The 288,358-nt window shown below is 41.8% G+C and overlaps 5 protein-coding genes and 1 pseudogene across 6 annotated transcripts; 3 read left to right on the top strand and 3 right to left on the bottom strand.

The window, feature by feature from the left end:
- The first annotated feature begins 6,426 nt into the window (after positions 1 to 6,426).
- pskh1 (protein serine kinase H1) lies at positions 6,427 to 17,862 on the top strand. 2 transcript variants are annotated; one of them, XM_086109698.1, is made up of 4 exons: positions 6,427 to 6,762; positions 7,277 to 7,933; positions 10,622 to 11,539; positions 16,462 to 17,862. In XM_086109698.1, the coding sequence occupies exons 2-4, from the start codon at positions 7,865 to 7,867 to the stop codon at positions 16,777 to 16,779; spliced, it is 1,305 nt and encodes a 434-aa protein (XP_085965824.1). In that variant the 5' UTR covers positions 6,427 to 6,762; positions 7,277 to 7,864; the 3' UTR covers positions 16,780 to 17,862. The 2 variants fall into 2 exon arrangements, with proteins under 2 accessions (XP_085965824.1, XP_085965825.1); XM_086109699.1 differs by lacking the exon at positions 6,427 to 6,762 and having other exon boundaries at positions 7,111 to 7,933.
- A 1,397-nt stretch (positions 17,863 to 19,259) lies between these two features.
- Positions 19,260 to 49,412, top strand: mbtps1 (membrane-bound transcription factor peptidase, site 1). The gene is made up of 23 exons (XM_086109053.1): positions 19,260 to 19,411; positions 26,707 to 27,260; positions 27,537 to 27,800; positions 28,776 to 28,991; positions 29,091 to 29,201; positions 29,365 to 29,474; positions 30,020 to 30,136; positions 32,563 to 32,630; positions 32,899 to 33,001; positions 34,545 to 34,696; positions 35,355 to 35,516; positions 35,591 to 35,735; positions 35,875 to 36,063; positions 36,198 to 36,370; positions 37,153 to 37,268; positions 40,862 to 41,018; positions 43,326 to 43,450; positions 43,575 to 43,652; positions 43,736 to 43,876; positions 43,966 to 44,097; positions 44,211 to 44,337; positions 45,427 to 45,557; positions 48,621 to 49,412. Exons 2-23 carry the CDS (start codon positions 27,044 to 27,046, stop codon positions 48,815 to 48,817), a joined length of 3,231 nt encoding a protein of 1,076 aa, XP_085965179.1. The 5' UTR covers positions 19,260 to 19,411; positions 26,707 to 27,043; the 3' UTR covers positions 48,818 to 49,412.
- A 4,573-nt stretch (positions 49,413 to 53,985) lies between these two features.
- slc38a8a (solute carrier family 38 member 8a) lies at positions 53,986 to 71,555 on the top strand. Its single transcript, XM_086109317.1, has 10 exons — positions 53,986 to 54,217; positions 54,733 to 54,931; positions 56,890 to 57,046; positions 59,403 to 59,507; positions 62,196 to 62,253; positions 66,048 to 66,162; positions 68,232 to 68,379; positions 68,546 to 68,748; positions 68,826 to 68,877; positions 69,460 to 71,555. The coding sequence occupies exons 1-10, from the start codon at positions 54,011 to 54,013 to the stop codon at positions 69,560 to 69,562; spliced, it is 1,347 nt and encodes a 448-aa protein (XP_085965443.1). The 5' UTR covers positions 53,986 to 54,010; the 3' UTR covers positions 69,563 to 71,555.
- A 585-nt stretch (positions 71,556 to 72,140) lies between these two features.
- On the bottom strand, positions 72,141 to 84,041 carry LOC147205787 (uncharacterized; annotated as a pseudogene).
- A 4,429-nt stretch (positions 84,042 to 88,470) lies between these two features.
- necab2 (N-terminal EF-hand calcium binding protein 2) lies at positions 88,471 to 213,608 on the bottom strand. The gene is made up of 13 exons (XM_086109514.1): positions 213,270 to 213,608; positions 198,257 to 198,281; positions 175,873 to 175,981; positions 172,948 to 172,973; positions 171,780 to 171,877; positions 152,508 to 152,644; positions 151,288 to 151,409; positions 135,991 to 136,070; positions 123,145 to 123,201; positions 104,072 to 104,184; positions 101,747 to 101,824; positions 101,141 to 101,232; positions 88,471 to 93,604 (listed from the first exon to the last, which is right to left on the bottom strand). Exons 1-13 carry the CDS (start codon positions 213,594 to 213,596, stop codon positions 93,576 to 93,578), a joined length of 1,293 nt encoding a protein of 430 aa, XP_085965640.1. The 5' UTR covers positions 213,597 to 213,608; the 3' UTR covers positions 88,471 to 93,575.
- An 814-nt stretch (positions 213,609 to 214,422) lies between these two features.
- Positions 214,423 to 278,503, bottom strand: hydin (HYDIN axonemal central pair apparatus protein). Its single transcript, XM_086109539.1, has 90 exons — positions 278,380 to 278,503; positions 277,042 to 277,161; positions 276,693 to 276,827; positions 276,015 to 276,214; positions 275,221 to 275,345; positions 274,587 to 274,776; positions 274,239 to 274,371; positions 273,779 to 273,878; positions 272,903 to 273,021; positions 272,595 to 272,818; positions 272,322 to 272,389; positions 270,558 to 270,799; positions 269,646 to 269,746; positions 269,058 to 269,193; positions 267,357 to 267,521; positions 267,102 to 267,260; positions 266,756 to 266,994; positions 266,407 to 266,668; positions 264,977 to 265,120; positions 264,732 to 264,875; positions 264,108 to 264,200; positions 263,508 to 263,728; positions 262,876 to 262,963; positions 261,882 to 262,091; positions 261,403 to 261,594; positions 261,142 to 261,316; positions 260,942 to 261,015; positions 259,438 to 259,565; positions 259,127 to 259,257; positions 258,764 to 258,891; positions 256,914 to 257,027; positions 256,619 to 256,696; positions 256,371 to 256,520; positions 256,016 to 256,255; positions 254,819 to 254,942; positions 254,637 to 254,711; positions 254,144 to 254,314; positions 253,337 to 253,507; positions 248,766 to 248,920; positions 246,875 to 246,949; positions 246,581 to 246,764; positions 246,278 to 246,407; positions 246,016 to 246,172; positions 245,281 to 245,362; positions 245,099 to 245,172; positions 244,745 to 244,909; positions 244,391 to 244,585; positions 244,090 to 244,290; positions 239,093 to 239,301; positions 237,832 to 238,014; positions 237,499 to 237,618; positions 237,243 to 237,402; positions 236,712 to 236,884; positions 236,405 to 236,603; positions 236,207 to 236,300; positions 236,006 to 236,099; positions 235,748 to 235,907; positions 234,458 to 234,540; positions 234,090 to 234,245; positions 233,833 to 233,932; positions 232,766 to 232,970; positions 231,988 to 232,220; positions 231,754 to 231,902; positions 231,462 to 231,648; positions 231,215 to 231,323; positions 230,767 to 231,006; positions 230,292 to 230,437; positions 229,838 to 230,044; positions 229,603 to 229,757; positions 229,321 to 229,409; positions 228,524 to 228,728; positions 226,352 to 226,552; positions 226,118 to 226,244; positions 224,783 to 224,948; positions 224,358 to 224,505; positions 224,044 to 224,251; positions 223,732 to 223,953; positions 222,562 to 222,731; positions 222,270 to 222,468; positions 221,987 to 222,142; positions 221,727 to 221,897; positions 221,225 to 221,334; positions 220,845 to 221,067; positions 220,406 to 220,615; positions 218,563 to 218,726; positions 217,792 to 217,942; positions 217,490 to 217,720; positions 217,187 to 217,411; positions 215,821 to 216,102; positions 214,423 to 215,730 (listed from the first exon to the last, which is right to left on the bottom strand). The coding sequence occupies exons 1-90, from the start codon at positions 278,488 to 278,490 to the stop codon at positions 215,524 to 215,526; spliced, it is 14,325 nt and encodes a 4,774-aa protein (XP_085965665.1). The 5' UTR covers positions 278,491 to 278,503; the 3' UTR covers positions 214,423 to 215,523.
- Between the last annotated feature and the right edge of the window lie 9,855 nt (positions 278,504 to 288,358).

Below are 288,358 nucleotides of genomic sequence, written 5' to 3'. Positions count from 1 at the left end.
TAACCTTGTTCGGATCATTATTATGCCTGAAAAAGTGCTCCCCACTGATACCGGGAATCCTAACAAAGTGAACAGACAACCAGTACTAGTACCAATGTGCTGTACAGGTATCTGACTTGAGCAAATGTCGAGGGAATCTTAATTGCTATCATCCAAATTTGTTTTGGTTTCTCTCCATCCCCTGAAAGCAAAGTTGTTAGTCGTGGTTAAAAAAAAAAAAGATTTTAAAGAATGAACTTCTTTGGCCACATTATTGCTGAACCTACAATTGTTGTTTTTGAGATAATCATTCAAAGGTACACTATCTGCAATGCTGCATACATTAGTCAACCCACAAGCACCAAGGCAATTTCATTCTCAGAGATTCAAGCTAGATATATATAATACAATAGTATCCTCTGGGAACTTCCTTTCCTCAGTTGTCTATGTATATACACATCTCCAGTGCTACACTGCTATCACTCACACTACGCAAGAAATAGTTGTTTTTTCCCACTGTGATCTCGCTGTACCTGCTTCCTCATTGACATTTCTGCAGTGTTTTTTTTTTTCAGAGATATCATATCTCTGTTACACAGATGACACCTTGATGTACTCCTGGGAAATGTAAGAATTTATAATAGCCATTTGTACTTTATGATTGTCCCTTGAGGCCATGCCTTGAAATGTCTTACGTACAGACTCAATATCTGCACTCTTTGACCTTGGCTAATTAATTTACACACAAATTGATCTAGTTCTACCTTCAATCCTTCTATAAATGCCACCATCAATGTCCCCAGAAGCCAAAACCTGCCATCGGCCCCCTCAGGCGCCAGGTTAAATCCAGAATCAATGAGAAGATAGCGCAGATTACCTGTCCGACATTACTTGACCATGCTCGATTTCAGACCACTGTGTTCACTGCCCAGGTAATCTCACGCATGACAATGCTACAAAACCATAAACGACAGCATACGATCTGCTGAATTCTCTTCAACACTCGCTTTAAACTTCCCCCTGTTTCGGGTTGTAAATTCAGTGTTGTCTCTTAGATTTGTTTTAATTTCATTTACCTGCTCCGGTGTTTGCTTGCAAAGCACTTTCCCTTCTTCTCAAACCTGTCTAAGGCTCACTATTCTTTATTAGGTTTCACTTTGTGCCTTAATCCTTTTTTCCTGCTCTTACATTTGTTTTAATCGCGCTTGTTTATTCATTCCTATGGTGCTTTACAAGTTTAAATACTGCTGTTCAAATAAGGTTTCTGCACTTCCATGCTGATACCTGATACCAGAAAGTCACATTATTAAGCCACATGAATGGGCCTGGTCACAGTAAGTCTCCAGAAATGCCACATGGTCTTTCAATGGCATGAGTATGATATAGGACAAAAACACATTTTGAAGAATGCACAGCGCTACAAATCTTAGCCCACCATTAGAGATGCTATTTTAGCTATGCCAGGGACCCTAACCTCCAAAATAAAATATACTTGCCTCGCCAAGTACCATCATCGTGACCAATATAAAACTACAGTCGCGTGGCAGGCCTGTCGTCATCAAAAACAAAGCAGAGCTTTTATTCCGAAAATTAAAATTGATTTTTATTGTAAGCCACTGTGACATGATGTCGAGTTTGAACATTAAATCTGTGCTTGACTAGAGGAAAATAAAAATACTGTTCTGAAATAATTAATTGCAATTGAGTTAAATTATTCATTCAATAATCGAAATAAAAATTGTTGAAAGAAAATTTTGACGTGAAACAATTCAAAATGATTAAATGTAAACGTATTCCAACAAAGTTACAAGTCTAAGAAAACTGAAATGTTCCGAACCATGTGACTGAATTTATTGGTTCCCACTCAGCGACGATGTGAATGTGGGCGTGAATGGTCGTTTGTTTCCATATGTGCTCTGCGACTGACTGGTGACCAGTTCTGCCTTCTGCCTGAAGTCAGCCGGGATAGGCTCCAGCAACTCACTGCGACCCTCCTCAGGATAAGCAGTGTTGAAAATGGATTGATGGATTTTACTTTGATACCCCATCCCAATGTGGAATATGAGCCACTGCTGTGTTGAGGTTAATTGAAAGTCAGACAGCAAGAGAGAGTCCCAGACCAATTTTAATATATACGGTAGGGAGATGCTGCATCTGCTGACATAAATAGAAAATCTCTCTAATGAGCAAAACACTCCCATGTATCGTATATGAATAGCTGGCCTGAGCTAATCTATTGTTACCATCAGCATACTGTATTTTATGACATCTTTATCTCTTGCGATGTCTGAGTAGTAGTCAAACAATATCCCCTAAAGGAAAGATCAGCTTGTAGTAATCAATAGTGAGTCTTCTGCTTTGTGTTTGAAAAGACACTGAGAAGTAGTGGAGTAAAGTCTGAGTGGCTTTGTGATGCTCTTCAAGGAGACTTTGTTGTATTTGTAGTTTGTGTGTGTGTGTGTGTGTGTGTGTGTGTGTGTGTGTGTGTGTGTGTGTGTGTGTGTGTGTGTGTGTGTGTGTGTGTGTGTGTGTGTCAATGCTGAGAGAGAGAGAGATAGAGAGAGCTCTTTGCTCCCATGACTTGTGATAACACTTTGAAAGACTAAAGTGTCCATGGGGATTTCAATTTTATAACAAGATGTAACAAGATTATAATTTAAACGGCTGTAATAAAAGAATATGTTTTCCCAGCCCGCTCCTGCTCCCCCTCCCTTTCTTACTATATCTCTGTCTGATGCTCACCATCTGTCATCGTCACCCCTTATCCCATCCCCACCCCGCATTTTCACTGCCTCAATCCAATTCAACGAGGTTTATTGGCATTAAAATGTGATTTTACCTTCTCCCTGGCTCTCCTTCTACTAAAATTGTCCTGTTAATAATTCTCAGCCATCAGTGCTTCACCAAGGAAGTCTGCAGTGTCCTACTGTATGTATAGGGGGCTGCCCAAGCCACGGTCAGCCTCAAGTGAGGCCAGTGCACTCTCTCACATAAATATTCAACTCAGGGCCATGTATTCTTTATTACGTTGTCCATGTTCACGAATAAGAAGGATGAACTGTACGCTAAGTGTTAGCATGTTGTTACAATCATAGTAGAACGCGAAGGACGAGTGCGATAAATATAACTCAATAAAAAGTGTTGCGGCAGGTTGGCAGTCTTGGAATCAGCTTTTTACTGCACAATGACATCGTGTGGACAAAGCCTGGTACTGATTAAGTGCCCAAGATTTATTTTTCCCTTACAGTACTGACTAATAAATATTCTTTCCATGACCAATTTTCACCATCCATTCTACTGTGTGTTTCATACATTGCTGTGGTGAGTAACTGTAAAAAAAAAAATTCTGGTTCTGAGAAAGTAGAATAGAATAGAAGCAACATTGAGAGGATGCATTGTCTTTGGGCTGTTGGTTTTTGCAACGATGACATAAAACTACACAGTTATGTAAATGTCGTGTGAGACAATTTTTTAAAATGTGGTTAGGATTCAAATGACAACAATAATAAGAACAACAACAACAATCATCATCATAATAACAAAAATACAATTTCCCCTTTTTCCATATACAGTCCACTTGCTTTGGAGTCAAGTGGGACGATGACCAACCCGATCTAGCAAAAAACACTGCATTGCCAATCACCCAGTCATGATTAGCAAAACCTTTTGCTGTTCTGTGACAAAAATGACAGAAAAACGACTTTTCAACTTTGTAAGCAACCAAATCATGAACTGTCACATTAAAACATAAATTTCCCTCCAAAAGTATTGTAACAGTGAGGTCAATTCCTTTATTTTGCTGGAGAATGGAGACTGAATATATTTGTATTTGAGATCAAAAGATTAATATGCTATGTGTTTAAAAATACACAATTATATCTATATCTATGTATCTATATCTATCTGTCATATATATACAGTATACAGTGTGTGTGTATATATATATATATATATATATATATGGAGAGAGAGAGAGAGAGAGAGAGAGAATACTTTCCGGATGCACTGTGTATGAGCACCCTAAATTTGAACGCCTTAAATGTACAGTATAGTAGAGCACATCCTCTTTCACGTTTCACACATTGTGAAACCTACAGTCAGGATGACGGGGAGGTCTTCGTGGCCAGATTTGTGGTATTTTAAAAAGTGAAATGTGACTACTGGGAAAACGTAATACTGTACTGTACCTCCTCATGTATGCACTGAATTAAGGCTCTGAGTTGAGCCCAGAAAAAAATCTCTGGAGCACCAGAGGGTGATATGATGGCACTCTACTGGGATCCCCACCACATAAGACAATAAATAATAAAGAATGTTGTTATCAGTTCCATATTGTTTCGATTTGACTCAGATGCTTGCTGAACAGCTCTGGGACAGAACCGTAACATCACCAATCCATTCTGTCAGATGGTGTTGATTGAGACTGGATCTAATCGAACAAGGGTCAGATGAAAGTCATCCTGCACCAACTTGAACTTTGGCGTGACGAGGATGATTTTCCTCTCGGATTTTCTAGTACTTTTCCAAGACAGAAGTCAGCAATTTTGGCAGAGACGTTTCCCTGTATCCAGGAAGTGACGGAGATGACTTCGAGGGGTCGAGACAACCCGAGGGAGGTCGTCAAGTCTCTCCAAAAGAAGTTCGGGAGGAAGAGGAGCCCCGCGTCAGGCTAGCGATGGGCAAATACACTCAGCACGGAAATTGAGAGCCTAGTCTTCAAAATAAAAGCACAAAGCATGGGTCGTGAGTTAGTCATACCGTAAGCACCACGTTTCTGCATGAAAGAAGCTCAGGCATCTGTGTCGCTTTGTGCGAGCGGGTTCGTTTCATAATACAACTTCTGGAAAGAGGAGAGGTTCTTTAATTTGGACTGCCCTCTTTGTCGGCGGCAGTCCAAATGAAGAACCTTACTGAACGAACCCGCTCGCACAAAGCGACACAGCATCTAGAATAAATAGTTGGATGGAAACCTATCTTGGATAGGTTTATGAATGTGTCTTGTCCTGACTTGTACGTACACCTGGTAGATCACGGTTCGCGAGCAAAGTGGACTTATTTGCTTCTTGGTTTAACATGCATGTTCGTCCGGGGCGCCACCAAGGATGGTCCCATGATGAAAATCTCAACTCACTTCATCCATTTTCTGTGGCGCTTGTCCTGATTATGGAGAGCTAGAGCTAAGAATGGTCACAAGCCGATTGCAAGGCACGTACTGTACACTGTAATGTAGATTTACAATTCCCATCACCGCCCCTCCGACGCAACCCCACCGATAATGGTATTTCGATATTAGGTACTTGCATTTGATCACATTAACTCCTTTTTCTGTCCACATATTTTAAAATAAAGACAGAAGATAGATAAAGTGGACATGACACATACAAGGTCAAGGAAGGCAACACTATTGGAGTGTCACTTTTAATATACAAGTAAGGATTTATTGCTTTCCAGCAAGCTGGAGTCAGGTAGAGGTGATGGTCAACTGGACAAGATGAAATGCATGAGGATACAAGTAGAGATTTACAACTGGATGAGACGACAGGAATACATAAAACAAAGTGTTCTAAAAATTCTAATATGAGGGTGATTGTAGCCATTTGTATTTATTGTTTAAAAAATAGGCGCAACAATTACAATACTTTGTTACTGTACTTAACTTATTCTTATGAACCTATCCTTTATTATCTTGTTTTCATCCCTTTTTGCACATTATCTTTTAATTTAGCTCGACTGGTGCTTGGTTTTTAATGAAATTACTTTAGTTGATTTACTAAGATTTTTGTAATGTCTTTTTGGTACCCTGCCTACTGCCCGAAGACAGCTGGGATAGGCTCCGGCACGCCCCGCAACCCTTGCGAGGAGAAGCGGATCAGAAAATGAACGGATGGATAATGTCTTTTTGATTCTCTTTCTGTGATGCTTTATGTTTTATGTAAAGCACTTTGAAGCGTCTTGGACATAATATGTACTCCACAAATAAACCTGCCTTGTCTTGCCTTGCCTAAAGACAATTTTCAAGTATCTGTACTTGAGCAGTTTTACTCCTTAAATTTGAAAACAGAGATCTGTACTCCTCAAGTTCTTTTAATTGTATCAACAGATTATGACACATAATGTAAAAAAAAAAAAGAAAAAAGCAGTCACTGCAGAAATGTTAATTCAGTTGCAGTCCAGAATTTGACTGACGGATTGAGTTTGACAAAATACCTTTTTTTAAACTTTTCACTTTTGTGTTTGAATAGATTTAATATTCTGTACATTTGCCTTTTATTTCGGTAGAAGAGTTGAAGCAGTACTTTTACGTCTGCCACATCGTATGCACACGTCGTAATTGTGCTTGTAGTGAGAGTGTGCCACATCTGCCTTGCCGACGACGTCCTCCGAAAATATTTTATTTTGAAAATATAAAGCGGAAATTTTGATTGAGTGCGTTTGTGCCTATCCTGGCTAAAAGAAGGTGGTCCTGCCCGACAAACACCGACCTGAAAAACATCCGACGAGGAAAGCTCGCAAAGTCTAATGATAACTTTAAACTTGACAACGTATACGAAGGGCACTGTCAAACGCGGATTTCAGCCAGAACGTCGTTCTCACAGTGTTGAGGAGTTTTGACGCTTTCATCTTGAGGATAGAATTTTAAAAAATCCCAAATTGAAAATGGAGAGGCCAGCTGAGTGATAGTGGGGTGAGGAGGCTGGATTTGGCAAATTTGGGAGTCCTGCCCTGCTGCTAGCATGCTAGTTAGCCTGCTCAACTTCGCCATCGCTATTCAGCACGATTAAAGTGAGAATTCAACTTTTGTTTTTCATGTGACGCCAACGTAGTGTGTGGGATGCCTGAACGGGACACGTTACACTCACCAAGTTGACTGAAATGTTGCGTTTTAATGTTTGCTTGGAATTTGAGCATCAGAAGGGCCGGACTGCTCAGTTTAAACTAACTTGTGGACTTCTTCTCACTCAAGTACTCATGACAACGTTTGTAGATAATGTCGTCTCTACTTGGAGGATGTAATTCATGCCTTAATGCCATTATATTAAGTACAATATTTCTCCGAGCAGTGTCACATAGATTTGAACGTTTTTATAAACAAACGCACAGCAAATTATTCCGCAATCATGTTCTGCCCAATGGTTTGACATTAGGAAAATATTGCGGTGTTTTATTGTCTTTACATTACAACTAATTCGAATTTTAGCACTGCATAAACTGATGGATGCTAAATGTCATAGAACTGATACACTCATGTTGTTTGGTGATGTTGATAAGAGTATTGTGTCCATCTTCACCTCTACAGGTTTGCCTTTGAAGATACTGATGTTGACCTTGCAGCCTCTTCCGATGGAGTAAAGTAATGCATACTTTCAGTGGGAACTCTCACCGAAGTTTGCACTTGCCCAAAAGGCAACTCCTCTCAAGTTTAATTTTGGATCCTGCAGGGCTTTGATCCCTCCTATTGTCAGTGGATTTTGTGTCCCAAGCTTCCCTGCTAACCCACGCAATTTGATCTGACGTGCTCAAACTATCGGTTGTCTGATGTAGACGTCAGATATAATCTTTGGGGACAATGACTGGGTGCAGGTATTTCAACAAAAGTGGTCGATTGTGACATGAATTGATAAGATATTACCTGGAGGGAGGAGACCAACATGTTTGTGATATTGCGGTAATGAAATTGTGGACGTTTTGCATTAGTGGATGGATCTGATGCATTCAAGATCAGATCAGACTGCTGATGCCAGCTGATTGGGACTCCAACTCGATTCATGAGCCCTCTGTCTGAGTCGGGAAGCAGCTTGGACGACGCTGAGTCGGCTGATGCTGTGATGAAGCAGGGCTTTTGGTGGCCTGCGTGGCTGGCTGGGCTGAGTCCCCGAGTTATGTGATGGGGTGCAGGAACAGTAAGGTCCTCCCTGAGCCTCCAGGGGACGTTCAGTTGGACCTGGTCAAAAAGGTCAGTAAAACACATTGTTTAAACCACACTCACCAGACATTCAATTAGGTACAGCTCCACAACCAGTAATAAATGGACACGTTTCCTTAAAACTGTCAGAAAATTACAACACACATTGACTATTCATTAGTTTTATTCTGCACTCATGTGGAACTGCATTGCATTGAAATGAGAAGTGCCTCTGAGATGTTAATTTTATTGATGACGCGACTAAAAAATGGCCACAATAAATACTGTTAATAATAATAAAAACGAGTTAGCATTGTTATTCAGAGTGACTTTTGACCACATTTCGTTGGTTGACTCTGGGGAAAATTGTATATGTTATTTTTAACGTTTTGGGAGGATCGAGAACCTATATCTGAATATTCTCAGTTCCTGCTTTCATGCCGGCATGGAGAATACATGTGTGTGTGTGTGTGCGGGGCGGATATACAGGTTGTGATTTTGTGTTGTCCAAGTTTAATTGTTTTCTTGTTGTGTAAGTACATTGCAAATTTACTTTGAGTTTGTAATCTTTGCACACAAACAATATATACAGTGTACTATACTACACTACAGTATTCATAATGATACAAAGTAATTGAGTGAACAGCACGTTTGCTTGATTAGTCCAGTAGTACGCTCCATGTTGCCTCAGTTTCTCTAAAACATAATTACTGTTATTAGGGATTAATTCCCCATAATGTGCTACACAAGATCAGTACCATAATTTGATTATCAATCTTATCCATAATTATTGTTTTTGTAGAGGTAAAATTGTTATTGGCTTTCATTACATGGTGCAGTACTGACAAGTTAATTTGTTTTTGTAACCGTATGGTCACATCTGCAGCACCAATAGTATTATAAAAATGAAGTTCATTATCACCATTGTTAACCATGCTGAAATTCAATTGTGAGCAATGAGGACGGATTAATAAATCATTATTATGGACTGCATTGCAATTGTCGGAGCCCAAAGTGCCTGTGACAGTGTGATGATATTTAAACTGACATAAATGGAAGCTTTCAGACTTTGATGAATTATTAAATGGTTATCCATTATAACTTCAGTCTAACACAGTCATAAAAACACAAACGAAACTAGTGTGGGGGTTTTATTAGTCATATCACATGTAACAAGGGCAGATGAGGGTGATGCACTATATTATGCATGTTACAGTAAACATCTGCATATTCCCGGCTCGGCCTTGAGTTTCACCTATCCTTGCATTTTGAGGGATGGGAGGGGGATCTAGACTCTGGTATTCACTGGAATTCTCACCCATTTGATTTATTGCTCAAGCCAAAAATGAATACAAGTACTATGCTGGTACCATCCTGTGGCATTTTGGTGCCAAGGAAACAAGGTTCCCACGGGTCCTTAAAGTTCATAAAAACCCATACAAAAAGAAGTTGTAAAACTATGTTCTTAATTGTCCTTAATTTTCAGGGAAAGCTTCTAAAATCTTAATTGTCCTTAATTTTCAGGGAAAGCTTCTAAAATCAATAAAAATCCTTAAAAATTAACCAGTGGTGTTCATTTCATTTGTGTGTGTCATTTTCCCCACCCTTCCAATTAATAGTTTTGTCGGAAAATGCGCCTGGCACCCTTCCCCTCAAACCCCGCTGTCGGGCTACATGCCTTCCTGGTTCCCGCTCTGCTTTTCCCGCCGTCTCCGATCAGTTCCGATGATGATCACTTCGGGTCATTTCGGGCCAATTTGACGTACAGTATGTCAAATAAAGGGTTAGCTGATTGCCCCTAAAAATAAAGATGTGCCCTTTCCTTTGGCAGCAATGATATGAACACCAGTTCGGCGATATGTGGCTTTCTGTTCATTATATCCACTGTGAACCCCCTGCTGAATGGAGAAAAGTCCTTAAAAATGACCAAATTAGCCCCCAAAAGTCCTTAAAAGTCCTTGAATAAAGAGCAAGTGGTAGAGTGGGAACCCTGAACTATGTCAGTGTGAGTTTAGGAGGTTCATTTTGACAAAAGTAGTGCTTGGCTGCCAACGTGTAACATCTTGGTGCCAAGGCATTGTTTAAGTTTCCGAATATCATTTAGACAAAGGAAGTGCTTTTTTTGCCATCTTGTGCCATCAATCAGCAAGTGCAGACCTTTTCAGGAGGACATTAATACTATTATTACGACTTGTGGATTTTTGCCGTTTGCAGCAGGGTTCGGCCCCGATGACCCGATGGCTCGAGCCCTCCTGCGAACTTGCTTGGTACCAAGATGCCATAAAATGGCAGCGCATGAAGCTCCTCAATTGACTTTAACATAGTTTTTTGTGTAAATAATATTGATATATGAGATGGCTTTGGCCTGAGCACAAAATGGCAAATGAATGGCTGAGTTTTCAGCAAATAACAGAACACAAGTTCTTCCCCGCAAAAGTCTGTGAATTTGCGACTACATGAGTGTACACTGCAGAATACTCCATTTTGAACAACAGCATGTGTGCCATTATTAGATGAAATTCATTTACAGTAGCTCAGCAAGCGAATGCGCTCTGGAAAACTGCATATATGTTGATTCTGTTCAGTCACAGCATGTTAATGTCATTTACTACAAGATGTCCTTACCTAAATAATGACTTATGACTGAGATGATTTGATGACCCCCCCCCCCCCTCATTTTTACTGTATTGTTGTGCTTGATTAACATGGGACTGTCTTCATCTATATATTTTCTTCCAGGTGGATCCACCCTGTCAAACAGACATCTATAAGCACTTCATTCGAGGAGATGGCACGGCCAGCAAGATTGGCGAGGCTGGTGGTGGGGTAGGCGACAAGGCAGGCTCCACCCTCCCATCTCTTTCTCAGGCACAGGCTTCCACTCCTGTCGCTTCCACCCAAACTCCTAAGAACCCATCTGAGGTGTCAGACCCTCAACGGAAAAAGGTGGCCAAATATCGAGCCAAGTTTGACCCGCGAGTCACAGCCAAGTACGACATCAAAGCTTTAATAGGTCGAGGCAGTTTTAGCCGGGTTGTCCGTGTGGAACACAAGAGCACTCGGCAGCCATACGCCATAAAGATGATTGAGACCAGGTACAGGGAAGGAAGGGAGGTCTGCGAGTCCGAACTGTGCGTTCTTCGAAGGGTTCGCCACACCAATATAATCCAGCTCATGGAGGTCTTTGAGACGGCCGAGCGCGTTTACATGGTGATGGAGCTGGCCACCGGAGGAGAACTGTTCGACCGCATCATTGCTCGCGGCTCCTTTACGGAGCGAGATGCCACCCGCGTACTGCAGATGGTGCTGGACGGTGTTAAATATCTCCACACTTTGGGGATCACGCACCGAGACCTGAAACCCGAAAACCTGCTGTACTACCACCCCGGTGCCGACTCGAAGATCATCATCACCGACTTCGGTTTGGCCAACAGCAGGAAGAAGGGAGACGAGTGTCTGATGAAGACCACCTGTGGCACACCTGAGTACATTGCCCCTGAGATCCTGGTGAGGAAGCCCTACACGAATGCCGTCGACATGTGGGCGTTGGGTGTGATCTCATACATCCTGCTGAGTGGAACCATGCCCTTTGAAGATGACAACCGTATGAGGCTATACCGGCAAATCCTCAAGGGAAAGTACAGCTTCTCTGGAGAGGTGAGGAGTCACTAAACAATGTTTCAATATTTGGAGGTGGGGGAAGAAATCATTACACTGTATGTTTGCCAGAAATCGTAACATGGCTCAACGTAGACACATTTCCTTCTGGTATCTGAGGGTTCTCAGTTCACAAGTTGATTGTTTCAGTCTGTCTGTTTGTCTGTCTGTGTGTATGTGTAAATATTTTTTAAAACACTGGGTTAATGATAAACTATACCCAACCAAACGAAAGATGTGAATTCAGTCTGTGTGATCTTCGGAGCAGATACACACGTTTGCACAATCTCGTTTAACTGCTCATTCCCTTGATGTTTTAATGTGGGTACTTTATGCTTGTTTGTGATACTACAGAGTAACTCAGTTTTTCCTGTCAACATTACAAATTTATTCTAGTAAAAACAAAAAAAACCCCCCTTAAAATAACATTCCCCATATTGCATTATTCTTGTAGTTTTTCCCAAAAGTGTGGCCTTGAGTACACATTTATATTTTGTAAAACTTCCTGATTTACTGTGTGTGTATGCATACTACACATTTTTATTGAGTGTTTGGTTTACCGGTAATCATTCAGTTTTAAAATGTTGATTTTATGTTGTCAGTGAGCTCTGCAAAGGCACACTCCAAGTTGACGCTTGTCCTACATCCAGCCTTTCCTGCACGAATGATAGGCCAGAGGTTTTGCAATAGTTAATGAGAACCACAATGTGAATTTTATGGGGATGAGTGCAGTGCAGATTGGATTAAAGATGAAAGTGCCTGACAGGTCAAATCAGTTCCGTCTCCAGATCAGATATTATAGTCAATATGATGGCTAACCAGTATGGCAGACGTGCTGGCATAGCTCGGAACGAGCCACCTGGCTCAAACTGGTGTCTGCAGCCAAAAGAAAAAAAGTCAACTACAGTAATCCCTCGTTTATCGCGGTTAATGGGGACCAAAACCACCCGCGATAAACGAAAATCCGCGAAGTAGCGTCCAATTAACATAAACAGGTAAAAAAAATATATATATACCTGTATATTTTTTAAAACTCCGCAAACGGTCCGCAAGAATCTGCAAAACAACAGCAAGTCACATAGAGCAACATATACAGTACTGTACTCCATGTATATGTAAAAACAAACAAAATATACAGTATGTATGTATGTATATATATATATTTTTTAATATGTTTGAAAAAATCCGCGATGCACTGAACGATAAACGAACCACGAAGTAGCGAGGGATCACTGTATATTCAATCTTCAGTTTAGATGTTCAAAGGGTTTGTGGTTTAACAACTTTACTTTGGAAAACGATCAACCTGTTTGCCTCAATTTTTGACATGCTACGGACCACACCGTAACTGAATCATAATTTATGTTTGTGCATTTTCTGCACTGTCAAATTTGAAATAATGTTTTGGGAAAAAAGTGATAAATTAAGTCTTTAAAAAAGATCTTATGTGCATCGGTCAATTGACAAAATAACTACTGTGAGGTTAATTAATGATTAAAATAATTTTTTTTTGAAAATTAGTTCAGAACAGATTTCCCTTTTTTTTTTGATTTTTTTTCCTCTAAATTGTAATTCAGCAACTCCCCACTAGGTAGTGCAAAAAGACTAATTCTACTTTTATCCAACTTTATAATGGAAGCATGAGAAACTTGAAATGATAGGCTGTGGCTTACATTGTAGTTGTCTTTGACATGAATTTGTGGTAATATAGTGTAGGTGTATTGTTTTTTTATTTATTCCCAATTTTCCTCCTGCAAATTTGAACACACAGATTAAGAATATGAGCAAAGGTGTCCAAAACTTGGGCAGGCACTATGCACAGTATAATGTGTAATCACACAAAGTGCTCCCAGCTAAAGCTTCAAAGTTCCTTATAATCTTGGAACTTTTTCCAATTCTCTTGCAAAATTTCACAGTGACAGCTGTCATTTATGGTGTGAAATTGACGGATGCCATTTGGATCCTTCAAATTATGTTACCGTGCATTTTATCAGACTTCTGGAAAACAGCAGAAAGGTAAGACATACTGAACATAGATGTACAGTGATACAATGAATACCCAAAACTTAATTTCATCTCTCCACCCACTTTCTACAGTGCTTATCCTTACTTGAATCACGGATGAGCTCGAGCCTATCCTAGCTGACTTTGGGTGAAAATTGGGGTACACCCTGAACTGGTCACCAGCCAGTCACAGGCCACATATTATAAAAGTATAAAGACCCAAGTAAGCCATGGATAACGAAAGGCATAGAAAACGCATGTAAAAAGAAAAACAATTTATATAAATTGTTTTTAAAATTGAGAACTGAAGAAGCAGAAAAAAAATATAAGACCTATAAAAATAAACTAGTAAATATTATAAGAACCAGTAAAAGAGATCATTATCATGCACTATTAGAGCAGAATAAAAGTAACACACAAGAAATATGGAAGATACTTAACCAAGTAATCAGAAATAGTCCTAAAAAAATGTATTATCCAGAGTATTTTATCAAAGGCAAAAATACTATTTTGGAAAAAACTGCAGAAATAGCAACTGAATTTAATGAGTATTTTGTCAACATCGGCAGTAACCTAGCAAAACAAATTCCTGATCCAACAAACTTGTTTGAAATAGATAGATATGTAGAAAAAAACTCCTCCACGATGTTCCTTACTGCTGTAAAACAAGAAGTATCAAATATTATAAAAACTTTTAAAAATAAAAAGTCAACTGATTGCTTTAATATTGACATGACAATAATAAAGCAGATTATAGAATATGTAGTGCGACCTTTCACGCACATATGCAACCTGTCATTCAAAGCTGGTATCTTTCCATCAAAAATGAAAATTGCTAAAGTTATTCCAATCTATAAAAGTGGAGAAAGACATCGGTTTACAAATTATAGACCAATATCACTACTACCACAATTTTCAAAAATATTAGAAAAACTATTTTCTCGCAGACTTGATAGCTTTATACAAAAGCATGCGCTGTTAAGTGAGAATCAATATGGCTTCAGGGAAAAACGGACCACCTCAATGGCAGTTATGGAGTTTGTGGAAGCAATAGCCACTAATATAGACAAAGAATTTACTGTTGGGGTTTTCCTAGATCTAAAAAAAGCTTTTGACACAATAGATCACAGTATATTATTGAAAAAACTAGAAAGATATGGCATTAGAGGTGTAGCTTATAAATGGATAAAAAGTTATTTAGAAAACAGATATCAGTACGTGCAACTCAACAATAAAAAAACGAATCAACTAAAAATCACTCACGGAGTTCCTCAGGGGTCAGTGCTTGGTCCAAATTTATTCATCTTATATATAAATGATATCTGCAAGGTCTCAAAACAATTTAAATGTGTCCTATTTGCTGATGATACAACTTTCTACTGTTCTGGAATAAATCTGAAACAGCTCCTGACAACCGTAGAAAACGAATTAAACAAATTAAAAAACTGGTTCGACAGAAATAAATTGTCACTTAACCTGAAAAAATCGAAGTTAATTGTTTTTGGCACAAGACCAATCAAACACCAAGCTAAAATTATGGTAAACTCAATTGAGATAGAAAGAGCGTATGAAACCAAGTTTCTCGGATTAGTAATAGACTCAAAACTATGTTGGAAGCCACATATCGATAACGTAAAAAGAAAAATAGCCAAAACCGTAGGGATCCTCTACAAAACCAAGGAAGTGCTAAATAAGAGATCTTTGTACACATTATACACTTCATTATTATTACCATATATGACCTACTGTGTGGAAATATGGGGAAATGCCTGCAAAACAAACACACTCCCTATTCTCAACCTACAAAAAAAAGCAATTCGAATTATTAATAGATCAAAATATACGGAACCCACAAATCCACTATTTATCAAATTAAATACGATGAAATTTTATGACCTGGTTGACTTTAAAATCGCCCAATTAATGTACAAAGCACACAATAACCTGCTCTGCCAAAACATTCAGAGGTTTTTCGAAATTCGAGAAAGCAGCTATGATTTAAGAGGTACCAACTTATTCAAAACCTCAAAACAAGAACAAACATCAAGCAAAGAAGTGTATCTATCAAAGGTGTTAATCTGTGGAATAATCTCGAAACGGACCTGAAAATGAGTAAATCGCTTGCTGAGTTCAAAAACAAATTCAAAAAAATAGTACAAACAACCTACATCAATCAGAGTTAAAATGATAAATTCAAAACATTAAATATAATGATAAATCAGAACTAAGTTGATAAATAGAGAAAGGTATATAAATATCCATTATGAATACAAGAGAAAATTGACACAAGAGTGTCAGGGTGTGGAAGTATATAATCCCGATACAAACCAAAAGTTGTAAAAATATCACGGTTAAGGGTAAAGTATGAGCCTTAATGGAGACTTCTTTCTTCTTACTTTTTTCTTTTCTGATTGATATAAAAATGATTTATTAGATACAATCACATAACGGGGTAGGACTAGATACGTTTTTTACTTCTTCCTACTCCCTTGAACATAATAACTGTGTTGTATGAAGATTGATTTCTTTCTTTTTTTATCTACCTTATTTTCTGTCAAATTATTACTGTATATATGTTTTATGTTCAATAAACAAACAAACAAACAAACATATTGACAAACTACTATTTACACCTATGGACAATTTTAGCGTACTCCGCTAACCTAAGAAACATATTTTGGGAATGTTGGAAGAGACTGGAGCAGCTGGAGAAAATCCATGGAAGTACAGCGAGGTTAGAACCTGGATTCAAAGCCCCAACCTCAGAACTAGGAGCGGATGTGCTAGCCACTGAGCTGTTCTGCAGCCACTTTTCTTTCATGCCACACACATAAATGTCCTCAGTGTATATTTGTTGCTGTTAGCTGAGTTATACTTCCATTTCAATTAAGGTCATTGCGCCTGTCTTGTTTCCCCAGCCGTGGCCCAGTGTGTCAAACCTTGCCAAAGACTTTGTCGAGCGGATCCTGACGGTGGATCCGAGCGCGCGACTGAGTGCCGGCCAGGCTCTCAAGCACCCCTGGATCGTCAGCATGGCTGCTGCCTCCTCCATGAAAAACCTCCAACGCTGTATATCTCAGAACCTGCTGAAGCGGGCGTCCTCTCGTTGCCACAGCACCAAGTCGGCCCAGTCCACACGCTCCAGTCGCTCGACCAAATCCAACAAAGCTCGCCGCGTTCGGGAAAAGGAGCTGCGTGAGTTGAACAGACGCTATCAGCAGCAGTACAATGGCTGAGGCCTAACTTACTGGGGAGACTGAAAAAGCCAAATACTGTCGCTATTCCTGCCCCCAGAATGAAACTCTGAGAACAAACTGATGGTTCAAAAACCTTGTCAACCAGTAAACTTTGAGAAAGTACCTGCTGCCAGCAAGACTGTAGAATAAATCAAAAATGAGAATCCCTGAACCCGGAAGGACAAACTTTGCATAGCATTTTTGTTCTCTGATGTTTGACTACATCATTGTCATCTCTCAGACCATCTGTCCATTTTTATCTTGAACAGGATACAGCACTCCTTTTCTTTTGTTCTGTCATTTCGTGTGTCTTGACGTATTTATTTATTAATGTGGATAGTCTTCATTCAGTTGGTCACTGCAATAAATGACCTTCCATGAGGATCTGTTGAACAGAGATCTGGGTAATGAAGTTACTTAGGAGGAGGGTCAACATGCCCTCAAACCCTCATGATTGATGACAATTGCTGGCTGTGAATTTATGTGCTATTAGTCTTGGAGAGTGGCCATTGGAGACTTGCAGAAACATCGGCGCAGCATCCAAAGGCTAAAATGAAGACATGTCTTTCTTCTAAGCTTATCTCATCTTGCCATAATTGCTCTGTTTAGTACTAGTATTTTTAACTCTCCAAAAGATTGTGAATCTGTGATTTTATTTTTTCTCCATTCTAGCTGAAGCCACACAGCACTGGTCAGTGCCTTACATCGAACAGTAGATTCAGTTTAAATTTGCGCTCCTTTCTTTTTTTTTAATAGCTTTCAGTTCTCAAGGTTATGTGGCCATTTAACTTATTTTGTTGTCCTTTTATTAGTCACAGCATTGCTGAGAAAAAAAACATGCAAGTTGCACCTGTCAAATCTAAATTCAGACCAAAACCAACAAACCCGTTTTTTAAAAAATATATTATTAAAACAAAGACACCCACTGCATGGGGTTAGACTGAAGCCTATATTTTTACTAATAGTAAAATTGTAATATTTTACATTTATTGCCAATTAACAAGTAAAGGTATTCCATTGATTTGCTTTTGTCCAACATGTTTCCCAAAGGAGGAATTTTGTGCTGTATTTTTTTTGGGGGGGGGGGGGGGGTAATTCCACAAACACTTCATGGGAAAGGTAGCTGATTTTTCTACAAGCACGGTTGTATTCATTGAAGTGTGCGGGGGGTTTTCAATAATTTGCTACAATTTCTTCAATGAAAATGTTGCTGTGATCTACAAAGAATTCAAAAGGCTGTTGTGAACTTTTTAACAAATACTGGAACTAAGTTGAGCCATTTTAGCTGACCTCAGTGTTTATGTAAATCTTTGGTTCCAAGAGTTTTCTTGCTTTCTCATTCTGTTGTTAATTGCATTTTCCTTATGCACACCAAGTTGTGTTGTGTTATCCTGTGAAATGTGTTTTGAGTCTTCCGTTTATTTTATTTTTTTGGGCGGGGGTCTCTTGTACAATACAGTAATTGAGGCTATTAGTTACCGATATGAATACACTGTCGACACATAGGCAGCTGTTTAGTGCCTCATTTAGCGCATTCTGCACCTCATCATGGAGGACCTCCCTCAGAAAATAAGTCTTTCATGTTTTACAAGATTGATTTCTCAGAGAAGATAACAATTTACAACTAGATATAATTTGAAGAGCTTGAGTTAGCTATCGGCATCGAGTTCCTGAGAACATGTATGCTGCTTTATTGAATAACTAAATAAATTCCTTCATTTGCAAACTGTCGGCACAACAGTAGTTTCATGTTTTCCATGCACATGTAATTCTGATTTGATATAAATGACAATGCCCTAAATGAAGTTGACAGCACTTACCCAAAACCATTCATTTTTGATATTATGTACAACGATAAATTGTTGATTCTTCAACCATCAGCTTTTTTGTTCATTTGTCTCAATGAGTCGTATGTGTCAATTAAAAAAAATCAACTTAAACGTGACTTGTTGCTTCATACACATCATTCTGTTTTCTATCCGTAGTGCACAATGCATTATTGTGACTGGTCGCAGGTGTTAAGTGGATATTAACTGCATTTGTTTCCAAATACGAAGCCGTACCTGTCTTTGAAACCATTTTCTAATGAATGAACAATACCTCCATGCGATCTGTAAAATAAATTAACACAATCTCACAATATGATTTGCAGTACTGTAAACTATCCTAAACCCGCACCTTATACTGTGCAACAGCGCCCACTACTGGACAGCATGCTAAAATGGAGAGGTCCTTGCGTTGCCAGATCCGACTCAACGAAGTACAGTCTTATGGTAAAATCCGACACATACATGAGGCGTTGATTAGAATACCATCAAGATGGGAATATAAGAAAAAGTTATGTTATATTAGTAAATGTTATATTAGTGTGAAGACAAAGTATTAATTTATAACGCCTTTTCAGAACATTTGAACAGGGGTGAGAGAAAATGTCTAAGCGGAAAATCACTCGTGACCTGGCAACCAATCATGACGAGCCGTCAGTGTCTCCGGTTGTCGGTAATGACTGCTGCGAGCTTTTGTACAAGGGAAGCTTAAACATACAACGAAGACTAAAATTGTTCGTCACCACAAGGAAGGTAGCTAATCAAACCTCAAAGACAAACGGGATCTACGATACGGAGTTACCTAGGTGAGTAGCATCGTAATAGTTTCATGGGAAATAGTGTTTCTCGAAAAGACTACTACGCTAGCTAGCATATGCTATACATGTGATTGTCTGCTGGCTCAAAATAACTATTAGCGCTGCATTAATGGTACACTTTAGATGACGTCATGAGGCAATGCATCGTCCAAGTGGTAGTTAAGCGTCCACCGCTTTTGGAGATGGTTGCAATGTTTACACCGAAACTGATACGGAATTTCATTTTTGTTTACAGCTTTGTTTTGTTAGATACCCGAGCAAATAGTCTATTTTTCAACCCTATTCGAAATGATTAAACTGCTCTCGTACAGTACATACTGTTTATTTCAATAACGCACTTTATTTTGCACTACTTACAGGATTTTATTATAGACACTGTGTTCGTGTGTTTTGTTTGCTCAGAAGCAAACGATCTTTAGTCAGTGTATTACTAAAGGCATTGGTTATTTTGCCGTGACTGGCAACTCTCCTGCAAGTGGTATTTTGCCGTGAACGGTTTTGATTGGTCATTCGCCAGAGTGAGGAATTCTGTGCCTGCCGTGTAATGGCGAATTGACCGTGATTATGTTGGCCGTGAATTAGTTCTTTTAAGTGTGATGTGTAGGCTGCCGTCCTGATTCCAGCTGTGGCCCTTACGGCAATGGCAGTGCAGTAATTTTTGTTTGACCAAGCATAACCTCACTTCAACTTTTATTTTGGAAAACTTTAAACCCTTGTACTTTTCTGAATTCCACCCTCATTTTTAAAAAAATGAATTGTGCCTCTTTTTATTATTAACCACCGAATAACCTTACCCAAACCATGACCTTTTATTTTCCTAATAATTTTGCCAATTAATTTTGTGTTTCACCAATAACATTGAAATTGTTCAACTGCATGACTGTTCAATTATTCTATGCACATGTGAAACAAAACAACACGTTTACATCTCCAGACTAGCTGCAGGAGATTTTGAACATGGTAAAAACTTCCATCTATCCATCCATCCATTTTCTAATCAGCTCATCCTCACAAAGTTCGCGGGTGTGCTGCAGCCTATCCCAGCTGTGTTTGGGCAGTAGGCCTACACCCTGAAACGGTTGCCAGCCAATCGCAAGGCACACATAGACAAACGCGCATCCGCGCTCACATCACACCTAGGGACAAATTAGAGTGTTCAATTAACCTGGCATGCTTTTCTATAGTATGTTGAAAATGTAAAATACTTATCCCTGTTGTTGTCCCAGGTGTTAATATGGTACAGCCCAAGTTTGAAGTCAACCAGGTTTACTGTAAATGTGCAAAAGTGGTCAGAAATAGTACATTCAAATATTCGAATACGGCATCATTGGAAGTCACAATGTTGTTCCCAACACGTCCGACCACCAAACTGTACCTTTGGCTTTTTGTATCCTTTTTTGTTCTGATGTGTTTTGTACACTGACTTATTGATGCATTGTAACACACAATGTTTTTGTAATACTGCTGAGCTGTAGCTACTGATCAGGAGGGTGGTGGTCACTCTCCCTACAAAGTAGTAGTTAGCTTGAGGTTAAATGCCGTCTTTGCGAATTGGTTTGTTGAGATAAGTGGTCCCCAGCCCGAGCAGTGTGTCTGAAACGACTGGTCTATTTATACAACCCTTTAATATTGTTACCTAGGCATACATCCTACCCCAAGCAGGAACTACTGATTGAGCTATCCAGTTATTAAAATCACCTACATCCCCGTTTCTCGAAGCAGATGTTGAGCTGCAGATTTTAATTCAAAAGTAATTAAGACTGATCAGGAAGTAGTTTTCCATTGAAAGAAACAAAGGTGGAATCATTTCTTTTCTGTGAGCCGGATGAAGTTAAAAAAAAAAAATTTAAATCCTAAGGGAATTTCATTCAAGGCTTGAACTTTAAATATACAAATTGTTAGTAGCTCTCTATGTGAACGGGGGTTTAAGGTGGCCACCACTTTTCTGGGTTTGGAGGTAGCATTTGTCTCAAAAGGAACGTTTTAAATGGAATTACAGAAGGTATACTACGTTCGATACACCATGGATGTGTACGTGTCTTGATATGCCATTGTTCATGCTTGTAATATGCTTCTCACCAGGCAACTCACACATGAAGTCTTAGCTGCATGTTCACAATCATGCACCGTACCGAGATATTTGAAGAGCAATAAAACATGACGGGAAACTGCAAGGAAAGTTGTCTCTCATGGGCCCGATCCACAGTGCCGAGCTTAGCGGCTTTGGCCAGTGTGCAAGCATGTATGGGGGCTTTGTGTCTAGGTGGGTGTGTCAGAGTGTGCAGCATTGTCTTCTTTGATGTGTACTTGTCAACCCACTGATGTGTCTTTTATGACAGGGCTGGCCCTAGTGCTGCCCAGAGGGAAATGATCCTCTCCCAGAATCTTGCTTTTCTTGTTGCCCAAGTATAGTGTTTCTGTATGTTGTTTTTGCTTTTATGAAAGGGACCGTTGATTGGGCTCGACATTGGCACTTACGTAATAGGTCTTGATGTCAAAATGATGTCAGCACGGGAAAAAAAAACAACAACCTCAGAAGCAATTTGTTTTCTTTTTGTGTGAGAGCTTTCAGCACATTTTGAGGTGCCCAAAAATTGGGTGGAGACTGCTTGATTGACACATCAGCCTAAAGACATCGGTCAAGGGACAATGACCGCTCTTCACTATTGTTTCCTGGCTTGCTGTTGTTTTTGAACATATTATGAACATTTCCAGCAAATATTCCTAACAGATGCATTGCGGCTGGGTGTAGCAATACACGGAAAAAAGATCTTAGCCCGCATAAATTCCACACGATGAGAAAGTGAAGAAACTATGGACCTATTGAGTGAAACTGACTCAAACTTGGACGCACCGAGCAAGACGAGTGTAATTTTACATTTTAGGTAATCTAACCTAGAGGATGAAGTGTTTTGGTCGGCGTTTGGGAGGAAATGGCTTACTTTAAATGACGGTGACCGGGTGGCTTCCCTTTCCTGTTTAAAATGCAGAGCTGCCTTTAACATCCGTGTGGCTCCTCCAGCTCAATCGTCAGACGTCTTATTCCTCCTTCAAACAGATATCATTGTCACGGTACGAGTGCTTCATCTCACTGGAGCCAGCATGGTTCCAGCATAGGACTTATCACCCGACTGCAGGTGTAAAAATGCTTCCTGTCCCCTTGTTTCCGAAAACAGGGACTAAGGGTATGCACCTGCTTTCTCATGTCCACTTCAACCTGGATATTATGGACAGTAACAATGAGCACCTACGAGGAAAACACGTCTCAACTCCACATATATACAGTTCGCTCCAAAATAGTCTGTGGGCCCTTTGGATATATGTTGTCGTTTAATAACCCAAACTTTACTACCGTGACTTTTCCCACACTGGAAATATTTGCATTATTTTACAATTTTGTATTTTGTTTTATCAATAACTACCCACCCAAGCGAATCAGAGATCCCTATAAGACAGCAATAGCTGTTTTGACCAATGAGAAGCGCTGTGCAGTCGGCAATCGCGTATCACAATAAATAAAAAAACTACAATAAACATCCAAGATATGCGATACAGCGTACTCGTCGAAAGACGAAATATTATTGAGCGACAAAGAATCTTGCAAGACACCTTCCCATATGCGTGTTTCCCCTGCAAAGAAATCTGTTGTAGTGACATGAACAATAAGACGGGCTCGTTTCATAGATTTTTTCAATTATTTTTTTTTTATAACTTCAGCTTAAGCATTTAAATAGTTTAATTATGGGTTCATTGTTCAGACATGGACTGCGAGAGTTCCACCCTGTTAGACACATTCCTGTATGTACTTCAAAGTGTTAATTATGGTGGCTCCAATCAAGGGGACCCTCCTCTGCCTGCCTAAGGAATCCACCCCAGCAGGACTGAGGAGGCGCAGTGACATCCTGTTGGCAGAATGCTCAATTTCAACCTATATTTGGAATTCCAGGTTTTCTGACTTGGTGCCATTTGTTGTTGAACATATCTCCATATGCCCAATTCTTTTTTCTCCCCCATCTCACTGTCTTTCTGCCATTTCTCCCTTTCTTTCCTGAGATCCTCTTTTCTTTTCGAATCAGTGACACTGCATTCGCACACTTGGTTTCCATTAGATTAAATTTTCACCCCCAGATGGTGGTCATGGAACTGAAAAACAGAAGTTATATTTACACCACGGCCCACGGTCTAAAAGTATTGGAATGGCATGGTCACTTCCTTTGTTTTTGTTGCATACTGAGGGCATTTGGGGTTCAGATCAAAAGATGAATATGAGACAAAAGTTTAAAATCATGTATGCTTGGCTTTAAGGTGTACATTTTATCCTGTGTTTTAACTCTTGTCAAGTGTCTTTGAGTACAATGAAAATTAAATGTATTCTTATTATTAAAAGTTGAAAAGTCTCGCTTTAATTTCATGGTATTAATGCCTATATGTGTAAAACAACTCAGGACAGACCAGCCTTTGTCTGAAGCCACTCATTTTTCAAGTGAGTAAAAGTATTGTCATGAACATTATTAAATTGAGTTAATAACATTTAATATTCTGTGACATAACCCTTACTTGCAATAACTGCGTCAACCCATTGACTTGACCAGACTGTCGCATTCTTCAATTCAAATTCTTTTCCAGGCCTTTATTGCAGCCTCTTTCAGTTCTTTTTTGTTTCTGGGGATTTTACCCTTCAGTTTCCTCTTGGGGAGGTGAAATGTGTGCCCTTTTGGGTTGAGGTTTGGTTATTGACACGGCTAGACTAGAGTTGGGCAATATGACATATCGCGGAGACGATAACGATTTTACCACATCATTTTTTTTACGGTCGCATATCGTCATTTGTCATCTGCAGCAAACTGCGTGTAATTAATACAAACCCAAGTACAATGACGTTGGAAAGCTGTGTTAAACCTGAATAACGGGAAACAATAATTTGCAAATCATGTCGGTGACATCCATGCGAATGCCTCGACTTTACTGGTGATGCGTCATGCGCAGTTGGTTAAAATGGGTGAATCCAAATAACAAGTACTGCAGCTTTGGAAATTAATGAACAAACAATAGCAAACCCATAACTTAATTTAATAATTTAATGCCCATTTACAACATTTTAAAATGTCCTAAAGGCATGCTGCGTATGCTTTCAAACTATATAAGCATAACACTTTTTATTTTGAGCCTCATCAAAACACAAAGAATAGCAAAACTGCAAATCACATTTTTCTTTGAAGCTTTTCCGTGGATTGAATGGCCGAAGCCATCCGGAAAAGCTTTGCTGGGCTGCAAATGTCACCTGCAGCCAGGTAGTCGGCAAGATTGAGGCAAGATACTGGAGCAACTAGCGATAGTAAGTTTTCCAACAAGCTTCGGCTGGCTGCCATTGCCTTCTAAGCATGTTTGGTTTGGCTTCTTATTTAGTACAACCTCCATCTTGTCTCCTCCACGGCGGTGAATAAGCTACGCTTCTTTCAAACATCATTCTCGCAAAGGCATTGTGCGTAGTAATTAACAGAGGGAAAACTGGAGAAGCCATGCTAATTGCTAAGCGAACGTAATGTCATTGTGAAAGACCGGAATTAGAAATGCTTGGGTGACTGAGTACACTTCAGAAGAGGTCTCACTGGAACCGCGTTAATGCAGAGCGTATTCAACTTGGATAAGACAAGTAGAAAACAATTTAATAAATGTCTGGAGAGATAATTAATAGAAAACAATGCTACACACCCAGCTAAACAGGAATTGTGAATGCGTCACCTATGTCAATCTGGAGGAGTGGCCTAGAACAGGGGTCCCCAACCTTTTTTGCCCCACGGACCGGTTTATGTCAGACAATATTTTCAGGGACCGGCATTTAAGGTGTGGCGGAAATAATACAACAAAATAATATGGTATGAGCTGCTTGAAAACTGTGGCGTTTTCGAAATATAATAACAATAAACACAAGGAGCGTACAATCTGGCCGCAACACTCTGATCGCAATGGTAATGTTTAATGCCTTCAAAATACGATACAATGCAAATTCAAAGTGCATGAAAATGACGACTCACCACAGCCCCGAGCTTGATTTTCTAAAACCAGACGGTCCCATCTCATGGTAATAGGAGACAATGACACCTCAAGTGTGTGTTTTATGTCCAGTCTACTTCGTAATTTTGTTTTAGTCGCCGTTGCTGCAGAAAACCCCCGCCTCACACAGGTAGCATGTCGGAAATAGCAACAGTGCTATTGTGGCGATCTCAGAATATTCAGCCATAACTTTAATCCAGTTGTCTCGAACGTCCTTTTTAGGCCGCTGTCATTTGCGATCTCCAGCAGTTTTTTAAACAAATTTTTTTAGTCTTTTTTTTTTTTTTTTTTTTTTTTTTGCGTAATGGTCACATGTCGCAGAAGCGTGGTTTGACACGTGTCAAGCGTGACACAGACGGATGTAACGGAGAATCCGGTAATTTTTCAAAATAAAACATCTTTCGTATTCCGAAATAAATAAAACTGAATTAAGGCAAGTTCTTTCTGTGCGGCCCGGCACCAAATGCCCTGCGGACCGGTATCGGTCCGCGGACCGGCGGTTGGGGACCCCTGGCCTAGAAGATAAAAACGTTTAAGAATACTCTGAGGAAAAGCTTTTCAGAAAATGGATGCCTGTAGTATATTGAATGATTATATTCTTACCGATGTGATTTCTTTTAACAATACAGTCCTGATTTTTGATTTGGACCTTTGAGATCTGCACAATAAGAGAGAGTTTTCTCACAAGACTATATCAGTAATATTTATTTATGTGCAGCTGACAGCAACGGTGCAAGCTTCACTGCCTGACTGTGTTTGTGTTGCTTAAAAACTTGGGGCCTAGGTTACAGGTAAAATAAGGTTGTTGTGGTACTAGTTGTGTGTGTGCTTCACATAACAAGGTTATTTTGTTGGGCAAACCTACAGTAAATTGTCAATGAATGAATGTCAAAAATGATTGCTGAGTAACACTCCGTCCATCCATTTGAACATACAGTATGTAGCACAGCACCGATTCTTACAATTTCTTTTTTCATTCTCCGTTGTCCTATGTGGTATAGAAATGTAGTCAAAAGTTGCACTTAACCTTCTCATTATTGATGTAAACATTAAAAGTTGAGTTAAAAAACACACTGGGGCTCGATTGAGCTGGGACAGCACCAATGAATTCAGTAATGGCCCATCTGTTTTTGCTGGCCCACTCTTAATAGCTTTCTCAAATTGCCAAAGTATTGTATTTTGGCCATGCTTCACTGCAGCTTGACTATTGTTTTCTCATTTCTTTCCAGGTTTAAGTAAAGAAAGGACAGCGTTCATTGATGCCAACTCTTCCTTCATCACTTCTCTCACCATCCTCCAATTCTTCCAACTTTCCGGACAAATTATCTCCTCCTTTCTCAGCATGGCAGCTGTGTTTCTACTCTGGCGGTGTCACTAAACTTCATCTTTGCCTACCACCATGGAGAGAAAACGCAGAAAGAAATTATTCTAGCCGCTCAGAACATTTTCATTATGGACTCACTTTTGGAGCTCTGGACCTGAGATGCTATTTCATTGCCCTGACACAGGTTTTAGCTGCTCAAAACTGAAAACTGCAGCAGAGTTTCATAGAGATACACAAAAGACATGATTTGTGCAGTTTCACAACGCAAAATGCTCCTACTACCAGTGTGGATATCCATGCTTATGGGACTGCTTGCAGGCGTCCTGCCTGTGGTGGGGGTGGAGCCATCGCCAGAGGGAAAATCTGGCCCTGGTCAAAGCCCTAACTTGGAGTCTCCCAACTCTAACTGTTCCCATCTCACTCTCAAACTAGAATTCTCCTCCAAGGTGGTGGAGCATGGTAAGAAATAATTGTCATTCTCAAAGCTGGGATTTGACGTGTAATTTTCATCAGCAATGATTTTTTTGTGTGCATTTTTTGCAGACAGTATTTAAGGCAAGGTAACCATGGAAATAATTAAATTAATTTGCCGCTGGCGATACTGAAGCAGTTCACTTTGATGTTTATTTTGAAGCAGATGTCGTCTTTGAATTGTGAATTTGGCATGACAATCACCACCATGGATATTTTCATATGTCTGTGTCCTAAAACAATCTCTCCACATTTTGCATCCAGAGTACATTGTGGCATTCACGGGGTATTTCTCAGCCAAAGCACGCAGCCTGTACATTAGCAGCGCCCTACGGAACGCAAAGGACGGAGCATTGGAGTGGCACATTGTTCCCAGGGAGAACCCAGCTTCCGACTTCCCCAGCGACTTTGATCTGGTCCACATCCGACAAGCTTCACCAAGCAGTCTGCTGACCTTAGAAGACCACCCTTACATCAAAAGGGTCACTCCACAACGCAAAGTGTTCCGTTCGCTCAAATACATTCCTTGTAAGTCCTGCCTTACTGTGCTGCTGGCTTGGAAAATATCAGCTGCTAATGGAAAAAGATTGTATAAAAGTGCTGTAGTGCGAATAATTTGTTAGCCAAAAGCTGTTTACCTGCTATATAATCCCTGTTTAAAAAAAAAAAAAAAAAATCTGTTGGTGCATTTTCCAGTTAGTGTTACAATAGTACCAAACACACGCCAAGCCTGGGTGTGTAGATTTTGGATGTTGAATGTGTGTCTAAATATATGTGTGTGTTGGGGGATGAAACAGAGAACGTCTGTTTGCTCACTCACAGAGGAAAAGGTGAGTACGGGTGGTGGGGCTTGCTGGAACAGGGTACGCCCTGTTCTCAGCACTGGACAAAATAAATCAGCGTAGGGCGGCCCACCATTTACAGAAGACTAGCATTGCCATTATTTATTTATTGAACTAGTTATTTATAATGAAATGTAGCTAAGTACATCTGAAGTATTTTGACATTTGAAAGTCAAAGTATTCATCTCAATAGATCATACTTAGTTTTAAGACTAATGTCAGTCTTTGGAAAGTTTTGATTCAATAAAGCGTTATTTCTTTGTTTTTGCTTAATCTTCTCATTAATATTTTTCTTTATTTTTTTTTCATTGGAGAGATGACTACTCGAGACTGGATAAGCCCTTAGCTTAGATGATTAAAGAGACCCACCGTGGCATAAAACATTACCCTGGAGCTCGGCAGTTGTTTGCTAAGTGACCTCGATATGTTATAATTATGATGACATCGACTTTAACATTGCTGGTCTCTTCAGCTCGACATCACTGGGAAATAGATGCAACGAGATAACTTAAAGGCAAAATTCACATGTAATGTCACAGTGAAAATGTCACTCTGAGCATGTGGTTAAAAATAATACCTCTGTAGAATTAAAATAATGATTCACACTTATTCACACCTGAGGACTAAATTGTTGCCCAATTGTTGCATTTTGTTTCCCCAGCACCAGAAACAGCTGCGCCCTGTAACACTAGCGACAGGATGCAAAAATGGCAGTCATGGCAATCGTCCCGGCCTTTTCGAAGGACAAGTCTGTCACTGGCCTCAGGTTTTTGGCATTCAACTGGCCGCCACTCCAGTCGGCGCCTCCTGCGAGCCATCCCCCGCCATGTAGCCCAGATCCTGCAAGCAGATGTACTCTGGCAGATGGGACACACTGGTAAGCCTCAACAGTTTTGAATCAGAAGGATGTATTAAACATGCGAAGCATCCAAATGTAAGGTGCTGAAATAAGCATTGCCTGCGTGTGGGTGTGTAGGTTCTGGTGTGAAAGTGGCAGTGTTTGACACTGGTCTGAGTGAGAAACACCCACATTTTAAGAATGTGAAGGAAAGGACCAACTGGACCAATGAGAAGACACTGGATGATGGTGAGCATTACAAAATATGATACTAATGTTAATGATGAAGAGGTGCAAATGCATTTTATTATGATTGTCAATGTAATTTCCTTATAAGTGCATTAGGAATCAATAATGTTATGACTTGGAAGAAAAAAAAGATCGAATCAGGCTTTTTATTGTATTTTTTCAGGCTTGGGTCATGGCACATTTGTAGCTGGAGTGATAGCAAGTATGAGAGAGTGTCAGGGCTTTGCTCCTGACTCAGAGCTGCACATCTTCAGAGTGTTCACAAACAACCAGGTATGTACGATAATAATGGGCAGCACAGAGGCCGACTGGTTTGCACATCCACCTTAACGGCACAGTTCTGAGGTTGTGGGTTGAAATCCAGGCTCTGGCCTTCTTTTGTGGCGTTTGCTTGTTCTTCCTTTGCCTGCTTTCAATTTCTCCGGATAGTCCGGTCGGTTCCCAAATTCTAAAAACATGATTTATAGGTTAATTGAATACTTGAAATTGTCCATAGAAGTGATTGTGAGTGGGAATGGTTGTCTGTCTATATGTGTCCTGCAATTGGTTGGCAACTAGTTCAGGATACCCCTCTCCTCTCACTCAGAATCAATTGGTTGAGGCCCCAACACACCTTAGTGAAGATGAGTAATACAGAGAATGAATGGATGGATGATACTTTAACACCTCTAATTATTCACATGTCCCCGCGCCTTAACCATCCAGTAGATGCAGTAAGTTTCCAGAGACATAAAATGCAAGGACAAGTGAATGTGATTTAAAAATAAAAAATAAAATAAAACAAAATTATTTCCCCCTCCACACTTTTTACTGTCCAGGTGTCATACACGTCATGGTTCCTGGATGCTTTCAACTATGCCATCCTGAAAAAGATTGATGTTCTCAACCTCAGCATTGGAGGCCCCGATTTCATGGATCACCCTTTTGTTGATAAGGTCAGACACTCACGTCGTACTTGTTTATCACCTGAAGAACATGTCATCTCAGTATAAATATTCAAGTTGGCAGGGCTCCAGCAGGGTCTTCAAAAGTCTTAAAAGCACCCAATTGCCTTTAAAAGTGTTCCAGGCTAATTGGGTTCAATATTGTACTACGTTATATAGTAACCAATTTTATTCACAATAATTATGCCATAAGAAAATGGCATTTTTTAGATGACACTTTCATCAAGCCGTGATACAGAAAAAAAACTGCATCTTTCAAGATAATGCTTTTTATTCCACTCCATGGCTTGCACAATTATGGAAAATGACATGACCCCCTTACCCACCTCACTTAAACCGTATGGATAACTTGTGGGCTCCTTTTGAAACAGACTATTTAGCACGATAGAAAATTGTCCATCTCTCTAACACTAATGTCTGGGAGGTTGTGGTTGCTACTGTACAAAAAGCTGATTATCAATATATATTAACATTGATTGACCTCATGGATGGAATGCTCATGAAGACAAGGCTACATTGGTCAATGATTTTTGAGGGGAAATGTTTTTGTACATTTTCAGTTGGGTTTTTTTTTTCCTTTGCAGATGAAAATGCTCAAGTGAAATGGGAAAATATGTATTTTTTTCCATTTAATGACCTGATAATTATGTATAAACGGCACTAGGTAGCTCCTTCAGCCAGAGACTGTTACACCCGCGCTGCAAGAAGGAGAGATACCGAGGCTCGTTCCTACCAACTGCTGTCAGGCTGCTGAATAAAAAATAATAACAATAATAATAATAATAATTAAATGATGTGAAAAACAATTGTAAATAGCACTGCGATTTATCCATTTGTATTTATATCGCACTTAATTGAACGGTGTTTGCTTGTTTTTTCTTCTTTCTACCCACCTTCTTGCTGCTGTAGGCTGTAGATTTCCCCAGTGTGGGACAAATAAAGGATATCTTAACTTAAATATTTGCCAAATAATTTCATATAAATATTCAGGTTGAGCTTCAGTAACATTTCAGATTGAGTAAGAGTTCTGTAATAATAATAAAAAAAATGATCAAAAACACAACCGGCCTAATAAATGGGGATGTGGTGTATTTACAAAGGAGGTGAAGGAAGCAGGAGTTTGAGCTACATTGCAGGAGTAAAGTGCCTTCTCCTGGAAGATTTTCATGACATTACTGTGGACATGAGAGTTTTGGCCCGGACCCTGTAATTTATGATATAATGATTTACTACTTTTAGTACTGAATCGGAAGAGCTCCTTGACAGTCCACTGAAAAATGTTTGTGGTCGTCTTTTTTTCTTGATGCTTCCACTTCAAACATTTAAACTTCAAATCAGATGGACCTAGTGAACTGATCTAATTTGTCAGGGGTTGTACGAACTGTCATTAAGGCTCTGTGAAGGAGGAGGAGGGAAGGGTAAGCAAGTGGCTCAATTCTCACAAAAACTCAGATAAACCTATGATGCAATATATCAAAACATTTTAGGGAGGGTTGTTATTTATTTCTTTTTGAATGATTGAAGAAAATTGGGCTCCTGCAGAAAGGCATGTTTCTCAACCAGAGCAGAAGGGCATGCACTTGAGCACCACTAGGGGTCCACGTGTGCATGTATTTAGAGCAGCTGTGGTACTGACTTGGGTGTGGTGATCAAATAATGACCTCTTCACACGGTTTGTCTCTTTTTCAGTTGAATTGCTTGAATTTAGTTTTTGCTTGATTGCCAGGTTGGCATTGGAAAATGAGAATCTGTTCTCAGTTACCATACCTGGATGAATAAAGGTAGCATACATGAATCCATTCATTCATTCATTCATTCATTTTCCGAACCGCTTAATCCTCACTAGGGTCGCGGGGGGTGCTGGAGCCTATCCCAGCTGTCTTCAGGCAGTAAGCGGGGGACACCCTGAACCGGTTGCCAGCCAATCGCAGGGCACACAGAGACGAACAACCATGCACACTCACACTCACACCGAGGGACAATTTAGCGTGTTCAATCAGCCTGCCATGCATGTTTTTGGAGCGTGGGAGGAAACCGGAGTACCCGGAGAAAACCCACGCAGGCCCGGGGAGAACATGCAAACTCCACACAGGGAGGCCGGAGCTGGAATTGAACCCGGTACCTCTGCACTGTGAAGTCGACGTGCTAACCACTGGACTACTGGGCCGCCTACATGAATCCAATAAATTATAAAGGCCATGGATAATGATTGTATCCAAGTCAAATTTTAACCTGAGAACACCTGACATTTTATCTGGGGTTTGTTACCTTTCCAAATCACTGTCAAAGTGCTCATTTTGTTTTTTGACTCATATTGTAGCACATGAAAGCAGTGTAATATGGTGTGTGTGTGTGTGTGTGTGTGTGTGTGTGTGTGTGTGTGTGTATAACTTTTCCCCATCTTTTTCGATGTACAGGTATGGGAGCTCACTGCCAATAGAGTGATAATGGTCTCAGCAATTGGCAACGATGGACCACTGTATGGGTATGTTAGTCACTATATTGAAGAAATCATGCTTCACTTCACACACAACTGTTTTACGTGGAGAAAAACAACATTGTTCTTTTGTAATCAGTGGCAAATGGGGTATAGTGTCAGCAAAAGTTTTAATTTTAGATAAAATTCTAAGTAACAGACATACCCCACAATACTCGAAACAGGGATATATAATGGCACCGTGGCACTAATTAGGAATGTTTGCTGGTCAGTCCCGCCACATGACTTACAAATAACATGGGCATCCTTTTGTTAGAACTCTCAATAACCCGGCAGACCAGATGGATGTCATTGGAGTGGGAGGCATAGACTTTGAAGACAACATTGCAAGGTTTTCTTCCAGAGGCATGACTACCTGGGTAAGTCTCTGCAGGAGCGCTGTTACTTCCCTAATACAAATCAAATTCCAATGAAGTTTGGACATTGTGTTAAACATAAATAAAAAGGGAATACAGTGATTTGTAAATAATGTTGAATTGAATACTCTACAAAGATAAGATATTTAATGTTCATGATAAACTTAATTGTTTTTAACAAATTTTATGGGTGCAACACGTTCAAAAAAAGCTGGGAGAGGGTCATACTTAGCACACTGTTACATCACAAAATTCAAAAAAAGTTTGGGAACTGAGGACATTAATTGTTGAAGCTTTATAGGGGGTATTCTTTCCCATTCTTGCTTTGCATAGTGGAGTTTTAAGTGAATGAAGCGCCAAACTCAATATACTGACATTGGTTTTCTCAAATGTTGTTTAACCCATGTGGTGACGTAATTTATGCATTGATGTCTGTTATTGATGCAGTGCCACCTGAGGAATCGAAGGTCATGAGCATTCAATGTTGGTTTTCGGCCTTGCTATATGCAGTAATTTCTCCAGGTTCTCTGAACCTTTTGATGATATTATGCATCACAGATGATGAAATCCCTACAGTCCTTGCAATTGTACGTTGAGGAGCATTGTCCTTAAACTGTTTGACTACTACCTCGTGCAGTTGTTCACTAAGCGGCGAACCTTGCCCCATCTTTGCTTGTGATTGACTGAGCAATTCAGAAAAGCTACTTTTATACTCAATCATGGCACCCACCTGCTCCCAGTTAGCCTGCTCACCTGTGAGATGTTCCCAACGTGTTTGATGAGCATTCCTCATTCTTTTTTGCCACCTGTCCCAGCCATAAAATACCAATGATCATTATTTGCTAAAAGCAATCAAGTTGATCAGTGTGAACATGAAATATCTTGGCTTTGTGGTATACTCAATTAAATCTAGGATGAACATATTTTGCAAATCATTGTGTTTTGTTTTTATTTATGTTTAACACAACGCCCCAAATTCACTGGAAGCGGGTTTGTATATTGTAATTAATATTTTAAAAGTGTCATGAAAGAAGTTTAGTTTAAACATTTTCACTTTGATTCGGAGTTGGTCAACCACTGCGTCAAAACTTTCTGATTCTTCATTCGCATCCCAGGCATTTGCACACAACACAGTATCACCTCTCATACAACTTGAATCAGTCAGCGGCCAAAGCAGACATCTTTCCTGAGATACAATTACGATGTTGCACTCCAGATTCTTACACTCCCTCTGAAGCTGATGTTTGATTAAATGAGGAGGTCAGAGTGAAAAGACTGCACTCAGCCACTCTCCAAATAGACTGCATCAGCTATATTTTCTATTCATGTTCTTTGAAAGTATTTCCCTGCTCCGTCCATTTTCTTTTCTGTCTTGGGATTGTATCTTTTCCTTGATATCCATCCACTGCCAGACACTGTGTCGCAATAACAGACAATAAGTTTATTCTTTAATTCACAATACTGGAAAAAAAAAAAAACAATAACAATAATTCCGAGCAGTGGGTTTTGCTGTCTTGTCTTGAATCTGACTCACATCTCTGTGCAGGAGCTGCCTGGGGGCTACGGCAGAGTGAAGCCCGATATTGTCACCTATGGGTCTGGTGTTCGGGGGTCAGGGATGAAAGAAGGATGCCGATCTCTGTCTGGCACCAGTGTTGCCTCTCCCGTGGTGGCTGGAGCCGTTACACTTTTGGCTAGGTGAAGATCATAAACTGATCCCTGTCATTCAAACATATGTTTGCGCTTCTTTTGATCTATGCTCATTTAGAAAGTGTGCATTGTCAGTGAGATAGCTATTAGCATTCTTAGATTTGTAGCCCATCTTTTACAGGTATGGTTAAAAGGGAGGTTGTTCTAATGAAATGTATTGTTTGAATGCACATTCTTAATGTTTGCAGTCAACTAAAATCCAGTAGATCTGGAGGAAAATGGCATCACTGATACAGCACATATATATGTGAACAAGTATGTATCATCCAATATCTATTGTGAACAATAGTTATGTTTGGGGAGAGGGGGCTGAACAGCTGATAGCTCTCAATGTCATGGTAATCAGACAGGCAGGGGCTAGGAGAAGAATAGAATGAATATATGAAGAAGCCCTCAAAGAATGTGTGGGTCTGATGATGTGGAGGGGGTTGATGAGATACAGAACGGCAAACTTTTTGAGGTAAGGAGCAGGACATTACCAGCAAATAGGATGGGGTGTGTTGTGGGCAGCTCGTGAAGTTGGTCTACGACAGACAGGTGTAATGTGATTTCTGTCAGGGGATCTTGTGGCACTGCCAGCAGCAGATTTTACATGCTAAGAATTTGACACCAAATTAGTCATATTTACCTGTCCTCTATCCTCCAGCACTGTGCTGAATCGAGAGTTAGTGAACCCAGCCTCCATGAAACAGGCTCTGATCGCCTCAGCCCGCAGGCTGCCAGGAGTCAACATGTTCGAACAGGGTCATGGAAAATTGGACCTGATCAGAGCTTACCAGATCCTCAACAGCTACAGACCTCAGGCCAGGTAACGCCTGCCGCATCAGGTGACCAACTGAAAGGCCTGAATAATAAAAAATAATGTGTCCTTCCTGATGTCAGTCTTTCTCCCAGCTACATTGACCTGACTGAGTGTCCATACATGTGGCCTTATTGCTCTCAGCCCATCTACTATGGAGGAATGCCCACCATTGTGAATGTCACAATTCTTAATGGGATGGGTGTCACTGGCAGGATTCTAGACAAGGTGAACACAATTTTCAATCCATCTTCCATATAAATTGTTCATCTTTGCACCGAATTGCACAAAGCTCCTGTAAACGTACCGTACTTGACCTGGTTTTGCTTCATGATGTGGCCTCTAAATTTGTCCGTCTCTCATTCAGCCTATTTGGCAGCCCTACCTTCCTCAGAATGGGGACCATATTGATGTGGCCGTCTCATACTCGCCAGTGTTGTGGCCATGGGCCGGCTACCTGGCTGTCTCCATATCTGTTGCCAAGAAAGCTGCATCCTGGGAAGGGATTGCCCAAGGCCATGTAATGGTGACAGTGGCATCCCCTGCAGAGAATGATGTGAGTAAATGGAGCCACACTTGTTCTTTTTGTCATTACTATGACATGTCTTGTCATTGTGGTCATTTGTAAAAATGGTGAAAGTGTGTCTCTGATATGTAGTTGCACTAATATCTACCCATCACTTGTGTCAGTCCGAGGTGGAAGGGGAACTGACCTCCACAGTGAAACTGCCCATTAAGGTGAAGATCATCCCGACTCCTCCACGCAGTAAAAGGGTGTTGTGGGACCAGTACCACAACCTCCGGTACCCACCTGGCTACTTTCCACGAGATAATCTCCGCATGAAAAATGACCCGCTTGACTGGTATGTGTGTATTTAACCAGAGGTTGACATTCTGTCAGAACTGATCAGGCTAGGTTCACACTGCAGAGCGTGATGCCCAATTCAGATTTTTTGTGAAATCCAATCGTTTTCTGTACTCGTTCACATTACAAAAACAAATGTGAATGGAATGCCTCTGTGGTGTGTCATGTGTGCGCACAAAGCACGACATGGAGTGACAGGCACAAAAGACGACATCACGTGGCATTGTTTACGAAGTTAAATATGGTCCAGAGTGTAAGGGCTTCTCTTTTTCTCATCATATATCGACAGAGGAGTGATGCGGGAGGAGGTCGAAATAATTTGGGGAAATGAGGCAACGCTTTTTGATCTCTTCATTTCACGGACACATCTACTAAAGCCTCATGTCATGGAGATTTTTACTAAAGATGATGTCACATTATTGCTCCACATTATAAATGAGACATTTTCATAGCTGAATTACTATCACCACTAACATCAACTGCTTCATCTTTCAAATGGGACTAAATTAATGTCAAATGTTAAGTCATTGCTGTTACTCAAAATAATGCAGCTTTACAGACAATTATTGTCAGTCGTCTCCCTCCCAAGTATCATGCAGGTCGGATTTGAAAAAAAAAATCGGAATTGTACCGTTCGTATTGCATGAAAAAAATCAGATGAGTGTCTCGTATGGGCAAAATAATCTGAAATAAACTGCAGTGTGAACATAGCCTACGATTACCGGTAATTCTCAATCAACCTCGTAAAATGCTTTGTTTCCACTCAAATCTTGTTCCTAGGAATGGTGACCACATTCACACGAACTTTCGTGACATGTACCAGCACCTGAGAAGCATGGGGTACTTTGTTGAAGTGTTGGGCTCCCCTATCACCTGCTTTGATGCCAGCCAATATGGTAGGAATACAGATTAACATACTTACAGTGGCTATAAACGGTACACTCACTCATGAGTTTTTTTGTGATTTAAAAAAAAAAAGAGTGAGACCAAGGTAGTTCTCAAAACTTCTTCCACCTTTATCCCTTTTAGGGACAATGGTTACGACAGTGGACAGCAAATTAGGTTACAGGTTATCCTTATTTATGCAGGAAAGGGTTAATGTTACCCATGGCCTTACAACTCATTTGAAAAGCACACGGCGGTCTTTCATTGTCTGCAATTATTTTGTAGGTAGGTTGGTGGTCGGGAGGATGATTTTGGGGGATGGCGGCTGCATATGTGATTTAGGATGACATATCTTGTATATTTCGTAGCATCCCCTCGCACTGGTCAGATTTCGCGGGTTGCGATGCATCCTTAGAGCTTGGCATTTTAACAGAGTTGTGTAGACCTTAAAAACAAAGTTTGTTACTTAGTTTGTGTTGTCAAATCTTGCTTACCGAAGGGACCAAATAGCCCCTGACCAGCTCTCCGTTTCAAAGGGTTAAAACTTCCAGTTTCCCTATTCCATAGTAATGTGAACTTGAAAGGGGACGAAAGTGTATTTAAGCCGGTATCGCAAAAGGATTCATCCAAGTTGATTTAATTCAACACTTTACCTTTCATTACTTCATTAGACATGGCGCATCTATTACTTCATGTGTGTTCATTTTCATCCTATATTTCCTCCTTCTTGTGGCATGTCACCACTCCACATGACAGTGTTTAGCCACTTGTAGGTGGTTAGTTACACAAATCACTTGATAATTATCATGAAACCCTGTAAATATGTGACACCCGGGTCAATAAAGAGTAGCAAATATTTTTACATTTCTGCCATTTTCAATTTAAGGTGCCTATTGTCTATGAACAGCATACAGCACGTTGGCACTTTCAAATTAAGATATCTGCCTTGGATCAGATTGGCCCTCCATTTTGTCTCATTCTCTGTGATGTTTAGCACTGTGGTAAATAAATTCTGTCATTAAAAGGTACTCACCTGAACAAAAACATGAATGCATGATAGACGAGGAAGATGAACCAACAATTACTGAAGTGGGGTGCATACCTACCAATCTTTAGCATCTTAAACTGATATTTAAAATGTCTGAATCCATCTCTGAAAAACACTGTGTGCTTACTGCTTTTATAGTGTGTGGTTTACATGAAATGACTCACCCAGTACACCACACAGAATGATGATTGCAAGCCAAGTCCTCTAAAGTTTAGAGTTTGAACCACTCTCTGTCGTAGTACCACAACTGACCTGTGAGAGACAGCATGGTGCCATTAGGCACTAGTCCCTAACCACAAGGCTGCTCCCTTCCCGGAGCGTTATCCAACTCCCACCTCTGATGACCTTCGGAAGGGCAATATAAGTAGGACTGGGCGATTATAAGATTGAGAATCATGATCTTACGTAACCAGCTGCGAGCTGTAAGCATATTTACTGCATCAGAGGTGGCGGAAATGTGCGCGACCGCAGCCAAACGGAGTCCAGCTTTTCTTTTCAACTTTAGTTTAAGTTGAAGACGTTAACCGAATCCGCCACTCAATGAAAGAAGCAGTAGTAAACACAAAGTAATAGTAAGAAAGACCCAATGTGCAGCTAATTGATGGGTCGCCATGACTGATCGTAAATCTTTTAAAGATTAAGCTAGTTTGACAAGAGCACTTCCCTCTCATCGCTTTTGTGGTCGTGGCTCCGGAGCGACGTGAAGTAGGAAGCCGTTGTGCAAGTTTTTCGTCAAAAGCAAATCAATACACCAAACCTGTTGAATCATTTCAACAAGTAGCAGCCAAGCGATGAAGTGAAAAGCATGAAAATGCAAGCAGTCTAGCCACTAATAACTAGCCGGCAGCCATTGGACAAACGCAGCAATAAATCGAGTCACCTATGATCATGTACATTTGCATAACCTCATGGCCAGGTCACTCTTGGAAAAGAGATTTTTAATCTCAATGAGTTTTTACCTGGTTTCATAAAGGAAATGAATGAAGTATCAATGATGTTAAAGCTGCATTTGTGATCAACACTTAAAAAATGTTTACATTTTAAGGCATATTTATTATTCCTGAGGGGTCAAGTTTTGGTAGTTCATTGTGTTATTTTATATTGTTCTACATTTCTTATACTGTTGAATGAAAATGTTTTAAATGAATTTAAATCATTTGAAATGAATTTAATCTTCGTTGTTCGTACCAATGTTTTAAAAGGGATCCTCCACACCTCCGTCACCGAATGGTTGCTGGTCCACGAAAAGCATGTACTTGTCTAATCCATTCTGTGACGCAAAAAAGGTTTGGGGGGCCACTGCCAGGGCGCATTCGGACTGGCGAAAAATGCAAAGCGGGAGAAAAAAATAGACACAAGTCAAACTCGTAGCTTACCCGGTAACTCGGTTGTGGTTGCAAACCTTTGTACCCCATCATTGCTATTGTGATAAATTACTCGTGTGTAGGGATGGATGATTTATCAATTTTGTTGGTTAATTCTAATCGATTTGTCTGAATTTTTTTTTCTTCTTCCCTGCTGACATGTATTGCTTTCCCTAACCTGGCTGTGACCAGAGAGGTGTTAGTTGACAAAAGCTGACTGCGCTTTTGTGATTTGGTCACAAGATTTAACATATTTTTTTGACCCTCTCTTCCAAAAAGGAACTGGTTGACTTTCATTTCCACAAAGAAACTGACAAGTTTTGCGTGTGCCAACAAAGGAGCCGGCCGGGTGTGTGGCAATCATTGAGTCAATCGCGATGAACATTGCTAAACATTGTGCGCATGTTTTATGTTGAGAGGGAAGAAATGTCATCTGTGCTGTGTGTTGAACATACGTACAGCACATTTGACAATAAAGTTGTATTCAATTGAATTCATTTATATGTCGCACAACCAGTTATCAGTATTAGGAAAATTTATACTGAGAGATACGACAAATATGTTGTCGAGCATAAGAGAGCTGTCAGAGTTGATGCCGTCAAGTCTTACGCATGGACCAACCTAGCCGCGTAGTTTGATGTAGTTTAATTTAATGTTAAATTGTTGAACATTGACAATTTTAGTTGATTTGACAAAAAGGACAGAGACGAAGCACTTCTTTTTAAATGATCTGAATGGGGGAAAAAAATATATTCCACTTGGTTGATGCAAGTTAATGTCCCGGGAGCATGAAAGAAAAAGCAAATCCCAGGAATAGAGAACAAAACTAGTTTTAAATTTTTTTATTGAATTTATAATTTGCTTGCATATAGAAAAATGTAAGTGATGAGGAACTTGTTGATTTAAAAAATAAAAATAAAAAAAGAGAGAGGCCCAGCCCAACTTGCAAGACAAGTCATACAAATGCTCAACACCATTTTCGGCAAGTGCGTGAATTTCAGCCCCCTTCCTAATTGATTCCATTACACACACATCACAGTCATGGGGTCTGTGGCTCAGCTGACTTTGGTGTTGACCACACACCTGGAAGGTTTTGACACAAATAGAAAAGTGATGTCGCTTCAAATATCTGCTACAGCTGGAGAAAATGAGGAGAAACAAACAATGCGTGGCTCATTGACTTTTTGCCCAGGCACATTGCTGATGGTGGACAGCGAGGAGGAGTATTTCCCTGAAGAGATCACCAAGCTCAGGAGGGACATTGACAATGGGCTTTCCCTTATCATTTTCAGCGACTGGTACAACACATCCGTCATGAGGAAGGTCAAATTCTATGACGAAAACACCAGGTACTCTCCACTTACTCTTCACTGCTGGCCACAACATGGTTGATATTACAGTGACTACAATACAACAGCGCCTTTCCCCGATGTATTGTGACAGTTTGATTAAACAACATTCGCCTTACAACAAGATTAGCTGTGCTTTGGACACTTTTAAATCGATGCAAAATGGACCACATTGTTAGATTCCAAAGACTTGCTTACGTCTCCTCGTTGCACCATTCATATTCCACCCCAAGCCTTTCTGGCATTGAACCGATTACGTACCGTTAAAAATAGGCCTCACAGCTTTGAAGGGATATGCTGAGGAAGCCGGTTGTATGTGAATGGCATTGACTCATTCAAAGGCTGCTCATTTACCAATGGATTTTCTGGCCATTTTAAACATCCTAGCTGTTTTTATTGTGAATTAGTTACATTGATTTTTTTTTTGGATTATAAGGAAAAAAATGCAGTAGTGTTGTTTTAAGTGGTGCAGTATTTCCTCAAAATGAACTCACAAGGCTCTCGGTGAAAATATCCATTTTCACACTGAGTGAGTTGTTTTCAGACTTTGTCAAAATATGTACAACAGTAAGAGCTGCTACTCGGTACCGATTAATGTGTGAATTTTGATCCACACATCTGAAATAAAAAAATTGCTGAAATTGCTGCTAATTATGTCAACAACACCAGGCAACACATTTTACAAAATGTTTTAATCAGAGATTCGAGTACATTTTTCTAGATGGTCTTTTTATTTTTGCCCTGATACTGAATCTGCCCTTATATTTTCTGTAGCACATCTTTTATTTAAATACTATTATAGTAATATAACATGGAATACAGCAAAGTAATGTATTTAGTAGGAATGTCCCAATCACACTTTTTTGGCACGCCAATCAGTCTTTGGTTGGTTTGGTCTCAAATTAATTTAGAAATGTACAGACAAACATGTATATATGGTGCATACATACTGTAGGTGGATACATTAGTATATATGTTTACATTTAAACTATACTGGCCACTAAGTCAATGCTAATTGCTTTTTTTGAGTTCCCCCCACCCTTTTTCCTTTTTTTTCTCTTTTTTTTTTTTGTAGCATCTAAGTTTGATTATACACATTGAACAGCTCAAAATGTGTTGGTTAACCTCAGGCATATTTTATTTTCCATCATTGTTTTTGTACTGTAGCTCTTCATAGGTTTATGGTTTAAAATTAGCCAGTACATGAGCTATAGCATTGACATTTATACTTAGAATGCTAACATATCAGCGTGCAGGACGCATTATAAAAATGCATTTTTATGTAATTGTAAAATGTGTTTTTGCATTTTACTGCCCGGGGACGCAAATGGTACCGCTTTGTAGAATGGCATATATGTAGAAAGCATAGAATGAGGGATTCCCCTTTTTGAGTGCATTTGATTTCTCTAATGGTGAGCTACATTTACTTGATTATTTATTGGCTTGTGCAGATTAAAATGATAAATACACACAACTGCAGAGTTCCTGGGTGTTGTTTGTGACTTCTCTCATAGACAAACAGTATTGATTCATGGTCTTGTTAAGTGCAACCAGTAGGGAACAAGCTTGCTTATCACCAAAGAAGTTACACTCATGAAACTTCGATTTCAAGTTACTTTTGTCACAATTGCTAACATGTCTGTCGCTCTCTCAACTCTTACACTGTTGAATGAGGCGTCTTTATAGCAGCCAAGACAGACTTTTAAAAGTATATTTTGGCTTACCCTGAGTGTTTTCACCTCATTTGTGTCTCCTTGTTCCTCTCAAAATGGATGTTCTGCTGCAGCATGGAGGGAGAGCACAGTACAGATAGAGCCTCTGTGCGTGCGTGCGTGCGTGTGTGCATGCGTCCGTGTGCGCGCACGCTTGCGCGCATCTGACTGTTGCCGGTTCCCCAAAAACGGAATGTAACATTGTTATATAAAGTATGAAAGCTGTTCCTGCTCTTTATAGCTTTGGATTATTTGCTCATTATGTGACTTATAAAATTTCAGAAAATGAAAAAAAAAAAAGTCCCGATCCCCGATGATCTGAAAACCACCTGATCGGCCCCCGATTTCCAATCACATGAATAGATCGGGACATCCCTAATATGTAGTCATATTTATGAATTAAGGATTAGGTTCAGTAACAGGTGGAATGTTTAGGAAATCAAAATGTACCGTCACCCGTAAAGTATTTTCAGAAAAGCCTTGCGAGCCACACCCTTCAGGGCTAACATGTGCCCTTGTGAAAGCGCTATATAAATAAAGATGTATTGCCCATCAATTTCAAATTCTTGTCTTTTTTTTTTTTTTTAACTTGCAGGCAATGGTGGATGCCAGACACAGGGGGTGCGAATGTGCCGGCGCTGAATAACCTGATTTCAGTGTGGGGGATGGCTTTTAGTGATGGGCTGTATGAGGGCGACTTCACTCTGGCAGATCATGACAGTAATAAAACACACACACACACATTTCTGTGTCTCGCTCTACCCAGCTGTCCTGCTATGTAGTCTTTTTGGGATGAGGGGGCTTAAAAAACTAAAATAATCTTATTGTCTCTCTCTTGCTATAGTGTACTATGCCTCAGGCTGCAGCATAGCTCGTTTCCCAGAAGATGGAATAGTAATTGCCAAGAACCTAAAGGACCAAGGTATATATTTGTGCTGCTGTCACATTTTAACGAGGCTGCCTATCAGTGAAGATCAAATTTGTACGTGTGTTTTGTTTTCCAAGGTCTAGAGGTGTTAAAGCAGGAGACTGCAATGGTGGAAAACGTTCCCATCCTCGGACTGTACCAAACACCATCTGATGGAGGGGGACGTATTGCTCTGTACGGTGATTCAAACTGTATAGATGACAGCCACAGACAAAAAGGTAACTTTTTATTCGACCTTTTTATTTGCATGTATTTTTAACAACGCACTTTGCTAATCTACCATCGATTATTTTTGTGTGCATCTCAGACTGTTTCTGGCTATTAGACGCTTTACTTCAGTACACATCCTACAGTATGACACCTCCCAGCCTAAGCCACTCCCACAGTAGGACGGCACCTCCCACAGGGACTGAGCGCCCGATGCCACAAAGATTAGAGGGTAAGCAGGGGAAATGCAACGAGTTCTGTACAGGAAAGGCAAATGCTTCACCAAAAGATTTAAATAAATATATAACACTGATTAATAAAGTCGTTCTCTTTCCCCTTTGACAGGAAATCATCTTTATCGCTATTCAAAAGTTCTGGAAGCTCATCTTGGAGACCCAAAGCCCCGCCCCCTACCAGCCTGTCCACATCTCTCCTGGGCTAAACCACAGCCCGTCAATGAGACAGCGCCCAGGTGGGATTGACTCGACTCGAGTGACGTTCATCATTCAGCAACAGTAAAGTCGGACAATTGAGTGATCCGCGAGTGCAGGGCTGGCCAACCAGTCAGAGACGAAGAGCCAATTTTCTTACTGAGTTACTGCAAAGAGCCACATCATACCCTTCCTCGCGCATGCGCGCACGCACGCTCACACACACTTTTTTGGCCAAAAATCGACTTTTGAAGCGATCAACTTCTCACGAACGACCCGATCGCGCACGTGCAAGCATACACACGCACGCACACACACACACACACACACACACGCGCGCGCTATGGACTCACGCGGGTGCCCACCAGTGCACTCGCACACATATGCACGCACACCACGATGAGCAACAGTCGGAACGGGCCGAAAATGACTGAAAGCTCAAGATACAAACAAACAAATCTTTTTTTTCCCCATGCATTTCCTCCTCCCACCCCTTGCGGTCGGTCAACTTGGGACCAGTTCGCTGGCTCCCGGTCGATTCTGATCGACGTATTGGGCACCGCTGCCTTAAAATCAGAGGTAATTCGCTGACAAGCTTAGCACTTAGCACCGTTGTTTGCGCATGAGCGGTGATGCAATCATCTGATTGGTTGGTTGCCCTCTATGTCAATCAAGTAACGGGATTGATGATATGCTGACAAGCTTAGCACTTAGCGCCATTGTTTGCGCATGAGCGGTGATGCAGTCATCTGATTGGTTGCTCTCTATGTCAGTCAAGTAACGGGATTGATGATCGGCTGACGGAGTACGTTCTGTGAAGTTGGCGCCTTGTTTGAATGGCATTGCCGCTGCCGAGGCGTTTTCGACGTTTGTCGTGTGAGAGGACAAACGTCGGGAGCCGCATTCAACCAGCCAAAGAGCCGCATGCGCTAGTGTCTTTGTCATTGTACTGTAGATGACATATGACAAGTCCAAGTAGGAACATATAGATATAATGGTCCACGTTCCGCTCGATGCAAGTCACCTACAAGTTCAGCAAATATAAAGAATTCCTGAATGGACTGTTAGCATTTTGCACACTAAGTTTAGAGCAGGTTTGAGCTCAAAATGTGTCTTCTCTTGGCTTTCAGTAACCTATGGAAGCACCAGAAGCTGCTTTCTGTGGATTTGGACAAAGTGGTGCTGCCAAATGTGAGGCCTTACCGTCCCCAGGTTCGACCTCTATCCCCTGGGGAGAGTGGGGCTTGGGACATCCCTGGAGGTGAGCACTGTTTGTTTTTTGGGGGGAGGGGGGGTTTGCATTGCAGTTACCGTGGAAAACAGAATCATTCTGAACCTGTTGAGATTTTTCGTTCCGATGATGAGAGAGCAGACGTTTGAGGACAGAAAATCCCTGAAAAACAGACTCCAGAAATTATGAAAAGTTTACATAGAGTGTAGACATGAAAAACAATCCAGTAACGCCTTGACTAAATGAGTTGAATTTGCATCATGGCCACAATCTTAATTCAAAACACTATTATCTCAAATCATCTTTCTTGACTGAAATGCCATTAATTCCTTTCTAGCCTTTCTTCTGTAATGGCCACTGATGGGGAAGTATGATACAGTCAACATAGAGACAAAAAAAAAAAAAAAAGAATTTCACCACCGACTCAGTAATCTGCACTAATAGTCATATTCCTCACATCATAGAGAATACATGCCATGTGTTATAACACCGCCACATAGATGCTATTCGTGAGCCCATTGACGGCATTTTGCATTGCATGAGATAGCTTTAAGCTAGTGGACATTCAAAGTGATGTCATCGTTGCGAGCAACATATACCGTATTTTCACGACCATTCGACGCACCGTATGGTTGGGCGCAGTCTCATTAATGGGTGCTATTTCTGTATTTTACACATAGACAAAACGCACTGTATTATTGGGCGCAATTTTAAAGTGGTAAAACATACGCCAGCTTAAACATACGGCATGCATGCGCGCACGCTAAAAACACGTTAGCTTGTAGCATACGGTAGCATGCCAAGACATACAGATACAAGCTAAAAACACGTTTTTAAAAAGGCAACGAAGCAAAACGGAGTTCCGTTGTATTTTATTTAGCCATCGTACAATGTACTCACGTTTTTCGATCAATCATCACCCAGAAATCCATCAAAGTCCTCATCCTCTGTATCAGAATTGAACAATTGTGCAAGTACCGGTATTCCATCAAAAACACTGTGTTCCCTCTCGTTGTCAGTCACTCTCATTGCCATGTGGCTCCACAGAAATGATGCCGGCTTTGCCAAAAACTCGAACAACAGTGCAAGCAGACACGTTCGTCCAAGCAGCCACAATCCATTCGCAAATTGTGGCGTAACTCGCCCGGCGCTGCCTCTCACTCTTTGTAAAGTTGTGTTTGCCATCGATCATTCATTGTTCTCATGCCGCTCGCAACTTTACTTTGAACGCCCGGTTAATGCCGATGTCCAGCGGTTGGAGTTCTTTAGTCAAGCCTCCGGGAATAACGGCAAGCTCAGAGTTCATTTGCTTGACTTGGTTTTTCACCGCTGCTGTGAGATGGGCACGCATGCCAAAAGCATAACCGATGTCTTGAAGTTTGAACTGAGCTTCGTAGGCGTGTCTCTTTGTAGAATTTATTTTCGGGGGTTCTTAGAAACCAAAACCGAAGTTGTTTTGCAACAATGCACATAGCCACACTCCATACAGGTGTTGGTACCTGCTTGTAGCGTCCCTTTAGCGTCCACTTACACGCCCACCCTTCACTCATTGGCGGACTGCTTCCCCGCATGCCTGTCACTCACGTCTGCCTTTTCTCTCTCTTTCTCTCCATATATGTATATATACACGCCCACCCTTCACTGATTGGCCGACTTCTTTGCCGCATGCCTGTCCACAGTCACTTCCGCCTTTTCTCTATATAAACAGCGTGTCGGCTGTCAGTCAGGTTTTGGAACTCAGCGCATAGACAAGACGCTCCGCATCATAAGGCGTCCTGTCCATTTTGGAGAAAATTTTAGACTTTTAATGGCGCCTTATAGTCATGAAAATACGGTAATTGCCTTCTTTTTGGGGTTTTTTGACAATACATTTATAGTAAGCGGGGAGCAGCAATAAACAGTTTGAAGCTTGTTTTTGTTTTTCTTTCTCCATAATATTTAACTGTGCCAACTGCTGCTTGGTTTGCACTGAGTTAAGTTGAGTTGGCTACCACCAAATCGCTACAAAGGAAAGTCTGGACACTCTTGAAATGACTGCACTGCCATGCTTATACTACAGTTGACCTCCGCGTACTTGCGGTTCGGCACCCGCGGAGTCACATTTGTGGATTATTTTTTCTTTTACATTTTTGCGGGAGGAACAAACTCTATAAACTCTACACGGCACACATTTGCTCCGGCGCTGCACCGATGTATTTTGTTGCGATATATTTTACACCACAGCAAATTTTGTGGAGCGTTCACACGTACAAAACCGCTGAGCGTGTCAGCACCGGCACAGCGTCGGTGCAGCTCCACTTGCGTTCACACGGCAGTTTCTGCAGCGGAGCAAAACGACAGAAAACAAATGAGCTGTCGTGTTGGTTCTTTTTAAAACTTTTACACAACTCCAGCGACTACTGTACAGGCACGTCCTTCTCCTTCTCGGTCTCCATGCCTTCTGCTCGAGAGTGACCGCCCCCGAAAACGTAAATCAACGATGACTTCAATGACACTCAGAAAAGCAAACATGTAATGCGCCAAACAGAAAATCAAGAGATGAATTCACAAAATAAATTATATGGGGGCCGGGGAGTTGTGAACACACAACAAAGGAACAAACTACACAAACAACTCCGAGACAGTCCAGTCTCCTACAAAAGGAAAGATGACGTTTGGGGACTATTCCCCCCCCCCGTTCTAGTTGACATGGTATCACCCAAGAGGTGCTTGTTACTGTTACCAGCCAAGTCTTGTGTCGTTATTAAACAAACACATGACGGAAGTCCGACAGAGCACGAAAGCAACGCATTCTCGCCGTACGTAATCAACTCTTCACGAGCATTTGCTCTGGAGCAAATTTAACCCAGTTGCGTTCACACGTGCAAATTTACATCGGTGCTGCTTCGCAAACAAGCATTTGCTCCGGAGCAAATTTTTAAACCACCTCCCTGAGGTGGATCAAATTTGCTCCGGTGTAAGCTGTTTTCCGGGGCTACGCCGCACTAAACAAACTTTTTTTCACTGAATTCAAATTGCATGATGAAAAATGGGATGTTGTAGTCGTGGTATCTGAAAATGCTTCCTGTAACATTTGACCGTCTACGTCCACAGGAATAATGCCTGGTCGTTACAATCAAGAAGTGGGCCAGACCATCCCAGTGTTTGCTTTCTTGGGAGCGATGGTCGTCCTGTCCTTTTTTGTGGTCCAGCTCACAAAGGCCAAGAGCAAACCCAAGCGCAGGAAACCCCGCATCAAACGCCCCACATACTTGCAGCAGACAACAAGCGGGAAAAACCCCACGGTTTGACCACATTGGACATGTGGTTGAACAACTGGGTGCGCCTCCGTAATATGCACATTGCTAAAGGAACAATAACCTTGGATGCGTGGAGCATAACAGGAGTCCAGTTGTGTCTTGAGGAAGCCTCGACTATAATTTGCGTATCACAAGTGTCTTGAATGTGACAACCAGTTTTTGTGCCAGTTGTCCTTCCAAGCTGCCTGTGTACATTTGTGTTGTCATGAACTGCCTTGCAACACACATACAACTGGGTTCACTTCTGGACAGCCGTTTTAACCTTTTCCTCTCTGCTCAAGATTATTTGACCAAATTTGTTTGACTTTTTATATTTATTAAGTTTGTTTATATCCGAACGCAGTCGTACACATGTACACAAACTGTCCCCCCAAAAATACACATACACAAACGAAACACTACATGGATACATAATTGCCATATTGCAACCATCCAAAAGTTATGCTTTACTCCTGCTTTTTTTTCCTGGTTTAAAATTTTGTACAATCATCTCTCTTTGGATATTCTATTGATCTCCTCAAAAAACAACAGGAAGAGACTTGTTCAAATATCCTTTATCAATAAATGAAAATGAAGCATCTTGAAACATACTTTGTACTTTACTCCTGGTCAAGTCACATTTTAACAGTGGCAGTGCCTGCTGTTGTCTGTTACTCAAACTCTTGCGATGATTCTATGTCATGGTTCATGTGTGCAAGAATTGTTGCCTTTGTGGGTATGTACCTCGAATGCATGAATTGGTGTTTGTATGAACAAGTTAGTAGACAGTGTAAGAATGATGCCTTGTTTCCTGACGCTCTCTCCATCTTGAATTTCAAGTGTGACCACATTCTCCATTGGGTGAGAAAACTGGATCATGCCTAAACCTCAATCTCCCTCCAATCCCCCAGCAACAAGTAAAAAGGGCTGTTCCACTTTCTCTTTCATGGGCCATTATCTTTCTGTACTTTGCAGGAGCGGCAGTTGATGCAAAATATTTTTATCTTGGTTAGTTTTGGTGTGTGTGTGTGTGTGTGTGTGTGTGTGTGTGTGCGCATCTCTCCAAGGAATCATGTCGTTTTCACAATGTAAAACAAGTTACAGATGTCTATCTTAAACATCTCTGCCATTTTTCTATTAAAATACACAAAAGGTAAAGAATTACAGTTCATTTAGTTTTTCTGTCAGGTAAATTCTGAATAAGCCTTTTTTTTTTAATGTCATGGCAAAAGGCTGCAACAAAGTGAGTGCCGTCACAATATTGCCCGATTAGTGACTTTTTTTGCCCTGTTTTGTGATGTACAACCCCTCTGCCATTTAAAAAAAAAGTCTTCTGTTTGTTTTTGTTTTTAGCAGCAAATCTTGCAACTTTTTCTGTGGTCACTTGGCAAGATTCTGAAATGACATCCAAATGAGATGTTCACCTTTCTATGTCACCCCTGGCTATTTTTTATGTTGTGTGTTATTTATTTATTTATTTTTACCCAATCTAACAGAGTTGTGATAGCACTATTCAACAAAATTCAGAACTGATTGTCCAGCTGCAGTTTGTTTCCCACGCATCAAAGTGCGGAATAGGTCACAGTGGCTTTATCTATAATCACAGTGGGTCAATATGAGTCCCCCCCCTCCCGTCCCTCCAAACCCCCCAAAAAACAACTGCACAATTATATCAGATTTTGGCAGACATTTCATCTGAATCTAAAGACTGAGAAGGGAAGTTGTGTCACATGAGACAATATCTCAGATAATCAGAGTTTTACCAAAATATTTCCACAAATTGTTTCTCCATGGTAGATGATGGAGAAGGAACATTTCAGTTTCTTGCTGCTCGCTGAGCAGAGTCTAGATTGATGAATATAACTTCTCACTCAGGGATTTTGTATTGGTTATTAGATCAAATAAGTGATGCAGGTTGATTTCATCCGAGTTGATGTGCATCTGTGTGCAACAGGTCTGACTGCTCTTTTGAGCCTAACAGGCCAGGTCAGCCTGTGAATTTGTCACCCGTCCACGGCGGAGAACTAATCTCCCCAGGAACCTTGGGAAAGTGGGAAATGACTCTGAGGCCAGCTAGCTCTTCTAACAAGATTTGGGAAAGCTGGTGGTGAGTGGAGGTCACATGCCCTTTTCGCTCCAAGGTTCCCAGATGTCAGAATGTTCCTGTCTGGCCAATCAGGGCAACCGCTGACAAACTGAACAGGCAGTTGTAAAGACACCACGGCGACATGTTGAACATTTCTCCCCGCCAGCCCCTCCCGTTCACTTCCTCCGTTATATGTCGCAGCAGCCAGTACAGCTGACACGAGTTTATGTCCACAAGAGGGCCGACCAAACATGCAGAATGTAGCTGGCCCATGGAAGATTAAAAAAATGTGTCATGTGCTCAAGTAAAGATATTTAAATTGTGACCTTACTTAGATCTCGACTTTAATACCTGCGACCCGTGACCACTTAAGCCATTTAGAGACATCCTGTCCAAACCTTAAGATTGCAATTGCAGCATCTTAACCATTTTTCCTGACCCTTTGACTGAAACTGGAATCGGTCAACCAGTATGACTAGGCTTGCCATTGGAAAAAAACCCATATAAACCATGTCTATTAGTGGGCCTGGTCTGTTCGATCTTGTGGGTTTATTTCTATTTTTATAGCAAATTTTATGAGGCACGGATTCCCTTATGGAGTTGAGAGCAAATGTTTCTGACAAATATTTAGCCAATTTAAATGTATGAGTCATTCCTCTACCCTTCTATTTATACTACTGTATCGGAATCTAGAAATCGTGGGTCCTAATCTTTAAAGTGTAGATTTGGGTCAATTTTTCTTTGTGTGTGTGTGTGTGCGCTTGCACACGACTTTGACTGTTTTGTTTTTACAGGTTCATCCCGTCCCGCTGGGCTCTTCTCAGCCACTGTAGCACTGGTAGAGCAAGTTGCTGTCTGCCCTGTAGACCTACTTTGTATTCATGCAGCAATTAGTCATATATGGACGCCAACGCAGTTGATTGTATTTCGACAGTTATAACTAAATTATTATTTTTTTAATCTAATGATTTTTGTCGCGAAGATGATGAAGTCCACAATGTGACTATTACTGCTGCCAAACAGACAAGCCTTTCCAACTTTAACCAAATTGTTCGGAAACGTGCAAGTCGGTATGTCATGGCATTTTGGGGTGGGGGGAAATGCCCAAGGGAAATTATGCATTGCAGCCATAACAATAAATTTAAATTAATGTTTACTTAATTATTTTGCATTTTGCTATAATGCAGGCCAAATGCTAAAATATGGTTTAAAATAAGTTTTTAGTATTTTGCCTACATTTCAAACGTATTTGCAGATGTATTTAAACACTTCGGCATGGTGGTTGACTGGTTAGCATGTCGGGCTCACAGTGTAGAGGTGCAGGATAAGATTCCGGCTCCGGCTATGTGGAGTTTGCATGTTCTCCCCGTGCCCGTGTGGGGTTTCTCTCGCTTTTGCCAAACAGAAAGGCTATCAGGCTCACCATTGCCGACGCCCAGTCAGCCTTTATTGACTTAAATCCTGTCTGTACAATTTTGCATTCTTTCAGGAAATGTGAATTGAAAACTGCATTTCATTTCTCGTCTTCATATAATTGATGTCGATGTTTTTTTCCCAAACTTGCATATAATTTCATTTCCTCTCAACTTTCACTTTTTGGCTTTCTGTGCGTCTGTTTTAGGGTGGGACAAATATGGTTGAATTCCTCCAGCATGCTGAGAGAAGGCTACCCTACAGTTCTTGGGCTTGGGGCAAAAGCGAAAAGTGCCTCACAATCATTTGTGATAGTTGCAGGTCAAGCGCACTGCTTGGGACACTTTAAGATATTTGATGTTTTTGACATTTTGACTCGACCCCAAGCAGTATGCATATGCATGGGAGTTTCTCCAAATGGTTGTAGATGTCATCGAGGGACCAGAGTCCAAGCAGTTTTTTTAGGACAGCCTTACAAAACACTGTTTTGTACAAATGTATTTCTGCATGTGTTTTTGTTGTTCCGTTTTTGATGACCCCTCCTACCCCCCATTAGTGCCTCAAGACTGTTGTAGTTTAGTTTCAGTTGTGCTGTTTTTGCCTTACCTGTGTATCGCAAATGTTTTGAAAATTTAACTTTTTATTTGGCGCTTTGAATGTGAAAATAAATAATTGGTCAAAAGTTCTACATTTAAATTTTGAAATGATATATGTAGACACACTGTGAAAAGTCTGCATATTCATTTGAGGAAAGCATCTGTCGTTTGAGATGTTGCTTTTAAGAAAAATCGAAAGATTAATTTGTAAAGCGGTATTAAAATTAGGATGATGGTTTGAAATAAAAAAATGTAGTAGGAGGTTCATTCTACCTAAATCTAAGTCCAATATACTTATTAAAAAATACATTATAGTCAATGTAACATAACTTTGGTAGAATAATTTGAAGAATTATTTCACCACTAAACCGTAATCTGTGTGTTTCATAATTCAGACATTAGGACCTGAATGATATAATTTTTTTGAGGTGGATTCCTAATATTTGTCAGAATAAAATGTTAATATCTGATTAATCACTAACTTATTTAAAATAAATTATGACTTAAATTTGTTGGTTCCTTAACACTTATAAATAAAATATTAATTAAAAGCAGAACATTGGATTTTTTTTTTTTTACAAAGGAGTAAATAGGCCTTTATTTTGTAATGTTAATGTGCAAAAATAGCACATAGAATTGGCTGATTTTTGCTCATTTGAAAATGGCTATTTTCATTACGTAATTAACTCAGAGTTGGGTATGAAAAAAAAATGCATTGTTTTGGCCTAATTTCATTTAGTTATTTAACCCTGAAATTTGGGTCAAAATGGAATTACCCCATTTTTTGCATTGTTTTGACCCAATTTGTTCTATTCATTTAACCCCTAAACTGACCTGAAGAACCCAATTTTTTTGTCGGTCCTTTTTTTAAAAACACTAATTGGGTCAAAAGTAACCCAAAATGAGTTCTTTTTGACCCAGCTGTTTTTAGAGTGCAGGGTCCACCCCTCCTTTCATCCTTTCTGTTTGGGTGTCAGCGCACTTCACACACTTTCCTCAGCTTGAGTGCTCACATGCTCCTCTCAATGATCAGGGTCGTGCCCCGGCCACTAGTTCATATGGCTTGAACGCATCGAGCCTTTATCTGTCCCGCTGAGAGTTTCTCCTTGGATGAATATGGAGGAGTTGGCCAGAGAGAGCATCAGCCTGCTGGCTTCAGCATCAGCCAAACCCCGGGTGGACCCGGCTCGGCCACGGCTCGGCTCCCTGGGGGCCATCGTCATCATGCTCAAGTCCGCCCTGGGCGCCGGGCTACTCAATTTCCCGTGGGCTTTTGAGAGAGCCGGGGGCATCCACAACGCAATTGCCGTGGAGCTGGTTGGTATCATTCACCTTTATCTGTACATTGAATTGAAAGCCAGGCAAGAGCTGTCGCCTATTTTCTTGTTTGATGTCTTTATTGATGTGTTGATAGACCGTAATTTCTCAAGGATTAATAGGTTTTACGTTTTTAGACATTTTCAGTTTTTTAATTTTTTATTTTTTTTAAACATGATTATGTATCGTAGATGTATTATTTAAAATTTTAAATGGGGGTGTCAAAGTACTGAGACGTCTGTTGTGCACCCACTTATATGCTGTCCACACAATGTGTAACCAGGAACTTGCATTCGCTCTTTCAGGATTTCCCTGAAGTGAACATAATATTGAATTTTCACCTACTAAATTAAAGCCCATTTTATGGAATTCTTGACCTGGAATTATTTGAATCTCACGGTTACTCTCCTAGTTAGTGTGATTTTAATAACAGCTGCCATTTGGGGGGGGGGCCTTTAGGGTTTTTTTCCCACACTACATTTTGACATCAGCACAATCTTTATTTTTCCAATTAGGTCTCTCTCGTGTTCCTGGTAAGCGGTTTGATCATCCTGGGCTACTCGTCGTCAATCTGTGGCCAATGCACCTACCAGGCGGTGGTAAAGGAGGTGTGTGGCCCAGCCATCGGTCAGCTGTGTGAAATATGCTTCATTTTTAACCTGTTTATGATCTCCGTGGCCTTCCTTGTCATAGTGGATGACCAGTTGGAGAAATGTGAGTTTTGGCTCTTTATTTTCATTTCTGTTATTTAACTCAGGAGCATCTGCTCATTAACACAATGCATTTCGGTCCAGGAGGATTCGGACATTATTTTCTCTTTATACCCCACCACATGGTCATTTTATGCAAATTATAGGGATGCTCATTTTCAGGGTCTTAAAATTCAGAAAGCCAGAGCCCGTGAAAATCATAAAATAATGACTTGCTTTGCCACACCTGGATTGCAGCCAACATCTGTGTGGTTTTGCAACTTGCTTCCTTGATTGTTGCCTTCAGTAAATGAAACACGCCATCTTCATTTGGGTCAAGATCGGGGAACTGACTGACCATTGGACACACTCATGTTGAGTAACTAATTCATATTAGCTCTTAGCATTTGGCTGGATGTGACCATGAAGTACATACACCTCACAATTTATAATGGATCTCGTTACTTGTATGAAATTAAGACCTGTGCACATTAACGATTAACCACCGCACTTGCCCACGCCATAATGTTTCTTCAACTATGTTTAACACGTGATCTGTTATGCTGTGGGGTTTGAACTGTTTGTTCTTTTTCTTCTCCATACGTTTCTCTTCCCGTCATTCTGTTTCAAGTTGACGTAGCTTCCCCCTCCATCATTCATATGGAAGTAACAAGGGAATGGACCATATGTCCACATCTGGCTACTTAACTTCTTGTCAGTTTTTCCAAATATTTTGAGCACTTGAAAAGGGAATTACTGTGCAAAATGACTATAATTCCTAAACGGTTAATTACGTTTTTTTGAAAAAAATAAAATAAAAAATGAACCCCTCGTAGTATTATGGATTTTGAATCTATTGTGGAGCAGTGGCAGCCGGTGGAATTCCTGTCAAAATTGAGTAAATGAAATTTTATTTTCATAAATCTAGAACATTAGTGAGTCCATGTGTGTGTGCTATTTTCTTTTTTTGTTTGTGATAAATTACTGACCAATCAAGAGTTGAAAATGATGTGCTCTCTTTGATAATTCATTCATTCCATCTTTTGATTAGTAGTGGTAGCAGTCTTTTTTGCACAGACTGCAACTAGAGGGAATACAACTGCACCTCCTCTATGCTTTATTTCAATTACTGTGTTGTATATTTTAATTGAACGATAGTAATGTAATTAGTTATTTATAATTGTATTTTTTATCAATTATTGTCTTTTATCATTTATGTACAGCACTTTCTTATAATTGTAGTTGTTGTTGTACAGCACTCTATAAAGTTGAGTTTGAACTTAATTATGACCTGACATTCAATTTAAGAAAGGCATTTCAATTATTTTTTTTGAAGCAAAAAGTCAACGCAAAGTTAGTCCAGCTGTGGCTTGAACTCATGCCAGAAAATCCTTCACTCTTCACTGGCAAAACCGTTGGCACAAATCCCTCCACCTAGAGTCACATTTACGATACTTGATCCAAATAAAGAGCGGTGCCAGCAAGAGCTAGCGCTCATAACTCTCTACAAGTGCAGTCATCACTGTAGCCCACCTGCAATATTGTTGTTTTTCTTTTTATTTCATCGATACGATAACTCATGTCAATCCATTTTCTATTGCCACATCGTTATGTGACCGGGTATACCACCATGTACGTTGATCTATAGGCAAATAGTTCTTCAAGTAAGCTATCTAAAACAGTTGAAAGTGATCCATGCAACCCACATTGTTATTGACTAGGTAATATCAAAATTTGTAAGTAGCTATAGTATCAATAAATCAATACTACAGTAAAGATATCCCCATCCCTTCCCCCACCTTATAATTATGAATATGAACCACTTGTTACCACCTGTGGGTGGTTTGGTATTGCGATGCTTCTTTTTCGAAATGAAATCGGAATCTCATTCAGCATTACATGTCCGACTTTCTTCATTTGTTTGTTGCTCTTGCTCTTTCAGATGGTGCTGAAATGTTCTCGTTTGCTTCTTGTGTCCATTAGTGTGCGGCTCTCTGTATGAGGTGCTCACCGGTTTGCCAGAATCAGAGAGGCCCTATTACTTCTACACTGACCAACGCTTTGCTCTGGTGCTTCTGTGTGTCTTCCTCATTCTACCTATTTCCACTCCCAAAGAGATCAGCATTCAAAAATACATCAGGTCAGTTTTGCTCTCTGCACTAAAACACTCACTCACACACACACACACACACACACACACACACATCCACGCTGCCCAAGCAGCGTAAGATGATTTCACATACAATAATATGTATTGTAATTTCTATCCAGTAGCATTTATCCAGACATGGAGTGTCAAATCCAGTTAAACGCAGGGGCCACTTTTCACATGAAGTGGGCTGAAGCAGTAAAATCATACAATTAACATAAATAACGGCGGCCCGGTAGTCCAGTGGTTAGCACGTCGACTTCACAGTGCAGAGGTATACTCCCTGTGTGGAGTTTCCTCCCCGGGCCTGCGTGGGTTTTCTCTGGGTACTCCGGTTTCCTCTCACATTCCAAAGACATGCATGGCAGGCTGATTGAACACTCAAAAAAATTGTCCCTTGGTGTGAGTGTGTGCGCGGATGGTTATTCGTCACTGTGTGCCCAGAGATTGGCTGGCAACCGGTTCAGTGTGTCCTCCGCCTACTGCCCAAAGACAGCTGGGATAGGCTCCAACACCCCCCGCGACCCTAGTGAGGATAAAAGCAGTTCGTTAAATGAATGAATGAATAACATAAATAACTTTTTTTTCCCACTAGGTTTTAATGCAAAGCAAAATAGTACATTGAGGAAAAAAAAATCTTTCGGATGTATACTTTTGGCTCTGTTTCTTCCTTACATTGCTCCCCCCACCTCATTCGCCTTCTCATGAAATCACAAGTATGCACATAACTGCTGGGTCAATTTTTATTTTTTCTTCACTTGTAAATTCATCCTGTGGACTAGATTAACCCCCCAAGGGGATGGATTTTGGCCTACGGACCATATGGTTGACACTCCTGATCTAGTATTAGTATTACAAACTGTCAAGGTAAGGAGGGGACATTTAAGAAAAAGTGGAATGATGACTAATTAACAATGGTACAAAAAAAATCTTTATTCCAATAAGACTCATATTCCAAACAAGAGTTTAAATGACTTATCGACAACATCTGAGAAAGTACCTTGCAAATGAAAGACAGGAGAGAAAGAAATATTACGATTCACTGATTTGGGCATGTTTTTAAGGCAGACATGTATGAGGTTCTGCAGTCTAGTTGATCTGAGGGGTGTAATGAAAAGATATTCCTAGAGAGTTCACTGTTGCCCTTTCTTTTACAGAGTCCCCCCCCCCCCCCCCAAAAACATACCTAAGTTACATGAATAGAGCTGTTAGACTTGCTCATAAAAGAAGTTTGAAAGGTTTTAATTCCTGCACCCAAGATTGTTTTACATGTGTGCAGTGCAACGTAGCATATTAAGAAAAACAATACAGAAAAATCTTTTTTTCAAATATGGACATTTTGAATTTACCGTAATTGAATACATTAGAACTCACCTGACACAACTGCTTCCGCTATGACTGTTGTATGAATGTCATAATGTAAATTGATAATAATAATACTAGTCATCATCATCATAACAAATAAATGTGTCCCCCTCGGCATTGGCGTTTCTTGACATTTTTACCTGGAGAGGCAAGGAGCTGGAAGAGGGTTCAGTTGGAAGGCCAGAGGTTTTAACATAACCACTCTGTAAACCCACCGATGGTTCATTTAATCTGGTCAGGACAATCTGTCCTGGTAAAATAACGTGATCAATGTGTTTTACCACGTTTGCATAGTTATTAAAAAGCGATTCAGCATGATGACAGTTGAACTAAATGCAAAAAAGGGCGGGGTTTTTTTTGTTTGTTTTTTTTGCATGGTTAAGGTAATAGTCCTTTATTTATTATTATATTAGGTAGCCGAGTGGTGAGCACGTTGACTTCACAGTGCAGAGGTCCTGGGTTCAATTCCAGCTCCGGCCTTCCCGTGTCGAGTTTGCATGTTCTCCTTGTGCTTGCGTGGGTTTTCTCCGGGTCCTCCGGTTTCCTCTCACATTCCAAAAACATGCATGGCAGGCTTATTGATCACTCAAAATTGTCCCTAGGTGTGAGTGTGAGCACGGATGGTTGTTCGTTTCTGTGCGCCCTGCGATTGGCTGGCAACCGATTCAGGGTGTCCCCTGCCTGCTGCCCGAAGACAGCTGGGATGGGCTTCAGCACCCCCCGCGACCCTAGTGGGGATTAAGCATTTTGGAACATGAATGAATGAATGAGTGAATATTATTTGTATGTTCTGGTATCAAATATAGGCTACTTAGTCGTTGCTTTAGTGTAGTCATATATGTCACCACACATGGATAAAATAAGTGATAGGTTGGCATGACCCATTTAAATACCGTAACCCCGTTCTCACACTCCAATCATCCAGATTTCAATTTTTTTGGCACGATGTCTGAATTTGTGTCCCGACTCTGTCCACTTACAGTGTACTGGGAACTCTGGCTGGGACCTATCTGACAATAGCCATCATCATCAAGTACCATATGATGCATTCTGTTCAGGTTCACATAATTCCACTCTACAGCAATGGGTATGTACGTGTATGTCTGGCTATGCGTGCCTTTGTGTGTGCGTGTGTGTGTGTGTGTGTGTGTGTGTGTGTGTGTCGCATTTCTAGCTTGAATGGCACCCTGTTTGAGACCCCAAATTGGCTCTCCTTAGCACACTTATTACTTTGGCATAATGTCAATTCATTTTGACCAAACAGAACATTGCAACTTGCTCTCGTCGATAACCTCTCACTCTGTTTATTCTCCAAATCCTTCAAGACGTCTTACAATGTCTTTTATTAGCCTCTTCCTGAGATGCTTGCTCACTTGCTTTCAGCAATTGCAAACAGCCATATGACCGCTAAAATTCATTTCAAAACAAACATGCTCTGAATTTGCCATTTGGTGTCAGTTCATTTGAATCGGAAAATTGCAGAGAGTCTGTGAAGCAATCCAGCAACCATCTTGGCGAGTGGCTAATAAACAAGCCATGGGCAGAGGTCATAAAGCATCATGCTGCCAAACTTGGTCAAAAGTTCTACATTTAAATTTTGAAATGATATATGTAGACACACTGTGAAAAGTCTGCATATTCATTTGAGGAAAGCATCTGTCGTTTGAGATGTTGCTTTTAAGAAAATTCGAAAGATTAATTTGTAAAGCGGTATTAAAATTAGGATGATGGTTTGAAATAAAAAAATGTAGTGGGAGGTTCATTCTACCTAAATCTAAGTCCAATATGCTTCTTAAAAAATACATTATAGTCAATGTAACATAACTTTGGTTGAATAATTTGAAGAATTATTTCACCACTAAACCTTAATCTGTGTGTTTCATAATTTAGACATTAGGACCTGAATGATATAATTTTTTTGAGGTGGATTCCTAATGCTGTTACACAAAAGAAAACAATTTCAAGTAGCATTTTTTTATTGTTGTATTTTTTTATTTTTGTGGTTAGTGCGCCAACCTCACAGTGCAGAGGTACAGGGTTCAATTGTGTGGAGTTTGTAAGTTCTTGCTGTGCCTATGTGGGTTTTCTTCGGGTACTCCGGTTTCCTCCCACATTGCAAAAACATGCATGGCAGGCTGATTCAACACTCCCAAGGTGTGAATGTGAGCGCAGATGGTTGTTCATCTATGTGTGCCCTATGGTTGGCTAGTTCAGGCTAGACCACGCCTACTGCCTGAAGATAGCTCGGATAGGTTCCAAGCATGCCCGTGACCCTTGTGAGGATAAAGTGGATCAGAAAATGGATGGATGGATGGATAGCGGCCTGTTGCTGTCGCTGCCAGAAGTATGATTGCACTTGCTAGAAACTGACACTGTGTATGTGACTAGTCAGCAAAAAATGACTTGTCTGCAGACAAACTGGACATACATTAGGAGTGTGTGCGTGTGTGTGTGTGTGTGTGTGTGTGTGTGTGTGTGTGTGTGTGTGTGTGTGTGTGTGTGTGTGTGTGTGAAATAATAGTAGCAAAGCATTTCACTGACCTTCCTTGGCAGCCAATGGATAACATGGTCAGTTAATCAACTGTTAGCTCATTCATGCATTTTCTCTACTGCTTAGCCTGACTCGGGTCTTGGGTGAGAGAAAGCCCACCTCAGCTGTTTTCTTAGATTTAAATGTCTTTTTTACTGTGGCCCTTTGGCTCAGTGACAACCATTTTCTTGTCGCACTCTGAAGTCCAAACTCCAATTCCATGAAGATGGACACGTTATGTAAAATGTAAATAAAAACAGAATACAATGGTTTGCCAATCCTTTTCAACCTTTGCTCAGTTGAATACAAGAACAATTGATAAAAAACATTTCAAATATAACCTCATTTTGGTTTTAATGTCTGCAAGTTGTTCCAAAACAAGCTGGGCTGGGACAAGGTCATGTTTACCACTGTGTTGTCTTAGAACATGTAGCAGGTATCACATTCAAAATTTGCAAAAAATGCTCATTTCAATTTGACCATGCGGTATATTCAATTTAATATAGGTTCAAAATGATTTGCAAATAATTGTAATTTGTTTTTTTGTTTTACACAACGACCCAACTTCACTGGAATTGGGGGTTGCACAAACTGCAACAATTGAGAACATTTTGGCATTTTAATGCTTATTTCCTTGGATATCTCCACACAGCCTGTGTCGATTATAACAAACACTTATAACAAAATAAATCCTTTGCGATATTGACAAATTTTGCCTGATGCAATGGACTGTATAGGGACTGAATCAATTGAATTCATTAATCATATTCCTTTGCTATTCTTATAAATATTCCACATATTCTGTATACACATATCACAGAGGAGCATGTACTCTGAATGCATTAATTTTATATCATACTTTAGGCTGTGCTTTCTGTGCTCTCCACCACATTAAAAAAAAAAAGTACCGGTAATATCAAATTTACATTATGTTAATATGTACCACCATTTCCTCTAAAAAGGAAATTTGGGTCTTCTGGGACATTGCTTCGCGACTTGACAGTCACATCGATGCAATTAAGTTGCTTCCCGAAAACATGGCCACCGTGAGTCTTATTCATAAAACCTGCTTTGAATTGAGACCACGAGGATAGACAAAATACATCGCCATGCTACGCTCCCTCATAGAACCACTTTGACTGTCCCGACTCGGCGGTTTTCAGCTACACTTAAAATATGCACTCAATGGTGTCTCTTGATGCCAAAGTATTTGAAATGGTGTCTAATTTCTCTCTTTCTTTATAGAATCAACTCTTGGTCATCCATGTTCAGTGTCATCCCAACCATCTGTTTTGGTTTCCAAGTAAGTATAACCATAGAGATGTTATCTTAGTTTTACTCTTCTTAACTCAAGCCGGAGAGTGAGGTAGACGTAAATTATTTATTATTTATTCATATTTATATTGAGTCGCATATGATTATACAAATGTTAGCGTAATAGGGGTCCAATGCTACTGTTGAGTCAGGTGGTTGTTCATTGCCTTGCTCAAGGGCACTTCGGCATTAGTAAGGAAGCAGTTGAGCATCTATTCAATAACTTGTTCCGTTTCTGTTTTGGTGGTCACGTTTGGTTTTGTTTCCTCATGTGCCCTTTTTGTCGGCACCTGTTCTCGTCATCAACGTCCCTTGTGTTTAACCAATCAGCTCCCTCAACCCTTTGTGTCTTGTCCAGGTGTTTCTCGTTGTCTCTTCACTTTGCTTCTATTTAGTCCCCTGAGTTCTGTCAGTTGGACGGGTCTTTCTGTCACGGAGCGCGGGTGGTGAGGACCCCAAAAAGCAGGCAAAAGGGAGGAGCAGGGTAAACTTGACAAAGTGTATTAAACAAAATACTGAGAAAACTAAATCCAGAACAAAAACCAAGAAGAATCCAAAGTAACAAACAAAAACCCATGGCAGGAACAAAACACTAACATGAACAGAGTCAGCAACAGAAACAATGACAGCAAAAATCACCCGACACCGAGTGGTTGGGCCGCGAGTCGTTTTAACAGAAGACCTACTAATGACATGATGACCAACAGGTGTGCCACTGTAGGAGGAGCCCTACAGAGCCACCCAAACAAATCAAGCGTTACACTTGTTGATATTTGTTTTTGTCAATAGCCGGACTTAGACAAGACCCATACCCAGGCCCTGAGGGACAGGGCTACATTTGTCTCAGCTAATCGCTTCTCGATCCATCCGTCCATTTTCCGATCCGCTTTATCCTCATATGTCGCGGGGGGGGGGGGGGTGCAGGAGCCTATCCCAGCCGTCTTCGGGCTGTCGGCAGGGAGACCCTGAATCGGGCATACAGAGACAAACAACCATCCACGCTCACAATCACACCTAATTTACACTAATGCATTCAATCAACATACCATGCATGGTTTTGGAACGTGGGAGGAAACCGGAGTACATAGAGAAAACCCACGCAGGCCTGGGAAGAACTTGCAAACTCCACAAGGGAGGGCCGGAGCTGGGATCGAACCCACGACCTCTGTGAGGTCGATGTGCTAACCACTGGACCACCGGGCCACCCTTAATCGGTCCTAACAAAAAAAAAAGAAAATCATCACAATCTTTCATTTGTAAGAGAAAAAAAAGCATATTGTAATTTTACTTTCCTGTTTTTTCGTTCAGTGAATGGTTTAAAGTAGGCCCAAATCAAAGTCGTTTATGAAAGACTTTGCAATTTTTCTAAATGTGTTTTGCAGTTATGCCAGAATGTGTGTGTTAATGTATGCAAATGTGTGAAAGATGGTGCCCTCCACTCACCTTTTCAGCATCTGAGCTGCTTTGCACTGATTGAATTCCTTCAGAATTATTGGGGGAAAAACCCCCCAAACATATCAGCATTTATTGCCAAAGGTCAATCGGAAAATAGGAGTAGTAAGTGAAATAATCCAGTTGACATGTTTGTGAAAGGATAAGCTGTGGGAAGTTGAGGAAGGGAATGCAAGGTCTGCGAACTCCAACCCTGAACTTTCTCATCGGTGTGTTCGGCGCGTAAAGGGCACCCCGTTGGCACAGCCTCTGGCAGCTTAACACATCCGAATGAGTTTTTCATATTTACGGTAATAGACAGGTCAAGTTGCAGAAAAAAAGATCATCCTGTCATTTCAAAACAGTGCAGACGTGTGTGCCACGTCCCAAGTTGCCAAGGTAACCCCTGACAGATGCAGGCAGGATCTTCGATAGGAAAGGGAGCTCGCAAAAGAATTAGTGCATGTCCTCTCACACAAACGCACAGACTCACCCCCTCAGGGTGAGTGATTGCCGTGGAAAGGTCTAAATGGAGAGCAGATGAGATCCTGGCAAGGGTCGCTGGCTGTGGCAGGGAAAGGGGAATGAGATTTAAACCAGGTAGATGGCACCGGGGATCAATTGGGGACAAGAGCCTTTATCTTGGCCCGTGTGATGGTTTAACAGGCTCACCGGTTGGGGCCCAAATCCTTCATTTAACATCAAACTGCAGCTTGCCACAGTGGCAGAGAGATAAAAATAATACAAAGTAATACCCTGACTTTGCTCTGGGAGCATTTGAGAGACAAGAAAAGTCATGTTTGGGGCTCAGACCAATTCCCACAAGACCTCACTTAGAATCGCCTCATGGATCTTGGCCGAGAAACAGCAATGGTTAAGAGTGTAAAGTAACCGGTGTGTGTGTGTGTGTGTGTGTGTGTGTGTGTGTGTGTGTGTGTGTGTGTGTGTGTGTGTGTGTGTGTGTGTGTGTGTGTGTGTGTGTGTGTGTGTGTGTGTGTGTGTGTGTGTGTGTGTGTTTTAATGGCCCAAGTTATATTCTGTGGATCTCCCACCCCAAAAAAAAAAAATAGGAATCAAGTACATCAGAAGGAAAATGTTTTCATAAAAAAGAAGCTATGTTGTCCCAGTGCTCATCATGTTCGTATGTTGTGACTTAGCAATGCACTCTACAGTTGAGGCACAGAATGTGTTTGATGCACGCTTTGTTAGCCAATGGTGGTGATGCTCAAATTGCACGACACAAAAACACAATTACCTACTCTTACTCTCTTTACTACACATTTGGCCACGATCTGACTAAATTGTCCGCTAAAATACATTTATCAACACAATATTAACATTACATGGCGGAGACCATGGACATCACATCATCTAAGGTCAAAATAGTTTGTCGTAAGTGAATTGCAGACAGATTACTTCAATGATTATACGTTAAAAAGACTTTTCCCATCAGCCTCACTCATTTACTGTAACAGCTAAACCACTGAGCTAGTTGCATCTCGATATTGTAGACCAGGGATCCCCAACCTTTTTTGCCTCACGGACCAGTTTAATGTCAGACAATATTTTCAGGGACCGGCCTTTAAAGGTCGGAAAAATACAACAAAATAATATGATATGACCGGCATGAAAACTGTGGTATTTTCGAAACATAATAATAAACACGAATCACGACACAAGGAATGTCCTATCTGGCCGCAACACTCTCTGGTTGCTATGGTAATGTTTACACATGCCTTCAAAATAAGAAGAAAAAATACGACTCACCCTCGCCGCATATTATGCAGACTGGGCTTGGTGCGTGGGAATCTCCCGTTGTGATCAATCCGTATTGACACTGCCTGTTAAATGTAGCCTTCTTTTTCTTGAAAGTCGTAGGCTCTTCCTCTGTCTCCTGGCTGGCCTTGCCCCCCAAAGAAACTTTCCAAACACCTTTGTTTTTTACTCATTTTGCTAGCTCCTGGGTTTCATTTTAGCGGTAACCTATCACGTGACTGAGAAGCACGCCTTCACCTGCATCAAGACTGACATATTGTAGACGGTTGTAACAGAGGATCCGGTATTTTTTCAAAATAAAACTTCTTTCAGATTCTGAAATGAATAAAACTGAAGTAATGTATTCTTTCTGTGCGGCCCGGTACCAAATGACCCACGGACCGGTACCGGTCCGCTGCCCGGGGGTTGGGGACCTCTTTTGGAGACTACATAAGGATGCTTTTAAACTCAAGCGCGCTCGGGCTGGGAGTCTCGGGTGTTACTTCACACTGGCTTAATCAATGAGTCAAATACTGTGCAACACTGGCTTGAATTTGAATCTTAATTAAGGATGTTTTTTTTTCTCCTGCATTACAGTGTCACGAGGCATCCATCACCATTTACAGCAGCATGGAGAACCAGCGCCTCACTCACTGGGCCTTTATCTCTGTGGTTACTATGATTATCTGCCTCATCATTTATTCTCTTACAGGTCAGGTATAGGCCTGCTTGCCTCATATGCTAGCTCACTCACAACACCTTTCAAGTCATAAATCAACACCAGACTTGCAGGAGGTTGTATTAAGAAGAAACCAAGTGTGTTTCTTGAAATGTGTCTGTTATCAAATCTGACCTTCCGCAAATTCTCCCATAGGCTTTTTCGCCGATACATTTCAATGGCTTTAGTGCCCTGGGAAGATAATGCACTTAAAGTTTGGATGTACTTACAATAATATTGTCAAAGAGACTTACAGGAAGCTATCAAAAGAATTTGAACTGCCATTGTGAACAAAGTTTTTCTCTTTATTTTCTTTCTTGGTGGCGTCGTGTTTTGATCTCGTCGCTTTGCGGGAAAAACACAGGGGCCCCCAATCCACCCGCAGGCAGGAGGAACCAGTGTTCACCTGAAAACGGATGCTGGGCCAACTGGCGGTGGCCCCCCGACGGCGGGTTATGCGTGCCAATTGGCTAGAACAAAAAATTAATTCTTGATTTGCTCATCTGTCTTATTGAGAAAATTAGGTGCATCCAACCCTGTGCCTTTCCAAAATGCTCCTCTCGGTCAAAAAAGAAAAAAAAGTGAGCCCACGAGCTATTAAAAATAGTAATAAAATAAACGGATTTGGAGAGCTTCTTTGAAAATTGTGTAGGCCAGAATAAAAACCAACATCTTCTAAGGTGTATTGTTTGCCAGAAGTCTTCATGGCGGAATCCGCATAAATACAATGACTTACGACGAGTGCGAGAACTGGGCCCTGAATGAGCTACATTCTTACTTAATTTGGCTCATTTGTGGATGTAATTCAAAAGGCGTTGACTTGTTTTTACAATGCTACCAATAATTAGATTGTGCTGTGAAAAAACGCACAAATCCATTTGTGAGTCATTCTAATAATCACAGACTGATTATTTGAAATGTTGATCATCTCAAGACGCACCCAGATAACTTCCAAACTTAACAATACCATTGGCATTGTTATATTGATGGTATCTACTGTGACGTGAGGAGCAGAATTTGGACCCAGATGCAGACAGGACACAGGAGTGGCAAAGTAAAAAGTCTTAATATACAACGTAACAGCAGAGAGCAGGGCTGGATGCAACAAGCATGTAAAAAAGCTTGACTTTCTGACAACATGTCACTGAGGGCACAAGGGCCCAACCCCAAACACAGTCAGCACCAGTCACAACATCTACAGCCCCATTAAATCTCAATAAATTATTTGGGATTGCATCTGCAGTTAAGCAAAGAGACAGTCAATTGTTAGATTGACGTTGTAACAGCAAGCGCTTCAAAATGTTTGCTGTTTCTGTGGCTGCTCGTGGTGCAATGGTCGAATAAGTCCCAATGAGTCTTCTTGATGAAAAAGAGTGGCTAAAAACTGAAAAACGAAACAAATCACGGTTTTCCCACTCTGCTCAATAAGGACAAAGTCAAAGTTCAAAGACATGGCTCTGGGTAATATTTGAGCTCAAATGTTAAGACTTCATTTGGCACCACGTAACTCTATTTCTTGACATGACCTCTTGTGCTACTATTGCAACTATCATGGATATATATATATATATATATATATATATACACAGTATATATATACACTATGTATATATATTTTTAAATGGTACCGTTATATTGCCAAAATAGAACATTTCCTTCTGCGCTCCAACATGTTTTGGAGTTCAAATATTCAATGTACAATGTTCTCATTTTCATTTCTTAGCAACAAAGACGTGACCGTTCTATTTTCAGGAGAGTATGTATTTTCTGCAGGTTATTTACAGCGTACCTATGACATGTCTGCACGGTGTAAACAACAGGGTCTCTGCATTCAAGTCATATTTTCATTTCACCTTCTCACAGCACGATATTTGATCCAAATGTCAGAAGGAACTGCGGTAAAAATAGACTGCAAAACACAAAATGGTCCCTAAATGTAGCCAGTACACCCTGACAAACAAGCCGAAACCAAACTGCTCATCGACATTAGGTTACAGTACAGAGCTTCAGCTGCATTGTGCTTGTAAGCGACGGTGTAGAAATGCTGTCTTTGTCTGTTGCAGGGGTTTATGGGTACCTGACATTTGGGAAGGACGTGAAGGCCGACATTTTGATGTCATACATGGGCAATGACATTCTGATGCTCATTGCCAGACTCCTCTTTGGAGTCTCTATTATCACCATCTACCCCATCATTCTGTTATTGGGCAGGTTAGGGGCATTTCTCATTCGTGTCACCTTTATTTGGTCGATTTCTCACAATTTGAAAAAACTACAAATGCAATATTATATCTCCTCTCTAATATCAATGTTTTATGTTCACTCTTCAAATTCCATGTTTCGATGGAATTTGTTTTTTTTTTGCACAAACGGTAAGATCAGTGATCCAGGACCCTCTGCTGAGTTGGTGGCGGAGGCGTGGCCGCGTGGTGACGGTCAAGTTTGAAAGTCGCAGTCGGTATACGCTGACGTTCCTGTGGATAACTGCAACACTTCTCATCGCTGCGTTTGTACCAGACATCAGTAAAGTCATCAGTGTCATTGGTGGGATCAGTGCTTTTTTCATCTTTATCTTCCCAGGTAATGCCCTTGTTTTGCGTCCACATTTTCTAACATGTTAAACTATACCCACCAAAATCCTCTGTGTGTTTGACTAGGACTTTGTCTGATGTTTGCCATGCAGACCGAGCCAGTATCTTGTAAAACTAGGTGAGACAATTATTTGTGTATGTTTGGGTGGTTCTGTATCATGTCACATCTGTCCAAGGATTGTCTTGATCGAGATATCTAAAGGCTTTGGGCTCCGTTTTTGTGACTGGCATAAATCCTCTTACTCTGCGGCTTAGATCCACTGCTCGTCACTTTTCAGCTAATTGTAGGCCAGCAGATTTGCGAGAGGGAGGGCTGCACCGCTGTGGGAGTGGTCACATCCGATTTCAGTCATAAAGGTTCGGCTTGAGTTTCTGATATCAAATTGTCACTTGGCCAGGCGCATCTCCAAGACATCTCCTTCTGCTGGCCAGTCTGCCAAATTGGCAAACATACACAAAGTGAGCCTTGCGGCAATATGAAAATCTTTTGCGCCACTGTACAGATGTGCTGCATGAAAGCAGAGCCAATGATCTTCAATAGACTTAATATGTTTGTGAATCAGACCTGACAAATTGCGTGAATATGGCACCATACTCAAAAATGTTTCAGACTAAATTATAAATGAATGAAGTTTTATATTTTATTGACTAAGCATGCAAATAAACATCTTCATCTTTTCTGAATCTTTTTCCTTTTCAGAATTGTCCTCACACTTTGGGGAGTGGTCACACTGCTATGTGGGGCCTTCATCTTTGGCCAGAGTACTACTATCGCTGTCATGCAGCTCCTCGGGAAGATCTGACGTTTAGGATTAGATTTTATCTTGCCAACCCACCAGAGACACGGTCCTTGGTCCTCGGCCTTGGCCTCGGAGTCAAGTCCTTGGTCCTTCGGAGTCAAGTCCTTAGCCTCGGATTACCGGTCCTCGGACACAATGAGGGATTAGAGCCTCGAAACACTTGTATAAGGACCGCAAAAATCACGAACGAATCTAATAAATTCCATCCAAGGAAACCCATATTGATGGTTTAACTCTGGCGCTTTAAGAGGGGCGGGTCTGCCGCTGTCAGGTCACAGTTAGCGCAACGTATAAAGAGCGCATCACAGTTAGACTCAATCACGGTTTGTTGCGTTCGCGATCGGCAGTTTAAAGTAAAGCCTTTCTGTAACAGTGGTGTCTTTTATTTAGTTATTTTTGCACAGTCGTCACGTTTGTGCGGTTGCACTAGAATGTTTGTTTGAACCAAGTAATTTGCGTTACAGCTGGAGTCAAAAATGTCGGCAGTTCACTTCCGGGTTTGGCCGTTGGGATTTGGAGTCCTTTTGCTCGATTCCAGTAATGTTTGCTGAATGCTTTCTCATGTTTGGAATAATGAATATTGATAATACATAGTTTAAAATCATGGTTGATTTAATTAATTTTTATGATTATTGTGAATTTGAAGGTATTAAATTAATTAATGTAGTATTAGTGGGAGTGGTAATAATAGTAGTACTCAGAGAATGTTTAGAGATCAGCCATCTCGTTACCTCTGCGTCCAGACGCATAATTTTCCCACAGGACGCACAGTTCCAAACAATGTGCGTTTTTGGGACGCAAGGAAATTTCTCAGTCAAAACAAATAAACAAACAAAAAAACTACGGCAAGCCTGAGGATTTCACAGTAACAATCGTTACCGGTAGCGTGTCGTTTCCGTGTTTTTCACGGTACCGAAAAATAGTTTAATTATAAAAGTCACCGCACTTGAATTGACTGTGTGATCCACGCGATTTCACTGCGTCTGTATGTGTGTTTGTGATGTGGTGTGGTGTGTGAGTGTGTTTCTTCTAATTTACTTTCGTTTTGTTTTGTTTTCAGTGTTGGGGGGGACACAACAGATGACGTCATGTGCGCATGCGGGTTGTTATTTTAGTCCGCAAACTGAGGATCCGCGCGGATGAAAGTTTGAGATGGCGGCGAAAAAAACTCACCAAGGTCTACTAATTACGATATTTAAGAAATGGGAACGCTTGTCTGATTTTTTGTATGAATCGTCCAAAGGGCGTATCACTAAACTCACCTGTGACGTATGCACAGAACGCGAGAGCGAAATACGACGCGAGGCACGATTACGAGGCAAATTGGTCATTAGATTTGTAGGCTAATCGCTGTGAAAAATATTATGAAACAGTCTTGGTTATTGTATAATTTACTGGTTGTAGCATGGTAACTTTATGAATAAAACATTCGTCACAAGGTGTAGTAATGCTAATGTTAACTGTTGGTAGAACTAATGATGACGTGTGTTAAATTCTTTCGTCCAATTGATCGTAGATTACACATGCATCGTTTTGGGAAGAGGATGTCAAGCCACATCAATACTTACCTGTATTAATGATTACCAGTCAATTAATCTTTGCAGTGTGAGATTGGAAAAAATACTCTGATGATGCCATGAGTACACCCGTTTTTGATCCATTTATTTTTTGGAATAAACCTGGAGTACACAGCTGCTGATGTAATGTTCATTGTTAATGCATAGTTTTCAAACATTGACCCTTGAAACATTATACTTTTGAGTTTCGGAATTCTTGATTATCAATATCAGTCAAAATAGAAAAATGGGTTCCCATGATGAACGTTTACGGAACCCAACATTTGTTATCGTGGTTTCCAATTGGGTAATCTGACGGAACCGAAAAACGGTTACCATGAATTTCCGAAATCCTCAGGCCTGCTCCTGAATTATTTAAATTTTTGCAGCATTTGTTTATCATTGTAAGTATATGTTGTTGTTTGTGTTATTATCATATGCAATTGAATAAGTAGAGTCCCTGGGACTCGCTGCCGGTAAACTGTAAAATGATCACTGCATAGACTACCGCTTTTTCTGCACTCAGTGATTGACTTCTATGCAAAGTCATTTCTCAACTTGTCTTCCGTGCCATGTCATGCCTGTTGAGTGTTGATTTACTTCACATTAAGAAACTACAGAAAAACTTTTGTGTCTTGGAATTCAACCCAAATGGCTGCTTCAAAACAAAATGGCAGACTTCACTTTCAATTTTGGACATGGGTTTTTAAGACTTTTTCATTCGCCCTGTTATGACACACGTCAAATTTATGTCGATCCTACAAATTGGTTTCTAGGACTAATGTTTTTTAAAGGCCGCAGAGGATTTTCACCAGAAGACAAAATTGTTTACAGGCATGCTGAGGACCCCAACAAAAGTGATTCCAGTGCTTGAACCTCATATACCAATAGCACTGACCTGCTGTTCCAGGTCCCCAGACAGCTCTGCTTTTTTTGCACATGGTATCTCTATGTAAGAGCTGTAAAAAGAAAAAAAAAATGAAAAAAAGTCAGCATGCTTGTCACCCATTTACAAAAGGACACCATCATTCCTCAGCAGTATGTGATGTCTTCTGGTGCGCCGACCAGACCTCCTGTATGGCTGCCATGATGACGTGCTGCACGGACTCCTCAAGCGTCATGATGATTTGGATGTATTCTGGCAACAAGGAGATTTACCTTTTGTGTGAGTGTAAGTAGTTCAGATTAGTCGACTAGTCGCGGCTCCTACTGGTGACGAGTTGACTAGTAAAATAGTCATTTGTGGTAGCCCGAGTGCCCACTTGTGTTTTACTGTTCTCCCGGCATTCCGTAAATGAGTACTTAGGCAACCGGTGCTGTCATAGGAGGCCATTAGAGTGAATATAGTGTAAAACCTCCATGCAGCCATGTTGTTAGTCGAAGCAGTGTACATCAGCAGGGATGCGCTTTGAATTAAAGCGGCCGCAGGAAAAAAAAAAAATCTCCCTAACAAATAAACTCAAATGAATGTACCCAGCACAACCCGCCTGAACACGTGGTGAGGACCGCACCTTGCTTGCGCTCGCACTTGACGGCGCATCCCAGGACGAGTTGCAGCAGCCTGCCCAGCTCCGCCGGGTCTGAGTGCTCGGCAACCAGGGCCACGTCGGGCAGAGGGAAGTTGGAGAGCCCCTGACCCAAAACCTAGAAGAGTGAGTGAGTTACACAAAGCACAAAATGGTGAACTTTTTCCCCCCCGACAGCCTGGAGACGGGATTACCAGTGTTGTGTCCAAGGACCGGCAACCCGAGGCCAAGGCCAAGGACTTGGAAAATTTTCCGAGGAAAGGCCAAGGCCAAGGACTTGAGAAATTTTCCGAGGCCAAGGACCAAGGACTTGCCTCCAAGGCCAGGGACCAAGGACTGATTTTGAAGCTAAGGCCTAGCCGAGGACATGTATAAAACAATGCTATCATACCACTTGGCAGGTCTTCATGATTTGCAACACCCCTCCATCATAACCCCTTGCACTCCCTAACGCTTGAATGAAGTGTTTTTATTCAAAGAGTAGAACAGTCAGGGTACGTGTTATTTATACTGAGAAAAACAAAAAAGCATATGATATACATTTATGAATTAATGTTTTAGTGCAGTAGTTTCTTAATGTGAAGTAAATCAACACTCAACAGGCATGACATGGCACGGAAGACAAGTTGAGGAATGACTTTGCACAGAAGTCAATCACTGAGTGCAGAAAAAGCGGTAATCTCTGCAGTGATAATTTTACAGTTTACCGGCAGCGAATCCCATTATGCATTGAGAGAGTCCCAAATTTTGAATTCTGAAATGGTCTACTTATTCAATTGCATATGATAATAACACAAACAACAACATATACATACAATTATAAACAAATGTTGCAAAATTTTAAATAATTCAGGAGCAGGCCTGAGGATTTCGGCTCTTTGAAGTGAACGATGAGTCGTTTTTAGATGAAAAAAACGTTCATGTAGAGTAAGGTGTTTTTAGCCCAAAAAAAAACGACCGTGTATAGGAAGGCGTTTTTCGACGAAAAAAAACGACCATGAATAGTAAGGCGTTTTAACAAAAAAAACCAACCATGGAAAGTAAGGCGTTTTTAGCCGAAAAAAAAGACCATGTATAGTAAGGCGTTTTTAGCCCAAAAAAAACGACCATGTATACTATGGCGTTTTTAGCCGAAAAAAACGACCATGTAAAGTAAGGCATTTTTAGCCCCCAAAAAACGACCATGTATAGTAAGGCATTTTTAGCCCCAAAAAAACGACCATGTATAGCACGGCGTTCTTAGCCGAAAAAAAAAAACGACCATGTATAGTCAGGCATTTTAGCCCCCAAAAAACGACCATGTACAGTAAGGCATTTTTAGCCCCAAAAAAACGACCATGTATAGTAAGGCGTTTTTAGCCGAAAAAAAAGGACCACGTATCGTAAGGTGCTTTTAGCCGAAAAAAATGACCATGGATAGTAAGCTGTTTTTAGCCGAAAAAAACAACCATGTATAGCAAGGCGTTTTAACCTGAAAAAAAAACGACCATGTATAGTAAGGCGTTTTTAGCCGAAAAAAACCGACCATGTTTAGTAAGGCGTTTTTAGCCAAAAAAAACTACCATGTATATAGTCAGCCGTTTTTAGCCAAAAAACATGACCATTTGTAGTAAGGCGTTTTTAGCCGAAAAAAACGACCATGTTTAGTAAGGCGTTTTTAGCCGGAAAAAAAACGACCATGTATCGTAAGGCGTTTTTAGACGAAAAAAATGACCATGAATAGTAAGGTGTTTTTCAACGAAAAAAAAAAACATGTATAGTAAGGCGTTTTTAGCCGAAAAAAAACGACCATGTATAGTAAGGCGTTTTAACCCGAAAAAAACGACCACGTATAGTAAGGTGTTTTTAGCCGAAAAAAACGACCACGTATAGTGAGGCGCTTTTAGCCGAAAAAAATGACCATGTATAGTAAGGTGTTTTGAGCCGAAAAAAAAACGACCCTGTATAGTAAGGAATTTTTAGCGTCAAAAACGACCATGTATCGTAAGGCATTTTTAGCCCCAAAAAAACGCCCATATATAGTAAGGCATTTTTAGCCCCAAAAAAACGACCATGTATAGTAAGGCGTTTTTGGCCGAAAAAAAACCCGACCATGTATAGTAAGGCGTTTTTAGCCGAAAAAAAAAACGACCATGTATAGTAAGGCATTTTTAGCCCCAAAAAAACGACCATCTACAGTAAGGCATTTTTGGCCGAAAAAAAACGACCATGTATAGTAAGGCATTTTTAGCCCCAAAAAAACGACCATGTATAGAAAGGCATTTTAACCCAAAAAAACGACCATGTATTTTTAGCCCCAAAAACGACCATGTATAGTCAGGCGTTTTTAGCCGAAAGAAATGACCATGTATAGTAAGGCGTTTTTAGTCGAAAAAAAATGACCATGTATAGTCAGGCGTTTTTAGCCGAAAAAAATGACCATGTATACTAAGGCATTATAGGCCGAAAAAAAACGACCATGTATAGTGAGGCATTTTTAGCCCCAAAAAAACGACCATGTATTGTAAGGCATTTTTAGCCCCCAAAAAACGACCATGTATAGAAAGGCATTTTTAACCCAAAAAAACGACCATGTATTTTTAGCCCCAAAAAACGACCATGTATAGCACGGCGTTCTTAGCCGAAAAAAAAAAACCACCATGTATAGTCAGGCATTTTTAGCCCCAAAAAAAACGACCATGTATAGAAAGGCATTTTTAACCCAAAAAAACAACCATGTATTTTTAGCCCCAAAAAACGACCATGTATAGTCAGGCGTTTTTAGCCGAAAAAAATGACCATGTATAGTAAGGCGTTTTAAACGCCTTACTAAAAACGCCTTACTACTAAAAACGACTAAAAACGACTAAAAACGCCTTACTATACATGGTCATTTTTTTCGGCTAAAAACGCCTGACTATACATGGTCGTTTTTGGGGCTAAAAATACATGGTCGTTTTTTTGGGTTAAAAATGCCTTTCTATACATGGTCGTTTTTTTTTGGGGCTAAAAATGCCTGACTATACATGGTCGTTTTTTTTTTTCGGCTAAGAACGCCGTGCTATACATGGTCATTTTTTTCGGCTAAAAACGCCTGACTATACATGGTCGTTTTTTGGGGCTAAAAATACATGGTCGTTTTTTTGGGGCTAAAAATGCCTTACTATACACGGTCGGGGGTTTTTTCGGCTACAAACGCCTTACCATACATGGTTGTTTTTTTCGGCTAATAACACCTTACTATACATGGTCGTTTTTTTTGTTGTTGTTAAAACGCCTTACTATTCATGGTCGTTTTTTTCGGCTCAAAACACCTTACTACACATGGTCATTTTTTTCGGCAAAAAACGCCTTACTATACATGGGCGTTTATTTCAGCTAAAAACACCTTTCTATATACATGGTCGTTTTTTTCGGCTAAAAACGCCTTACTATACATGGTTATTTTTTTCGGCTCAAGATGCCTTACTATACATGGTCGTTTTTTTCGGCTAAAAACGCCTTACTATACATGGTCGTTTTTTTTGGGCTAAAAACGCCTTACTATACATGGTCGTTTTTTTGGGGGCTAAAAATGCCTTACTATACACGGCCGTTTTTTTTTTCAATTAAAAACGCCTTACTATACATGGTCGGGGTTTTTTTCGGCTACAAACGCCTTACCATACATGGTTGTTTTTTTCGGCTAAAAACGCCTTACTATTCATGGTCGTTTTTTCGTCTAAAAACGCCTTATTATACATGGTCGTTTTTTTTCGGCTCAAAACACCTTACTACACATGGTCATTTTTTTCGGCAAAAAACGCCTTACTATACATGGTCGTTTATTTCGGCTAAAAACGCCTTTCTATATACATGGTCGTTTTTTTCGGCTAAAAACGCCTTACTATACATGGTTATTTTTTTCGGCTCAAGATGCCTTACTATACATGGTCGTTTTTTTCGGCTAAAAACGCCTTACTATACATGGTCGTTTTTTTCGGCTCAAAACACCTTACTACACATGGTCATTTTTTTCGTCTAAAAACGCCTTACTATACATGGTCGTTTTTTTGGGTTAAAACGCCTTACTATCCAGGGTTGTTTTTTTTCCGGCAAAAAACGCCTTACTAAACATGGTCGTTTTTTTCGGCTAAAAACGCCTTTCTATATACATGGTTATTTTTTTCGGCTCAAGATGCTTTACTATACATGGTCGTTTTTTTCGGCTAAAAACGCCTTACTATACATGGTTTTTTTTTCGTTGAAAAACGCCTTACTATCCATGGTAATTTTTTTTTCGGCCAAAATCGCCTTACTATACATGGTCGTTTTTTTGGGCTAAAAACGCCTTACTATATATACATGGTCGGGTTTTTTTCGGCCAAAAACGCCTTACTATACATGGTCATTTTTTTCGGCTAAAAACGCCTGACTATACATGGTCGTTTTTTGGGGCTAAAAATACATGGTTGTTTTTTTGGGTTAAAAATGCCTTTCTATACATGGTCGTTTTTTTTGGGGCTAAAAATGCCTGACTATACATGGTCGTTTTTTTTTTTCGGCTAAGAACGCCGTGCTATACATGGTCATTTTTTTTCGGCTAAAAACGCCTTACTATACATGGTCATTTTTTTCGGCTAAAAACGCCTGACTATACATGGTCGTTTTTTGGGGCTAAAAATACATGGTCGTTTTTTTGGGTTAAAAATGCCTTTCTATACATGGCCGTTTTTTGGGGCTAAAAATGCCTCACTATACATGGTCGTTTTTTTTCGGCCTATAATGCCTTAGTATACATGGTCATTTTTTTCGGCTAAAAACGCCTGACTATACATGGTCGTTATACATGGTAATTTTTTTGCGGCTAAAAACGCCTTACTATACATGGTCATTTTTTTCGGCTAAAAACGCCTGACTATACATGGTCGTTTTTGGGGCTAAAAATACATGGTCGTTTTTTTGGGTTAAAAATGCCTTTCTATACGTGGTCGTTTTTTTTGGGGCTAAAAATGCCTGACTATACATGGTCATTTTTTTCGGCTAAAAACGCCTGACTATACATGGTCGTTATACATGGTCATTTTTTTTCGGCTAAAAACGCCTTACTATACATGGTCGTTTTTTTCGGCTCAAAACACCTTACTACACATGGTCATTTTTTTCGGCAAAAAACGCCTTACTATACATGGTCGTTTATTTCGGCTAAAAACGCCTTTCTATATACATGGTCGTTTTTTTGGCTAAAAACGCCTTACTATACATGGTTATTTTTTTCGGCTCAAGATGCCTTACTATACATGGTCGTTTTTTTCGGCTAAAAACGCCTTACTATACATGGTCGTTTTTTTCGGCTCAAAACACCTTACTACACATGGTCATTTTTTTCGTCTAAAAACGCCTTACTATACATGGTCGTTTTTTTGGGTTAAAACGCCTTACTATCCAGGGTTGTTTTTTTTCGGCAAAAAACGCCTTACTAAACATGGTCATTTTTTTCGGCTAAAAACGCCTTTCTATATACATGGTTATTTTTTTCGGCTCAAGATGCTTTACTATACATGGTCGTTTTTTTCGGCTAAAAACGCCTTACTATACATGTTTTTTTTTCTCGTTGAAAAACGCCTTACTATACATGGTCGTTTTTTGGGGTTCAAACGCCTTACTATCCATGGTCATTTTTTTTCCGGCTAAAAACGCCTTACTAAACATGGTCGTATTTTTTCGGCTAAAAAAGCCTTACTATACATGGTCGTTTTTTTCGGGTTAAAATACCTTAGTATACATGGTCGTTTTTTTCGGCTAAAAACGCCTTACTAAACATGGTCTTTTTTTTCAGCTAAAAACGCCTTACTACAAATGGTCATGTTTTTTGGCTAAAAACGGCTGACTATATACATAGTAGTTTTTTTCGGCTTAAAACGCCTTACTATACATGGTCGTTTTTTTCGGCTAAAAACAGCTTACGATACATGGTCATTTTTTTCGGCTAAAAGCGCCTTACGATACGTGGTCCTTTTTTTTCTGCCAAAAATGCCTTTCTATACATGGTCGTTTTTTTGGGGCTAAAAATGCCTTACTATACATGGTCGTTTTTTTGGGGGCTAAAAATGCCTTACATGGTCGTTTTTTTCGGCTAAAAACGCCTTACTCTACATGGTCTTTTTTTTCGGCTAAAAACGCCTTACTATACATGGTCGTTTTTGACGCTAAAAATTCCTCACTATACGTGGTCGTTTTTGGGGGCTAAAAATGCCTTACTATACATGGTCGTTTTTTTCGGCTAAAAACGCCTTACTCTACATGGTCCTTTTTTTCGGCTAAAAACGCCTTACTATATATACATGGTCGTTTTTTTTTTTTGTTAAAACGCCTTACTATTCATGGTCATTTTTTTAGGCTCAAAACACCTTACTATTCATGGTCGTTTTTTTCATCGAAAAACACTACTATTCATGGTGGGTTTTTTCGTCTAAAAACGCCTTCCTATACATGGTCGTTTTTGTTTTGTTTTGTTAAAACGTCTTACTATTCATGGTCGTTTTTTTCGTCGAAAAACGCCTTACTGTACATGGTGGGTTTTTTTCGTCTAAAAACGCCTTCCTATACACGGTCGTTTTTTTTTGGGCTAAAAACACCTTACTCGACATGGTCGTTTTTTTCGTCTAAAAACGACTCATCGTTCACTTCAAAGAGCCGAAATCCTCAGGCCTGCTCCTGAATTATTTAAATTTTTGCAACATTTGTTTATAATTGTATGTATATGTTGTTTGTGTTATTATCATATGCAATTGAATAAGCAGACCATTTCAGAATTCGAAATTTGGGACTCTCTCAATGCATAATGAGACTCATACTTTTCTGATCAGCGAGTCCCTGGGACTCGCTGCCGGTAAACTGTAAAATTATCACTGCAGAGATTACCGCTTTTTCTGCACTCAGTGATTGACTTCTATGCAAAGTCATTTCTTAACTTGTCTTCCGTGCCATGTCATGCCTGTTGAGTGTTGATTTACTTCACATTAAGAAACTACTGCACTAAAACATTAATTCATAAATGTATATCATATGCTTTTTTTGTTTTTCTCAGTATAAATAACACATACCCTGACTGTTCTCCTCTTTGAATAAAAACACTTCATTCAAGCGTTAGGGAGTGCAAGGGGTTATGATGGAGGGGTGTTGCAAATCATGAAGACCTGCCAAGTGGTATGATAGCATTGTTTTATACATGTCCTCGGCTAGGCCTCAGCTTCAAAATCAGTCCTTGGTCCCTGGCCTTGGAGGCAAGTCCTTGGTCCTTGGCCTTGGCCTCGGAAAATTTCTCAAGTCCTTGGCCTTGGCCTTGCCACGGAAAATTTTCCAAGTCCTTGGCCTTGGCCTCGGAGTCAAGTCCTTGGCCTTGGTCTTGGCCTCGGGTTGCCGGTCCTTGGACACAACACTTCAACCCACAACACTGAAATTCTGCAATCTGAGAGGACTTAAGTGTGCCTTTGAAAGTCAGTTGCTATTCAGTCTCGATGACAACAATCAGATCCAATGCCTTTCTTGGTTCCTCCATGGGTTCATTTTTCAAAATGACACCCTGTTGAATATCTCTGACTTATTTCCGATTGTGATGAGAAGTTATGATGTAGTCACTGCAATCGAATGTCACTCTTCCGCCACATACCGTATTTTCCGCACGGAAAGAGGCACTGGATTATGAGGCACACCTTCAATGAATGGCTATTTTGTGAAAATTTTTCATACATTAGACGCCTCGGACTAAAAGGTGCAATCTACAATGCCTCCACTAGATGGGGCTACGCTCCTTCCATTCAACTCGAGAGGCGTCTGTTCAACGTGAGAGGCGTTCATGACCGCCTCTGAAAAATGTAAATTAGCTATTACTGTACTTAAATGAAACTACGAAATGTGAAAATAATGCATCAAAACAGAAAATCAAGCAAGGAAATCACAAAATAAATTCTGTAGGGGGGATATACAGTAGAATTTATTTTGTGATTTTCTTCATGGTTTCATTGAAGAATGAATTTACGTTTTTCGGAAGCGGCCATGAACGCCTCTCGAGGGGAACGGAAGAGAAGGCACAGAGACGGACAAAGACGTACAGTACCTGTATTTTTTCAGACTGTGAAAACCATTAATAAAGTCTGCCTCTAAAAAAAAAATAAAACCACAACCACAGCTCTCATTATTTCAACAAATACAGGTGCGTCTTTGTCCGTCTCCGTGCCTCCTTTTCTTCCGGTCAACTCGAGAGGAGTTCATGAGCACCTCCGAAAAATGCATTGGCATTTCCTTGATCGTAGCTCCAACAGTACGATCAGATGTCAGTCCATCCATCCATCCATCCATCCATCCATCTTCTACTGCTTATCCAGGGCCGGGTCGCGGGGGCAGCAGTTTTAGCAGGGAAGCCCAGACTTCCCTCTCCCTAGCTACTTCTTCCAACTCTACCCGGGGGATCCCAAGGCGTTCCCAGGCCAGCTGGGTGACACAGTCTCTCCAGCGTGTCCTGGGTCGTCCTCGGGGTCTCCTACGGTGGGACATGCCCGGAACACCTCACCAGGGAGGCGTTCAGGAGCCATCCGAATCAGATGCCCAAGCCACCTCATCTGGCTTCTCTCGATGTGGAGGAGAAGCGGCTCGACTCTGAGCCCCTCCCGGATGGCTGAGCTTCTCACCTTATCTCTAAGGGAGAGCCCGGACACCCTGCGGAGAAAGCTCATTTCGGCCGTTTGTATCCGGGATCTTGTTCTTTCGGTCATGACCCATAGCTCGTGACCATAGATCGTGACCATAGGTGAGCCGGTCGACCGGTAAATTGAACGCTTCGCCCTTTGGCTCAGCTCCTTCTTTACCACTACAGACCGATACAACGTCCGCATCATAGCAGACGCTGCACCGATCCGCCTGTCGATCTCTTGCTCCCTCCTGCCCTCACTCGTGAACAAGACCCCAAGATACTTAAACTCCTCCACTTGGGGCAAGATCTCCTCCCCGACCCAGAGGGGGCAGTCCACCCTTTTCCGACTGAGGACCATCGTTTTAGATTTGGAGGTGCTGATTTTCATCCCAACCGCTTCACACTCGGCTGCGAAACGCTCCAGTGAGAGTTGGAGAGCCCTGCTTGAAGGAGCCAACAGTACCACAACATCTGCAAAAAGCAGAGATGCAATACTGAGGCCACCAAAACGGACCCCCTCAACACTTCGGCTGCGCCTAGAAATTCTGTCCATAAAGGTTATGAACAGAATCAGCGACAATGGGCAGCCTTGGCGGAGTCCTACCCTCACTGGAAACGATTCCGACTTACTGCCGGCAATGCGAACCAAACTCTGACATTGGTGGTATAGTGACCGAACAGCCCATATTAGGGGGTTCGGTACCCCATACCCACGAAGCACCCCCCACAGAACTCCCCAAGGGACACGGTCAAACACCTTCTCCAAGTCCACAAAACACATGTAGACTGGTTGGGTGAAAACCACACTGCTCCTCCTCAATCGGAGGCTCGACTTCCTGACGGACCCTCCTCTCCAGCAACCCTGAATAGACCTTACCAGGGAGGCTGAGGAGTGTGATCCCTCTGTAGTTGGAACACACCCTCCGGTCCCCCTTTTTAAAAAGAGGGACCACCACCCCGGTCTGCCAATCCAGAGGCACTCTCCCCGCTGACCACGCGATGTTGCAGAGGCGTGTCAACCAGGACAGCCCCACAACATCCAGAGCCTTGAGGAACTCCGGGCGGATCTCATCCACCCCTGGGGCCTTGCCACCAAGGAGCTTTTTAACCACATCGGTGACTTCGACCACAGAGATAGGAGAGCCCACCTCAGAGTCCCCAGACTCTGCTTCCTCCAAGGAAGGCGTACTGGTGGAGTTGAGGAAGTACTCCCTCCACCGGCTCACAACATCCCGAGTCAAGGTCAACAGCGCCCCATCCCCACTGTACACAGTGTTAGTGGTACACTGTTTCCCCCTCCTGAGACGTCGGATGGTGGACCAGAATTTCCTCGAAGCCATCCGGAAGTTGGCTTCGATGGCCTCACCGAACTCTTCCCACGCCCGAGTTTTTGCCTCAGCGACCACCAAAGCTACATTCCGCTTGGCCAGTCGATACCCGTCAGCTGCCTCTGGGGTCCCACAGGCCATAAAGGCTCGATAGGACTCCTTCTTCAGCTTGACGGCATCCGTTACTGCTGGTGTCCACCAGCGAGTACGGGGGTTGCCGCCATGAAAGGCACCAACCACCTTACGGCCACAACTCAGATTGGCCGCCTCAACAATAGAGGCACGGAACATGGTCCATGGGAAAAGCTCTGTCGGAGGTGGGAGTTGAAACTCCTTCTGACAGGGGATTCCTCCAGACGCTCCCAACAAACCCTCACAATACGTTTGGGTCTGCCAGGTCGGAGCGGCATCTTCCCCTACCATCAGAGCCGACTCACCACCAGGTAGTGATCAGTTGACAGCTCCGCCCCTCTCTTCACCCGAGTGTCCAAAACATGCGGCCGCAAATCCGATGATACAACCACAAAGTCAATCATTGAACTGCGGCCAAGGGTGTCATGGTGCCAAGTGCACATATGGACACCCTTATGTTTGAACAAGGTGTTCGTTATGGACAATCCGTGATGAGCACAGAAGTCCAATAACGAAACACCACTCGAGTTCTGATCGCGCTGGGGGGTGGGGGCGTTCCTCCCAATCACACCCCTCCAGGTCTCACTGTCGTTGCCCACGTGAGGAGTGAAGTCCCCCAGTAGAACAAGGGAGTCCCCAGCAGGAGTACACTCCAGCACACCATCCAAGGACTCCAAAAAGGGTGGGTACGCTGAACTGCTGTTGGGTGCGTACGCACAAACAACAGTCAGGACCCGTCCCCCCACCCGAAGGCGGAGGGAGGTAACCCTCTCGTCGACCGGTGTGAACCCCAATGTACAGGCACTGAGCCGGGGGGGAATGAGTATGCCCACACCTGCTCTGTGCCTCTCACCGTGGGCAACTCCAGAGTGGAAGAGAGTCCAACCCCTCACGAGAGAACTGGTACCAGAACCCAGGCTGTGTGTGGAGGTAAGTCCGACTATATCCAGTCTGAACTTTTATACCTCACACACCAGCTCGGGCTCCTTCCCTGCAAGAGAGGTGACATTCCATGTCCCTAGAGATAGCTTCTGCAGCCGAGGATCGGATCGCCAGGGTCGCCGCCTTTGGCTGCCGCCCAGCTCACACTGCACCGACCCCTTTGGCCCCTCCCATGGGTGGTGAGCCCATGAGAAGGGGGACCCACGTTGCCTCTTCGGGCTGAGCCCGGCCGGGCCCCATGGGTGCAGGCCCGGCCACCAGGCGCTCGCCAACGAGCCCCACCCCCAGGCCTGGCTCCAGAGGGGGGCCCCGGTGACCCGCATCCGGGCAAGGGAAACTGGGTTCCATTAATTTTGTTCTTCATAAGGGGTTTTTGAGCCGTGCTTTGTCTGGTCCCACACCTAGGACCTGTTTGCCATGGGTGACCCTGCCAGGGGCATAAAGATAAGAAAAGATAAGAAAACCTTTATTAGTCTCGCAATGGAGAAATTCCCAATTCACAGCAGCAAAGTTATGAAAGGAAGAAGTAGAACAACAAAATATAGGAGCTGCTGGAAAGGCAGCCACTCTCGTGGCGCCATTTTGAAGTCAAAATAACAAAAATAATACAACACAACACATAGGACACAGACAGTCGTGCAATCTTCACCAATTTTCTGCATACATTTTGTTGTCTGAAGCAGTTCTAGATGAAAGAGGAGAGGATCAAAGTGTCCTTTCACCAGTGGATCAGAGACGTCATGCTGAAAATGTGCACACGTCTGCTACAAGCTAAGTTTTGAAAGCAAACACGAAGCTGTACCGTCCATTGACGAAAAGAGATTAGTTCACTTCTCCTGTCCCACGTAATCCGCTTCAAACTCCAATCCGCGACTCCCAGTTCCAAATCCGCATCGGCGCTCCGCACTAACGCTCCTTTCTTCTCATCGTCTGCTCAAGACTTACATCCATCCAGCCGCAGACCGTTCAACAGCACCGATCTCTCCGCTGAACAAAGCGGGGCTGTGAAAAATGCTGCCCATTACAGGCGCAAGACACAAGCGCCCCGGGACTGTCCAGCAACGACAGTCAAATGGCGCCGACATTCCTCCCAGTCAAAAACAGTGCTGGTATACCCATGCTGCCGAGAAGGCGCAACCACCGAGCACAGAGTCTCCTCCGTGATGAATGTCGTGGCCAAAAAATGCTGAAAAAAGTCCACATCAGGTCCACACGACGTAACAAACACAAAGTGACAAAACAAACAAAAAAACAAAAAAAAATAGCAAGGCTCATGAGAGCACTTGCTGACGGCTGCCTACTCGGGCGCCATCTTGACTTCAAAGCCCCAGCCAACTTAGCTCCTAGGATCATTGGGATACACAAACACCTCCACCACGGTAAGGTGACGGCTCACGGAGGGGCAGATGTCAGTCGTAGTTATTTATTCCTTTGTTGTGTATTCACAAATTTCAGGAGGTTCTCCCGAGTGTTGGCGCATCAGTCTTGGATATCATCAACAGCAGCCTCTCTTCTGGTGTAGTTCCCCAACAGTTTAAACATGCTGTGGTCCAACCCTTGATCAAGAAAGCTGGCCTTGATCCAGATGTGCTGTCAAGTTTCAGGCCCATTTCCAAGCTGCCTTTCATTTCCAAAATTCTGGAAAAAGTCGTGCACATCCAGTTGAAAATTTTCTTGGATGAACATAACATCTTGGAGGTCTTCCAGTCAGGTTTCAAGACGATGCATAGCACGGAGTCAGCCCTGTTACGCGTTTCTAATGACATCCTCCTGGCAAATGACTCTGGAGACCACGTGTGTCTAGTTTTATTGGACTTAACTGCAGCATTTGATACAGTGGATCACAGTATTCTGCTGTCTCGTTTGCAGCACTTGGTGGGCATTGGCGGCAGTGCTCTTGAGTGGTTTAGGTCCTATTTAGCTGACAGAACCTTCTGTGTCAGCCTTGGCTGCTCTGAGTCACGCACTGCTCCCCTGTCATGTGGTGTTCCACAGGGCTCAATTCTGGGGCCTCTGCTGTTCTCGCTGTATCTGCTCCCATTGGGTTCCATCTTAAGGAAACATGGTATTCCCTTCCACTGCTATGCAGATGACTGCCAGATCTATGTCCCACTGAGCAAGAAAGACGCCTTCTCATTAAGGCCACTCCTATCCTGTCTGGAAGAAATCAAAACCTGGATGGCACAAAATTTCTTGAGATTCAATGAAAAGAAGACAGAGGTGATATTGTTTGGTCCCAGTGGCCCTTGTACATTCCATCCTGTAGACTTGGGCCCCCTGTCTCCTTATCTTAAGTCAACAGTTTCAAACTTGGGCCTTAAACTGGACAGTGATTTCAAACTCGATCGGCAAATTGGTGCCGTTGTTAAATCCAGCTTCTTTCACCTTAGACAGCTGGCCAAAATAAAACCTCTCCTCTCACATGAACACTTTGAGATGGTAATTCATGCCTTTGTCACATCCCGGCTCGATTACTGCAATGCCCTTTACTTTGGAGTCAGCCAGTCCTCCATTAAGCGCCTTCAGCTGGTCCAGAATGCCGCCGCTCGCCTCTTGACTGGTACTCGTAAGAGGGAGCACATAACTCCTACTCTGGCATCCCTTCACTGGCTCCCCATTCATTTTAGAGTTATTTTCAAGATCCTCTTATTTGTTTTCAAATCTCTGAATAATCTCGCGCCACCTTACCTCTCTGAGCTCATCCGCCCCTACACACCTGCCCGGCGCCTCAGGTCTGTGGACCAGACTTTATTAGAAGTACCAAGAACTAAACTGAGGCTCAGAGGGGATCGAGCCTTTTCTGTTGCTGGTCCCTCTCTCTGGAATGACCTCCCACTAAACATTCGGCAAGCCTCCTCGCTGCCCATCTTCAAAACCCTCCTCAAAACTCACTTGTATTCTTTGGCATTCGACTCAGCATGACTTAGATTTGTTCTTGGTTTTACTGTTTGGTGCTTTCTACCGCCTTTATTACCGATTTGTCTTACTGTTTATTGTGCATGTTAAATTGCTCCATGTACAGCACTTTGTATGCAGCGATGGCTGTTTGAAAGTGCTCTATAAATACTGTTGACTTGACTTGACTTGACAAATGATGAAATCACAATATAAATTCTGTAGGGGGGGGGGGGGCTATAGAATTTATTTTGTGATATCCTCGCTTGCTTTTCAGTTTTGATGTTTATTTTCAATTTTTGTAGTTTCATTGAAGTAATCATTAGTTTACGTTTTTCGGTGGCGGTCTTGAACGCCTCTCGAGTCCAACGGAAGAAAGCACGGAGACAGACAAAGACGTACCTGTATTTGTTGAGACTGTTTTAAAAAATTAACACCACAGCTCTCCTTTTTTTCGGAGCTGCAACACAAACATATTTAATAAAGCAGCGACACAGTTCACTGAACCAACAGCAAGTTATAACATTGGTAGCATGTCTCCAGGAAGGAGCCATCTTGGAGTCGACATATTACCCTAATGACCATACAAAAGACGCACCAGATTTTATGGTGCTCGGTGAGCTTTTAAGATAATGGAAGACTTTTTGGTGTGCCCTATAGTGCGGAAAATACGGTAATCATTTTTGTGCAGCAGAAATACTGTATATGCTGTGGTCCTGTGTGGCCAAGACAAAGAGCTTGGGACCAGGGTGCTATCAATATGGACAGCTTTTCCAAATTCAGGGTCTGTAACTGTATTTCACCGTACAGTAATTCTAACACAGGGGTGGGCAAACTACGGCCCGCGGGCCGGATCCGGCCCGTTGGTCTTTTTAATCCAGCCCGCCGAAGATTGGTGCACAATTAAGGTTTGATTGCATTCATTTCGTTTGGACTTGTAATGACAGGTATTTCAACGCCAGGTGGTGCAGTTACTTCAAGTTGCAGAGCACAGGGAGGGAGGGGAAGACGAAGAAAGAGGGAGAGAGTAATGACCATGGAAGGGAAAGTGATATGTATCTGATTAAACAAAGCGGGTAACAAAGTACGAAACATTCAGGAGACGCCTGGAGTCGGAAAGACTCAAATCTACGAGACTTTGAAAAACAAGGAAGCGATTCTTACTCAGTCCGATTCTGGCAATTTCCATGAGTGAGTGAATTGCTTGTGGCTCGAGTAAATGAACATTTCCTAGAATGGTTTAATTGTTATCATGTTAAAAACTTTCCGCAAACTGGACTGCTAATAAGAGTCGGAGAGCAGTCAAATGTGTAGAGCGTGAACAACAGGGAGCTCAGTACACATCCTTGAGGAGAACCGGTGCTGAGTGTGATGGTGGAGGAGAATGTTACATTATTACTGGCATACAAAGACATTGTGCTATCTTCTTTATTTTCTATTTCTATTTCTAACTTTTGGCCCGGCCCTCCACAATATTTTCTGCTTCTCATTTGGCCCCCCCGGGAAAATAATTGCCCACCCCTGTTCTAACACAAGTCAATATGGTCCCAGTTTGAAACACATTATTGTATAAATAAAAAAAAAAGACCAATTGCAGGGAACTGACAGATGCTCAAATTTAAACATATGAGCAATTCTAAGTCATGCCTGTTGATGGGAAGTGGGAAGAAACACCCCAAGTAAACACGGGGAGAACATGGATACGTTACGCCGAGTTCTTTCAACGGAAATTCGAACCCATAGATCGACCGACTTTGTGAGAGAGATGCTAGACTACAGTGTGGCCATTTAAATATTGTGTGTAGTGTGCTTCATATCCAGTCAACGTCTGACATTGGCATCTCACAAATGCAAAACATTTCATATCAAGGCAGCAAAGGCGTTTCATTTTTATAGCTTTATTGAATTTGCATCACTCTACATTTTCTAGAATATAATACTTGCATCCCTTCAAGGTCTACGAGATCTGTTTTACAGAAACATACATGAAGAATTAATAGTTAAACAATCTCAGAAAACGGAATATTCATCTTTGTATGCCACTTTTCTAGTCGTACATACAGTATGTATAGAATATATTTTAGTCTCTTTCATCTTCATACTTTAGGACTACTAGATAAGAAAAGAACGTAAGAAATGCACCAAACCCATAAAAGGAGTAGCATAGCCTAATACTACGGCAAAGAAGTTACTCGACATTCAAGTTGACATGCACTCAATTGAAAAATAGAAAAGAACACAATCACAGAAGGAAATAAACGTAGCCTTGGGAATGGCAAATTTGGCGAATTCCTGACTTGGAACCTGGGATCATGTACTAAGACTCATTGAGGTAAACCCGGTGACATCAGCTCTCAGCATTTGGAGGGGTGAGGCCAAGTCTCCACGTTCCGGAACTGTGTGTCACGGTCAGTCCTTGAAGTCAGGAAACATTCAGTCAAGGCCTGTTTCACTACATTTCAAAGGCATCGCTATTTCATTTGATGACGAAGCACAAGTCACACTCAGGATATACAAAGGAGAGAATCGGAACAGGTGGCACTGTGAACGACTATCTGGAATGTTCTCAACGGGGAACAATATTGGCATTCATCAACCTAATTGGAGAGGGCACGTTGAACAATAGCCGTTACGTCGTTGGGCTGCAGTGACTTGAACGTTTCTGTGTTGTCAAACTGTACATCGTGGTTTTATGACATGTAAACATTGAACTGTCCAACGAGCCTCTCCTCCAAATACAGCAGCTTTCTCCACACAGATTGGACCCAGATCCGATTGGCACAGAAGCATCGATTATTATTGTAAAATGAACGAATGCCTCTCTGACAGTGGAAATGACCTTTGTAAGGCAGAATATTCCATAGGTTTGTATTTGATTTTGTCATACTGTGAAAGGGGTGGAAATGCTGTCATAAGGCCAGCGAAACCGCCAATTTCTTAATCGAGATGTGATCCTCATGAAATCGTTGTCAAAGCATACTCTCCACTGCTGGCAGACAAGTCAAGCACACTGGCTATCGTTCACAGAGGGAAAATTGATGAAGCAGTGAACTGGCTGGTTGATCTGCGACAAAATCGGCATGATAAATAGTCATCCGCTAGCAACTACAAAGTCACAATATTGATCCATGTTCACCCTTTCAGGGACAGCGGTTACTACAGTGGACAGCTTATCAGGTTACAGGTTATTATTTGTGCGTGAAAGGGTTAAATTGAGCCTTTTGAGACATTATCAGCTCCTACTTGGGCTCATATAGATTTGACCATGGTGGCGATCGTTTGTGTAGATGTGATGGGGCTCACCAAAGTTCTTAAGGTATCAATTTTCCTACTTCTGACCTCAACACAGAGCAGACCAAAGTTGATTAGAGAACCAACCTCTGCAAGGTGTTCAGTTAATTTTTCCTCCACTTAAACCGTAATGTACCATTTTTCATCAAATCCTGGACATTGCTTTGCCAACTGCACTAAGTACCAGCCAGTCATTTCTTTACTTCCTGTTACAATGGCAGTGAAATGTGTCACTAAAGTTGGTGTCAGCGTGTCCTTTTCTCTCAGTTCCTTTCAATAATGCAGTGAGTGCAGTTGGAGGTGAAGTAATTGTTCCCACTTTTCTTTTTTTTTTAACGTTCCTACCTGAAGAAACCCACAAGGTAAGATAGTTTTACAAGCCCTGCAGTGAGTGAGACATGAACTGGACTGGCATCTTGATTCAAGTTTTAGTTCGCAGCACTCTCCTGGTTATTTTGGTTGTCATGTGTTATTGAAATGATTTGTTTACTTTCAAAGCAGTTTTCACGTCTTGCTTTGTCTAAAGACTAGAGCCTGTTTTTATTTTGAATATATATTTATCAAACAGGATCTGTGACTAAATATTTAAGGAAATCATATGAAATCATAAACCGCATGCCAAGTAACAAGTTTTTCAAATATTACATAGTCGGTGTTTGAATCTAATTTAGCTGGCATGAATGTAACATTACTTTGCTTCCGGTGAGACAAAATGTGAACAAACATTTTGAAAAAGATCAAACCTTTCCATTGCAGGTCATGATTATTAAGGCTTTTACAGTCTATGTCAGGAGTTTCTGAAACAAGCGCGTGAGAAGCCACTGCCAGTTTCACTGAGAAAAGATTTGCACCAGAGCACTAAAATATTGAAATAATACACATAATTCATATCAGAACAGTATTATTCACACATACAAGCTCTACCCAACTGACACAGCGAATACAAGCAATTGATCATCGTTGTAGACTAGTATGACACAAACAGCGCAATAAAACAAACCAAAAAACCCCCAAAACAAAACGGGTTTATAGACTCTCTCTCTCTTGTCTCTTCTGTTTAGGTAGCAGCACAGACTCTTAATCCAACAGTGACTACACAGCTCACCTATGTATTTATTTAACCCTGATGTTAAAGCTAACCGATTCAATTTTAAATCCCCCAAAATAATGCACCCCTCCACCAAAAAAAAAAACTGAAGCTCCGAAGGAAACATTCAAAGTCTACTTGATAATATTGACCATCCACAGGACACTGTTGGTTTGTGGTTCATGTTCCAGCTGCAAGTGAAACGATTAAACCTCCACTCTAAATGCCATTTCTTTTCAAAATGTACATAGATGCAAAGCTCGTTGACTACTCTTCAGTGGACGTGCCTCATTGTGTTCTTGTGAAGACATTGCAGCGGGCTACACAGATATAGTTCCTTCCTCTGGGCAAAAAAGGCTGTTGCTCTCATAAGGTATTTCATTTCACTGATATCCTCCACAACAGACATTACAATGATGGTCCTCTGAGAGCCTATATTATTTATCAAAGTAGTATTATTCTCTTGTCGGTCGATGGATGTGAACTGTCAGTCATTTATATAGTGTGTTGGAGGTCATACTTGGAAATTTTCCGATAAGAAAGCGGAGTTCACTCAAGTATGTTACTTTACAAAAAACTCAAGCTCTCAAATTCCAGTGCAACATGGTTGGCCAAAATGGTTATTTATTGCATCTTTCAAAATATGTAATTGAAATTTGAACTTTAACCATAACCTGTGAATACGATGATAATGATTTCTGAAGTCCAATTGCTTTTCTTAATTAGCTGATTGAAGGGTCATATTGCATTATATGGTGAGAGGAAGGGTTCAGCAATTCCAAAGTGATGGTCATGCTGTAAGTTGGAGGTGGATACTGAAGAATGGTCGTATTTTGTACAAAAAAAATGAAGCACATTCATTAGGCTAATTTCATGGCTAACAATTAGTTAATTTAGTCTGGAATTTTTCTTTCTCAGGTGGCCATCGTCGTTACAGTCAGGCCATTTGGAGCTGTCGTTAGTATTTCGGGCCCGCCCAGTCCGCCCGAGTCATCGGCATCAGCCAAACCGCGTCGAAAATGGACTTGCCAATATTATGTCACACTCAAGTGCCGCACACCTGACAGCAGGTGTATATACTTCAAAAAATGTAAACATAAGTGTTGTTTACCTTTCAGTACCACAGACCTCAGTGACATGTGTCCTGTATTGTTCTTATTTCAACAATATCCACACTGCGTGTGTGTGCGCGTGTCCTCATTTTAGTTTTTTTCTTTATTTGGCTGCGTGTCGACTTGTCGTCTGTGTGCGACGTGGAAATGATGTTCTCGACACCGATTGGCTGTCGCCAACGAGAGATGGACTGGGCCCAGGTGGGTCAGCCGGAAACACTGAAACAGAAACAGTGTTGAACTGACGGATCTTCCGTCAATCTAAAGCCCACTTCTTTATAATTGAACCATTTTCGGAATGAGCTAATTTAAGGAAGGATCAAGTTAAAGGTTTGAGGCCGACGACTGCAGCTATCTCGTTACCTCTGCGTCCCGCATCCTAGATACATAATTTTCCCGCCAGACGCACAGTTCCAAATAATGTGTTTTTGGAACACAAGGACATTTCTTAGTCAAAAAAAAAAACAAACAAAAAAATGACGGTAAATCTTTTTTCCCACCAACGAACACAGTTTGACAATAGCCTCCATTGTTGTTTTGATCTCGCATGACGAGATTACCGTTCTCGCGAGACGATCTTGGCGAGATCGGCCTTCACTTCGTGGAAAGCAGACGATTACCAAGTTGTGTAAGGTTAAAACAAGTGTTGCGAAAGTTTATTGCGGAGATATGAACTCAAAGACTGAACCATGAGATGAAATAAGAACCTATTTCTCAGCAAATCTTGTATGCTTGAATTATTAAATTTTTGCAGTATTTGTTTATTAGAAATAAACCTATTATAAATGTATATTGTTGTTGTTTCTGTTATTATCATATGGAATTGAATAAGTAGACCATTTCAGAATTCGAAATTTGGGACTCTCTAAATGCATAATGGGACTCATGCTTTTCCGATCAGGGCTCAAACTGTAAAATTATCACTACTCATCGCTACTATATAAATTGATTTGTTCTATGCAAGATAATGTGAAGATGATGTCAAAGTGTGTGGTCAGCTACGCACAATCACGACAAGAAAAAGAACTTCCATCATTTCCAGAATGCTCCCGTCTACCCCTTGACCAAATGTGAAATGAGGATCTTATATGGACTCATGTCTACATGGATACGCTTTCTAGAATACATTTAGAGCATGTTTCAAAATGGCCACATTGCCAAAAGGACTTTCCAGAGTCATTCGGGTTCCTGCTACATGAAAAGTTTAACCCAAAGCTCCATGCTACATGACAAACTCCCAACCGGCTAGAACATAATTAATGAATTGACCATATCATAAATACTAAGAAGTAAACCACAATGTTTGGATGCAAATGTACTTTTGGAAAATGCGCTTTGTTCAATTGTCACTGCCACCATACATTTTCACTGTGTAAACATATTATCTCAAGAAGTTTGGAGGGATGTGAGGGAAGTGAGGAGAAGGGGAGAAATTCGAGGAAAAGGTCGAAAAGTTGGTGTCCAAGAGTCTTGGTGTCGAGTCGGATCCGTTCATGCTCAGGCCTTGTTCACGCTGCACCAGGCGGCTGCGGAGAAACAGGACGAAGAGGTTTGGACACACAGAAAGCAGAGAGAACTTCACAGTGCAGGAAAGAAGTGATGGATTAAAAAAACAAGTGTTTGAAACATTGCCTCACAGAGGCAATGAATCCATTTCAACAAGGTGGCTTCCTTCCAAGTTTCAAGCACACGAAGTACAAAGCAAAAACTGTCACTCAACAATACACACAAAAAAAATACTGTAGTGGTAGTACTAGACAAATAATAATGCAAATCTATTGTTTTGTTTGTCTGTTTTGTTTGTGTTGGTATTGACATCATTTTTCTTTAATTGTGCATTTATAATCGTGGTAAATTTGTTGGTATTGGACCAATGAGATTGTCAATGTATCACACAAGTCATGCTGACATTTAGTCGTTTAATTTTATTAGTTTGAACAAGCTGATTGAAATGTATCAAGTGTGCCTTAACCAGTTTTACTTTAATGGCATCCTTCATTCTGTACTCTGAGAACTAAATACCATATTTCCTTCAAGAGTAATGATAGGTTGGTCAACGGGGAATTGTTACCTCAGTGTTCTGATGTAAATGGAATCTGTCACTGCCTCACATTAGAGGTTTCTATTTGCATTTTCTTTTATTGATGGTTCATGGCAATAATGGAGTGCAGTTAGATGTGGAATTAGCAAAGCACCCTGCTTAAATAGCCTGGGTGAAAAAGACAATCATGCTCCCTTGACACTCTGGAGGAGGTGGGCAACAGAAGGATGCTAACTAAGCTAAAAGCTATGATGGCCAGTCCCTCCCACACCCTCCAGCCCACCCTGACAGCACTTGGTAGCTCCTTCAGCCAGAGACTGTTACACCCACGCTGCAAGGAGAGATACCGACGCTCGTTCCTACCGACTGCTGTCAGGCTGCTGAATAAAAATAAAAATAACAATAATAATAATAATAATAGTTAAATGATGTGAAAAACAATTGTTAATAGCACTGCGATTGATCAATTTTGTATTTATATTGCACTTAATTGAACGGTGTTTGTTTGTTTTTTTCTTCTTTCTTCTTTCTACCCACATTCTTGCTGCTGGAGGCTGTAAATTTCCCCAGTGTGGGACAAATAAAGGATATCTTATCTTATGAGCAACTGAGTGGTGCACGATTGCAAGAACACGAGAATGAATACAGTATTTGTTACTTTTATATGCACCATATTTTCCGCATTATAAGGAGTTTCAGAGTATATCGTGCAGCTTCAATGAATGGCCTATTTTAAAACTGCTTTCATATTTTGGGTGCATTGCATTATAAGGCGCAAATAATAGAAGTCAAACGAGTGTCTGCGGTTGTCATTCATGCACAAGATGGAGCTACGCTAAAGGGAATACAATACAATTCAACACAGCTTTATTTATATCGAGCTTTCACAACCGCTGCAGCTGTAACAAAGTGCTTTATAGAACATTTCAAATATTATGTCCAAGAAATAAATATAAGGTACACTGTCGGCTTTTGAGAAAATTGAATGCTTTTAGGTGCGCCTTATCGTGCGGAACATACAGTGCATATACAGTATATACTGTATATATATATATATATATATATATATATAGTTATGAACAACGGTACATACGAACATTTTTGCGGGTATGTCGAAAAATGTTCGGACAGAGATGCTGTAAGTTAGATTTTGTATTGCGCGCCTTTTTCCGAGTAGTGCTTCTTTCCGCCGCTACTACGTCGGTACGTGAGGCGCTGTGAGAGGAGGAGGAGGAGGAGGAAACGCCTGTCCCCATGAAGAAATTCGAGACGCAACTCTTGGCCGAGGGGTTTTCGCTCATAGATAAAGCCATCGCACTCTTTGAGCAGCAAGACCCAAATATTGAACGTTGCACAAAGGTTGCAAATCAAATGAATGATGCCATACAGTGCTCCTGCATCATTTATGATGACAAAAAGAAGAAAACTGTGCAATCGTTGTGAGATCGCTTCTTTCGGCCAGTTTCTACTACACCCTCCAAGGAAGATACTCGTCAACCCTCATCTTCTTCTCCTGGACCCTCAACTTCTTCCTTAATTGATGTTACGGAGGAACTCTTGAAGCCCATTCCAACGACGACGAAGACCCTCTCGGCCCCATGATATAAAATCCTCCTCTTCCTTCTCCTCCCCCTCCATCATCTCCTTAAGCCTTCGAGCACATCTTCCAAAAGTAAGTTAAACTTCATTTTATTATACTTATATAAACCTTAAACATACTTATATAAGCCTTAAACATACATTCCATACAAAATATAGCACTGAAGCAACTTACGAACGAATTCACCTTACAAACGATCGTTCGGAACGTATCTCGTTCGTAAGTTGGGCAGCGTCTGTATATAAAAAAAAAAAATCCTCGTCTCACCCCTTGGGTGGTGTCCGTGCCTCATTCAGCTTGAGTCCTCTACCAGAGGCCAGGAAGCTTGAGGGTTCTGCGCAGTATCCTTGCTGTTCCCAGCATTGCACATTTCTGGACTGAGATGTCCGATGTTGTTCCCGGGATCTGTTGCAACCACTCATCTAGTTTGGGGGTCACTGCCCGAGTGCTCCGACCACCACAGGCACGACTGTCACCTTTACCTTCCAGGCTCTCTCCAGCTCCTCTCTGAGCCCTTGGTATTTCTCGAGTTTCTCGTGTTGCTTCTTTCTGATGTTTCCATCACTTGGGACCGCTACATCCACTACAACGGCTTTCCTCTGCCCTTTATCTATGATCACTATATCTGGTTGGTTCGCCATTACCATCTTGTCAGTCTGGATCTGGAAGTCCCACAGGATCTTCGCTCTGTCACTCTCCACCACCTTCGGAGGTGTTTCCCATTTTGACCTTGGGTTTTCCAGTCCATACTCCACACAGATGTTTCGGTAGACTATGCCAGCCACCTGGTTATGGCGTTCCATGTAGACTTTCCCTGCCAGCATCTTACACCCTGCAGTTATGTGTTGGATCATCTCAGGTGCTTCTTGCACAACCTACACCTTGGGTCTTGTCTGGTGTGGTATATGTGGGCCTCAATGGCTCTGGTGCTCAGGGCCTGCTCCTGAGCAGCCAGGATGAGTGCCTCTATGCTGTCCTTCAGGCCAGCCCTCTCTAGCCACTGATAGGACTTCTTGAGATCAGCCACTTCAGTTATGGTCCGGTGGTACATTCCGTGTAGGGGCTTGTCCTCCCATGATGGTCCCTCTTCCAGCGCCTCATCCTCTGTTCCCCATTGTCTGAGACATTCTCTGAGTGCGTCATCCGTTGGAGCCTTCTCCTTGATGTATTCATAGAGCTTGGATGTTTCGTCCTGGACAGTGGCTCTCACACTCACTAGTCTCCGGCCTCCTTCCTTTCGGCTTGCGTACAGTCTGGATTTTGGATGCATGGTTAGGAGCTTTCGGGTCTTAACGTTCGTGGTCTGAATCTCTTCCTTTGGCCACCTTATTATTCCTGCAGGGTATCTGATCACTGGCAGGGCATAGCTGTTTATTGCCCGGGTCTTATTCTTGCCATTGAGCTGGCTTCTTAGGACTTGCCTCACTCGCTGGAGGTATTTGGCCATAGCCGCTTTCCTTGTTGCCAGTTCGAGGTTGCCATTGGCTTGTGGTATTCCGAGGTGCTTGTAGCTGTCCTCAATGTCTGCTATTGTTCCTTCAGCAGCTGGTTCAGTTGTGCTGCTTCAGTGCGGACTACCTTTCCTCTCTTAGTCACCATCCGACTACATTTCTCAAGCCCGAATGACATCCCGATGTCGCTGCTGTAGATCCTGGTTGTGTGGATCAGGGAGTCTATGTCCCTTTCGCTCTTAGCATACAGCTTTATGTCATCCATGTAGAGGAGGTGACTGATCGTAGCTCCATTTCTGAGGCGGTATCCATAGCCTGTCTTGGTGATTACTTGGTTTAAGGGGTTCAGTCCTATGCAGCACAGCAGTGGGGAGAGTGCATCACCTTGGTATATGCCACATTTGATGGACACTTGGGTAAGTGGCTTGCCATTGGCTTCAAGTGTGGTTTTCCACATCCTCATCGAGTTCGCAACGAAGGCTCTTAGGGTCCTGTTCACCTTATACAACTCCAAGCATTCAGGGATCCATGTATTTGGCATCGAGTCATAGGCTTTCTTGTAATCAATCCAGGCTGTGCACAGGTTGGTATGTCGGGACCTGCAGTCTTGTGCGACTGTTCTGTCAACCAGGAGCTGATGTTTGGCTCCTCTGGTATCTCTACCAATGCCCTTCTGTGCTTCGCTCATGTATTGATCCATGTGTCCACTTATCTTAGCCACAATGATGCCTGACATGAGCTTCCATGTTGTGGGGAGACAGGTTATTGGCCGATAGTTGGATGGGACTGCACCCTTTGAGGTGATCATGATCAGGATCGTTCGTCCTTCGGTTAGCCATCCTGGGTGAGTCCCATCCCTCAGCAGCTGGTTCATTTGTGCTGCTAGGCGCTCATGGAGTGCTGTGGGTTTCTTTAGCCAGTAGGTGTGGACCATGTCCGGGCCTGGTGCTGTCCAGTTCTTCATATCTGAGACTCTTTCCTGTATGTCTGCCACTGTTATGGTAACTGGGTTCTGTTCAGGGAGGTTGCTGTGCTCCTCTCTCAGGGTCACCAGCCATTGTGCACTGCTGTTATGTGCAACCTCCTTCTCCCATATGCCTTGGGTCCTAACAACAGTGCTTGGTGGGTCAGCACTGTTGTTAGGACCCTGCCACTGAGCATACCCTTTCGCAGGTTGTGTTGCGAACAGCCTGTTTATTCGTCTGGCCTCATTCTCTTTCGTGTACCGCTTTAGGGACACGAAAGGACAAGGCCTTTGTTTGGCAGTTTCGAGTGCTTCAGGTATGGTCATCTGGATGTACCTCTCGGGTATCGGCCTTTTCATCACACCTCTCTGGGCCTCCGTCAGTTGACTCACATCTTTCTGAGATGCCTTGATCTTAGCCTCCAACCGTCTTTTCCATGGTGGGTAACGTATCTCATGGCTTCCATGGTTGCTCTTATAGCCAAGCATCTCCAGGATCACTGATGCTGAAGCGCCATTATCTTTGCTTTCAAGTCAGTTGCTGCCTCGTTCAGCATTTCATTCATTGGGGCTGGCCTCCCAATCTCATCATCTGCATTCATTGGGGCTTGCCAATCTCTGGTATGACCTCCTCCCCAGGCTGCCATGATCTGGCAGCCTGGGGCCCTTCACCATGGAACCTGCGTTGTACCTCATCAATCTCAAGTTGTGACAGCAGTTGCCGTTTGTGCATGTTGGAACACTGAGCTACTAGTTGTTTCGAGCTACTAGATGTTTCGTGGTCAACTGTGACTGTGGGTTTCGAAGTAACCATTTAGCCCACATTCTCTGCATGTAACCCCTGACTAGGGTTGCTTGAGTAGTAGCATTCCAACAGAGCCATGTTATCGCATCACGCCCATCTGCGCTTTGTTCCAGTAGCCCATTTTTCATCAAGGTGCTCTGGTTCTGACGCAGACCTTGTTTGGCCGGGCGACGTCTGAGCCGGCATGTCATTCGTTTTATTGTCTCTCATCATTGTATGAGGTAGGCATTAGCGTGAAGGATCTTGCCCAAGGACCCACACTGGATGGTGTTATGTGCTCATGTTTGCCCCAAGCGGGATTTGAACCACCGTCTCCCGTACGCCAAACCGATGCCTTACCAACTGAGCTATCCAGCCGCTATATATATAATGAGTGCAGGCCTATGGATGTGTGATAGTGTGCAGCCGACTTAATAATTGCATCTACATGATCTGTTCATTCCCTTTAAATGTGGTGCATCGGTCGTGCACTGGAGTCTCAACATGGCGGAAGCGTCTGCCCCATTGTGTGGGCACTTCGAGAACTTGGCAAAGGCCGGTTGGCCAAAATGGCAAACACACAGCAAGCTTTGCGCTGATATGAAAATCAGGGTTATTATTTGAATCAATGTAGAATGAATGTAAGACTTGAAGTTGGAATGGTTTGACTCAGCTGAGAAAGGAGGAAGGATGAGGAAAATATATTCAGTACTACATATTTTTCATGAGGGAATTTTATTGTCATAAATGTGGAAAGGAATTATTGGAATGTCGAAAATACTGTAGTTCCCAACATTGTTTCAAATGGGATGACAGGTTGAATTTGGAAAAGGAAAGATGGAGAACTTTTTTGACTTGGGTTTGTATAATGCAGTGTTTCTTAAATAGTGGGGCGCCCCCTGCGCTCCCCCCACCCCCACCCGGGGCGGGGGGAACGAGGCTCCGTATATATTTATAGGGGAGGGGGAGTGCGTCTGACCTCGGGGAACATGCTTTTAAATTTTATTATTATTATTATTTTTTTTTTTACTGTCCTAGAATAAAGTGCAGTTGCACCTCCACTACGTTAGGGGGCAGTGGCGCTCTCAGTGGCAGAGTGTGCGCAGGGAGCGTTCGAAGGGAGGAAATATGACGGAGGCGTATGTTGCGCTTGGCTTCACTGTGACTACGGTGGCAGACGAGGAAAGATCGGTGTGCTGACTGTGTCTAAAAATGTTGGTAGCGGACAGAATAAAGTCAAATAAATTAAGGTGTCACTTAAAGACATTACACCCCAATCACGCTGATAAGCCGCTTGAGTTTTTTCAGCGAAAACGTGCTGAATATTGCCAACAATCATTCCGCTTTGTGACTGCTACTTCAGCAAACTAAAATAGAGGTCCCGGCTACACATTGAGCAGGAGCTGAGAGTTGCTGTGTCCTGCTTCAAACCTCGCTTCGAAAAGCTGTGCATTGCAAAACGTGCTCATTGTAGCCATTAATCCAGACATCATCTTTGATTAAAAAAAAACAGCACAAATTATTTTATATATTTTTGTTTTGCAGGTTAACATTTTGTTTTTTTAAATATTGTGCTCCTGAGTTAATGTTGGTGATCAGTTTGAATGCATTATTATTTATTGATTTTTTGTAATTTTATTTTTCAGTGTCGTATGGTTTGACATGGTCAGTCAAAATGTTTACAGTTTAATTCAGGATTTAATTTTATTTTGGAATTTCAGATGAACTTTACATATTTTCTGTTCCAGTTAATAAAGCTATTTATTCTTTGTTGTAAGTTGGTCCATATTTCTTTCTGTTTTTATTCTCTTATACGTTAATAAGAACACAGTGTTATGCAGAGGTGTACTTATAACAATTATATAAAGACAAATGACACTATTTATAGTCGCGGGGGGGCATGAGATGTTTTCTTCTTCCTGGGGGGGGGGCATGACAGAAAATAATTGAGAAGCACTGGTATAATGTGACATTTTTGACAGTGGGAATTTTTGACATGTGGAAAGTATTTCCTCTCATGTCCTGAATTTTTGGAATCTTTGCAAGTTTTAATGTTTTGAATAATTTAATTAATAGGGGTGCGTTTCCCTCTTCACACAATGAGTGTGAGATAACCCGATTATGAGTCATTTTTGTTGAACCCTAAATGAATTGTAACTGCAGAATACCAGAAAGCTGCACGACGTAATTCCAGTCCTCATTTGTCATTTTGAAATACTAACCTGGCACGGCGACAGAGGAAATGGCCTCTGGCTGGCACAGCGTGTCCACTTTCACATGCTGAAAGGCTTTGTTAGGGCCTGACTGAAGGTGCCTGGAAACATAGCATGTGGTTGAGTTTTCACGTACGATACATCCAGACACTCACATACACAGTCCAAGTCCTTCAAAATATGGCCCTTAGCAATTCCTGTCGGAGTTAAAATATTAATGACAGTGAGTATCTGGTGCTGGATGTGAGCATCAAAGCGGAAACTTGAAGCAGCAGGCAGCTTCGACCTCAGCAGCTTTGCTGCGTCTCAACTTCCCGCAGCCATTCATAAGAATGCGGGACGACTAATCCATTATGAATGCAAGAGCATTTTTCATAAGTTAAAACAACATAGCAAGGAAGTATGTAAATGAAACAAAAGGAGCTGCAGTAATGTGGAAGCTGATTGAAATGTCAAACAAGCAAAATGAAAGAAATAATATGAAGGAGCGGGTCCTCTTAATTCTAATTTGCTCAGCGTTATTTCCCCTCTACGCTCTAATGAAGTCAGTCGGCTGCTTTAAAATGGCTTATTTTGCCACAGAAAGTAACAAAATTCATCGAATTACTATTGTACCTTTTCCACTCATCCTCTCCGTCCCAGAACTCATAGATGACAAAGGATAAGCCATCTGGCAGGCGCACTGCAGTCACACTGGAAAAGAGACAGACATCAGTAGCACAGCTCAGAAAAGGCCTTCCTATTGGGTCAGGACAGACTAGCTCTTTATGACAACTTTTTGTCTTGTGCAATTTCCACATTACTCTTTATTCTCATAAGTCTCAGAGACTTTTCTCAAAATAGTACTGTAATTCTCTGTAATTCTTGGAACATACTGGATCACAGAGCTTAAAAAGCGACCTGAGTTTTTAGTGGGCAGAAAAATGCAGAAATGTCTGATCATATTATCAGGTTACAGGGTGCATGAACGGGTTAAAGCAGCAATAATCTGTGAAAGTCATCTTTCAAACTTTCACCAGCATGAAGGAATGAATGCACGCACACACACACACACACACACACACACACACACACACACGCACACACACACACACACACACACACACACACACACACACACACACACACACACACACACACACACACACACACACACACACACACACGCATACGCAAACAAAGATGTTGGTAAATTGGTGCCATGAAACCAAGGTTGAACCTTTTAGGCATAATTTCAAAAGGTATGACCAAAAGGACACCATATGAATAGTAAAACAGCATCGTTCTTTCACTTAAGCTGAAAGCGGGGCCTGAGTCAAGTTGAACGGAATTATGAACCGTTTGGAATAGCAAGTTTTCCTTCAAGCTTCTGCTTGAAAGCAAAGCCTTCAGAAAAGCCCATTAGAACATCTGAACTTTATCTGGGAATATTTTGAGGCACTTAAAAAGGTGGCAGGTGTTCTGACTCCCACTTATGATTTTGAATGTGACTGGTTAATTCTGAACACAACCAAATCCACTTGTGCAAATCACATCTTTTCATTGTTTTATTTTATTTCCGCTCTTCATTTTTTAAAAATTGAGTTCTACAAGTTATAGGCAAGTTCTCCAAGTTTTATATCCCCTACAGGTACAGTAGGTGAGGTCTCACCACGTAATTATGTTAATGATCTCTTCGACGCAGCACATTTACCACCATCGCTTGTCATTGACCTGGGCCTTTTGCATGTCATGGGATACCTGAAGCTATTTTCATGTGAAAACTGCTGCAAATGTGAAATAAGAAATCACACTACACACAAGATTCATGCAGAGCTTGAACATGTTTGAGTTATGTGTCTCGTTGTGCTGACATTCAAGCTTAGGACTAGCAAATGTACTGTATGTTCAAAGGAGGCTTTGACTATTGCTCCCAACAGACATCGGGGCCCTTTACACTATACGGTCTGAGGTCTTTGAATTTAATAAAATGCTCGAACTAACTTAGGTGAGAAAAAATGTTTTTAAATGTCTTGTTTGAGTGGTTGCGGCATTTTTCATTTATATTTTATTTATTTGTTTGTAGATCATTTTAGCTGTTAGTAATTCTTGTACTTGTATGGCATGAAATTGTTTATGAGTGTGCGACTGCTCAGATTACCTGTTATCATAGTTCAATTAAATTTTAAGAAGATTTAAGGATTATAAAGGAACATTTTGAATTGGAAATGCTCAGTAGATAAGGCTAATGCTTATTAAAGGCCACACGGTGTGTAAAGATACAAGGCATGAAAGGTGTGGATGTCGCAGACTGAATGTGCAATTGGTTTGAATTTCACATACATTTACCAATTTTGTGTTTTGAGTCGTGGGGTTTTAGTAGTTGAAGAAATATTAAGTTTTGAAATCAACGAAGAATTGTTTTAATAATCGTGATCTCAATCTCAATCAAAATAATAGTGATTATTATGTTTTTTATAATCATTCAGCCCTTCACCAGTGTAAAAGTTAGGTTTTCCTGGTTGCTGTATGCCGATATAATTGAACAAAAAAGAATAGAATACTAGGAATGTGTAACATATACTGTACAGTACATTATGGAATGAGTTACAGTGCAGTGATTCTTCTGGTTATCTTATGAGGTATAGATTCAGGCAACTGAATCACTTACTTTATAATAATAACATTTGAAAGTGCAGTGAAATGGATCGGAATATGTATCCGAAGGGGATAACCTGAACATCAAATGAAATGAAATGACAATGATATTATTGCATAACCAAAGCAGTACAATGTTTTGCCTGAGTTATGTTCAATTTTCATTGGGGGTGGGGGTGTCTCAGTTATTTATCAGGATAAATAGGGGCCAGTGAATCCATAAGAGTATGTCTCTGAATGAATGGATGCACAATAATCTTCCTGAAAGTTATGAACACAGAAAACAATGTCGAGGGGACTTACTGAAAGCAGTCTCTCTGAGTGGAGACGTTCTTTAGGTATTGCTTCAGAGCCTCGCAATAGTCACCGAGCTTCTTCTGGGAAACCACCATTTCCTGACGGATCAGCAGTAGTGACTGCATCGAGAAAATCATTATTAAAAAGCATTGTCTTTAATGCATACAGATCAGACAGAGCTTATAGAGTGTATTAAACTTTGTTAGAATCGGTGGATTTCAATTTCTTGGAAACCATCAATGGCGCTATTTGGCAGGAGCAAAATGTACAGCCACAGAAAAGGTGTGAGGGTCAGCTACGTCCACCCCTGCAAAAAATGTGAAATGGTTTTCTATTATCTGCACCCCCTTACAAACGCCCTCGATAAAAGAGAAGCAGAATGGGAATTCTTGGCGAATGATGGGAAATGCAAGTTACACTTTTCATCTGCGTGGAGAGGAAAAGCACAAAGCTTTCATTGCACAATTTTCAAATAAAGGAAAAGAGGAGGAAGAGAAGCAAGCAAAAGTGGCACGTAGGCAAGACAGCCTCATCAATAATCACAACAGCATGGTTTTGTTTTTTTTACTGAAATGTAGGCAAAAAGGTAGGTAACCTTTGAAATAATTTAACAATCTAATGTTTCACATAAAAGTAAGCAAGCATACCGGAAAACAAAGCCCACATTTTGGGGTCCTTTACGTTGTTGTTGTTGGGTTTTTTTCTTAATAGAGGTCATTTTTCAACCCGAAAGTAGCAGCAGTGTGCAGGTGTACTCAGTAACGAACAGGAGGGCCAAAGAAAAGTGTTGGCTGCTGAAATGGGATGGAACTCCATCCCTTTCATTCATCTAATGTTTCGCCGCTGTGGTTAAAGTCGCTGGCCGAGAGGTGCGTTCTGTTGACGTTCGGAGCTGAGGACAGTACCGACACACAACTAAGGTAACGGTGTGCAAAGCTCGCACGTATGGACGGTTTTTCAATGTCTAATGAAGGTCGGAGATCTCAAAACCCAAGTGGACATAGAAAAACACAAAAAAGCTGTATGAGGGGAGAATCTGCAAAGTTGAACTGTGTTCCTTAATTGTTAGACGCGGGAACACAGGATGGAGAAGAAGACAATTTTTAGGAAGCAAACTAAAGTCTAAAGTGACAGTGTCTTTGCTGAATTTAATATCCTTGGGGCACAATTTTATCATTTACAATGATACACGGAAAATGTTGATGGTTTTTTTTTTTTACAGAAAAGAATGTCATATTTAAGTAAGGCTTCAAAAGAGCTACTTTGATGGATTTTTTTTTTTTTTTACAATAAAGAGGAGGCCTTATTCAAATTAGGGTTGTACAATATATTGACTAAGTCTTGTCGTTGTCATAATGGCACATTCAGTCCAGAATGCAATACGTGCAATACATCTGGAATTAAATGATTCACTGTAAATTTGACCAATCAGATGCAACCTGAACTGTATATCGGCATCCAATCGGTATCTTGGGCCATCACTAATTGGATAAGAATGCATTTGAATTTTTCCACGTGAAAATAGTATTGTTTCATTCGATAATAAAGATGTCATTTGTTTACGTCCATGTCAAATATTGCAATAATATTGACATGCAACACCCCCATCACATATTGCATGTTTTTTTTCCCAATGCCGTGCAGCCCTATTTTAAATATATAATACATGGAATCTTTGAATATCATTTCAATATCTCAAGGCCGGGCTTTTTTGTAAATCAAAATATGGTCACTCTAAGATATTGTAAACATACGTCTCTACATCCATGAGGCACACACATCCACACATTGTGTAACAGATATAAATTGTTTTTGAATGTCCATCCGATATAGCACACCTGCCCAAACATGGCAAACCTCCAGCCAACTCAATTAGAAACACTGCATTGCCCGTCAGCCTTGTTTATGTAATTAGCTACAGCCAATTGAGCGTCCAACGACTCAGAAAAACAAGGAAGTTAAACACAACTATCGAAAGGGTAATATTCAGTCAAATAAGGTGTAAGAAAAGCCTTTGGTCATTTAACCTCTTACCGATAGACTGGAATATTGATGGACAATCGTCCTGATCCTCTCTTCAAACGGAAATAAATTGGCTTTCAGTGCCTGTGCTTGTAACGGAACATATACCTCAATTTATTTTCCAAAAATTGAATCATGAAATTTAATGTTGGTTGCTTTTGTTCTGGCATTAATTAAATTGAGGCACTGACAGTTGGAGTGCGACCTGGTTTACGATTCGTTCGTGAACACAAACACAACCACACAAAGTGTTCTCTGACCTGCAAGGAATGGCGAGCTTAAGTACTCCCATTAGCTTGTGCAACTGAATTAATGACAATGTATTAGCAAAGGGAGGACTGTGTCAAAATGCTGCTGAATAACTGTTAATGTTCCCGATGGGAGGTTTTAACAGTGAGACCAGGATCTGTAATGATCTAGCATTAGAACCTTTCAGTTCATTTATTTGTTCCTGGGGAGGACACATGTAGATGGAACATTGAAACTCCGCCAAGAATGATGCAGACTCAGATTCAAATGGGAAAGCTCTTGCTGTGAGGCAAAATGCACACGGCGCTGCCTTCCAGAAGTGACAAAATTACACACCATCTTCATTATGGTGCACTGTACGACATTGGCTCCTTTATGTACAGTATAGTATGCATAATATAGAATGCAGATTATACAGGGTGTCCCATAAAGCTCCATACATAGGAGAAGTAATATATTCCATACTTATGTGATTCAAACATTTATTTCTTTTTCTTGCAGATAAGCCAGAGAATGCATTTGAATAAAGAGCAACAAATTGAAATTATCCTGGTGGCTGGTTCGCCAAGCAGTCGTATGGTGTATGTCAAGAAACGCTTAGGATTGTTAATCCCCCATGTTAGATTTCGGTACATTCAAAATTCTTTATTATGTTCAACTTTCTGCATTCTGCACAGTGCGTTTATACCAGACACTCAGAACCAACACACAACAACTGATATGGCCTTGGGCCAAAGGTTCATCCATCCATCCATCCATCCATTATCTGATGTGCTTATCCTCACAAGGGTGGCGGGTGTGCTGGAGCCTATCCCAGCTGTCTTCGGGCATTCGGCGGGGGACACCTTGAACTTGTTGCCAGCCAATCGCAGGGCAGACGTATACAAACAACCATTTGCGCTCACAATCACACCTATGGTGCAATTGAGAGTGTTCCATTAACCTGCCATGCATATTTTGGAATGTAGGAGGAAACCCGAGTACCTGGAGAAAACCCACACAGACACGGGGAGAACATGCAAACTCCTTCCACCTGCCTGGGTGTTGACGGGAAGTACAATATGACAATACTTGATGATTCTGTGTAGCTATGTTCTAAATGTGCTTTTATGTTCAAGGTTGCTAAATTTAGAGCATCATTTCTTCATGAATATTGAAATACACGTTTGCGGTATTTGAAATTATGGGTGAGGACTGGAATATCTGGCATACTGTGCAACTTTGATCTTGACCAAGGGAGTGTTGATGGGAGGAGAGTCAAATCTGAGCTTGGCCTGTCAGGTGATGTTGTTATGAAGCTGGCCTCCACTCTTTCTGAGGGTCAAAACTACAGGATGTACTCAGACAACAATTTCACCAGTGTCCTGTTGATGGACAAGCTCCTTGATCATTGAATCCAGGATGCGGTAACAGCCCGAAAGGTACGCATATCCAACTGTAACCTTCAGGACGACATCAGAGGCCAACTACAATATCTAAGTGGTTGAAAAAAGTGTTTGCTCATTTGTTTCTCTGTCTGGGTCTGGAAAGGTTCAAGCGGTGTCTGTAAACTGGAGTTTGCTTGATGTTGCTGTAAAGATGGTCAAGGTGGGTTTTTGTTCCCCTCGCATGGGACACTGAACATGCTGGTAAAATGTGAGCAGGACGTACTTTAGGTTGCTTTTGTTAAAGTCACCTGCTATCACAAAAACACTCAGTTTGGGCCCTCTGTTCTTTGCTCATGGCAGTTCGGAAGTAGCCCAATGCTGCCATGGTGTTAGCCTTGAGATGTACTCACTACGGGACTTTACTAAAGATACACTGTCATTTCCTAAATTTGAAAGGAAACATCCTAACGTATCTACCTGACTGAATGACTTGTACCACAAAAGTTAAAGAAAGATGTTATAAAGGTGAAGAGGCGCTTAGGAGATCACATTTTTTTTCCAGGGAGCTTATGTCAAGATGTTGATTGGACAACGAGGATATCTGAGTTCTGCGATTGATTGCTCATCCTGAATTTGCGCCTTGAAAATTAGAATTTTGAGACACAAAACGGAGTGTGAATAGTCAAGCGAACTAAATCTGTGTGGAAAAGTTTTGATTTACATTTGTGAATGTGAACATGAAAAAGTATACAGGATTGAATTTTTGGTGAGCAATTCAAATTCAAATTGTACAAGTCAGATTCAGTTTTTAAAAGTAACGATTCAAATGAATCAATGCATATTCAGTTTATGTAAATCCAATTCAGTTTATCAACACATTTACATTTAAATTTAGTGATTCAAATTCAAAACCAGATGATTCAGATTCAGTTTCTGCTGGCACACATTTCAGCCCGTCGAGACTCGCCACTTGTGAATCGTTCACACGCTGGGAGTGTGAATAGTGCGGCGCTAGCTTGTACCATTCAGTTGATCCCGCTGCGCGCCTATTGCGATGGAAAAGCAGCGGAGGCCGTGCACCGTGGTGCCGGCCGGGCATAGTGGAGTGCTGGAGAGGTGTGGTGCGGGGCTATTTGGGGCAACTAGAAAAGCGGCAATAATGTGAGCTATACTGCCCTTTGCACAGTATATTTAGTATTGTTCCCTATGATTTGTTTACCGCATGCAATTGTAGTAAACTATATTTTCCATTGTTTTAATAATCAATGCGGCATGGCAAAGAGCAAGAAGTGAGCAACCCGTGTCGGCTCTCACACAGTCGTCAATGTGCGTGTTAATGTACAATATGCACGATAGCAGTGGTTGTGCAGAAGAGAAGCAGAAGAATGCTACTTGAGCGAGCATGTGTCGTCGGGAGGTAGTAAGTCTAGCGTTACCATGGCAACTGAGGCATACTCACAGCGAATTCTCATCTCTCATTTCATTTTGCTCTCCACATCTCCCACATGCTCCCCCATTTGGTCTTGTCCTCAAGCCTTCTTTCCCCATTTCACTTCGTTGGCCCATTTCTCGCCCCCTTCAAGCTCGACAACGTTCCCACTCTTCTTGGAAATGCCTCCCTCTCCTTCCTGCAGAGACACCCGATTTCTTTTCGCTCAACACCAATCTTCTTTCATGCATTGTTATTTTGACTTTCCCCTAATCGTTCTCATTTCTTTTTGCTGTCTCTCCTGCTTTCGCTTCTTGCTTTGGACTTAAACAGTCCCTCATCTATTCCAATTTAAACACACGCACGCACACACACGCACGCACGCACGCACGCACGCACGCACGCACGCACGCACGCACGCACACACACACACACACACACACACACACACACACACAGACACACACACACACACACACACTCTTTATTAGTTCAGGAACAACTTGCATATTGCTCGTTGGACTGCAGTATTATGAGGAAAGATGGAGTATGGTTGATTGTGTCCAGACCGACTGCGACAGTAGAACTAAATAACGTTACAATAGGAACCGCAGTTCACAAACAGCAGCGTGCTAATTTGGTGTCAGTTTGATTGACAACTAGTCGAATAGAGGAAATGTTGCTGAAGTCAAGGCAGCAATGCAACAGTTCGAAGCATCAACACACAGTATTTGTAATTAAAATTAAGGGCTTCAAAATCTTGTTGACGATAGACTGATTTTATTACATTGTTTTGTTTTTTTTAACTTAAGGATAATTATGTCTTAATAATTGTGTTATTGTTCAGGAAACCTGGATAACCATACTTTAGAGGTCTATAATAGAAATGCAGCATCATGGAGAAATCATGTCTTAGTACTAGCAATGCTGAAAGGCTGTGGACGGCAGTTACTTAGTTGCACTGAAATTTTTGACCACATCTCATTGACAGAGCTCCCAGAAATCTACTTACTGAAAACAATTTATTTTAATTTTCCTAATTTTAAAATTCTGTCAAGAACATGACAGCCGACTGCGCATGAGTGCTTTACTGTGTGCCATGGCCGTTTGTTTACCATGACGACGGTGGTGACAATGCAGTGTTAGAGCGTTTGCTATCCATGATACGTCGATCCATTTTCTGAACTACTTATGCTCACTCGTCTGTGCATTATTGGCTGCTCCCTGGACACTCTGGAGGAGGTGGGCAACAGGAGGATGCTAGCTAAGCGAACAGCTATGATGGAAAGACCCTCCAACCCCCTCCAGGCCACCCTGACAACACTGGGCAGCTCCTTCAGCCAGACACTGATACACCCTCGCTGCAAGAAGGAGAGGTACAGCCGCTCGTTTCTGCCGACTGCTGTCAGGCTATTGAATGGACGGTCCTCAAAACCTGGACCCCACTTACCCATTTTTAATATGCTTATATTTACATTTTATATTTTATATTCAAATTTATTTATCTACTTTTTGTTCTTCTACTTTCTCCCTTTCATAATTTTGCTGCTGTAAATTGGGAATTTCTCCATTGTAAGACAAATAAAGGTTTTCTTATCTTATTATAAAATATCCATGAAACTTCACTTTGTGCTGCGGTTAGCCGTACGTAGAGTTACATCGAGGTGTCAGAAACGTGAACGTGTAGCCAAGTTTCCGTAATTAATAAAATTCAACAGTCCCAAATAAAGCGATTTGCCATTAGTTGTAGTTCCAATTAACCAATTTTGTGTGTTATGGATCTGAGGTCGAGATAGACAGGCTCAGTAGTGGAGGTCAGAGTGTCAAGCTATATTAGCCATTAGGCTCGGCAGTCCCGCCTTTGTTTACATTTCCTCCGCCGGAGGTCGTGTGCCTCACCTGGAATTTTATAAGTGCGGTGAAAAGTCACGAGTACAATTTTGTACTGTAATCTCATGTCGCATAAATCCATACGATTATCGAATCCAGAAGCGAAGGTAGAAAGTAGAGTTAAAAAGAAAAAGGCACAGCTCATCGTCACTCTCCAGTTCACCATTGAGCTCTGCAGTGTAATTAGCTATTGGATATTGAACAATAATTTTCGACTAAATGGATTATAAATGAACAGAAAATGTAAAGGCTTGGGCTGGACTAGGAGTTACTACTGCACTTGTGCGGGCTGTTGCCACAATCCCAAGTAATTTGTGGGAGCCAATTAATGTACAAAGCACACAATAACCTGCTCTGCCAAAGCATTCTGAAGTTTTTCAAAATTCGAGAAAGCTGCTATGATTTAAGAGGTACCAATTTATACAAAAAATTCAAAACAAGAACAAACATCAAGCAAAGAAGTGTATCTGTCAAAGGTGTTAATCTGTGGAATAATTTCGAAACGGACCTGAAAATGAGTAAATCGCTTGCTGAGTTCAAAAACAAATTCAAATAAATAGTACAAACAACCTACATCAATCAGAGTTAAGGTGATAACTTCTAAACATGAATTAAATATAATAATACATCTGAATTAAGTTGATAAATAGAGAAAGGTACTGCAATATCCATTGTGAATACAAGAGAAAATTGACACAAGAGTGCCAGGGTTTGTATGTATAAAATCCCGATACAAACCAAAAGTTGTAAAAATATCACGGTTAAGGGTAAAAGCATGAGCCTTTATGGAGACATCTTCCTTCTTTCTTTCTTTTCTGATTGATATAAAAATGATCTATTTATATATAGACACATAACACGGGGTAGGACTAGATAATTCTTTTGACTTCTTCCTACTCCCTTGAACATAATAATTTTATTGTATGATGACTGATTTCTCTTTCCTTTTTACTATTTTACTTACCTTACTTTCTGTCAATTTATTCCTGTATATATTTTTATGTTCAATCAACAAACAAACGAAAACGAAAGCTAAAACACACTCATTTGTGGGCTGTGTGTACATCCATACATGAATGGAAATGCAAGCACAAAGGGAATCCTCGTGCCATCAACATCCACAGATTCTAATTTACGAATCTACATACACCTAATGTCCAGACTAATATGGCAGGAGGTACAATTACATATTAAGTAGAAAACAAATGTACCCAGAATTGTGATTTCTTTGTCTAAGCACCAAGTCAACGACAAAACACACTTGGACTGAGTGAGAAATTTCAGTTTTGCTCATTGTTTTGAGAGAAATGACCTTTCTGGATGTCCTGCGGCAACATATTTGTTGGTATGATTGGACTATCCAAGTAACGCATAAGATGATAGGAAAAAGTGGATAGAGTTCTTGTGTGGCCTTTACGCGTTGCGGGTGTGGCATGCACACAAAAAGGACACAAGATAGCGATTTATTCTTTTTGTTCCCACCTCTATGTTGCTCTCAGACACACCTTTCTTCCCATTCACACGTCAGTGGTTTCCTGACCAGAACGTATTGTCATGGCTGCACTGTACAGTACTTTCAATGCTCTTGCTAAAACAGGCAATCATTTTGTGACTTTCACTTTGCTCATTGCCTAAGTTAAACTATATATCGTGACTCATCCGTCTTGCTCAATCCAAGTGCCCTCTCTCTTTCTCTTTGCTTCGTTTGTCTGCGGTGCCAGGAATATTGACCTTCTGATTCACGTTCATTGAGCGAATGTCGTCGAAAAATAATGCATGCTGACTCAGAGACATCTAAGGGCTAATTGGAAGAAGTGTGTGTGTGCGTGTGTGTGTGCCCGTGTGTGTTTTTCTGTTTTCCTCCCAGGAAAAATGTTTGCATTTATTACATGTGACTGTACTTCCTTAGATTTGCCTCAAGGTGCCTTTGCATTTGGGAATGTACTGCCAAATACCGATACTGTATACAGAACGGGGCCCCCAACGACCACTTGAGTAGGCCTGTCGTAAATATAGCTTTCCAGTGATGGGACATTGTAATTCCTAAGCAATGTTTTCACAACTGCAAAACTACTGACATGTATGCATTTGAATTTCACACCAGATAATTAATGCTCAGCCTTTCTGTTCAATGAAGTGTCCACACACTGCTGTGTGAATCTGAGAAATATTTGCTGTACACGAGTCTAGTTTACAGATTCAGCTTTGGTATGAACGTAGTGAGTTAATGTAAGACATGACACTATCTGATAAAAGCCTTGCTGTGTGGTGAGTGACCGGCGCTTTTTCTACCCATATTCATCTGTCCAATTTTTAAGACTGCATATCATGTTTGGGTTTGTGGGAAATGGGAGCCCACCCTGTCTGAACTCAGGCATGAGGTGCCCCGAACTTGTTGTCGGTCAATCACAGCGTACATGTCGAAATGAACAACAATTCACTTCAACTCAAGTCAACTGTATTTATAGAGCACTTTAAAACAACATGGTTGTATACAAAATGCTGTACATGGAGCAAACATCAAATATACAACAATAAAACAAATTAATAACGAAGAGAGTAGAAAGCACAAAAACAGTAAAACAAAGATCAAATCTGTGTCACGCTGAGTCAAAAGCCAAAGAATACAAATGAGTTTTGAGACGGGTTTTAAAGATGGGCACCAAGCGGGGTTGCCGAATGTTCCGTGTGAGGTCATTCCAAAGAGAGGGACCAGCAACGGAAAAGGCTCGATGCCCCCTGAGTCTCTGCTTAGTTCTTGGTACCTCTAATCATGTCTGGTTCACGGACCTGAGGCACCGGGCAGGTGTGTAAGGGCAGATGAGCTCAGAGAGGTAAGGTGGCGCGAGGTCATTTAAAGATTTGAAGACAAATAATAGGAATTTGAAAAGAACTCTAAAATGTACTGTATAGGGATCCAGTGAAGGGATGTTATGTGCTCCCTCTTACGAGTACCAGTCAAGAGGCGAGCAGCAGCATTCTGGACCAACTGGAGACGCTTATTGGAGGATTGGTTGAATCCAAAGTAAAGTGCATTACAGTAATCCAGCCGGGATGTGACAAAGGCATGAATTACTTTTTCAAAGTGCTCATGAGAAAGGAGAAGTTTTACTTTAGCCACTTGCCGAAGATGAAAGAAGCTGGATTTAACAAAGGCACCAATTTGCTGGTCCACTTTAAGACCCAAGTTTGAGACTGTTGACTTACGATAAGGAGCCAGGGGGCCCAAGTCAACAGGATGGGATGTACAAGGGCCACTGGGACCAAACACTATCACTTCTGTCTTCTTTTCATTGAAATTCAAGAAATTTAGTGCCATCCATCACATCATCACTGAGTGACAACTAAACACACAGTGCCAAGATTGAAGGCTACTCAGTAAATGATCATCGTGTTTCATAAGAGCATTAGTTTATGGGACTGGTCTGAATGTCATGATCTTCTATTGTCATCTTTTAATTTTTGAAACTCTTTTGGTGCGGTCAATAAAAATGCAGTAACAGGCATCTAACTCAGGCATTTATTACAGAGGAGACACTTTTATCTGGACAAAAGCTTGTGTATGGGTGGAGCAGTTGACAGGTTCCGTCACATTCACAGTTCCAGGTTACCTGTGTGCAAGTGCGAAAGATTAAAAAATAAAAACTGTGTCAGTAATTTTTTCCTGAAGAAAATAGGCATTTATTTGAGGGGAGGTGTTTATTTGTTTAAGAGAATAATTTACTTGGGTATTAATTGAAATATTTGGGGGAATAGGGTTGTACTATTTTTCTTGTTTCTGAAACAGAAGGCTTCTATCAGAAAGTCAATTGGTGACTTCATTTTTTTTTTCCGCAAAAGATTTAAACAAAACAAAGAGCAATTAGAGGCTGCAATTCTGCAAGACGGGAAATGAGTGTTGGAGTAGGTGGGTACTCTGCGCAGAGAAGTCTTGAGTGCAGTTAATTATGTGTTTCATTGTGACAAATATAGGGCTGCAAAAACACTGTGTGGGAAGAGCAGAAAGAAAAAGGTCATCGTTATGATGTTAAAAACACCCGGGAGACTGGAAAAATAATGCCTATTTTTAAGAAAGAGAAACCACTCCTGGCTCTGTGACATAATCACTTTCTCCTTCCATCTATTCTATTACCTCCTTTCTGTTACACCATAATTCACTTCGCTCCCCGCCTGAGCCAAGTTGCTTTGCCGTTTAGAATATTCTGCCGGCTTATCTTCTTGCTTCTTCTCTTCTCTTTGAGGCGCCTCCAGAGGATCAGAAGACCGAGCCCATAAGGCAAATGGGCTTGGTCGACCGCACTTCAAATGACACACATCATTAATAGTCTCATGTTCATCGCTCACGATGGCCCCCGACAGGCAAAACGCATCGACGGTAATCCATATTCTTACTGGTTTCAAAGTGTTTCTCATACACATTATGGTATTACCGGTATTATCATCTCCTTCATGGTGGTACTGGCCGCCTCAGTAACTTCCACCCAGCAATCACAGGGCTGCTTAGATATGTGTCCCGTCTTGTGGCTTCTACTTCATGCTCAGTCTCTCCAGTTAATGGGATTTCTCTTCCATTTTTTTGGTATTTTTGAAGAAGCCGAATTTGTGAAAAGCATTCCAGCAGAATAATTTCTCTTGTAGCCTTCCTTCTTTTCACCCAATATATATTATATTTATAACTCTATATAATTTATGTATATTTCTATACCTATATAAATATATATAAATATCTAATATACTTTATACACATCTCTCTCTCTCTCTCTCTCTCTCTCTCTCTCTCTCTCTCTCTCTCTCTCTCTCTCTCTCTCTATATATATATATATATATATATATATATATATATATATATATACAGTATACAGTATAATATAAAAATTATATTCCTCGTCTCACCCCCCCTCGGGTGGTGTCCGTCCCTCATTCAGCTCGGGTCCTCTACCAGAGGCCAGGAAGCTTGAGGGTTCTGCGCAGTATCCTTGCTGTTCCCAGCACTGCACATTTCTGGACTGAGATGTCCGATGTTGTTCCCGGGATCTGTTGCAACCACTCATCTAGTTTGGGGGTCACTGCCCCGAGTGCTCCGACCACCACAGGCACGACTGTCTACTTTACCTTCCAGGCTCTCTCCAGCTCCTCTCTGAGCCCTTGGTATTTCTCGAGTTTCTCGTGTTCCTTCTTTCTGATGTTTCCATCACTTGGGACCGCTACATCCACTACAACGGCTTTCCTCTGCCCTTTATCTATGATCACGATATCTGGTTGGTTCGCCATTACCATCTTGTCAGTCTGGATCTGGAAGTCCCACAGGATCTTCGCTCTGTCATTCTCCACCACCTTCGGAGGTGTTTCCCATTTTGACCTTGGGGTTTCCAGTCCATACTCCGCACAGATGTTTCGGTAGACTATGCCAGCCACCTGGTTATGGCGTTCCATGTAGGCTTTCCCTGCCAGCATCTTACACCCTGCAGTTATGTGTTGGATCGTCTCAGGTGCCTCATTGCACAACCTACACCTTGGGTCTTGTCTGGTGTGGTATATCTGGGCCTCAACGGCTCTGGTGCTCAGGGCCTGCTCCTGAGCAGCCAGGATGAGTGCCTCTGTGCTGTCCTTCAGGCCAGCCCTCTCTAGCCACTGATAGGACTTCTTGAGATCGGCCACTTCAGTTATGGTCCGGTGGTACATCCCGTGTAGGGGCTTGTCCTCCCATGATGGTCCCTCTTCCAGCGCCTCATCTTCTGTTCCCCATTGTCTGAGGCATTCTCTGAGTACGTCATCCGTTGGAGCCTTCTCCTTGATGTATTCATGGAGCTTGGATGTTTCATCCTGGACAGTGGCTCTCACACTCACTAGTCCCCGGCCTCCTTCCTTTTCGGCTTGCGTAAAGTCTCAGGGTGCTGGATTTGGGATGGAACCCTCCGTGCATGGTTAACGTCCGTGGTCTGAATCTCTTCCTTTGGCCACCTTATTATTCCTGCAGGGTATCTGATCACTGGCAGGGCATAGCTGTTTATTGCCCGGGTCTTATTCTTGCCATTGAGCTGGCTTCTTAGGACTTGCCTCACTCGCTGGAGGTATTTGGCCGTAGCCGCTTTCCTTGTTGCCAGTTCGAGGTTGCCATTGGCTTGTGGTATACCGAGGTACTTGTAGCTGTCCTCAATGTCTGCTATTATTCCTTCAGGGAGTGAGACCCCTTCAGTGCGGACAACCTTTCCTCTCTTAGTCAGCATCCGACTACATTTCTCAAGCCCGAATGACATCCCGATGTCGCTGCTGTAGATCCTGGTTGTGTGGATCAGGGAGTCTATGTCCCTTTCGCTCTTAGCATACAGCTTTATGTCATCCATGGAGGTGAGGAGGTGACTGATTGTAGCTCCCTTTCTGAGGCGCTATCCATAGCCTGTCTTGAGAGTGCATCACCTTGGTATATGCCACATTTGATGGACACTTGGGTAAGTGGCTTGCCATTGGCTTCAAGTGTGGTTTTCCACATCCTCATCGAGTTCGCAACGAAGGCTCTAAGGGTCCTGTTCACCTTATACAACTCCAAGCATTCAGTGATCCATGTATGTGGCATCGAGTCATAGGCTTTCTTGTAATCAATCCAGGCTGTGCACAGGTTGGTACGTCGGGACCTGCAGTCTTGTGTGACTGTTCTGTCAACCAGGAGCTGATGTTTGGCTCCTCTGGTATCTCTACCAATGCCCTTCTGTGCTTCGCTCATGTATTGATCCATGTATTGATTGGTCCACTTATCTTAGCCACAATGATGCCTGACATGAGCTTCCATGTTGTGGGGAGACAGGTTATTGGCCGATAGTTGGATGGGACTGCACCCTTTGAGGGATCCTTCATGATCAGGATCGTTCGCCCTTCGGTTAGCCATCCTGGGTGAGTCCCATCCCTCAGCAGCTGGTTCATTTGTGCTGCTAGGCGCTCATGGAGTGCTGTGGGTTTCTTTAGCCAGTAGGTGTGGACCATGTCCGGGCCTGGTGCTGTCCAGTTCTTCATATCTGAGACTCTTTCCTGTATGTCTGCCACTGTTATGGTAACTGGGTTCTTTTCAGGGAGGTTGCTGTGCTCCTCTCTCAGGGTCACCAGCCATTGTGCACTGCTGTTATGTGCAACCTCCTTCTCCCATATGCCTTTCCAGTACCTTTCAGTTTCCAGTCTTGGTGGGTCAGCTCTGTTGTTAGGACCCTGCCACTGAGCGTACACTTTCGCAGGTTGTGTTGCGAACAGCCTGTTTATTCGTCTGGCCTCATTCTCTTCCGTGTACCGCTTTAGGCGGCTGGACAAGGCTTGGAGCCTTTGTTTGGCAGTTTCGAGTGCTTCAGGTATGGTCATCTGGATGTACCTCTCGGGTATCGGCCTTTTCATCACACCTCTCTGGGCCTCAGTCAATTGACTCACATCTTTTCGAGCCGCCTTGATCTTAGCCTCCAACCGTCTTTTCCCTGGTGGGTAACGTATCTCATGGCTTCCATGGTTGCTCTTATAGCCAAGCATCTCCAGGATCACTGATGCTGAAGCGTATATCAGCTCATTGGTTTCCGTGATCGTTACGGTAGGGATCGCCCTCAGTGCTGCATTCACACTTTCCATGAGACTTTCAGGTGGTACTTCACCTTCGTTGTAATCGGTTTCTAGGTTGCCCAGCTTTCATTCTCGCCATGATCTTAGCTTTCAGGTCAGTTGCTGCCTCGCTCAGCATTTCATTCATTGGGGCTGGCCTCCCAATCTCATCATCTGCATTCATTGGGGCTTGCCTCCCAATCTCTGGTATGACCTCCTCCTCTGATCTGGCAGCCTGGGGCCCTTCACCATGGAACCTGCGTTGTACCTCATCAATCTCAAGTTGTGACAGCAGTTGCCGTTTGTGGATGTTGGAACACTGAGCTACTAGTTGTTTCGTGGTCAACCGTGACTGTGGGTTTCGAAATAACCATTTAGCCCACATTCTCTGCATGTAACCCCTCTGACTAGGGTTGCTTGAGTAGTAGCATTCCAACAGAGCCATGTTATCGCATCTCGCCCATCTCCGCTTTGTTCCAGTCGCCCATTTTTCATCAAGGTGCTCTGGTTCCCCAGCACCTGACGCAGACCTTGTTTGGCCGGGCGACGTCTGAGCCGGCATGTCATTCATTTTACTGTCTCTCATCATTGTATGAGGTAGGCATTAGCGTGAAGGATCTTGCCCAAGGACCCACACTGGATGGTGTTATGTGCTCATTTTTTGCATATATATATATATATAATACATACACACACTTATTTTTTAATTCTACACACAACACCATATAGTGAAAATAAAGTTCCATTGAAATACTAGAAGCTAATCTATGGAAAACAAACAAAAAATAATAAGAAGAAATCACATGGAGATAATTATCCACAGCCTTCCCACAGCCTTCCCAAAGCCTTCCCTCAGCACTTTGTTGATGCACCGAGGATTTGTATGACGGCACATCCTATCTTTGGGTAATTTGACTAGCTCTGTGCAGCATCTCTCAAGCTCCCTCAGGTGGGACGGGAAGCGTCAATGCACAGCCATTTTCAGATCTCTCTACAAACATTCAATTGGACTCAATTATGGGCTTTTGGCTGCGCCACAAAAGAACATTCAGAGAGTTGTCCTAGCTCTATTCAATGCTAGATCGCTAGTTAACAAATCACTGTTGTTTAAAGATGTCATGATGAATGATCTTGACTTATTTATCCTCAGGAAAACATGCCATTCTACACATTAATCATTTTTCTTCGATTTTTAAGTATTAAAAATGGAGAGAATCCAGAATTGAAATCCGGACATAAATTTCGATTAATCGTCCAGCACTTATGCTAACCTAAAACACCTTGGTGATGCACGACCAGCATAATTATTTTGAAATGAAAGTGCAGCAAAGTCGAGTGCAAGTGGAGAACTAAACTCCAAGTTGAATTTGACCTGTACAGACAAAGTCCTTGTAACTTCAACAAGATTTAGTCAAAGTTAGACAACAACATGACTGAAATCATTCGTAAGAACTTCAACAATACGTACTGTACATTCTACTTCCTGCGGTGGACAAACTCACAAATCCCTCAAATCAAATAGCATCAGAACTCCTTTCAACAGATAAACACAACCAAATCAATCATATGCAGCAAATATGTCATCACAGTCTGAGTTCTGTTTAAAAGAAAAAAAACTCAGTAAAGTAGAAAGTACTGGATTATTGTTATTATGTATATTAAATATATAAGAAGACAAGATTAACCCATGAACGACATAAGCAAAAATACCGCCAACTGAAGACGATGAAAGACCAAGAGAACTTTTTTAACTCCTGAGGGAGTCGGCAGCAGGAGCATTGAAACTAGTTGAGGCAAATAAAAATATAATAATAAATAATAATATTAATAAAAATAATAATAATTGTCTTTAACAAAAAAAATAAAAAATACTGAAAACCCCCCGACTCAACTACACTAAATAAGTCTTTGTATTTTGTTAGATCAAAATCATGGCAGGTTAGTTTTTGTGTGAGTGTCTGGATGTGAGTTTTGGTCCTGTATAGTTGCACGCCAGGATGTGGGTAGTCAGAAGCTGGTAGCTCAAATTTTGGAATGTTATACAAAAACAGGCAACGGCTCAACTCAAGTCAGAGAACCGCTTAATGAGTTTCCTTGTATGGTAATATGAAGGGCAACTCTATGAGTAGCATCTTACATTAGGAGGAAACGACTTCCTGAATTGCATTTCATAACCACATGTGCATGTGACTTTTTTTGAAGCAGTCAACTGAAAGAGATAGCACCTTTCTACAGGCATGAACGTACCGGTGTGAAAAGGGGTGAAATTAGGGCCAAATGGTTGGCACCTACAGTATGCTCATAACCTTGCTATTCATAAAAAAATAAATAAAAAAGGCTCACACACTGACCCGTAACTTTTCAAATGAATACTGTAAATAATTTGTTATTTCCTCAGTGGGTGTTCGATATTAAAAAATGTGTGTGACTTGACTTGTTCTTCTACAGAACATCAATAAATGATTCACATGCAAACAACAGCAAAAAAAAAAGCTTTATCCCGGGAAATCATTAAAAAGCTTCGCTCTCTTAAAAAGCCATAAAATAGGAAATATAAATATAAATATATATATATATATATATATATATATATATATATATATATATATGTATTAGAGCTGTCAAATGATTAAATTATTTAATCTAATTAAAAATGCAATTGTCATAATTAACACAAATTGACAAAAAATTAATCGTGATTACTCACATATTTTTTATCGTTTCTGAATTTCCTTTTATATTTTTTTGTCCTATTTTTCCCCATTTTAATGCTCTCATCAACATGGAATCATGAATCAGTTTTCTATGTGCAAAAGGCAAATTTTTCACTTGGAGCAGTTATTCACACAATCTCTCACACAATATTACTGTCCATCAACAACAGTGAAAAAAATATTTTGTCACACAAACAGCTGCTTTAACAGCTCTTTTTATGGAATCAAAACAGAGCAATATAACATAATAAAGTGCACATCTAAGGTAAACTAGTACTCAGGATTTAAGCCATGGTTGCATACTTCGTTTTTCTCAAGTTTGCTTTGAACACAGCAGTCAGGCTATGTTGATTCTGTTGGTCCTTCTTGCGCGGAAGTCTCTCCACGGTTTTGTGTAGACATAATTTCGGATGACTACACTTGGTTCGATGACAACACTGGAGACGTTTTATTTTCAGTATGGTCGCTACGACTGCACCGCTTAACTCTCGACGTGCCTCGGCGCACCGTCAGTCAGACGAACACAGAGAAGCTCCACCCGCTTTATTTATATGGACACGGAACACTGTAGCCTTCCACACAAAATAGTTCCAAACAAGTAACAATCGCGAACTGAACAGAATGCCTGTTCTTTATTCATCAAAGGCTCATCAACCTTGTCTCTTATTTCTCTCCCAAAACAGTGTCTTCTCCCGCTTGGCGTACCTTAGCCTTCTCCGCTACGTACAATTTCTGTACACAGCTTGTAATGGAGGCTCTCGCTGGCAATCCGTGGTGGAGTCGTTCGAAGCAATGCGAATGATTTCAGCTTGAGTCGAGCTGTGGACAATGTTGACAGGCTTGCATGCAGTAGCCATACATTTAGCTCTGGCTTCAGCAAATTTGTTCTTCGCCGTGTCATATATTTTCTTCGCTTTGAAATGATCCATAGCTGTCTGTCTTAGACAAGGGGGCGGAGTACTCACATCAGCTGTGTGCTTGGCCGTTAAGTGGTATTTCAGACTAGACGTGCTATGATGATTGCTTAGTTTACAACTGCAAAACATACAGGTAACTTTGGTCTTGTCAGTGGAACCATCTGGCAACTTTTTAAAAGTAAACTTTCCATTCATAAACTCTTTAAGTATCCGTTTTCGGTGTCTCGCGCTGCCGTGGCTGGCAAAACAAACGTGCGTGGACCTATGCAGCGCGCTTGTTGTTTTCTTTCTGGTTTATTTATATATATATATATATATATATATATATTCATATGGAGAGACAGACAGAGAGAGAGAGAGAGAGAGAGAGAGAGAGAGATCGAATGCGGCTGCAGCTTTCTTACATGGAGATTGCATGTTCTCCCCGTGCCTGCCTGGGTTTTCTCTGTGTAATCCGGTTTCCTCCCACATTCCAAAAAACACGTGTGGTGGCTTAATGGAACACTGTAAATTGTCCCTAGGTGTGAGTATGAGCACGGATGGTTGTCATGTGATTGGCTGGCGACCACTTCAGGGTGTTCCCCCTCGTATTGCCCGAAGACAGCTGGGATAGGCTCCAGCACACCCCGCAACTCTTGAGAGGATAAGCAGATCAGAAAATGGATAGATGTCTCTCTCCCTCTCTCTGAATGTGTGTGTGTGTGTGTATGTGTGTGTGTGTGTGTGTGTGTATATATATATATATATATATATATATATATATATTTATATCAACATTGGTGCTAAATGATATTACCGAGTCATGAAGGCCAATGATTCTGAGATACTAAAGACGCCAGTTGCGCCTCCATACTGGCTGATGCGACTCCTGAGGCTGTGCATTAAATTCAATACTCTTATTTGTTTTGCGCCGACTTACTGCACTGGTGGTGCCATCTGTGTCTGTTAGCCTCTGGTGCAGATCAAACCAGACTGTCTGGAAGGGGAAGCACAAACACAACAGCACTAGGTCAGTTAGTAAAACTGGACAGAAACTAAGAAAGAGCTTGGAACATACTGTACATGGCCACTTAGAGTAGTGAATGGTAAACACAGAAGAGAGGAGGAGGTAGAGGTGTGTTTGTTTTTTTTTTTGTTAATATTCAACTGTGGCTATATATCCTGAAGGAGATGGATGGTGTATGCCAATAAAAATCACACCGTAAAAGACAATAAGCTTTGAAAATTGTCTCCACTTTGCAGTGAACAGCAATTACCACTCCAGGGGGAAACTTCATCCAACATTGAATGTGTCTCTTGGATTTCAGACCCTTTCTCCCACAACAACACTTGAGGTCACTGTAGTTGGCCATGAGCAAAATTCTGAACTCAAACTTAATTCACACGTTGTGTCGTATTGTGTGAATGATTTCTTCCTTCATGAATGGGTGTAAACGTGTTCTATAAGATGTTGTAGCTGTTCACCAAACGCTGCCGTTGCTCCAGTGTATTGTACGAATTCTCATTATTTACCACGTTTCAACTTATTGCCGCTCAGTGTTACAAAGGGAAAGACTCTACTCTACTCTTAGTATGATGAGGCGTGTCGCAGATTACAACCATGATAATAAACTATAACTGTAAAATGCAAACCTTTCTGACAGTATCAAAATGTATTATGGTCATATACCGTAGTTCTGGAATATCCATGTGCATGCACGTTCTACCAAAGGAAGTATCCAGTGGCTTTACAGTGGCGTGCATGAGGATAACGTCGCTCTTATATCTCCACTGGAGTACCATGATTACCATCCACTCAGACAATTTGGAAGTCACGTAAACTTAGTATCGTCAGTCACATGAAGCGATGAAGGCGCCTTCCAATTGAGTGACTGTTAAATGTGATTGGTCCAGTGAATAAATTATGGCAGCACTGCTCACTTAAGTGCCAACAGCAGGGGATGCCGCTGAGGTTCGGCTAAGTGGGTAGGTGTGCGTCTCTCGCACACACATGCAGAGCTGATAATTGACTACGAGAAGGTGATATCACACTCGGATCAAAGTTGGACTCGAATTGAAGACACTACGTGTCAACTTTTGTGTAGTGCATCGCTTCCTTTTCATTTAACTCATCTCATATTACAAACTCCACATCGGTTCCTTGCTTCCTGATGGAGCTGAAGCAACGAAGGTGAAGTTAGAACTTTTTTTTCCGACACACAGAATGTTCAAACCCAGTGGGAGATATCTGCTGTACTGCGGCAACAAGGGGGCTCTTGAGGCCTAATTACCTGTAAATTTACCGCACACGTGCCTGAGGTTAAGACTATTCAAATATGATGTATAGCATGTAAGGGGCACGGTGAATATTTGCAGTCATTTTCCCGAGGATGTTAAATTAAACTGAGCAAGTAAGCTTTGGTAATAACACAGTGAAATGGATACATTTACTGGCATTGGATATCAATGACTAACAACTGCCCGCAATGTGACCCGATACTAACCATTAGAATACAGATTTGATTAGCTATTGAGTTGGCATCACAAGATACAGAGTACATAGCTTGTACACTTAAATGCTTTCTCTTGCAGGTGAAAGGTATTATAGCTCAAAAGAGAAAGGGATTGAGTTCGAACAAAGTCATTTCAGTGAAATAAAGGCAACAGTTGTGTCTGAGGCACCACACATCATGTTCTGCAACCAATGTACATATTTTGTAAACATTTCATCATTTACCTCTTGTCTACCTTGAGATGATATTCCTTTTGCAATCGTAATACGGCAATCCAAGGAGGTAATACCAGGTCAAACCAATATAAAGGAATATTTAAACTCCTAGGAAAAGCTGCATTTTTGTTTGCCATGACAAGAGCAGATATAATGTGAGGCCCTCTGAAAATTGTAATCCAACTCAAAATGTCAATTTAATTTATTTTCTAGTCTACACACATTCATTGAAGCACCCCTCCTTCCTCCTCCGCATTCCCCGTCTTCTTTGGAATGACCAATTTAGAAGCCCTTAGAATTTTGTTTGAGATGCTACAAAGACAATCCATCAACCTTGCAAGACCTCTTAAGTGAAAAACTATCAGAAGATACAATGCCCTCTTTTACAAAGGTTGATTTGAAGTACAGCAATTGTTTTCTTCCAATTAAGAGATGATTTATAAATGGGCTATAAATGTTTGTCCTGCAATGTAATCATCTATACATCCATTTTCTACAGAGTCTGCTCATCCTGTTGAGGGTCACAGGGAGCTCAAGAATATGCCAGCTGATTTAGAGCCAAAGGCAAACTACACTCTGGATCAGTCGTCAAGTAAATCCCACGGCATTTATACAGTGTCCGAAATTATTAGGCATAAACCATTTTTTCTTCCTTTTTTGTAAATACTGTCATCGACACAATTAACACTGCATGATCCTTTTAAAATAATCGACCATTATCCGACAATAGATCACAAAATAAGACATGATTTTTTTTAAAATCAAAACTAGCGATGAAAACTGTAGTCATTTTTTTTTTAATTTTGTAAATTATTATAATGCATGACCTATTCCCTGAAATATCACCTTATCATTATGGAGGCATTTGTGTGTCCCAAAGATCCCATCAGCTCAGCGTTACACCCCTGGTAGTGTAACCAGGGAAAACAGTTTTTTGGTGATGGACCAGAGGAGGCATGGATCGAATGAACAGCCATGTCGAATAAAATTATTAGACATCATATTCCCTATATACCGGTATTCCAACCCCAAAATGATCTTTACTGGTCTAATGACAAATTAACATTGTGGCCCGTCTTTGATATCAGCTCAGCATTTTTTAGCTTGAAACTCATTTGAGGATGGAAGAATTACTGTCCAGAGTTACTCTTGGGAGGTACAGTCTTCTGGAGTGCACTCTTAAAGACCTTTAAAGAATGCCCCACAGGTTTTCAATGAGTTTGATTTAGAGTTTTTCTCCCATCATACCCAGAGCAGATAAAACTTCAAAGTTTCATTGTGTTGTCATGCATGATAATAGCCGAGAAAACCTTTTAAAGAATGCAACGGTTTTGGGGACTCCAGTAACATGAATCCATGTATGCGTAGACACATTTCTTAGCACTTAAGGACACCGTGCAAGATATTACATTTAAGTGTACCTGCAGTGGTCGGAAGGAAAACTAAACGTGTTTGGTTACACTTGTTGTATTAAAGCAAGCTCATAATAGCTTGCGGGACCTTTCCGTCCGAGACGCCATGGCGCGCAGCTACAGTATACTTGCTTCTGTTGAAAGGCGAGCCTGGTCGCTATTAGCTGTAAAAAACGTCTCTAAGAAAAAGATCATGCTTATTTAACCTAAATACAAAAACAAAATAACCAATCAAACACATTCACAATGCCACTGAATGGGAGCTGAACCTCCACTTCCTCCATGGAGGTCAGGTAAGTGAACCACTCTACTGGCAGTGAAATGCATTATAATCAGTAGATATTGTGATTTACAGGAAAGTGTGCATATCCCAGTTGTCTTTTCGAAAGCAGAAAAACAGAAAACACACACTAAAAAAAGAAAAAAAACTACACTTGGGAAAAGCTTTGCAAGTTTCACACGGATCTATTGTGCACTACTACCCCACAAGACCTCAAAAACAATTTTCTCAAGGCCATAATCATGATTATAAACTTTTGTTGAAATGTGACGTTGAGGGCTGCCTGTTTCAGCTGCATATACTGTAAATGATATATAGTAGACCTCCAATGCAAATAGAAACCTGCATATGACTAAGCATTAACGTACAGTATGTTTCATAAAATAACAACCGGTAATAAGTATTGTAATGGGGCAACATGTCAAACTTCAATGGCGTGTCATCACAAATCTTTTTTAGAAGGTAAGTCTGCATTCCGTATTTGCTGCAGGAATGTGTGATGTAAGATGACAAAACTGTGTTACTTACAAATATTGCATGTAGCAAAAAAATAGGCTTAAATAACAAAAACAGATATCCATCAATTCAGATTTGGCTGAAACTGAATTTGAAATGTAAGGTAACAAAGTATTTTTACTCTCATTAGTCTCTTGCATGGACATGCATAGCCCTGGCATAAGCTTCAATTTCCTGCAGCTCTCAGTCACTGCAGTGGGACATTAAATATTCAACATATATTCACCACGAGGCATAATATAATGAATTTAACACTAATATGCTAAGTAAAGGTGTAACGGCTCTTTTGTGGCCAGTGTCTTTACACATGCCGGAAAAAAGATGTGAGCCATTAAGATAAGAAAACCTTTATCAGGTTCATACTGCATCCCGTGACATGAATTATGCTACTTTATCTAGCCACTAGCCAGCAAATGCATGTATACTGTATACTGTCGCGATAACACAATTGACAAACACTGCTGCTTCATCAAATCTTCTTTGTGTGTGTGTCAGAGAAGTGCACCTAACTGCACAGCTTTGGATGACTGTCACAGACACATTTCACGAATTGAACTCACGTTTCACTCAAGACATAGTGTTTTCATTTCTGCTAATAAGACTACAAGCTGAGAAGTCATTGATCTTCTAGTGAGGCGTTGTTTTTAGAGCAGCGCATGCATCAGCAAGTGTTGGATAATACACAATATTTCCAACGACGATTACTCAAAATCCCTTTGGCGGGAATAGAACCGTTGTGCAACCTTATAGTTATGAAACACTTTCAAATTTGAGAAAGAATCAAAGCAATCACAAAGGCCAAATGCACGTTGAGTTTTTGTGTGATTCAATTTCATGACCGACATGTGTAAAAAATATAAACCAGGGGAAAACAACGTTACTGGGATATAACTGAATAAAAGCAGAAGAAAAAGAAGCTATTCTGTCTTGTTAATATGCATTTAGATGTACAAATAAAGTGAGACCCCGGATGAAGCAGACTTAGAATGTCTAAAGTCAGATCCCAGACTGATGAACAGCTTGTATATCAAGCAAGAAGGAGAGCGTATTCCACCTACAAAGTGTCCACAATTAGTGTCCTCAGTTCCCAAACATTGATTAAATGTCGTTAAAAGAAAAGGTAATGTAACCCAGTGTTAAACACGACCCTGTCCCAGCGCACGCCGCAGGTGTCACCGAATTTTCGCACTTTGCAATTTCAGAGAAAGTCAACTTAGAATTCGGGGCTAGAACAGCAGTGTGTGAAAACTGCTTTCATGAATGGCCCCAGGGTGGCAGGGTGCCATCAAATCTGTGTGTGTTGCTCAAGCAGCCTTATGGCTATGACCGCTATATGCCAATTTATTCATTGACCTTTGGGGCAGTTATGATAGAGTCTTGACAATGCAAAAAAACCTCTTCTGACACATTACAGCATATATAGGGTGGCCCGGTGGACGATTGGTTAGCGCATCGGCCTCACAGTGCAGAGGTGCTTGTGATTCCGGCTCCGACCTTCACGTGTGGAGTTTACATATTCTGCCCATGGGTTTTCTCCAGGTACTCCGGTTTCCTCCCACATTCCAAAAACATGCATGGCGGGTTAATGGAACACTCTAAATTGTCCCTAGGTGTGATTGTAAACACGGATGGTTGGTTGGCTATATATGCCCTGCGATTGGCTGGCGACTGGCTCAGGGTGTACCCCGCCTACTGCCCAAAGACAGCTGGGATAGGCTCCAGCATTCCCATGACTCTTGTGAGGATAAGCACATCCGAAAATGGATGAATGAATATATATACAATACATATATATATATATATATATATATATATAGTATAAATGTATATATATATATATATATATATATATAGACATATATAGAACTATCTATCTATCTATCTATCTATCTATCTATATATATATATATATCTACATATATAGCTATAGATAGATATATCTATCTCTCTCTCTGTGTATATATATATATATATGAGAGCTGTCTGTTTAGCGTGTTTTTATTGGCATTAATTTAAATGAATTTTAACGGGATTAATTTATTTCTCGCGAGATTAACGCGGCACACGTCACAAGCGGATGTTACGTTGCTCTATAAATACACCAGAAACAAAACAACAAGCGCGCTGCAGAAGTCCACGCCCATGTCTGTTTTGCCAGCCACGGCAGCGCGAGACACTGAAAACGGATACTTAAAGAGTTTATGAATGGAAAGTTTACTTTTAAAAAGTTGCCAGATTGCTCCACTGACAAGACTAAAGTTACCTGTATCATACAGGCATACGATGTATGCCACTGACCAGAGATGTGTTCCTTGAGCCGGTCCTTGGCCTCGAGAACCGGCTCGAGGACCGAGGGGCGGTCCTTGGTCCTTGGCCTTGGATTGCCGGTCATCGGACACAATGAGGGATTAGAGCCTCGAATCCCTTATATAAGGACCGCAAAAATCACAAAGGAATCTAATAAATTCCATCCAAGGAAACCCATATTGATGGATTAACTCTGGCACTTTAAGAGGGGCGGATCTGCCATTGACAGGTAACAGTTAGCGCAACGTATAAAGAGCGGCATCACAGTTAGTTTCAATCACGGTTTGTTGCATTCGCGATCTGCAGTTTAAATAGCGTGTAAAGCCTTTCTTAACAGTGGTGTCTTTTATTTAGTTATTTTTGCACAGTCGTCACGTTTGTGCGGTCGCACTCGAATGTTTGTTTGAACCAAGTAATTTGCCTTACAGCTGGAGTCAATAATGTCGGTAGTTCACTTCCAGGTTTGGCCGTTGGGATTTGGAGTCCTTTTGCGCGATTCCAGTTATGTTTGCTGAATGCTTTCTCATGTTTGGAATAATGAATATTGATAATACATAGTTTAAAAAATCATGGTTGATATAATTATTTATTATTTATTATTGTGAAGTTGAAGGTATTAATTAATGTAGTATTAGTGCTAGTGGTAATAATAGTAGTACTCAGAGAATGGTTAGAGATTCAGCCATCTCGTTACTTCTGCGTCCCGCGTCCTAGACGCATAATTTTCCCACGGGACGCACATCCATCCATCCATCCATCATCTACCGCTTATCCGGGGCCGGGTCGTGGGGGCAATAGCTTTAGCAGGGAAGCCCAGACTTCCCTCTCCCTAGCTACTTCTTCCAGCTCTCCCCGGGGGATGCCGAGACGTGCTGGGTGACATAGTCTCTCCAGCGTGTCCTGGGTCTTCCTCGGGGTCTCCTCCCGGTGGGACATGCCCGGAACACCTCACCAGGGAGGCGCTCAGGAGGCATCCGAATCAGATGCCCAAGCCACCTCATCTGGCTCCTCTCGATGTGGAGGAGAAGCGGCTCGACTCTGAGCCCCTCCCGGATGACCGAGATTCTCACCTTATCTCTAAGGGAGAGCCCGGACACCCTGCGGAGAAAACTCATTTCGGCCGCTTGTAACAGGGATCTCGTTCTTTCGGTCACGACCCATAGCTCGTGACCATAGATGAGGGTTGGAACGTAGATCGACCGGTAAATTGAGAGCTTCGCACTTTGGCTCAGCTCCTTCTTCACCACGACAGACCGATACAACGTCCGCATCACAGCAGACGCTGCACCGATCCGCCTGTCGATCTCTCGCTCCCTCCTGCCCCCACTCGTGAACAAGACCCCTAGATACTTGAACTCCTCCACTTGGGGTAAGATCTCCTCCCCGACCCGGAGGGGGCACTCCACCCTTTTCCGACTGAGGACCATGGTTTCAGATTTGGAGGTGCTGATCTTCATCCCAGCCGCTTCACACTCGGCTGCGAAACGCTCCAGTGAGAGTTGGAGAGCCCTGTTTGAAGGAGCCAACAGCACCACATCATCTGCAAAAAGCAGGGATGCAATACTAAGGCCCCCAAAACGGACCCCCTCAACGCTTCGGCTGCACCTAGAAATTCTGTCCATAAAGGTTATGAACAGAATCGGCGACAAAGGGCAGCCTTGGCGGAGTCCTACCCCAACTGGAAACGATTCCGATTTACTGCCGGCAATGCGAACCAAACTCTGACATCGGTGGTATAGTGACCGAACAGCCCGTATCAGGGGGTTCGGTACCCCATACCCACGAAGCACCCCCCACAGAACTCCCCGAGGGACACGGTCAAACGCCTTCTCCAAGTCCACAAAACACATGTAGACTGGTTGGGCGAATTCCCACATACCCTCGAGGACCCTGCTAAGGGTGTAGAGCTGGTCCACTGTTACACGGCCGGGACGAAAACCACACTGCTCCTCCTCAATCTGAGGCTCGACTTCCTGACGGACCCTCCTCTCCAGCACCCCTGAATAGACCTTACCAGGGAGGCTGAGGAGTGTGATCCCTCTGTAGTTGGAACACACCCTCCGGTCCCCCTTTTTAAAAAGAGGGACTACCACCCCGGTCTGCCAATCCAGAGGCACTCTCCCTGTTGACCACGCGATGTTGCAGAGGCGTGGCAACCAGGACAGCCCCACAACATCCAGAGCCTTGAGGAACTCCGGGCGGATCTCATCCACCCCTGGGGCCTTGCCACCGAGGAGCTTTTTAACCACATCGGTGACTTCAACCACAGAGATAGGAGAGCCCACCTCAGAGTCCCCAAGCTCTGCTTCCTCCAAGGAAGGCGTGTTGGTGGAGTTGAGGAGGTCTTCGAAGTACTCTGCCCACCGGTTCACAACGTCCCGAGTCGAAGTCAGCAGCGCCCCATCCCCACTGTACACAGTGTTAGTGGTGCACTGCTTCCCCCTCCTGAGACGTCGGATGGTGGACCAGAATTTCCTCGAAGCCGTCCGGAAGTCGGCTTCCATGGCCTCACCGAACTCTTCCCACGCTCTGGTTTTTGCCTCGGCGACCACCGAAGCTACATTCCGCTTGGCCAGTCGATACCCGTCAGCTGCCTCTGGGGTCCCACAGGCCATAAAGGCTCGATAGGACTCCTTCTTCAGCTTGACGGCATCCCTTACTGCTGGTGTCCACCAGCGAGTACGGGGGTTGCCGCCACGACAGGCACCAACCACCTTACGGCCACAACTCAGATTGGCCGCCTCAACAATAGAGGCACGGAACATGGTCCACTCGGGCTCAATGTGGAACATGGGAACATGGGAACATGGGAAAAGCTCTGTCGGAGGTGGGAGTTGAAACTCCTTCTGACAGGGGATTCCGCCAGACGCTCCCAACAAACCCTCACAATACGTTGGAGTCTGCCAGGACGGACCGGCATCTTCCCCCACCATCGGAGCCTACTCACCACCAGGTGGTGATCAGTTGACAGCTCCGCCCCTCTCTTCACCCGAGTGTCCAGAACATGCGGCCGCAAATCCGATGATACAACTACAAAGTCGATCATCGAACTGCGGCCTAGGGTGTCCTGGTGCCAAGTGCACATATGGACACCCATATGTTTGAACAAGGTGTTCGTTATGGACAATCCGTGGCGAGCACAGAAGTCCAATAACAAAACACCACTCGAGTTCTGATCAGGGGGGCCGTTCCTCCCAATCACGCCCCTCCAGGTCTCACTGTCATTGCCCACGTGAGCATTGAAGTCCCCCAGCAGAACAAGGGAGTCCCCAGCAGGAGTACTCTCCGGCACACCCTCCAAGGACTCCAAAAAGGGTGGGTATGCTGAGGTGCTGTTTGGTGCATATGCACAAACAACAGTCAGGACCCGTCCACCCACCCGAAGGCGGAGGGAGGCAACCCTCTCGTCTACCGGTGTGAACCCCAATGTACAGGCACTGAGCCGGGGGGCAATGAGTATGCCCACACCTGCTCTGCGCCTCTCACCGTGAGCAACTCCAGAGTGGAAGAGAGTCCAACCCCTCTCGAGAGAACTGGTACCAGAACCCAGGCTGTGTGTGGAGGCAAGTCCGACTATATCCAGTCGGAAATTCTCTGCCTCACACACCAGCTCGGGCTCCTTCCCTGCCAGAGAGGTGACATTCCATGTCCCAAGAGCTAGCTTCTGCAGCCGAGGATCGGACCGCCAGGGTCCCCGCCTTTGGCTGCCGCCCAGCTCACATTGCACCCGACCCCTTTGGCCCCTCTCATGGGTGGTGAGCCCATGGGACGCACAGTTCCAAACAATGTGCGTTTTTGGAACGCATGGAAATTTCTCAGTCAAAACAAACAAACAAACAAAAAAACTATGGTAAGACTGAGGATTTCACAGTAACAATCGTTACCGGTAGCGTGTCGTTTCCATGGCGTCATTTTCACGGGACCGAAAAATAGTTTAATTATAAAAGTCACCGCACTTGAATTGACTGTGTGATCCACGCGATTTCACTGCGCCTGTATGTGTGTTTGTGATGTGGTGTGGTGTGTAAGTGTGTTTCTTCTAATTTACTTTCGTTTTGTTTTGTTTTCAGTTTTGGGGGGGGACACAACAGATGACGTTATATGCGCATGCGGGTTGTTATTTTAGTCCGCAAACTGAGGAATTGCGCGGATGAAAGTTTGAGATGGCGGCGAAAAAAACTCACCAAGGTCTACTAATTACGATATTTAAGAAATGGGAATGCTTGTCTGATTTTTTGTATGAATCGTCCAAAGGGCGTATCACTAAACTCACCTGTGACGTATGCACAGAACGCGAGAGCGAAATACGAAACGAGGCACAATTACGAGGCAAATTGGTCATTAGATTTGTAGGCTAATCGCTGTGAAAAATATTATGAAACAGTATTGGTTATTCTATCATTTACTGGTTGTAGCATGGTAACTTTATGAATAAAACATTCGTCACAAGGTGTAGTAATGCTAATGTTAACTGTTGGTAGAACTAATGATGACGTGTGTTAAATTCTTTCGTCAAATTGATCGTGGATTACACATGCATCATTTTGGGAAGAGGATGTCAAGCCACATTAATACTTACCTGTATTAATGATTACCAGTCAATTAATCGTTGCAGTGTGAGATTGGAAAAAATACTCTCATGATACCACATGAGTACACCAGTTTTTGATCCATTTATTTTTTGGAATAAACCTGGAGTACACAGCTGCTGATGTAATGTTCATTGTTAATGCATAGTTTTCAAACATTGACCCTTCAAACATTATACTTTTGAGTTTCGGAATTCTTGATTATCAATATCAGTCAAAATAGAAAAATGGGTTCCCATGATGAACGTTTACGGAACCCAACATTTGTTATCGTGGTTTCCCATTGGGTAATCCGACGGAACCGAAAAACGGTTACCATGAATTTCCGAAATCCTCAGGCCTGCTCCTGAATTATTTAAATTTTTACAGCATTTGTTTATCATTGTATGTATATGTTGTTGTTTGTGTTATTATCATATGCAATTGAATAAGTAGACCCTTTCAGAATTCGAAATTTGGGACTCTCTCAATCCATATCCATAATGCCAATAAAAACGCGCTAAACTGACAGCTCTAGTATATATACAGTTTATGCTTTTAAAGTGTGAATCAGACCAAAAGAAACCACGATATAATTTTGCTGTGCACACCTGTAGTCGGCATGCAGAAAGTAGTAGCATAATGTGGTCCAAATTTTTAAAAAAAAAGTTCCAACTGTCATTCAATGGTTTTAATGTCTGAATCGCAGACCAACGATTTTCTCTTCCCAATGCTGTACTTGAAGTACACTTGAAATGAAATGTGTATGGATTTGCTGTTGTCCCGACTGCAGCTTATAATGGCATCATAATAATGGAAATCTCATCTAGATCAGAAAAAGAGTGCACTTTGGACCATAGAATGTTACCAATTAGGTAGGGTATTACAGAGCAGTATAGGCGCTCTGGGGCTTTCTAAGTTGGATGTGATTAGCTGGTCAAGGCCTAAAGCTTACAAAGATACTGCGATCACGGATCAACAAGTGGGGCATCAAACCAATGGAATGGGAACATGGACAGTGCAATCCTGGATATCAGTAGTTCGCAACCATTTTTGTCATACAATGAGCACCCTCTTATTCATCCCATGTTGATGATTCTTCAAAAGTAGAACGGAACACATTGAATTCTCAGACATGGTCTTCTTGTTAACCCAAATCGAACAAAATAAATACGGTGTGTGTCTTTGAAAACAATTTTAACATGCTTTTTAAAAGTACACAAGCAAAATAAATGATGAACCTGCCTTGGTTCATATAAAAAGTTTTCCCCACAAAACTGGAGCTCCTTTGAATTAGTCCCCTTTAAACGGGCATTTCAACTTTAACAATCAGGAACAAAATAATTGTCTTGGAAGGGAAACAAACAACTTGGAGCGCATACCATTATACCCACATACCATCTTATGGATGGTCTCATGAAATATTTACCTACCTTGGAAACAAAATATTAATTGTTTCCCAGGAAAGTGCTCATGTACCCCTCGGGGTTCACGTAACCCCGATTGGGAAACACTGCTTATTACCACACTTTTGAGTGATTTGTCTCCTTTTGTCACCACCTCCAAAAGTGCACATTGCCTTTAGTTATTCATAGCTCCTTCTGGTGTTGTGGTTCACTCGTTCAGAAACACGTGAGTCTGCTGGGGATCCATTAGGCTTAACATGTTCTCTACTGGACCAAACATCCCTCCTCCTTTTGAGATCAAACCTGCTTCTACCCTCCTCAAAGTGATTTTTTTTTTTAACTCTTCTTGCATCCAACAACCAGACATTGATTCAGCTTCAATGAGTCGCAGCAAGATGGAAAAGAATGGCTAAAAAAAGATAACATCAGATTTCATGTTACTGCAAGGGCATATCAGTTTGTGGGCAATTAAGGGTGAGTGAAGCAGAGGAGAATGAAGAGTATCAATTCAAGGGTGACGGCAGACACACAGCCATGCACAGTCTGGGCATGTTTGGATGGTCGCTTACTTTATTTTCCAGTCGTCCGATGAGTTCGGACAGGCGATTGATTTGAGCCTCGAGACCCTCTTTCCTTAGCTCCACAGCGCCTGCAGAACATACACGCACGTATGAATTAAAAAAAATGTATACCTGTATATATACAGTATATATATATATATATATATATATATATATCAAACACTGCATGTATATATAGATCATGCCTACAGCTTTTGAAAATGCAGTCTTGCATTTTACTGCCCTCTCAATTTATTGAAGTATAAACTAGTCATTAATTAAATACTGCAAATCCAACTGACAAGTTAATTACAACCGCTGCTGTCCTTCTGATGTTTTATTTACATCTGCATTACTTAAACAATTTCAGCCGCTAGCTGCTGTAAAAAAGAAAAAGAAATGCTTTGATATTATGTTTAATGCAGATCCAGTTGTGCATGAAACAAAACATTGCAATAAAGAAAAAGATTGTGCGCGTTCGGTCATCAGTTACATTTTCCCCCCAAATTCCAATATTTCACAATTTCTCCTGGTGTATGTGAACTTTTTAAAGTTTTTAGTCACTATGCGCAACAACTATAATTATATGCATACTGAAAGAGTAATACCATCAGCTTTGACGAGATATTGCTTTTTGATTCAATGGCAATATGTCCTTCTATAATGGCCATTCCAAGTTAGACACTGATGTGATGATTTTAACAAAAATTATTCAGATTAAAACCCTAGAAATAATCATAATTGCCCAGAAAATACAATTTTAAGATCATTAAGGAAACACATAAAATGGGAAAACTTTTTTGACAAAAAAAAAAAAAGAAAAGAAAAAATCACCAAAAAAAAGCCCCCATTTGTGTCAGATGGGTTCGTCGATTCCCAACTATTAATTGAAAATACCCCATCAATGTTTATTTCTGCCCAACCCATTTTACATGTAATACAGAGTAGTGATTTATTTTTGGCTTCATAGGTCTGGTTTTTTAATGTGATGACAAATACTGGTCATCACATTAAAAAACTGCTCATATGGACGGGTTTTTTTTCTTCTAATGGATAAACACGCTTTTTCCATTAGAACTTTTTATCTTGTACCCTCCCAATCCTGTGATCAAAGGTGAAGTTGACTCCCATCCCGAGGCAATCCTGCGTAATTCCCGTGACCCATGAGTCCCCAAAAAATGTCAAACTCTCATAAAGAGTAATGTCAAATTCATAGACGGTTTTAAAAGGTGGCAGCTGTCACCCTGACCAAATACCTTGACCCTCAGTTGCTTTTCCTGGCTGTTGGCAATAAATCTATCAATACTACATTTCACATTTTATTAAGAATGTTCATTATGTTGTCTCCATAGTGTGTATAAAAAGTGTATTTAGAATTTACTACCACTCCAAAGAAGTAATGGTTGCATCCCACTGGCGAAATATTTGCTTACAAATTCAGCAAGTTATGATTTTTTTTCTTTCCAAGTGTCATGCCCAAGGTCTCACAGTACAAACACGGTTGTGCACATGAGATCTATATCCCTTGCACTGCAAGTTTACACTGTAAACTTTGGGGACGGTGGGAAAAAGTTGCATGAACAGCACTCTGTAATAAAATAACCTGTGTAGTCTAGGATGTAACATTAATATGTTGATAAAATGGGGTGTCACCTGGATTCCACCCTGATTGGTGTCTATTTCAAATTGAAACCAAATCCTTGTCATGTAATGATGCAACTTGACTGGTAAGAGTCGAGACAATTTCTTCCTTGCATGGAAGATAGAATCACACTTCCTGAACATAGTTAAACTTTCACATCATGATATTTGATTAAAAAAAAAGCCTCAGCTTGTTTACCACTTGAGTTTTTACACACACACACACACACAAACACACACAGTCATTTCCAGTTGTAGAGTTTCAGGCACATATACTGTGCTGTGCTAAGAGTTTTGATATGATTTATCTTGGTCTCTTTTTTTTTGTGTATCACATAAACCTCACATTCGAATCGGGGTGGGAAGACTACTTAATAAATCGACTGTATGTGTCATTGCATGCCTTGCACGTTTTATAAACTGTCTATCAAATTACTGCTCATGCAGTTCTGGTTCGAGGCAATGTATAGTTTATTACCTTGCACTTGTGACAACTGTAAAGACAACAAAGTTGAACCTGATCCAATATAACTGAATGCTAATTTTCACTTTTTCATGAATAGCGGGCGCTCACAAAACATTATTAATAATTGCACCCCTTTTGAGTAAATTTCCCCACTTCTGACTGTAGTGTGCTTCTGTTTCTTTGCACTCATCCGCACGCAACCGCTTCCACCCCCACCACACATTCTCCTGAGCACCCGTCCACTTTCTTTCCCCTGATGGCTCCCGCAGCTAATTGGAGAGCTGACTGCCCACTCTTCATTAAAAGCTTTAACAGTCAGTCAATTAGCAGCTACCTTCCTCCACACCAACGCATACACACACAGAAACTCATCAATTAAACCAGAGCTTGTAACCATGGAGGCACTTGGACATTAACGCCCAGTGGTCATTTTGATGGACTTTGAAAATAAGTTCCCTGCTCAATTATAAAAACGAACCCGGAATTACAAATATCAAGATGAGCAGATGGCTGAGAGATCACTGCACCGATTGACTTTCTCCTCAATTAAAACATACCTTAAGTTATTCCAGATTCACCCCATTTTTGTCGTGCCAATCAGTAGCTTGATCTTTACATCAATTATATGCAGTCACAGTTTGCTGGCTCACCCGTGCAACTGTGCACCCTCGATTTTATATTTTAGGCAGGCCTGGAAATTAGTTTACAAGGGCCGCATGCAAGATGGTAAAGCTTATGAGAACTGTTTGAATCTGCATTCTAATAAATATGATTTGTATGGCATTTAGAAATTTATGTACATTTTGGGAGCCTGCGAGTAGCTCATCTCACACATTTAACAGTCAGGGCTCTATTTTCACAGACAGTCGCACATGCATTCAGTTTGAAAACTGGCACATCGTTATTTTCGTGCCAGGCAAGTCCAGTTTAGATATAGTTTGGGAATTTTGCAAACTGAGGTACGCTATGCTGGGCATCCAGTGGACCGAGGGGGTTTTCAATTACAGCCCCCAAGTGCACCTCACATTTTATTGACAGAAAGTAGACAAGATCTGAGACCAACAAAAAGCAGGTCTAAGTTGTGGTACATGTGATTTTAGCGGATTTGATCGAATAACAGGCAGCCAGGGCTGACGTGTGGTGGATGTAGCCGTATTTAATTTATGGATATAATGTTCAGTACAGTTCAATACACACCAACAGTGTGTATTGAACTCTCTGAATAATTTTAGGAATCAATTAATTGAATATATTATTATGATTATGATTATTATTATTATATTAACAATTGTAATGTAGTTTATGTTTGGGTATGTGTGTGGTTGGGGGCCTTTATCATACAGACGCACGGTAGAAGGCGATCCCCAAGTGCCCAACTTTACATCATCTGCAAGTGCAGATCTTGCAATTACTTTTAAACATACTTTGTGCATGCTAATCTCCTGCACAGACTCCTTCCTCCATGTACAATACATACATTCTGATTTATATAGAGCGCCTCTCTTACGCTGAATTTAAAGGGAATGAGATGAGCCGCTTCATTTTACCTAGAAGTCGGCTGTGTTCACTCCCACAACAGTGCAAATGCCAATTTCTACCTTCCATCCACCTAAAATTCTCACAAAAGAGCCACCCATCCAAGGCCTGATTTTTGCTCATTGCACCACACGTCCATTGACTCAAGAATGGTTTTAAATGCAAGCATTATTTTTATACATAGGCAGGTGAACCCTCGCACATTATTTCCACTAATACGCAATCATTATCAAAGGTCTGTTATCTCCGTGGGGTGGTGAGGAGAACATTGCATACCACTGTCCATGTACAGTGCAGTCTAGGCCCTGGTTACATCAATATATAATTGTTTCTTACTAAATCTCACAAGGGTAACTGCTTGGTGCAGTAGAGCCTGTTCTGCTGAACTTTGAGCACCTGCTGTCATGAGTGATGGTAGTGTATCCAAAAACAGCAGGGAAGCAGGATAAGCATGGTGGACAAAATATATCAAGTGAAGCCAAGTCAACTGTATTTATAGAGCACTTTCAAACAGCCATCGCTGCATACAAAGTGCTGTACATGGAGCAACTTCCAACCCTTTGATGACTTCCAACCCTACTGACCACAAGACATTTGACCCTGAGAACAACTTGGACCCGGACAATAACTTTTTCAAGACCGACCGACCGCGAGGGAGCCAGCGACGACCGACCGTGAGGGAGCCAGTGATGACCGCGAGGAAGCCAGCGACGACTGCAGGGAAGCAAGCGACCGCGAGGAAGCCGGGAGACAACCAGCCAGCGACCACCGCGAGGGAGCCAGCGACGACCGCAAGGGAGCCAGAGACGACCGAGAGGAAACCAGCGACGACTGCAGGGGAGCCAGTGACCGCGAGGGAGCCGGGAGACAGCGAGCCTGAGGGAGCCGGGAGACAACCAGCCAGCGCGCGTGAGAGAGCCGGGAGGCAGCCAGCCAGCGAGCGTGAGGGAGTCGTCGACGACCGCAAGGGAGCCAGCGACCACGAGGGACCCAGGAGACGTCCAGCCAGCAACCGCGAGGGAGCCAGTGATGACGGCGAGAGAGCGAGCGACGACAGCGAGGGAACCAACGACGACCGCGAGGGAGCCAGCGACAACCGCGTGGGAGCGGGAAATTCACATCCCAAAAACATGGACTTCCAACCCTTTGAAGATATTGACTATAAGCCATTCGATCCCGAGAACAATTTGGACACAGACAACAACTTCTTCCAGAACAAACAAAGGGTAACAAACTCTGACTATTACCTGGATGAACAATTCAACACTAATATAAAATTGGAAAATGCACTTTCAGTAATACACTTAAACAGTAGAAGTCTCTATAAAAACTTCACAAAAATCAAAGAATACCTGACGAAATTCAATAAATTTAAAATAATTGCTATATCAGAAACTTGGCTTGATGAAGATAAAACAACTGAAATGGAAATAGAAGGTTATGAAATGTTTGCAACTAATAGGGAAAACAAAAACAGGAGGGGGGGTTGCAATATATGTAGACAAAGCACTTAAATGCAGTAAAATCGAGAGATTGACAAACACAATAGAAAACCTAATGGAATGTCTAACCATTGAAATACATAATAAAAAGGCATCAAATATCATCATAAGTTGCATCTATAGGACACCAGGATCATGTATTGACACATTCAATAAAAAACTAACAGATATGCTCAGTTACAACAACGATAAGAAAACACGAATAATATGTGGTGACTTTAACATTGACTTATTAAACCCAAATGGACACAAAAAAACAACCGACTTCATAAATACTATGTACAGCAACAGCTTTTTCCCAGTAATCCTGAAACCTAGCAGAATAACAGTTGACACGGCCACATTAATAGATAACATATTTATAAATAAGATTGACCATAAAATGGAAAGTGGACTTCTCATTAATGACATAAGTGACCACCTACCTGTTTTTGCAGTTTTTCATAATTATTTTGATAGAAAAGCTAAGTCAACAACTCACATAACAGAAATAAGACTAAGAACCCAACGCTCCACCGACGCCTTTAAGCAAGACCTAGAAAAACAAAACTGGACCGAGGTCTACTCAAACGAAGACCCAAATACAGCGTTTGAAGTATTTCAGTCTACCATAATCTCCTTATATGATAAACATTTTCCATTAACTAAAGTCTCCAAAAAGTATAAAGACCCAAGTAAGCCATGGATAACGAAAGGCATAGAAAACGCATGTAAAAAGAAAAACAATTTATATAAATTGTTTTTAAAATTGAGAACTGAAGAAGCAGAAAAAAATATAAGACCTATAAAAATAAACTAGTAAATATTATAAGAACCAGTAAAAGAGATCATTATCATGCACTATTAGAGCAGAATAAAAGTAACACACAAGAAATATGGAAGATACTTAACCAAGTAATCAGAAATAGTCCTAAAAAAATGGATTATCCAGAGTATTTTATCAAAGGCAAAAATATTATTTTGGAAAAAACTGCAGAAATAGCAACTGAATTTAATGAGTATTTTGTCAACATCGGCAGTAACCTAGCAAAACAAATTCCTGATCCAACAAACTTGTTTGAAATAGATAGATATGTAGAAAAAAACTCCTCCACGATGTTCCTTACTGCTGTAAAACAAGAAGAAGTATCAAATATTATAAAACCTTTTAAAAATAAAAAGTCAACTGATTGCTTTAATATTGACATGACAATAATAAAGCAGATTATAGAATATGTACCTTTCACGCACATATGCAACCTGTCATTCAAAGCTGGTATCTTTCCATCAAAAATGAAAATTGCTAAAGTTATTCCAATCTATAAAAGTGGAGAAAGACATCGGTTTACAAATTATAGACCAATATCACTACTACCACAATTTTCAAAAATATTAGAAAAACTATTTTCTCGCAGACTTGATAGCTTTATACAAAAGCATGCGCTGTTAAGTGAGAATCAATATGGCTTCAGGGAAAAACGGACCACCTCAATGGCAGTTATGGAATTTGTGGAAGCAATACCCACTAATATAGACAACAAAGAATTTACTGTTGGGGTTTTCCTAGATCTAAAAAAAGCTTTTGACACAATAGATCACAGTATATTATTGAAAAAACTAGAAAGATATGGCATTAGAGGTGTATCTTATAAATGGATAAAAAGTTATTTAGAAAACAGATATCAGTACGTGCAACTCAACAATAAAAAAACGAATCAACTGAAAATCACTCACGGAGTTCCTCAGGGGTCAGTGCTTGGTCCAAAACTATTCATCTTATATATAAATGATATCTGCAAGGTCTCAAAACAATTTAAATGTGTCCTATTTGCTGATGATACAACTTTCTACTGTTCTGGAATAAATCTGAAACAGCTCCTGACAACCGTAGAAAACGAATTAAACTAATTAAAAAACTGGTTCGACAGAAATAAATTGTCACTTAACCTGAAAAAATCGAAGTTAATTGTTTTTGGCACAAGACCAATCAAACACCAAGCTAAAATTATGGTCAACTCAATTGAGATAGAAAGAGCGTATGAAACCAAGTTTCTCGGATTAGTAATAGACTCAAAACTATGTTGGAAGCCACATATCGATAACGTAAAAAGAAAAATAGCCAAAACCGTAGGGATCCTCTACAAAACCAAGGAAGTGCTAAATAAGAGATCTTTGTACACATTATACACTTCATTATTATTACCATATATGACCTACTGTGTGGAAATATGGGGAAATGCCTGCAAAACAAACACACTCCCTATTCTCAACCTACAAAAAAAAGCAATTCGAATTATTAATAGATCAAAATATACGGAACCCACAAATCCACTATTTATCAAATTAAATACGATGAAATTTTATGACCTGGTTGACTTTAAAATCGCCCAATTAATGTACAAAGCACACAATAACCTGCTCTGCCAAAACATTCAGATGTTTTTCGAAATTCGAGAAAGCAGCTATGATTTAAGAGGTACCAACTTATTCAAAACCTCAAAACAAGAACAAACATCAAGCAAAGAAGTGTATCTATCAAAGGTGTTAATCTGTGGAATAATCTCGAAACGGACCTGAAAATGAGTAAATCGCTTGCTGAGTTCAAAAACAAATTCAAAAAAATAGTACAAACAACCTACATCAATCAGAGTTAAAATGATAAATTCAAAACATTAAATATAATGATAAATCAGAACTAAGTTGATAAATAGAGAAAGGTATATAAATATCCATTATGAATACAAGAGAAAATTGACACAAGAGTGTCAGGGTGTGGAAGTATATAATCCCGATACAAACCAAAAGTTGTAAAAATATCACGGTTAAGGGTAAAGTATGAGCCTTAATGGAGACTTCTTTCTTCTTACTTTTTTCTTTTCTGATTGATATAAAAATGATTTATTAGATACAATCACATAACGGGGTAGGACTAGATAAGTTTTTTACTTCTTCCTACTCCCTTGAACATAATAACTGTGTTGAATGAAGATTGATTTCTTTCTTTTTACTTTTTTTATCTACCTTATTTTCTGTCAAATTATTACTGTATGTTTTATGTTCAATAAACAAACAAACAAACAAACAAACAAACAAAACTTAACATGCACAATAAACAGTAAGACAAATCGGTAATAAAGGCGGTAGAAAGCACCAAACAGTAAAACCAAGAACAAATCTAAGTCATGCTGAGTTGAATGCCAAAGAATACAAGTGAGTTTTGAGGAGGGTTTTGAAGATGGGCAGAGAGGAGGCTTGCCGAATGTTCAGTGGGAGCTCATTCCAGAGAGAGGGACCAGCAACAGAAAAGGCTCGATCCCCTCTGAGCCTCAGTTTAGTTCTTGGTACTTCTAATAATGTCTGGTTCACAGACCTGAGGCGCCGGGCAGGTGTGTCGGGGCCGATGAGCTCAGAGAGGTAAGGTGGCGCGAGATTATTCAAAGATTTGAAAACAAATAAGAGGATCTTGAAAATAACTCTAAAATGTATGGGGAGCCAGTGAAGGGATGCCAGAGTAGGGGTTATGTGCTCCCTCTTACGGGTACCAGTCAAGAGGCGAGCAGTGGGATTCTGGACCAGCTGAAGGCGCTTAATGGAGGACTGGCTGACTCCAAAGTAAAGGGCATTGCAGTAATCGAGCCGGGATGTGACAAAGGCATAAATAACTGTCTCAAAGTGTTTATGTGAGAGGAGAGGTTTTATTTTGGCCAGCTGTCTAAGGTGAAAGAAGCTGGATTTAACAATGGCACCAATTTGCCGATCAAGTTTGAAATCACTGTCCAGTTTAAGGCCCAAGTTTGGGACTGTTGACTTAAGATAAGGAGACAGGGGGCCCAAGTCGACAGGATGGGATGTACAAGGGCCACTGGGACCATACAATATCACCTCTGTCTTCTTTTCATTGAATTTCAAGAAATTTTGTGCCATCCAGGTTTTGATTTCTTCCAGACAGGATAGGAGTGGCCTTAATGAGAAGGCGTCTTTCTTGCTCAGTGGGAGATAGATCTGGCAGTCATCTGCATAGCAGTGGAACGGAATACCATGTTTCCTTAAGATGGAACCCAATGGGAGCAGATACAGCGAGAACAGCAGAGGCCCCAGAATTGAGCCCTGTGGAACACCACATGACAGGGGAGCAGCGCGTGACTCAGAGCAGCCAACGCTCACACAAAAGGTTCTGTCAGCTAAATAGGACCTAAACCACTCAAGAGCACTGCCGCCAATGCACACTAAGTGCTGCAAACGAGTCAGCAGAATACTGTGATCCACTGTATCAAATGCTGCAGTTAAGTCCAATAAAACTAGACACACGTGGTCTCCAGCGTCATTTGCCAGGAGGATGTCATTAGAAATGCGTAACAGGGCTGACTCCGTGCTATGCATCGTCTTGAAACCTGACTGGAAGACCTCCAAGATGTTATGTTCATCCAAGAAAAATTTCAACTGCATGTGCACAATTTTTTCCAGAATTTTGGAAATGAAAGGCAGTTTGGAAATGGGACTGAAACTTGACAGCGCATCTGAATCAAGACCAGGTTTCTTGATCAAGGGTTGGACCACAGCATGTTTAAACTGTTGGGGAACTATACCAGAAGAGAGGCTGCTGTTGATGATATCCAAGACCGATGCGCCAACACTCGGGAGCACCTCCTGAAAGAAGTGCGGGGGAAGAAAGTCGCAAGGGGAGCCAGATGGCTTCGTCTGGCGAACTACATCCTCCAAAAGCGTCAAGGACACAGTTTCAAAAGAATTTAGCACAGCTGAACATAAACTGAATCATAACACTTGCATTGACTTCTACCACATCCACACTTCATCAGTTTGCGGCAGCTTTTCAAAAAAGGTTCCAAAGAAGGCCAGAGAACTTTCCATTTGTGACTGTCTTTCAACCATCCCCACTTGAAAGGAGATGGAAGTTCTTGCTGACCAACTATGGACGGGTCCCAGATATGGCCCGCTTGGAATGCAGCATGTTTAACGTGTGTCGGTGGGATTGTCTTATATGACCTCTGTCCTAAACATGCTTCATCTGCTGCAGTAGTGGCACTTGATCGCTCATACATCAGAGTGATGAATCTTGCTTGAACTGGTAGACCGGACTTTTCAATTTCAGATGAACATGTTTAGCGAAACCAGCTTCATGGCAATCTTATCCTTTCCTTTTGCCATTGAACTATGATACCACATCACATATGGAAACGGTGTGGAAGAATAAAATCCCACTGTTGAATAAGCCCATTCCTCTGATTTAATATCCTGATAGCTGGAAATTGTGAGGGCATTTCCCCTGGATACCAATTACTAAATTTATTCAGCAATAAGAGCTCATCTTCAATGACATCCCGGCATTAGCAGTCCATTTGTTTTATGAGAGGGACTTTTTTTTTGTTTTTTGGGGAGCACATTTTTGGGAAAAATGTAATATATATATATATATATAGACCTAATAGGAACACTCCAGCCAAATTTCATGTAATCACAATTTGCTCTGTTGATTTTGAGCAAAAGCACACAACAGAGTTAATCTTGAAAAATGGCAGCCATGTTACTATTATTTTTTTAAACGCAACAGCGCTTTTCTAGAAAATGTGACCAATGAAAAACACTGCCAATTTTCTTGTTTATATCACACTTAATATTTTTTTCAAAGAAAACCTCGCAGCAAAGGCATTTTGGTGACCATCTTGAAAAATGGCCACCGTATTGGATTTTATGCGTACAAACGGGTGATTACATGGCCAGTAGTTCTCCACCAACATCACCAGCCTTGCTGCATGCATATTGATTTTTTCCTGGTGACAGTATGAACTGTGTGTACACCAGTGCAGACATCTCCTCTAGTCTGTGGAGCAGCTTCAGTTGATTACAGTTGGTCTGTTGCAACTCTTCTATCTTTACTATGACTGGACTCCTGTGGGTTACTGTCTTGGGCTCCATTGGCTACATTGCATTGTCTACAAAAACTGCCAATAAAAATATCGTGAATAGTATACATCTTCAAGTCAGGTTTGTTGTAAGCCTTAAGTGTGCCCAAGCATGATTAGAACATTGTTCCTTTGTTCATGTTAACATAGCTTATTACCACATTTAGAGTGCATGTGTCTCCACACACACACACGCACACACACACACACACACACACACACACGCACACTCACACACACACACGCACGCATACAACAGGCACAAACAGGACTTGTGTCCCCATGTGCTGGGAAAACCCTAAACAATTAAATGCAGCTGATTTACAAAAAGTACAAGGAAGAGATGCAGTAAGCCACTGCACAGAAATACAATACAGCAAGTGGCTGCTCAGCTTGTAGTTAGTGCAAGATATTTTTAGCTCTTCGATTCTCTTTCCCCCACTTTCGTTCTCATCTTTGATCCTTCACCAATTCATCCCCACTCCACTGCAATTCCACTGCCTTGCATGTTTATCTCTCTCTTGATCAAGTTACACATCTCGTTCTGTACAGTAGCTACGTATATCACAAGCACAAAAGGATGACATTCTGTGCTTTCTATAGGTGCAAGTAACAAGATGAGTAGAGAACACTAAGATGTTGAGGGAATGTTTCTTAAGCTCATACTGAAATTCGGAAAGAGCGTACTGAGGCAAAAAAAAGAAATTGTGAATAATTTATCCATCCTCGGCTTATCCTCATTTCAATGTTAAAATCTTGTCAATGTATGTTATTTTATTAATTTTGAGAAGCTATTTTATTTTTCTCTGCTTTGCTTCTGAATGTCGTCAGCTCTTGTTTGTGAATGCTTTTAGGTGCTGTGTCTTTGCTTGTATGAAGCTCATTGAGTTGCCTCAGAAATGAATTGTGCAATACAAAGAAAGCTGCCGTGCCTTGCCAAGGTGCCTTGATGACTATTCTGATCGATTCCGAAATGTCATTCAATCACTGTGGCACATATGGTACAGGCCAGTGTTAGCCTTGTGCCATATCATACTGTGATCATACTGTGCATGCGATGACAGGAGATTCTCATCTCTAATAACATGCATTGTTATCAGTGTAAAGGAGCATTTTGGTTGAAATAAAAACAAAAATATCAGCAAAACATTCAAACCATTTTGCAGTAGTTTAGCTCAACATTAAGAAAATGTATCATCTGAGAATGATTACTTTGTAATGGCGCCAGACACCCTCGTTTACATAATCAGGCTGCCTTAGAAATGGTGCAGTCAAGCTGTGTTTTCTGCAACTATTATCGGGATAACTGAGGGTGAAAAGCCATTCATGTGGTGAAAGGTGAAATGAAACCTCATTACATCACCTGCACCTGCCAATGGTTATGTACAACTGAAATAGTGTAGCAGACAAGTGTGAAGTCCCTGCAAATGTATCAATAAGTATGAAATGCATCCTCAGCCTCCCTGGTAAGGTCTGTTCAGGGGTGCTGGAGAGGAGGGTCCGTCAGGAAGTGAGCCTCAGATTGAGGAGGAGCATTGTGGTTTTCGTTCCGGCAGTGGAACAGTGAACCAGCTCTACACCCTTAGCAGGGTCCTCGAGGGTATGTGGGAATTCGCCCAACCAGTCCACATGTGTTTTGTGGACTTGGAGAAGGCGTTTGACCGTGTCCCTCGGGGAGTTCTGTGGGGGGTGCTTCGTGGGTATGGGGTACCGAACCCCCTGATACGGGCTGTTCGGTCACTATACCACCGATGTCAGAGTTTGGTTCGCATTGCCGGCAGTAAGTCGGAATCGTTTCCAGTGAGGGTAGAACTCCGCCAAGGCTGCCCTTTGTCGCCGATTCTGTTCATAACCTTTATGGACAGAATTTCTAGGCGCAGCTGAAGCGTTGAGGGGGTCCGTTTTGGTGGCCTCAGTATTGCATCCCTGCTTTTTGCAGATGATGTGGTGCTGTTGGCCCCTTCAAACAGGGCTCTCCAACTCTCACTGGAGCGTTTCGCCAAGCATGGCTTCACACTTGGGATGAAAATTTTTGGGATGAAAATCAGCACCTCCAAATCTGAAACCATGGTCCTCAGTCGAAAAAGGGTGGAGTGCCCCCTCCGGGTCAGGGGGGAGATCTTGCCCCAAGTGGAGGAGTTTAAGTATCTTGGGGTCTTGTTCACGAGTGAGGGCAGGAGGGAGCGAGAGATCGACAGGCGGATTGGTGCAGCGTCTGCTGTGATGCGGACGTTGTATCGGTCTGTCGTGGTGAAGAAGGAGCTGAGCCAAAGGGCGAAGCTCTCAATTTACCGGTCGATCTACGTTCCAACCCTCATCTATGGTCACGAGCTATGGGTCGTGACCGAAAGAACGAGATCCCGGATACAAGCGGCCGAAATGAGTTTTCTCCGCAGGGTCTCCGGGCTCTCCCTTAGAGATAAGGTGAGAAGCTCGGTCATCCGGGAGGGGCTCAGAGTCGAGCCGCTTCTCCTCCACATCGAGAGGAGCCAGATGAGGTGGCTTGGGCATCTGATTCGGATGCCTCCTGAACGCCTCCCTGGTGAGGTGTTCCGGGCATGTCCCACCGGGAGGAGGCCCCGAGGAAGACCTCGGACACGCTGGAGAGACTATGTCACCCAGCTGGCCTGGGAACGCCTCGGGATCCCCCGGGGAGAGCTGGAAGAAGTAGCTAGGGAGAGGGAAGTCTGGGCTTCCCTGCTAAAGCTGTTGCCCCCGCGACCCGGCCCCGGATAAGCGGTAGAAGATGGATGGATGGATGAAATGCATTCAAAAATGTTATTGTCACAGGCAGAGCTGTTAAGAGAAATAGATCCTAGCGGATCTGACTTTCTCAGATATAAAATAAAGTGATTGGTAAGATTTTATAGAAACAATGATAATTGTAATGCATTAGTGAAAGATGAAGAATAATCTGTGCTTGATTGTTGCACCTTCTCGGCAGCACATGTGTTGCAGCCCTGATTTTGATAGGGGGGAATGTCTGCGCTATTTGACTGTTACCGCGCAACAGCCCTCGGATGCTTGTGTTTTTTGCGCCTGTAATGAGCAGCATTTTTCACTGCCCCGTTTTGTTCACCGGAGATGTCGGCACTGTTGGAGAGTCTGCCTTGGTGCGGCTAGATGGATGGCTGCTGGAGCTGAGGATGAGGAAAAAGGAGTGTCGACGCGGAGCGCGGATGCGTATTTGGACCTGAGAGTCGGCACTTGGAATTGAAGCGGATTTACATGGGACAGGAGACGTGAATCAATCTCATATTTTCATCAGTGGACATTACAGCTTCTTGTTTACTTTCAAATTTAGCTGATAACAGACGTGTGCGACATCAGCATGATGTCTCTGATCCACTGTTGAAAGGACACTTCGATTTTCTGCTCTTTCATCTATAACTGCTTCAACCAACAAGGCGTACACAGGAATAGTGGTTACGATTGCATGACTGTCCTTGTCTTATTGTATTTCATTTTATTTTGTTTCATGTATTATTGTATTTGATCGGTTGTACTGTGAGGTTGCTGGGTCGAGAATTACTCCTGTAACTGTAACTTTTAGACCAGAGTGACTGTAATCTGTATTTGTGATACAAAACATATTCAAGTTTGTTGTGACAAATCATGGAAACTTCTTGCAACCTGCTCACATCCTCATCATTATTCACATCATAAACTGATTCACTGAAATTAACTAACCACATTTACCGAAGTAATTGACTCTACCACAATAAATCATGTTCAGTCAAGTAGACAAGCAGATAATCTGGGTTGACTGTTGCCACTGTGAGGGGCACCGAGGTTCACCCTGGCCAGATGGCACTGTGCGAAAGAGACTTGCTTCAAAAGGAAAAAAAAAAACCCAGGAGGTAGATGTGGGTCTTTCTATTTGTTGTATTTACAGTGCGTCGTGGGCATCATAAATGTGTTATCACAGAGCAAAGCATAATGGACACTCAGCCTACACAATATTGTTACACAGTAAACAGTAAATATTGATAGAACAAATAAAATATTGCAGTTACAGTTGTCCGTATATTGATGATGATTTAATGCCATCTGACGTGGCCCATGACGCAAACCCATGTGTGCATCCGAGTTAAGTGAATGATAAACTGCTGAGTGTCAGTTGAGCATCATGATTGTGGGTGTGAAGGTAATCATACAAAACGATGATGGATGGGTCCGGCCATAAAATATAAGGATGTGCTGCAATTGTGTGTGCGTGTGTGTGTGTGCGTGCGTGCGTGTGTGTGTGTGTGTGTGGCACCTGAGGCAGTGTTGATGGTCCTGACAGCCTCCTTTGTACTGATTCTGTTGTTAGGGGGATAATCAGGAACGTTGTCATGGCGCCTGTCTGAGATCCGGGGACTCGTCTTAGCTGGAATATGACTGAAATGGAATGGAATACATTATCGAAAAGTATTCATCTTGTCCAATTCACAAAGCCAATTTCCAGGGCCCAGAAACACCATTTCCATGCAGACCAAAGTCAAAACCACATCGGACATGTTTGTCTTTCAAATGACGTGATTATGAGAAAGATTATTCATTAATTTTCAACGACTATTTCGGCTCACTTTGAGCAAAGGTATACCCATGACTGCCTGCCTGTCAATCACAAGGCACATACATTATGCAAGGACATTCACATAAGGATCAACAACTAACATGCATGTTTCTGCAATGAGTGAGGCGCCAAACACACACACACACGCATGCACGCACACTCAACAAGAAAGACCTGAGCTGAGATTCAAAACCCAGAATGTTTCAAATAGAAGGCAGACATGATAACAAACGCTCAACTCTTATGCCAGAAAGACGATATTCAGCATTCACTGTCAGTGTGTATAAGAATCAGTATTATGTTTAGTGAAGAAAACATGCCGTACATTAGGGGTGGCAGGAAAGTTTCAGGGCCGGAGTCACAAGCCACTTTTCAAATCCACTACAAGTTTTTCCCTTTCAGGTAATCATTTTAGCGTCTTACACACTTTCACAGCCTTCTCTGCCACATTCTAATGCACTGCTGGATAGATTGTTCTAGGAGACTCCACACTTCAGTCACCATGGGCAAAACACGTCCCCTTGATGACCCGCTTGAGTTTGGAAAAAATAAATAAGATTACACAGAGCCATGTGAGGAGAGTAGGGAGGTTTCTCCAGCACAGCGGTTTCTCTCGACCAGGAACTGTTAGATGCTCAGTCATATCTTGTCATGGTGAAGCAGCTAGGAGTTGTCCTGCCACGACTCTTGCTTCTTTTCGTGCACTGAGCAAAGTAGGATCTCTTTGTGAACACGCTACTTGATTGTCTGGCCCACAAGAATAGGAAAAACTTGTCGGCATATTTTTTGTGACAAACAGTCCTGGAAATTTTCTGACACACCTCATAAAAAGTTATGATTATTGTTTAAAACATAACTTCTGAACAACATGCAGTAACATATACTGTACATATATTTGTGAAATCACACCACGGACTCACCCCGACTGGCTGTGTTGTTCATCAATGGCATCCACAGCACTCTCCACAGAATTCAAGAGAGACTGGATTTGATTGGCTGATTCTTTCAGGAGGAAACGGGTCACAAACTGCTCCACATTTGTTCCTCTCTCATAGACCTGTTCAGAGAATAGTAGTTGTTTTGGAAAAGAAACTGTATTTCATTTGTTTGGAAGTTACGTTTTTCACCATCCGTTCTGTTATAATTATTTTTCAAGTTTCTGCCTTTCAGAAGACTTTGAAGCGCGCGTCTACCTGAATTCTTCTCTTACATCCACTTGTCATCTCATAGTAGGCAACAGAAAGCAGGAAGGCAACAATCACAGCTGTACACGGATTTACTATCGAACAGAACAAACTCCTTGTTGGCTCTCTGCATCTAAGATTAATTGCTTAAGTTTTGTTTTCAGAGATTGTGACAATCAAACAAAAAAATAAAAAGAATCGAAAAATGTAGACAGAATCATATCATTTGGTCCGGGGGTGCCTGAAAAGGGTTGGCTTGTTTCAGATTATATTCATAGAAAAAGGGAAAACAACTCAGCTACATCATCACCAAGAGCTTCTTTCCATCATCACTGTCCCATGTCACAATACTGAATAATTACCAAAAATAACAGCTTCCCATTGAGGCAATTCATTCATTCAAGGCAATGGCTTTGTTCCCATATCACTTTGTGGTCTATCGAGAGCATCTTGTATTGTGTTAACCAGGGGCAGAGCTACGTGGTGGCCAATGGTGGATGCGGCCTGTCACCCCAATGTCAAGGGGAATATTTTGATAAAGGTGATTCTGTGGTGCGGATAATTAGTCAGGCCTTAGTTTCCCCAGGGTCACGTTCCGTTACACTGACAAACTGAAATGTTCTGCCACCACACATTTAGACTGATAGTCCAGCCAACTATGTACTGATACTATTGAGCTGCATACAATATGCGAGAAGAGATTGATAAATATCGATGCATTGGGAAATGGAATTACTTTACCAAACACACCTTTTGAAATTAATTGTATCTGCCTTATTCTTGAAGTATCTCATGGAGAAACGAATATGTGAGTGACTTCCGATAAGAGACTACTGGTTAGAATTTTGCCATTTGTTACTGCGGGTTTCATTTCACGGAGCGATTTATTTTAATTTTTGTTTCCCCACCCCCTTTTCAAAACAATCATAAACCCCCATTGCAGCGAAACATAGATTGTATGGTTTAGGAAATTATTTTAACAAGCAGAAGAAGTTGAATCTGTGTCTACAAGAGCCATGTTTTGAGCTGGCTGCCAGACGAGGATGAGAGAATGTTGGTGAGACAAACACTAGTTTCCAGCACCTTTCCAGATTATCTGCAATCATTGAAAGTTTGGGATTTAATGTAAGAACAACAAAAAAAGAGAAATGTTTTACAGTTCAAAACTAATTTCTGACGGCAATCAAAACTCTAATGTGGCCTCGGATTAAAATTTGTTATTTATTGGACTTAGATGGCAAGGCTTTAAATGAACTGGATAAAAAAATAAATAAATAAATAATTCGACACCCATGTTAAAAAGCCTGTTGGAACCACTCATGTAAATGTCATAATTGACTGCATTTGCACTCTGGAGGGCAGAGTCAACCAGTCATGTCAGCTTTACTGTCAGAAGTCACAGTTCATTGATTCAGGGAGACAATTAAAGTTCTAGTGCAGTCAGCCATTCTCTGCTGCTCTCTAATCAAAAGACAAACACTCCCAGGTGACGCGCCTTCACGTAGGCTGCATTGACTTCTCTTATCTCAGTTGATGGCTTTCATAAAAAGGTACACACGGAGGTCCACCCATCATTAAAAATCTACTCAAACAAAGACACCTACAAACACAATCGTGTAAAAGCCCTGTCACTTCATGTAATGACGTTCTCTGCAGTGTTTGCCAACCTTTATTGAGCTAAGGCACGCATCCATCCATCCATCCATTTTCTTCTGCTTATCTGGCGTTGAGTTGCATTGGCAGCAGCTTTAGCCGAGAAATCCAGACATCCTTCTCTTCAGTCACTTTGTCCAACTCTTGCGTGTAGGTTCCCAAATTTTTCACAGGCCAGTGGAGAGACATACTGTAGTCTCTCCAGCGAGTTCTGGGTTATTCCAATGGCCTCCCTTGGTGGGATTGTCCTGGAACCTCACACCAGCGAGGGGTCCAAGAGCCCCACCTCATGTGTCTCCTCTCAATGCAAAGGAGCAGCAGCTCTACTCAGAACCCTTCCTGCATGACGGAGCTTCTCACCCTATCTCTAAGGGACAGCCCATAAACCCTGCAAAGGAAACTCATTTAGGCCACTTGGATCCACAATCTTGTTCTTTCAGTCACGACCCGCAGCTCATGACCACAGCTGAGGGCAGGATCGGAGCTTGAACAGTACATCAAGAGATTCGTTTTTCAGCTCAGCTTTTCAGCTCCATTCTTGCTTCACTTGTGAACAAGACCCCAAGATACTAGAATTGCCTCCATTCGAGGCAGGATCTGGTCCTCGGGTGGAAGGGAGCACTCCACCCTTTTCAGACTGAGGACCATGGTCTCAGTTTTGGAGGTGCTGATTCTTAACGGAACCGCTTCACATTCTGTGAACCGCTCAAATGATACAATGAGACTTCAAGATCACGGCTTGATGGAGCCAAAAGAACTGTAGTGGGCTGTAATACCCTAGAAAACCCACACAAGTACCGTATTTAAAAAAAGGAAGTCAAGATGGCGCCCGAGTAGGCAGCCGTCAGCAAGTGCTCTCATGAGCATTGCTTTTTTGTTGTTTTTGTGTTTGTTTTGTCACTTTGTGTTTGTTGTTACGTCGTGTGGACCTGATGTGGACTTTTTTCAGCATTTTTTGGCCACGACATTCATCAAGGAGGAGACTCTGTGCTCGGTGGTTGCGCCTTCTCGGCAGCATGGGTATACCAGCACTGTTTTTGACTGGGAGGAATGTCGGCGCCATTTGACTGTCGTTGCTGGACAGTCCCGGGGCGCTTGTGTCTTGCGCCTGTAATGGGCAGCATTTTTCACAGCCCTGCTTTGTTCAGCGTAGAGATCGGTGCTGTTGAACGGTCTGCGGCTGGATGGAAGTAAGTCTTGAGGAGCCGACGATGAGAAGAAAGGAGCGTTAGCGCGGAGCGCCGATGCGGATTTGGAACTGGGAGTCGCGGCTTGGAGTTTGAAGCGGATTACGTGGGACAGGAGAAGTGAACTAATCTCTTTTCGTCAATGGACGCTACAGCTCCGTGTTTGCTTTCAAAACTTAGCGTGTAGCAGACGTGTGCACATTTTCAGCATGACGTCTCTGATCCACTGGTGAAAGGACACTTTGATCCTCTCCTCTTTCATCTAGAACTGCTTCAGACAACAAAGTGTATGCAGAAAATTGGTGAAGATTGCACGACTGTATGTGTCCTATGTGTTGTGTTGTGTTATTTTTGTTATTTTGACTTCAAAATGGCGCCGCGAGAGTGGCTGCCTTTCCAGCAGCTCCTATATTTTGTTGTTCTACTTCTTCCTTTCATAACTTTGCTGCTGTGAATTGGGAATTTCTCCATTGCGAGACTAATAATGGTTTCTTAATTAATTAATTATTTTCTGAACTATAAGTCACAGTTTTTGTTAGTTTGGCCGGGCTTGCGATTTATACTCTGGAGTGATTTATGTGTGAAATTATTAACACATGATTATGTCATTTCACATGTTATTTTCACATTAAACCACAAGAGGGCGCTCTCGGCCTGTGTTGATAAATCGACGATGAGTCTGACGTAAGCGACGTAGAAGAGGAAGCAGCGCATCGTCTACCTCCCGAGTTGGAGGAGTTATTTAAAAGTGACAGAGGATGAAGATTTCATTGGATTTAGTGATTTGGAGTTAAACTGATAGTTTGGTAAACTTGTTAGCATGTTCTTTATGCTAGAGTTATACTAATAACTAATATGTTATGTCGTTACTGACATTACCAGGCATGTCACGTTAGTATACCGGACACTTATTCAGCCTGTTTTTCTCTATTTTATTTTTATTTTAAATTTCCTTTCAAGATGACATGTACAGTATGTTTTTGGTGTTGGATTTTATCAAATAAATTTCCCCCCAAAATGCGACTTATACTCCAGTGTGACTTACATATGTTTTTTCCTTCTTAATTATGCATTTTTTGGCTAGTGCGATTTATAATCCAGAGCGACGTATAAAAAATACGGTACTTGAAGAACATACAAACTCCACAGAGGAGGGCCAGAGCTCAGTCAAGACTATAACCTCTTGGCTGTGAGACATGTCCACCACTACCTCAATTCACGTTTATTTATAGAGCACTTCATTAAACAACCACCGATAACACAAAACTGGGAAAATTAAGGAGTGCTAAAAAAAAAATGTTTAGAGCATTTCTCTGGTGAACATCTTAATTGGAAACAAGTGAGTCTCATGACTGGTTATGAAAGGAGCATCCCCGAAAGGCTCAGTTTTTCAGCAGCAAAAATGGGGCAATGTTCACCACTTTGTGAATAAATGTGTGGGTAAACAGTCCCAACACCTAAAGAACAATGTTTCTCAATGCCCAATTGCCAGGAATAAATGGATTTTATCAGCCATGGTCCCCCCCAAAAATCCAGAGAATCTGGAAACATTTCTGCATAAAGCAGCAAGGCCAAAGCACCCCAATTTTTTTTTGTCCTGTGACCTTCAATCCTTCGGGTAGCACTTAAGCACAGCTTCATTGTATAAAGAATATTGGCAGTGTGGGCTCAGGAACACTTCTGCAAATGATTGGCACTTAAAACTGTTCATTGCTATTTGTACAAATGCTAGTGAAAACTCTAGCACGCAAAGAGAAAACCATCTATAAACAATACTGGTGGCTTCTCTGGGTCCAACTTCATCTGAGATGGACTGATGGTAAGTGTAAAAGTCGACTGTGATCTGACGAGTCCACATTTCAAATTGTTTTGGGAAATCATAAACTTTGTTTCCTCTGTGCTAAAAATGAATGGTCATATCCAGATTGTTATGAGTGCAAAGTTCAAAAGGAAGCATCTGAGATGCTATGGGGGTCTGTAAGTGCCCATGGCATGGGCAACTTGCCCATCTGTGAAAGCAACATTCACACTGAAAGGTACCGTCGAGGTTTCAAAGCAACATATGCTGACAAAAATATAATACCTGTACAATAATTCAGAGAGTTTGAGGCATGCTGTTCACATTTAAGACGACATGTCTTTCTGTCACCAAATTTTCACTCCGCCAGGTGCATCTCACTCCTCCAGGGCCAGCCTGCCCATCTGCCAAATAGGCAAATACCCACAGCGACCCTTTTGCACTGATATCAATATCGGCATTCAAGCCAAGGCACAGATGCGCTGTCTCTGACATTATAGCATATTCCCCTATTTGCTGAATTTAAAAGAATATTTTCAATCTACACTCCAAATTAGCATTGGTATAACTGCATTCATGCAACACCTTGATAATGCTTCTTCCCATATTGAATTTAGCACACATCTTTCATGCTCTCCCTCACGGCCAAGTGGGCCCCATAGGCCCAGCTATAAAACCTGAGATAGAAACACTGTGATCTATAATTCACACGGATCACTGACCCAAGAGAATGTATACTTGGCCCCTTAACATAGCCCCGGGTAAATTAGCTACTGTGCACACTATTATTGGCATCTGTGTATATGTGTGTGCGTGTGTGTGTGTGTGTGTGTGTGTGTGTGTGTGTGTGTCTTCCTGCACACTTTGTTGTATGATGTTTAAAGTTTAAAGGTTGAATGACAGTCTACAGTAGTTATGCCTTGTGATTGGTGAAGGACCACGCTACGTCGCATCACATCTCAGAGCCTCAGTAGCTTCATTGAAAATACTCATTTGAAGTCGTGCATATCCAGCCTCAATATGGCCCTCACTGACACAAATGTTCACATTGCTTTTTACAAAATGAACGTAACAAGATGAAATCGGGAAAATTTAATCTGGTAGGAGAATTGACTGAGCCAGCAGGGGCACAGAAGTAGTGTGGGAACATCTTTGTGTGTGTGTGTGCGTGTGCGTGTGCGCGCACGTGTGTGTGTGTGTGTGTGTATTATCCACCCACACATTTACTGACTTAATGGCATACACCACTACCTCTCCCTCAGACGAAACATGCTCACACTCATACACTTTATGCAAGAGATAATCAAAGAGTTTTAAGGTAGAAATCCTTTTGGACTCAGATGTTATCCCATCATGCTCTGCTCGGACAGATGCCAAAAACGGGTCTGATCATTTGATTGGTACATTATGGAACAACCGAATTAAGTAACTAAAATTTCGAAAGGTATTTAAAAATAGGTAAGTAAAATGAAATAAACACAATTCTTACTTGAGTTTCTTTGAAAAATAGATGATGGGGAAAAACCCCCCACATAAGACTCCAATGAATCCATCCATCCATTTTCTAATTCGCTTTATCCTCACAAGGGTCGCGGTGTGCTGGAGCCTATCCCAGCCGTCTTCGGGCAGTAGGTGGGATACACCCTGAACTGGTCGCCACCCAATTACAGGACACACACAGACGAACAACCATCCATGCTCGCACTCACACCTAGGGACAATTTAGAGTGTTCTATTAACCTGCCACGCATGTTTTTGGAATGTGGGAGAAAACCGCAGTACCTGGAGAAAACCCACGCGGGCTCGGAGAGAACATGCAACCCCCACACAGGTGGAATACCGATCGTAATCCAATGTAGCCATTGGAGTATTCAAAACTTCATCACCACACGACGTCCTAGCTCCTACAGATTTTGTCTTATGGCGAGCTGTATTCATTCTCTATTTTCATAAACCTTTACATATGCGGGTGGTTACCTATGGTAGTATTTTTTAAACTGCATGGTGGTGAAGAAAAGCATACTTTACGAAAGATCATTTTCTCATGAAAAAAAAAACACATCCACATTTTGACCAAAGAATGTAGGTAAAATACAATACATTACACACACACACGCACACGCACATGCAGACACACACACACACATTAAAAAATGTCTATTTCTTTTTGATCCTTTACTGTCACTGTACTACACTCTCCATTGCAGGGCATGAGACTGAATATGTTGAGAGACAAGTGAATCCAAATTCTCCTGAGGAAAGCTGTGGCTTAGGCTTTCATACTGCTGTTAAGGCATTTTCTTTATTGTGCTTCCAAATAGCTTCAGGCAGTACAATACCACATCTCAGACTGCTGAGGTGTTCTCCCTAAAGTATACTGGAGCTGTCGATTTTTGAAATGCTTATTTATTCATGTTCGTATGTTCTTGGCCATGACAACCAATAAAGTTAATGTTGCAGAGAGTCTTATCTCATAAAAGTAGTTGTGTTGTTGTTTTTGTATCTGATTGAAATTGTTATTAAAAGTGTGCAACACAACGCAGGGGCAGCCCGCCAAACAAACAAAAAACATCTGATAAAATCAAAACATTCAAAAACAGTTGCAAGCTCATTTATTGGATGAACACATATATTCGTCATATTTCAAAATAGCAAGAAAACATTACTTATCGTTGAAGACAAGTAACTTGATTTACAGGAGAAAAAAACCCCCTTGACTCCAAGTTTCACCTTGATGACCAAGCTTCTCAAGCTTCTCTGAATTTATCCATCCATCCATTTTCTGATCTGCTTCTCCTTACAAGGGTCGCGGGGCGTGCTGGAGCCCATCCCAGCTGTCTTCGGGCAGTAGGCGGGGGACACCCCGATCTGGTTGCCAGCCAATCGCAGGTCACGCATAGACAAACAACAACCATTCACACTCACACTTAGGGACAGTTAACAGTTCAATTAACCTGCAATGTATGTTTTTGGAATGTAGGGAGAAACCGAAATATTAGGACAAAACTCACGCAGGTAGAGGAATAACATGCAAACTCCACACAGGAAGGGCGCAGCCTAGATTCGAACCGTCAACCTCCGTACTGTGAGGAGGACGTGGTGTCCAGTCGGCCACTTTGCCATGCTGTGTTGATTTTACTGAATTTTAATTCATCAAGTGGTTGCACAAAATCTCGAAAAAAATTTTTTTCAAAGTAGTCGTATTCTAACACAAAGGATATGGATCCAGATGATCTCATTTCATGAAACCATTTCATGAAATGAAATTGAGTAAATTCAACACACCACTTCTTTAGTGTGGTTCGCAGGAAATGACGCACTTTGTAACCAGCGCTCCTCCTACACAAGCATGTGAGACAAACAAAACTGCAGTGAGTGGCTGGAATAGTGTGAAAGTCGTCAAACAGCTACCAGCAGGTTTGAGTTATTCCAATCAGACGTCAAGCCCATAAACTGACAACCTGACACTGTACAGATCCAACCTTATTGGCTTTCAGAAAGACATGACACATCAGGGGGGTAATGATAGAAGTGACAGCAGAGATGAAAAACAGTTACCGAAGATGCTCAAAGAAATAGATGTGAAGACAGGAAAGAACAAAGCAGAGGAAAGAGAGTACGAATAGAGTTAGGATAAAGAGAAAGGTGGACTGCCATTGCATTAAATGCTTAAGTGTCTGTCCTCCATCTGTTCTCTTTTCACACAATTACTGAGCTACATCTCTCCCTTCTTCACCCCAAAGTATGCTGCATTATTCATACTTGGGTGTAACCTCATCAGTCAACTTACCCAGCTGACAGAAACTCTGCCAGTCAGCTCCCTTGCCACACTAAAACATTATTCACGCCTGCATTAACAGCAAAAAATAAAAAATAAAAACAGATGTTGCTCACGTTGTCAGATATGTGCTGGCTTTTAACCTCAAATCTGATGTGTTTAAAATCGTCCTTTAAACAATTAAACAGAAGTTAGACCTTAAAAGCTGCAGCACTGGCTGCTCCTCGACCGAATTGCTGCTCCGCAACTCAAGAGAGAAACTTACTGGCGGCAATGTGGGAATGACCGCAAAGTTATTTGATTCCACCTTAAATACGTTTTCTGTAAACACCACACCGGTCAGGTTCAAGAAAAACTGGAAGCTTACTGCGAGCAGAAGCAAGCGAACCAGTGCTCCGGTGTGCTGCAGACAAATCGATGTCATTTTACAGTACCGTTCCTAAAAACTCCAAAATACAATTCTGTCAGAAATTTGGCCCCAGAACATAGTTGCACCAACTTTCCAAACAGTGAGACTTTTTCCATCACTGCATCTGCAGAAAGTAGAAGAACAGATGGCTACAATCATGTTATGAAAACTATTGTTGGTGTATATATACAGTATAATGTCTGTATTTTTTAAGTTTTTGGCACATGATAAGGGAAGCACATTGCTTTGTTGTCAGTGTGTTTTAGCATGAAAGTCCACAGATGGCGGCAATGTCTTTTTCTTGATTTGTTTTGACAGTTGGCAACATTTGAACCATCACCTAGACTAGAGCACATCTGTGGAACACAACGTAAGAACAGTAGCGGGGCCTCAGGCTATTTATATTTCTTTTTGTTCAGATTCCAGTCACTCTAACTTAAAATTTTCGGGGTGCACACAGTACAAGGAGCGCACAGTCTAAACTGCATTGTCATATTAGATATTCTCATTTCTCTTATTTATTCACTGTATTACTGATAGTACACCGCCATTCATCCCCAAAACAGCATTTGCTGTTTTGCAAACTGTTGTGGAGCATTAAAACTGTTGGCAAATGTCTTTGCGAGCTTGAACGAACCCTGATGACAAATCAATATCCGCTAACCTCGCAAAGAACCGCAAAGACCTTTGTGACTCAGTTGCATACGGGCTTTAGTGAATTTGCTCTTCTCGGTTCGCCACCACGCAGTGTTAACAGTGGCAAACCAGCTCCCAGCAACAAAAAAATACTTAATAATACTAATTTAAAAAATGGCAAATTTACTGGTTACACATGCCAAAGCAGCTAATTTTAGGGTTAAAATGCAACCATTTCGGGGCAGCCTGTAACTGTGTAAAGTACAACCAACAATGCTAGAATGTCATACAATGGAAGTAAATTAAAATGTGTTCTTGTCATATCACATCCCACTCCCCAAATTTTGTTCAATTTACACATCCAACATAATGACCACATAATTTCGAGCCTCAGTTTCCAATGAACATTATCCAAAGTTCCAAGAGTGCGCTTGCTGTCCTTCAGTAATACAATTTGTGTAAGCATACTATAAAGACTACCGTATTTTCCGGATTATACGTCGCTCCCGTTTATAAATCGCACCAGCCAAAAAAATGCACCTGAGTATAAGTCGCATTTTTGGGGGAAATTTATTTGATAAAATCCAACACCAAAAACATACATCATTTTTAACATACAACAAACATACAGCAATTTAAAATAAAAATAAAAAATAAAATAAAGAACAACAGGCTGAATAAGTGTACGGTATACTAACGTTACATGAGTGACATGCCTAGTAATGTCAGTAACGACGTAACATGTTAAGAGTTATTCAGATAACTCCAGCATAAAGAACATGCTAACACGTTTACCAAACTATCAGTTTCACTCCAAATCACTAAATCCAATGAAATCTTCACCCTCAGTGTCACTTTTAAACAACTCCCCCAACTCGGGAGGTAGACGATGCACCGCTTCCTCTTCTACGTCATTTACGTCAGACTCATCGTCGATTTATCAACACAGGTCGAGAGCGCCCTCTTGTGGTTTAATGTTAAAATAACATGTGAAATGACATAATCATGTGTTAATAATTTCACCCATAAATCGCTCCAGAGTATAAGTCGCACCCTCGGCCAAACTATGAAAAAAACTGCGACTTATAGTCCAGAAAACTGAAGGCAAAAACAAGCATACTTGACAAATACACTTTTAACACAGATGGGCATTCCGTCCCTGTAATGGAGCATTCTGTCTGTCCGGGACCCATTTTGGGGAAGGAGGGCGAGACGTTTTTCAAAACGGACAGACTAAGCAATGACGGAAGTGGGTTTTCGTCCATACTTGTAATCCTCCCTAACTGGGCCAAGTACTTACGGACATCCAATTCACTCACTACTGACAGAAACACGCCCAGCCAGTCTTGCGTGTGTAATCCACCAATACGCTACTTCAGACCAAATGTGAAATATCACGATGCACCGCATGTCTCGTGCGTGATTACCATGTTTGCATGCGAGAGGGAATGACTTCACTTCGGGAAGGAGTAACTTCACTTTGCTTCATTCAAACAGACAAGAAGTGGAGCACTCATCCTCTGTCCCAAAAAGTTTACACATTGCCAGTCAGTCTGGTGGTTGTGTTGGCAGCTAAATGCTATCTTGGTTGACACTTAAACAGTTGTAAACAAGTCTCAGTCCCGTCCCACACCGTATGTCGGACCCGTTACAAAGGGGATGTTTGTGCGCCTTATTTGAGGAACAGATTTCTAAAAGTAAACTTATGATGATTATGATTATTATAACATTGTTGCTTATCACTAAGACATTAAAAATATGAAGAAACACTGATGACAGTTTTGTTTGATTGATGGCCAGTCTTACCTGCAACAGCCAATCACAGTTCTACTGAAAAGATTTGGTACACAAGCACATATGGGATGAATAGGTCAAAGTTTACATGCGACAGTCCTGCACATTTTCCAAAGTGTGGCGTTTTGTGATTATGGAAACACATGTCATGTGTTTTCTATTTTATGGACGACCTGTTTCCCTTATGAAGTGACACACAAGATTTGTCGTGAGCGCCTCTATGAAGAGGAAAACACACAAAAATTTCTAATACCGTATTGGTCTGAATATAAGACGGTGTTTTTTGCATTGAAATAAGACTGAAAAAATGGGGGTCGTCTTATGTTCGGGTCTAGACATTATACCCATTCACGACGCTAGATAGCGCCAGATATCAATGAAGCGAATGCTGAACTTGACTCCTCAGGCCAAAATGAACCCCTGCCATGAAGGATAAAAATAAAAATAGTGGTAGCACGAAGAAGAAGAATAAAATAGCGGTAAGAAGGAAAAGAGGAGAAAATAAGAGAAGAGATAACAGAAAATGGAGAAACGTAGTGACAATCTGGAGAAAAGTGGGTCGAAGATCGGTTGCTGAAGAGAAGTTATGATGTAATTTCATTTACATTCATTTACGAATGTGATTGCACTTTAGATTTGAATGAGGCAAAATAACATGCTTTTTCTCTCAAATATATTGTTATAATCATTTGTTTCAGATGTACTCTAATTATTTTCTGTATAAAAATTAATTTGGTGTTCAAAAAGTCTTTTCAAACTTGAGTCTTGAAAAAGAGGGGGTCGTCTTATAATCAGGGCCTTCTTATATTCGGGCCAATACGGTACTTGCGCAATCATTGAAATATTTTTTTTAGAGGTTGATGTACGTAGAAGTCAAGATGTCAACAGAAATTTTCTTGACCGTTGAATGCATTTTTCACACATTAGGCACCATTTAGATTCATACTGAAGTTATCACCTATATATGTTATATGTTTAGCTTAAAACTATGTATCATAGACAGGTCGACTTTGACTATAAGCCTCACTTTGTGCCTTGCAATATGACCGCCAGTTGAACCTTATGAGGTGACCTTAATTTGAACTGTCTTGGCAACCGAAAATACTGTTAACACCTTTTGTGAACAGAGACCACACAAGTACGTAAGAGCGTCTGATAGCTAGACTGCGGTTTCGCACTTACAGCTGTTTTCCATCCAGAACATTAAGATAACTTCTGAGAAAGGTAAAAGCATCTATCAACATGTTTTACAAGAACACGATATCAGGAACACCGGAACATAAAAATGATTAAAAGAAATAAAAATAAACCAAGGACATTTAAACCATCATCCCAGGGAAAGACAAGAAACCGAGGACATCCAAACCATCATACCGAAACTGAAAAGGTGATGCCCATAACAGGAAAAGATGATACCCTGTTAGAGAAATCTATGAGCAAAATTGTATCATGTTTAAAGTTTAATTTAATCTGGACACATCTAAACGTTTGGGTGCGTATCCAGCACCCCCAAATTCCTGTGCACAAAGCCAGAGGGCTGTTGAAGTCCACAATTAGCACGTCAATACAGGTGGGCGATCACGGGGGAGAGGGCGAAACTCGGTCACAAAAGGGGAATGAATAATTCGGGAACAGCGGTTGAACAACAAAAGACGAGTTGAGAACACCCGTCGCGCCCAGACGACATTGGCCATCCGCAAAGTCTACAACATGCTAATTCGATGTAGACCAGCCAGAAAAGGCGCCAATGTACTGGTGGTTCAATGTTTAACACAGGTAACCCATCACTACCGAGGGGCCGGACCGTGGGTGCGGTATGCAAATATCGGGGGCAGTGTTATCCTTGTATGTTACAATAAAAGCCTGAATTGGCGGGAAGGGAGCTGGAGTGTGATCGCGGAGCAACTAACCGTCGTTCGCTCTCAGAGATCCGCTCCCGCCGATATTGAAGACAATTTTCCTGTGTACCGAGTCATTTCTTTAACTTTGTCCGAGAAAATCTCTGACATACCCACAAGGAGATACGCCCCGCTTTCAACACATAAGACTGGTATAGGAACTTTGTCGTGAGCGCATTTGAGTCTTGACCATAACGCTTGTTTGTTTCACACTTGTGCCCTGAATGTTCAGTAAAACATCTTGCAAGAACTTCTCCATTTCCAGCCTCAGATTTTCGCACATCAACTCAGCCCGAATCAAACGAACACGCGGAGGACCTGGGGGAAGTGGAGGACGGTGACGGGATCCCGCCGTGTCCTCAACAACACACTTCCCCCTGCTTGATCGCCTCCAACAATACTTTACGTGTTTAGCCTGTCATGATGTGTCACCAAACAGCAAGGGAGGGGGTACATATTACATTATTGTTGGCAACTAAAGAGCTATTTGAACAGATTTATACAAGATTCCATTGGAGCCACAAACTCGTTAGAAATGTAAAATGAAGATAAATGCTTCTGTCCTTATGTCAAATAATATGTAAGGACTGCCCGGCAAAATCGGGTAAAGTGCCCATCTCTGCTTTTAGGGGAATACAACTGTCAATACTGTGCATGCATTCAATTGAATGAGGACATTGACTGACTTGCATTACTGTCGTTAAGATACCAACAGCACTGACGAGTAGTTCTACTTAATTGCCAATGATCAGTATTCAGCACTGATAATACCATGGAACATTATAGGGTTGTTATGTTTAATTTCTATGGAGGATTTAGAAACATGCCCACACTTTTTTTTAACCAACCTGTGCTATAAATATATAGAATAAATTGGGGATTGCAGTAAGGAAGGTACATTTTGCAAGAACTAAGACACACAATAAGTGTGAACTGCGAAGGCAGAGGCATTTATTTTCTGTTTGAGTATGTCGTATGTCGATATATATCTCTATAATATATCATTTTACATCGGTCTCCATGAACTAAACATTACCCAGCTGAATAATATCAGGATATAAAAATCAAACAAAGTAGTCTTTTTGAGGTTTGAGTCCGATGGAAGCAACATTCCTGCCCCAGAATTTTTAAAGGTAATGTTAACCGGGTACATAACTGTACTTGAGAATTGTATTCTATATTTCACATGTAAAGTCTAATTGAATCATTTACATTGCAGAATTATTTATTGGTGCATTTAGAAGAAAATAGTGACTATATGGAGATTTTTATAAGGAGACTTTACAGTCATTCTCAAGTAACAGGGACTGCATAATCTTGCCCATAACTTCATTAAATGCTTTTGAATTTGGGATGACTGCAACAGAAACCATCCCACCAATGACCACGTATTAACTTTTCGACCGAGTCGACACGCACTGTGTTTCTCGTGTTCCCTTCCGTTCTTTACTTCTATTTTTGCCATGAATCAACCTCTGTCCGCTTTCCTCTTTCTTCCATTGATTGTCCTCTGCTCATCCTGTGGTTTGTATAGGGAAAGCCTCCCTCACCGTGCTCGATTTCACCGTAATCCTCGGGCTAGCGTGAAGTGCATGAGATGGAGGTGCTGCTGGCAGACAATGGAGTAGAGATGAAAGAGGAGAAGATGATAAAAAGGAAGTGAGAAGGAAGAAGATGTGAAGGAGAACGGTTTACAATTTCCAGGACAGATTTAGAAAAAAAAAAAAGATAAGCTCAACAAGATGACAGGGTGGCAGAATGTCAGAATGTATGGTGTGTTTGTGTGTGTGTGTGTGCGCGTGTGTGTGTAAACATGTTGAAGCTCAGGAAAAAAAAGGAAAATACACTATTAATGAGAATGTCTCATTAAAGGAACCATTTATACAAGACAAATTCAATGAATTCTTGCACACACGCACAGACACACACACACACACGAGGGCACTTACACTTAAATCCACTTCTACAGAGCCAATTAAAATTGTTTCCCAGAACAACCTCTGACATAAATAGTTTCACAAAAAGAAAGGGATGAAGGGATGAAAGAGTTTGACGCTCTTGCTCTATCTTTGTAGAAAATGTGTTTGTTCATGATGTTTGATGTCTGTGGGGTGAACAAATCCCGTCATTAAGTGGAAATTTTGTGGCAAATGTTTTCAAAATGTTTCTCTAACAAATAAATTCATTGTCATATGATGGGCTTCACTCATATCGTAAGCAGTGGTTATTTGGACAGTAGTTGTCCTCCACATTGCAAATGAGTGTTCTCAGAGATCCAAATACTGTACCTTAAAATGACTACAGTGGAGTATAGTGCTTCGAACAATCAGTGGCAATCTGTCACTCCAAAGAGGAAATGTCTTCAAGATGACATCCGACTGAAAGTAATGCCAATAAATCATGTTTTTATCAGCTCTGTTGAAGAAATCATGTTGCTGCATCCCCTCAAACCACGATGTGACAGCAGAATATAAAACAACTGCATATTTATTGACTTGTCAAAGCAAATTGTCCCATATGTTCTACAAAAAAAACATTGATTTTAGTGTTTTCTTTATTTTGTTTCCAGTCATCCAATTTCCCGTTCTACCCCCACTTGGACCAACAAAACCAAGGCTTCGGGGGGAAAAAAACCCCCAACAAAAAAACAAAAACAAACGTTCGTTCAGTTGTTTAGTTATGTTGAAAAAAAAAAGCACATCAGACATGATACAAAACTCAAGGCATTTCAAATACAAACGTTCTGACTTTTAAGAAAAAGTAATAAATGTAAACAGTTACCGGTAATTATTATTATTTTGCTAAAATTCTGGAATGAAGTCTGAGGAATAAAAATTATGGAACCACACTGTAAATTCCCATTCCCAAAACTAATATCTGCATCAGATTAGATATTCCGTCATTGCACATATATCCATCCATCCATCCATCCATTTTCCGAACCGCTTGATCCTCACTAGGGTCGCGGGGGGTGCTGGAGCCTATCCCAGCCGTCTTCGGGCAGTAGGCGGGGACACCCTGAATCAGTTGCCAGCCAATCGCAGGGCACACAGAGACGAACAACCATTCACGCCCACACTCACACCTAGGGACAATTTAGAGCGTCCAATCAGCCTGCCATGCATGTTTTTGGAATGTGGGAGGAAACCGGAGCACCCGGAGAAAACCCACGCAGGCCCGGGGAGAACATGCAAACTCCACACAGGGAGGCCGGAGCTGGAATTGAACCCGGTACCTCTGCACTGTGAAGCCGACGTGCTAACCACTGGACTACCGGGCCGCCCATTGCACATATATAGACTCACAAAATTTGACTTCTTCTTTTTACCCATTACAGTACTGAGCTGCCTTGAAACAAGACTTAGCTGCACAGTGAATTCCTTCCAGTTCCACTCTTTTTTTCTCTCATATATCCATATTTATTCCACTAATCAAAACTCACTGGACGGCTAAGCGGCTCAGGCACAGTCTGGAGACTTTACACGACTAATAACACTCTCCATCTTTTTAACATCACCCCATCCCACCATCCCCTCACACATCTGTATCAATTTGGAGTTTTTTTCCAGTGTTTCATGGATTTTCTCACAATAATGAAACGGTACAGAATGTAAACGAAACTCACGAAAACAGTCACCTCTCCTCTGAATTGCTTTCATTAATGGTGGATTTGCTCAGACTAACTTTTTTTCTCCAAACTGTATTTTTTTATTTTTTTTGGAGGGGGTGGGGGGGTTTGTACTAGCTTTGTACTTCTCGGGATCGGTTTGGTCTCGAGACTGCTCTCAAGGTCACATTTTAAAGGTCATCTCGGAATCAAAGGCATTTTTACTCTGTCTTGTCTCGGTCCAGGACAGGGCACACTCCTTAGTAATGAAGTTTGTTTTTGAAAACCATAAGGAATTAATTTGCCATTAATGTAAGTGGAAACACTGCAAATTCTGTGGCACGCTGCTTAGAGAAACCCTGCACCTCTGCATTGTGATGCCGGCGTGCAAACCAGTCGACCACCGCGCCTCATAACTTGTTTTCCGTTGTTTGTGTGGGTACTAAACATGAATTCCCTAATTTCAAGGAAACTGTTCATTTCTTCTTGAAGATAAAGCATTTCTTTTCACTACAATTGTTATTACTTTTGATGATTACCTGAATGGATTTAGAATTGAGGAGGATTTGTTCACTGTGATGACGTCTGACCAGATTTTATCATTGAAATTGATGAAAGAACAGCCATTTTGCCCTACTGCTGTTTCATATGAGCTGTCTGAAATGCATTGAACACAAGTGTTTTGAATTGAAAATTTGTTATGTCTTTAATTTAAGGAAGGCATGGAGAATTTTTCCCCACATTATATCGTGTTGGCATCAACACTCATGAATGTTGATCTAAATGCTCATTACTGTCATTATTATTGCACTGTCAACACTACATTTTGTTGCTTTAACACACTATTTAGTGTTGAACATTTAACACTTCAAGGAAATGTTACTTTGACACCGGGCAGCGTGAATGCATATTGACACTTTGCCAATGTTAAAATCAACACCCTATTGTGTTGAATTAACACCAGCAGATTTGAAGTGTACACCACCCCAAAAAAAATCATAATAATCATAATTCACCAATTTACCTGATTGAAAAAAATGATTGAAAAACTGTACTGACTAATACCAGCCCTGCCTACAATATGATTTTATTTCATGATCAACATTCTCATATGGTCTGCAGTATGAATGACTAAAATTTACACAGTTCATCACAATTAAAATGAGCAACATGTCAATTCTCCTAACTGGTGAACCAGTGATGCAGTCAGCGGAAGCGAAACAGAAAAAAAGAGATATGTATGCAATAGGAAAATCTAAAACTCAATAAGTCCGCAATACTTGGACCTCCTTACATCACTGTGTTTATGGTACATTTTGTACTGCTTGTGCCTGTGTGTATGGATGCATGCTGTGGTGTAGCCTTGAGCTGAAAGATTAAGACGGAGCTGGTAGCTGGAGATATGGAGACATAAGAGCAAACATGAGACAATGGACACTGCCTCTCCCACATGCACACGCCAAAGGACAGGCAACGACTATAACGTCTGCTGGATATGGGAGGCTGCTGTGGCACTGCTGCTATATATAGCTCATGGGAAAAACTAGGATAGCTGACTGCCATGCACAAACACACCCTACACAAAACACAATACGCAGTCACAGACACGCACACGCACACGCACACGCACACACACACACACACACACACACAGATTCAAAAGACAAAATGTGTATTGGATATTTTCCAGTAGTCCGCAACGCGAATGCATGTCATTACTGACTGTGCAGCGTGAGAAGCGTGTGGTAAATACAGTTTGGGTATGAAAAGGGATTTTGCATTTTTTTCCAGTCTTTGCACTCTACAGCGGCGAGAAGAGCAAGCGTGACTACACTTTCCCTGTGCTGCGCATTGAATTGTTTTTTTCTGTTCTAGGGCCATAAGAGGTGTGAAACACAAGGCTGAGAGGATGTTCCCAGAGCAGGAGCAGGGCATGCTGTTGTCTCGAAAAGGGAGTCCCGAGAAGGTGGAGTGATGACTTGAAACCTTGTCAGGGGGTTTTGAACAGTTTGTAAGGAGTACAATTTTTCCTTTGTGCACTCGAACACTTATCAGATCTCTGGTGGTCATGTGGTGTGTAAGAGCATTCATTATACAGTGGGCTGTTTGGGTGTTTTTCTTTGTGTTTTATGTTTTCACAGGTCTAGGCCATAGACAGGAAAACGAAGAGAATCTAATCAAAAGAAGTGATTAAACACAAAGAAACAATCATGCTATGCATCTTGAAAGCATCAGACACTTATATTACCTTTTTGGTGAAGTCCATGGCTTTGAGGATGGAAAGGTTGAGTGTCTCCAGTGAGGCCAGAACTCCCTCGTAGTCCCCCATGTGCTTGGCAAAGTAGTCTGAACACAAAAATATATGCGGAAAAAATTATTCCTACCATTCAAGACAGCATCACTGCACTGATAGAAGCAATGCCTGATTAGTCGATTTCAAGCAAACCTTTATTCATTATTACTTTTTAAGTCATTTCTCTGACCAAACCCTTTACCATGCCTGTTCCTTGAATGAAAGAGAAACCAACGATTTTGTCGACGTCTGTATTGGGCAATTGGCAACATGTTTTAAGAATAATTTAGAAAGAGGAGAAGACCTTGAAGAAGAGTAGTGTCATAATAACCACTTAACCGGCAATGAGACTTGAAAATTTTATTGCCCAAGTCAGACAACGTATTAGTACCTTCTGACCATTCTGTCTTTTTACACACATCTAAGGTAACATGGTTTTCTTGGGCAGAGTTGTAGCTTTTCAACACACACTGATGACTTCACGGTTTATTGGCCACTAATCTGCCATGAACTATGCCAACGGCAAAACATGTATCTCTTTTTAATGGACTGTCGTAATTTGCTCACTGTACACTATTTATGTTCTGGAGAAGTTGTTTGAACTGAAGAATCGGAACAACACGTTTTATGACTTACCATAAAGCTTAAAGTGACCCAAAAGCAATCACATCTACTGCTCCTACTACTGCTACTCTATGTGACAAAACCTTACAACATAGAAACAATTTTAAATATAGTCAGCTTGGTAACCTTTGCTCTATTTGTTTTCGCATGTGAAGATGTGGTTATGCTACTGATGAGTACGGCTAGTTGCCAGTGCAATGGCTCTATTCTACTAGGATTTACACAACAAAAACCAATACAGATAATATTTGTCAAAACAATATAGACTTGCTTTGCTTACCTTTACGTCCGTTGATGGAATGGTTTTAGTGCATTTGTTGAACTAAATGTGAAGAGTGTCAAAGTGACCCCCAAAGATTTTTCTGCATTCAGTCCCCTGTGGAATAGTTGTGGACACCCCTGATCGAAGTAAAGCAAGCATTTGTGTGTGTGTGTGTGTGTGTGAGTGTGTGTGTGTGTTTGTGTGTGTGTGTGTGCGTATACGAAGTATAATACTTACCACAAAGTTCCTTAGTGTCAACATTACTATTGCATCACAGGAGACCGTGGGAAAGGTAGGAAGGAAAGAGGGAAGGAAGGACAAGAGTGGGCTTAGAAAAGAACAGGCTTTTGCATTCAATCAAATACAAACACACACATTTGGCAACAGTCAGGTCTGGTTGGTTGTGTGTCTGGTGGAGCAGGGAAGAAAGTGATCAACAGGGATGAGGCATGGATGGAAAGATAAAAAACCAAAAAGAATTCAAGCAGAGCCAAAGACTGAGAAATTGTAGCTGATAACGAAGCAGAGGAGGAGATGGAAAGAAAGACACCATCTGCTCAATGCCTGAATGATGGTTGGTAAATAATACAAATGCAGTGAACGCTCCAAAAATAAAATTACTTTTTCATTGCTAATTCAGAGGGGAATGAAGCCACTTGGAGAAGTAAATATTGTAATTATAGAATTGTAATTTGATCCAGGCCTAGAGTGGTTGTGGAGCACCAAGAGCACATGGGATTTACCTCAGGTTATATTCGCAACATCCAAGATTATTAGCACAAAATGTGATAAGAGTTGAATTTGACACCATTGAGTTTGTGACTTGTTAGGATGGTTGGATTAAAAAACAACAACAAGAAAATGCAATCCATTTCCACAAGGTGTGTGGAGTGCAAGAGGAAGACCCGATGTTGGTACAAAGCTGAATAAAAGTGCTAATGTCTCTTTTTTTCATTTGAGTCAAAAAGAAAACACTTTGATGTCGGTAGAATGCAAAGAGCAAAGTTCTGTCACTTCATCATTGTTAATTAACTATATTCACCGTTAACAAAGAACAAAATATGTTGCACCATAATTTTGCCATTTTCCTTCCACCCACACAAAAAAAATCACATTATTGTAATGATTATTGCACAGTCGCTTTTGTCATTTGAGTGAAATACAAGAAAGGTGGCAATTTCTTAATGACTGTAACAAATCATCAAATACATATGTTGTGTTAACCGGCAACTTGCGGCTCCAGAGTCGCATGCGGCTCTTTAGCGCCGCCCTAGCGGCTCCCTGGAGCTTTTTCAAAAATGTTTGAAAATTGAAAAAGATGGGGGAGGGAAGTATATATTTTGTTTTCATATGGCTTCTGTAGGAGGATAAACATGACACAAACATTCTTAACATTTTCCAATGCTTTACACATGTGTAGAATAAATATTAAATGTCAATATTTCTGTCAACGAGGATTTACGTCATAGCCTGCGACACACGTTTCTATTTGCAGGACGAGATGCCAGGCAGGTGGCTGCAGTGAAAAAAACAGCATTTCATGTACAATTCACCGAGCACACTGGCAAAGAATGGGAATGTGGATGGCTGAGAGAAGCATTTTAAACGCTAGCTACGATAGTTAACTTGCTGCAAAAGTGCATCCCATGCCTCGATCATCTGCTCATTATGGCATGTGTGTGTAAATGCGTGTGTATGCGTGCGGTAACGGGTCGATCGCGAGAGGTTGGTTGATCGAAAAGTAGATCTTCCGTCCAAAAAGTTTGGGCACCCCTTCTCTAAAGGATGCATTGCGGGGAAAAAAAACCATTTAATCGTGAAGGCTCATTGTGTATTTATAGCCAACTTAGTAATTTTGATAGCAGGCAAATATACCTCATATAGATTCATACAGCATGTGTTGCCTTCAATGTAAAGCTTATATAAGGCTTTTAATTTTTTGCGGCTCCAGACATATTTGTTTTTTTTTGGTCCAATATGGCTCTTTCAACATTTTGGCTTGCCAACCCCTGTGTTAACCCCTCTATTGCAAGTGGTGACGGTTGGAAGAATGACTGACATAGAAAATTGGATGAAGGCTGAGAGGTGGCAAGTTGTTCCATACGCTCATCCATCTTCATTAAACCATTTATCAGCCTCCTGCTGTCTCTAGAAATGCCGACACTGTTATTTCAGGTTTTACTTGAGCAAATCAATACTTTTATAGCGTTTACATGGGAACCTGTGTGTGATGTCATGCTCGGTTAAATTAATGTGTAGAATCATTCATGTCTGCGACCACCGCAAAGGTGTAGATGAATAATACGCCTACTCCAAGCAGGGAAATGTGTTAATGGCAATGCCATGAGTCTGCATCGCCATTTATCACACTGACAAATATGACGTGTTGTCACGATTCGTACAGTTGCACGCATAATATTATTTCAAAAGTTAAACAACGATAGCGATAAGGTTCAGGTCTGCCTGGCTTCGTTTTATGAATTTTCGACGCTTAAAGGTATGGCTGCTATGGAAATGCTCAAGGCCAATGCTGATGAGAGGCACTCACAATCACTTCTCCTGATTGCAGAATAGATGGGCTTGATTAGCTCGCCATATCTGGTCCATACATTGATTTAATGAGAGCCGATCAAGGAGGTCTACAAGGAGCAACTGCAAATGACTGAATAAGGACTGATTTAATCATAACAGTGGAAAAACGAGGGGAAAAGCGTGAAAACAAATCAATGTTTCACTTTGTAGCAAGCGTAACCAAAACACAAGGGACAACACTTTGCTTGCGTAGACAGAGATACAGATACTTCATGATGATACTGATGAAAAAAATAATAATCATCATGCCACGGCAGTGCCTTCACTCAACCTGCTTACTGCTGCCGCCTTAAAATCCTATTTATGCAGCTTGATTAATAAATGCCACCTACTTACTAAAAACAAAGCAAACAATGTCTGATTTTAATTTTCAAACTCAAGACGCCAGAGACACATTCAGATCATGTTTGTCAGCGCGTGCGTGTTCTATCACAATGCGCCGCCCAAGGAAACTGAGCCTGAAGCCCAACTGAATATTTCGACAATAAGATTACTGTGCTTCAAAGTAGGACAAAACAGCTGGACAAAGTGTGAGGGCACTCAAAGAGGCAGGCGGTAATTTGTTCTCACCTGGTGTTATCAGAGTCGATGGTATGAAACAACTTCTCCAGTTCTTCCTCGTTAAGCGTGCCGTCAGAGAAGAACGCCTGGAACTCATCTAGAGAGAGTTTACCATCATCTGAAAGACACACACACACACATACACACACACATATACATCAGTATCAGCGACACATTTAGTTTAAGAATTCCTTTTGCAAGCCTATCTGTTGGAGGCTCAAAATAACTTTTTGTCTTTGAGGAGCAATTTTACTCATCATTGAGTTCAATTGAGGAGCAAATGCCGAATTTTCCTGGCGCTTTTATTTAATTTTTTAAAAATTTTTATTGCAGGTTAATCCCACCCTTACGAAAAAGTAGCATATATGAAGTATACATTATAAAGTATATGAAGTGTACTTTTTCATACTAAATTGGAACAAATACAAATTTGAAAGTACACTCAAAGAATCTGTCTGTCTACTTATATATGTCTGTACACTCATAAAAATACAGTATCTAAAAAGTACACTTAAAGTACACTGCCTCCAATTTAGTGTCAAAAAAAGTTTACTCATAGTATATTTGAATTAGCTAAGGTCAGCGACCTGCAGCAAGGGACAATATAATGTGGTGGTTGAATGTAGGGATAGTAAATATTTCAGTATCCAAGTATCCTACTGAAAATTCCATAGAATAACTGTGTATTCTGATAAATGATAGTTTTACTGAATACATTTAATTTTATAATGAGCAACCAATTCGTTTCCTTTTTATAGTCAGCAGTTTTTCCAAATTCTTTCTTTCTTAAATTCACACTGTGAATAGCAGCAAACTGGATGTTCTCACGGAATATTTTCAGTGGGGCGATTTCAAACAAATATAAATGTAAACAAACTCAGCATTTCTTGTATCAAAACATAAAAGGCATTGAATACAAGAGGCTTGAAGAGCCTTTGTGTTACTTCATTTGAGCTGCTTGCATTTTAACAGGCGTCATAATCCAGTCCTGTTGGTTCATGGGTCTGCGATTATGATTTTAGACCAACTAGGAAGAAGACAAACACTCTTTATACGAGTATACGTTATGGAAGTGTTGAAAGGCCCTAAAATTAAGAACCCCTCAAGAGTAAACAGTTGAAAAATCCAACCATATTAAATGTTGATTAATGCGCTCTTTAATTTCAGATAAAGTGTTTTGATGACTCACTTGTTAGATAATATTCCTCAAGGAGTGTAATGACTTTTGCTCACGCAGATTATTTTTTTTATTTATTTTGTGTTGGTGGAAAAAAGTTAAACATCATTTGCGGTAAATATTCATCACTTAAGCTGTCAGATAATTGTAACTGATTTCAAAGTGGTCTCAATTCCACAACCCACTGGCCTCTGCGCTGCGCTGAGCTGGTTTGACATGGAAACTTTTTGGACATTCCGATTGAAATGATTCCGACTGAAAATCTCTGGTCACATGCTCGTGTGTGACGTGATCACTTCTGATATGCTGTCTATATGCTCCACTTCGTTCATCAGAACGGCCGCTTTAACACGCGCAGATCAACAAAAACACTACGTGACTTATCGAGATGGAGTTCTCGTTCATCTCGAGTCGCGATTGTGTGAACACTATTATCAACAAGTTACAAATAGTTTGAAAGTACTTCTCCCGGCACAGACAAGCTCTGGTAGGTCTCCCAATTGTAAACCACGACATCACTACGTATTTATGTCAAGACGGAACATACTGGAGACTGGATGTAACCTGGCTTGACATCGCAAACTGACGAACATTAAGTGTGTGATTAGGGGCTCGGCCCTGTGAATTACACCGCACAATCACTGTCGACACCTCCATACGTACTGTACATCAAAGAAATATTTTTCATTGTGGCGCGAAGGATCACATGAGACGGGCTCTCTTCCCTCATGCTGCAGTTTCTCCGCCTTCCAAAATGCCGCACAGAGCGAGCGGAGGGAAACCAAGCCCTTGGTCGCTGCAGCCATCTGATGATTTTTAAAAAATGTATCTTGATGTTTTACGGGCGTATTGTTCGCATTCACGCGGTGATTTCTGTAACATTTGGCAGCTCTGTGTTTTGCCACATAAATGCCGGCCCCGAAGCAATTTTGCTTTGCTGTAATGCGCAAAATGCTAATTTTCACTTGCCAAAGGTGTTGCAAAATTGCTTTTTTAGAGCCTTGCTGTTTTTTCTTTGTTTCTCTTCACTGACTGCAGCACTGGTTCAGGAAAACTGACATCTTGTCCGGTTTATGTGCGATGAACTATATGACCTTTTTAATGCTGTTCATACTACTGTAGTTTGTCAGTAGAACTGAGAGGCAAGGATGGTGTTACTATTTTTATTCAGATAAATTAGACACATTTTTGTGTCATTTGTTTTTCCAAGTCGACAGAATTGAAACACATAATAGTCAAGATAGAACTGTGACTTTTCTTTTTGTTTAGTTTGTCTCAATTTGCATGTTGTAAGAGTTGTGTTTGACTGCCTTCCAGCTGATAATCACGTAACTGTTCTCACTGATGTGGGCAGAGCCAAAAGGAATCCTTTTTAAAATACATGCAGTGTACACGTTGCCTCCGAATCATTAGGAGCAGGAGGCATTTCTCATAATGGGCTACATTAAATATTGACAGAAACTACAATGTGTGCATGTGGATCACTCGAACGTTTGCAAGGTTTTCTGTGTGCTTGTGTGAGAAGTCATCACCGATTCCTCACACAGAACAAAGCCAGGGAGGAAGGGTCAAAACGTTTTAAAATTCCTTCAAATCCTTTTTAAAAATAATTCAAATAAATGTATTTCTAAACCAATCATCCATCCATCCATCCATTTTCTGATCCGCTTTATCCTCACAAGGGTCGCGTGCTGGAGCCTATCTCAGCTGTCTTCGGGCAGTCGGCGGGGGACACCCTGAACCGGTTACCAGCCAATCGGGGGCACACATAGACAGACAACCATTCACACTCACAATCACACCTAGGGACAATTTAGAGTGTTCCATTCACCTGCTGTGCATGTTTTTGAAAGGTGGCAGGAAACCGTAGTGCCCAGGCACTGTGAAGCTAACCAGTCGCTCACCGTGCCGCCCTCGTGGTGTTCTAACTAAGCCTCAATGCGTGAACTGATCTCGCCTTCCCAAGAGACAACACGTCAATTAGAACAGTCGAGTTGCAATCGATTCAATGCCCTGAGAATAAAATGACCTGGATGAATGAGAGTATTCACAGGTATCCCACCTAGGAGCTACCAAATACTTATACAAATAAACAGCACGGCTGCTTTCTTCAATCCTTTTTCAAGCTACCGTGAAATCAATCCAGCATGGCTTTCAGTCAAGTACAAACCAGCCAAATTCCTGCTGCCTCTCTGAGTCAGTATATCGGCCGGAACACAATGTTGATTATGTTTCAAAACCTTGAGGCTCTTTGGAAAGCACTTGAAAAGTTCACACAACGGTATTGGATTTGTGCTTGTTTTATGAAACCCAACGTTATCTGAGGTTTTGTGTGCGTGTATGCGTGTGTGTGCTGCTGTGTAACTTGGATAATGTTTACAAGCTTTTACAATCTTGCTCAAGCTTGTTGGTTTTGATTCAGCGTCGCAAAATTTAATGGTTGGCGCACACAAATATTGTTGCATTGCTTCATATGCAGCATGATAAGAGAAGTGTTGGTTTACAAAACAGAAAAGCACAAACTGGAGTAATGTCTTTCATATGATTTCAATCACTTTGTATATTGGACTTTTCCTATTTAACAATAAATTTCGCCGTTGTGTCTCAAGTGTCTAAATGCAACCCCCCCTCACTGCTTCGACACCATTTTGTTGAAAACCTCAACTATCACAAATGTGCGAGCGGGGGACTAAAGAATCAAGGCTTGAACCAATAACACGTATCCGGTATGTAAGTAATATTGTTTAATCGATCAGAAAGCTGCTGTGGGCAAATGTCACAGCAGCTGTTAGAACTCAACAACAGAGATGATTCATCCGTGAAAAACGTCATATTTAATTGACGTGCCCATGAACTGACGCCACCGAGGAAAGAACATAGCCTCCCTCCAACCATTTCTCCTTTGCTTGCTCTTTGCCTCCTTGATAAAATCCCTGGTGGGAGGAGCTAACACATGAAATTTTCCCATGATCAGACTAAAAAATGTCTTTCACTGGTTGTCTCTGCTTTAAAGTGTGCATCACATTTGACCAGTGCTGTGAGCAAAACAAAAAATGCTTTCATTTAACGGTAATCTTATTACCCTCAGATGGAAACAGGACGTGTGCTGAAAATTTTAAATTGTAATACTTTTTTTTTTTAAATCACAGGCTGCTGTAGTTAAATGTTCAATTGTTTCATCACTAATCAAAAAAAATATGTTGGTGAGTATTCGCTGATAGTGATTGTTATGATCATTCCTTTAAATATTATTGAAAAGCGCATCTGCTTTTTCTTATTTCATCGCCATCCATTAGGAGAATTTCACCGCTTGGGTGGACTGCAGCAAGGGAGGGGTTTTTCCTGGATTCACCGCTCATAGGACTGATTGTCTCACCACATGATGCAGAGCCGGATATCAAATATTCATTTGCCTGCCCTCAAAGTGTGCTCGTCCTTGAGTGTGCTTGACTGGATGCAGCAGGTTGAGCTGTGGGGCCACTGCAGCACAGTCCAAATCCACAGGGACTGCAGCCTCGCAAAGGGTCCAACTCAAATGCGGTCCTGTAAAAAGTAGGCTATCTTCCTCCTCCGTCTGTTTCATGGCTGCACGATAAGTATTTTTCAGGACAGCTAAGCTGTGCTTTTAGAACATGTTTGATAGTCAGTGTTAGGCGGGACTAGTGTTACAAGTTACTAGGGCTCTGAAGTTATGCTTGATGAGTGCCAAGTCTATTCTGGAGAGATGGGGGGCAGTGTAAAAAAGTTAAAGGTGAACACTCAAGAGTGGAAGTGCGATGTTATCTGTTTTCCAGATGAAATATGAATCAGGTATGTATTGGGTCAGTTAAATGCTTTCAGACCAAGAACAGAAAAATGGCAAAGCTTGTTAGTTTACGAATGTTTTTTTGAGGTAAAAAAACAAACAAAACAACAACAACAATCTAATAGTTTTCCGCTTTCAAATATCAACCCTATTTTGCACAATAAAAACACTGTTATTGTATGTTTCTGCTTTCTCTTCAGTTAAAAGAAAAACAGAGAAGATATTGATGGTGAACGTCCTGACAACCAAAACAAAATATCATATAAGTAACCAAAATTATTTGAGCAGAAGATTATGTTTTGCACAACGTGACAAAAGCAACACTGAAATATCAAACAAAGGGCAATATTTTCAGTGAGTGACCCAGACTATGTGAAGTATCCTTTTAAATTGTAATTGTTAAGTTGTCTTGGTAAAAGCCATCGATTTCATAGCATTCTTTGTTCTATTCTTTTGGCCTGCGTGGTATCTCAAAATTTATCCATTCATTTTCCGAACCGCTTAATCCTCACTAGGGTCGCGGGGGGTGCTGGAGCCTATCCCAGCTGTCTTCGGGCAATAGGCGGTGGACACCCTGAACCGGTTGCCAGCCAATCGCAGGGCACACAAAGACGAATAAACATGCACGCTCACACTCACACCAAGAGACAATTTAGTGTGTTCAATCAGTCTGCCATGCATGTTTTTGGAACGTGGGAGGAAACAGGACTACCCGGAGAAAACCCACGCAGGCCAGGGGAGAACATGCAAACTCCACACAGGGAGGCCGGAGCTGGAATTCTGCACTGTGAAGTCGACGTGCTAACCACTGGACTACCGGGCCGCCCGGTATCTCAAAATGACCTCTTTTATTTGATTTGTATTAAAAAAAAGAACATATAAAACATTTTTTTTAATGTATTTTGGTTTAAAAAGGTGTCTCAGTGTTCTCCTGAGTCATTTCATACAGTATGTCTTTATTATCTACCAATACAGGATGGTGGCAGTCTGGCTGATGTGCATCACGGAGGAAGGCAACACGATGGACTTTGCAACATGCTTCAAGTTTGTTTACAAAACAGATGTGAAAACTGTCACCTCCAGGAAGTCAATTAATGTTTTTATTAATTGGATCAGGCTCATTTCTGCAGCTGTCTTTCTGTCCCATTTCACACTATTCCTTCTTCTCTTGATCCTTAGGAGAAAACATATGGAGGCTGGAATTCGGAGGGTGTGCTAAAGTGCACAGAATGATCCGTTGTACTGCTTTCACGCAGTGTCAGGGCATTCTTTTGGTGACGCATGGTAAAACCTCTGCTGAACAGAATGGATACTCTGCTGTTCCACCTGGGCTCAGATATTTATTCAGACTTGCCGGCCATAACTATTTCTAACCTAGCCCTCTCCGGCACAGCAGTGAAGCAGCCCTGAGAATCAAGGCACTGGTGTTTAATTCAGCAGTGACCCAGTTTCCTGTCAGCATCCAGGAAGCCCAGTTAAACCTACTTAGGTATTCACCAGTAAAACGGCAGAAGCAGAGCAGTAGACATTTTTCCACACAAGGAAGGGCAGAGAACCCGTTTAACGTATTTACATTCACATATTACAAATGGTGATCAACACCATCTGTTATCCCTCTCCGTCTGGGTCACTCACTGAAAGCGTTGTCCTTGATTGGATATTTCAATGTTGCTTTTGCACATGGAATAAAACATAACTTGCCTACCCGCCTTAAATCTTTCTTTCTTTGTTTATTATTTTATCTGTGTTTTACTATTACTCTTGGTTGTACAGTGTCCTTGAGTGTTATGAAAGGCGCTTACAAATGTGATGTTTTATTATTATTATTATAACCCTAGCTGTGATGACTTATTCAATGACATTTTGTTTTCGTTGGTAGGACGTTCCTTATTTGTTTTTAGAAGGAAAGACTGAAACAAACAATAAAAGTGTTATTATTGTGAGATTTTTTTTTTAAGCTCCAAATCACATTTAGGTAACTTACAAGCGATGCTATATTTGAATTTGGGTCTAAAAGCAATCAGCTGATCCACTATATGGCTGATCATACCAACAATATTTTATCTTGCAAACAGTTAACCTAATTGAAAAGCAGTTTGTTTCTCCACCTGATTGTTCATCATTCAGTAATCAGAAGCTTTTGTGTCACTGTTGTGGCGGTTGCTCTGCATGTCATTTTAAACCAAATTAATCGCCTACAGCACAAAAAAATAATAATACCATGAACACAATCAAACTGATACAAAACGACAATTTAGTTTAAAAAAAAAAGTCACATTGCAGGAGCCACAATTCGAAATGATGTTTTTGGCTGTGAGAGTGTGATTTATGATAATGGCATGTTCCCACCATGGTTTGACATCAATTAGAGGAGAATCAGACTGCTGCTATGGTTGGGTGCCTTTGTCTAATTGTCTGTGGGTGTATGCTTTTCATCTATTCTGGGCTTCGGGTATTCAGTAATCTCTCGTTTATCGCGGTTAATGGGGACCAAAGCCACCCGCGATAAATGAAAATCCACGAAGTAGCAACCAATAAACATATACAGGTTTTTTTTTTTTAAAGAATTTTCAGTCCGCAAAAAGTCCGCAAACAGTCCGCGAGAAGCTGCAAAACAACAGCGAGTCACATAGAGCAACATATACAGTACTGCACTGTATATATTAAAAAATATATATATTATTATTATTTATTTTTTTATGAATATGTTTGAAAAAATCCGCGATGCACTGAAGCCGCGATAAACGAACCGCAAAATAGCGAGGGATTACTGTAGAAGCACTTTAAGCTAACCTTACTCAACATTATGGAGCACAAAACGAAGCAAGCCCGCAACTGTAGCCAAAATGTGATTTGTATATTGCTGTTTAGTTGGGTACTCCTAGGGCTGGGCAATAATTCCAAATCAATATTTATCGCGATTGACATGTGATCAATATCAATAGAAAATACATTTTAATAAAAGAAATTACAATTTGAAAAAACTCTGGAACAAAACCCAGACCCTGGCATTCTGCATGCTGGAAGCTACAGTATGACGTTCAATTTGTGCCACAGTTACAAGCATGTAAGCAAAAAAAAAAAAAAAAATGAGCACAAGAGTATCTTTTAAGTGCATAACAACCGTTGTGGTGAACCTCAGGCAATGGCTGCTCGCCTGCTGAGCCAAAGAAGAACCCGAAAAGTGTCATCGGCGCGTCGAATGAAAGTCTACCTTAACTTCTTTCAAAAAAATGACCCATCACCAGTGTGCACACCGTTTCGCACCGTCAGATGTGTACCAGTAAAGGTGTTCTCTGCCGTTGACATCCTAGCTCCAGCGTGCCAGCACTAAGCGACAGCACTGCACTGACGTCACAATCAGGCAAGTAAAACAATGAATGTACATTTGCAATAATAAGCCTGTTAACACGTTCAAGTCGACCCAAGACGGTTGGTCATCGATAATGAATGCACTCCAAGAAAGTATTAGTTCGCTACACTGACATTGTATGGACATTGAATGAAGGATAATGTGATTGTATCAACAATACTGTCTCAGGGTAGCGTTTTCCACAAAGCATTTGTGGCACAGCTAAAAGAGCATGGATGGAAACAATGTTGCACATCGCATTACATTACGATGGACACCAAAACAGTGTAAATGAGTTTTACGACCAGATATTTTCATCGGTTTGTTTTTCTCTGGATAATTGTTTGACTGTGGGGAAAAAAAGGCTTGTGTTTAAGAAAGCATTAGGTTAAGGTAATTTTCAGCAAATATGTGCCTTATTTGAAATGTTTGACTTGTAGTACCAGTGGTATGTGATCTCAGTTAAAATTGTAACATGAAAAAAACAACCACTCCACCTTACCATTTTCTAACAAAGCAACACTGGCAAGGTTAAGCCTTACTCCATTGCATGTGAAGAATGAATGCGACCTTTCCTTTTTCTTCTCTTCACATCCCTCGCTGAGACTATAACGGGTGTCACAAAAAGCCATTGAAAAAAAACTAAATATGATCAGGGGAGTTTTTTTGTAGACACGCTGAGGCCTTTTGTGACCTCATGAGGACATGATGTTGAAATAAACTTTGGAGGCATTTTATCCTGAATAATTTTGGTCAAATTTGGATTTGGACGACTTCAGGGGAATTCCATTCCAAAGTTTCCGCTGTCGTACCTCAATGAACACCACAAAGTATTTTGATATGCTAATTTTTGCTCCGAACGTTGCCAACGGGAGCTGATTCCCGTGCGTCTTGAGAAAGAAATGTTATTAATTCTCCTCTGTTATCTTTCAGTTGGAGATGGCCTAATCGGTGGTCTGGAAGGATGCCAGCATTTTAGTTGTGCAAGCTGCATCAGGGCTTCAAAGCTATGCTTGAGGAGCACCAAGGGAGACAGTGTCTTTTGGAGAGACAAGGCAGTGTGAAAGAGTTAAAGGTGAACACTCAAGAGTGGAGAGCATCCACATGCGTGTGTGTGCATGCGAGAGAGAGAGAGAGAGAGAGAGAGAGAGAGAGAGAGAGAGAGAGAGAGAGAGAGAGAGAGAGAGAGAGAGAGAGAGAGAGAGAGAGAGAGAGAGAGAGAGAGAGAGAGAGAGAGAGAGAGAGAGAGAGAGAGAGAGAGAGAGATGGTGTGTGAGAGAGAGAGACACACACAAAGAGAGAGAGAGAAAGGAATGGTCTCTATGTCTTGTGAGGTAATGGTTGAATTCTTGTCCTAAAGGCTTAAAGCACAGATTTTTTTATTTTTTATTTTTTAGTATATTGTTGGTCTTGACTATCCCCCACGCCACCCCCAATGTCTCCTCTCTTCCCCTCACGCTGTTTAAGCTTTCGATTTGGGGCTCTGCATGATGGGTTGTCATAGCAACAGGAAGAATGGGGAACTGACCCTGCTTTCAGAACGAGGGCACAACCATATTTTTCTTGCTGTACCATGAAACACATGCAAGCACACACACACACACACACACACACACACACACACACACAAACAAATAGTTCTACTACTTCATTTTCTTGTCTGTCTTCCTTCCACCAACTCTTAATCCAATTTAAATCCCACTTTCTCTGCCGCTGCCTTATTATCAGATGTCTTGTCTGGCGCATTGTTCGTGTGTATGCATGGATGATAAATGAGGGACAAAACTTCATGTCACTGATCTGTCGGCTTCTTTCCTTTCTCCCAATCACTCACCACATTCCACCAGGAACAAACACGCCGCCAACAAATGATTTTGCATCTCATTCAACACCTGCTCAAGCATTGTTTTAAATGTACTAAAGGGATTGTTTCACTTCTCTGTATTTAGAGTGACAGACTGCTGTTCGGTATCAAGACACCAACACGCACCACAGGGTACAATCTGTTCGGGCTTCAAATCTTGAACAAATTCTCATCTTACAAGTTCATGACAGTTGTACAGTCGTTAAAGTTGAACCTCCAGTGTGAAGTTGTTCAACAATTTAGAATTGGCCCAAACATTTGTGTTGAATCTTTCAGAGAGCAATCTCAGAAACTGAAAAGATGAAAAGTAGTCGGTCAGGGCAATTTATTTTTAGTAAATGTGGTTTTCTTCATATTTTTGGGCTGTAGTAAGGCAGGGATGTATTATCTTAAAATGAAGAAAATAAAAATTGAAAACTAAACACATTTGGGAAAATGTTATGTTTCAAATAAACCGGGGTAAAAGTTTTTAGCCATCAATTTTGTGTGGATAGGACAGAATAAACAATTTAGGTAACGTAAAATATGGAAAAAGTGAAGTGCGATCAATGCTGTCCAGAAGCACTGTAGAAGTATTTAGAATTGTTATGAAGAGGAACTGAATCCACTTTCAAGACTAAAACCACAGCTACCGAAAAGGAAGCAGAGCATATGATTGCAATACAGCATGGATTATACGCATTATACCAAATGTGCAAGGTGCGGGGCCAGAGAGAGTTTGGGTAATTTTGCTGATTGACGCACCTTGGCGCAGGTAGACGGAGGGTGACTACACCATTTGGGCATCAACACAGCCGACTCCAATGGTGTCCAATCAATCCACCGGCTTCTTTCCACCCCCGTTAAATGTGGTCCATCTGACTTGCGGTTTAGTGATGACAGACGAAGGAAGGGCTAAGGATAAACTCCACGCAGAGCAGCCGGTAGTAAGTGTGTGTGTGTGTGTGTGTGTGTGTGTGTGTGTGTGTGTGCGTGTGTGTGTGTGCGTGTGTGTGTGTGTGTGTGCGCGTTGGCTTCTACCTCCTCCCTCGGCCCCTTGGGGACCTCATCTTTCCTGTTTTATAATTTCATTTGTGTCCGTGAAAAATAGAGAAACACACACTCAGCTGTGCTACGGCCCTCCCCCCAAAAATTATATATACAGTATATACTGTATATATATATATATATGTGTATAAAGACAATGATATCGAAAGGTTGTCCCACACTGTTGCCATATTTATGAATGGAATACGATGATATGGGACAAACCGTTTCCCTGCGCTTCGAGAACATCCACCACAACTTAGATTTGTGCCCAGTGCAAGTCAAATGCAAAGTGCAGTGCAAATGTACGGATGAGCATGGGGATTTTATTTGGTATTTTCCTACACCCTCACAGGTTTGCACCATTGTATGTCGTCGTGGGGAGGAAAGGCAGCCAACCTTTTTGTCATCCAATTTAGGTGACTCCCCTCATTTCCTTGAAACTCAGTACACAGAGGCACAACACGGTCTGCATGGCATGTGGATGCAGGAGATTGGCGTAGCATGATCTGCCAAAATCATAAATGATGCACAATCTCTCTGTTACCAAATGTTCAGGTTTGTTGGGGGAGCGACATCTCTCTGCCAACTTCTCAAACACGATAACCTAGACTTTCGCCATATGAAAAATGAATTTGCGCTTCTTTTTACACCGGGTGCACGCGCACAGTGTAATTGTAATTCATTTTGTAAGGATCATTTTCCATTCTACACATTCAATAAGTCTTCCCATTATACATCTCTAATCTTAAATGAAGTCCAGTTTTTAAATTTCAACACGATGTCCACTCAGAATAAAACATCGTCATCAATGTTCTTAAGGTCATCTGGACATCTGCTTGTCATGATGACCTAGAACTGATTCACTGGCTGAAGATTAAACCATTCATGTCAGAACATAGTCAAAGAAATGTCAGATCAAGTCTTTGGACTGACATTTTACCTGCACCTGTACAGCAGCAACACCACTGAGTCTGATCTACTGAATCAAACACTGAATTAAATCGATCCTGGAGTGAGGGAAATTGCCCAACTTTTTATTGTGGGGATTTTGTTTGAAACTGCATTTTCTACTGAACACAGAACAATGAAATAAAATGATTAATGTGTATGACAAACTGCATCGTGAAACATGTGTTTTCGTGTGTCGAGGTCTTCAACCTTCTGCCAAAATAGCAGGGCTAAACCTTGTTGTACAAAAATACCAACACAATTGAGTTTGACCATCAGTAAACGAAAACTAAAACAATTTACAAAACAAAGTTCAACTGCAACCGGAATACAATTATCCGTTGTGATTATGTCTCAGTGAAAGATAATTTCCTGTGTGTAAACAACGCGCGTCAGCCTGTCTCTCGAGATAAATAGATGAGACGCAGTGGATGATCATCTTTCACTTCACTCTTATCTATTTTGTGGCACGGCGCAGAGTAGAATACAGTAGTATGCAATTATCATCAATCTGCTAGCTGAACATTATCATGTCATTGGAGGAGTGTAGCAGCGCACAACGTTGCACGGCAGATTTACTGGGAGTAGACGGCGTGCTTCATCGGCGGGCTCATGAGGAACTTTTTGGATGTGTGTTTCGAGGGTTGCGATGTGGTTTTATCCTGATGATGGGTCGTCCTCCGTGATGGTGGATAATTGCTGTATTTTGGTACGGTCTGAAAGAGGATATATTTCAATGCCTGCTTTCACTGCACATCCAACTATCTGAAACCCACTGGCAGCCTCTCCTGCTCCCTTAAGGGAGGTCTCATTTGCACAAATGGTTTTATGGTTCCTGTTAACAGCCAGATATACTACTTCATCCGCCAATAATTGACTGCCATTGCCCACAGCGGTGCTTTTTAATGCAGCGTGATGGTGTTTAATGGCAGATAATAGAATGCTAGTATGTGAAACCAGGTCAGCTTAGCATGTCGTATCCACCTTGTTGTTGTTAACATGGTGCCGTGGCGGCACTGCAGATTAATGAGTTTGCAGTGGAGGATGCCCATTTTCTACAACAAGACAGCCTGATGTCATGTGTCACAATAAACTACCTTTATGACCTCCCTTACATGTTATTTGGCTGGATTTACGTTATGTGCAGTATGTATCATTTCCCAGTGGATGACTGAAGCCGTATTTACATCAAGCACTCTGGAGTGCTTCAGATGACAAGACATTTTTCACATTTCAGTTCTAAAGGGTCCCAAATTATCACACCCGTCCGACTTTTCAACACTCTTCGCTTCGAGTTTCGTCAGAACCTGACGATATGTGTAGTGTGGAGCTTGACAGACATCCTGGTGTCAACTCATTGGTCACAAGAGAACATCACATCCCTCTTACAATTGGATTAAAAAGAACAAAAGGAAGAAAATAAAAAGTGTCATTTAAAAACTACAGTGGTCTGCACATTGATGGACAATATACAACAACAACAACAATACATAATTGTCCAGACAAAAATAAAGACCCTGGCGGCCCGGTGGTCGACTGATAGCACGTCGGCCTCACAGTGTAGAGGTGCAGGGTTCGATTCCTGCTCTGGGCTTTCCTGTGTGGAGTTAGCATGTTCTCCACATGCCTGTGGGTTTTATTCGGGTACTCTGGTTTCCTCCCACAATCCAAAAACATGCGTGGCAGGTTAATGGAACACTCAAAACTGTCCCAAGGTGTGAGTGTGAGCGCAGATGGTTGTTCGTCGATGTGTGCCCTACAATTGGCTGGCAACCAGTTTCAGCTGATAACAGCAATGCTGGGCATGTTTATTTACCTCCGGCTGCAGTTGGTGACAAAGTAGACTTCTGACAAGATACTCTGCAGCACCACATCATCTTTGATGCTAAACACCTCTAAAGGCATTCCCGTTAATACAAAAACAAATCTATAGTTTAAAGTTGACCAATTAACAGCAGAGCATTGACCAAGTCTGTGCGTTAACTATGTTGATGTGAGCAATTAATGTCATTAAAGGGATCATTCAGCTGCGATAGTCCATTTTCACGAACCAGCTCAATTTATGGATTTTTTTTTTTATGAATTAGGAAAATAATTTTAGCTTACATTTTCAATTTTATGAATTTGTTTTGGAGATATCAGTAAGTAACTAACACCGTTAAAAACGCCCATTGGAAAGAAGCAAAATGACCACACCCCCATCCCTTCATATCTTGGTGGAAGTCACGGCTGGGACCATTTAAAATCATTGTCAATACATCACTGATATTGTCAAAATAATGAAGATCAATCGGTCTCAAGATGTATGTGGTATGTGTGCTCTCTCTACTGAGGCTCACTTCAACCTCTGAAAATATCACAAAACGATTAACCTTTCTATGGCCAAGGGCAAAAGATGAGCAGCTTCCATCCAGTTTACACGCAGTGTCTGTCAAATCTGTCTGTTTTCTTTGACCAATATACGGAAACGCCATTCCAAAGGATTTGCAAACCACAGTATGATTTGACAATACAAAGCAACAATTTATCTTGAACGGACTGGAAACGCTCGTAAAAAATAGTGCTGGTGCTTTGGCAGATTTTCGACTATGTCCCAGATGGTGAATATGACAACAACAGTAGTCTGGCAATAACACGGCATCACCTGTGAGCTCGGATTTGAGGTGCAGCTCTGTGAGGAAAATGTGTGTTCATATAAAATTAGAATGCCGATAAGATTAAAAAGCTTGACCAAAACAGACTGGTTGTTTAGCGCCCGAACCACATGGGTCTCTGCACAGACATGGCTTAGATATGCTCTGTAGACTCCAAATGAACCAATTAGTACTTCCAACAAGCTTTCCATTTTTTTATTTGTTTTACACATAATGAGGATACAATACATTTTACTTTTTGGTATATTTGAAGAAAGAAATGGGGACCTGAAACTGTACAATTTGGAGCTGATACAAATGCGCGTGTGCGCGCTTGCGTATGTGCGTGTGTGTACACACACATACACACACACGCACACACACAGGTCTGGTCTATACTTGGTCTGTCTGGTGTGTCAATCAAGGGAGTCTCCTCCCAATCTTGGGCCGTTACAACTTGTGCTAAAAGTCCTCACCCCCCTCAAAAAAAGAAAAAAAATCACAGAGGATTTTCAGGGGTGATGAATCATTCGCTGACATCATTTTTACATGCAGACCTATTACCAAGTATTAAAGTGCTCAGCCCAATCAAATGTTCCTTTCATTTGTAAAGTTTGAATTCATAAAATGAGATCTATTCATCATCATCATCCAAGTTATAAATCAACAGTTTCTAAACACATTTTTTCGTCTTATCACAAATTGAGCCTGATGTTGACCTGATAAAAGTGGAACACTCTGACCTAGAACTAATTCCTTGGGTCAAGCAGAGGTTATATTTGTTGCTATGGAAACAGTAGGTCAGAATGACACTCGGGGCGGGGGAGGTGGTTTGGAGAACAAGTACATGTTGTAACCAGGGGCAACAGAGTCGTGTTTGGTGTTGTGGGTTAATGCACGCTGATCTGAAGAGAAGTACAAAGTAAATGGTGCTCAACATAAAAAGCAAATACATTATGAGGTTAGTATTAGCTTATACTTTTATACATTCTATGTTGACCTCCTTCACTCCTAATCCTTATTGTCTTTACTGAAATTTAGATATTTAGTCAAAACAACTAAACAAATAAATAAAGATGTCACTCTTGGGTGTGAGAGATTGAATTATTTATTCCATGCACATCACACACAAAAATTCAGACACACCCAGCAAAGCCATGTAGCTAATGATGGCATGTAAATGTCATGTCTTAAGTCCCCCTGGTGCTTTCATCTCATAACAGAAGACCCCCACACTTCTAAAAATATACTCTGCGGGTGTGCAGAGCTTCTAAGCAGAGCACCCCCCGCCCCCATTCTCCGCTGAGTGGAAGTTCCCATCCGTTAACTCATTAGGAAAGAAGAGGTGTAGAATCGACAGCTGCAGCCAGATTCTGTTCTGAGATGGAGAAAAAAAAAACACTGAGCGGGTCTCTGATCATCAAGGACTGCCAATCAACCACTGGAGCTTTGCTCACCATGGCAACCCTGCTGGTGGTGACACTGACACGCCTCACTTTTCAAGCACTGAAGTAGGTACTTCCTCAGACACTTCCTCCGTTTCAATGACTACGATTTTTGAACCACAAGAACACTTCCTAGAGCTGGCCGCCTGGCTAAACTAAACGATCAGAGGAGCCTTCTCCTTCCATCGTCAGGGAGGTGACCAAGATTCCAATGGTTATTGTGACATGGCTTTGTGGAAAGAGAACCTTCCTGGAAGAAAACCCATCTCTGCAGCCATCCACCAAACAGGAATGGGGAGTCTCCCAATCAGGATTGAATGACGGCAGAATTCAACAATGTACACACATATACTAATTTAAAACCTAGTCCAGTGCCCCTAACTTCAGGCTGCACGGAAAAAAAAAGTTATTTGAATTGACTTAATTTGAACATCCACTGTCCATTGGCTTCATGCATTTCAAATGTGCAACACTGGTGTAATTTAGGGAAGAGAAGAAGGATTTTTTTTTTTAAATGTCAGTTTACCAGATTATAATCATGTGCAACTGAGATACATGTTTAAATTAAGAAAATTCCAAGGGTTTGGGGGAACAGTTCATCCTTCAGCAGGACACACATTGTTTTAAGTATGGAAATTGCACATGATGTGGTACTGTTGCCTTCTTCAAGCCGGGATCTTCAACTCTCATTGTACTGGTCCGCAGCTGAGTGTGAAGCGGCTGGGATGAAATCACCACCTCCAAATCTGAGACAAAGGTCCTCAGTGGTAAAATGCTGGAGTGCCCTCTCCAGGTCGGAAATTAGATTCTGCCCCAAGTTGAGGAGTTCAACTATATTGGTGTCTTGTTCACAAGGGAGGGCAGGATGGAGCCAGAGATCAACAAGTGGATCAGTATAGCAATCTGCTGTGATGCATGCTCTGTATCGTTCCATCGTGGTGAAGTGCATTGCATGTATCAATAACAACAACCATCAAAATAATAGTGATAACATCACTTCAATGCATGCAGATCTTTGTATTAATTAGGTACAACACTCATGCTTGTGTTACTGCCACACTAGGAAGCAGCTCCACACTGTCAACTACAATGCTGTGTTTCTGTCCAATCTTGACAGCAAAGATAAACAAGCCTACCGAAAACCCTTCTGCTCACTGTCATTACGCCAAACATAATTACGATGATTAGCAGACGGTGGATGAGTCACAGGACACAGGAGGGCAAGGAATTAAAAACCCATTCGCTGATTGAAAGTCTGAAATTAATCAATTTTATTGTGTACGAAGTCAAACTGTATCAGAAGGTCACGGTCTGTCACTCAAATAAAACTCCATGCAACATGCAGCTCAAAAGCGCTCTGCATTTTGTTTTGTACAGTATATGTCACCAAATTACTTGGTAATTACCAAACATGGAATAAACTTGTATTGTATTGACCTTCATTTTCGTAGGAATTACAATATTATTGTGAGAATTATGCCTGTTTACAATGTATTAAAGGCAGGCAGTCAAATTTCATGATGAATTTAAATTGTCCCCAAAAATTCTGTGATGTAGAAGTATTTATAATATATCAAGGGTATATCACAGAAGAGGAGGACCATAATAATAACTGCCGTAAATACATCCTATATACATGCAGCTTGCATCCTGTACAATAGTGGCTCACGTATGCATTACGATACATACGATGGCGGTGCGGGCACCCGCAGCGCCTCCTCTTGTTGTCTTGTTGTCTGGTTGAGAGGGAAGAAATTTCATCTGTGCTCTATTTGACAATAAACTTGTACTTGACTTGATTAGCAGTTCAGTCGCTAATAACGAGCTGGCAGCCACTGGATGAAAGCAGCAATCAATCCTGTCATCTTTTGATCAGTCACATTTGCAAATAGCAATGACGCGAACGCCCTTTGTAGGATCATAACTTATAAATGACGATGTTTACATTATACGGCGTATTTATTATTCCTGATTGGTCAATTCCTTATAAGTTCGCTGTATTATTTTAGATTATCCGACATGTGTGGGACTGTTGAATAAAACTGAAATGAATGGGGGGAGGGAAAAAATGTATGCTAATAAAATGTTAGCCTCAAATTATCGTTGCTGTCTGTAGCCGTGCTTTAAGACTGGCAATTGAAAAAGTAATGGGGAAAAAAAATGGTTGTCAGTGTAAACGTACCCCGGTCAATCATGGGGTACGTTGACAGATGGTGAGTTGGAACCAAACCCACACTGTCAGCAAGGATAGGTTCCAGCTCCCCATGACCCTGAACAGGATACTTGACATAGCAAATGGATGGATGTATTGTGATGACTTTCAGTCAGAAGCCATTGAAAATTTGAAGTCAATATAGTGAACTATTTAAGCATAGTATGAAATTCCCCTTGAGTTTTTTTGTTTGTTTGTTTGTTTGTTTTTTGTTTTTTTAGTTTGTTTCTGCAAGTAGAAACACTAAACTAGGTGCGTGGCTGCCAACTTAATATTTCATAGTTCAGGGCTACTGCAACACTCCACGGAGCATAGAAATGCCTTTAAAGTCAGATTACTACAGACACAAGGTACACGTGCACTCACACACTCCATAGACCGAGTCACGCAAACCATCTTGAAGACACTGATGCATTATGCTTCGATTACCGACGAACACAAATAAAAATGTCTACCGAGGCATGTTGTGTGCATTTGATGAAAGCAGGGATGCATAATATAGAGGCTCATTGTAAAATGAGTCTGTGGTTCGAAGACTGAATGTAAAGCCATTCTGTCCAATGAAATCATCGTCATTTCCTTGGATTCTCTTGCTCATTTTCTTTGTTGCTGTTGTTGTCATTTCCTCGCTTCCCCACATATCCCTTTGTCTCGCTCCCTAAAATATGCACCTTTCTCTCTTTCCATGTCCCTCTCATTAAAACGGTTCCCCCGGTCTTCTCCCAAGAGAGGCAGGATAAAATTAGCTTCGCTTCAACTTGCACTTGCTGGTTCCTTTCCAGTCCGCTTTCCATACATCAAAGTTTCCTTATAATTATCATCTTTCCTCACAGTACCAACCAAATTCCTACTCTTTTGACGCAGTTTTTTTCTGCACTAAAAGTCGAAAGACTCGAGATGTCTAGTGAGGAACCAATCACACCACAGCAGGGTTGGAAGGGTGCTCCAGCTTTAGAACAGCTGCTCCAGAGAAGATAAGAGCAGTGGCAAATCTGCATCAGGTGCAAGTATATCACATGTGCCATTTTCTTTCTGTCCATCCAATATATATTTTCATGATTCATTTGACCATTTAATCCAAATGTGCTCTGTGATTGATAGGTGACCTGTCCAGCGCGTAGTACCGTATTTTCCGGACTATAGGTCGCAGTTTTTTTCATAGTTTGCCGGGGGTGCGACTTATACTCTGGAGCGACTTCTGTGTGAAATGATTAACACATTATATCATTTCACATTTTGTTTTCACATTAAACCGCAAGAGGGTGCTCGAGGCCTGCGTTCATACTTTCAACATTGGCGGTAAGTGATGAAAACAACTGATGATGACTCTGACCTCAGTGACGCAAAAGAGGAAGCGCCACATCTTCGACCTCCGGTGTTCGCGGAGTTCTTTAAAAGTGACACAGAGGATAACGATTTCATTGTATTTAATGATTTGGAATGACACTGATGGTTTGGTAAACCTGTGAAAATGTTCTTTATGCTATAATTATCTGAATAACTAACACGTTGCGTGAACATACCAGGCACATTCTCAGTTCGTTGTTGATCTGTCCTGTAACGTTAGCATATCGTACACTTATCCATCCTGTTGTTCTCTATTTTTTGTTTTATTTGCCTTTCAAGATGACATATCTGTTCTTGGTGTTGAATTTTATCAAATAAATTTCCCCCCAAAATGTGACTTATACTCCAGTGTGACTTATGTATGAGTTTTTTTTCCCCCACATTATGATGCATTTTATAGCTGGTGCGACTTATACTCAGGACCGACTTATAGTCCAGAAAATACGGTATGTGTTTTCCCCAAGATCAGCTGGGATATGATGCATAAGCGCATTCGAAAATGAATTGATGGGTTTGGATTTTCTTGGTTGAGTGTCTGTATGACTTCCTGGTCCTGCTGGCTCTCTCTCCAGGGTCCCCAGTTTGTCAGTCAACAGCCCAGGCATGACTGACATACAGCATAGCAGCTTTTTCACTGGCCCATGAGGCAGTTAGGATTGCGCCCTATGAACTCCGAGGGTCATGACCAGGAAAATGAATCATGGCATTTTTCTGTTCCTATTTCTGAAAGCCAGAGTTTGTGCTGTCAAGTTTTATAATGAATCAACCATTTATGTTTTTTTGGTTGTTGTATAATTTAGCATTGCCATTTAAAGACATATTAGAATTAAGAAGAAAAAAAACATTAGAAAATAAGAGTGTTCAGTTTCAGTCTCACTTATGATGTACTGGTTCACTCGCCGAACTTCCGAGCAGGCAGCGTGGGTGTTCAGTTCTTACTCAGTCACGATGTGAATGTGAGTGTTCAGTGACCTGTGATTGACTGGCAACCAGTCCAGGTGTGATTTGCTTTTTGTCCAACGTCAGCTTCGATAGCCTTCATCCTTCTGCGACCCAGAACAGGATAAGTGTTGTAGATAATGGAAGGATAGTGTTTTTTTCTTCTTATATAAACATCACTAGATAAGAGTGAAGTGCAAAAGTGAATCTATTTGAACAGGCATAGTGTGAGGATAGGTGAGTAAGTGATTTTAGCATTTTAAATGCTGATACTACTTTGTCGTCAAGAAAAAAAAATATCATCCCCCAGAAAGCCAGGCAATCACAGGATGTTAAGAGTTCATTTCAATGAAGGAATTAAAAAACAATACGGTATTAGTTGTTTGTGGTTTGCGGGTTGATTTTAAATGAAGTACTGTATTGGCCCGAATATAAGACGGTGTTTTTTGCATTGAGACTGAAAAAGTGGGTGTCGTCTTATATTCGGGGTCTAGACATTATACCCATTCACGACGCTAGATGGCGCCAGATATCATTGAAGCGAATGCTGAACTTGACTCTCCAGGCCAAATTGAACCCCTGTCATGAAGAATAAAAGTAAAAATAGCGGTAGCACAAAGAAGAAAAATAGGGTAAGAAAGAAAAGAGACAAAAATAATTATTAGTATTAATTAGGTTCGACAGCGTATAAGTACTAATTATCCTCCAAGAAAAATTTGAACCCTCTTTATTCCAGCATACACGCATCAATTCCAGTTAATTTCAATGGAACACTTGAAACTTTGAAAATTAAAAACAAAAACAGAGTTCTGCAACATTTGTCACCACTGACATCCAGGTGATAGTGAACCCACAGCCACACGCAGATAACAGCACTGTCTGTCGAGGCACGAAACGCAGGGATTCCCAAATGGTGGCTCAAACCAAAAAGTAGGTTGTGGTACCATTTTAAGTGGGTCGCATGTCCAGGTAGTAAAAATTACACAGGCCCTCAGGTTACTTTTAGAGTTAGGCCTCATACATTAATAATTTGGGAGTGGAAATTGAGCTGATTTTTTTTTCTATTAATGTGACCTTCCACTTGCTGGCTCGCCACCTTCTCCTATCTATTTCCACGCTTGCACAGTTAAAACCAGGTAAGACCAAGCTTGGTACACATACTCACATTTTTAGGCTCTATAAACAAATAAATATATATATATATTGCAAATATACAACAAATATTTGTTGGTCTGTATATTTCCGTTCTATGTGTACTGTGGATATTTGTTGCGCAATTATTTATTTTCTCATTTCCATTTTCTTTGAGGTTTTAAGGAGATTCATGAAGAAGGAAATCAAATATCACACCTCCCAATTCAGACCCCCTGTCACCTTTCCCATGGAATTACAATCGGCCTAAACTCCATCTATTACTGTACACTATGTGCGATAATCCCCAACCTCCTTCAGCCTCAAGCCATTTAATTATCACTGTCATTATTATTCATGTATATTCATGTATCACTTTGTTTTGTTGTTTCCTGTGACACATTTGTGTCTGCTTTCATTTCTATGCAATTTTTCCCCTCAAAGTACAGAGACAAATGATAAATTTGACTCTAAATCTAAAATGCTGCGAGTAAATTCAACATCTACTCACCATCTTTATCAGCTCTTCTGAAGATCTGTGGACACAAAATGAACGTGAGTCAGTATCGATGAAATCTGTTGTCATACTCTATAACAATATACTCGTACTTTATAACAGTATTATCCATTCATTCATTCTTTCTCCGAAACACTTATCCTCACATAAATCGCGGGCATGCTTTGGGCAGAAAGCACGGTACACCATAAACCGGTTGCCAGGAAAATAAAGAGAAAAAGACCTTTTTGGAAAAGCATGGATTGCAAGCATAATTTCAAGTATAGCACCACTGTTTTTTGCTTTTATGACATCTCAAACATCTAAATAAGAGTTTCCTTCTTCAAAACAATCTAAACAACACCACAAAGGGGCTTTTGGTAGCAAAAATATTTATTTGCACTTTATTGCACTGATGAAATGAACTATGAAGAGAAGTGAAACAATGGGTTCAGTGAGCGTGTGCATGTGTGTATTAGCACGTGTAAGTCCACTGTACTTGGACCTGTGCATGTGCGCGTGCATCCGAATTCATGTGTGTCCCCTCCCCCCTTCATCCTGCAATTTATACATATCTATATTTTGTGTATGTGTGTGTGTGTGTGTATATAAAATGAAGCAATTGCCCTGATACAAGGGCATACACCATGTCTTACACCGCATTCTGATTTCACTTCGCTTGCCTTTGCAAAGGCACATGCGCTGCGGTGTGGCTTTTGCATGAGGCAGACGATGTTCTGGGCCTCTTTGATGGCTGCTTCATACTTTTTCGTGGAAGAAAAGTGTCTTGCTACTTTCAGCAACTCCATCTCCCTTGTCATGGTGGAAGATTTTTTTTTTTTTACCCAAAAGGATTTTTTTTTTTTTACCCAAAAGCAATTCTCATGGTTTAATTGTTTTGATTTCTCCATGGCGACTGGTTCGAATGCTGCTCCAGATGACTGCGCTCCTCCACAACTCCACCCATGCATCCCTCCCTCTCTACTTCTGCTTGTTCTGCAGCATGATCCTGGCTGATGCCTTAAACTCGCTGCCACCCGATGGACAGATTTTAAACGATTTACAATGCAGACAAGCCTAATCCTGAGTCAGAGGCTACATCAGATCCTTCTGCACTCTAAGACGCCATAAAAAGGAAAAGACGTATCAATACGTCATGAGTATGCAGTTGTAGAGGCTTTTCTTGATGTATTTGTACATCACGGGGAATAAAAGAGTACAGCATAAGCAGCTGGTATTATGGATGGATGGCTCAACTTCTTTTATTGTTTATACGCCCGACTGGTTCAAATACCCTTCATAATTCAGAGGTCATGGGTTTATATCCGGGCTTTTTTTCTCTGTGGAGTTTGTATGTTCTCACTGAGGCTTTTGTCCAATTACTACGGAATCTTCTCACATTCAAAAAACGTGCCTGTTATGTTAACTGAATCTTCCAAATTGTTAACAATTCCAAATTGTCCTGAATGTGAACAGTCACTTGTCTTTTTTTATCTATAATGTATGTACCCGTGTCCTGGCTACGACGTTAAACTGCATCCAACTGGTCCTCCAGGTTGGGGGTTGGGCGTGAGGTTAACAACCTCACCCTGTAAAACAAAACCTGTTACAGAAACGATGAGAGGAAGCCATTCCGGTAAACCACGGCGAAGAAGAGACGGCACATCCTTGGATGTATCTATGACGGGGCCGGGTGAAATCCAGCAGGAAGCCCGACCCCTGATGACCCCGATCTTTGTAACCAAAACCAACACCAGAGTAGGCACCTGGAATGTGCGCACAATGTTCCAGTCTGGTCGCATGGACCAGGTGCTGAAGAATATGAGGGACTATCGCCTGGACATCTTAGGCGTTAGTGAAATGAGGTGGACGGGGCAAGGGCGCCTCGTGGTTGATGGAGCAACTTTTCTGTACTCTGGGAAGCAAGACCACCATTCCCATGGAGTCGGCATCATCCTCTCCAATAGTGCAGCAAAATTGGAGTACAGATCTTTACCCTTCGAAACATCATAGAGCAGTGCCAAGAACTTCAGACACCACTCATCATCAACTATATCGATTTCAAGAAAGCCTTCGACAGCATCCACCGGGAGTCACTGTGGCAGATCGTCCAGCTGTATGGTGTACCCCTCAAGTACATCAACATCTTCAGGTCATTGTACCACAACTCAACCTGTTGTGTCAAAACCAACAGTGGCACAACTGATGATTTTGACATTGTCACTGGTGTAAGACAGGGTTGCATTCTGTCACCCCTACTCTTCATCATCATAATTGACTTTGTGATGAGGAAGTCCATCACAGGGGAAAAAGTTGGTATCAAGTGGGGAGGGAGCAGACTAGCTGACCTGGAATTTGCAGATGATTTGGCTCTGTTAAGTCACACCCAGCCCGCACTCCAGGAGTTGACCAACAATCTGCATGAGCACGGAGTTAAGGTCGGTTTACGAATTAGCCAGGAAAAGACCAAGGCCATGGCCGTCGGACAGCACCAACACCTTCAACCACTCACTCTACACCAACATGACATAGAGTACATTGACAGCTTCACATATCTTGGGAGTAACATCTCAAATACAGGTGGTGTGGAGAAAGATGTCAACAGTAGACTTGGTAAAGCTGCGGGAGTGTTCCAACGCCTCCGCAACATCTGGTCATCGAAAGCCATCACTACGACCACCAAGCTACGCCTCTATATGTCAGTGGTTATCCCAACAGCGATTTACGCCTGTGAGACATGGATGAAGACAGCCAACATTACCAACAAGTTAGATGTCTTTCATCGGCGTTGCCTGAGATCCATCCTGAGGATCTCATGGAGAGACCACATCACCAACGAGGAGGTGATGAAGAGGGCAGGAGTGGCTGAACTGTCAGACATTGTCTCTGAAAGGAGAAGGAAAATGATCGGCCACGTACTTCGACTGCCAAGAGAGAGACCGGCAAGTGTGGCCATGGACTGGATGCCAGAGGGTGGAAAGAGGAAGAGAGGTAGGCCAAAGAAGACGGGGAGACAGACTGCCAAAGAAGACCTCAGTGAGATGGGTGTCAGCTGGCATGGAGCAAGAAGGGTCGCCAGTGACCGGAACAAATGGAGGAGGCTCGTCGCCCAATGTTCCAAATAGGAGCAGGCGGAACTAACTAACTAATGTGCCCAGCCATTCGATAGCAACTGTCCTCGGGTGTAAGGACAAGCGGTAGGTAGAAAATAGATGAATGGATGTTTACATGCTTAGGCCAGGTCCTTTTGAAGTAAGAGGGCTACAAAGCATCACTTATTTGACTACACGTGTGTATTGCTGTCTTGATCCTATAATGCTTCTTTTGGTAAGTCTCACATGAACACTGCTACTCGTAAGAGTCCATGTTTCATTCAAATAGTAAAATTTCCACTCTAATTTCAAAGTGTAAATCCAAGCGTTCCATTCAAGTTCAACCTTTTGAAAACACAATGGGCTGCCTGGTAAATATCACAATTCTGTTAAATAAACTTTGTAGTTGTCATTCCTTTCTAGAAAACTGCATCTGCTGGTGTGTCTGTGTGATGATAGCAAAGCAAGCCAAACGATCAGACAGTACAGCGATGAGGTGCAGAGACTGTTGACATTAGTCTACAGTCCCTTCGCCAATCAGGATGCAGAACACAATACACTGTAAAAAAAAAAAGAAAAAAAAAGAAATTAAAGTGCACGAAAAAAATCAATGCAACAGCGAAGCCATGTAAGATGAAGCATGCTATTACAAGGGATTACTGAAAACCATGATGCTTGACTTGTTTATATGGGTTGATAGTCATAACGTACTGACCCTCCAAGGGAAACGGTAACCACAATGTGGCCCGCGACAAAAATCAGTTTGATGATAGTAATTCAATAATGAACTACGTGTTAATAGAATTATTATTATTATTGTCAATAACTAATAATCAAACACGTTACGAGTATGTATAACAATGGTTTGATTTCAGTTACTATCACAAAACTTTAAACCAATAGTTCTTGACCTGGGTTCGATTGAACACCAGGGGTTCGGTGAATCGGTCTCTGCCATGGAGGGTAAGACACAAACTACTCAACAGGTCAATTAGTTATGACACACCTGCTTGGCCGTCACTGGCTGCAGATGATCACATGACATTGCTTGTCCAATCAGTGCTGTGGAAAATTTAGTTCGCTTTGTAGTCAACGTGTGACTGTTGTGATAGTACGTCATACAATTAAAAAAAAAAGTATCCTTTTTTTTCTGTTTTTAATAATTGCATTTTTAAAAATATCTTAATATATATATTTTTTTTTCACTAATGAAGGGTTCGGTGAATGTGCATATTAACTGGTTGGGTTTGGTACCTCTAAGAAGGTTAAGAACCACTGCTTTAAACCATGACTTTTCTGACAAAACCAAAATGACATATTATTCAATTGCAGAGTCTATCTTGAGAGAAGGCGACAACAGACACTTCCCACTAGGCTGCAGAAGAAACTAAGAGGCGCACCTCATTGACGAGTGCATCAAATTCTTTGGGACATGCATGTTTGCACATGCAACAAAACTGTGAACAAATGACAAAATAAAGGAGGTAAAACATACCCTATTTACTAATCAACAGGCACAGAACAAACAAATGTACATAATGGAAGATAATGAAATGGAAACCCCCTCCGTGAGTTGTCACCTTACCGTGGTGGAGGGGTTTGTGTGTCCCAATGATCCTAGGAGCTAAGTTGTCTGGGGCTTTATGCCCCTGGCAGGGTCACCCATGGCAAACAGGTTCTAGGTGAGGGGCCAGACAAAGCACGGCTCAAAGACCCCTTATGATGACAAAAATATATGGACCAAGGTTTCCCTTGCCCGGACGCGGGTCACCGGGGCCCCCCTCTGGAGCCAGGCCTGGAGGTGGGGCTCGTTGGCAAGCGCCTGGTGGCCGGGCCTACACCCATGGGGCCCGGCCGGGCACAGCCCGAAGAGGCAACGTGGGTCCCCCTTCCCATGGGCTCACCACCCATGAGAGGGGCCAAAGGGGTCGGATGCAATGTGAGCTGGGCGGCAGCCAAAGGCGGGGACCCTGGCGGTCCGATCCTCGGCTGCAGAAGCTAGCTCTTGGGACATGGAATGTCACCTCTCTGGCAGGGAAGGAGCCCGAGCTGGTGTGTGAGGCAGAGAATTTCCGACTGGATATAGTCGGACTTGCCTCCACACACAGCCTGGGTTCTGGTACCAGTTCTCTCGAGAGGGGTTGGACTCTCTTCCACTCTGGAGTTGCTCAAGGTGAGAGGCACAGAGCAGGTGTGGGCATACTCATTCCCCCCCGGCTCAGTGCCTGTACATTGGGGTTCACACCGGTAGACGAGAGGGTTGCCTCCCTCCGCCTTCGGGTGGGCGGACGGGTCCTGACTGTTGTTTGTGCATATGCACCAAACAGCAGCTCAGCATACCCACCCTTTTTGGAGTCCTTGGAGGGTGTGCTGGAGAGTACTCCTGCTGGGGACTCCCTTGTTCTGCTGGGGGACTTCAATGCTCACGTGGGCAATGACAGTGAGCCCTTCAGGGGCGTGATTGGGAGGAACGGCCCCCCCGATCAGAACTCGAGTGGTGTTTTGTTATTGGACTTCTGTGCTCGCCACAGATTGTCCATAACGAACACCTTGTTCAAACATAAGGGTGTCCATATGTGCACTTGGCACCAGGACACCCTAGGCCGCAGTTCGATGATCGACTTTGTAGTTGTATCATCGGATTTGCGGCAGCATGTTCTGGACACTCGGGTGAAGAGAGGGGCGGAGCTGTCAACTGATCACCACCTGGTGGTGAGTAGGCTCCGATGGTGGGGGAAGATGCCGGTCCGTCCTGGCAGACCCAAACGTATTGTGAGGGTTTGTTGGGAGCGTCTGGCGGAATCCCCTGTCAGAAGGAGTTGCAACTCCCACCTCCGACAGAGCTTTTCCCATGTTCCGGGGGAGGCGGGGGACATTGAGCCTGAGTGGACCATGTTCCGTGCCTCTATTGTTGAGGCGGCCAATCTGAGTTGTGGCCGTAAGGTGGTTGGTGCCTGTCGTGGCGGCAACCCCCGTACTCGCTGGTGGACACCAGCAGTAAGGGATGCCGTCAAGCTGAAGAAGGAGTCCTATCGAGCCTTTATGGCCTGTGGGACCCCAGAGGCAGCTGACGGGTATCGACTGGCCAAGCGGAACGCAGCTTCGGTGGTCGCCGAGGCAAAAACCCGAGCGTGGGAAGAGTTCGGTGAGGCCATGGAAGCCGACTTCCGGACGGCTTCGAGGAGATTCTGGTCCACCATCCGACGTCTCAGGAGGGGGAAGCAGTGCACCACTAACACTGTGTACAGTGGGTATGGGGTGCTGCTGACTTCGACTCGGGACGTTGTGAATCGGTGGGCAGAGTACTTCGAAGACCTCCTCAACTCCACCAACACGCCTTCCTTGGAGGAAGCAGAGCCTGGGGACTCTGAGGTGGGCTCTCCTATCTCTGTGGTTGAAGTCACCGATGTGGTTAAAAAGCTCCTCGGTGGCAAGGCCCCGAGGGTGGATGAGATCCGCCCGGAGTTCCTCAAGGCTCTGGATGTTGTGGGGCTGTCCTGGTTGACACGCCTTTGCAACATCGCGTGGTCAACAGGGAGAGTGCCTCTGGATTGGCAGACCGGGGTGGTAGTCCCTCTTTTTAAAAAGGGGGACCGGAGGGTGTGTTCCAACTACAGAGGGATCACACTCCTCAGCCTCCCTGGTAAGGTCTATTCAGGGGTGCTGGAGAGGAGGGTCCGTCAGGAAGTCGAGCCTCAGATTGAGGAGGAGCAGTGTGGTTTTCGTCCCGGCCGTGGAACAGTGGACCAGCTCTACACCCTTAGCAGGGTCCTCGAGGGTATGTGGGAATTCGCCCAACCGGTCTACATGTGTTTTGTGGACTTGGAGAAGGCGTTTGACCGTGTCCCTCGGGGAGTTCTGTGGGGGGTGCTTCGTGGGTATGGGGTACCGAACCCCCTGATATGGGCTGTTCGGTCACTATACCACCGATGTCAGAGTTTGGTTCGCATTGCCGGCAGTAAGTCGGAATTGTTTCCAGTGGGGGTAGGACTCCGCCAAGGCTGCCCTTTGTCGCCGATTCTGTTCATAACCTTTATGGACAGAATTTCTAGGCGCAGCCGAAGCGTTGAGGGGGTCCGTTTTGGGGGCCTCAGTATTGCATCCCTGCTTTTTGCAGATGATGTGGTGCCGTGGCTCCTTCAAACAGGGCTCTCCAACTCTCACTGGAGCGTTTCGCAGCCGAGTGTGAAGCGGTTGGGATGAAGATCAGCACCTCCAAATCTGAAACCATGGTCCTCAGTCGGAAAAGGGTGGAGTGTCCCCTCCGGGTCGGGGAGGAGATCTTGCCCCAAGTGGAGGAGTTCAAGTATCTTGGGGTCTTGTTCACGAGTGGGGGCAGGAGGGAGCGGGAGATCGACAGGCGGATCGGTGCAGCGTCTGCTGTGATGCGGACGTTGTATCGGTCTGTCGTGGTGAAGAAGGAGCTGAGCCAAAGGGCGAAGCTCTCAATTTACCGGTCGATCTACGTTCCAACCCTCATCTATGGTCACGAGCTATGGGTCGTGACTGAAAGAACGAGATCCCGGTTACAAGCGGCCGAAATGAGTTTTCTCCGCAGGGTGTCCGGGCTCTCCCTTAGAGATAAGGTGAGAAGCTCGGTCATCCGTGAGGGGCTCAGAGTCGAGCCGCTTCTCCTCCACATCGAGAGGAGCCAGATGAGGTGGCTTGGGCATCTGATTCGGATGCCCCCTGAGCGCCTCCCTGGTGAGGTGTTCCGGGCATGTCCCACCGGGAGGAGACCCCGAGGAAGACCCAGGACACGCTGGAGAGACTATGTCACCCAGCTGGCCTGGGAACGTCTCGGGATCCCCCGGGGAGAGCTGGAAGAAGTAGCTAGGGAGAGGGAAGTCTGGGCTTCCCTGCTAAAGCTGTTGCCCCCGCGACCCGGCCCCGGATAAGCGGTAGATGATGGATGGATGAAATGGAAACGATTTAAATCTGTCATGTTGCGAGGTGGTGGTGGACCCCAAAAAGCAGGCAAGAGGGAGGAGCAGGGTGAACTTGAAGAAGTGTATTGATAAAACACAGAAAACTAAATCCTAAACAAACAAAAACCATGACTGAAGATAAAACATAACAATGACCAAAACCTGACTGAAACAAACATGACAGTAGCATACGAACAGCCACCAACAAACATGACAGTAGCCAACTGCAATAAACGAACATGACAGTAGCAAAAAGCAGCAAACAATGACCCGACAATGAGTGGTCGGCCGGGAGTCCTTTTGTGCCACTAATTACCTAACGACCAACAGGTGTGCAGCTGCAGGGAAAAGCCCCACAGTGCCACCTGTTGGTCACAAACCAAAACATGACAACATCTTCAATCATGAAGCATTGTCATTGTGGGATGAGGTCATCTACGCTCTATTGTCTATTGTGAGGCTGCCTTTACTTTATATTTTAATCATTAAATTATTTATGTTGAGTGAAGTCGAGAGACGTTTTTTTAATTAAACCAAGTACACTATATACAGTATGTGTGAAATCCAGAAACACTCATTTTTATATAAAGCAATTATGTCAAGTCAAAGAAATGCTGTCTTGATTTTATTTTTTAATACTGTTAATACTGTTTACATTACTGTTAAATATACACTTCCCATAAGGTCTTATTTTAAGTGGGGTTGTGAGCATCTGATGAATGTAAAAAAGTAACTTGTAAACTGTTATTTCTTTCAAGGAAGTAATCAGTAAAGTAACCAAGTTACTTTTTCAAGCTCACTCTGGCAACACCACATCCACTATCTCCAGTCAATTCATGCACTTTTAACGACTGTGTGTACATGAACATTCTCCCTCAAACACACAAACACACAACATCGAATAATTTCCGTTGACATGAGCAAGCAATTCGGAACAACTTTTTCTTCTCTCCAACAACCATACACTTCACATCTATCCACATAATTGTTGCAATGAATTCACAGTCAGTGTTTGGGTCTCTCTGGTATATAAAAACTGCACTTTAAAAGAGCAAAAACACACAGAAAATGCATATGGGGAAACCAGTGGGGAAGTGAACAGATATGAATCAATGCAGATTATTATGCACCGTAATAGGTTAGTGTGTGAGAAATTCATCTTGTGCTTCCTGGATATCAACTGAGTGTTATGTAAATTATATATTTTTAATTTTATATATAAATTCCTCGTCTCATCCCCCCTCGGCTGGTGTCCGTCCCTCATTCAGCTCGGGTCCTCTACCAGAGGCCAGGAAGCTTGAGGGTTCTGCGCAGTATCCTTGCTGTTCCCAGCACTGCACATTTCTGGATTGAGATGTCCGATGTTGTTCCCGGGATCTGTTGCAACCACTCATCTAGTTTGGGGGTCACTGCCCCAAGTGCTCCGACCTGTGTGTGTGTATGTGTGTGTGTATATATATATATATATATATATATATATATATATATATATATATACACACACACACACACACACACACATATATATATATATATATATATATATATATATATATATATATATATATATATATATATATATATATATATATATATACACACACACACACACACACAGTGGCGGCCCGGTAGTCGAGTGGTTAGCACGTCGGCTTCACAGTGCAGAGGTACCGGGTTCGATTCCAGCTCCGGCCTCCCTGTGTGGAGTTTGCATGTTCTCCCCGGGCCTGCGTGGGTTTTCTCCGGGTGCTCCGGTTTCCTCCCACATTCCAAAAACATGCATGTCAGGCTGATTGGACGCTCTAAATTGTCCCTAGGTGTGAGTGTGGGCGTGGATGGTTGTTCGTCTCTGTGTGCCCTGCGATTGGCTGGCAACTGATTCAGGGTGTCCCCCGCCTACTGCCCGGAGATGGCTGGGATAGGCTCCAGCACCCCCCGCGACCCTAGTGAGGATCAAGCGGTTCGGAAAATGGATGGATGGATGGATATATACACAGTATATATTATTTAATTATATTATTTTAAAAAAGTATTTTGTGGATTTTTTTTTTCTTTTAAGAAATTGTGCCAACGTGCCCAGTCAAGTAGCATACAACTCCAATAAGTATCTGCAAAATAACAGATTCGAGGATTTAGAATTTGGTCATCACAATGCTTTTCATATACAAGTGGCAGTCAAAAAGTAATGAGCCCTGTTCAATTTATCCAACATCCACGCTGTTAAAATGTCTGAAAAAGAACAACTGTAGTTAAAACACTTGTTTCATTCCCAAAAAAAAAAAAGATTGAACCTATCCACTTTCTGTCTGCCTTGTAAATGATGTCTATCAGAAAGTGCAGCCGCTCCCTAAATGCAGATAACCAACTGTGTCTCAGGTGTGATCCTCAATGGAGGAGCCCAATTTTGTATGAGCGGGATGCATTGCGACATCATCGATTGAGCGAGCTGTGCACATCAGGTCAAATTTAGTCCACAGTTGACAAATATTAAATGTCCAGAGAGACAGGGAACAACAACAAAAAAATCCCACCTGAGGAAAAATAAGAAACCTTGGGAAGGGGCAGAATTCCCTTTTGGTATAACAGGGCTGCGATGGATACCGAGTGGGCAACATTTAACACAATATTGAACAACCATCCACGCTCACACTCACACCTCAGGACAATTTGGAGTGTTCAATCAACCTGCCATGCATGTTTTAGGAATGTGGGAGGAAACCGGAGTACCCAGAGAAAACCCACGCAGGCACCACACAGGGAGGCCGGAGCCGGAATTGAACCCGGTACCTCTGCACTGTGAGGTCAAGGTGCTAACCACTGAACCACGGGGCCACCCTGTTTGAATAATGCAAAAGTCCATTTCACAAGATGAAACGCTGCAGGAAGACCACTTCGGAGAGCTGGGTCGTCTTCAAAACCCGGCCTAAAACGCCTAAAAATGGTCCACACCAGATTATGTCCATATCGATCGGACCAGAATCCATACAGCAACATCCAATTGGAGATTCATCACCTCATCATGTGTGATCAGTTTGACAAGTACTTCACGTCATCCAAAACTCCCGTGTGCGCACTTGCAGTCACACAAGCTCGGTTTAAAAGTGCAACCAGTCTGCCACACAGCGCTGTCACACTGATAGTTTTCTTGGCTGGATTCATGACACAAATGAAAGGTCAATTGATATAATGATTTTTTTGTGTGGCTGACTGCAACGGCACACCTGGAAAACCACCGCCAAATTGGTCATTCTCACTGTGCCATCAAGTCGGTTGATCATCTCACCTCTATCTTTAAGGTTCATTCAAAATAATACATCAAACCGACAACATTTCTTGTTTGGCAAGTTTCCAAAATGATTAAGACATGCTACCAATGTAGCCGCCTTGGCTAAAGCCAACTTGTATACAGTGCATATTATACGCATAAACATCAGCGAGTGGTGTGGCTTTGGCCAGGGCCACGAGGAGGGCGGGCTTAAATGAAGCTAGATTCAAATCTTGCTCGTAGCTTTAAGATTCCATACTGCCCTTTAAAGTAGGGAAACTATGAAAAAAATCGGGAATTTGAGAAGAGGGCAAATAATTGTTCACAGTTGTACAAGCATAAGACGGTCTCAATAATGACTTGTGATGTAGTATGCTTTCGATCATGAGGTGTTCTTCTCCTTCTACGAACAAATCTCTTCCCATTATTGTAATACACGTTGACACAGGTTTTTATCCAAAGAATTTCATTCCAGGGCAAGGAAGCCTCCCTGGTTTGAGGATACTTTTATAAAGAATTGAGGAATGTTTGTTTACCACTTACTGAAGACAAAACTGAATTCAGAAACAAGCAGGAACTGAAGGTGAATAGCATGGGATCTCCAGAGAGAACATTTTAAATATGGTGCTGTCTAAGGGCTCCAGACTTGAGGATAGCTATTAAATCCAAATACATATTAAATTGTCCAAATATTGATGAGCCCATCGATCCATTTTCTATCACTTAATCCTGTCCAGGCAGTGCTGGACAACATGCTTCATGATAGCCTTGTAGACAGTGTAAACAATGATGCCATTCAGAGGTGCCGCCTGAGAGAAATGCCACCGTTGACATTCAAGAAAGCCTCAGAGCTTTCCCTGGCCATGGATATGGTCACTAAAATGCTGAGACATTACGAGAGGAAATGGAGGATCGAATGCTACGGCCGTGCGCCATGTGAGAAGAGAGACTGGCAAAGAGGCCGGTAAGTGTGGAGGAGTACACTATGTAAATTACTGTAAATTTAGAGTGTGTGTCATCCTGTTCTGTGTCACAAAAAAGGACACAGTGACAAAGTGCAAGAGCTTGAAAAGTAAAGCTAAACCTTGGCAAGGAAAAGCTCTGCAGCGACAGGTAGGCACACATCACCTACAGTAAAGGCAAATGACCGAGCAGGCAGTGTGTGCCGACAATATGTGTGGTGTAGGAACGTATTGTGCGTGTTGAATGTGAAGAACAATCAAAGGTATATTATGTTATAGTCACAGTTGAAAATCAGGACATTTGAAGTAGATACAGGGGCTTTGTCATCAATTATCTGTGAGGAGGCTTAACAAGCAGACCTGCAGATGCTTTCACTACAGTTGCAGCTGTAACAAAGAGCTTTACAGAACAGTTAAGACCAGTTCAGTGCTCTTCAGTGTTTTTGACCTGAATTTAAAAGCTGACTTCATTTCTGTTGGCTTATCTCATTTGCGTGCAGCACAACAGCTAAATGCAGCTTCACCATGTTAATTTGAACTTTGGGCTCCACTAATTAACCCAGGTCTGTAGATCATTCAGTGATTTATAGACCAGTCGCAGATTTTTTAAATCTATGTTTTATATTGCTAATTGGGAGCCAGTGTGAAGCCTGTTGAACTTCAGTAATATGTTCTGGTCTCTCTGAACCCGAGCTGCAGCATTCTAAGAAGGGACCTTTCTCGGGCTGAGAAACAAAAGTCCACCGACTCAGCTAAACTGTGTTGACCACAAAAAATAGTCAACACAAAATTGTATGCCTCGATACCATTAATAATTGCAAAATGCCCAGGATTGTGGGTTGTTTTTTTTTGTTAAAATATACAGAATTAAAATTTCATGTCATTACTGCAAAACTTCACTTTTAAAAATCCATGCTGCAAATGGCCATTTACATTTTGGTGGGCGGGTACCGAGAGACGTACAACACAGCCAGCTTTCTTAACTGAATGGAAAAACATGAAATGGATTTCCATAGGAACTTTGTTATGTGCTCTCACTGTACACTAGGTGGAAGTGTTGCTATAAAAATACTGTTGAGCTGAAAAACGTGCTGATACAGTAAGAAAATACAGTGTTTGGCTACACTCTGGCCTTATTTTGCCTCTCGACACATACTTAACCCGGTTCGAGATTATTTAAAGTGACGGACGAAAACCCACTTCTGTACTTGATTAGTTCATCCTTTCAAAAAAAACATCTCGTCCTGCGTCCCGAAAATGGGTGTCCGTCCGGGACGAACGGACGGACGGACCGGACCGTTCAGTCCCAGGGACGGAATACCCATTTCCGCCTGTAAGAAATTGGTTAAAATCATTCAAACACTTTATACAGACGTCCCAAAAAAGTTGATCTTTTTTACTTCGTCATTGACATCCAGTTTAAAATCCATATAGTAGTATGCTGCTTGTCCTCAGTAGGCCAACTAAGCCCACAACCAGTATTAGTGGATAAAACATGACTAGTAGCTGCGACCGTCGTTCATCGACGGTGCTTAATTTGCTTACTCGTGAGGAGAAAGAGCATACGTGTACTCTCCATGAACCTTCAAAGCTTCTTGTAAAAAAAAAGAAGAAATACTACATGAAAGTAACACACATACAGCAAATTTAACAACAACAATAAAATGTCACCAAAAATGAAATCAGACTATGGAATATTCATTCATTTTTCATCCATTTTCCGATCCAATTCATCTTCACAAGGGTCGCAGTGGGTGCTGGAGCCTATCCAAGCTGTCTTCAAGCAGTAGGCGGGGGACACCCCGAACTGGTTGCCAGCCAATCACAGAGCACACAGAGACAAACAACCATCCGTGCTCACACTCACTCACAGCTAGGGACAATTTAGAGCATTCAATCAGCCTGCCATGCATGTTATTGGAATGTGGAAGGAAACCAGAGTACCCGGAAAAAACCCACGCAGGCACGGGGAGAACATGCAAATCCCACACAGGAAGGCCGGAGCTGGAATCGAACCCGGTACCTCTGCAGTCTGAGGTCGACGCGCTAACCACTGGGATGCCCAACAGTTAGCATAAAATAACAAAATAATGTAACACAACACAACGTAAAACACGGACAGTCATGCAAGCCACTTTTCCTACATACGCTTTGTTGTTTACGACACACTCTGAACAACTTTGTCAGACTACAGTGGTAGGTTAACAACATGCTACGAGTAAAATTATGCACTAGTCGTGTGCTTTGAGCGCTTCCAGGCACAACATTCTACTAGCTAACATGCGGCGCTTCAAAGTAACACTCGTGGTGCGCATATGTCAAATAGTGCACGGTTTTGTTTCACCCAACCATCAGTAGTTGTCCTATTGGGAGCTTGTGTAGAAATGCCATACAGTAGAGCAGTAGTGAAAGGCACTCCATGTAGTTGGGGGTGGGGAAACATAAAAATATGTTCAGCCTCCCATTCTATTGGGAGGCTGAATTGTCTTAGTAGTGATGAGAAATAGCGTACTGGTACTGTACATGGTCCTGAAGCTGTGCATCTCGGACATGTAATCGATGCTCAAAAGTCTTTCCAAATTCTACAGTTTGCCTCAGATCACTGAAACCATATGTTATCATTCGTTCTTATTCCTACGAATGAATAGCATGAAGTAAAACGTTTTTGGCGCTGCTAAATTCCAGCGCACCACTAAATGGAGCTCCGGCGTGCGCAAGTGCGCACTGCCCACTGGATGCCTTGAACCAGCTCTGTGCGGCGGTTCGGTTCTATGTACTCACATCCAGAATAACGGAGATGCCTCTCCGCGGTTCCGGGGCAAAGAATTGCTCTTGAGCCACTGCCACCTCCTCCTTGCTGGAGGCGTACTCCCGGCTGGAGATGTTCTTGTTGTCGCTCATTTTGGTGACGATCCAGCGGACGAGCCCGTCAATTCCACCGGGCTGGGCGCCGCTGTTTCCGGACTGAGCTGCCGTTTCGGACTCGCTGTCCTGACCGGCTACGGGCTTGGTCTGTTCGCGGCTTTCCTGGGCTCGAAGTTTGGCTTGTTCTTTGTTCAGCAGTTTGTGGACTCCGTCCCTACAGTAGCGCGCTGCCTGCTCGCACATCCTTTTGCTCGGGAGCGCTCATGCTGCGTTCGATGGGGGAGAAGCGACCCCCTCCCCGAGCCGCCCTTCCCGGTTACATCACAACCCCACCCTAAAACACGCTGAACGGTCGCCACTTTTACACGTCGACAAAAGGAGAGTTGAACTACTTCACGTTTACTGCCATGCACGATGTTCGACAAGACACTGGTCATCTCTCGCCCCATGATGCGTTTAAAGGTTTCTTCCTGTAACTTTTAGAGTAATTACCTGCACTTAATCACATACAAAACACGCTAGAGTTGCTGTGAATTATACTATTGCGTTAAAACAATTCCATTAAAAATGTTGTTATACGGCTTACTATTTAATAATTTGTTTGTAAAGGTGCCATTGCTGAGTGGTCAGGCCCAGCAAGACATTCTCTAATCGCTGCTGAAATTTGACTTTAGCTCGAATATTGACATGTAAAGGTTGCACTTGATTTTACTAAATTCTAATACTGTGTCTTTCTTGATTTCAGTCTCCTCTCCATTTGGAGCAGGGATGGCGTTACCCCGAGGCTGGGGGGTGCTATAACTTCGTCAGAACTCTGTGCGGCCCCAGGTAAACCACTCCAGCATTTTAGTTGATAAAATATTAATAAAATATTCGAAATTATTTTCTCAGCTACCTATGTATCGGTCGAGGTCCCTTTAGCCCTGGAAGAGAAAAAAAAATCCTGGGGCCGTAGTGTCTGATTTGTAGCGTTTTTCTTGGCTGCTTTCTCGTATTTATTGACATACAGTATTATACATATATACACACAGTATATTATATATATTTTTGTTTCCATACATATTTTCACTTACTCGCATGTAAAGTTTGGTACAGTTTATATGCGGATGTCCCAACTCACCCGCGACAGTGTGACTGAGAAAATTGAGAATAACTCGTGCTGGCCTATATCATCAATATTGCTGGCCCATTTAACTTTCGTTATATTAGCAATGAGATCATTCAGATTTCAAGGTTTGCTATGATTTTGTCCTGTCATTACAAACATATTTATTCGGAATTGCTGCCGAAGATGTGGCACATCATGCAGCTGTTATATTCCCCTTTTATATGTAATTGATGGTTTCCATATGATAGTGGTATTAAGATTTTGGCGGTGGGATTACGAGGGTGATTCAATCAGGCCTCTACACAGGATCACGAACGAAGGCACATGATGTGCCAGATTTTGTGAAACAACACACAATGATGACATAAGGCTGTAAGTGGCCATATCCTGACTTATTCCTTATTACAAACAGTGGTACTGTAAGGAAGTATCAACTTGTCTTTTCCAGCTTCTTCAAAACATATGTGAACGTAACAACACAATTTTGGCCCTAAAGAGATGATGGGACTTTGGTCACAGACAGGTGTCAATAGACAAAACACGAGTGCCCTCGTGTGGTCATTGGTCATTACAGCGAGTGCCGATGCGGGTTGTTTTTCAAATGCAGCTTTCTTTTTCTTGAAAGGTGTAGGTTCTTCTTCAGTCACATCATTTGATCTTTTTACCTTTCCGAAGAAGTGTTTTTTGATCGTTTGTTTTTGTGTACTAGCTTCTGGGGTCACTCTTTACTTATGTATCACATGCCTGAAAAGAGTAGCTTGACATCTATTAAACAGCACATTTATAACAAATATATTTCATACCCTCATAGATCAATTAACTATATTTTATGTTCAGTGTCTCTGTGCCGGCAAGTACCAAATGTCCCATGGACTGGTACTGGTACACTGCCTGGTGGTCAGGGATCGCTGCTATACTGTACAGTATTGTTGGATTTATTTGGGGAGGGCATGGGCTTGTTTATCATTTATTTATACATGTGACAACAAACTTTTTAACAGGAAATCACAACATTTAGAACTGGTATTATGTGTGGTTCTGCTAACTCCATCTTTGTTGGGACTAGGATGACTCCAGCAGGTTCCCTCTCAAGTAATAAATCCATGAGCAGATACTTTGTGCCTCTGTGGCTTGGTTGGTGATGGTCAATTTGCCAATACAAGGCCCTGGCGAGCCTCCTTCGGGGGCCACAAAATACACCTGGATGGGTTGCGTTTTTTTAGAGAGGAAGGTGTCTGCTGCTTTGACTGTAAAACAGGGGTTGTCCACCTGTGAAACAGACCGCTCTTTAGTATATTTGACAACAATGAACATATTTTAGAAGCTGGAGTTACTTGATAGTGATGTCATATACAATACCTGAAAAGAAAATACTGTGGTCTGCAGGAACACATTTTTGAAGGGGATAGAGATGCTACGGCCATTCCGAATGTTGAACGGGCCTTGTGTTTTGGAAGGGAGGCCGACCCCATGTAATAGAAAGACGTATTCACCCCCGATTCCAGAAGACAGGTGAAGCTGGCCTTTCACTTCTCCAAGCTGATAAGGCTCAAAACAAACCTCCACACTGACTTGAGATCCTGTCTGGTTACCTGGCAATGCAGCCACAGTCTTGTTCACAAGGAACGCTGGGCAGTCAGTCTGCAAGTGGGCAAAGGAAGAACGGGACAGAGAAACAAAACATGCTGTCGATAAAATTCCTTAAAGGGGACATGTTAAGCATTTTTGAAAACAATTTTTAAGTGTGTCTAAACATGACTGTAACATGTGTAACTGTTGGCCATCCTACGCTGTCTCGTCCTGGAACGCAGGTGCACCATACAACAGGAGTAAAGTACGTAGGAAAGATTTTCAAGGCGCCGAGGAGTGAGGGTCACTGATCTACTATTGTACTGTCCATTTATCAGGCGTCATGGAGAAAAAAAAAAAAACAACCCCCCACCCCCTCCCACAAATATCAATAATTATGGTCCACTTCTTCCCACAATCTAGCCCATTTTGAGCCAGTGGTCCTCTCACATGCAAGTGAGGGACTATTTATGCTGTTGAGTCAATGGAGGGAAGTATTAAAATGATCACCTGAAGCACAGCTGGTAACTATAGATTTGACAATAAAGTTGTACTTGATACTTGATTGTAACGAGGTGAGTGGCTTCTCATTGGGGAGTGACCGAAAAGACAGTTAAAACATGTTCACTTACAGAGGCAGCACTTCAGGTCCTACACTTCATACAAGAGTCAATTATTGTGCTGATCTGCGCATGTGGCACAAATACACCACCACACATATACACCACGCCTCCTTCCCCGCATTGACAACTTCAGGGAGCAATCAAGTATGTACTCTTTAGCAGAAGCTAATGCTATCAACTTGTGCTAATCTGTGCAAAACTCTGTGCAATTTTGCTTATCTTTTGCCTTTGACGTGATAATGTGTAAAACAGTGTAGTCTGGCTGTCGCCTGAAAGGGGCAGATCTTCATCCAACCTGGCGGCCGAGTTCTGGACATTTTTGTGGAGATATTTTATTGTGGAAATAAGATGATTCGTAAAAAAAAATTCTCAGTTCAGAAATAGGCATTCAGAAGTGTTGATTGTTTAATGCCACGCTGATGGCTAAGCAGGCACTCAGGAGAGACACAAAAATACAAACAATGAAAATGTCACACCCTTTTAGAACATGTCGGGCTCCCCTTTAAATTTCAACACCACACTGTCATTCCTACCTTGCAAGCATATTCTGTTTTGAAGTGGGAGAAGTTGAGGAACTTAACAGCAACACTGTGGCTGCTCCCCAGAGACGCGCTGAATTGAATCGTCTTCTCTGGTGGTTGAGGCAGCGCTCGGAGAAGAAGACCGTAGTGAAAGTAACCAAGATCGCTACAAAACAGAGACAGCCGGGAGGTCGTCTCGCCGACACGGAGGGGCTGGTAGTCGAAGGTGAGAGCACCCTAATGAGAGAGAACACATAAACAGTGCTTGTGGGTTCAAACCAAAGCACGTTGGGTATGCCCTGTGCAATCTTTCACCTTTGACATTCCTGGAACAGTGTGCAGACTTGGGGCACTGATGTCAGGGCATTTACAGTCAACTGTGAGGCAGATAGGTGTGGTCAGGGGGTTCTCCACTTCTATGGTGGCTGAAGTCTTCTCACGGACATTTGACACCAATTCTACTACAGACAAATCTACCGGGCTGGTAACCTTGAAGTTAATGATGTAGAACAAGTACTCCCCCGATGCCTCATTCAGAAATGTCACCTATGGAGAGAGGCTCGTGTGATTTAATAAAATAGTTCAATCAGAACTCAAATGTGTGTTTGTGTTCAAACCTTGGCATTGTACTGGCCCTCTCTGAATGTGTAAAAATGAATCTTGTAGTCCTTCTTAGACAAAGCCGGGACATCAATGTACTCACGACCCTTCAGGGACACCGTAGTATCTGGATTTTCAGGACTTAGAAACTCGATTATGACAAGGAACCTGGGCACACATAAACATTTATGACGGGGCTCTGCATCAACACGTTTGATTCCACAGAATTTGATATGTATAATTTTCAGATATCCAAGCTATTATAACAACAAAATATTTTCTTTTCTGCTATTGGCTGGCAACCGGTTCAGGGTGTTCCCCGCCTACTGCCCGAAGACAGCTGAGATAGGATCCAGCACCTCCGGCGACCTTAGTGAGGATCAAGCGGTTCGGAAAATGAATAATCGAATGAATGAATGAATATTTTCTTTTACCAAGAATGCACAACTTTCAAGACTTTGGGTCAAAGCACCTCTGTTTTTTTGGGGGGGTTTTTTGTGACTGCAGAGTAAATTTACTGATGTAAAGAAGCTTGTTTTGTACAACATATGTGGTTGATATGTTTCCTGTCATATGCCATTTTTAAGGGGACACTGACTCCAGCGCGACTAAATATTGTAAGTGGCAAACTTTTCTGGGTATAGCTTTAATTTTGAGTTGATGAGAAACAACCGATAAAAAAACAAATGAAATTAAAAAACAAAAAAACACAAACGAAATAATTAACAACCCGAGATTTAAAAGAATTAGGTGTGAATGAAGTGGTAAATCTACTATACATGCTTTACCGTTTCTGCTTTGAGAGCCAGTTAGTCACAGGGAGTATCTGTGTGTGATGGGTCTTGGCCGGTAGTTCATGTACAATCGTGCTCTCTGCTTTCGGAGCTTCAGCAGTTCCTTGCAGCGAATACAGCATGCCAGCTCCGTTGGGGAATGAGAAAAAAACAGACCCCTGAAGATAAAGGACAAATCGACAGCTGATATTAGAAATGGCAATGTGAAATTATATTGATGACTAATTTTTTTAAAAATCTAAAAATATCAATTTCTTCAGGCTTCTCTGTGATCAATCTCACTGTCGTTGGAATTTCCATCAAAATTCATAGGATCCTGCATGGATGAAAATTCATTAACTTTGTTGTTGCTGTTTACAATTGCGACTTTAGGGGTGTTTACACGGCACACATTTGCTCCGGCGCTGCACCGATGTATTTTGTTGCGATATGTTTTGCACCGCAGCAAATTGTGTGGAGCGTTCACACGTACAAAGCCGCTGAGCGTGTCTGCACCGGCACAGCGTCGGTGCAGCCCCACTTGCGTTCACACGGCAGTTTCTGCAGCGGAGCAAAACGACAGAAAACAAATGAGCTGTCGTGTTGGTTCTTTTTAAAACGTAAACAGTACACAACTCCAGCGACTACTGGACAGGCACGTCCTTCTCCTTCTCGGTCTCCGTGCCTTCTGCTCGAGAGTGACCGCCCCCGAAAACGTAAATCAACGATGACTTCAATGACACTCAGAAAAGCAAACATGTAATGCGCCAAACAGAAAATCAGGAGAGGAAATCACAAAATAAATTATATGGGGGGCGGGGAGTTGTGAACACACAACAAAGGAACAAACTACACAAACAACTCCGAGACAGTCCAGTCTCCTACAAAAGGAAAGATGTTACCAGCCAAGTCTCGTGTCGTTATTAAACAAACACATGACGGAAGTCCGACAGAGCACGAAAGCAACGCATTCTCGCCATACGTAATCAACTCTTCACGAGCATTTGCTCTGGAGCAAATTTAACCCAGTTGCGTTCACACGTGCAAATTTACATCGGTGCTGCTTCGCAAACGAGCATTTGCTCCGGAGCAAATTTTTAAACCACCTCCCTGAGGTGGATCAAATTTGGTCCGGTGTAAGCTGTTTTCCGGAGCTACGCCGGAGCTAATTTGCACGTGTGAACGCTCTACTGGGGCAGCCCCGGCGTAGTACCGGACCAAATCTTGCCGTGTGAACACCCCTTTTGAAAAAATGCAAAAGGTTGCTGAGTTGATGTCTTTTTTTTGCATTCAAAGTAATGCAATCTTTAGGAGCGGAGGGGGGGGGGGGGGTGTATCTGTACCTTTTTTGTTGTGGAATTCACCTTGTCAACTGCAGGAAGGCAAGGAAGGAGGGTACAAAAAAAAAACAATATTTTACTTTCAAAAGAACGAAAAGGGGTGGCCCGGTCGTCCAGTGGTTAGCCCGATGACCTCACAGTGCAGAGGTACCGGGTTCAATTCCGGCTCTGGCCTCGCTGTGCGGAGTTTGCATGTTCTCCCCGGGCCTGCGTGGGTTTTCTCCGGGTACTCCGGTTTCCTCCCACATTCCAAAAACATACTGTACATGGCAGGCTGATTGAACACTCCAAATTGTCCCTACGTGTGAGTATGAGCGTGGATGGTTGTTCGTCTCTGTGTGCCCTGTGATTGGCTGGCAACCGGTTCAGGGTGTCCCTTGCCTACTGTCCGAAGACGGCTGCGATACTAACCAGTCGTGTCAGTTCGTGGATAATTTGATAGAATGTTAACTATAATTAGATGCACATAAACAATTAAACAGATGGAAATTAAATTGTCAACATAATCGTTCCTTTACCAAATGTTTCTTTCCATCAACAGTCATGGTCAGCGGTCTGTAGGTGACCACATAGGAGTTGCTTTGGAGAGGCTCAAGAACCACAGACGGTGCAGCTCTCCAGTGCTTGCCATTGATGACAGGTCGTATGCTGCAACGCTGGTTTGTTGGGTTGACCACAGACAGCGTCTGGGTGTGTGAACCACGCACTGGGCAAGAAAAATTGATGACCTGGAAGTAAATAAAAGGAAAGCATCACAATTTAGAACAGAACAAGAAAAAAAAGAAACAATTCCAAACTAATACTCATTGATATGCAATGAAGAAATGAATATATCTGATCATACCACTTCAGAGTACATTTACATCAATCCACAAATGTCTTTCACTGAAAATTATTTTCGTCAAACACTGCGCAGATGAGCATAAGCAGTATAAATACTGTACAAATGAACCAAACCTCTTTGTTGGAGGCGGCTGCAATGCAGGAGCCCGTCACAGTGAGAGTGATGGGTGAAGCGGTGCCTTCTATGCAGCAAGTTAAGTTTTCATATCTTGAGTCATTATTCAAGCGAACGGGGGCAAATGTAAATTCGAGAGGAACCTCCGTTCCTGGCTGGATCGAGCCTTTACTTGGGTGGACGGACAACTCTGGAGGAAAGTCTTCAGTTTTCCACTGAAACCTTTTTATTTGTTCAAAGAGCAGAAGGGGACGGGGTTAAAAATCAGATCAGACTATTACTACAAAATAATTGCTACAAGTGCATTTGTAAAAGCAGAAATCTCTCCACATTTTGTCTTTGCGATTTTACAAATGAGAATTTCAGAAATCATTCTTACCGGGCACAAAGTTCTCCTGTGTTGATTATGACAACTTTCTTTTTGCCCTGGCAATGCTGGACAACTGCTCCGAACCCGAGGTGGTCCTGTTCGAGACGCACCTCTACACCCTGAAAATATGAATCAGAAACGCATTATCCTACCCCACAATTAGTAATCAACCGTAACACGATTGTCTCTTAAATTTGTGATTTGATTCATTTGTGATTTTAGTGTATTCATTTAATCTTACAATAAATCAACTGCAATAATGGCAATTTGAAATACAAGCACAAAACCAGTTCAAACACGTGCACACGTTGATTCTATGGATGTGTCTGAATTTGCAAGGGAGATGTCAGAGTGTAGACGCAGTGAGTGCCTGCCTCCTTGTTAGGGGAACTTGCTCACTCATACACTCCCTCGTTCACTAACTCACTCGCTCACAAGAAATGAACAAGCGTTTCTGAAGGGGGTTGGGTATCGAATGTTACAGGGTTTGCCTTGCACGTTTGAACCGTACCTGGCAGCATCCCTGGATGCTCAGCAGGGGATGTAAATAGCTGTCAATCTCAGCATTGAGCTCAGCAGTAAAGGGAGAAATACGCTGATGTGGTGTGAACAAAATCTCGACATTACATGAACCTTGAAGACATTTGAGGTACAGCTCGGCTTCCGGGCTGAATGATAAATCCTGGAGGTGAATAAACAAAAGAAGATGGAATGTACTTTGTGCGACTGTTTTGCTGACCACTCCTAATGATTTAATTCATGCTTCCATACCTTGGTTTCGAGATGTGGCTTTTTTGTGTCTAGCTGCAAGGTGAAGGAAATGTCCAAAATACTTCGGTTGACGAGCTGCACCCGTTTTACAACTTTCTGACCGGGTGTCAGATTTCCAAGTTTCACCTTCTGGTGCTTGGGCGCCAACACTCCCAACTGGGAAAAGATGACAAAACAAACTGTGGGTGAAGCTTGAATCTCCAATTTCAGTAAAGCGTTAAAAAGTTGTATAAGGTGGTGAAATTGGGAAAATGGAGCAAAGATTGCTTCTGAATGTGTTCACCTTCAATTCAATTCCTTGTCCCCAAATGTCCACCTGTTCCTCGATGCAGCTGTTTATTAAGAAGATGACGCTTTCGTGGTAACGTCGTGGCTCACGGGGGTAAAAGGTGATGGGAACCTCCACCACTGCGCCAGGGCACAAAACATCTGGTTTGAATCCAATTTCCAGGAACGAGCACTTTTTCGATTGACACTTGACGCTGAGGAACAGAATCCCATGTATTAATGACAACGTTCCTTGATGTATTTTTCATCTTGACGTAACAAGGACACAGGCTGGAAGAGCTACGAACCTGATGTCCCTGTTGCCTTTATTTTTTAACACAAGGGTGTGAGATGCTGGCACCATGCCAGGACAATACACAAAGTTCTTGCCAAAGTTGTACTTTGTGAAAGAGAATTCAAGTTCGGGTGACACACCTCTGCCTTCAATAGCGATGGTAAACAATGGGCCTTTATTCACCTGAAACAAAAGCAGGAGAACTTAACCTAAAGAGTTCAAGAGTCACGTGGGTTGGGGTTGGTGTTGAGCAGGAAGGTTTACGATTTCTGATTTCTCTTGGGAATTTGACTTTTACTTCAGTAGTTTTAAATGCCCACAAACAGAACTAACCCATTCTAGTCAACACATTTTATTGACAGTCCCGGGACGCCTGTCTGTGAAAAATTAGTCCGTTAAGTGTTAGGCTAGACTCCTTAGTTCGGGGGTCGGCAACACGCGGCCCCACAGCCGCATGCGGCTTTTAGCGACATCTAGTGGCTCCCTGGAGCTTTATAAAAAAATGTTTGAAAATGGAAAAAGATTTTGATAGTAGGCTAATATAGCTCAAATAGAGATAGATACATGTTGCAGCTCTGAAAAAGGAGAGCTGTGGTGTTGGCTTTTTAAAACGTACACTTTATTTATGCTTTTAACAGTTTCGACAAACACAGTCTGCGTCCAACACGTCCGTCCGTGCCTTCTCTCTTCTCTTTCGACTCGAGAGGCGTTCAAAGAGAGCCTCAGAAAAACGGAAATTAATGATCACTTCACTGACACCAAGAAAAGCGAAAATAATGCAGCGAGGAAATTACAAAATAAATTCTATGGGGGCGTTTGTGAACACACAACAAAGGAATGCATAACAAACAATTCTGAGACAGTCCAGTCTCCTACATCCATACATATAGAAGGCTTTTATTTTTTGCGGCTCCAGACATATTTGTTTTTTTTGTCCTATATGGTATTTTGTCCTCTTTTAACATTTTGGGTTGCCGACCCCTGCCTTAGTTCAACCTTTCACAAACACAAAAATATATTTAATGTAATATACATCTAATTTTGCTCATGTTCACCATTTTGGACAATTTTGTGCTTCCAACCTTGTAGTATCAGTCCACTTTTTTTTCCTTTTCCAGAATACGTGAGCCCGAATGCACAACTATCTGCTGACACCCTTTTTCTGTATTCAATTGCATCTTACCCTGATAATCAGTCTGATATCTGTGAGGGTACAACTGCTCCGGGGAGAAAAGAAGATTGCAGACTGCAGCTTCTGCCCAATAGCGATGGTGGATTTTTTGGGTTTTGTTAGTAGGTGTTGAAGCAGCTCACTTGGCCCTTCCAGTTCAAAGTTCACATCCATGTTGTGTCTCCCTGTATTGGTCACCAGGATATTGAAGGTGGCTTGCTCTGAAATCCCCACCTATAGTGTACGCACATGTCCACATGTTGTACAACTCACTTTTTTCAGTGTCGGGGTTCCAACTTCATACTTGTGAGAAGGAATTCTTACCTTTCCAAAGTCTAAAGTATCTAAAATGTCAGGACTCAGCTCTCTGAGGCCGCCATCTGGATTTTCCACTTGAACAGAGGCAGTCATTTTAAAACAATGTGCCTTGCAAGTGAGGATGAGTAACTTGGACTTTCTCTTCACCCTCAGGGTTATTCTGAAGCTCACGTATCCCTGTCGGCAAGGACTGAACGACACCGACAAGGGCAACCTGCATCATATGTCACAGGTCAAACCTCATCATGTTCAAGTAATTTCTTGGTCATAAAATCCACTCTATTCTGTTACATTGAAGTGGATCCTTGAATGTCATTCACCTGTCTTTGGCCGGCACCGTGCCAGACATTGGCTGCAAAATGAGGTTGGACTCCTGATCGTCACAGAGTAATGATGGCTGCAAAACAGTGAAGTGAAACGGTTCCTTTTCTCTATTCACTATATTCACTGTTTCTGACACTTTATTACCTGAAGGAGAAAACAAAATACTCAATGCATTTACTGTTTCATGGTCAAGAATTATTCTACAAAATATGAAACGCATGCTCAGTTGTACAATTGTTCACATTGACAGTGAGATTTCATTTGATTTGATCTTCATTTATCTCAAACATAAAAAGAGAATAAAAAATAAAAACCCAATACAAATGAGTAAAAGAATAAGGCCTGATTAAATAAGTCCTGATTTGACAAGTACAGAGACTATAATGTGTGATGTCACTGGTTGCCAATGGACGTGACATACCAATAAGTTGTTCGCCAAAGTCGATGTGAGGTATTTCAAAGTAGACGAGAGGTTCTCTCATGGAGCCCACACAAAGGAAGGGCATGGACAGAGACAGCGTCTCAATCACAAAGCTCCAGAATGACTCCACATCATTAACCCGTTCGGCTACATATTTAAAGCACATCTAAAAACAGAAAACGATTATGTTGAAGGTTCGGTAAAATCATGATTCTTCAAGAGAGCCAAACAGACATATGGGGAGATTGCAGGGGGGAGATATGTCCTATTTCATAATTTTGCTGCTGTAAATTGGGAATTTCTCCATTGTGAGACAAATAAAGGACTTCTTATCTTAAATGGTGACACAAAAAAGCAGCTTCATAGTGTTAAGAAGTCCTCGCCAGGAAAAAAGTAGTTCAGAACAAATGAAAACGGATGCTCTGAGGTAAAAGTAGGAAGCAAAGTCGATTAGTGGGTCAGCACATCTAACTGCACTGTCAAGAGGTTCTGCGTTCAAATCTTGGCATAGGTCATCCTGTGTTGGCTATTCAAGCAACTTCTTTATTTACCGTACACTCGACCCCGGCTTTTCACACAGATCACTGGGACCGGACCGGCCTACAAATAGTCAACATTTGCATATAATCAAATGTGAAATGTATTGGGGAAAATTTCAAATGAAACCCTAAAAAATTTCTCCCCAAAATGCTGTCGAACATGAAACATAGGAAATCTGGGGGGGGGGGGGGTGATTAGAGAATATTGGAAAAAAAGAGTAGAAAGAAGAAAAGAAAAAGAGAAAAGATCTGACCGTATATGCGAAGAAATCTTAGAATGTCCCTTGAGTGAGTCAGAATGTCCCTTGAGTGAACGCGATTCTCTTTAGTGTCATGTCTTATATTACAGATTCGATCAATGATGTCATTGACGGATCGTCAAATTATGACAATAAAACCTATGACCGATTTTGCTTAAAATGCAAACTATCTGCAGATCCAATCCGGCCTATCAGATCTGTGTAAAGTCTGGTCCTGTGTGCAATTTCTCCCCATGCTTGTGTCATCTCTGGGCACTCCATCTTCCTTTCCCATGTTGCAGAAACAAGATCATTTAAAGAATCACATTTGCCCTTAAGTGTGAGTCTAAATGTTTGTCTAGTTGTGCAATGACTGACTGGCAACCAGGAAAAGGAGGGATAGGCCGTGACGCAATGACGGAAAGCGGTATAGAAAATGAATGGTGATACCGGTGGTTCGGTACAGCTGGAACGGGATGTCTTATCTTATCTTATTACTGTCACTTGGAACACAGCTACATCAGTCATGCTAAAATAGCAATCGCTCTGCTCCTTACCTCTGACTTCCCTCCAGGCAGAATGCAGCCATATGGTGTGAGGCAGCTAAATGGACTGTTACCGATGTCTTCACACTTCCATTGGAATGAGTATGCTACATTGGTTGGGTTCAACACAGTAAAAGATCTGCACAAACAATGGTCAGCCCGGTATTTATGAGCACAAGTCATCTTTCTAGTCATAGCCATGAACTAAACATCGGATATTAGATTAATGTATCGTATTTCCTTAACCTTTTTGCTGGGGTGAAGAGGCCAAGAGTTTTACATTCTATCACTCTGATGTTAGGTTCCAAATAAGTCCTGAACTCAGGATTGCGTCGGCTCCCGCTGATATAGTCCGAGTCTTCAAGGTCAAAGTGGCATTGGGGCAATATGCTGCGCCCACAAAACGAGATTGTTGGCCCCTGAGCCCCAGCACGTAAATTAGGGATACTGGAAAAAAATAGGTGCATTAACAGGGAGAAACCATCAAGCAATCATGTTGATATCCCATTGAAAACACAGATTTGGTTTTATTCTAGGCTCAAATTACAAAGACAAACAACAATATTTCATGCCCCATTTTAATTACCGGTACCAACAGAAAAATATAAACATCTCCCACGAGCCTTGGCAATATTCAAAAAGCTTTTCTCAGTAAAAGCTTGGTGACATTTGCAAAATTACTTCTCTGAAAGACATCATGTATACACCTTGTTGCGGGCATTGTTGTCATAGTTACCCTGAAAAAGTAGCTTTACTGATTACTTGATTTTAAAAGGAGTTACTTTTGGGACTATAAGTTAATAAGTAACTTTTTTTCATAGTTTGCTGGTACAGCACTGCAATATATACTAATATACTTAATATATAACTTGTATATATTAAAATTAAATTTGTACTGGCACCAAAAAGCTGCCCTTTCCCTAATCGTGTTGATTTTCTTTTAACTGGGGGTGAAAACTTTGGTGCATTAGCACTGCTGGTCAGAAGATGGCAGTAATGCACTGAGCGTATTTGCCAAGCTCCAAGACAAAGTATCGCACACATATCCACCTACAAAAGAGGCGTTTGTATGAGAATTGTACAGTTCAAACTGCATGAAAAACATTACACTCCAAACCCATTTTGTATGTTTTTGGTCTTCTTTATAATGCAGTTTTTGAGTGAAAGACTGATAGTCCAAAAAATATGGTACGATTATAAGTTCCTGTATTAGTTACAATCAACAGACAACCAACAACCCAACTAAACATAAAAGTGACAACCGCTTTTGCCAATAATTATTTCAGATGTGGATTTTTAACAGTGACGTCTAATAATAAAGTTTTTTTTTAAATTAGCAATAATACAAATAAAACCTTTTTTTGATTTGAGTATTTTTTTTTGTTTTAATATAAAGAGCCTTGCTACTTTTTTATTTATTTTCTTAACGTAAATATTTTTAAGGCAATCAGTTTTGGCCTGACATTTAACTCCTCATATTGTCATGGCAAAACTTATTTATAACGTACATTGTTCATAAATCCGATTTAATTTGGGGACCTCATACAGTTACACAGTCTTGTGGGTCTTTCTCTTTACGCTTGAATGTGCTGCGATTAATGTTGGTTTTTAAAAATGTTTTCTTTAATTAAAGGTAGGGTTTTTGAAGCTATATAACACTTTGTCAACAGCACAGAGTGTATGATGTACCTTAATATTTTCTTAGGCTGACACAAATTTAAAATAGTGACTGGATTTCCAGCTTGAAAATGCAAATCTCTCTTCTCCTTCTCTTCTCTAAACCTCTTGTGATTTATGTAACTATTCTGGATATAGTTCATGTGTTCACAAGTTGAAATGGTCGCAGAAGGCTTCACCTCTCACAAGCTGTATTCACTGTTGTTCCTTTTCTTATGTGTAATATAATGTTCAGTTGTTTCTCCGTGTCTTTATCTAAGAATGGGCTCTCCTCTTTTATTTTATTATTCCTTAACTATTGGTTTTATTCCACATACATATGTGAGTGAACACTGATTGAAATATATGTGCTCCCTTTTCAAGTGTTGTCAAATGTTTGTTACTACTGCACCCAAATAGTTGACTGCATTACCACTTAACTGGTGAATGGTAACTCTCAGTAAGATTTATGTTACCTGCTTCTCAACTCCATTAATTGCTAGCCCATAACCTTTTATAATATTTCGGAGTAACTGTAGTCAGATTACATCACTGGGAGACGTAACGTGTTAGATTTGTTACAACTGTAAAACGTGGATATAATGGAGTCAGGCATGACAAGTCACTGGTTACATGAAGGCTTAAACTCCAACAAGTTGGACACATTCTGCATTGTGCTGGAATACTCTCTATTGATTTACCTGCATTGAGTACATGTTTTAGCATATGCACAAATTGAACTGATTGTCAGACTTCAACTACCTGCAGTGCAATCTCCCTTGGAACTGGCCTGCTTCCAAAGGTGAAAAGCAAACACAGAAAATTTGGACAGTACCGGGCAAAATGGCCCCAATACTTGGCTCCACAGTAAAATAATGCATATGGGGGCTTCCCATCAGAAGAGACCTCTCAGTGGTCAGAGTGCTGGGAGGCCGTTCCTCAGTCAAGGTCCTTGATGACATGCCACCTGAACATGTATGAGGGAGGGTGCCATGTTAACATGAGACCACTTGCGCAGAAAAAATTATGATATCCGACAAAAGAATAGTATCTAGAAATTTGGCTGTGAAAAGGTCATAATGCAGAGCTACATTTGACGCTGTCTGAAGGCCTTTTCACACTGCACTTGGTTTTCGGAATGTTTGTCGAGAGGCAGCGTGCAAGGATGAAAGCGCCCTGCAAGCTTGCCCACATTTAGATGTTTTTGAGTAGCAGCCAACCCAGAGGTTAAGACAAGGCTTTACCCACTGTGCTCTTAGCATTCTCAAATCACACCGCCAGCCCCTCACCTATCGAATTGCCGCCTTCTGCGGTTGTCACAGTGGCACTCTCGAATTGAACTTTTTTTCAATTTGAGGGCATGGAAGACGCCTATCCTGCACATGCAAATACAGCATTCCATATTTGAGCAATTGTTGCACTTGCCCAGTGGAATTCATTGACAGTACACTGCACAATGCTAAGTATGCTGTGCATTGCTAAGTGCAGTATGAAAAGGCTGGCCAGTGTTGGTGTATAAGCTGCAGCCTTTTTAAATTAATTAATATCAAATTGTTTACCTTCTTGGCTCATTGGACAGCTGCTTGAATCTATCAAGACTTGCCAAGAAAACTCCAGTCTCACAGCACCCTCATTAACTATCTGCACTCTGCACATGAAACAAAGATACGGGATTCCATAAGAAATTTGAACCCGCAGGCAATTTACAGTATGAATGTCGAGTCTGATCCATTGGGAAGCAAAATCAATATGGGGTTGTTTTGTCATTGTCAACAAGCATTTATATATACTGTATTACTAACACTTGAAACGTCTTAGGGAGGGATAACTGATCAACTTACTGGTGGGTGCTGCTTTGGTAAGCCAAGGTGTCTTTAAATCGGATATTTGTTGTGTTGCAGCTAAACTTCACAAAGTCACAAACTGCACTGACACGTAAATGCAAATCCCAATCTGAGCCTTTGACCACGGAGCAACCTGGCTCAGAATTTTGTTTCTGTGCATAAATAAACAGATGCAGTTCTGTACATAGATGCAAAACATTTCCGCTGTCAAGAAATGTAATAGGATGCAAACCTTATTCTTTCCAGTTTGCTGTGGCTGTGTCCATGAACCCTGTATGGTCTTCTTTTGGTCATCCCAATCAGGAACCTGATCCAATGGCAGCTGGAATGTCACCTGACAAATCTTGCATGTAATTTGCTGTTTTGTTAGTGTCACTCGTCCTTTGGCGCAGAAGATGACTGTCATTTCCTTAGAGCAGCCTGCATGGAGGTGACCAACCTTTCGGCATGAAATATAACAGAAGCACAAACAGTATGATAGCTGGTAGTTATTAAAGAACAGACAGGCTCCAGTTTAGCTGTGACCTTGGTTTGGATAAGTGGTACAGAAAATCCATAATTAAAGCCAATGCTATTTCTGAACCAGTTTGAGTTGGCAATACACAAAGTCAGCATAAATAAATAAACAAATAACCAATCAATGCATTATATTAGACTTTGAGAGCCGACTTCTCTACAGTGTTTACCTGTGGTGAAAAGGTGAGATATGAGTCCTCAGAGGGCCACTCAAATCTGACCACCTGGTTGCTGCTGCTGTGATTCATCAAGGTGAAAGTCTCTCTGACTGGAGAAGCTACATGGCAGTGACCAAAACTGAGCAAGTCGGAATAATCTGTGGAGACACAAAACATTGTGTGCATTCAAAATGGTTATAATTTAATTGATGAATCATTATAACTTCCTTGGCACAGAGTTTGTGTGTCGATGACTTGGCAGCTAGGCTGTGCAGCCGCTGTGCTTCACTGTCTGAAACACGAATCCAAAAGGTAAAAAGAGAAACATTGAGTTAGCTAACAGCATTAGCCTCTGATAAGATGCAAACACTTCTGTGAGGTTGTTGGGAACCAATTCATACTTCTGCAATATTTATTTTTTTATTTTGGTACAATCTAATAACCGTACTGCCCTCTAGTCTTCGGGTTTAGTTGCTTTAACTCTTACCTTCCTCCTCATAGTTTGGATTCATTTCTCTTGGCGGCTTTCTGAGGTTGTCAAGACTGACGAGTTGCTGGTAAGCCTCTCCAGTCACTTGTATTGTAGCATTGCTGTAAAGGCTGCCCTTTACTTGCACTGAAATCTTGTCATCCACCCTCAGAGGTTTGGTAGAGGAGAAAGTGACCTCAAATTCAACCTCCTCATTTACATCAAGTTTCAGGCAGGCTCTGTGGACTAACCGAAGTGCTGTTGAGAAGAACAGCTGAATGAAGACGGTTGCAATCATCGGAAAGATGCCATTGTTTTATTACATAAAAGGATTAATAAGAAGTTTAGTCATCTAGTTGGGTCATAGATTAAATACAGCGCACAGCAATAATTTTAAAAAGTTCGAGTCATGACATTTACAGGAATTTTGAATAATAATAATTATTATCATGATGATTACTATTACCAGAGTCAAGGGTGTCCTCAAATTGAGAGAAGTTGATGGTGCCACATTTGTTTTCAGGAACAGCTCTGAGTGTTAACACATTGTGTTTATCCGTCATGTCAATCTGGACCTTTAAAACACAAACGTGATTGTAAAAAAAGTTTTCTTTGTCTCATAAACGATAAAAACTTACAAATTTGTTGGCACACAGTATACTGTGCAGTATTGACAATAAAATGAAGCAAGAACAGAAGATGCATTCTCTCACCTGAGCTGGCACATTGCCATCATTTAACAGCACCAAGGGTAGCGTATTAGTACGCCCTACCAATGTCCGTCTGAGCCGCAAGACTGGATTTGATTTACTGGCCGGACGTATCACAGACACAACCGGCAGACAGCCTTCACCAATTATGTCAAACTCCAGGACCTTGCTCTTTAGGTTTGTTGTTATTCTTCAACAAAGAGAGGAGGAAAAAAAATCTGTATGAACGTGCCTCTTACGAATGATTCAAAGGATTTAAAAAAAAAAAAAAACATCATACCATCCCAAACTATACCTGCTGCTTTTATCAAACGTCGCCTCAAACACAGCGTTGTAGAGATGCATCGTGTGTGGCGTGAAGCTCAAAGATGTGAATGCTTGGGATTGGCCGGGAACGAACAGTGTTGGAGAAGACAATTCAAAAACATCGACATTGCCGGACATCTGGAAAAAAAAAAAAGAATAATGGTCATTATATGCATTCTTCAATTAGGATGTATCATTCCACGCAGAGTCGACAGATGTTTACCTTAATGCCAACATATCTGATGCCCAAGTTGAGTGTGTATGGCACCTTGCTGTTGTTGGTGAGTTTTAAGCGAGCCTGAGAAGTTCGCCCCACGAGAATTTTGTTGAAAATGAGCTTGTTGTCATCCAGGATAAAAACTTGTTCAGCACTGAAAAATTGTTCCGATGTTAACTGACTGATGCTTTGACATACATGGTGCTCCTCAAAGATAGAGGCCATGTCCAACACGATGCCTTCATTACAAAAAAAAAAAGTCAATTAATAAAGAGAAAACAAAGAGGGGACAGAATATGCTTTATCAATGCACAGCCCACCTGTTTGAGGTGGATAGATTCTAGTGGCAATGGAGAAGTGTGTACTAATACTGCTTGACAGATCTTACAATATTTGAGAGAATTACACTTTTTTTGTACATAAACAGAAAAGGTCTGAACGCTTTGGGGTCAGGTCATGAAAAATGAGAGCAAAAACATGTGATACATTTATATTTTTGTTCAGTGTATGTTTGCGACAGTTTCAGCCTGAAACCAATTCATTCACTTCTCATAGGTTTCCCTGGGAAGTTGTTCAACCATTGTTTGAATAAAATGTGTTCAGCTTTAGAGGGCTTACTGGAGGGCAGGCAGAAAAATTAAAAAGGTAATTCTTTGCGCAGGAATGTACATTTTTGCGATAGTTGTGATCCTTCAATTAAGATCTGGTGTGAAGCCACAAAAAGCCTCGATAGTTTAGCGGTCTACAATTTAAAGAGGTAAGAGTGACTCAAAGCAGTTCCCACCTGGCCTACAAATTTCAGCTATCAGTTTGTATGGTATGCCTTCAGGGTGGTCCGAGGGGTCACGGCCACTGATGTCGATAAGCAAATTCTGGCTCCAGCTGCCAAGCTGTTCAGCGATACATTCAACCGTCACTGCCTGCCGGGTCCTTGGTTGCATTGTTCCCGTGCAAGGGAACACCGCGAATACACCTGTACTGAGTCGATTCTGGATTGTAGAAAAAGTAAAGTTTAGTATTCAAACTGTGTGGAACTCACTACTTTCTTGTACTTGGTAGCCTATGAGTGTACAACATCAAAGATTAATTAATTTACGTGAGACGAGCATTATCAGACAGATCTTTTAAATATGTTTATGTTATGTTAATTTAGGACTCTTTAAAACTAGTGAATATGCATCAATTTATAGCCAACGTCTTCATACAACATAAAAAAAAAATAAAATCTAAATCTAATTTGACCATTGGAAGGATGTCATCAACCTTCATTCATTAATCTGTCAACAGCATGCATCAAACCATCTGAATCAATGCAGAAGACAATTCATTTTTAAAATCATCCCACTGGCTCTGGTGCAGCGATGGAGAACAGTTTCTTATCGACCTTCTTTGCACACTTCACTTAGTATATGTTCACGCCTAAAATGGTACAAAATGCAAGTTCTAAATTACGCCCCAAGCTATATGGTGCTGCAAAAATACCACAACAAAGTCTAGCCCTCGCATGCACACATTTATACTCCACTTCTGACCAGATATGCACTGGTCCCGAAAATAGAGTTCATTGTATCTAGCTTATGTTAACCGGCGCATGCTGGAACACATAAAGTAGCATTCGTTAGCTATTAACATTAGCTTCAAATAACCGAAAGAAGCAGTTTTGACATGTTGAGAGCTGTAATAAAGCTCATTGAAAAATTGATATTTGTTTTTCAAAGGGGGTGTCCTCTTTGATGTTGATGCCATTTATGACCAAACATGGGGGACACAATACATTGATAGAATAACTAAAAGCAGAGACGTATGGATCAAATTTTGCCCATTTAATTATTTCCGCTAGTAGTCTCTCACCTGTGAGACGTTTGAGTCTTTCTGGAAGGACTCGCTCTTCATTTTGGTCCCGGGTGTATGAGACTTCTCTGAAGTGCTCTCTCGAGTGGCTTTCTTACCACTGTGACCGGCACAAAATGACACAAAATACAATATAGTCTTGTACAGTATCTCCTCTGATAAAGCACAGATTATGCAAAGACAAAGTGAAATACAATCATGCACACAGCACAGAAATGTTTGTGTTCATCTGCTGTCACGCCGTGGTGCTGCCCTACCCCTGCCTTGCTCGAGGGCAAATGCCGATGCCCACACAGGAGATGGTGTAATGGGTCTCAAATATTCCACTGTTCTCAATAATGAAGGTCTGACTTTTCTTGGAGCCATAAACAAGAGGACCAAAATTGACGTCGCATGAAGGTGAGATTGTGTACCTATGTCATATCAAAAAAATAGATATGGTGTAATCATTCCATTACCAAAATTAATTTTCTGCCATATGTAAAACACAATGATTTTATCTATGTTTGCACTCATTGCTATTACAAAGTTCTTTCTAACAAAAATTTCAGTGCAGCATTAGCAACATATACATATTGTAAAAATAACAATAATAATAATAAAAAGTTAAAATTTTAAATTAAACCTGGAAAAGACGGACTGGACTGTAACATTGATGGGCAAAATGGCTACGATATGTCCTCCATCCCCAATGCTTGGCTCAATCACCTGCAGTAGACAAGTGCAATTACTTAGATAACCTCTTCAAATTGTTCCTGTATTTTTCTTTTTAAATCAGTGACTACAGTTGAACAACATACTTAGGTGAAAATGCACAATATGCTTTGTTATCGTGAATCGCTGTCTGCTTTCTTCAGAGTGAGCTCATTTCGACCCGTATTTTGCCAGTATGTCCACTGCACAACTATACGCAAGATCTGCTGTGTGTAAACATAATTGCATCTCGCGTGACACCCATATCCCCCACTTGGATTACCAGACCACAATCTAGATGTTGCTCACACCTCAATATGTTCAAAGGCTCGCTGTGATACCCAGAGTCATTCAGAGCTGGAATCGGGAAGCCTATGAGAGCTGGAGGTCTGCTTTTTTCTTTTTATTTATTTATTTATGTAGCCTTCGAAGCTGCTCCATAATGATGCCAGCATTGTAAGCCACTGCCAACGCTACTCAGTCTTTACATCCATCCATTTTCCGATCCGCTTATCCTCACAAGGGTCGCGGGGGCGCTGGAGCCTATCCCAGCTGCGTTCGGGCAGTAGGCTGGGGACACCCTGAACCGGTTGCCAGCCAATCGCAGGGCACATAAAGACGAACAACCATCCAGGCTCACACTCACACCTAGGGACAATTTAGAGCGTCCAATCAGCCTGCCATGCATGTTTTTGGAATATGGGAGGAAACTGGTGTACCCAGAGAAAACCCACGCAGGCACGGGGAGAACATGCAAACTCCACACAGGAAGGCCGGATCGAACCCATGACCTCTGCACTGTGAGGTCGATACACTAACCACTCGACTACCGGGCCACTGGTCTTTACATTCCCAATGCAAGAACTCCGGTACATAAAACGGATGTTAGAATTACAACTGGCTGGAAATCGCTGTGTTCATGATTGAAGTCTCTCGCTTGAGTTGAGCTCATTCACATATAATTATAATTAGTGAGAGAGTAATAATACAAGTAAGTCAGTTCTTGCACTGGATTCTTTACTTTTGTGTCCTTCTGCCATAATACAGGCTTGGTGAACTAATTTACCATCCAAGTCTCATTTTTTGAACCACATTAATGAAATTAATGGACTTTTCCCTCGATAATCAAATTTCATTGGCACCCACTTGTGTGTGTGTGTGTGTGTGTGTGTGAGCGTGTGTGTGCTCGTGTGTTTTTGGTGGATGCCTGCAGTCGTGCTACCTGACAGGAGAGGACAGGCTTGTCTGTGACGGAGACTTCCTTCTTGGGTTTGCAGACAATCTGAATCGATGTGTACTTTTTTCGAGGAATTAAGGTACCAGTTGCGGGGGACATCGTGAAGGCTGAGATTAGGTTGGGATTTTTGTCCCCAACTAAAATCCTTGTTTAGAAAAAAAAATGCTCTCCATGAAGGAGTCTCAACAGTAATGCAGTATTACAAAGGCACACATTAAATACCTATAAGTCGCCTAAACTCACTTGTATACAAATTCATATTTTCCTTGGTTTTTCAGTTTGATGGTACGTTCTACCTCTTCAAAGACTTTTATAGTTCCAAAATCCAGACAGCCATCTGCCAGAGAGTATCAGATTAATTAATAACCTGGCAAAACTATGCCATATCAATATCTAAAAGACATGTTTTTCATATTGTGCATTTTAAGCTCTTTAGATTTGTACCTGGCGTGATGTCCATGGCTATATCAAAGCCCTCTGCAGAGACCTGTATTTTGTCAGTGTATAAAACGCCCAAAATATTTTCTGCATCCGAAACCTGGGGGAGAAAAAAAAATACATCAGATACGCATCATGGGTGAAACTGCCCTGATAAATAGCACTCCCCACAATGTCATGTATCCATGCATTATTGTAATTTACCTCAAGGCGTAATTGCTTTTTAATATTCAATGGCTTTTTGGCCAAAAAGTGCATTGTCAAGAGAAGGGAAGTGTTGGGTAAAACGACACTGTGGTCCTGAGATACACTGAACTCATCGCCGAGTTCCTCTAAGCCATGAAGCCTCCAAGATATTGGCAGAGGAGTCCTGTTGTGGAGCTTCACACTTCGACTCTCCTGCCTTTAGTGCAGAAGACATGCAGTTTCATTTCAATATTTTGATGGATAAAGCCTCTGACGCATGGGAAACGGGGCTGACGGATCGTGCTTGTTGGAAAAGCCACTCTACCTGTGAAGTAAAACCCTGTTGAAATGCATACGCTTGCTTTCGAGCTCCAGCTCTGGTCTCACTCCCAAGCAGGAGAGAGCGATGGTGAAAACCTCTGGATTATCCTTGATACAGCACACAATATTGTCCTTGATTTCTCCAGGAGTTGTTGGGTAAGCCCAGACCGTCAACTCCTAACAAGGTAGAATAATAACCCAATAGAATGTGAAAACAGTCATCTCTATAAGTACAGTACAGTACAGTAAAGTTGATATCTTCCTTTTATTCAAACAATAAATTGCATTTGGGATGCTAAGAGAACATGGACAACCAACCATTACCATTGCACAAACTCTGGACATAGACAATATAACCATGACCATGAAAAAAAATAAACCACTGGTGCACTGAACTACAGATGGCCAATAGCTAGCCCAAGTTAAAAAAATGGTGACTAATTATTCTCCTGTAGCTGTTGTGATAGACCACACACGTGGCAAGTGGAAACAATCAACTCTATGGGGCAATTTGAAGTGACAGTAAACATGTTACCTGCTCCTGGTCAGGTTGTAGAGTCATGCTGGGAGGATCTAACATATATGTGATGGCCTGTGTGTCATTTTGGAAATGGAACTGAATCTCGGCCTCGAGTCCGGAATTATTCTTGATCACCATTCTCTCTGTGTTTTCTGGATACCGATTGTCCTTGTACCTGCAGACAGACATATCCAAGTCATGTGCAGCTGGGGGAGAAAAAAAAAAAAAAGAAAAAAAATACCCAGTTCCAGCCTCATTTTTTTCTTCTCACCTGTCTCTGGTCTTGCTGCAGAGTAATGGTCCAAACTCATAGAATCCAGGATTCACAACGTATGTCCTCTTGATCCCCTGGATGAATTTTGGCACATCTCGACAATAGGGAAAAAGAACCCTGCGGAAAAATTAAAAGAATGGATTAAAAATATTTCCTCATTTCCAAAGTCTAGTATAGGCTCAATCCGTAAACGGAAGCCATTTCTTTTACAAATTCCAACAAGGATTTTAGAGATAGTGGCAACATCTTGCAGTGAAAAACAAAAATCGCATCATTACTGTTCAATAAGTACAATATCATACTCGACATCTTTATTTATAAGTGACTGACTTGTAGTCTTTGCAGAAGGAGGGAAATGTGCAAATTCCTTTGCAGAGGAGCTGATAGACTTTGTGAGTCCCGAGTAGCTCAAAGTTGAAGGTCTGCTCAAATTTCCCAGGGGAGCCAGAGTAAAACCATATCTTCAACACCACTTGTCCATTCGCTGGTACAACCCAGCGAAATGCTGTGAGGCTGCACACAAAGACACAAACACATGGGGCCTGATTGACTCAGATGACAAATATCTTGCGCTAAATTGCTTGTTCACTCCTGCACAAGCTGAGACACAATGCTGATGATGTGTGCAAAATGAAGTTTGAGGAGATGGACTTGGAAGTGTTAGGGGAATACGGAAACAAGCAGATTACATTACATTCAAATTAAAATACATAACATTTCAAATATTGATTGTTCCAAAAAGTTTTGGGAAGCCAGCAATGCTTTGTTTGATTCAACTAAAGCCAAGTGCTTGGCAATTCGATGTCAGATATGTGCCTATCCTCTGTTACACTACATTTAAAACTAGCCAACTGCTATAATCTGACATATTTAGATATAAATGTTCATTACTACACACAGTAGCCTTTTGATTACAAAAAATACAGTCAATAAATACAAAAAATATTTATACAGTAAATTTGCGGCACAGTGATCAACTGATTAGCATGTCCGCCTAACAGTGCGGAGGTCCAGGGTTCGATTCTGGACCTGGCCTTCCTGTGTGAAGTTGGAACGTTCTCCCCGTGCCCATGTAGGTTTTTTCCAGGTACTCCGGTTTCCTCCCGCATTCAAAAACATGCATGGCAGGCTCATGGAACATTCTCGATTGTCCCTTGGTGTGATTGTGAGCATGAATGGTTGTTTGTTGAGACAAACAACCATTCATGCTCACATTCGGTGGGTTGAAGTTGCCGCTGTAGCACATTACGCAACAATTTGTAATCCACAGTAAAATGCATTATTATCATTCACAACCGCATTTAAATTTTAAATAATAATAATAATATAATAAAAAATAAATAATAATAAAAAAATACATGTTGTTGTTCTACTTCTTCCTTTCATAACTTTGCTGCTGTGAATTGGGAATTTCTCCATTGCGAGACTAATAAAGGTTTTCTTAAATGAAATAATACAAATATAGCGTACAATTGAAAAACCTGTATGTGCATACATTAAGAAAACAGCAAATTGATCCTTTGGAAGCTTTAAAAGAAGACAATGAAAGATGAAATCTCATGTAAAATGTTATTGTTTGTTGCTGTTTTACCTCTGGTTGCGTTTCTGCTCCACACTTGCATGGTGGGGATCTTGTTCCGCGAGATCAGTTGTGGAAGACGCAAGTGCCGAAGTTAAAGTTTGTTCCAAACCTTTGGCTTTTGGAAGGGCAGCAGGCCTTTTTACACTCTTCTGACTCTCTCTGCCCTTCTTATCTTTTTCCTTCATAAGCTTTGCACTTGCTCTGCGACCTTTTGGTGTCTGTAAGACACAAAAACATACATCAAGACAGAAATGTAATTTTATTTATTTCCTTTTTTTTTTAAACATCATACAACACAGAGGAGACCACACACAATCAGGCACGCAAGGAAAGATGGCAGTGTGATGCGGCACATGTACTCCTTGCTCAAGGGTACCTTGACAGTCAGCATGATATTGACATTTGAAAAGGTGACACATACCTCTTGTCTCCTTTAAAAAGGACAATTCCTTTTTGATTGGTTGTATACACACACACAAAATTGGTGGTAGCCTATTGTTGATGAAAGAACCCATAATAAACCTGGAAAATGCCTTGAATTTTATTTTAACCCCTTCAGGGACAGCGGTCACTACAGTGGACAGCTTATCATATTATCAGGTTACAGGTTATTATTATTGGTGGATGAAAGGTTAATTGTTACGTCAAAACACACCACACTGCGACAGGAATAGCTTTATCAGAGACGGCAGAGAAGCAATCGTAAAATTTTGATTTTGATGCTACTATACCTGCATAAAGTACTTTGATAATGGTATTGAAATGATAGCAGTGCATGAAATTGAACCACCTCGAAGTGTTGATGAAAGTAAATGGACAATTGGCAAATGAAATCACATGACAAAGGTCCCCCTCCGTAAGTCGTCACCTTACCGTGGTGGAGGGGTTTGTGTGTCCCAATGATCCTAGGAGCTAAGTTGTCTGGGGCTTTATGCCCCTGGCAGGGTCACCCATGGCAAACAGGTTCTAGGTGAGGGGCCAGACAAAGCACGGCTCAAAGACCCCTTATGAAGAGAAAAATATATGGACCAAGGTTTCCCTTGCCCGGACGCGGGTCACCGGGGCCCCCCTCTGGAGCCAGGCCTGGAGGTGGGGCTCGTTGGCAAGCGCCTGGTGGCCGGGCCTACACCCATGGGGCCCGGCCGGGCACAGCCCGAAGAGGCAACGTGGGTCCCCCTTCCCATGGGCTCACCACCCATGAGAGGGGCCAAAGGGGTCGGGTGCAATGTGAGCTGGGCGGCAGCTAAAGGCGGGGACCCTGGCGGTCCGATCCTCGGCTGCAGAAGCTAGCTCTTGGGACATGGAATGTCACCTCTCAGGCTCAGTGCCTGTACATTGGGGTTCACACCGGTAGACGAGAGGGTTGCCTCCCTCCGCCTTCGGGTGGGTGGACGGGTCCTGACTGTTGTTTGTGCATATGCACCAAACAGCAGCTCAGCATACCCACCCTTTTTGGAGTCCTTGGAGGGTGTGCTGGAGAGTACTCCTGCTGGGGACTCCCTTGTTCTGCTGGGGGACTTCAATGCTCACGTGGGCAATGACAGTGAGCCCTTCAGGGGCGTGATTGGGAGGAACGGCCCCCCCGATCAGAACTCGAGTGGTGTTTTGTTATTGGACTTCTGTGCTCGCCACAGATTGTCCATAACGAACACCTTGTTCAAACATAAGGGTGTCCATATGTGCACTTGGCACCAGGACACCCTAGGCCGCAGTTCGATGATCGACTTTGTAGTTGTATCATCGGATTTGCGGCCGCATGTTCTGGACACTCGGGTGAAGAGAGGGGCGGAGCTGTCAACTGATCACCACCTGGTGGTGAGTAGGCTCCACTGGTGGGGGAAGATGCCGGTCCGTCCTGGCAGACCCAAACGTATTGTGAGGGTTTGTTGGGAGCGTCTGGCGGAATCCCCTGTCAGAAGGAGTTTCAACTCCCACCTCCGACAGAGCTTTTCCCATGTTCCGGGGGAGGCGGGGGACATTGAGCCCGAGTGGACCATGTTCCGTGCCTCCATTGTTGAGGCGGCCAATCTGAGTTGTGGCCGTAAGGTGGTTGGTGCCTGTCGTGGCGGCAACCCCCGTACTCGCTGGTGGACACCAGCAGTAAGGGATGCCGTCAAGCTGAAGAAGGAGTCCTATCGAGCCTTTATGGCCTGTGGGACCCCAGAGGCAGCTGACGGGTATCGACTGGCCAAGCGGAACGCAGCTTCGGTGGTCGCCGAGGCAAAAACCAGAGCGTGGGAAGAGTTCGGTGAGGCCATGGAAGCCGACTTCCGGACGGCTTCGAGGAAATTCTGGTCCACCATCCGACGTCTCAGGAGGGGGAAGCAGTGCACCACTAACACTGTGTACAGTGGGGATGGGGCGCTGCTGACTTCGACTCGGGACGTTGTGAATCGGTGGGCAGAGTACTTCGAAGACCTCCTCAACTCCACCAACACGCCTTCCTTGGAGGAAGCAGAGCCTGGGGACTCTGAGATGGGCTCTCCTATCTCTGTGGTTGAAGTCACCGATGTGGTTAAAAAGCTCCTCGGTGGCAAGGCCCCGGGGGTGGATGAGATCCGCCCGGAGTTCCTCAAGGCTCTGGATGCTGTGGGGCTGTCCTGGTTGACACGCCTCTGCAACATCGCGTGGTCAACAGGGAGAGTGCCTCTGGATTGGCAGACCGGGGTGGTAGTCCCTCTTTTTAAAAAGGGGGACCGGAGGGTGTGTTCCAACTACAGAGGGATCACACTCCTCAGCCTCCCTGGTAAGGTCTATTCAGGGGTGCTGGAGAGGAGGGTCCGTCAGGAAGTCGAGCCTCAGATTGAGGAGGAGCAGTGTGGTTTTCGTCCCGGCCGTGGAACAGTGGACCAGCTCTACACCCTTAGCAGGGTCCTCGAGGGTATGTGGGAATTCGCCCAACCAGTCTACATGTGTTTTGTGGACTTGGAGAAGGCGTTTGACCGTGTCCCTCGGGGAGTTCTGTGGGGGGTGCTTCGTGGGTATGGGGTACCGAACCCCCTGATACGGGCTGTTCGGTCACTATACCACCGATGTCAGAGTTTGGTTCGCATTGCCGGCAGTAAGTCGGAATCGTTTCCAGTGGGGGTAGGACTCCGCCAAGGCTGCCCTTTGTCGCCGATTCTGTTCATAACCTTTATGGACAGAATTTCTAGGCGCAGCCGAAGCGTTGAGGGGATCCGTTTTGGGGGCCTCAGTATTGCATCCCTGCTTTTTGCAGATGATGTGGTGCTGTTGGCTCCTTCAAACGGGGCTCTCCAACTCTCACTGGAGCGTTTCGCAGCCGAGTGTGAAGCGGTTGGGATGAAGATCAGCACCTCCAAATCTGAAACCATGGTCCTCAGTCGGAAAAGGGTGGAGTGTCCCCTCCGGGTCGGGGAGGAGATCTTGCCCCAAGTGGAGGAGTTCAAGTATCTTGGGGTCTTGTTCACGAGTGGGGGCAGGAGGGAGCGGGAGATCGACAGGCGGATCGGTGCAGCGTCTGCTGTGATGCGGACGTTGTATCGGTCTGTCGTGGTGAAGAAGGAGCTGAGCCAAAGGGCGAAGCTCTCAATTTACCGGTCGATCTACGTTCCAACCCTCACCTATGGTCACGAGCTATGGGTCGTGACCGAAAGAACGAGATCCCGGCTACAAGCGGCCGAAATGAGTTTTCTCCGCAGGGTGTCCGGGCTCTCCCTTAGAGATAAGGTGAGAAGCTCGGTCATCCGGGAGGGGCTCAGAGTCGAGCCGCTTCTCCTCCACATCGAGAGGAGCCAGATGAGGTGGCTTGGGCATCTGATTCAGATGCCCCCTGAGCGCCTCCCTGGTGAGGTGTTCCGGGCATGTCCCACCGGGAGGAGACCCCGAGGAAGACCCAGGACACGCTGGAGAGACTATGTCACCCAGCTGGCCTGGGAACGTCTCGGGATCCCCCGGGGAGAGCTGGAAGAAGTAGCTAGGGAGAGGGAAGTCTGGGCTTCCCTGCTAAAGCTGTTGCCCCCGCGACCCGGCCCCGGATAAGCGGTAGATGATGGATGGATGGATGGATGGATGACATCCATCCATCCATTTTCCGAACCGCTTGATCCTCACTAGGGTCGCGGGGGGTGCTGGAGCCTATCCCAGCCATCTCCGGGCAGTAGGCGGGGGACACCCTGAATCAGTTGCCAGCCAATCGCAGGGCACACAGAGACGAACAACCATCCACGCCCACACTCACACCTAGGGAGAATTTAGAGCGTCCAATCAGCCTGACATGCATGTTTTTGGAATGTGGGAGGAAACCGGAGCACCCGGAGAAAACCCACGCAGGCCCGGGGAGAACATGCAAACTCCACACAGGGAGGCCGGAGCTGGAATCGAACCCGGTACCTCTGCACTGTGAAGCCGACGTGCTAACCACTGGACTACCGGGCCGCCCTGGATGGATGACAAAGGTCTTAAAACAGTAGACATGCTAACAGACACGAAGTTAGCTCCACAATGTAGCCAAAAGAAACGGCAATGGCAGTAAATCGTCCATCAGCACTCCCTGAAATTTGCTGAAAGCGAAGCTAAATCATGCGTGACTACAGCCAACTTGTGCAGAAGGCCTCTTTAACACCGACATGCATAATCTGATTTGGAAGGAGTCTCAGAAGCTCCAGACTCAACAACACCACTTTTTTTTTAAAGGTCACTAGAGAGCTTTTGCTTCATCACAATGGCATACAATGGCTCCTTCCTTCGTCGTTATGGTCACAAATGTCATGATCGGGATTTGCGTGAGACAAAACCACCCTCCCAAAGCTGAATGATTCCAACAAGACTGTGACAACATAGAGTATGAAATATGTTGTAATTCTTGATCCTTTACGTATTTTTTACAGAAGAATATCAGAAACCCTTTATCAAGACACAGAGGGAAAAATATTGTTTGATCATAAACATGGTGATCTCAATGTTTTGTAAATTCTGTTTAATGTGTGTGTCCTTCAGAAATTCCACTCGCCATAAAAAACTGAATTTGCATTTGTAGAGTTTACCTTGATCGATTGTACATCTTCATCATCTTCCTCTTTTCTCTCATCTCGTTCATCTCCGGCAGAACGACTCAGAAAGGTAAAACAGTTACAGTTCAGTTGTCTTTTATTCCGCTCCCTATTTTTGGGTAGATGGACCACTGAGAAGATAATAGGTGGAGGGATAGAAAGTGCGCCCGTTCCCAAACCAAGCTCATCAAGTACCTATGGAAGTTGAAGAGGGAATCCCAAAGGTAAGAACAGGAACTATACTGGCATGATGATTGATAAATGCAGGAAACAAAATGGTATTTGTTGGCTCCACCTCATGGAGTGGAGGCAGGTATTTTCTTCGGAGCAATTCCAATACATCTGGATAGTCTTTGCCTGCCAGTTTAAGAACAATGTGAGGGATAATGGCTGGTTTCTCTGCTGCCTTTTCTGATTTGGCTGGCTCCATCTGATTGCTTGGGGACGGGATCTTGCTGGTGGATTTTTTGCTCTTCCTTGCTGCAGGGGCCTATGAAAAAGGACCATTGAATTATGAAGATGAGTTTTGTCAGAAGAGTGAACATTTCGGATCATGGAATTTGTCAAATCCAGAGAGTATCAGTTCATCTGTTTACGAATGTGGATATATATTAGATCTAAAATAAAAATGCAAAACAAGTACCGGTACCTGCTTCTCTGCTGGGTGGTCCTCTTGGGATTGCGGAGGCTCCTGACCAGGTAGTGGGACCCGCAACAAGCCCTTCTCACGGTCCCAGTGATGGAGAATGTGCTCCACTTGGGTCTGGCACTTTTCATATGCATTGAACATACCGTGCAGTTTATCTACTGTAGGCTTGGCAAAAAGATGACACAAATAACAGAAATGAAGTCTCAGTAAATTGATTTGACAGTTATTTGAAAATTCTACATTCCATGGATCGAGCGACGAGAACATGTATCCTTATTTGGGTGCTGGAGCCAATCTCAACTGACTTGGGTCCGAGAGGTGGGCTACAACCTAGGCTGGTCACAGTAAACCTACCATTTCTGCTGCTGGATCAGACTGCATGTCTCTCATGGTGTCTTCTTTACTCTTTTCTTCTTTGCCTTGCTTTGCTGCATCAATAAAGAGAAGTGACACGACAACACAACATAGACATAATCATACTTTGCTAATACACAAATTTATATAATTTTGCAGGTATTCTTAAAATGTGTTGGCACCATCATTTGAAGGTTGATCTTTCTTGTCCACTAGGGATTCTTTTGAAGATGGCATTCGAGGAGCGGCCATTGCACTAGATGGCTAAAGGGACAAAACCATTTGAAATTGGATTACAATATATATTACTATATACAGGTATATATATATATGAAAGATGTACAAACTCTTTGACATAGCTAGAAGGATGTCCACAGCTACAATCGATCCTTTAATTTTGTCTGCGACTTGGGGAACCCCTTTTTTGATTTGCTGACAAATTTGTGCCAAAAATATCCCCAAGTAAGCTCAACCGGGCCGACATTCCTGCCGACCACTGTATTTGAATTTAGCAGTGACCATCTCCGAAGTTAACAGAACTATTTCGACGGCCTGACAATTCACAGGCACACATAACTACAGTACAAGCGCCAATATTCTCTGCTAGAACAAAATCACAGTAAATTGTGCATAATGGTTCAGCACAATGCAAAACAAATACTACATAGCATGAAAGGATGGAGAAGTAAAATTAAAGGAGAAAGTTAGCCAAGCTGTTGTAACAGGCTGCCATCTCACAGCCGCCTCTTTTCCTTTCCTTTTACAGGCACTGGCAATGCATGATTGGAAATTCAAGAATTTGCTGTTTTATGAAATAATCTAACTGAACACACGCCGGCTGATTGGAATACTTTCGAGTGTATTTCAGTCCTCCTCTTGGGAGCTTGAATGTTTGTTTTTGAAAGAAATTCACAGACCTGCTTACTCTCCACGGAACCCTTCTTCCTTGACGCTTGTTTGCTTTCCTTAACTGTACCCTTTTTACTCTTCTTTTTTAACTCATCGAGTCGGAGTTTCTTCATTTCATCCTGTTGCTTTTTGTCCTTCTGCATTTTCCTGATTCGCTCAAGAACTCTGACAGACAGAAACACGTAGTGTTTCATGTTAATGTCAGATCATTAATTCATGAAGATATTATATTGTGAAATTGGGAGAAGGCTGTGTTTACTCCCTCATTACTTGAGTTTCTTTTGTTTCTGTCGTTCAATAATACGCTCCTTCTCTTCCTCTGGCAGAGCTTCGTATTCCTCTTCATCCATGTTCTGCAGCCACTCCTCCTCCAGTAGTGCTTTTTCCTTCAGCATGGCATCTGACCGTGACACACACCCACACACACGTAATAATTTGATCATTACTATGAATGATCATTGCATCAGGTCCGCTGACTACTATCATAAGTATTGTAAACTATTGCTCCTTGCTTATCCTGAAAATGATTAAACCTTCTCATTCGCGAATAAGTAGTTGTGCATGCTAATTTACCTTCAGCTTTTTTTTGTGCCCTTTTCCGAGCTTTTAGGGCACTGTATGTGTCAACTAAGTTGATCACATAAATATGTTTACGGTTCTTAAGGGCCTTGAGAACAACTTGAAGAGAGTATGTCACAGACGTGGTGTAGACTGAATCAAGACCATGAATTATGATGCCACAATAGCAGTCATCGAACTGCATGACAGGAGGAGACAAAATAAAAAAGAAGCAGTGATTAATATATCAATCAGTTCTGTGGTCAAGGTACAATACAAACAGTTGTGTAATCACAAGCGTCATCCGACCTGAAACCTCTCTGTTAGAATTTCAACCAGGAGCTGTTCAGGCAAGAGATTGCTGAGTGTGGCCTTATCCATTGCCTGAAACGAGATGGAGCGAGAACACTGCCGTTTTTGACACTGAAAATTCGTGTTGGTAACGTAGAAACACTTAAAAGTGAACACTGAAAAAGTTTTTGGCGCTGAAAAAAAGATTCCAATGAAAATAAAATACAGCCTGTGTTCGGAAAGTTGCTTTTCTCCAACAACTTGTCATGTTCCGTATTTGACAGCAGGGGGCAGGCGTTCTTGCTTGCCGCCTGCACACCTGCCACCCATTTGTCGGTGATTGCACCAGCTATATCTAGGTGCTCCGGCAGTCGACTCACTGCCAGAATATTCCACGCCGTGCCATTGCTGTTGCCTATTCCTTCTCGGTTAAACGCTGCTTTAAAGACTATTGACAATTGTTGCATTCCTTGATATTCTCTCGTGTGTTATTATAGTATTTTGCCTAATCTTTCTCCTTGCCGTTTTTTCGCAAGCGTTTTCTGTTGTCTCGTTATAATTATTTCCTGGTTCTCTTTTTTAACCAGCGTTTTCTGTTGTCCGTTTAGACGTTTTTTTTTTTTTTTGTTGTAATAAATATTACTTTCGTGACAAAGTTCCTTTCTGTGTCTGCTATTTCGGTGATCCACTTACCGGTATTTCCAGTTTGTTGCGCACGAAGCGATTACTCTGTCGTTTCGAGCGCAACGTGACACAACTAGTTCAAAGTTCAGAGCCATGACCCTGAAAATATTGGAATTTCCCCATTGTTGTGGTGGTTGTATATCAACAGCAAAGGGCAAAATCTTCCTTCCTTTACACCACCGCTCATCAACAAAAATATCTATTGTGCATCCGTATTAAAGAAGGAGGGATCCAGTCAAGCAGACAGCAGCTACATATTGACAGTAAATTTCAAAATCTTCCACCCTACACCAACCCATTGACATAATTTTAGGGGGCATCAAATACCATCAGGCTTCTACTTCTTTCAAGATCAAAAATGAATGTCATCATTGGGGAGATATAATTAGAAAAATGCTGGCTCACTGATAGTGTCATACGTCTGCATCCCAGTTAACTCCAAGTGTCGAAACCAATTTAGGTGTAACGTCTGACCCCTTAGAAATTAACAAGAAAGTTTAACAAAATGTGAATTACAGTTGCGGTTTACATCACAAGGGGAGTCCACTCATTACATAGCATAATGGGCAATTCAAAAGAATCGCAGTGTGTTGCAGCGTTTAGGCTGAAGATTTTGCCATTGACCTGTGGTCACTTGTATTGTATTTTTCATGTTCATGGCTTGTGTAATATCCTTTGGTCAAATTAAGTTAAAACTCCTGTTATAATGGACATGCTCATGCGACGTGGAATGCTTTCACTGAAAAACAAAACAATCCTGGCACCGTGCCCGTCAACAGTCTTCATGACTAAACAATGACAAAGAGACTGGGCAAAAATGACAACAAAAAAATAAATTTAAAAAAGTTTATCTCATTTTTGCAAAACACATTTGCTTCCCAAGATTTTGGGGAGAATCATTTCGAGACTTGAATGGAAGTCTGGGTGAAATTTGGACTTTTTGGGAAGCTGCATGTCTCGTTACATCTGGAGCAAAAGTAACAACACAGCATTTCAAGTAGAAGATCATCAGTCAAACATGGTGCGAGTATATTGCTCTAATACTGCATTATATGTTTACTTCAGCTTTCTTTGTCTGAAATCAACATTTGTTTGATGATCTTAAACATCAAAGTGGGGGGGGGGGAATTAAAAAGAGGTCAGGTTTTAGAATGAAGAAATAAACATTTCCAAAGACAAACCAACACATTCTGGAGACATTCATTGAGGACTTGAGCAAATGTACCTGGCTGCTGGATGTGCTCCCTTTTTCTTTTGGAGCTTTCATGTCACTGCTGCTGCTTTCAGCATGTTTTGAAGGAGTTTCAGTGGGAACTGAGTTTGGATCTGTGTTTTCAACGGGGGAATCCGGCTTTGAGCCGATGTTTGCAGATATATGAGCTGAAAGAGACAACACATATTGACTTATATTGACAAAAACATATAAGTTACTGTTTTTGATATGTTAACCTAAGCATTTTTTATGGACCTGATGTTCTATTTTTATTTTCATTTTGTAATTCTTTTGAGATTTACAAAAAACAAACAAAACGGTGATATTCACCGTGGTGGTCGAAACTAAAAGTTGCAGGTAGGACTTGGGACTAGTCTCAACTACAGTAGCAAGTGAATGGCTAGAACTGCATCTGTTCAAATCTGTTTACAAACAATGAAAGACTTTATAATGCCACTTTTTTTGTCTTTTGATCTGCCTCAGTAATGTAATGAATTAAAAATGAAAATAGGCACTTTTTAGATGAGATTCAAATAATCAATTAATTATAGATCATAATTAATTAATCACACACTTGTTTTAATCACTTGACAGCACTACAGTAATCCCTCGTTTATCGCGGTTAATGGGGACCAAAACCACCCAATATAAATGAAAATAAATGAAAAAAGTAGCGACCCCCACCCCTCCATATAGGTACATGTACATAATATTTAATTTAAATATATATATAATATCAAATTTAATGGTATACATGCATGTAGAAATACATTTTGAAGTAATTAACATGACTTAATGCTGTATGCTAATAGATTTAAACATGTATAAGTTAGGTTAGTTTATGAATAACAAAATACAGTAAACATTATTTGTTTTAAGTCCGCAAAAAGTCCGCAAACGGTCCGTGAGAAGCTGGGAAAGTCAGCAAAACAACAGCGAGTCACATAGAGCAACATATACAGTACTGTACTACATGTATATGAATATACAGTAAAAAAAAATTCCTCGTCTCATCCCCCCCTCCAGTGGTGTCCGTCCCTCATTCAGCTCGGGTCCTCTACCAGAGGCCAGGAAGCTTGAGGGTTCTGCGCAGTATCCTTGCTGTTCCCAGCACTGCACATTTCTGGACTGAGATGTCCGATGTTGTTCCCGGGATCTGTTGCAACCACTCATCTAGTTTGGGGGTCACTGCCCCGAGTGCTCCGACCACCACAGGCACGACTGTCACCTTTACCTTCCAGGCTCTCTCCAGCTCCTCTCTGAGCCCTTGGTATTTCTCGAGTTTCTCGTGTTCCTTCTTTCTGATGTTTCCATCACTTGGGACCGCTACATCCACTACAACGGCTTTCCTCTGCCCTTTATCTATGATCACGATATCTGGTTGGTTCGCCATTACCATCTTGTCAGTCTGGATCTGGAAGTCCCACAGGATCTTCGCTCTGTCATTCTCCACCACCTTCGGAGGTGTTTCCCATTTTGACCTTGGGGTTTCCAGTCCATACTCCGCACAGATGTTTCGGTAGGCTATGCCAGCCACCTGGTTATGGCGTTCCATGTAGGCTTTCCCTGCCAGCATCTTACACCCTGCAGTTATGTGTTGGATCGTCTCAGGTGCCTCTTTGCACAACCTACACCTTGGGTCTTGTCTGGTGTGGTATATCTGGGCCTCAATGGCTCTGGTGCTCAGGGCCTGCTCCTGAGCAGCCATGATGAGTGCCTCTGTGCTGTCCTTCAGGCCAGCCCTATCTAGCCACTGATAGGACTTCTTGAGATCGGCCACTTCAGTTATGGTCCGGTGGTACATCCCGTGTAGGGGCTTGTCCTCCCATGATGGTCCCTCTTCCAACGCATCATCCTCTGTTCCCCATTGTCAGAGACATTCTCTGAGTACGTCATCCGTTGGAGCCTTCTCCTTGATGTATTCATGGAGCTTGGATGTTTCATCCTGGACAGTGGCTCTCACACTCACTAGTCCCCGGCCTCCTTCCTTTCGGCTTTCGTACAGTCTCAGGGTGCTGGATTTGGGATGGAACCCTCCATGCATGGTTAGGAGCTTTCGGGTCTTAACATCCGTGGTCTGAATCTCTTCCTTTGGCCACCTTATTATTCCTGTAGGGTATCTGATCACTGGCAGGGCATAGCTGTTTATTGCCCGGGTCTTATTCTTGCCATTGAGCTGGCTTCTTAGGACTTGCCTCACTCGCTGGAGGTATTTGGCCTTAGCCGCTTTCCTTGTTGCCAGTTCGAGGTTGCCATTGGCTTGTGGTATACCGAGGTACTTGTAGCTGTCCTCAATGTCTGCTATTGTTCCATCAGGGAGTGAGACCCCTTCAGTGCGGACTACCTTTCCTCTCTCAGTCACCATCCGACTAAATTTCTCAAGCCCGAATGACATCCCGATGTCGCTGCTGTAGATCCTGGTTGTGTGGATCAGGGAGTCTATGTCCCTTTCGCTCTTAGCATACAGCTTTATGTCATCCATGTAGAGGAGGTGACTGATCGTAGCTCCATTTCTGAGGTGGTATCCATAGCCTGTCTTGGTGATTACTTGGCTTAGGGGGTTCAGTCCTATGCAGAACAGCAGTGGGGAGAGTGCATCCATCACCTTGGTATATGCCACATTTGATGGACACTTGGGTAAGTGGCTTGTCATTGGCTTCAAGTGTGGTTTTCCACATCCTCATTGAGTTCGCAACGAAGGCTCTTAGGGTTCTGTTCACCTTATACAACTCCAAGCATTCAGTGATCCATGTATGTGGCATCGAGTCATAGGCTTTCTTGTAATCAATCCAGGCTGTGCACAGGTTGGTACGTCGGGACCTGCAGTCTTGTGCAACTGTTCTGACAACCAGGAGCTGATGTTTGGCTCCTCTGGTATCTCTACCAATGCCCTTCTGTGCTTCGCTCATGTATTGATCCATGTGTCCACTTATCTTAGCCGCAATGATGCCTGACATGAGCTTCCATGTTGTGGAGAGACAGGTTATTGGCCGATAGTTGGATGGGACTGGACCCTTTGAGGGATCCTTCATGATCAGGATCGTTCGCCCTTCGGTTAGCCATCCTGGGTGAGTCCCATCCCTCAGCAGCTGGTTCATTTGTGCTGCTAGGCGCTCATGGAGTGCTGTGAGTTTCTTTAGCCAGTAGGTGTGGACCATGTCCGGGCCTGGTGCTGTCCAGTTCTTCATATCTGAGACTCTTTCCTGTATGTCTGCCACTGTTATGGTAACTGGGTTCTGTTCAGGGAGGTTGCTGTGCTCCTCTCTCAGGGTCACCAGCCATTGTGCACTGCTGTTATGTGCAACCTCCTTCTCCCATATTCCTTTCCAGGACCTTTCAGTTTCCAGTCTTGGTGGGTCAGCTCTGTTGTTAGGACCCTGCCACTGAGCGTACACTTTCGCAGGTTGTGTTGCGAACAGCCTGTTTATTCGTCTGGCCTCATTCTCTTTCGTGTACCGCTTTAGGCGGCTGGACAAGGCTTGGAGCCTTTGTTTGGCAGTTTCGAGTGCTTCAGGTATGGTCATCTGGATGTACCTCTCGGGTATAAGCCTTTTCATCACACCTCTCTGGGCCTCCGTCAATTGACTCACATCTTTCCGAGCCGCCTTGATCTTAGCCTCCAACCGTCTTTTCCATGGTGGGTAACGTATCTCATGGCTTACATGGTTGCTCTTATAGCCAAGCATCTCTAGGATCGCTGATGCTGAAGCGTATATCAGCTCATTGGTTTCCGTGATCGTTACGGTAGGGATCGCCCTCAGTGCTGCATTCACACTTTCCATGAGACTTTCAGGTGGTACTTCACATAGCCGTTGTAATCGGTTTCTAGGTTGCCCAGCTTTCATTCTCGCCATGATCTTAGCTTTCAGGTCAGTTGCTGCCTCGCTCAGCATTTCATTCATTGGGGCTGGCCTCCCAATCTCATCATCTGCATTCATTGGGGCTTGCCTCCCAATCTCTGGTATGACCTCCTCCTCTGATCTGGCAGCCTGGGGCCCTTCACCATGGAACCTGCGTTGTACCTCATATATATATATATACACACACACACACACACACACACATACTGTACATATAAACACATGCATGGCAGGCTGATTGAGCACTCTAAATTGTGGTTGTTCGTCTCTGCGTGCCCTGCGATTGGCTGGCAACCAATTCAGGGTGTCCCCCGCCTACTGCCCGCAGACAGCTGGGATATGCTCCAGCACCCCCCGCGACCCTAGTGAGGATAAAGCGGTTCGGAAAATGGATGGAGATATATACTGTATATATATATATATATATATATATATATATATATATATATATATATATGGTACACACACACACACACACACACACACACATTTTAATTGGGGTCAGTTACATGCGGATTTTCATTATTTGCAAATTCTTCTCATACGTTTTCCTGCAACTGTATATTTATAAATGAGATTTCCTCAGTTGTTTAATTTTCATACTTGATGCCCGCCATTCTGGAAAAACAACTATTTGAATGAAAGACATTATAGAGGCAAATTATTATGTCCTCTTTCAATGATGCCGTAGTCTAAAAAGTTTGCAAAGAATACTGTGCATACCAGCCTCTTCCATCCTCTGAGCATGCTCCTCAGCAGCACGGTTAAACAGCTGTCTTCCAGCCAAGCTAACGAGGGAAGTCCCATGCATCAGTGAGTCAGCGAGCATCGCATCCATACTTAGACAAGCCCCTCCATAGTGATTGGCCAGAGCAGTCGCTTTGCTGCTTTGATCTAAATGAATGGAAGAGCAGAAAAAACACATTGATAGGATTTCATCTCAATTCTGAACCCATGCTGTTCATGTACAGTACATTCCAGAGATACGTCATAACAGTGAAAATACAACGCTTTTCCATTCACATAAAAGCTCAGAGGTCTAAGTGTCATGCTTGATGTCGGTGAAAAAGAGTCAGTGTGTATTTAGACATTGGAGTTAACGTCAGCTAGACTAGGCTGTAGCTCAATTGTCACCCTAATGAGGACAAGCAGCATCGAAAATATTCATGAACAGATGGAGAAAAGATAATAGAAAATTCCCATTCATTCAATGCAATTTTATTTGGTCCTTCAAATTTTATTTTGGATGTGCCCCGCCTACTTCCCGAAGACAGCTGGGATAGGCTTCAAAACGCCCGCGACTCTTGTGAGGATGAAGCGGATCAAAAAATGGATGGATGTATTCAATGTCTTGACTTTGTAGTGTATTTAATTAACTGCAGGTCGAAAGTGATTTGCAAGTCATTGTATTCTGTTTTTATGTCCCAACTTGACTGGAATTGGGGTTTGTTTGTACATCACATCAAGTGTTTTTGTTTTGTTTTGTTTTGTTTTTGGAAAGACTCGATTCGCCATTGTTTGGTTGGTTACCTGTTAATGGGGCTCCATATATAATGATAGCAATGCCTCTGCAGTTCAGAGCAGCTAGACCTTTAGGTGACAGGTCAACACCCATGTAGCGGGCAACTGCACTGGACAAAGGGTTTATCTCAAGTGTTCCTAGACTCCCAGTAGCTTCTGCTTTCATGATATCTGAAATGACTTAAGTACACATACACAGAAGAGCATTAAAATAATAAAAATGATAGTAAATAGCAATGATCAATTTGATTATTTAAAATAATAGACCAAAGGATCTCCCATTTCAAGTTGTTTGAATGCAATTTGTGGCTGTCCTGTGAAAAACACCAAAGTCCATTTTTGTCTTTTTTTCCATTTTTACATTCATGGGATGTCCGAAAACCCGGACACCCCATGACTGTAACATAACATAACATAACATAACATAACATATGACAAAAATGAACACAGGTGCTTTTAACAGGACAGCGATGATTTGCAAAGTTTGAGCAGTCACACTCACTGAGTTCAGTTCTACGTCTTTCACCCCTTTTGCCACCTCTTCGTTTTTGCAGACTCATTCCAGTTACGTTTTTATCTGTAGTATAAAGGTAGATTAGGTCATTAAATTTGCAGTAAACACCCTATGAATGAAATCATTTCTGTCAAATGCACATAGGCACCAATGCTTGATACTACCATCACCTTTTAGCCGAGAGCAGTGATCCTTGTAGAAGTCCATAAGTTCTACAGGAAGACTCTCTCCGGCATATCTTGGAGGCAACAACAGTACATCGTTTGCGTCATATCCATCCAGTAGATTCAGGATCTTGATAGAGTGATGGAAGAAAGTAAAGAAGGGACACATATCCAATAAATACAGAGAGAGTATGAGAGAGAGAGAGAGAGAGATCAGGAAAATGCTGGATTTCAGTCCATTATTCCTTGTAATGATACCAATGACATGCCTCTCATACTTCAGAGGACGTGCAGCAGTTGAGGATAATACAGAAAACTGAGGTTTGAAAAAAAAAAAGGCAAAATGGATTATATTTTAGGGGTAGCATGGTATGATACTGCTGAGTGGTTCTGCCTCACAGTCAAGAACTCTGACTTTGAATCTCTGGCGTATTTGTTCTCTCTGTGCTTATCAGCTTCATCAGTAAGCTCGGCAAGAGCCTGATAATGATTCGGATAATTTGAATCAGGTGTGTTGGAGGAGGGAAAAATCTAAAACATGCCGGAAAGTGGCCCTCAAGAAAATTGCTCTCAGCCCTCGAACAAATTGCTCGAAAATGAGTATAGGTGTGGATACGATTGGTTGTTGTAGTTCTTGTTTGTGCCTTGTGATTAACTGGCGTCCAGTCAAAGATGTACTCTTAGAAGGCCTCTAGCTCAAGTGGTGCAGAAAATGGATGGATCAAATTTCAGTTAAAGCGGCTTGAGAGTTATATTGGATAATGTATGAACATTACTCAGGTAGAATTTTCATGTACTCGGCAGATGTGCCTTTTGTTACAAGGGCACCCGAACACAGCATGACACCATTCAAACTATGATTTCATAATTAGATCATACACCCAATTTTGAAAGATGCAAACATTGGGGACACTAAATAATCCATCCAGGCATGAAGAGTTGTCTACATGTGCCCTCTGATTGACTGTTGACAAGCCCCCCCCCCCACCCCCCATTAATAGTTATTTTTCTTCCTTAAAATAATTTTATGTTGAAGCAGTTTGGAAAATGAATGAATGAGTGAATGGACACATCATAGCAATCGCAGCCAAAACAATAGCTTTTACATAGTTACGTGTGGCTTGATAAAATACCCAATAACACAACATATGGCATCAAATATGGGATAATATGATTAAAAATAGTTTGCGAAAAGAACTCTACCTTTTCTTCCTTCAAGTACTGTGTGTCAAACTCGAGTGAGTAGAACTCAGTGGGGTAAGAGCAAGGGTTTTTAACGATGACCTCTGCTTCAATCTCCATACTGAATGGCAGACAAGGCCCCATGGTCAACTCTGGTGGACAAAAGACCAGTTCTGGGTCTTCACCCCGTCCCAGGGCTGTGATGATCACCGGCTGGGTGCCCTCATTTACAGTTATTATTAAATGCCTCTTGTAAAGACACTGCAAATAAATCAACTTCTTGTGAGTCAATGTGCTTGTCCTCATTTTACACAATCATTATTTTCCCTGTATTTGCATTATTTCGGTGCAATCTCTACAAGATGAATGCGTTTACCCCTTCAGTGGGACTGAACTTGACCTGCACATTGACCCGTTCGCCGGGGGTGAGAATACCGGAAGAAGGAGTCATCTCAAACATCACAGGTGGTGGCGGGTGCTGCTGCAGATATTTGCTGCGCTGATGGAGGGGCAGGAATTTATCAACCTGAGCGAAAAGTAGAAAAAAATGTAAGTCTCAAGCTAATGGAGTGACATGTATTAACCTGTAATTGGGAGCGGACGATAGCTTGTATTGTTGAGTACCTTTACAGGCTTCACATCCTCCACAATGCTCCATTGGCAGGGCACGGATTCATGATTAAATAGCTGCATTGTTTGAATCTGATGGAATATAAAACTTGACATTTTTTAGCTGCTGACTCGACTTTTTCCTGCACGTTTTCCAAAAGGCAACATACGCTACACATGGTATTCTTATGTCACTCCGTGCAAATAATATGATAGTGAGTATAATACATATGACGTAAAGATGAAAATACATTTTGTTGAAAATCATGTTGCCAAACAGCATGTTCATTTATCACATTGTATTTATTACCTTACACAATCCACACCGCACAATGTCAAACTGCAGTGTGTCTGAGGAAACAGAGATTGACGGCACAGTCACCACTGCACAAAGACGCACTTGCACTGATGGACCACCTATGACCTGTAACCCAAAATAAAATAACCTGTAAATCTAAGAAACATCCCATTTATACTTTGCATTGTGAAGGATATAATTTTACAATTAAAACAACTGGACGTTGCATTAAAGGAGACATATTCTCTCTTTTTTAGAATTTAAAACAGTTGCTTAGTGTCTTAATAAAACCCTCTGACAATCAAAGTAGATCAAGAAAAATTATTACTGTAGACTTCATTGTATTGTTTCACTGAGAGTAGCTCTTTTTGAAGAGGCAGCCATGTGTCAGGTAATTTTTATCGATGCCCTAATTTATATATATTTTCAACATGTTTGTTACCTCCTCACCATAGTTATGTCAGCGCTGCCCGCTTATAGCATAAGACTGCTGCAAGCAACAAGACTAAGAGCGAGATGCCTCCGACAAACTCCTTCCAAAGATGGCAGAACTAGAGATGAAGTGCACTGCCTTTAGGTGTACTGTATTTTCCACACTAAAAGGCACACTGGATTATGAGGCGCACCTTCAATGAATGGCCTATTTTGTATTTTTTTTCATATATTGGACATTATAAGACGCAATCTACAATGCATCCACTAGATGGAGCTACGCTCAAGGAAATGCCAACAGAACGATCAGACGTCAGTAAAACTTATTTCATAAAGCAGCGACACAGTTCAATTAACCAACAGCCAATTAACCAAGTTCTAACACTGACTCGTTTACGTTGAACTCTCTTGCCGCTGCTCTATTTCCGTGTTCAACTGCGTAACCCGATCACCTTAAGTTTGAACTCTGCGTTGTAAGCATGTCTCTAGCAAGGAGCCATTTTGAGGGTCGACATATTTCCGTAATAACCATAAACAAGGCGCATTGGATTTTAAGGTGCGCTGTGAGCTTTTCAGAAAACGGAAGGCTTTTACGGGCGCCTTTTCGTGCGGAAAATACAGTATGTGGATGTAAATGGACAGTCCGGAGTGAAAGCTCTTAACTGATGTCCCAAAAACACTCGACGGGAGAAGGCTAACACACAGCTAGTTAGCTTCACACAGAAGCCTTTTTGTAGCCTGTGGAAGTGTCAGTATGTCATCCAGTAGCCTTCACTGCAATTTGCTGAGACCAAAGCTGAACAGCATGAGATGGCTGACAAGAGGCAGAACCAAGCATTAACAAATTAATGAGGAAACTCAGGAAAGTGGTATAGGACTCTTCTCTGAAAATTAAACCGGTATAAAAACTCATTCTTACCGCAGGCTATCATTTTAATCAATAAACAATTAGAGGGAGGCAGACAGACAAGCGGAAGGACATAAGTGTGGTGGGGGTGAGGGGATGCAGATGACTGTAATGTAGTGTCCAATGTGTGTAGAGTGGATTGTCTTGGATGTAATTGTTCTAATTATGTTGTGCTGTGTATGTTTTTTGCTCAATGCATGTAGGAGCACAGAGGAACTGTCCTCCGAGACAAGTTTCTCCTATGGGAGACCAAATAAAAAGTCAAATCAAAATCAAATCAAATCTGGCTTGCCTTAACGAAATGCCTTTTCAATTCCATGGAGAAACTCAAAACGGACATCCAAAAACAGAATGGCTCGACTTCTACAAGACGCTTACTTCCAAAAGGAAGACTCATTTTTCAGCACCAGTGAAAGGTATAGACCCAAAACTTTCCAGTAAAAGATGCAGCCAACTATAGGGCCAGGTACATTTCCATAACATGTACTTTAAATGAAAATGACTCTCATGAAGTGACAAGTACCTGAATTGGAATGATAGCACTTCTAATCCCCAATGACAGGCTGCCCTTTTGGGAATCAAATTCAACGGTGAAAGTCTCTTTCTCGCCGCAGGAAAGGTTCCTTACGCTACCAAATTCAACTTTGAAACCTTGAAGGACCAAGCACATCATCACATCAATTCAATAGCATATGGCACCAATTAGGAAAGACAACAAAGCAGTAAAGCATGTTTTGACTCTATATGGCAGAACATCGTAATCATGCAATATTAAAAATCCAATCATAAGGGATTATTTTTGATAACGTAACATTACAAGTATCAAATCTAAAAGTCCTGAAAAGGGCACGTCAATGTTTGTATTAAACATGCAAATGCATTTTACCTGCAGTGACTTTGGAGTTGGCATGGAAGGACACAGGTAATGGCCCATTATTGGTAATCTTAACAGTTTGTTTGAGGACTTGGCTCGGAACAACATAACCAAAATCCAGAACGTACTCTGGGAGGAGGAACCTGGAGGGACGAGAAGGAGATAGAAAAGTTTTACATTCTCTGAGGTGAGGCTCACTATGCCACACTTTCAACACTCCTGATCTAAATGTCCAGGGGGGAAAAAACAATTCATATTTAGGTCGATTTGTTGGAGCATGGATTTCACAACGTGTAGCTGTACGTCGGCATGCTAATACATACTTGCTGAGTTTGTTCCATTTTTTGGTGGAACCTTGGGAGTTCCCCACCTCCAGAAGGCTTTTGCTGACAGCCAAAGCATTTTCTGTGACCAGCATTTTCTCAATTTCCAAAAGAAGCAACTGTTCATACTAGAAGAAGACAGATGAGCTCAAAGTCAATGTGTACATGCAGGATATAGTCGCTGTTTCCAGGACACATAATACTCATTCTCAGTTGCAATTAAGACACTCAATCCATCTGTTCCAATCCCTTTAATATAACCTACCGTATTTTCCGCACGAAAAGGCGCATTGGATTATGAGGCGCACCTTCAGTCAATGGCCTATTTTGTAATTTTTTTTCATATATTGGACGCACTGATTATAAAATACAATCTACAATGCATCCACTAGATGGAGCTAGGCTCCTTCCCTTTGACTCGTGAGGCGAGGCGTTCATGACCGTCTCCGAAAAACGTAGATTAACGATTCCTTCAATGAAACTACAAAAATGGAAAATAATGCATCAAAACAGAAAATCAAGCTCAAATTCTATAGCCCCCCTATAGGATTTACTTTGGCATTTCCTTGAGCATAGCTCCAACAGAACAATCGGATCGCAGTAAAATATAGGAGACTGCACTGTCTCAGAAGTGTTTGTCATTTATTCCTTTGTTGTGTACTGTATTCACAAATGAGGAAATCACAAAATAAATTCTGTAGAGGGGGGGGCATAGAATTTATTTTGTGATTTTCTCGCTTGATTTTCTGTTTTGATGCATTATTTTCAATATTCGTAGTTTCATTGAAGGAATCGTTAATTTACGTGTTTTTCGGAGGCGGTTGTGAACGCCTCTCGAGTCGAACGGAAGAAGAGAAGGCACAGAGACGGACAAAGACGTACCTATTTGTTGAGACTGAGAAAACCATTAATAAAGCGTGCGTTTTAAAAAAACAACACCACAGCTCTCCTTTTTTCGGAGCGGCAACAAAAACTCGTGCCATGCATGGGTAATACTAAAAAGCAGCGACACAGTTCACTGAACCAACAGCAAGTTAAAACATTGTAAGCATGTCTCCAGCAAGGAGCCATTTTGGGTTGACACATTACCGTAATGACCATACACAAGGCGCACTGGATTTTAAGGCGCTCAGTGAGCTTTTAAGAAAATTTAAGACTTTTTGGTACATCCTATAGTGCGGAAAATACGGTACTGAATGGTTTGGGTCCTGAACACATTCAAGAAATCCTACTTGAAATTAAAACCAATTGGGCTCAGAGGTCTGCAGATTCAGGTTAAGGCTCCCCGTACAATATGTACCTGTTGGATAATTACCTTGGGCATGACATAACATTCCATTGTAAATTCTATTGGCTCCGGAGAAGACTACACGGGTTCTGTGAGTAGTACTCCTATTTTTGTACCATTAAAAGTGAGTGGGAAAAGCAGCCCTCTTAGAAGAACAGAAGATTTGAAAGCCTAACATCTGTAACATTTATTTTGGGGACTAATTTAAGGACTTACATCAAAGGCACTGGTACCTTCCATTTTGACACTTTTTCTGGCCTGGTCAAGCACATCACTGTGGCTCTCCTTAGCTGCAAAGAAATAATAGATTTGGAAAAAAAAGGTCTACAGTTCCATGTATGTACTGTATTCCAATCAATGATCTCATTGCATCAGAAATAGGTTCACGTCTGTGTCTTGCATTGGTCTACATTTACCCAGGCTGCGAGGCAAATTCAGGGAGATCTTCGGGAACACTCCCTCGCCTGTGAGTGTGATAATCTGTGGTGGTAAGTGAGCCACATCCAGTTGAAACTGCTTTTCAAACTTCTCAGGGATGCCAGGAAGGTAGAGCACACGCAAACAATATTTCGAGCCAGCGTCAATGTAACCCTGCCACACAAAACACTGAGTTGGAAAAAAAAAACCCTACTCTGTCGATTAAATGATTGACGTTCCTGGTCTCTACTTCAGCTCACCGTAGCTGGAATGACCTTTGGTTGACCAGGTCGGATTTCCTCGTTCTGCTCATCCTCAATTTCCAGCATGGTATCTTGCTTCTCCTGTTCCACTGTGGTCTTCTTCTTTTGTGGCTTTTCAGTAGCAAATTTAAAGCCCACTTTTCCAGTATTCCTCAGAATTACAGTTGACTCGCCAATTTGATCAAAACGCTGGGAAAAAAAAAGTTAAAATGCTTCTCAAATTATAAATTTTTATTCATTGTTTTATATTTGCAAGTATCACAAAGTACATTATAAAGAAAATAACGACCTTGTATAATGTATGTTAATAAGGAAATGTGAGCGATAACAGCACTTTTGCAGTCAAATGAATGTTGCTTAGAAATGAGTTCATCCTTCTGTGAGCAAACTTATGTCAGCACCGAAGCGTCAATTTTAAGGCTTGAATATTAGCTTCAGGCCAGCCCTGCAAACTCGTATATTAAAGGAAGTCAAACCTGTAAGCCAAAGTCAACGGTAGTTGAATCCAGACTGAAGCTGATCTCTGATGCTTCCCCTCTGAGTTCAATATTATATATCGGTCCATGTTCTACTTGGCACTGTGCGACCACCTCTCGGGTAACAAAGTCCTGGCCGTGGAAGATGAACGTGACCAACTGCTGCTCGCCGGGTTTCAGATGTCCATGCATTGGCAAGACATCAAAAATCTACAGAAACAATGTCAACATCAGTTCAATCCACCCTACTATTGTCACATAATACATTTTTCGGCACAACGGTCCAAAATAATTCGTTCTCCCATTGCGGTTCTGGGTTTTAATATTGGGTCACACAATCCCGTATGCAGTTTGCATGTTCTTCCTGTGCTTATGTGGGTTTCTCCTGGTACAGTCGTGTGGCTTCCTCCCACATTCCAAAAATATGCACATTCGGTAAAAGTCTTTAAATTTTTATAAGGTGTAAATATGTGTTTGAATGGTTGGTTGTCTATCTGTGCTCCCACCCACCTTGCCCAAAGACAGCTGGGACAGACTCAAACTCACTCCTGAACCATGAAAATGGATGGATAAAGAATACTGTACTACAATCCATGACATATAATGAAGCATGAGTGGCACGACTGGTTAGTACGTCCACCTCACAGCGCAGAGGTTGTCATTTCGAATCCGGACCTCTCTTGCATGTTCTCCCCATGCCTGCGTGGGTTTTCTTCAGGTTCCTCCCACATTTCAAAAACATGCCTGGTAGACATATTGAGGCCTCTAAACTGTCCTTAGGTGTGATTATGAGTGTGAATGATTCTTTGTCTCTGTGTGCCCTGTGATTGGTTGGCAATCAGTTCAGGGCTTCAGTCAGCTATGATAGGCTCCAGCACACCCATGGGCCTCAGGAAGATGAGCGGTTCAGATGATGGATGGATGGATAATAATTCATACTCTGCACAAAGAGTTTTTCATAACAACTGTTGTTCACTTGCATGTTGAAGCGTACCTCTTGCACACACACAGAGCATTCTGAGACGTCCGGGTCTGGAATAATACCTTCGTCGCTGAGAGCAGGTACAGAGGGGTCAGAAGACCTTTTGAGGAAGAAGTATTATATTATTTTAAAAAATGGCTACAGTGTGGAATCGTAAAAAAATAGGAGTAAACTAAAAAAATAATTATACTAGCCATATTAATTGGATTGGATTGGATTGGATTGGATAAACTTTCTTGTCAAATGCACTGTATGTGTATCAGACAGCACAGATGAAATTTCTTCCCACAGATGAAATTAAAATGTTCAAATACAATTCCACAAGGTAGCAAATACAAGAATATGCAGACATATTGAAGAAAAGTGACTGAGCTGTGACTTTGTCTCCATATGTAAATGAAATTAAATAGTTAACATGATTGAGGTGTACTTGGAGCTTTAATTTATGAAGATTCACAAAAATACAATTATTAATTAATGACAGAGTTCAAGCATGACTCTCTTCGAGCACACTCAATGTCTTAAAGGTATTTGGAGAAATCAATTTTGTCCAGGCCATTTCATGAATTTGTATTTTTTTTTATAATTCGGTTGAAACACAATTTATAAGCGATGTCGACCATCAATGTCTCGTGTTGATATACCTGACGACACAATGTGTATGATCCACCAAACAGGCCCAGTGGTAAAATACCGGTAGTGGGGAACAGTTTGTCATGGTGACTTCCTGGTGATTTTCTGTGGAGTTGAGGACGCTGCCAAAATCCACTGTGGTGGAGGAAAAATGGAGGTTGGGATAATGGACTTCAGCATGCATTTCCACCTTGTCCTGTTGTGGGTGTCCTTTGTAGCAAATATTGAGGGTCTGGAAAACATGTCCAATATATGAATACATGTGTGTGTGTGTGTGTGTGTGTGTGTGTGTGTGTGTGTGCGTGTGCGTGTGCGTGCGTGTGTGTGTGTGTGTGTGTGTCGATATAGATATATTTCGGTCAAGTTTGAAAGATTAAAACGTGCATCTAACGATTTCATTTTACATGATGATTACTAAGATTCGGGTTATTGAAACCTAAACATAGTTGCTCGCCAAGATACCTGTTAATGTTCCCCATGATACAAGATGTGTCAAAAACATGTGCCGATTATAAAACCATTTATTTCATTGTAATGTACTAAGCAACTTGGGGAAAAGATATTTTTCCCCCAAAATAAAAAAAAAAACATTAAAAAAAGCACCATGTTACCTGATCCACCACTTGTGACAGCTGACCATGGAAGCAAGTTGGATCAAAACATATCCACAAGCGAGTTTCTTCCCCTTGAATTAATGCTATGTTCTGAAAGAAAGGACTCTTCAGCAATCTCATGGTTGATGCAGTGAAAAGATCATCATCGACCGTCTTCATTTTTACAGTGCTCTTTTTGGACATCGTTCTACACTTACATGTGGCTCCTGCAGCCTTTAATTATAGCCACAACCATTTGGACAAAGCCCACATAGTTTTTGATTGCTGTATGGTAGTGGAGCCATTGGGCAGGGAAATAAAAATACAACAAATGCTTCTATGAAAGCAGCAGATAACGGAATAAAATATTGAGATCAATGCTTTCACAATGTTTGCAACCACTCTCAGCGTAACTACCACACATTTCCTCGATGGGATGAATGCATTTAAGCACCCTCTTCCAGTCAACTATGGGAAGCAGTGCATGGGCAGGGCAAAGTAATTCCAAAATTGGATAGCGAGATCAATACAAGGCAATCCCATCCAGTCAACTATCTTGTTTTGTCGCTCCAAGATATCACAATGAAAACATGGGTGACAATTAAACAGAAAAAAAGAAAAGTAGGAGAGGTGACGACATACTTTAATGTTAGCAGCACTCTGGACTCCTCGGGCCTCGCACAGGGAGAAAGGAGTAGCGAGTGAGAGCTCCATGGATAGAGACAGAGATGAGACATTCTTTAAAACCAGCTCCTCATAGAGTTGGGTAAGATCTTCCCCCGGGAGCTGACGGACACATATGTAAATGAGTATCATTTACATTAGGCAATGGTGACATAAAGTTCCAAGGTGAAAAAAAATATGATGATCACAATTCTTTGATCAACCTTTTCTATGTAGAAATTCAGTTTCTGGGAGGACATGCTGAGTATGGGGGTCACAAACTGGCATGTCACCTCCACCGAAAATATATGTTCCTTAATCCCCTGATGACCGACAATGCCACAGCAGACGAGAGTCTCTCTCACAACCTGAGTGGGCAAGGAAAGGTTATTTGAATAAAGGCAATTCAATGAGGCACGCATGCTTTGATATAGTATTCAGTATCTGTACTTTTTAATGAGAAACATTCCAAAACAATACTGTTTGACTACTGTGTTAGTTATGTGATTATAAGTGTAACTTTGAGTTTAAATAACATTTATGATTAAAAATACCTGTTGTATACCTAAATCCTGGCCATACTTTACAAAAATAAAATATCACTGTCAATCATGGGAGTGACCAGGGGCCTAATTTACCAAAATGTGTGTGTGTGTGTAAATATAAATAAATAAATCTGTATTTATCAAACGTATGAACACCTGTCACACACACGTATGAACACCTGTCACACACATGTATGAACACCTGTCACACACACCAGTAATGTGTGTGTTGATAAATCGCTCATGTTCCTCAAAACTGCCAAGCTCGCGCTCCTCATTTGCCTTGAGAATCGCCTCCTATTGACTTTATAAGAAATCCAAAATGTTGGCAAAGAGGGTAGCGACAATCTCAGAGACTGACATTGAGGTTCTTGTCTGAGAAGTGTAAACAGCAGCACATGTTACCAATGAAAGCAAAACAAAAACAAAAAACAGCTTGACAGAACTTATTGTCCCACCCCACCAAAAAACAAACGGTCAATGCTCACTGAGGGAACATTATCGCTAACTGAAGGAGGGCGAGTAAGTTATTCTCCGTTTGGTAAGAATGGATCCATTTTGCGTTCACTGCTCCAGTCCATAGATCGTAGACTGTTTGTGGATGAATGGAATTACACCATTTCCTGTTCATGTTTTGTGTTTCATTAAAATGTTCTTGCGATTACTCTATGGCTCCAACAATGTTTGGGAAATCCTTGTTTCATTTTGGCTTGTTTGTGATTTCTGTCTAGTGTTTCTATCTGAAGGTTCACTGTTCTACCATTAAGTTTTGTGTATACACATGGTCAGAGCTATGCCTAAATGTACGTATATGCTCACACACACATCCAAATTGATAAATCCCATACTCTGTTTGGGAATGTCCGTCAGCACGCTTTACGCACACTTCTGTTCATACCCACGCCTGATAAATGAGAGCCCAAGTCTTTGAGGTCTTGAGGCCGCTTACACGGGTCGACAAAATTGACAGCGTACACATGACATGGAACAGCCACTGGCAACAGCCACCGGCTCATTACACATAAAATACTAAGCAACAGACACACAAGCCGGTACTGAACAGTATTCAAATGGAAAAAGTGTCTCTTAGTACTGTTCTGCTATCTCACCTTGGGGTAGTCAGAAGATCCCTTCAGTGCCATGTCAACCGAGCCACCCGGGAAAAGTTCCATACGCGTCGGGCTGATGCTGAATACTGGTCTGTCTTCAGTTGGGGATGCCCACCACCCAGTGGTAACGGAATCCCTCTTTTTTACAGCTGAGATGGAGGGTAGGAAAGTCCGACCAGATGAGCACTCGATCTTCCAATAAAGTCGGTGTACTCGTTGGCCATAGTTGGTCACCTTGAAATAGAAGTCGCACGATCCATGGCTGAGGACACACATAAAAAAAAAAGTATGACAAGATGCGATATGATTTCAAGTGATTTTTTTTCTTAGTTTAATCAATTCGTACTACCTGAAGTGTGTGCCAAGGTCGAGATTTGGAAATAAGGGTTTGTCACTGACAATTGTGGTGCCTGTGCCCGTTGCAGACAGGGCAACGGTGAGGGTTTGACTACCTTGGATGGAAATCTCAAGTTTGTCTTGAAACAAAAGTGTATCTTTTAGATTCGCCACAACCTTGAGCTCCAGTTGGCCTTGTGGTGGCACTTCTCCTTCGCTGGGTTCAACATGCCATGGGGACTTTCCTTGGCTCTATAGAAATAGAAACAATAATTCTGAATGGTATATTTAGCTCTCTTTTTTTCTATGTGATGTCAATTGCATTTATTGAGAGGCTCATCTAATTTGAGTATTTGTACCATGCGTGCTGTGATGCATGCTGGAATAGGTGACTGGTTGGACAGGGGAATAGTTTTAGTCACGTCTGTCAGAACAGGTATTTTGCCAAACTCGAGATGCTGATTCTGACACTGAAGGAGAACTATTGGACCACGCCCAGTGCATGACAAGACAACCTCCTGAAGGGGCACAGGAAACAAGGGGACAAGCAAACAGACAATAAATTAAGAGAACGATGGCTAGTAGAAGGCAACGTAATGTGAGCGCACATTTACCAGTGGTGGGTGGATGCTGCCAAACAGAGCAATGTAAAGAGTGTGATGATGCTTTCCAACATTCTTCACCAGTAGGAAAACGGGAAGATCTGCTGAGCTGTGAGGAGGAATCACTCCCCTGGATGAAGTACTCCCAAATATTACCGAAGGGCTCTCCTCATATTCCTAAACACGGGGAAATTATGTATCCAATTATTCTGCATCGTGTACATGTAGCCTCTGTATACCTGTATGTGCATATGCCATCACACTGACTGCGGTCGTGTTATATCAAATACGAGAAATTTGTGATGATAGATGAGTTCAATGCATCCCATCAAACTCCCTTTCTTGTTCTATCACATAGACAAGTTTACAAAATGGCAATTTAGAGTGTTTCTCAAGCACTTGTTAAATAAGTTATATATTAAAAGTTTAGCAGTCTTTTGACTCTTGACAAAAACGATCCTCTATTTCAGGGCACGGGAACATAAGGCTCGCGAGCCAGGTGTGGCTCTTTTGATGATTGCATCTGGCTCGCCGATAAAACAAAATATTCTCGCTTGTTTAATCCATCCATCGATTTTTCACTGCTCATGTCCTGTTCAGGGCTGCAGTTGGCGGCAGGAGCAATTTTAATTGGATGACACTGGCCTATGTTGGCCGTTGCTGGGTAACAGGTAAACGCCCCCTTTTGAATCAGCCTGCTCGGTCATTAGCTCAAAGCTAATCCTTCGACGAGTACGGTACACTTCAGGGCGAATGGACCAAAGGATTCGTCTTTGTGGAGAGAACAGATTCTGTGGTGTGTCCAATTTGCAATGACAAAATACCATCGATGAAACGATCGAATGTAAGGCGGCACTGACACGCGTCATGCTACTTCTTCTCCTTTCGGCTTGTCCCTTTTCAGGGATTGCCACAGCGAGTCATTAATTTCCATCTTTCCCTGTTCTCTGCATCCTCTACTCTGACTCCAACTACCTGCATGTCTTCCCTCACGGCATCCATGAATCTCCTCTTTGGCCTTCCTCTCTGTCTCCTACCTGGTAGCTCCATCTCTAACATTCTCCTACCAATGTATCCACTGTCCCTCCTCTGTACATGACCAAACCATCTCAGTCGTCATGCTACGTTCGCATCAAAATCCCCTGCGGGAGACAACATAAAGGTAGCGTGCAAGCTGCTGAGCAGGCTGCAAGCTAGCCTGCAGCAACTCCAAGTATGGACCTGGAAAGATGACTATAATTCCGCTATCTTTGCTGGACCTTGAGAAATCGTGAGGAACGGAAAACCATTCACATTAATGGTGAGTGTTATAACAAATTTATATCAAAAATAAACATTCAGAGGCTTATTACACTAACATTTTGTTGAATTCACTTTTAGAATATAGTTTATATATATATATATACACACACATATTATATATACACTGTATATAAATACAGTATATGCTTTCATGGCTCTCTTTATCAAAAGGGTTCCCGACCCCTGCTCTATATGTTGTTAAACAAAGAAAGAAGCTTTTAGTTTTAATCCCATACACACACACACACACACACACACACACACACACACGCACACGCACACACACACACAAATCTATGTGGCTATGAAGAAACCTAAAGGTTTCCAATGGAACATGAAAACCAGTAATTCCATTCTATCATCCTGTGACATTTTAATTTTTATCTTTTTAGCAACAGTAGACTGCTTTACCTGTTCCAGCATGCCATAGCAGACAGGCAGAGCACTTTGGTTCGTGAGGTGTACTTTCTTTTCATACGGATGATTGAGGAAGCACTTCTGAAAGTCCACCACTGGGGTCTCCACCATGATCTCTGGAACAATACACCTTTCCAAAGAGCAGAGGGGCAATGGAGAACATGTTTTTTGAGCCTCACTTCCTGATCCCAACAATAATAGGGGCATACAGTATTATGGAACACTTGACTTTTTCATTGCTTGGACAGTGGTTCCTTGAGATGCAAGTGCCTTGACTTAAGAGTTGTTCGAGGTACTTCACTTGACAAATATATTATCTTGAGGTATGAGAAAAATTGGAGCAGCAAGTGTGCTTGAGAACCCCACCACAAAATGGCGGCGGCATGCCTCACAACATCCAGTAGTTTCCATGCAGTGGAAGGACAATATCAGTTGTCAAGCAGATGTTTTAGCCACAAGCTCTCCGAGCTTGCCCACTATGACTATATTTTGTGTAATATAAATATTTAAAGTGTTTGCTTTGCTTTGCCAGTCTGATTTTGGTCCGCTGGGTTCAGCTTATTTTCTACATGTGTGTCTTACCTTGCAATAATGGGCAGAGCCATGATCTCTTTTCCAACACCCTCAACATCTATTACCAGAGCCATCCTGTAATGTTTGACTGTGTTGGAGCACAATGACACCTGTTGAGACAATATACAAACATGCACTATGAAGAAACCGTGATGGATCGATGGGTGGATGAATAGAGACATAGATTTGGCTCTAATCACATCACAAAAAAATAAAAAGAATACAAATATGCCATCACAAACAACCTATTTTAACTGTTTGCTTCAAGAAAAAAAATGGTTGCATTAAAGATCTTCAAAAGGATCGTTTCATGAGTTTATTTTTATAAATAATTCTGTTAAAACGCAAATGAAAAGCAATGTCTGATTTTCATTGGTTAATTTTCATCACATTTTTATTGTCACATTTATCAAATACATTTCTGTGACAACTGTGGGGTTTTCTTTGGTTAACAGAAGGGTAGCAACAGTCTTGTCCATGTGTGTAAAAGGTATAATTACTTAATTTCTCATTTCAAATAATGAAATAACTTACTAATGATAAATTACGACAAAATGGGGTAAAGAGCAATAAATCAACTGAAAGTTAAGGTATCAAAACATCTTACACTATAAGGACCTTTAAAAAATGGAATATGTATTCCTTGCAAATTTCCATTTCAATAAATCATATTTTGTTTTTGATAATTTAACATTATTATGGAATTTGGCAAAATGTGGAAATGTATATTTTGCCTTCGAGTGCAGCAACAAAGAGAGTAAGTGATCTATTAAATCTTAATTTAACAAAATCAAACTAATGACCCCAAGGACAAATGAGGCATCGGTGAGTAGAACACAAGTGAGAGGAGTTCATTGTCTGAAAATGGAGAAGTGGGCAGGACAAACTTAATACAACCTGGAATTTAATTGTCCACTGTACCTTGATGCTGACGTCTGCCATGGCCCGCACAGAACCCACAGCAGGACTGACGGTGAACTCAACAGGCATAGTACTGCCGTCATGAGCAGTACTGCCTTGCCAGTTGTTCCTACACAACTCACACACTTGCTGATCACTGGTCACACTGGGAGAGCCCATTCCGTCTCCCACAACGCGCAGGGAAAAGCTCATTGGAACAAAGGAAGTGTTAATGAGGGAACACATTTCTGTTTGTGGGAAACCTGCCAAAAACAGAAAAAAAACATGAAACGTAAAATACAAAATATGTAACATGAAACATAATGAAGCTGCGCGGGTAATTTATTTTGTTTCAATACAAAACTTACAATTTCTAGAAAAATGACTGTACACGTGTAAATAAGCTACTGGCAAGCAATAAATACGCACCACCCATAAAAAAGGGGTGTGAAAAAATGATGTGCTAATAGGCAGGCCAAAAATTGGGGGGTTACACCACTAGAGTCTCTCTCATTCCTCTGCCGCTACTGTATACTGTGTAACATGCCGAGAATATATTAAATTAAAAACATACTTTAAAGGGACCGTATTATGGATTTTTTAAAGTGCTTGTATACAGATTGTTGCATGTCTGTGGAGTCCCAGCACACATTTCACTGAAAAATAAATAAAGTAAATCTTCGAAAAATGTGTCATCACGATTTGGCTGATTGACATAACCACTTGACCACTTCAACTTCTCTGCCCAGAGTTGGCAGGGCTAGGATGAGCAAAGTTGCATTGAGGCTCTAACTAGCATTAGCTTCTGATAACCGGCACATACTTGAATGCTCAGTGAAGTTGTCGAAATGCTAAGGGATGGGGGTTTTTTTCTGCATTAAAAAAAAAAGTGTATGAGGTGCTTGTTCTACAAGTACATATTCTTTTAACTCATTCAATCCCAGCCATTTTCACTGGAGCAACCCCCTCAATCCCAGTGTTTTACTGGATTTTGACTGATCTTGCAAGGCCCCTAGAATATTTGGTTCTAATGCTATATAAACATGGAGCCTACCAAAATAAAGTTTGGACTCTCTTCTTTCAGCAGAAAAAAAATTGTTCCAATCTTTTGCCATTCCTCAGCAATCGGCATTACAAAATGGCTAAATTTCATGAAAATGGCGATTCCTGGGCAAAAAATGGAGAAAAAGAACTTTTTGTAAAAGCATGCGTGTGTGTGTGTGCTTACTGAGATCAAATTTGCTACAGTGAAAAAACCCCTGTCGTGAAAAATTTCATTGTAGAGGAGTTTCACTGTCCAAGTACATCTTGTGGAATGAAAGAGTTAATTGTCTTTTTCAGGCACTTGCTTCTTTTCCGCAATCAGGGCTTCATTTGGAAGCCGTTTGCCTTGTTCAACCTCTTAGCTTCATCCCCAGTTGTCATGGTCATAAAAGCTTTAATCTGCAGTGAGAGGTCAATCCCGTAAAAACAGTGAAGAGTTTTTCACATTAAATTGGGTGCCGCCCTTTCACAGCCCCACGCAAGCTGTACTTGCATTGCACACACCGCTGCAAGAGGGTCAATTAATTGAAAGCAGCACGCAAGACAGCATCGCCCCCTCAAAACAGGCTGATATTCAAAAGTCTCAAAACTGAACTTTAAAATTGCACCAAAATTCTTGATTCTTGGTATATTTTGACAAGATCATGTCACAGATGTGACTTGATGTTATTACGACACTTGAAAATTTGTGGGGACAAAATGTTTCCTTCAACATGGAGTATCCAGGCAAGATAGACTAACCGTAGGCAACATCTCCAAAATTGAGTTCTGAATCACTGAAGTGAAAAGTGGGCCCAATAACACAGCCCCTGAAACAGAAAACAAAAATATCATCAATCAAATGGTTTAAATATGTAAAAAAAATAACAACAACCAATGTTTGAAAATCAGAGTTATTGTGCTGCAAAGGCAAAAAATCATACAAGGTACTTTAACTACAATATTGAAACCATTTTCATTATCAAAGTCATTGTGTCGTGTCACAGCGAGAGAGGTATTACATTCGAACTTCACCTGAAGGTAAGAGTAAGTGGTTGAGGCTGCCCGGTGACACTTAGCAGTAAGCCCTCAGAGAAAGTTCCCAAAATGTTACTGTGGAAGGTAATTTTAACCACATGACCAGCCCCGGAGCAAACAATGCCTTTTTTGGGAGTGAAGGAGAAAAATTGACCAAAAGTGGTTCTCGGGCTTGAGAACTCAAAAGGGGCATCAATCAGCCCGTTGTTGGACAGCTGCACCTGTGGGAATCCAAAAAGGATGAGAACATTTCTTGCAATGTTTGCGTTCACAAACTGGTCGATATTTTTCTGATCAAGTCTTACCTCGTAAGAGACAGTGTGGCCTATGAATATGTTTTTCATTTCCATTAGGTTACAGTTGATCTGCATTGCAGGTCCCAAACCCTCACCCTTGACTATCAGAGGGATACGAGATTTTATGCCTAAAAGTACAGCGTAACAAGCATAAGGAAGTTTATTCAGCACAAATGACCTGAAGGAGTCAGAGTAAAACAAAGAATATGTGGGGTCTCTTTTTACGTAGATTGGTGCAAATGCCGGAGGATTTTCAATTATTTTTGTAGCTGCGCAAGAGTCGCTGCATATATTCGCCAAATTGGCAAACCAGTCTCCATCAAGCTGGGTAGCTCCCTGGGCGCCACATATATGGGGTGGGGGGTGGTAGTAGTGAGAGTTAATCTCCAAGTACCCACTTCACGGCTCAGATGTGCTTCTGCCACGTCGAGACTTTAGTGTACGACTCATGTGCCACATTTCAAGGGAATGGAAGCACACCTTGATTTCCCATGATTAAAGTCGGCTGTGATCACTCCCACAGTGGCGTAGCCCTTCCTCTCGCAGTCCCGCCAGCCTTGTGTTCGTCTATGAAATTACTGGCATTGTGTGGAACCAGCTTTTACTTAGAAATACACGAAGGGCTGGGCAGGACTTAACGCCCGTCACAAAAAAACAGAGCCAATTAAGTCAAATTAGAAAAGGTATCCTTATATGTATGGCCACTGGAAAGTATACATCATGTGTCATATGATTTTGTATACCCAGGTGGAGCAGAACTGTATTCCAATCTCCCACAATTGTCAACATTCCACGTTAAACCAGTAACCCGATAAAGATGAGTTGTGATTTAATTGGTACGCTTGATTCAACTCAGTAAGTTGTGAATTCCAGCTCAGCACTTACCTGTGACATCACAATATATGGTTTCTTGGTATAGTTTGGCTTCATCGGGTTTGAAGACAACAGTGAAACGTGCCGTGGTATTCGGCCATATTTCTCCCAACTGTGCCATGTTAAAGAAATGGGAAAAGGGCATTTTAGAGTCAAGGCCAAACAGGCAGACACGGTGTGAAATTCTTTCCATGACGACTGAAGATACTGAAAAAGACCAAGGCAGGCTAGCTGAGGTTCCTTTAGAAGTAAACCCAAAAACAGCCACCTTGACATTCAGAAGTCTGATTCACAAACATTAGCTACATCTTTTTGGATGCAATAATTTTCCTGTGCATTTATGGTTTTACAATTCATTTCCACATCATTAAAAACATGTATTTTCCAGTCTCAGATGATCAAAAGCAATGGGATAATAACAACAAAAATTAATTTTAGGAAGTGGATGTAGAAGAGGAAGTCACAAACACACTGCTGGTTCTACTGTTATGCATCCTCTTGAGAGAGCGAGGAGGCCCGGTCGATGATCGGCTGTGGGGTCAGACTGGCAAGGAACAAGCAAATGTGAAGCCACATTCTGCTGCAACTCGAGCACTGCGCAATCCCTAGAGTCGAGAGACAAGGGAAAGGCAATACAAAGAGTAACGACAAGCAGCAGAGAGAGAGTTTGCCTGAAAAGTAACAGCCTTCTGTAAACTAGCATGAATGTAAAGATGTGCTTCCTGGATTCAACCACATTAGTTGTTGTGATTGCACGTATTTATTTATTATTATTTTTTTAAATAGAACTGCAGGAAAGGTAGAAGCAAAGTATACTCACTGGATCTCTTCTGATTGGCTTGACCATGTTGTCCAGCAGTATTTTAGAGTGGTATCACTACTATTGCTGAGTGACACCGTATGTGTGTTGGACAAAGATATGTAGGTCTTTTCCAAAGTAAGGTGTTCAGGGATTAGATTTAGCTTCAGCTCCACACAGGAACCATGGAGGCCGATGTGCACATCTTCACCTGAGCAGAGGAAAAGGAGCGAGGGGGGCTGTAAATTGTTTTTTTAATTATGTATTTATTTTGCTACGTCTACTTCTGAGTGACCCATATCCCAAAACAACCACGAAAAACGGGTAAACGCCAGAAGTGGCAACACAACAATTGACAATGACAACACACAAGTAAACAAACCTAACAAATTAAACTTTACGCATGGCTTTTTGGACTCACTTATGCCACCATAGGATAAAAATATAAGTCCATAACCTTACTGTTACTCTGCTGGGTTGTAATTATATTTTGAAGGAACATTACACTTCAAATAAAGTATGTAGGCGAGTGAGATTTTCTTTTTCCCCACATGGATGTGCAATATATGATGACTTGAATTCACAAAAAAAAATAAAAAATAACGAAAATCCTATATAGCTTACATTATTAAAAAATGATTTTCACGTATTGTACCAGTATCATAGTGCAGCAACAGATCCTGATGGTGGTCTCCTGCAGTCATCGGATTGAAAGCCACGGTGATTTGCATGCTCTCGCCAATATCAAGAGTTCCAGAGAAGGGAGTTACCGAAAAGGGACTGAAATAGAAATACCGCCAGGTCAAAGAGTGGCTAAATTTTGCATTACCTGACAACCTGTTGGCACTTCAACTTATGTAGAGGTGTGCATGGGCAGAAAGGTAAACACACAGCACAATTAGAGTTTCTCTCCGTAATTTCAGTCAACAAAATAATTTTAGGCAAACCGTCAACGTACATCATGCCGTTTGAGGTCTGCAATTGGTGCAGTGAATCAGAACTACAACTAAGTTTAAATAATGTGGAAAAAGTACAAATGAATTTCAGTATCCTATATTAATTTAGAAATAAATCTAAACATTTTTACTAAGAGGCACATTTTGCACAGTTCCCATAAAACATGCTTGCTCTTGACAATTTTCAGGGTCTTTTTAGGCTTGCTGAAATCAACCTGAAGGGGTGGTGCTATATCACATGGATGAGCTCGGTATAATCATGACAGCCAGGGGAAGCTCCGGAATGGGATGAGATGAATGGCTACTTAGCCAAAAAAGGGAAAGTGGCAGCCGGCAGCCTGAAGAAAAATGCCATTGCAATTCCAATTCAGCTTCAGGCTGCGAAATTGAGTTTACAGGTATGAATAGAAATGTTGAAACTGACTTTTTTTTTCTTTTTACACATCATATTTTTGGTGTGCATTCACAATTTGATTTTCAATTCAGTAGTCACCTCTGTGTCTGTAATTTGAAGACGGCTATGCGGTCTCCAAGGTTGCGTACAAGCTGAGTCCTCTGTGTGGAGGCTTTCACAAGGCAGACGGGCAAATGTAACTCATTGCGGAAGTTCAAACTGGCTCTTGGGCCAATGGCGCGGATCGGCACCTCAAAGTGCTCCCGCTCTGTCACAAAAAACAGAGTATGGTGGTAATCCTGTCAAGAAAAGTTAAGAACAGGTTGTTAGAAACTAACAATGATGTGTCAGGTGAGGTTATTAGAAAATAATCTGTCATTATTATTTCTGCTTACTTTGCTTGACTTCCCAAATTTGCACTGGTCAAGTCAAACATTCACATAGGATGACATTTTATCTTCTTGACTTTGGCCACTTGATTATGGTAAAATGCACATAACTGGCTGATTTCTGGTCTGCCACCAGTGCCTATTATGATGTGAAATTATATTGGAATGACATGAGTCTGCTGAGGTCTACAAATTATTTGTTGATTATGAAGGTGAACAATATACAGTATAAACAAATAATCATGTAGTGCAGGTATGTGTGATCAAAATTAGTGGTGCATTGAAACAAATAATTGGAAATCTATTCGTGTCACAGGCAAATCCTACACGTGGTGTATTTGAAGCAAAGTACTGTATATTAGCTGTATTTTAGTGAAAGTGAAGGTACCTTGTTCTCCTGTGGAGTGAAGCAGACTGTGAAGCCCACCGACAGTCCTGCCGCGACTTTAGTTTTTGCCTCCTTTGGACCTTCGACGTGGAAATAAGCGGACTCCTGATGCTCCAGCTTGACATGCCGTGATATCTTGACATGAAGCAAGCACAAATTGCCAAAGGCATGATGAAAATTCCCAAATCAACAGAGCATCAAACACACAGTTGGAAACATTCAAGTATGTTTTATACTTTTTTTCTGACATGCCAAACAAACAAACACAGACAACAAATTACTTTTGCTTGTGTGCTGCTTTGGTTCGACGAATTTCTAGAATATGGGATCAGCTCAGTTAAATCCACACCTTATCATTGTTGAACAGCTGCAGAGGTAGCTTGTAAGACTGTGCAGGGGTAAAGTTCTGGAAAACTAACTCAGGAGGGTGGGGCTGAAAAAGTGACTGATCCACATCCACCAGGGGCATCTGCAAAAACACAAGTTTTGTTTAAAAAAAAAAATGTGGACACCGACACAATGAGTTTTACTCTTTCTTCAAATTCAACTCTACATCTTCAAAATTAATCACACACACACACACACACACAAAAACATGATGGAGAGTATAAATAATACATTCATTCTATAATTATCTATCTATCTATCCGTTTTCTATCACAGTTGAGCTGGAGCCTATCCCAATTGAATTTCGACATGAGGCCAGGTGGTACGGGCATTCTGGTCTCGTTGGCGTCCAATCCAAAATAACTGAATTTTGTACTCTAATCATGCATGGTCTGGATTTCTTCAAGTCAACAAAGGTATCTTTTCGACATCAAATGCTGTCTCAAAGTTATCATCATTATTGTCTTGTTCTCATACAATCGCACCAAACAGATAACTGCAAAATGAGTGTTTGCATTATTGATTAGCGCTCAAAGGTCTGCAAGTGCTGATCACAATTCATCGGGAGTGTGTAACACTTTTTTCACTCCCCCCCCCAAAATTGGATGACTAACCCTATAACCGTTTATCATCAGATTCCAAAATCCAGAGCGCCGACATAGGTTGCTCAAAAGGCAGTTGATGTGTACATGAGTGATGAAATATCTAAACCAGTGGTTCTTAACGTGGGTTCAATCGGACCCCAGGGGTTCGGTGAGTCGGTCTCAGGGGTCGACGGAGCCTTTGCCATGGAGGGTAAGACACACAGCGACTCAGCATGTTAATTAGTTACGTCCGCTTGGCAGTCACTGGCTGCAGATGGTCACATTGCATTGCTTGTCCAATCAGTGCTGTGGGAAATTTAGTTTGCTTGGATTAGTTTGCTTTAATAAATGCGTTTTTGGATATCCCTAATTTGTAAAATATATGCATATTTATTTTTCACTCATGAAGGCTTCCGTGAATGTGCATATTAACTGGTTGGGTTCGGTACCTATAAAAAAGGTTAAGAACCACTGATCTAAACCATCCACAGTTATCTAATCAGGGGACTAGTGCAGTTTTAGAAAGACAATATATGCTTTATCTTTTACTTCAAGCGGTCACTGCCCTCATTGGTGCATACATTTAAAATATGCTCTCAATTTGTATTGAAAAAAATGACACCTTTTATTTTCATTGCCCATAAAAAGAAAAATAGCATTTTTTTTTAAAGTTGGTTCATTAACAAGCCATGAAGGTCAGAATAGTTCACGATTACATTTTGATGGGCCGTCGTGCTCGGGTCAAGTAGGTCCAGGAATCGAGGTGGGTGCATTTCATTGACCACTGTAGTAAGGCGCGTTTTTCTAGACTGCAACATCTTCTGCATATCAACATCAGGCGGCACCTGCAGTGGAAGCACATACAGTATTAAGATAATAGCAATAACCCTGTGATTTATTTTTAGGTCAATGAAGAAAAAAAACAGTAACTTTAAAGTATAAATATCACAATAACTTTTGCTATTGTTATATGTCTATCAAACTGCTTCAGTAAGAGGAAAACAGGATGTTGAATGACATCTTAACATTTTACGCAGAACCAAATATGTGTCAACATTACTCTGTGTCGTTTCACACAAACTGTCTCATTATCCCGATGCAGTATAAACTACTTTGCATTAAGTAAATCAACAAGTCTTTCGTCACAGCCAAACAATCTACAGCGCTCATCGTGAAATAAAACAAGAAATTACACATTATACATAGTTTAAGAAGAAGAAAATAAAAGAATACAAATCTCACCCGACTAGAAAATCCAGGCGAGGTGATCGGCGTTCGTCGGTTATGTTTTTGTTACCATGGCGACGGACCCGAAGCTCATTTTGAAGACGTCATGAAAACAGGCACGAATAAAAGAGGTCTCGTGATCAGTGTGAAAGTTTCTGTTCATAAAGCGGCAACTTAATGATGTCATCTCGCTACAGCGACATTAAAAAAAAGTAAAATTTAATCAAAGCCTCGCAAAGAACTCATAAAAGAAGCATGTATTGGTAAATTGAAAACGGATGTAATAAAGTACATTAACCTAATTTGGGTGATTTGATTGGCAGGTAACGGCACTGCAGTTGTTACTGTTCGAAATTAATAATGCTCGGTGTTTTGCAAAAATAATGATGAAAACTTTCAGTCGAACTTAGCCCTGAAGTACATAAAGCTCTTTCTTCAGGGCATCCATGCCTCAGCACGTCACTTTAACATGAACGCACTTCAATCATGAACAAATGTCCAATAAAAAAACATGAAGTGAGGCTCATCATCTCACGTTCCAACTCCTGCTGCAGTGTGCATCCGTCACGTATTTTTTGTTAAATATCACGTAAAACATCGCGATGCTGTTTTAAAAACTGTAATGGGGGAAATTTCAAAAAACTAGCCAGGATAAGACTTCCGGTGCATGAACTTGGAATGGCAATTCAACGAAGTGGCAGTGTTCATGAGAAAAGCCAGCTAAAAAGTTCTGTCCTTCCTCTTCCGGTTGAGTTCATTACTGATTGTGCACATTCGCGAGGACTATAAAATGTTTATGCCCGGGTACATACAGATGTAAAAGGCATCACTGAAAAGCCCTAATGTCATTTTAGACCGCGTTGAAGACAACGTCGTCCAGTTTACAGTGATTGTATGAAAGGGGTGATAAGTGGTTTCGAAAATGGATGGATGGTTGTATGGATGAAAGCATCCACCAGGGGGCAACAATGCACTGTGAGTAGATAAGCATTTAAAACGAAAATCCACGATTCATCCTCTCATCCTCCATTTTCTTTGTACACCCTGGACTCAAATCTCCCGGCACATATTGTACTGTACAGTCAAACACGGGTTCACAATCGCATTCAACCCATTCATAAGTCTTCAGTGTTAATTGTGGAATGTGGGAAGAAACTCCAGATTCAAACCCATTGACCAGGGGTCACAAAGTTACTCCACCTTGCCCTCACTGTGCAGCTACATGTGGAAACATCATTCCGAAAAATAAGATTAGATTTTTCAATTAGATTAGATCAGATAGATAGATAGATAGAGAGGGAAGAAAAATAGACTTAATTTAAATGGCAGTGAATATGCAATGCCACGTTAATGATTCAAATAAACCAGTATGTATTAAACATGCAGCAAACCTGTTAATAACCATTACAAATGCACAAAGATATTGCACATTCGAATAATGTTCATTGCACATGTGAAAAATGTGCTGTTGCAGTGTCCAGGTGGATCCTCTTCATACCTAGTGTATGCAATATACCGGTAAATGAATGGCGAATGGTATCAAAGATGGTCTGAAGCGTTGTTTCCGGCACTGAAGCTGAATAAGTCTGTTTGAGAAAGAGCTCCTTTACTCTCGCTTGTCATAGAGAGAATTTTGATGATTGTTCAAAATGGAGAGAAGTTTGCTCAATGGTCTCTGGTCCCTCACGGACTCAAACGTGTCCATCTTGAGTCCCACAGTGTCCCCAGCCTTCTTGACCTAGTTTATTGATCAATTTTTCATCCCTGGCATTGATACTGCTCCCGCAGCAGACAACAGCAAGTAGATTGCACTTGCTGCCACAAATTGGTTTAAGTGTCTAACATCTTGCTGCTTGTAAACAGCATTCATGCATCAGCACCAACATCCACTTTAAAAAACATGACCCCCACAGTGTCTCCATTCTCATCTAGATGTGAGTGAGGACGATGCATCAGGTAGGTGACAACATCATCCACGCCAACATGGGGCTGGAGTCCAGAGCAGGTTTCACCTATGGTCATAAATGGGCCACCATCAGTCTCTGAGACTGAGAGACTTGAAGTTCACAGAACAAGATGTACATGAAAGTAATACACATACAGTACAGGTAATAGAACAACAACAGTAAAATGTCACCAAAAATGAAATCAGGCTGTGGAATATTCATTCATTTTTCATCCATTTTCCGATCCAATTAATCTTCACAAGGGTCACAGCGGGTGCTGGAGCCTATCCCAATTGTCTTCGGGCAGTAGACGGGGGACACCCTGAACCAGTTTCCAGCCAATCGCGGGGCACACAGAGACAAATAACCATCCACGCTCACACTCATACGGAGGGACAATCTGGAGTGCTCAATCAGCCTGTCATGCATGTTTCTGGAATGTGGGAGGAAACCGGAGTACCCGGAGACAACCCACGCAGGAGAACATGCAAACTCCACACAGGGAGGCCGGAGCCGGAATCGAACCCTGCACCTCTGCACTGTGAGGTCGACACGCTAGGGGCAAGTCTTCATTCCAATTTTTGACATTGATTTTGTTAAGAGTAGTGGGAACCATCAAGTGTTGACGAAAAATTCGAAGGGCATTATGTTATAATGTGCATACATTGTATGTGTACTTGAAACATTCATAAGTTTGGTCCATGAGGTGCTTACAGCCTAAGATGAAAGAGTAGTTTAATGTAGAAGGCTCAAAAAGATGTAAATTTCAACATGGGTTGCCTTGTTAAATGTGGCATAAGTCAAGAAGACTTTGAATCAAAATTTGGATTTGTCATTTATACCATTTGTTCGTGTGTCCAAACGTTTGACTATTACTATATTCATATAAAAAAATTGCAAACCACAAAGTCAAGTCAAATATGTATTTGTGTTCGTGTTGCCACTTTGGTGTGTATGACGGTCAGATTCCGTTATGGTTCTTAGAATGTTCCTGCCATTCTGAATTTATTGTCTCTCAGCTGAGACAGTTTATTCCTCAAAATCTTGGGCAGTGCATGTCCCTTGTGATTTGAGTGACCTCGGACAAAAGTGAAATCCCAAATAAATGAATTCATTATGAATATTATCTGCAACTTGAGAAAATATTCTAAACCCAATCAGCTTCCCAATTGTAACCTGTAGTCCAAAGTGCAACAATGAAGTCTGTGTGACATGCCATCTGCATTAGCTCAGGAATACTACTACTCAGATTGAAGTGAGCAAACGAGAAACCTGTTAGTTCTTGCAGTCAAGGTTTACAGAAGGGATGGGGTAAACACAGAAAGCATTTATTCATGAACATCTGGAAGCATTTAAATAAAATACACTGGAAATAATGTAACAAAAGGTTCAACGTTTACTACTTTTAGAACGTGTCAGGCACTGTCCTGTATGTTAGCTGCAGGTTGTCAGAGAAAGTTCCCAAGATGTTTCTGTAGATTAGAAGGTGACTTTTACAGTCGGGCAGGCCCCAGAGGAAATAATGTCTTTCTTGAGAGTGAAGTGAAAAGTCTACCAAAAGTGGTTGGTGCAAGGTCCGGACAGTCCTATAAGGGCATAAAATCAGCCTGAATTTGGACAGCCGTACCAGCAGAAATCCTGATTGAAATCTATTTTCTTGCAGTGGTTGCATATAAGAACAACCTTACCTCTTAACAGGTCTTATATTATAGCCGCAGGCCATTTTTGAGTTACATCTTCCCTCAGAGGGCCGTTATGACAGTGAAACCACAAAAAAATGTTTAATAGCACCTATTGCATTATTACTTTTATGGGTAACAAAATTATTGCAAAATCTCAACGTCATTTACAATTTGACATTTCAGTGCATTTTTTCGCAAGGATCATGTAAGTTGACGCACATGATTTTCTTTCAGGGGGCCACATAAAATGATCGGGTGGGCCGGATCTGGCCCCCGGGCCTTGCGTTTGACACCTGTGGACTATAACAAGTACATTTTCCCATATTTAAGATAAGATAAGAAAACCTTTATTAGTCTCGCAATGGAGAAATTCACGATTCACAGCAGCAAAGTTATGAAAGAAAGAAGTAGAACAACAAAATAGAGGAGCTGCTGGAAAGGCAGCCACTTACGCGGCGTTATCAGGTTACAGTACGGCTCTACCTCAAGAAGGCATGAAGACAAAACAGGTGAGATAAATTCCGACTTGTATGACACATTCTCTTCCATGATTGGTGAGTAGAAATCAAAGCACAGTTCTTGTGCTTTAGATTTGGCTCCCTCCAGTATTCCCAAACCAAGCATATTCAACAGCCATTAGACAGAAAAGACCAGACAAATGTATAAACATTTGTTTCATTAAATTTTTGTTGTTTATTTGAAATTTTTTCAACATTTTGGCATTGGAGTAATTGTAAGCGGATTAAAGGTATTCCCTCCCAAGCCTAGCGTTGTCTTATCGTGAAGCAAGTGATGTGATTAATTAATGAGGGGGATAGCAGTAGCTCATAGCCAAACATTTTGGAGACCGTTTGCAAGGTTTCTTATACAGCACGATGACAGACACGGGAAGACAAATGATGCTGAAGCATAATGTGTTCGACCATATTTCTTCCAATTAAGCCTTTAATACCCCCTAATACCAGGGAAGGGGGGGGGGGGGGTCCATATTCTTTGACTACTAAGCACTTCCCGCAAATGCCCTTGTAAGTTTCGAATGTGGGTGACACACACATGGTTCCTCTCCTCCCTGTTTCTCTCCTCCCTGCTTAGTGTAGTTTGACTCCTGTCCCCCTCTGGACCGGAACCTGTCAGAAAAGCTGCTTGGAGAATTGAGGTTTCAGCCCAGGTTAGACTACTTGACTGTCCTTGAGGAAAAATAATGTTTCTCTGGGGTAAACATTTTGACGATGAGATACCTGGATTGTAAAATATAGTTAAATTTGAAAAACAAGAATGATCATAAGCCTGTACACCAGCAAGGAATAACGCACCTCTAGGGACAATTTTCATCCAGCACCCTCTTTTGGGCTTGGCATTGAAAGTGAATGCCTGGTAGTAAAGCATATCGTCCAGTTTTCTGCGTTATGGATACAAGAATCATTTTAATACAGTTTCCTTTATAGTTGAGACTGAGTTTTTTTAAGAGCTCTGGAAAAGCAGTTTGAGAATAACTGAAGACGAGGAAGTCACTGACAGCCTGGTTCCACAGTTTTGCATCGTTATGAGAGAAAACAGACTGTGGGGTCGGACTGTCAACGAACAAGCGAATGCTTATCCTCGTCAGTCTGCTGCTTGAGCACTGTCTCGTGAGGGAACGGGGATGGGGGAGGGGAAGACAAAACCTGATGGGAAGACAGCGTGTTCGGCGGAAAATAGACATAAAAAAAGCAAAGCAGTGCCAATGGAATTACATGTGACATGTGCTATATATAGTAACACTGCAACAATTTGATTCATGTACGAATCAACTGTGGATAAGGCTTTGTACCTATGAAGAACATTTTGAAATTGCGGAAACACACAGTATTTACTGTACATACATCTATACTGGACGCTTCACAAACACTACTGTGAAAGTCTGGCATTTCAGAATTTTTGTTCCTCATCTAGAATGAAATGTCCTATGTCATCCTTCGATGGGTTCTTTGGCATTGACCGATTAGGAAGACAGTGCCCTCCTACTTAGGACGAGAGACTGGATGTGGTGCACACAATCACAATGTGGTGTGCAGTATTGAAAAAGTGACTTGAACATAAAAGGTGAAATATTGGAAAGTATACGTAGCATTTGAACTCATGCTGCGTTTGCTAACTGCAAAGCTAATAGCTGATTCGCAAATGAATTCATGACCTCAAATTCTTTTGGGAGAATAATAATAGACAGTCCTTACCACCATCTCCCCATGATCTAGAACTGGGTCTATAGTCCCTTTTTTCATTTTTTTCCAAAATATTTATTTATTTATTTATGTATTTATATCACAAAAGCACATGTGCATCTTCTTTTGAGGGAGTCCGGGAAAAGACCAATAAAATAGTCAGGTCTAGTGGAGTTAAAAATATGGAAAAAGAAAGCATCTTCTGGTCTGCTTGTAGCATGCAGGCCTTCACTGTCTCATTTGTTTGACATGTATGTTATTCAGCTGTTTCAGTGATTGATGTGATATGGCTGCTTCAAATCAGATTCAAATCTATCAGCATGGAAAGCTTTCATACTTGGTCTTTCTGTTTTAAAGGCAGAATATTTGCGTGTCCAGCGCAAGTCTCGCACAAAGCACAGTCTACATATGTGCATGGGATGCACACAGGTAGAAATGGGTGGTTCGCATCCTATTGAAGCGGATCTTCTCATTCCCTTTGACCTCAGCACGTGAGAAGTAGACGGTCTTTGACATGGCTGAAGCAGAAAAAGTCTCATTGGATTCCATGCAAGAGATTGAAGCATGCAAAGAACTGCAAGCAGACTTCCACCGCAAAATTGACAGATCACAGATCACTGCTGTGAAGTTCTTATTTGGAAACCATGCACCTTTCAACCCGAGTGTTCATGTCCATGACACCCCACCCCCCACCCTCCCATAGCTGTGTCGCGCCCCTGGGGGAGGTGATTTAGAAATAAAAGATATAAATAGATGCATAGTGAAAACACTATTGTCATTGATAGCGGCACAATTCCATTGAGAGGGGAAAGTTATTTTCTTTTGCTTGAGAAACAGACTACATTTGCTGGAAATACTGTATCTCCTCATTCCGAGGATGAGACAAAGGAAAACATAGCAGACAGAGGACAACTGATGGAAGGAAATGAAGGAGAAAGAGATTGAAAGTGGCAGCGAGAAAAAGCAATTATCTCTCGGAATTCAGATGCTATGACAGCAGGTGACAGGCAGGGAGAGCTGCAGCTTATTTCTACGCTTTCATCATCACACACACACACACAAACACACACACACACACACACACACACAAAACACACACACACACGCACGCACACACGCACACACACACGCACGCACACACACACACAAAACACACACACGCACGCACACACACACACAAAACACACGGTCTGCCACCCTCTCCAATAATTTCACAATTCCTCTAAGCCCTCAGCTACCTTTGATTACAACTCATACAGCAAAGTTGCAATATGAATGTGCGTCTTCTTGAGTGCAAGCACATACACTTGAATTTGAGTGGTAATGTTCGTTAATGTGCAGCAACTTTGAAATGGGTATTTTTGTTCCTTCAAAGAGGCTGCTGTAGTGCAGTCCTCACAGTGCTGTAACTCTGTCAGAGCCAATCCCTCGGCATTCCCTAAGAGCTGCCTGTCGGTGCATTAGGATCAACAGCATGAGAGTGAGAGTACCGGTACAGGTATGTGCAAAATGGAGACGTCCTGGTGCAGGGATGGGGGGAGTATCTGAACATTGTGTGGGGGGGGGGGGGGGGGGGGGGATGAAGGTCTCACGCTGAATTGGAAAACAAATTGTTCTATTCCAACTGTGCTCATTTTTCACTGAAAACAGGAGAACAATGCGCAGCATGCACCTCTGCTACCTAAAATGTCAACAGCTGCACACTGAGGAGTCCAGACCTCTTCAGGCATACTGAACTGAAACATACATGAGACTGGTGGAGGCTGGGAAAGGTGTTAAATTAAAAATGATTGTATCTTAACGGGATGGAAGTGAAGGTGTGGACCACATCCGGCCTCCTCCTTATAAAAGCTTCATGATGTAGAATTCTGAAAATGTCACCTCTACTTCAGAAAACCTGTCCTCTAATAGCTACCGAGCACTTCTGTGCCTCTAAATCAGGGCAAATGCTAATCCAGTACATACAAACGCAATCGTTCAGCAGCACATTTGCATATATATTTTCATATACCCGAAAATGTACTCATCTTTTAAAGTCACAACGATCAAACGGTATCAAAAGTTTTTGCTAGGAGAAATTACTGTATTCCACAAATAATAAAGTTGATAAATGGAATGAGCTAGCTAAAAAAAAAAACTTCCCTTTCCTATGTAGTTACTGTAAAAGGTGATTTTGCTGCAGTATAGTGTCAGAAAAATGATTGTCATGTCAGCATGGTAATGTATTCTCTCTCTCTCTCTCTCTCTCTCTCTCTCTCTCTCTCTCTCTCTCACACACACACACACACACACAGAAGCAGATTTTTCTTTCCCACATGGTGTGCTGATATGCTCTACTTGCTAAACACTGTGGGATTTTTGAACTCATTTGACTGTTCGGGGGTTGCCGGAACTGCTGAATTAGCTCATGAGAAGACTTTGATGTGGAGGGCTCGGACTGAAAGATTAAGGCTGATTTGATACTGATTGAACCTTTCCATCGATTTACGACCAGCTCGTCATGTTTTCTTGGGTGAAAACTCGAAATCAGCTGTCACTTCAAGAGCATCCCTACCTCGACTTTGCTTCCAGCCGAGTTCATCCCCATGAATCCATTTACTGAGGATAGCAGTGTTCTGTTTACGATCTGATAAAGTGGAAGTATATTTGGGAAGCCATCCGCTTACTGTTGCTTGTCTGACTATTACTCTTTATGGAAATGCCTCAATTGCTCTTAATGTCCATGCCTTCACTACAGTTGTTCTCAGTTGCTAAAACACTGAACATTATTGTCTGTAGCAAATGCTCGGTTCCCTGAACCCACTGATTGAATCTCTCACTCTTTTGACAAAACCATAGGCACTTTTCACCTCTTCAAATTCAATTTGTCAAGGCATTTTCATTGTGATGCACCTTTGTTGCGTAACGGTGAGCATGGCTGGCAAAAGTCAAACACAACTACAGCACAAAAGTGTCACAGATTGAAAACAACAACTCAAAGTTGATCACGCTCGTGGCTCATGATTTTAGGCAATCAGAGTCGCCCCTGCCTGAATGAAGATATGCACTGTGCGAAGGCCCCAATTGCCCGTGGGGGAACCCATTTTGTGCGCAGGGATGTATTGCCAGCTTTGAACGCTCTGACAAGCCCTTCACACAACGTCTAAAACTGTGCACACCGTGTCAGTCAAATATTTTTGCTGCATGATAAAGGATAAATGACTATCCATCAGGCCCCCCAAAGAAGATTCTTGGGTTTTGTGAATGTAGTTTGAAAATTGGGTTTTGTATTCACAATTTAGACAAAAAGAGATCAGCTTCTGAGAAATGTGTCCTGCTATCATCTGTGATGTGACCCTCTTGCTAGGCTTTATGATCTCAGCACTTTTCTGATCGATCAGCAATTGAAAAAAATGCATCACCGATTTGATCACGCGATTGACCAATGTATTATTTGAAACAATTTGTATATTTACTCTGTGGCCGACTCCCACCATAGCAAAAACACATTGGAAAAATGACTAATTTAACCTTTTCAGGGTCAATGTTTACAAGAGTGCACAGCTTACCATGTTATCAGGTTACAGGGTGCATGAAAGGGTTAAAACCCCAAAAGTCTTCAAAGGAATTGCAGATAAAAATTAAACATAACATGTCATG

This window comes from Hippocampus guttulatus, chromosome 4 (assembly GCF_054856545.1).
Source record: "Hippocampus guttulatus isolate MCC_2025c chromosome 4, RoL_Hgut_1.0, whole genome shotgun sequence".
NCBI classification, from domain to species: domain Eukaryota; kingdom Metazoa; phylum Chordata; class Actinopteri; order Syngnathiformes; family Syngnathidae; genus Hippocampus; species Hippocampus guttulatus.
The sequence above is the reverse complement of the archived record's forward strand: the minus strand, read 5'-3'. Positions and strand labels throughout refer to the sequence as shown.

Bases quoted from the DNA above. Each gene is read 5' to 3' on its own strand.
- necab2 (XM_086109514.1), bottom strand. From the start codon at position 213,596: ATGTGCGAGCAGGCAGCGCGCTACTGTAGGGACGGAGTCCACAAACTG. The intron at 152,645-171,779 runs GTAATATAAGTG...TTCTCTGAACAG, and splicing joins CCATGGACTTCACCAAAAAG to GTCTATGAGAGAGGAACAAA. The intron at 93,605-101,140 runs GTTAGTATTTCA...GTTTCTCCGCAG, and splicing joins TTCCTCTGTCGCCGTGCCAG to CCGCCTGGTGCAGCGTGAAC.
- hydin (XM_086109539.1), bottom strand. From the start codon at position 278,490: ATGCAGAAGATGTTGCAGTCTAGAAAAACGCGCCTTACTACAGTGGTC. The intron at 244,910-245,098 runs GTAGGTTTACTG...CTTTTTGCCAAG, and splicing joins CTGATCCAGCAGCAGAAATG to CCTACAGTAGATAAACTGCA. The intron at 236,604-236,711 runs GTAGAGTGGCTT...TCTGCACTAAAG, and splicing joins AACAGGGTTTTACTTCACAG to GCAGGAGAGTCGAAGTGTGA.
- mbtps1 (XM_086109053.1), top strand. From the start codon at position 27,044: ATGATTTGTGCAGTTTCACAACGCAAAATGCTCCTACTACCAGTGTGG. The intron at 28,992-29,090 runs GTAAGCCTCAAC...GTGGGTGTGTAG, and splicing joins CTGGCAGATGGGACACACTG to GTTCTGGTGTGAAAGTGGCA. The intron at 45,558-48,620 runs GTGAGCACTGTT...CTACGTCCACAG, and splicing joins GGCTTGGGACATCCCTGGAG to GAATAATGCCTGGTCGTTAC.
- pskh1 (XM_086109698.1), top strand. From the start codon at position 7,865: ATGGGGTGCAGGAACAGTAAGGTCCTCCCTGAGCCTCCAGGGGACGTT. The intron at 7,934-10,621 runs GTCAGTAAAACA...ATTTTCTTCCAG, and splicing joins AGTTGGACCTGGTCAAAAAG to GTGGATCCACCCTGTCAAAC. The intron at 11,540-16,461 runs GTGAGGAGTCAC...TTGTTTCCCCAG, and splicing joins AGTACAGCTTCTCTGGAGAG to CCGTGGCCCAGTGTGTCAAA.
- slc38a8a (XM_086109317.1), top strand. From the start codon at position 54,011: ATGAATATGGAGGAGTTGGCCAGAGAGAGCATCAGCCTGCTGGCTTCA. The intron at 57,047-59,402 runs GTCAGTTTTGCT...GTCCACTTACAG, and splicing joins AGCATTCAAAAATACATCAG to TGTACTGGGAACTCTGGCTG. The intron at 68,749-68,825 runs GTAATGCCCTTG...GTGTTTGACTAG, and splicing joins TTTCATCTTTATCTTCCCAG to GACTTTGTCTGATGTTTGCC.